General features: G+C 40.4%; 1 protein-coding gene across 2 annotated transcripts; it reads right to left on the minus strand.

Moving 5' to 3' along the window:
- Window positions 1–103,600: 103,600 nt before the first annotated feature.
- On the minus strand, window positions 103,601–221,932 carry LOC126470311 (gamma-aminobutyric acid type B receptor subunit 1). Of its 2 annotated transcripts, XM_050098083.1 has the most exons (17): window positions 221,690–221,932; window positions 221,280–221,429; window positions 220,137–220,235; window positions 218,112–218,246; window positions 193,267–193,437; window positions 188,488–188,704; window positions 179,069–179,217; window positions 172,971–173,100; window positions 170,013–170,140; window positions 162,833–162,974; window positions 162,557–162,707; window positions 159,999–160,239; window positions 159,171–159,375; window positions 141,791–142,047; window positions 124,382–124,519; window positions 113,432–113,609; window positions 103,601–110,339 (listed from the first exon to the last, which is right to left on the minus strand). In XM_050098083.1, exons 1-17 carry the CDS (start codon window positions 221,696–221,698, stop codon window positions 110,323–110,325), a joined length of 2,517 nt encoding a protein of 838 aa, XP_049954040.1. In that variant the 5' UTR covers window positions 221,699–221,932; the 3' UTR covers window positions 103,601–110,322. The 2 variants fall into 2 exon arrangements, with proteins under 2 accessions (XP_049954040.1, XP_049954039.1); XM_050098082.1 differs by lacking the exon at window positions 103,601–110,339 and having other exon boundaries at window positions 113,283–113,609.
- Between the last annotated feature and the right edge of the window lie 66,426 nt (window positions 221,933–288,358).

Below are 288,358 nucleotides of genomic sequence, written 5' to 3' on the forward strand. Positions count from 1 at the left end.
GACAATATTATATTATTTTATTTTTCTGTGGTGGTGTATGTTGTTTTATGTTGTGTCAGAATATTATTTGGACGAGATTTTGATTTGTACTGTTGGCTTTCGAGTGATGTACTGTTAACTAAACGCGTCGTTTGCGTAATATGTTGAGTAACGAAATCTTAGCAAAACGCTGTTAACGCAATTTAATTGCGAGTTCTTGAGTCTGTAAAGAATCGCCGTGTGATTGCAGGTTCGTTCGCCACGTCTCCAGTGTTTCTCCAAATGCACGTAAACGTAGATATCTGGAACTCTCTAGATATTTATGAGAATGTAATTGTAGAAGAATAATTAATTTCGAGCCTCATCTATTAATGAGTTGAGATGAGCTCTTTTATTTCCTCTGATACAATATGTATATAGCAGTAGTAGTTTCGAGACAATCTTAACGAGAATAATAGTCCGAAGAACAATAGTAAGAATAATTAACATTCCAGATAACAACAAAAATTATATATAAGTAAGAGATGATAGTATTGTTCATATCTCTCTGCAAGATTATAGCGTCTTAGTTTCCTGCATACATCGCACAGTGTCAAACAATCACTTCAGTATTAAAACTGTTCATATTAAATTGAGACATTACAAGAAACAGGTAGGATTGCTAAAATTAAACAAGGCCTCAGCGCCAGATGGTGTCACTGTCAGATTCTATACTAAATGTGCATGTGATTTGGGTCTCATTTAAACCATAATAATATCGTAGATCTCTTGAATATTGTCTCCAGTGATTGGGAAAAAGCACAGGTCACACCTGTCTACAACAAGGGTAACAGAAGTTATCCGCAAAACTACCGCCCAAACTCACTGACATCCTTCGGTTGTAGAATACTGCAACTTGCACTTCTCTCACCTGTCATCCTAAAAGTCATAGATCAAGCCACACAGACAGATGTAATATTTCTTGACCTCTGAAATTCATTTGAATCAGTATCACACCAACGTTTATTAACAAAAGTTCGATTATGCGAGCCATCAAACCAATCTGTGACTCGGTTGAGAATTACTCGGTAGGCAGGACGCAGTATTTTATCTTGGGTGGAGAGTCACCCACAAAAGCAGAAGTAACTTCAGGCCTGCCTCAAGGAAGTGTGTTGTTATTCATGTCGCTTAATGACATCGCAAGCCGGCCAAAGTGGCCGAGCGGTTCTAGGCGCTACAGTCTGGAACCGCGCGACCGCTACGGTCGCAGGTTCGAATAATGCCTCGGGCATGTCCTTAGGTTAGTTAGGTTTAAGTAGTTCTAAGTTCTAGGGGACTGATAACCTCAGCAGTTGAGTCCCATAGTGCTCAGAGCCATTTGAACCAATGACATCGCAGACAATGTTAATAATAATCTCAGAATTTATTAGATGATGTCGTCATGTAGAATAAAGTACTATCTGAAAAACTGCATTAATATTTACTCAGCTCCTGATAAGATTTAGAAATGGTGCAAAGATTGTGAACTTGCTTTAAATGTACCGATATGTAAAATTATGCACTTCACGAAACGAAAAATATGTTGCGTACTATGACTACATACGAATGACTCACAATTAGAGTCAGTCAGCTCATCAAATACCTGGGTGTAACGATTTGTAGGAATGTGAAATGTAGATTCAACCGTTGGTAACACAGGTGACAGACTTCGGTTCACTAACAGGCTACTGGGAAAATTCAATCAGTCTACAAAGGAATGCTGGTTCGCTGTTGGACAGCTGGAAAACATCTGAGATATGCCGAGAGAGAAGCTACGACGATGACAATAGTTAGGGTTCTGATCTATCTTTTAACGCAGCTTGGTTGTGAATCACTCGTAGTTTATTTGCATATTTTAAAGCATTAACCAATGTATTACCCCAACCTTTAGGCAGCTAATATATGTAGCATGTAATCTTAAGACCCCTTGCCATGTAAAGTTTTCTCTCATACAACCACTCTTTCCACCCTCTCTTTTCTCTCTCTCTCTCTCTCTCTCTCTCTCTCTCTCTCACACACACACACACACACACACACACACACTTTCTCTCTCTCTTCCTCTACTTCTGCCTCCAGCCTCTCACATCTGTCTATTAATCCCAATCAAATATTGTCATTCATGTATAATTTTACTGCTGTAGCCAATATGATTATTGTACTTAAAGTCTGTAACATTTCACCTTATTAACAAGTATGAAGTTTAAGCCATTTTAACATTTCGCCTGATTGTACAAACGAGTATGAAGTTTAAGCTGTTTTAACTTGTCAAAATCGAATTTATATGCCACCTGAAGTACACACGCATGTATTCGATACCTCAAAACAAACACCTCCAAATCCTTTAAATAATTATTCTGTAATAATGTTGTTACGATGTATGTTTTTTGTACTTTGCGATTATGTCTTCTCTTTTGCTATACGAACCTTGCACACAGCAGATTCCGGACGCTATATTTATTTACAAATATGACAGTATACATGTGATGTGTTACGACAGCGAAAGGAACCTGTGACCACTGGAGGTACTCTATTTTACTTATTTTATGTTTACCGTTAGATATCAGTTTAATTTTTTGTCAGAAGAAACCCAAAACCATGTTCTGAAATAATGTCTTGTTTCTCCTCTAGACAGTGCCACAAGTTCCTCCAAAAAATCGTAACACAACACACACACATATGTCATACTAACTAATGTAAATCCACCCGATGAAGGAAGTTTAAACCTTTGAAACGCGTCGTAGAAATAAATAAATGAAACGGTGACTGGTAACAGTAAACTTGTTGTTTCATTTAATGTCAATAACAGTCACGGTAAAGACAAACCTAAAATGTTCGTATTTAAAGTTATTTGGGTAGTCTGTTACAGAACCATATTGCTGAAATGGAGAAAAAGAGACAGAAAGATTTGGTGTTACGCACAGATGCATCCAAAATATTGGATGTATCGTTTCTTGTAACGCAGTTTCGAAACGATGATAGGTACTGATATGCGAGAAGAGATGTTTATGTCGCCTGTGAAACAGAAACTGATAAAGAAAACAGAGCGTGTGAATATCACGTCACCTTACCGATCGCATTCTCGCTTAGCATAGGAAGGACTGGCTGATCAAACATTCTAATGTTACACACGTATCTTGGCAACCATTCCTGGATAGCCCCAGTAGTCTGGAGCTTTCGGTATTTTTGCCGTGTTAAACTACATCGTAGTAGTAAAGATGAAGCAGGACCAAAGAGTGGACATGCTTTTATTTTGTTTCAGGTGGAATGCCACAGAAGAAAATCTTGAGCTAGTAATACGGGGCATATTTCAGTTAAGGCAGTACATGTTGTTTGAGAATAACTTTTCAATATAAAACCGAAAAAATATCATCAGGATACGAAACGTGCTTCAGTGTACAGAAATAAAGACTGGCAGTAGATCGGATATATTTTATATTATAATTTTATCAGCAAACATTTTTGCAATTGAAACGACCCTAACTTTCCAAAGTATCTCAAAACGTACTGGACTGTTGACGTGTTGGTCACTAAATCAGAATTGGCGAAGATCTGATTTGCTGAATTTTATTTCTGTTTGCGGGGCTAGGACAAAAGGGAGCCAGGAGAGTTTGAAATACTTTTTGGAACTCAATTTGCTCAAAGAATGAAATAGCTTTCTCTATAGCGTTGTGTGTGTTTCTCTATAGCGTTAGGTGTGCATGTAAATATGTAGGCTTTATCATTGAAGTAGGCTTATATTTTGTTATTTATCTGCAAATGAATGATGATGTAACCTTGACAGACATCATTTTAATATTACTAACAAGAAGAGGGATCAACTTAATACAGTGCTCACAAAGGGGACTAAGCTACTTCAGAAGTTAGAGGTTACACTGTGATCTTTACTCTGTGTGGTCTCGAAAGCCTGTTGCTGTTATACAACTTGTGTGGAACATGTCACTAATACTGCTAAGACTCGTATTACCCAGCATCGCTACCTTGCGTGACTAACGACCCCTTTGATCGTAAGCTGCGACTGGTTGCGACCTTCACCCTTTGTCCTTCACTGTCGCTCGGCTACTTCTCTTGCACAGTTCTCTCGTCCTTTCTGCATGTTGCTCTTTTCTTCTCTCTCCCCTCCCCCTACTCCAGCCCCCCCCCCCCCTCTGTATGTGTATGCGTCCCTTCCCCCTACTCCCCACCCCCCAACCGTTTGTATGTCTATGCGTGCGTGCGTGCACGCGCTTGTTTGTGTGTGTGTGTGTGTGTGTGTGTGTGTGTGTGTCCATAATTTCTGAAACGCATCTCATGGTCCCATTGCACGGGTTAGTCGTCATATTTTAAATTGTACTCAAGGCGAATCAACAATCTGATTGTGAAAAAGACTAATCTTTTATTACCTCCGGGTACCGTGATTGCTGCTAAATTTTCCAAAACATTGGAATTTTAGTTAGGTAGAACGAAAGATTAAGCCTTAACAATCCTTCGACGCGGAGGTCATTAGAGACGGAGTACGAGCTTGGATTGGACAAGGATGCCGACGAGAACTGCCGTAAGTCCTCTCAAACGAACCATACAAGTATTCGCCTGGAGTGATATAGGAAAACCGTACCGTGGAGAACTTACATCTGGATGGACCGAGGGAAGATTCTCCCCCTTACAAATTCAGTGTCTTAATACGTACACCACTTTACTCGGACATAATTACGAGAAATATTGTTCGACTTATAGCCCGCACCAGATTATCTTTACTGAATCACCAGTGGAAATGTTCCGAGAGTACAGCGGTCAATTCCTTTACTCATACTTCTCTCTCGATCTCTCGATCTCTCTCTCTCTCTGTTACCATCTAATTTCTAAATTTTCCAGTGCAGCTTCTCTTATCCGAAATATCATCGATTTTTGTACTTCTGCTATCCTTATGGAAACAGAATACTGCCCCTCGGAATGTTCTCATTCTTTATAGCAGGTAATTTCTTTTACGAGGTAATATCGTTTGCATACTTTTAGAATGTTAGGGTAATGTCCTGACCGGTATATTGCGTTTTAAGTAACTCGTTCCACACCATTCCCATGTATTACATAGAGCCATAGGTTAAGTAAGCGAACTAGGTTTTTGTTGCCACCTCACACATAATTTTTTTCTCGAATTTAGCTTGTATGAGGTCGCCAGAACCTTGGCGGAACGAAAAGTGAGCCCCGGTGGTGGTCACGTCACGAGAGAGGCACAAGAGTTGGTTAGAACGACAATCAATAGAAATGAATACTCCTGGGATGGCTGCGCGAGCTCCAGGCGAAACAGAAGCCACTTCGGTCGGCTTCTGTCCATCGACACACATTGTGGTGGCCAAGTACATCGAGACTTTTACGCACATTTCATCAGTCATCAGATCTAATGCTGTAGCAATACACAATTTTCCTATTTTAGTATAAATTGTTTGTTTCATTAGCGATAACTACTCTAACCTCCTTCCTTTAACAAAATGAAGCATACACAGACTCGCACCCTGTTTTCAATGCTAAGTATTTTACCTTATTTAAATGTCCAAATACAATGTATATATAGGCCTTCCACCAGATCTCAAACTAGTTCAAAACTTGAATTACTGTCCTCTGGTTCTGTGGTGCTCCATCACAGCGCCCTCCGAACTTCTTTTACGGATTTCTCATTCCTAAATCAAACATCTTAAATTAAATATAACGTTACAACCAACCGGGAATTGAACCCCTAACCCTAGTATTTGTGTTCTGACACTTTCTAGTACACCCTGCAAGCCACAGTACACTAGCTGCAGTAAGTTAATTGTAACAGGTTACATCATACACAGTGTTCCCATCGTCGACATGAGATTGAATTCCAAGCAGAAAAAAGGGGATAGGAAACACTCCTAAATCGTTGATTTTAAACCGAATCTCCTCACTGTGGGTAGCAACTAGTAGTATTTCAGTTGGGTGGGTCACATAGAGGTTTAATTTCAGAGTCAGTTCCTTCCTCGTGACCTTTTAGTCATGAGTTCACTGACTCGCAACGCCACGTGAACCATCACCACCACCCCACAGACAAGCTGATAACACAAATCTTGCAATAAATCCCCCCCCCCCCACTCACACACACGCACCCACACACAAAATAAACATAAAAGAGCGCAATCTTACAACGCTCAAAAGATGGATGAAAATAACATTGAAGAAAGATTTGAGAGTCGTTAGAGAGAAACTGAAGGAAAATCCAGACAGAGAGCTATCACTATTCCAAGAAGTGAAGGCTGTTAGTAACCATATTTTCATTATAGTTTATCATACAGATAAGAAAAAATTGCGTTGTTTGGAAATGAACATCTACACAGATTGTGCGTAACAAATAAAACATTCAGCTGCAAAAAATAGAATTTTTCTTATCTACGTGATAAAGCATAATTGAAGCAACAGCTTAAGAAAACTGGCTGCAAATATTAGCTATCATATTTGGACAAAAATATAGTACCTGGCATAGATAGTATCAGTACAAAAACTAATCGCAAATAGGAATCTGGAATAGGCTAGTTTATTTGGCGACATAACATCTTCAAGCTGAAAATGTCAACGTTCTACATAGATTGAAAGAGGATTAGGACTGTGGCATGTAAAAAGGCGATGTGATACTTTACTTTTGTACAGACAGCGGAATGAAGCAAAAGTGCTAACAAATGGTTTAACAGTTGCAATTTTGAAACATATGCGGTACAAAGCTTGAGCCTACCAGAGAATGTATCTCACATCAGTCACATCTTGGACAGGGTTACACAGAATACATTTATATACTGGACCGCCTACGACACTAAACTTTCATAATAAGTTCCGAATGTAGAGATGTCCCGTAAATCCAAAGTAATTGCAATGGAAAGGAAATACTCCGTCAAAAACTGGACAGCGATTTGGGCACACATATTCAACAAATACTTACCTCTTCAAGTGCAGTCAACTCGTTGTCAGGTAGTGAACGAAACAATAACAACAAATGTAAAGCTTCACTCAATTAAACCACGCGAAACTAGTAACTCTTCATTGTGCGAAGAAATATACTGTCTGGATCAAGATTTCTGTACATAAAATATAAGCATATACGTCTGTGGACAAAAATTAAACTCTCTTTAAGAAGCGGAAAAGACACAAAGCATATACAGATAACGGAAGTTTTAAAACAAGAGAACACACACTATTCGCCAACGAAACAAAATGTTATACTACGGCTGATAGGAAACATTATCCACTACATCGTAAGTGAAAGTGACAAAGAACTGGAGAGTTTTGACAATTTTCTAAGAACAGAGTGGCAGAGAATAAGAGAATTTAAAATTACAAAGCCACATATCAAATCTACTAGGAAGTTACTCCACAATAATAATGTCATTAGATAACAATTATTTCAAGACTTAATGGATCTGAGCTCTCTCCTTTCCCTTCATATGTATATTTTGTAAATTATGGTTATTTATTTATATTTTTTCTTTAATCAAGAAGAAGCAATTCACGTCATTTTATATGTTAGAGATTTTTGCTATAAAAAAATTAAGTTCGTCTTACACATATACGTACAACATTAAATTATGATGTCACGTCAAGAACAGGTACCTACGACCATAAAGAAAGAAGGAACTTAGTAGTTATGGGACGAAAATAAGAAGAAGATATTTGTTTTCATGGCAGGAGAAGCCGACGACGAATAAGGTGAAATTGGTGTGCGTAAGTAGGGATTGTAGAGGAGAAGGGAGAAGAAAAAGTGCGCTACTGGTAAGGCGCGTGCCTGGGAACCGAAAGGTCGGATCAGGGAATCAGTCTGCCTTTAACGCACCCTTCATCTCTCGATGATGTGAAGATTCGTCAGCAGCGACCCGTGATTCGGATGCTTCGTGAACTTTCCTCACTAGGATTTCTGAGACAGCTTATGTATGGATTTATTTAACCTGGTAAGATCGGGATCATCAGGTCCTCTCTTACATCTAACCAGGCATTCTACGAGGGCGTGCTGAAAAGTAATGTGTCCGAATTTTTATGTGAAAACTCATACAGCATTTTAAATAAAACAAGGGTTATTAACATTCTACATCTTTATTTTTTTATGTCTACATATTTATTTCTAAATATAGTCACCTGGAGATGAACACATTTCTCCCAAGGAGTTTCTTGATATTCTCACTGTAGAATATTTGACATTGTTGACGAAGCGACAGCCTCACCTCTGCTTGCACCGCTTCACCACCATGAAAGAGAAATCCTCGAAGGTGTTCTTTAGGTTTTGGAAACAGATGAAAATGGGATGGGACCAAGTCGGAACTGAAGGGAGGATGATCGATGATAGTAAACTCAAGGTGTTGGACTGTTGAAGATATCGCAGCGCTCGTGTGTGGTCTGGCATTGTCATGATGATGGAAAGCTCCACGCGTGGACGAAGTCTTCGAATTCTAAACTCGATTTCAGCACGCTGTTTCCCACACACCGACATAGTTACGTTACACATCGGCATGTTACAAGCTATAATTCGAATCCCTCTAGCAGCAGAGGGCTGCAAATATGTCGACTTGGGAAATAGAGCTGTACAATGTTAATAACACCTGTTTTATTTTAAAAGATTTAAAAATTTTTACATAAAAAATTCTGGAGACATCACTCTTCAGCACGCCCTCTTATATACTTTACATTACATCGGGTGTTATGGGTATTAGAGCAGAAACTGCTACTGATGACTGAGGACAGTGTAGTGAACAAAGTTATATCAGAATTTACTTCATTTGCAGACTAATGATCTTAGCTATTTTAAGTAGTATGTTTTTACATTGGTTAGTACCTTCATGTACGCCTGGCACAAGCAAGTCATTACCCTTGACAGCAGGTCAGGTACCGAAGTGTGGACGCATGGATGCAATACAGATTTTCTTTACTGAGTGGCGTAGTCCCATTCATCGTGCAGTTATGACCGTGCAGAGAACATCAGGTAGAAAATTATGTGATGTGTTTGCGGGAGGACTGTTACACGCAGAGAAAAAATACCTACCACACTGAAGTTGGTACGCATTACGGTACCAATTGTCACAATATCTGCACCTATAGCCCTAATATCCTGTATATATTGCGATAAGCGTGTTAAAAGTTACATCTCATACAGAATACTACATTTATAAATCACAATAATCCAGATAAAAACGTACAGTTTACATTCTTTTATGATATGTGCAATAATAAATAAAAATAGCTGGACGAGGAAGAGAATGATGAATGTGATAACAGGGACACCAAGTTGCCTACGAGGCGTCCACTTGCATTACGCCATTGAGTCACATAGAGTTAGTTACCCGGTTACATGTTCCATAGATCATTTGAAAGAGTCTTTTATCAAAATTATGTGGAACGATTCATTTTACAGGATACATATAGGTGATCAGTGTTATCATTTATGGACATATTATTTTTTAGTCTTACTCATGAAACTAAACTTAAAAATTAGGTGTCTTTGTTTTACAGGCTGCCAGCTTTTAAAGAAAATTTTGTCCGTGGAATATAAGGAGTTGTCCAGGAGAAACGATTTTAATTTTAAAACTTACTTTGCTATGTGTCAGACCTTTCACGTGATTGGGAAAATTATCAAAAAGTTTTGTTGCTGCAAATTGAAATACCTTCTGAGCCACTAACAGCTTTAATAATGAGTAATAATGAGTGATTTTTCCCTCTAGTGCTGGAGATATAAACATCACTATTCTTCTCAAACTGGGATGGATTATTTATGACAAATTTTATTAAGGAGTATATATATTGGGATGGTTCAGTTAAAAAGCTTAAGTCTGTGAAGAGGTGCGTACATGATGACCACGGGTGAACATTACACGTTATTCTTATCGCTCACTTTTTTGTACAAGCAATATTTTTTAAATGATGAGTTACCCCAGAAAACTATTCCGTGAGACATTATTGAGTGCAAATACGTTAAGTATGTCAGGAGATTGATTTATTTGTTTCCAAGATTAGCAATTACACGACAAGAAAAGTAGCTGAACTTAAATGTTTGAGCAGCTCAGCAATTTGCTTCGTCCAGTTCAAGTTTTCATCAAGATGTAAAACATAAATTTGGAGCATTCTACCTTGTTTACTGACTCCTGTTTATGTGCTGCATCAGTTGTTGTACAGAACAGAATTTGAGTATTTTCTCAAAATTAAGGAAGAGTCTATTTTCAGAGAACCACTTAATAATTCTTTGAACAATGCCATTAAGTATTTCTTCTGTTGCTTTCTCTCAAATTAGATTTATTGTAACTCTAGTATTAACTCGAACAAGTACCAATTCCGCTTTATGAACGTTAAGGTCGTTCACATATGAAAGGAATAGGAGTGGGTCCCAAATTAAACCTTGTCGGACTCCCTTAGTGATTTCTCCCCATTCACCAAAAATTTATTACCCTTCAAAGTTGTTTGAATTACTCAGCACAACCGTTTGCACTGTTATTATTGACATGTAAAGAAAATGTCTCAGGAGTCTCAGTATGTATTTCGTAACAGCACTTTATTTACGGAGAACATGAAAAACAGTTGACTTTAGCAGATACGAAACAGTCTACTGGCAACTAGTGTCAGGGAAACGTCGAAGTTTGCTTGCTATATCATAAGTGTTTTCCGAAAATGGATTAATGAAAAACAAATTAAAAGTGGATTACAAGTCACTCGACTTCCACAACTTGTCCGAGAACATTGGAGATCTGTCTTTTATGTTAAGCAGAATGTGCAGAAACACGTAGAACAGCAAATAATGATGAACAGTGCTGAAGCAGGCACAAGTGTTCGGCATCATATCGTTGATCACACATCTTCGAAAATGAGGCTCCCTCGCAGGTGACAAATGTGCATGCCCTGGTTGATTTGGCTCCAGCGACGGTTACGATTGCAACAAACACGGAAATATCGTGACTGGGCGATGTAAGTCGGGAAACAAGCTGCCTGGGAAGATGATTTATGCTTGCAGTTACATCACTTCATGTCAGCGTACGTCATACTCGAAGAGACCCTTTGGACATACACAAGTCGGTTGTGCTATCGAGGGTGTGTGGTTATTACAGAAGGTACAATGAAATCTGTCGACTACATCGATATTACTGCTGACTTCTTGTACCCTTTCACGTGGTATCATCCCACTGGGCACGAAATTTCCCACAAAACAACTTTCACGACACCAGGTCAGAAGTTTGATACAGCAATTTCAACAGCAAAGTAATAAAATCATTACAATGCCGTGACACCGAAATTTTCAACACCTATATACTGTCGAATGCATCTAGGACGTCACTGAGCCCCCTTTCGGGGATCCAGAGCCACTAACTTGTAATCCAGAGCAACTAAACTCTAAGAAAAAAAATCGGTAGATGCACAGATAAACAAATGATTACAGTTCCAGAAAAATAGGATGTTATATTCAAGAAAAATTGAAATTAAATGATGATATGGTGGCCGGGAATACCAGCCTGGGGAAGTTCGGCCGCCGAGTTGCAAATCTTCTCAGGTGAGGCCACAATGGGCGACTTGAGTGACATTGATAATGAAATGATGATGAGTACAACAAAACATCCAGTTCCCGAGCGGAGAAAATCTCTAACCGGCCGGGAATCGAATGTGACTCAGACTCCCTGAATGCTCATACTCAGCTAACGAGGCGGACATTTATTTAAAAAGAAGAAGAAGAAGAGTTTCACAAACTGAGCAAGTCGACATATGGCCCTTGTGCAAACAGTTATTCGGCTCGGTATTGATTGATAAAGTTGCTGGAAGTCCACTTGAGGGCTATCGTGCCAGATTCTGTCCAATCGACGCGTTAGATCGTCAAAATCCTAAGATAGTTGGAGGGCCCTGCCCATAATCCTCCAGATGTTCTCAACTGGGGAGAGATCAGGCGACCTTGCTGGCCAAGGTAGGATTTGGCAAGCTCGAAGACAAGCAGTAGAAACTCTCGCCGTGTGCGAGCGGGCAATATCTTGCTGAAATTTAAGCACAGAATGGCTTGGCATGAAGGGCAACAAAACAGGGCGTAGGCTATCTTCGACGTACCACTGCGCTGTAAGGGTGCTGTGATGATAACCAAAGGGGTCAATCTATGAAAAGAAATGGCATCCCAAACCACCACTCCTGGCTGTCGGGCTGGATGGAGGATGAAAGTCAAGTACGTATCCTATCGCTGTCCTGCATGTCTCCCGGTACGTCTTCAGGCTGGATCTCATTAACTGGAGTAGAATTGTCTTCAGTGATGAGTACCGGTTCAAAATGAGCCCCGATGGCCAGCGATGACCGAATACAACTTCAGTGTCTTACCGAATTGCACCGGTAAAGAATAAAAATTGAATACCTCTGACAACGTGATATGGTGTGGGGAAATGGTGTAAAGTCGTAGAGCCAAGATTCACAGAGCCGTACTGCGGATAGAGTAAGAACTACGTAATTAGCTCAAAAACAATGAGTACATGACAAATACATTCAGCTTACTGATAGAGTGCTGTACTGATTTCGAGCACCCTACTACGCTAATAAACGTTGTGAATACATCACAAAAGCGCCTAGAGCCTAATTCGTGTAAGTAACTGCATTTCAGCTTGGTTATACTGTGTAGCAACAGGAGGCTTATTGATCCTTCCGCATATTTGCCCATACCTTGCATTTAACCCTCGGTTGTGTATAAGTGCTTGTGCCTGAAGTTTCAGATCGGTGCACATGCATGTTACCCTGATTTCGTACAGCAACAACATACAAGTTCATTCCCGGACTGCTAAATCTCACAGTTGATGACAAAAGCCACCGCAACACAAATCAGTGTCTCTCCGACAATTAGGACCCCCCCAGGAATCATTTACTGCTAGCTGGGCTACGAGCAAAGCTACCGCTCGTCATCGTAAAGAAGTGATTCTGGTTAGCAAAATTTTCATGTAGCATCGATATAGAAAAAAGAGGAGTAGCAACATGCGTAAAATTTGAGCTCAAGTAAAAAATATTGCGTGCACCAGAATCTGGGCATATGTGCTTTTGAGTTATTACTGTAGAATACTTCTTTCGTAATTGTAACAGCCTATAGATCCCACTGGGTAGCTTTCAGTTGTTTATGAGAAATCGAGATTCACTGTTGAGCTTCCTTTCAGACTATAATAAACAGTTAACAGTTTGTGGAGAATGCAAAATAGATTCCTTGAACAGACTCTGATTTTTTTAAAAAATCAGCTGGTAATATTATTCCGCTGTTACAATCTGATTTAAACAGGGAATTTTCCTACTTGTGTGCACGACGATAGCAGGTCCCTGTATGATAACATTTTCATAGACATTGCAAAAGCTGAAAAATTAATGTTTACCTTTCGTTAGTGTCTTATTTGATAATGACACACAACTACTGTGACTTAATAATGTAGCACTATAAATTTCTGAAGATGTTCATACAAAATACTGAGGCTTATTAATGATTCTAGGATTCCGTGTTTTAAAAATAAGACAAAGGCGATGGACTGGATGAAGTATATATTGAAAGATATGATAAAAGGAAATTTAATGTATTTTATGGTAACTGGTGACAGTTTCTGAAAGTAGATTTCCTAAAATGCCGTCTAGAAAGTCTGTTAAAGCATGCAAGCCAAGGATAACTACAGGGATTAAAATAAAACAAAAGGAAGATTCACATACAAGCTAGAATAATAAATATCTTACATTCCTAGCATTCTGCAAAAAATTAGTGTGCTATTTTAAAGGAAGTTATTAAAAAGTTGATAAAAAGGCTCATAATCACAGAAATTAACAATGATGATAATTTAATTAAAATCATATATAACCACCAGTCAGTGTATGAGATAATATCACAATCAAACTGGATTATTATGTTGTGTGATAGATAATTCATAAGCTGGAAGTATTTCTAGCAGATGTAATGCTAAAAATATAATCAAGTCTCAGAAGAAGCAAGAGAATATTTTAAAAAGTCACTCCATCAAACATTAAGCAATTAGAAGTAGCAGCAACATCCTTCATTGAAATTATTACAATAAAAGGTTCTACTAAACAAAGGACCAAATGGTGTAGATGGGATTATGAACAGAATTCTGAAGAGTTGTCCTACCTTAAAAAATCATGTCCTCACTAATGTATGTAATGCATCACTAGCACGGGGAATTATTTCTGACATTAAACTATAACACTGTTAAATCTTTTAATAAGAAAGGTGGCAGGAAATATTTAAATAATGACTATCTGATGTGCTTATTAACATCTTTTACCAAAATATTCTTTTATGTAATGTACTGAAGAGTAACGTTACACTTAAACAGAAACAATTTTCCTAATATATAAGTTTGCTTACAAAAGGACTGCTTGACTGAGAATGTCATTTGTACATTTACTCATCAAATATTACAAACCTTACATAACAAAATATCGATAGTTTTCATGAACAGTCCAAAACGTTTGGGTGTGTGGATCATGATACTGTCTCATAAATGTTTAAGTTGTATGGAACTGGTGGTCTTTCAAACAGTTAGGCTGAATGATACTTAATAAATATGGCGCAAAAATTGTGTTGAATAACTCATACAATGCTAGAAAGAGTGAAAGTTTTAGTGACTGGGGAGAAATAACAAAATGAGTACCATACAACTCCTTGTATATGTGAATGACCTTCCACGTAACATACTTCAAGTAGAATTAGTACTTTCTGCAGACAATGCAAGCATCATAATTAATCCTACTAGAGGGAAAACAAAAGAAGACATTGTTAACAAGGATTTTTAAATAACTATTACGTGGTTCTCTAAAAATGAATACTACCTCAGTTTTTGAAAAAAAGTACTGTATATTTAGTTCTGTACAAAAAATAATATAGCGCCAGTAATTAATGTAACGTATGAACAGGTGTCAGTAAATAAAGAATATTCCAAGTTTCTGGGAGTACATTAAGAAACATATCATTGAGGTGCAAAACTAAGCAAGTTCATCAACTTTTTCTCTTCACATAATTGCTCTTTCGTTTAGAAATGCACTCACTAATGCTTTGCGGCACAATTTTCTAGCGTATTCACCACCTAGAAAGAAAGTATTAATTGCACCACAAAAACCAACAGTGAGAATTAATACGTGGTGTTTACCTATAATCATATTGCATACGTATCTTCAAGGAGATAGGCATTTTAACCACTCCATCACATTGTGTATAATCAGTGATGAAAATTAGTCATAAACAATTCATCACATTTTCCAAACTATTGTGGTTTTCATGGCTGCAACGCTATAAGAAAAAATTAGCTTCATTTAATATTACTAATCTGTCAGTACTCAGAAAGAAGTTCAATAATGCAGCCACAAAAATATTTGATAGTTTGCCCAAATGCATAAAATGTCTGACAGATAGCAAAGCAAATTTGAATCTAGCCTAACATCATTTCTTCCGAACTATTCCTTCTAATCTACAGACGATTTTTGTACAAATTTATATTTAGCTAAATGAACTATATTTAAATTATTACTAGTTATGTGAGAAGCATTAAAGCCTGACATGTTCATTTTAATTAAATTTAAGAGAGTGTGGTGTTTAGTAACTTGTAAGTAGCCAACATGTACATACATAGCTTGCAAACGAACTCGTTCCAGACCACTTCGACAAAAATCGTGCAATGATCCACAGAACTAGCTTATCACCTACGATGGTGTAGCGAAGGCTCATCTGGACGGATGAAGGCTTGAAGCTGTATTTAGTGATGTGAGGAGATTATTCATTCGTGTCTTTGATGGCGGTTTGTAGTAGCAGCTGCCGGGGAGTAACAATTATAACACACCTCTAGTGTTTCTGAGGGAACACTAAGCGATGTAGAATATCATCCAGCACATTCTGTATCTGTTCCTATAACGCTGGAAACATTTTCTCTTGCTGTAGGACAATTCCAGTACACACACTTCAATTGTCATCCAAAATATTCAGCTGCTTCGATCAGTACAGTCACCAGACCTGTCCCCGCTTCAGCATGAGTGAGACGTGATGGAACTATATTTGATGTGATCTGCGTTACTGGCAACATTCCTCGACAAGATGCAACAGGTGGCTGTAGGAGTGAATAGACAAAGAAATTTCATCTTCGGCATGTGGCTAATAGCTGGAAGAGTTGGTGGCGTGATGTTTGTAGTCAATAGACTGTTCATGATCGTCATGGGTTCAGTATAAAATCTGTATAAAGTTTCGTAAGAATCTGTTATTAATGTTTCGTACGCTGACAGCAGTATTATCTGGGCTGCGCAATTTGCAGTTTTTCGGAGCGATTAGGTATGAAGCTGATCCAAGTTTCATCGTCTGGCTTACCTTCTCCTGCGTTTTCTTTATCTAAAATAACATTAACATTAATCTGTTGTTGTTGTGGTCTTCAGTTCTGAGACTGGTTTGATGCAGCTCTCCATGCTCCTCTATCCTGTGCAAGCTTCTTCATCTCCCAGTACTTACTGCAACCTACATCCTTCTGAATTTGCTTATTGTATTCATCTCTTGGTCTCCCTCTACGATTTTTACCCTCCACGCTGCCCTCCAATGCTAAATTTGTGATCCCTTGATGACTTAGAACATGTCCTACAAACCGATCCCTTCTTCTTGTCAAGTTGCGCCACAAACTCCTCTTCTCCCCAATTCTATTCAATACCTCCTCATTAGTTATGTGGTCTACCCATCTAATCTTCAACATTCTTCTGTATCACCACATTTCGAAAGCTTCTATTCTCTTCTTGTCCAGACTATTTATCGTCCATGTTTCACTTCCATACATGGCTACACTCCATACAAATACTTTTAGAAACGACTTCCTGCCACTTAAATCTATAGTCGATGTTCACAAATTTCTCTTCTTCAGAAACGCTTTTCTTCCCATTGCCAGTCTGCATTTTATATCCTCTCTACTTCGACCATCATAAGTTATTTTGCTCCCCAAATAGCAAGACTCCATTACTACTTTAAGTGTCTCGTTTCCTAATCTAATTCCCTCAGCATCACCCGACTTACTTCGGCTACATTCCATTATCCTCGTTTTGCTTTTGTTGATGTTCATCTTATATCCTCCTTTCAAGACACTGTCCATTCCGTTCAACTGCTCTTCCAAGTCCTTTGCTGTTCTGACAGAATTACAATGTCATCGGCGAACATCAAAGTTATTATTTCTTCTCCATGGATTTTAATTCCTACTTCAAATTTTTTCTTTTGTTTCCTTTACTGCTTGCTCAATATACAGATTGAATAACACCGGGGAGAGGCTACAACCCTGTCTCACTCCCTTCCCAACCACTGCTTCCCTTTCATGCCCCTCGACTCTTATAACTGCCATCTGGTTTCTGTACAAATTGTAAATAGCCTTTCGCTCCCTGTATTTTACCCCTGCCAACTTCAGAACCTGAAAGAGAGTATTCCAGTCAACATTGTCAAAAGCTTTCTCTAAGTCTACAAATGCTAGAAATGTAGGTTTGCCTTTGTTTAATCTTTCTTCTGAGATAAGTCGTAGAGTCAGTATTGCCTCACGTGTTCCAATATTTCTACGGAATCCAAACTGATCTTCCCCGAGGTCGGCTTCTACCAGTTTTTCCATTCGTCTGTAAAGAATTCGCGTTAGTATTTTGCAGCTGTGACTTATTAAACTGATAGTTCGGTAATTTTCACATCTATCAACACCTGCTTTCTTTGGGATTGGAATTATATTCTTCTTGAAGTCTGAGGGTATTTCGCCTGTCTCATACATCTTGCTCACCAGATGGCAGAGTTTTGTCAGGACTGGCTCTCCTAAGGCCGTCAGTATTTCTAATGGAATGTTGTCCACCCCCGGGGCCTTGTTTCGACTCAGGTCTTTCAGGGATCTGGCTAATAATCATCAGACTCACGCCTGGCTAATAATCATCAGACTCATTTAAAGCTTACATTCAAAAATTAAATGAAAAACATGCTTCGTGAAAGGTCACTTATTTGAAGTTAAGAGCTCATAAAATTGCAAGTACGTCACAGGTAAAGTGACACGACCGGTGCTACAAAGTATGACACATACCAAATTCCATACATGTACCCAACTGCTCGTAACTAGTTATAGCACCTATAAATCAATAAATACGGCGCAAGTATGGAACACGTCTGGTCTCTTCTATGTTTGGTACAGGACAACTTCAAAACATGTTACGAACTGCTCGTAATCAAGCAGTGAGAATCAAAAAGGAAGTTTCGACTGTAATATCTTGTCGATACCGAGGTCGTAAAGCAAAGTTGCATGCAATTTGTGGCTGTTCCGCAATTTTATTTCTCTCGGTCGCCGTTCCTCCTATAGGGAATGCCTGTGTTCGCTGAAGTGTTTGTTATTGGAGACAGTGTAAAACCACAGTTCGAGAAGACTGGGAAACAGAATCGACAATAGCCTCATCATACGAACCGTCAGAAAACCGTAACAAAACTATACTGGAATGGACGAACGAGTCTTCTAAATTCGCTTCCAACTAAAGAGGGGCATTTATGTTAATCACTGCGCCATCTCGCCAGGCCGAAGAGAAATGAAATGACGATTATATAATTATTGACAGCAGTGTTTACTATAGAGTGCGACTGCCTTAGTAAGAAGAAAACCAAAAATATTACACATACACTGATACTCCAAAACATTATGACCACTGCCCACCGCAAGGTTGGATGCCACCTGGTGACGTTGGGGACACGTGACGCGCTACGAGAAGTATATAAGCGCAGCACAGACGAATGGTGGATCACCCAAGCGAAGATACGAGCTGCAAATGGGAAAATTTACTCAGATAAGCGACTTTGCCGAAAGATAGATTATTACAATGCAAAGCCTGTGAACGAGTATCTCGAAAACGGCGAAGCTGGTCGAATGTTCACGTGCCACTGTCGTGAGCATTTACGGAAAGAGGTAGAAGGACAGAAAAACTACCACTAGAGTCTTCATAGGAAGTGGCTTGTCTGCTCTGTATAGTAGGATAGATGGTCATCTGTGGCATCTCTGCCGAAAGAGCACAGCAGACCACCCTTACGTGTTCACATGTTGACACAGCGACATCGATAATTTCGATTTCACTGCGCACGGGGCCATTGTGATTCGACTGTCATTCAATGGAAATGTGTCGGCTCTTGGGGTGAATGAAATTTCTGGTACACTAGGTCGATGGTCGTCTCCACAAACGCCATCACCGAGGCGAACGGCGGCTAGACCGTGCAGCGCACCACGGACGCAGGCTGGTGGGAGCAGTACAGGGGGTATCAAAAATATCACCCGATTTTAAAAAAAATCATAACTATTAATTTATTTGAGATAAGTGCGTCAACAACAAACTGTTGGAAAGAGCAAACTCTCGAGTTTTACATGGTTCCTGCTAGGTAGCAGCAAGCTGCGCCCAGTTCAGTTCTAGTAAAAATGGTGTCGGGACAACAGAAAGCGTTTCGTGTTCTACGTTTTGCTCAATGCCGGTCAGTAATAACTGTTCAGCGTGACTCTCGTACTGGGTATGGTGTGGATCCTCCTGCAGCACAGAGCATTAGGCGATAGCATGAACAGTTCCGAAAAACAGGTTGTTTCTGTAAAGGCAAATCGCCAGGCCGTTCCCGAGCGTCTGACAAAGACGTCGAACGCATCCGCCATAGTTTCACAAGGTGTCCGCAGAAATCCGTCCGCCTTGCAGCTCGACAGCTCAACATGCCCCCGATGTCCGTTTGGTGTGTAATGCGTCGATGTTTACACATGAAACTGGACAAAATTCAGCTACTGCAAGCTCTTCGTGAAGGTGACAAACAACAATGTGTGGAGTTCTGTAATTTCGTTCTTGGCAAGATGGAGGACGACAGTTTTCTTCCAAGCTTAGTGTTTAGTGACGAGGCAAATGGAAAGGTGAACCATCATAATGTGAGAATATGGGGCACGGAACAACCACATGAAGTTGTACAACATAAGAGGGACTCTCCAAAATTTAATGTGTCATGTGTAGTTTCAGGGGGAAAGGTGTACGATATTTTTCTTTGCCGATAACACTGTTACTGGAAGCATATATCTCGATATGCTTGAGAACTTTCTTTTGAGACAGATTCGAACAACTTCATTTACCAACAGGATGGGGCACCGCCACACTCGTATTTGGAAGCGCAGGAATTTTTAAATCAAAGGATTACTGAACGATGGATCGGTCATGCTGGACCAAACGGTTCAGCCTTAATTACTGACTACCAAGGTCATCGGACCTGACTGTATGTGATCAGTTCTAGTGGGGGGTTATAAAAATCTCTGTTTATGTGCCTCCGTCACCAACAACAGTGAATGAGGTGAGACATCGCATAACAGCAGCTGTGGAAGTTGTAACACAAGACATGCTCGCTGCAGTGTGGGAACAATTTGAATACTGCACTGAAAATTGCCATGCAACTCAAGGGGGGCGTATTGAACACCGATGAAAAAGTATGATAAAAACTTTTTGAGTTTCTTATTTATCAAAAAAACAAAATTCATTGTTTAAGTTTATTAGTTTCAGAAATATAGTCATGCCAAATCGGATGATTCTTTTTGATACACTCCGTATTATGCTAAGGGAGACATTCTCATGCACTTACATGGGACCAGTGGTAGAAATCGAAGACAGGCAGGCAGCTTGAACCATCTGCATCCCTTCATGCTGATGTCTTCCCCAACGACGGTGTCACCTTCCAGCAGTATAATTGTCCGTGCTTGAGAGCCAGAACCATGCCACAGTGGTCTGAGGAGTGTTGATGTCTCGGTGACCAAATTCACCTGATATAAATCCTATGGCACCCATCTGTGTCGCTATCGGGAGCCGTCACCGCGTATGCAAACCAGCGGCACGTTATTTACGCGAATTACATGACATGTTCGCAGACATCTAATGCCACATAATTCCACAAACCAACCAATAATATGTCGGATCCGTGAAGTATTTCGTTCTAAAGACGGGTAAACAAGCTATTAAGCAGGTGGTCATAATCTTTTGACTCATCAGTGCAAGTTATTCACATGTAAAAATTCAGCTTTCAGTTAATACAGTGTACTATCGATTATCCACGGTAACTGGGAATTTGAAAACCGCTGATAATCGAATTCCGCGGATAACTCGCAAGGTAATGTATCAGAGTTGTTCAAAAACAAAAATTAATTACAATGTCATAATTAAAATTACTTAACTAATGTTTATAATAAATTCTATTCGTCGTATTATGTGTGAGAATACAGTATTTAAAAATAATAGAGTGTAAGCCAATTTCACATTACACTACGTTACTTTGAAATAAAATACTCTCGAATTGATATCTGTCTCAGTGAGATCGCTGGTCTTTTACATATCGCACTACGAATTTTACGTATCACCAAACTGTCAGAAACTGTCCCAATTTCTCCTTTTCAGAGCAGTAAACCGGCAAAAGGAATCAACGGATATGGCACTTCCGCTGAAGTGGCTGCCCCGCTCGAGCTGGCGCCCACCCTGCCAACCGGCCTTTCTGGTGATCTGGAGGGGCGTTTGTACCAAAGCTCCAAATGCCTTCAACACAAAAATCGAGCTTGGCGTTTACCGCCGCCGTCAGCATACTGAGGCGGCGGACACTGAGATCAACATAGACAGGAGGAAGGCACGATCGAGTGGGCAGGGCTCTGTCGCTTGCGCGAGCTTAGGCGGAACTTTTCCACTGGGGTGAGCTCTTTCTTCACAAACGAAGACCTGGCGCCGCTGCACCCACATCGTTTTTTCGAAGCGATGAAGAGTCAGCGGCGCGAGGCTGCCCACAATGAGCAGGTTGCAGCCTTCATTGCAGCCCTTGCCAAGGAGCGGCCGCCAAGAAGAGTTTCGCCTCCCTCAAGGGATGCCAGCAGGAGAAGAGGACACACCACCATCCTCATCTGCAGTCCACACTCGGATCTGGAAGCATCATGTGCGGCTTCCTGCTTCATCTGCGAAATTTGTGGTTCTTGACTGCTGCTACAGTCGCAGATTCGAATCCTGCCTGGGGCATGATTGTGTGTGATGTCCTTAGGTTAGTTAGGTTTAAGTAGTTCTAAGTCTAGGGGACTGATGACCTCAGATGTTAAGTCCCATAGTGCTTAGAGCCATTTGAACCATTTTTTGGCTCTTGACGCCCTTGAGGCTTTGGGGCCAGGAACTACACTCGTAGTCATCCTGGGCGTGCTCCCAGATCCCCTCGACGCTGTCGGCAGCAAAGAGGAGCCATCACATCCACCATCTATGCAGCAGCCTGATTCAGGCCCTCCCTCACATTATGTTCACGGCCTCCTCGATGGGACACTGTTGCAGCAGGCACCAGAAATTCCAAACCTGATGGACTTCTGGGTTGACCTCTTCACTAAGAGGACAACCTCCGCCTGGGGCTCGTTGACAATCGGCTCCTACTGCACTTGGAGCGATTAGACTTCGAGACGTTGTGGGCGCCGATTACCACCAAAGAGGCCGCTGCTTTGTTTCCACCTAGAGGTTCTGCCACAGTTCCAGATGGCCTTACTCCCATCCAGCTTTGTCATGTGCTGACGAATCTCCTGCAAGAACTCTTTAATCTTTTCCTCCTGTCCAGAGCCCTTCCTTCCTATCTCCATTCATGTGAGTACTTCCCTGATTCTCAAGAGGGCCTCGCTGACTTCTGCCCAATCACTGTCTTCTCGGTGTTCAGTCGGGCCTTTCATAAGGTCCTCGCATCGTGCCTGATGCGGCATAGTGCTGTGGATAGGTATCAGTGTGAGTTCATCCCTCGGGATGGAATATTGGAAAACGTCTTCCTCCTTGACCTGACTCTCGCTGACGTAACTCGTTCCTTTTGGTCTGTCTATGTGGTGTTACTGGATGTATCAATGGCATTCGACTCCCTGGACCATGCAGCTCTTGGCCCTGTGCTAAGGGCCCACGATTTACCAGCCGGCCGCGGTGGCTGTGCTGTTCTAGGCGCTCAGTCCAGAACCGCGCGACTGCTACGGTCGCAGGTTCGAATCCTGCCTCGGGCATGGATGTGTGTGAAGTCCTTAGGTTAGTTAGGTTTAAGTAGTTCTAAGTTCTAGAGGACTAATGACCTCAGGTGTTAAGTCCCATAGTGCTCAGAGCCATCTGAACCAGTTTTTGATCTACCAGACAAATTCTCTAGCTATGTCTTGTGATGCTACAGGTACGAGCAGATGGTGATAACAGGCCTCGACAGTGAGAGTAGGACCATGTAGCCTTCCAGACGTGTCCCTCAGGGCGTCCCTCACCCTCCCCTTCTTTTCAGTTATGCCATAGAACTTACCCTACGTGACCTTCCCACATCAGTGTCCGAGTCCTTGGCCACTAGATCAACATGGCAGCCTTCACAAATGTTCGCTGGGAGTGCTGCAGGCCTTCATCGACGCCACAGTCACAACCATGGGCCACCTGGAGTTGCAGGTGAATGGCTTCAAGTCTGTCTCTCTCATGCTTATGGCCTCTGGCTATTAAAAGAAGGTCAAAGAAAACGACGACAAAACCTTCAAAGCTGGCAACACCACCATGCCAGCAATAAATGTGGGGAGACATTTCGTTAACTCAGCCTGCAGTTTTTGTCAGCAGGGTGGTGTCTCTTCAATCTGAGACGCTACCTGCAGGAGCAGATTGATGTCATCTCCAGAGTTTTTTTCTCCTGGGTCTATACCATGGCCTCATCGTTAGTCACACACACATGGGTGGCTTAAGGCCATCGACACCTGTGTGCGAGCTGCTGTGTGAAGCTGGCTTCATCTTCCAGCAGATAACACCATGGCACATTTTCATGCTCCCATCTCACATGGGGGCATCAACATCCCTTCTGCCAGATGGGTCAGCCCCATCCTGTGACAAAACTGCCTCCGAATACTGCAGCAGATGCTACCACCAGTGGACAAGGGAGGTTGGGCAGAAGAACAAATAGAGATCAACATGATAGAGAAACACCTTCTGTGGGAGACCCATCTGCTGCTAAGCAAGAAGATTGCAGGCATGTGGACGGCGCGACTCTACGTGAAGTTCGATGGCACGGCCCTGATGTTTTCAGCTGCAACATCTGGCCAGCATCTGTGGGTCGCTGACACCAGCTGTTTCCTCTCTGGCCGCAACTACATAAACTGTACGGCCCACATTAACGACCTTCCATCCAAGGCCCGCTGTAGTCGTGGCCGGGACGTCGAGAAGAGATGCAAGGAAGGGTGCAGCCTTGTCGAGACCACAAACCACGGTGTCCAGAGCTGCAGCAGGACCCACGGCTCCCACATAAAATGGCACGGCGCCGTCGTGAAGTACATCGCGCGCGGCCTGGCGCAGAAGAGTTCAACACCTTCGTGGAGCCCCACCTCCAAACACTCAGATGACTTCAGAAGCCGGACATTATGAAGGTGAAACACGGCGTTGCCCATATCGTCGACGCCCAGGTTACCTGTGGCCACTTGCGCCTCGACTAGTATCACCGAGAGAAGACCACAAAATATGACAATGAGGAAGTCCATCATGCTGTCCGTGATCTGCACCAAGACGCTGATGAAGTGCGAACAACTTCGGCAATGTTGAACTGGAGAGGGACCTGGGCACCACAGTCAGCCAAGAGCCTCCTCAATCTAGATCTGAAAAGACGCAATCTTAAGTGTTCGATGTACTCGAGTATTAATTGGTGCAAACTTGTCCTTCTGTATCTACCAGATAAAGACTACCTATGGTACGAAGAACAGGGTCGGCGTGAGGTAGAGTACTGGGAGTGTGTGTGTGTGTGTGTGTGTGTGTGTGTGTGTGTGTGTTTTACACTGAGACATGGCGTGTCTACCCAGGCCCAATAACCTCTTTATTCCTTTCAAAATTACTTTCCATTATGATTTGTTTACTATTGTTTATTTAATTTCATTTTTTAAACTTAATTCGTAAGAATCTTTGTGGCTTGCGATAAACTTGCAAGATATTTTTATGTAATATTCACTAAAGACAGCTTTAAATAGTGCAGTAACCCTTCGGCCCACAAAAGTACTGATGCATGACTGATTAGTGTTTCTAGAATGAAAGGAATGTTGTCAGACTGACATTTTCACTCTGCAGCGGAGTTTGTGCTGATTGAAACTTCCTGGCAGATTAAAACTGTGTGCCGGAGCGAGATTGCCTTTCGAGGGCCAGTGCTCTACCGACGAGATACTGGCGGAAGAAAAGCTGTGAGGACGGGTCGTGAGTCGTGCTTAGGTAACTGAGTTGCCGGTACGGTAGCTCAGCATGTTTGGTGAGAGAGCTGGCTGGTCTCTGTAATAAAAAACTGAGTGAAGAGATCAACAACGAACTTCAACGGATGTCATGTAACGTCCGCCACGACGAACAATAACGAATGAAACGCAAAAAAAAGGAGTCTGTAGAGCACTTGCCAGGAAGTTTCAAAGGAATGCTGTCTCCTTCGTCACTGTCGTTCAACTCCTCAGATTTCCCTTGTGCTTAGTGGACAGCAGCACAGTCACTCAACATTTCATGAACTGGCTCTGTGCAGTCAACGTCAAACCATTCAGAAATTTTTCTTTTTCAACAGCTCCATACCTGGAGTACTTTTCAAAACAGGATTAATGTTTTTCCATGACTTGGCTATGGTTGATTGTTTTACCTTACGCCACGCCTTTGACACTTAATAAATCGCGTCTAGCACAGTTTATTGTTTGAAGATTGCTGCCCTCCTTAATAAGTTTTTGTGGAAGATTTCCTATGTGAATTTTCTTCATGGCAACGATGGTATCCTGATCCACTGGCTGAATTAAGGCTGGCACATTAGGGGGTAAATATTTTACAAATATCATCCCGTCATCCGATTTAAGAACAAGTTCATTCAGATGCGATGATGCATTATCCAGTAACAATACAGCTCTTGCAGGTAGACCCTTCAACGTTAAATGGTCTCGCACCTGTGGAAGAAAGGAATTATGGAACCATGTTTGAAATATTGTGCAGACCACCCAGGCCCCTTTCTGGCGAAAATAATCGACAAATAAATTGTGCATTTCTTTCTGTTTGAAACTGCGCGAGTTTTTAGCTCCACCTATTATATCAAGCTTAACTTTATGTGATCCCATACCATTAGCACATCACAACACAGCTATCCTTTCCCTATTTGATATATAACCAGGCGTACTATGCTCTGTCTCGAAAGCTAAAGGCTTTGTTGTAGACACTTCCAAAACAGTCTGGTTTCGTCCGCGTTGTATATTTGCTCCAAGTCTAAATTTTCTCTTGCAATAAACTCCTGGAAATCATTACAAAATTCGGAAGCGGCCTTATTATCTGGACTTAACTTTTCCTTGGACGGAAATCTCCCGGATACCACGACACTGTTGAAATCTTGTAAGCAAGCTGGAAGATGCATTAAAATCTCCTTCAACTCGAAGGTTTTGAAGAAGAACGGGGGCTGTTTGGCGCTTATTGGGCCATATACTTGTGTGCCCTCTGCTCTTTTCTGTTGAAACCATTCCATCATTGCTTTACCCAGTTCTGCGTATGTAGACCTTTTCATAGCCTTCCGCTTTGACAAAACTTTGGATGAGTCAGAACTGCTAGCATATTGAATTATTTTGTCTTTGTTTTTCCGAATATCATGGATTGTAATTTCACCCACATTGTAAATCAGTGCCAAATTCCGCGTATCAATACTGCCTTCTTCGAGTTTTTGTATTACTTCTAGTTTCTACTGTGTCGTCAGCACAACACGTTTCCGCTTTTCAGACATTGTTCAGCAGTAACAGAAACCAAATGACTACAGCTTCCACCGCAACATATAGTGCAGCGCTTGAGGTGTTCGAGCGCTACGTTGTTTACTACACTCATGTTGTAAAGTGTATCTTTCACCGGCGACCACTCCTGGGCAAATGAAAAATTTTCAGCAGCTAAACAAAGAAAAAAAATGGGGAAAATAGATCGCGGATAATCCGCAAAGCTGAAATGCGCTCGCGGATAATCGAGAGTTTAATATAGTTGAGTTAAACAGAAGTTTTCTGTGTTTGTAAATACTTTCAATTTACTTTTTCGACTGTTGTTCTGAAACGCTACCTACAATTACTTGGTTTAATTTGGCGTCAATGGTAACATGTCGAACTACCACATTCATATGAGAATAATTCTTTTACAGTTACTGTATAGTCTGTCAAAAGTAAACATACGCCATCAGTCGCAAATCATCATTTTTATTTAAAGGTAAGACTTAATTCGAGCTCTGAAGGCCTTTTTCAGGTGTGTAACACCAATGTCGTCATTACTTCTACATTGCAGCTCTCACTGTACTATTGCTCCGATGCAATTTAATTTAAATGCAACATATTCATCACTATAATAAAAATTGTTCAGGAATTACTTACATGCTCTGGTGTCGGCTGGACAGGCTTGAAGTATGGATAATTTACATCCTGAAACACATATTTCTACATTATATTGGTTTCCTTACACAAATAGACATTTCAAATTGATGTGTACATTACTAAAATATAAGGATGTCAAAGATGTTACAATTTTTTCAGATCCGAGATGTGACTAGGATAAAGATGACAGCTTCCTCCACAATTCAGAGGCGACATGCCTTTTGATTATATTTTGGACCTATTTTTGGCAAAAATAAGTTTGTAAAATTATTGAATAATTCAGTATACTCACAATGTTTTTTGGAAATTTTTATTCGTGCAAAAGTATTGTAGTTATTTTCGTAGGTCTAGTTTCTTACCTTCGCCTTTGTGTAGGAAGTACAGTATGTCGTTTAGTATGTAAGAGTTGTGGAACATGTGCTTACCCATTGTGGATTTGTGATAGTTATTGAGCCTAAAAGCGTCTGTATGCTTTTTGTAACGTATTTGAAAAGAGGACATCGTTATCAGGAGAAAGAAAACTGGCATTCTACGGATCGGAGCGTGGAATGTCAGATCCCTTAATCGGGCAGGTAGGTTGGAAAATTTAAAAAGGGAAATGGATAGGTTAAAGTTAGATATAGTGGGAATTAGTGAAGTTCGGTGGCAGGAGGAACAAGACTTTTGGTCAGGTGATTACAGGGTTATAAATACAAAATCAAATAGGGGTAATGCAGGAGTAGGTTTAATAATGAATAAAAAAATAGGAGTGCGGGTTAGCTACTACAAACAGCATAGTGAACGCATTATTGTGGCCAAGATAGACACAAAGCCCATGCTTACTACAGTAGTACAAGTTTATATGCCAACTAGCTCTGCAGATGATGAAGAAATTGATGAAATGTATGACGAGATAAAAGAAATTATTCAGGTAGTGAAGGGAGACGAAAATTTAATAGTCATGGGTGACTGGAATTCGTCAGTAGGAAAATGGAGAGAAGGAAACATAGTAGGTGAATATGGATTGGGGGGAAGAAATGAAAGAGGAAGCTGCCTTGTAGAATTTTGCACAGAGCATAACTTAATCATAGCTAACACTTGGTTCAGGAATCATGAAAGAAGGTTGTATACCTGGAAGAATCCTGGAGATACTAAAAGGTATCAGATAGATTACATAATGGTAAGACAGAGATTTAGGAACCAGGTTTTAAATTGTAAGACATTTCCAGGGGCAGATGTGGATTCTGACCACAATCTATTGGTTATGAACTGCAGATTGAAACTGAAGAAACTGCAAAAAGGCGGGAATTTAAGGAGATGGGACCTGGATAAACGGAAAGAACCAGATGTTGTACAGAGTTTCCGGGAGAGCATAAGGGAACAATTGACAGGAATGGGGGAAAGATATACAGTAGAAGAAGAATGGGTAGCTCTGAGGGATGAAATAGTGAAGGCAGCAGAGGATCAAGTAGGTAAAAAGACGAGGGCTAATAGAAACCCTTGGGTAACAGAAGAAATATTGAATTTAATTGATGAAAGGAGAAAATATAAAAATGCAGTAAATGAAGCAGGCAAAAAGGAATACAAACGTCTCAAAAATGAGATCGACAGGAAGTGCAAAATGGCTAAGCAGGGATGGCTAGAGGACAAATGTAAGGATGTAGAGGCTTGTCTCACTAGGGGTAAGATAGATACTGCCTACAGGAAAATTAAAGAGACCTTTGGAGAGAAGAGAACCACTTGTATGAATATCAAGAGCTCAGATGGCAACCCAGTTCTAAGCAAAGAAGGGAAGGCAGAAAGGTGGAAGGAGTATATAGAGGGTTTATACAAGGGCGATGTACTTGAGGACAATATTATGGAAATGGAAGAGGATGTAGATGAAGATGAAATGGGAGATAAGATACTGCGTGAAGAGTTTGACAGAGCACTGAAAGACCTGAGTCGAAACAAGGCCCCGGGAGTAGACAACTTTCCATTAGAACTACTGATGGCCTTGGGAGAGCCAGTCATGACAAAACTCTACCATCTGGTGAGCAAGATGTATGAGACAGGCGAAATACCCTCAGACTTCAAGAAGAATATAATAATTCCAATCCCAAAGAAAGCAGGTGTTGACAGGTGTGAAAATTACCGAACTATCAGTTTAATAAGTCACAGCTGCAAAATACTAACGCGAATTCTTTACAGACGAATGGAAAAACTGGTAGAAGCGGACCTCGGGGAAGATCAGTTTGGATTCCGTAGAAATGTTGGAACACGTGAGGCAATACTAACCTTACGACTTATCTTAGAAGAAAGATTAAGAAAAGGCAAACCTACGTTTCTAGCATTTGTAGACTTAGAGAAAGCTTTTGACAACGTTAACTGGAATACTCTCTTTCAAATTCTGAAGGCGGCAGGGGTAAAATACAGGGAGCGAAATGCTATTTACAATTTGTACAGAAACCAGATGGCAGTTATAAGAGTCGAGGGGCATGAAAGGGAAGCAGTGGTTGGGAAGGGAGTGAGACAGGGTTGTAGCCTCTCCCCGATGTTATTCAATCTGTATATTGAGCAAGCAGTAAAGGAAACAAAAGAAAAATTCGGAGTAGGTATTAAAATCCATGGAGAAGAAATAAAAACTTTGAGGTTCGCCGATGAAATTGTAATTCTGTCAGAGACAGCAAAGGACTTGGAAGAGCAGTTGAACGGAATGGACAGTGTCTTGAAAGGAGGATATAAGATGAACATCAACAAAAGCAAAACGAGGATAATGGAATGTAGTCAAATTAAATCGGGTGATGCTGAGGGGATCAGATTAGGAAATGAGACACTTAAAGTAGTAAAGGAGTTTTGCTATTTAGGGAGTAAAATAACTGATGATAGTCGAAGTAGAGAGGATATAAAATGTAGAATGGCAATGGCAAGGAAATCGTTTCTGAAGAAGAGAAATTTGTTAACATCGAGTATAGATTTAAGTGTCAGGAAGTCGTTTCTGAAAGCATTTGTATGGAGTGTAACCATGTATGGAAGTGAAACATGGACGATAACCAGTTTGGACAAGAAGAGAATAGAAGCTTTCGAAATGTGGTGCTACAGAAGAATGCTGAAGATAAGGTGGGTAGATCACGTAACTAATGAGGAGGTATTCAATAGGATTGGGGAGAAAAGAAGTTTGTGGCAAAACTTGACTAGAAGAAGGGATCGGTTGGTAGGACATGTTTTGAGGCATCAAGGGATCACAAATTTAGCATTGGAGGGCAGCGTGGAGGGTAAAAATCGTAGAGGGAGACCAAGAGATCAATACACTAAGCAGATTCAGAAGGATGTAGTTTGCAGTAGGTACTGGGAGATGAAGAAGGTTGCACAGGATAGAGTAGCATGGAGAGCTGCATCAAACCAGTCTCAGGACTGAAGACCACAATAACAACAAAAACATTTGAAAAGACAAATATTGCATTACAGTTTGAATACCTCTCTAGATTCTGTTGAAGAGGTGTTGGTGTTTACTGTGTAAGGTAAGTGATGTTCATATTTCTTGTTCGTAGAAAAGAATAATTTTAATAAGTACTCTTAAATAAGTTGGCTATTATTTGTGTACACCTGCCCTCTATCTACTGTCTTTTAAGTACCGTTACCGTTTTTATTACGAATATTGGATTGTGTTGTTGAATAACACGTCAAATTAACATTGTTCTGACAGCCTATCGTAGGTTGCAGCTGATTTTGTAGTTTTAATGGCCTGTGTACGTCCCTTCTGTGTTAATGATAATGAGCGTGCCCCACGTAGTATGGACCTGAATCCAGTTGATTTATGAGTGTTTGTATAGCGTGTGGAATTATGTGTTGTTATGTCAGTATAGGCTGTTTTCTCGCAGATACAAGTCTGTGTGCCTGATGTTTATTAACAGTTGTGAGATAGAGGACATTTATAGGATGATCAGTTTCATATTGTGTACTAAACCTTACATTTTTTGAAAGGAATTACACATCGAAAAAAGGCCATAAAGTTATACTTTGGTGTCATTAAATATCACCAGGCTCTCATCAACTCATCTCTTATCATTAATTATTTTCTCAGCCAGCATACTTCTTTCGCTAAAAAGTATTTTTTCACTTCACAAAATGTCGTTCGTTAGCATAAGTTCAAAAGTAGAGAACACCCTTCTCGCCAGAGGAAAAAAAATCGGACTGCAAGGCTACGGAACCAATCCACAGAGTGAATTATCGTCAGTGGGTAGTGCACATCATCCAGGAAAAATATTGTGCATGTTGTTATTCGGTCAGGAGTGGCTTATGTGAGGAAGGCAATTCGCTGGACCAAACGCCAGGCAGCTACTGCTGGGCCACAAATGAAGCGATGACCGTCCCTGTCCGCCACCGCCGGCCAAAGTGGCCGAGCGGTTCTAGGCGCTACAGTCTGGAACCGTGCAACCGCTACGGTCGCAGTTTCGAATCCTGCCTCGGGCATGGATGTGTGTGATGTACTTAGGTTAGTTAGGTTTAAGTAGTTCTAAGTTCTAGGGGACTGATGACCTCAGCAGTTAAGTCCCATAGCACTCAGAGCCATTTTGTCCGCCAGCCTGCAAGCGCTGCAAAGCGAGAAGTTGGCAAGGTGAACTTGGCGGAGACAAGAACAATTTCGTTGTTTCCCATTGACGGTGCCATACCACATGGAGCATGCAGCAGCGGCAAGAAAAGGGGTGCTCACCGCCCTCCATATGTTGTGGCACCTGTAGTGTGGGTACTTCTATAGCACTGTGGGAGTGGGCCAGTTGCATCTCAGTGTAGACTGCTTTCGTCGACAACAAGAGCACGGGTGTCAAAGAGGCAGAAAAGTAGCTGTGCTCCAGAAAAAAGAGTCCCATGTGATAGAAGGCCGCTGGGATGTCCAACAACGACATCAAAAGGACCAACAAGGTTGGGGCATTCGTATCAAGCAGTAAGCTGGTAAGGCACATTGGGCAACGCCGCCACTTCATCGACTGTGAGCTGACAAAATGGGCCTGAGCTCTATCTGGAACGTGGTAAATACCCACAACCCCTCAAGTATGGGGAACGGTGAGGGACTCATAGCGGATTTTGAAGATCATCCCCTGACTAATACACGAACCCATCGCAGCTGACATGTAGCGAGCTAAGGTGTGCGGGACCAGAAGATTTTGTGATGAGGGATCCGTGACGCCATGTGGGTGTTGACATAGTGTGTGTGTTGCACGAGGTGAAGGGAGCAGAGACGATGTTCAGTGAGTCCAGACCTGATACGTTGCAGTAGCCGTCTGCAGTTGTGGGCTGCAGAGCGCTGAAGGTCAGCTGTAAAGTCGATGCCAAGGCAGCTTAAGGTATCGGTCACATTGAGCAGGTCAACGCTCCTCTCAGACAGGCCTGTACCGATATACATAGCTTGCGATTTCCTTACACTAAGGGAGCTGCCGACACCTCGCCTTCGGTCGCCTGGCTATCGTCGGCACTTCAAAGGCGGAGGACCAAATAGTTCATAAAGGTGGTAGAACAAAATCGATGTCCATCTAGTGACATCCCCCTCACTTTCTGCCGCAGGCCACATAAAAATGGTTCTAGGGCGAAGGCGTACATTGGCGCTGACAGGAGGCACCCCTGTTACACTGAGCACCAGATCATGATCAGTTGTACTAAGCCTACCATTATGCAGCACCCGGGATATTGCGCCATGCAGGAGACATATAACCACTTCGACAACAGTTTCTGCATATCCCATATGATGGAGGAGAGCCATAAGGAAAGAATGATCAACCTGATCAAATGCCTGACTGAAGTCTAAGCACGCCAAAGCCTTGGGCAAATGTTCGAGCGACGGCAATTGGATCCCTGTGGCAGCAGAATGATGTCCAAATGTTGTACACTCGCCTAGCGACGCCTAATCATACGACCTGACATGACAGGCCAGCATCTTAAGTCGCACTGGCAAAAGATGTGTAAAGATCTTCATGTCACTATTTAGCAGGCTCAACAGGTGATACTGATGTGCAGACCCCATAGGATTTCTGAACAGGGATGATGAGGCCCTCTAGACAGCGACTGTACCACGGAGGACATTAGTCCTCTGCAGACAACCGTCCAAATGGGTACTAAGAGATATCAGAAAACATGATAAAATTCAAGGGGGATGCCGCTAGGACCAAGTCACTTGTTAGCAGCTCCCACTCAAATGGCATCGAGGACTTCATCTTCTGTTACTGGCGCCACCAATTCTAATGTTTTGTCCTCTGGTATCATGCCAAACATGAGCCTAGAGACGTCTTCAATGACAGGTGGTAAATGAGGGTGGTTAGCGTACAACCTAGCGTAATGAGCGTGAAGTGCTGCACTGGGTGCAATGATGCCTGCCTTTGTCATCTATGATGGTTCAGACGAGGGCCCAGTGTCGTCGTCGCCTGTCTGCTAGAATATGGTACATCGACAGAGCTTCCAAAGCCATGTGGTCACAGGTGCAGGTTCACACCACTGTACCTTCAAGGTGGCGGCACCTTAGGTCTGTGATCTGTGCTTTGACATGGTTTACTGTTGTACATCGATCGGGTGAAAACAACATCGCAGGCCAGACCTTCAATGCCTGGCAATAAAAGATCAGGGATTACCTCCTCCAAGTTCCCAAGCCTATGTCACATGCCTGGCGGAGGGCAAGTTTTGTACAAAACAGCCATCAAGATAACAGACAGGTAAGCATCACGATGGCAGCAACGTGAATCCCAAGTCACCTCAATAAGCTGCCGACAGTTGGGAGATGCCAAGATGCCAGTAGGGACACATTCAGCTTCCAAACACCCCTTCCATTTCACACACTCTGGTCGTCAAGGGTAATGGTACAGACATATGCCACATGGTTGGAAAAAGCGACAGGCTAAATCTAAGCCAATCAGATTCCTCTCACCAGTGAGTACAAGATTTAAAAGCAATCAAGGCAACTAGAAGAATGAGCAAAACCAGGGTGGTCACCATGAACATGTTCCCACATGTCCACAAATTGGAGATGGTTGACAATTATAGCAAGCTCTGTGAAAGGTGAATGATGTGGCAGCTGATCTTCAAGGTGGAGGGTGGAATTAAAATCACTACCCAGCACCAGTGCATCTTGCTGTCCCACAAACAGAGGTAAGAAAACCTCCGCAAAGAAGGCAGAGAGTTCCCTTCACCTTCCCAATCCTGTAGGAGCATAGATATTAATAATTCGGGCACCTAAGAGTATGAGAGCCAAGTCTCTTGCATGCAGAAGATACTGGACACCATCGACGGATAAACCTTCGTGGACGAGGATCGCCACACTCCTACCAGTATCCAACGCTTGGGAGACAGAAGGGATGTATTCAAATGGGTTAAGAAAACCATCAACGTGCACTTCTTGTAAGAGGGCCACGTGTAATTCCGATACATGAAATGTATCACGGAGAATCGCCGGTTTATGTGGGGCACAGATAGTGATGACATTGATTGTAGCCAGGCAGTACGTTTGTTCCAGCTCTCCTGCTGTAGAGATATGGGGTCCACCAGTGGCATCTGGTCAGGGCAGACCGCACAATACACTCAAAGCCATGGCGTTCACTATGATGAGGTAGTGGGGGGCATAACTGGTGTAACGCGCCCACCCGCTGTGTTCACAGGCCATTCCGATTCCTCTGCTTGTCAACAGAGGGCGGAGCCAGCAGAGGGGAAGGCTTCACAGGCTCCGGAGGACAAACCGCTGTGGTAAGGAGGAGAGGGGGGGGGGGAGGGGAAGTAGGCATACTCGACAGTAGGCCTTACGAGATCGATGCGTCGTCCTACGTCGGTTCACCATGCTAAGGAAACAATCGTCACGTGACATACGACTATGTTTCTTGGGCTTCCTTGGTGACTTCTACTTCCAAACGTGTTGTTACGAATCGGAGTGGGATCGGCCGTCATACGACGCCGCCCCAATCAGAAGGAAAGTATAAGCTGGTACTTCGCCCGAGTCGACGTCCAGCACTACTATAAGGTCGCTTCTCGGGTTCTGACGGGCAATCGAGGGCGTCGTCTCCGCCAGAGGTGATAGGGAGGAAACCAGAAGATTCGTCTCCCCATCAGTGTCTGGCAATTATGGCAGATCGGAAAGAATCTGGGCCAGTGCATCATCCTACACTTTCGGAACAGTACTGGTGGTGCGACTTCTCCTACTAGCGTCTGCATCAGGCGCCTCTGGAGACAATCCAGCTGGATGTGGCCCTCCTGGCCACAGCCCATACAAGTTCGCTGTTGGCTGTCGTGCATCAAGATCGCCCGCACGCTGCCAATCAATCAACTGAGAAGGCACATGTTTCGTTAGTTCACGTCTGATCTGACGGACACTATTTAAGACGTGGTAAGTCTCGAAGATCTGCCATTTTTAACGATGTCACTGATGAAATTTGCATAAGGTCGAAAGGCAGATACGACCACGTCTTGTGCTACCTCAAAAGTAAGTTCGAAAATACCCAGGGTGTGGAGGCCAGATGAAGTTTGTCACGTATGAAGTGGCCCACTTCGTGCGTTCGAGGTCGTGCATGTTCCGCTTGAAAGGTGATCTTTATTGTGGCACGGCGGTAAGATAACGCCACTGCTGGTCAGAGCTTGAAGGAATATAACGACGTAGCACCGTACGCTAACGAGTAAACAGAAACATGCCCGCGGAGCGCTGCTCGGAACGCCGAGCACTTCCGCATCCTGTCATGGCTATGAGCCAACTACGGATCTCTGCTACAGAGGGGGAGCCATGTGAGGATATCAGTAGCTAAAGCCTCTAGACGTTAATCTTTGTCTGACTGTGTATCCTGCGAAATATCCCTTTCGCTGCCCTGACATTTTCGCCACCTCTACCTCCCCCTAATATTCTATAAATCGCTCAGTATTAACTCACCGAAGAAAATGCCCGCATTGCGATCGTATAAATAATCTGCTAACTTCAGTACAGAACCTATGGGATTATCTACTCCTGTATATACATATTGACGTGTGAATTGTGTCAATTAACTCAGATGGACCACAGTTGCAGCAAACTCCAGCTGACGAGATTCATATGTATGTTTAAAGCAATCACTTAATTAGTTGCTATGTGCTATAACATTATAATTCCAAGTACTTTCTTTCTTTCCCTCTGTCCCTTTGTTTCTGCAGGCTAAGACGGCACTTCAGTTTGTTATACACGGCAATTCCTCATCCCTCATGGCGTTTGTTTGGCCTTCTGGTCACATAACATCCAACCAGTTTACTATGATTCATTCTCGCCCAGTTGTGTTGAGACTCCTGCACAATGCGAATTAACTGTCACATAACATTCGTACGTCCATAAATATAGATACGTTTGTTTATTTTTCCTTTCGACATGTATGACTCTACTTGAATACAATTTTGTTTCGCTGTACAAAACATAATACACTACTGGCCATTAAAATTGCTACACCACGAAGATGACGTGCTACAGACGCGACATTTAACCGACAGGAAGCTGATGCTGTGATGTGCAAATGACTCGCTTTTTAGAGCATTCACAAAAGGATGGCGCCGGTGGCGACACCAACAACGTGCTGACGTGAGGAAAGTTTCCAAGCGATTTCTGATACACAAATAGCAGTTGACCGGCGTTGCGTGGTGAAACGTTGTTGTGATGCCTCGTATAAGGAGGAGAAATGCGTACCATCACGTTTCCGACTTTGATAAAGGTCGGATTGTAACCTATCGCGATTGCGGTTTATCGCATCGCGACATTGCTGCTCGCATTGGTCGAGATCCAATGACTGTTAGCAGAATATGGAATCGGTGGGTTCATGAGGGTAATACGGAACGCCGTGCTGGATCCCAACGGCCTCGTATCACTAGCAGTCGAGATGACAGGCATCTTATCCGCGTGGCTGTAACGGATGGTGCAGCCACGTCTCGATCCCTGAGTCAACAGATGGGGACGTTTGGAAGACAACAACCATCTGCACGAACAGTTTGACAGCGTTTGCAGCAGCATGGACTATCATCTCGGAGACCATGGCTGCGGTTACCCTTGACGCTGCATCACAGACAGGAGCGCCCGCGATGGTGTACTCCACGGTGAACCTGGGTGCACGAATGGCAAAGCGTCATTTATTCGGATGAATCCAGGTTATGTTTACAGCATCATGATGGCCGCATCCGTGTTTAGCGACATTGCGGTGAACGCACATTGGAAGCGTGTATTCGTCATCGCCATACTGGCGTATCACCCGGCGTGATGGTATGGGGTGCCATTGGTTACACGTTTCGGTCACCTTTTGTTCGCATTGACGGCACTTTGAACAGTGGACGTTACATTTCAGATGTGTTACGACCCGTGGCTCTACCCATCATTCGATCCCTGCGAAACCCTACATTTCAACAGGATAATGCACGACCGCATGTTGCAGGTCCTGTACGGGCCTTTCTGGATACAGAAAATGTTCGGCTGCTGCCCTGGCCAGCACATTCTCCAGATCTCTCACCAATTGAAAACGTAGCCGAGCTATTGGCTCGTCACAATACGCCAATCGCTACTCTTGATGAACTGTGGTATCGTGTTGAAGCTGCATGGGCAGCTGTACCTGTACACGCCATCCAAGCTCTGTTTGACTCAATGCCCAGGCGTATCAAGGTCGTTATTACGGCCAGAGGTGGTTGTTCTGGGTACTGATTTCTCAAGATCTATGCACCCAAATTGGGTGAAAATGTAATCACTTGCCAGTTCTAGTATAATATATTTGTCCTATGAATACCCGTTTATCATCTGCATTTCTTCTCGGTGTAGCAATTTTAACGGCCGATAGTGTACTACAGTGTACTACAGTGACAGGTTTGCCCGTGTATGGCCATTTTGTGATCTGTTTTAAGTTACAAAGTGACACATCAAATGTGTAAAGAAACGATTGTCGCCGTGCGGTGTCACGTGAACATCGCCCAGTCCCCTCCCCAGGACAGCGTCCTGCCGCCATACGGCAGGGTACAGAAATTCAGCGTACTCCAGAAATTCAGTTGCTTGGGATTTAGGAAGCCGTGCGATAGGATACCGAGCAAACCCTGTACTCTTTCCTGCTCACCCAAATAATGTTCTGTAGCCAATGTTCGGATGGTCCATCAGACTACTAAAGCCTCGTTTCATCTTTACAAATTGACCGCATAAGTCGTTTATTGTAACCTCTTACTCATTTTCGTGGTATTATGCCCTCAGTAAAGTTTCAGGTAATTCCAACCACTCTTTGCGGAACCTTTGTCTTCTTGTCAATATATGTAATTTTCTTTAAAAGAAATATGTTCATGAGACCACCGAGCCAGGTGGCGCAGTCGTTAGCACACAGGATTCGCATTCGAGAGGACGACGGTTCAAACCCGCGTCCAGCCATTCTGATTTAGGTTTTTCGTGATTTCCCTAAATCACTTCAGGCAAATGCCCGGATGCTTCCTTTCAAAGGACACTACCGACTTCCTTTCACATCCTTCCCTAATCCGATGGGACCGATGACCTCGCTGTTTAGTTCCCTCCCCAAATCAACCAACCAAGCATGAGACCTTTCAGACACATTTATAATCACCCTCATAAATAACAACTCGGAAACAAAAGAAGATGTCGTCTGTCATCGTACTGACATATCTGTTTGTTTTTGTGTATGTTATTTATTGGAAATGTCTCAGCTATTAACATTGATCCTGTATTTTTAGAGCGTAGATAGGGTAGAGGCAGCATTTGACTTCCAAAAAGGAAAACTGAGAGAGGAACAGACTACGTTTATTACTAAACATTCTGTAATAAGCAAATATAACTGAGTAGTGGATACTAAACCTATCCCGATATCCGTGAGTGTTAAAGCGCTACTTCCGTAAGGGGGACGTGCGCCGGCCCACGATCGAATCCGCCAGGTGGATTAAGGACGAGGGGCGGTGTGCCAGCCAGCCAGCCCGGATGTAGTTTTTAGAGGCTTTCCTATATTTCATTAGGTGACTACCAGGCTATTAGCCAAGTCCCCCTCCGTTACACGGCTCGCAAACATTTAGAAAACTTCTGCTCACTTCCATATTAATAACACCACAGCCGCGCGGGATTAGCCGAGCGGTCTTAGGCGCTGCAGTCACGGACTGTGTGACTGGTCCCGGCGGAGGTTCGAGTCCTCCCTCGCGCATGGGTGTGTGTGCTTGTCCTTAGGATAATTTAGGTTAAGTAGTGCGTAAGCTTAGGGACTGATGACCTCAGCAGTTAAGTCCCATAAGATTTCACACACATTTGAACATTTTTTGAATAACACCAAACACACAGTTGGGGTACACATATTCCGTCCCGGGGTAAATAGGGCGGCAACAGGAAGGGCATCTGGCCATCACTTAAATTGACCATGACAGACCTGTTAATAATCGTACCGGCTCTACGTCGATGCTGGACAAAGGCAGAAGAAAAAGCAGAAGACTGGGTAGTGGATATTGAAACATTTTTTGGAGGTTAGTACATGTTCCTCGTCATCTACCAACGACTGGAGAGAATCAGTCTATAGGTGGTCTAGGTATTCTGGCTGTAGAGATGTTCTGGGAGGAAATATATAGAGCCGGCCGGAGTGGCCGAGCGGTTCTAGGCGCTACAGTCTGGAACCGCGAGACTGCTACGGTCGCAGGTTCGAATCCTGCCTCGGACATGGATGTGTGTGGCGTCCTTAGGTTAGTTAGGTTTAATTAGTGCTAAGTTCTAGGCGACGGATTACCTAACATTCTGTAATAAGCAAATATAACTGAGTAGTGGATACTAAACCTATCCCGATATCCGTGAGTGTTAAAGAGCCGGCCGAATATTTAAGAGAGATACAGTAAGAGCAAGGAAATAATTATTACCGATTGTGACCTAGAGCCCTGGTCCCATACCGCCTGTGCGTGGACTGGCCAACTCCACCCGAGTTGGAATCCGCCATGTACAGGACTAGGGGGAGCAGGGACCAACCACCGACTATGACACACCGAATATGACGTAGGATAAGTTAGTTTGTAGGAATTAGTTATAGGAAATTAGATTAGGTACTGCAGCGATTAATAACGTCGTGGCCTGCCCAGTGCCAGGGGCATGTTCTTCGGGTTTAGCTCGAAGAACAAGGCATATTAAGTAGGTTTATATTCTTACTGGCACACATGTGACGCTGCAGGAAATACATAAATTCAATTAGTTATAGGAACTAGAATAAACAGTAGATATAGAAATTAAATGCCCATTGTTGTTAATGTAACTGTAGCTCACTATTAAATTAAGAAAAAGCTGCACAATTCAATATAAATGTATATTATTTAGGACCCACTAATGAGTTTTAGGTAGTGGGTTAAATTTGTATAATTATTATAGTTATCAATAAAGATTTTTTTTAAAAAAAAAGAAAGAAAAAAAAAGTTCTAGGCGACTGATGACCTCAGAAGTTAAGTCGCATAGTGCTCAGAGCCATTTGATGACCTCAGCAGTTTGGTCCCATAGGAATTCACACACACATTTGAATCTTTTTCCAACTTAACGGATTTGCACGCACATTCCTACAACTGGTGAATGTGATCAGCATGGGGTGTTACCACCTCTGCAGCAATACAGGCCTGACAACGACGGAGCTTGCTGTGAGTGACGTCATCAGTCCTATGTTAAGGCAATAACGCCCATTCTTCCTGCAGAGCTGCTCACAAGTCTTGGAGAGTGGTTGGTGGATGCTGACGTGATGCAACTTGTCTCGCTAGCGCATTCCAGACATGCTGTAATGGATTCAAATCGGGAGAGCGAGCAGGTCACGCCATGCGGGCAGTATCTTCCGTTTACAAGAAAACATCAACCACCTCTGCTCTATAAGGTCGAGTATTATCGTCCGTCAATACGAATTTTGGGTGCACACCACCTCGCAACAACCGCGCATGAAGTTCCAAGATCTCGTCGCGGTACTTGAAAGAAGTTAAACATTGCCGATTCACCCATACAATTTCATAAAGAGGTGTTCGAGTGGTCAACATAATCCCTGGCCACACCATTAAGGATCCTCCTCGATATCGGTCCTTTCCACAACGTTTGGACTCCGAAATCGTGTTCCACGTACCCTCCAGATGCGAATGTGTCGAGATCAGTCTCCAGACCCAATTGAGACTAATCTGCGGAAAGAATGTTGGTCCACTGTTCGACTGTCGAGGTGGATATTGACGACTCCACTCTAGACGGTCCCTTCTGTGAAGATGCATCAGAGGTACACATACAGAAGGTCTTCGACAATAAACGCTACTCTGCCGAAGCCTTCTGTACACCGTTTGTCTCGATACAACACGTCTAGTGGGTGCTGCGAGGTCAGATGCCAATTGCTGTGCAGTACTAAGGCGGTACCGTCGTGCCCTTAGGGTCTTATAACGGTCCTCTCTTTTTGATATCACATGTGGTCGGCCCAGCCCTGGTCTTCAAGGCCGGCCGCTGTGGCCGAGCGGTTCTAGGCGCTTCAGTCCGGAACCGCGCGGCCGCTGCGATCGCAGATTCGAATCCTGCCTTGGGCATGGATGTGTGTGATGTCCTTAGGTTAGTCAGGTTTAAGTAGTTCTAAGTTGTAGGGGACTCATGACCTCAGATGTTAAGTCCCATAGTGCTCAGAGCCTGGTCTTCAGGATACTGTTTTGGTCTCTGCAAACTGTCGCCACATCCGAGGAACAACAGAACGATTCCCATTAAGCCTCCGGGTCACATCAATTTGGGACTGTCCAGTTTCCATTCTTCTTATGGCCCTCCACCGCAGAGAAAATTAAATGACCGTATGGCATTGTTGGCCGGGAGGACCGTACCGGGAAGTTAGGCCGCCGAGTTGCAAGTCTTATTTCAGGTGACACCACATTGGGGGACTAGCGTGTCGTCTGCCAGGCGTTTTCTTTGTGCCACATTGCACCGTCTGTGACTGTATACACACCGATTGGGGATGTGGGACTACCCGGCAAACACTACCCCGTTTGATAGATGCCCTAATGTCGTCGTTGACGTGGTTGCCCATTGATCGGAATGCTATCTTCCGCTCAGAACACGATTGTACGGATTCGTGTCATTTTGTATGATTATACCGTGAATTAGACACAACACGGGAAAATAGCGCTTTGTTGCTTTAATTTTGGACACCAGTGTGGTATGAAGAGCATATTTGCTTCAACAACCGCTCGCCGATCTTTCAGATCCTACAATACTGTAACGAAGTAGTAGCAAGAGCTCCATTGCTGAACATCAAGCTATGTAGACGACAGCTGTGAGAAATGGGCGCAGTGTTGCCACGTAACCTATGTTTGCGACAGGCGTCTGTTCGGCAGCAGTAGTATCTTTATCAGGCTTCTTGGACAAAATGACATTGTTACAATAGCAATGGTTTACAGTCGTGGGCCGAGGTAAAGGCTTCTTATCGAAGGCAGAAGGCGGAACACGAATGTTTATTTCTTAGGCCCTTTGCGTCCCATCCGTACCCGCGCCGTACTATCTCGCTACCTGCTCGGTACGGCTTTGCCCATATATATTTTAGTGTCGTGCCAGTAAGACATCCTCAACTTAAGTCTTTCTCTTGCCCAGTTATTCCTCTTTCTGTCTCTTACCGATATTTCCAACATGTTTTTTTCTATTCTCGTTTGGGAAACACGAAATTTTTAGACAGACTGCGTATTTAAGAATATTCACTACTGGCCATTAAAATTGCTACACCAAGAAGAAATGCAGATGATAAACGGGTATTCATTGGGCAAATATATTATACTAGAACTGACATGTGATTACATTTTCACCCAATTTGGGTGCATAGATCCTGAGAAGTCAGTACCCAGAACAACCACCTCTGGACATAATAACGGCCTTGATACGCCTGGGCATTGAGTCAAACAGAGCTTGGATGACGTGTACAGGTACAGCTTGCCCATGCAGCTTCAACACGATACCACAGTTCATCAAAAGTAGTGACTGGCGTATTGTGACGAGCAATTTGCTCGGCCACTATTGACCAGACGTTTTTAATTGGTGAGAGATCTGGAGAATGTGCTGGCCAGGGCAGCAGTCGAACATTTTCTGTGTCCAAAAAGGCCCGTGCAGGACCTGCAACATGCAGTCGTGCATTATCCTGCTGAAACGTAGGGTTTCGCAGGGATCGAATGAAGGGTAGAGCCACAGGTCGTAACACATCTGAAATGAAACGTCCACTGTTCACAGTACAGTCAATGCGAACAAAAGGTGACCGAAACGTGTAACCAATGGCACTCCATACCATCACGCCGGGTGATACGCGAGTATGGCGATGACGAATACACGCTTCCAATGTTGGTGAGGCATTGGCGTCGGATGTTGTCTTTCAGAATCCCTAGAGATGTCGGTCGATCACGATACACTTGCGACTTCAGGTAACCCCAAAGCCAATAATCGCACGGACTGAGGTCTGGGGACCTGGGAGGCCAAGAATGATGAAAGTAGCGGCTGAGCACACGATCATCACCAAACGACGCGCGCAAGAGATCTTTCACGCGTCTTGCAATATGGGGTGGAGCGCCATCCTGCATAAACATCGTACGTTCCAGCAGGTGGTTATCAGATAGGCTGGGGATGATGTGATTCTGTAACACGATTGTCATGCGCAGTCACTGACGTTACTTGGTTCTAATAAAACCCCATGTCATTCCAAGCATGTGTGTCAATTTTTACCTCTCTATCTACATTATTCCGTGGTTTATTAAGTTTTCAAATTTATACTGACTTTTTTATCACCCGGTACTTTCGCTTCAGTTCTGAACACACACAACTTCCAAGAAAAGACAAGTGCGGCAAGTACTTGCACCAAGATGCAAGAAACGAGAACGAATTTTCACCCCACAGCGGAGTGTGCACTGCTGTCAAACTTCCTTACAAATTAAACCCGTGTGCCGGGCCGAGACTCGAACCTGGGAACCCGATCTGGCAAACAGTTTTAACTTGTCGGGAAGTTTAATGAAAGAAATTGTCTCCACTGTCTTGCGAACTTGTTGAGTTTCACGAAACTAGCGCACAAAGATGGCAGGGGGGGGGGGGGGGGGTTCAGATTTGGTCGTTCGTAATATGACACCCAATTCTGTTACTGCATCGATAATGCGCCATACCGCAGCATGAAGTTCGACAGAATGTCTAATTAATATCATTTCAGGATTACGATTTACAGTGGTTGCAAGACGGGCAAATAAACTGCGACAACTCAATGAGGAAGACTGAACAGTTATCTACAATAAATGAAAACAAAACCAGCCCTGAAAGCATACATCTTGGACCAAATTGCTGAGAGCAGAGGCCACAAAGAGTACGTTTACCGCCCTACAACTGCGATCTAAATCCCACAGAATTGGCATAGGCCGAAATAAAATGCAATTTCGAGGAGAACAATGTCGCTGGTGACATGTCGAAGGTAAGATTGCAGAATCTTGTTCATGCTGCTTTAGTTTCAGTTACTGCACAGGACTGGTAAGGTTACTGCAGGAATGTGCAGTAGCTGGAGCAAGAGTACTGGACACGAGATGGAATAATGGAAATGGCCATCGAGGAAGTTATCACCAATATCACACCCTGAAGCGACGACGATGATGACGATGAACATCTAGAAACGAGCACCGATTACAGTGATCTTTAGTGAACATGGTTTTTAAAGTTCTTTCATGCACAATTACTAGCACTTTGTAAACAATACTGCTGTCTGATTTTAATAACTGCAATGTGCAAACAGAGTCCAAAAATTTATTTTTTATTTTCCATTCATAGTGTCTGTCATAACTCGTACATTCATCTGCATTCATTTTTCGTTCGATACATAAATAATAGGCTACATAAGTTACAGGTAAACCACTCGAGCACGAATGTGTCAACAAATTAGGTGATTTCCGATCCGGCGGAAGTGTCAAGCGGGCAATACTTCCGCGAGAGCCGCCTGCGATTTCTTGTTAAGAGCTAAACACGGGTAGAAGCAGCCGACGCTGCCTTTCCCTCACCGCTTCTCCGGCCTCGACAGCCTGAAGGCAGGGGCACGGCCGTTCTGGACAGGTATCGCGCCAGTCGTCAAACTTATCGTGAGCAAACAGTAATTACCTAACGATTTGCAGTTTTGTTGTCTGTGAGCGGATGATTAACTCATTAATAAAAATAACTGTACTTTTATTGAAATGCATTATGTGATATGACACACGATCACAAATGTTTACTAAATGTTTTGAATGCTATTTTTCTTCTACTCGCCGGCCAGTGTGGCCGAGCGGTTCTAGGCGCTTCAGTCCGGAACCGCGCGACCGCTACGGTCGCAGGTTCGAATCCTGCCTCGGGCATGGATGTGTGTGATGTCCTTAGGTTAGTTAGGTTTAAGTAGTTCTAAGTTCTAGGGGACTGATGACCTCAGATGTTAAGTCCCATAGTGCTCAGAGCCATTTGAACCATTTTTTTCTTCTACTCATTGCATTACAGTGACGTGAGAAAAGTCATGGGATGGCTATATGCACATATACAGGTGGCGGCAGCATTGCGTACACAAGGTATAAACGGACAGTGCATTGAGGGGCTGTCATTTGCACTCAGGTGACGCATGTGAAAAGGTTTCCCACGTGATTCTGGCCGCACGATGGGAATTAACAGGCTATGAACGCGGAATGGCAGTTGTAGCTAGACGCAAGGGGAATTCCATTTCGAAAATCGTTAGGGAATTCAGTATTCCGTGATACAAAGAGTCAACAATGTGCCTAGAATAGCTAATTTCCGGCATTACATCTCAAGACGGACAACGCAGAGGCCGACGGCCTTCGCTTGACGACCGAGAGCAGCGGAGTTTGCGTAGAGCTGTCAGTGCTAACAGACAAGCAACAATGCATGAAATAACCACGAAACTTGGTTCAAGAATCATGAAAGCAGGTTGCATACATGGAAGAACCCTGGAGATACTAAAAGTTATCAGATAGATTATATAATGGTAAGACAGAGATTTAGGAACCAGGTTTTAAATTGTAAGACATTTCCAGGAACAGATGTGGACTGTGACCACAATCTATTGGTTATGAACTGTAGATTAAAACTGAAGAAACTGCAAAATGGTGAGAATTTAAGGAGATGGGACCTGGATAAAGTGAAAGAACCAGAGGTTGTACAGAGTTTCAGGGACAGCATAAGGGAACAATTGACAGGAATGGGGGAAAAAAATACAGTAGAAGAAGAATGGGTAGCTCTGAGGGATGAAATAGTGAAGGCAGCAGAGGATCAAATAGGTAAAAAGACGAGGGCTAATAGAAACCCTTGGGTAACAGAAGAAATATTCAATTTAATTGATGAAAGGAGAAAATATAAAAATGCAGTAAATGAAGCAGGCAAAAAGGAATACAAATGTCTCAAAAATGAAATCGACAGGAAGTGCAAAATGGCTAAGCAGGCATGGCTAGAGGACAAATGTAAGGATGTAGAGGCTTGTCTCACTAGGGGTAAGATAGATACTGCCTACAGGAAAATTAAAGAGACCTTTGGAGAGAAGAGAACCACTTGTATGAATATCAAGAGCTCAGATGGCAACCCAGTTCTAAGCAAAGAAGGGAAGGCAGAAAGGTGGAAGGAGTATATAGAGGGTTTATACAAGGGCGATGTACTTGAGGACAATATTATGGAAATGGAAGAGGATGTAGATGAAGATGAAATGGGAGATACGATACTGCGTGAAAAGTTTGACAGAGCACTGAAAGACCTGAGTCAAAACGATGACCGGGAAGTAGACGACATTCCATTAGAACTACTGACAGCCTTGGGAGAGCCAGTCCTGACAAAACTCTACCATCTGGTGAGCAAGATGTATGAGACAGGCGAAATACCCTCAGACTTCAAGAAGAATATAATAATACCAATCCCAAAGAAAGCAGGTGTTGACAGATGTGAAAATTACCGAACTATCAGTTTAATAAGTCACAGCTGCAAAATACTAACGCGAATTCTTTACAGACGAATGGAAAAACTGATAGAAGCCGTGCTCGGGGAAGATCAGTTTGGATTCTGTAGAAATGTTGGAACACGTGAGACAATACTGACCCTACGACTTATCTTAGAAGAAAGATTAAGGAAAGGCAAACCTACATTTCTAGCATTTGTAGACTTTGAAAAAGATTTTGACAATGTTGATTGGAATACACTCTTTCAAATTCTGAAGGTGGCGGGGGTAAAATACAGGGAGCGAAAGGCTATTTACAATTTGTACAGAAACCAGATGGCAGTTATAAGAGTCGAGGGGTATGAAAGGGAAGCAGTGGTTGGGAAGGGAGTGAGACAGGGTTGAAGCCTGTCCCCGATGTTATTCAATCTGTATATTGCGCAAGCAGTAAAAGAAACAAAAGAAAAGTTCGGAGTAGGTATTAAAATCCATGGAGAAGATATAAAAACTTTGAGGTTCGCCGATGACATTGTAATTCTGTCAGAGACGGCAAAGGACTTGGAAGAGCAGCTGAACGGAATGGACAGTGTCTTGAAAGGAGGGTATAAGATGGACATCAACAAAAGCAGCCGGCCTTGGTGGCCAAGCGGTTAAAGGCGCTACAGTCTGGGACCGCGAGGCATGGATGTGAGTGATGTCCTTAGGTTAGTTAGATTTAAGTAGTTCTAAGTTCTAGGGGACTGATGACCTTAGAAGTTAAGTCCCATAGTGCTCAGAGCCATTTGAACCATTTGAACAAAAGCAAAACGAGGATAATGGAATGCAGTCGAATTAAGTCGGGTGATGCTGAGGGAATTAGTTTAGGAAATGAGACACTTAAAGTAGTAAAGGAGTTATGCTATTTGGGGAGCAAAATAACTGATGATGGTCAAAGTAGAGAGGATATAAAATGTAGAATGGCAATCGCAAGGAAAGCGTTTCTGAAGAAGAAAAATTTGTTAACATCGAGTATAGATTTAAATGTCAGGAAGTCGTTTCTGAAAGTATTTGTGTGGAGTGTAGCCATGTATGGAAGTGAAACATGGACGATAAATAGTTTAGACAAGAAGAGAATAGAAGCTTTCGAAATGTGGTGCTACAGAAGAATGCTGAAGATTAGATGGGTAGATCACATAAGTAATGAGGAGGTATTGAATAGAATTGGGGAGAAGAGGAGCTTGTGGCACAACTTGACTAGAAGAAGGGATCGGTTTGTAGGACATGTTCTGAGACATCGAGGGATCACGAATTTAGTATTGGAAGGCAGTGTGGAGGGTAAAAATCGTAGAGGGAGACCAAGAGATGAATACACTAAGCAGATTCAGAGGGATGTAGGCTGCAGTAGGTACTGGGAGATGAAGAAGGTTGCACAGGATAGAGTAGCATGGAGAGCTGTATCAAACCAGTCTCAGAACTGAAGACCACAACAACAACAACAACAACAACCACAAAAATCAATGTGGAACGTACAACGGACGTATCTGTTATGACAATACGGCGAAATGTGGATTTAATGAGCTATGACAGCAGGCGACCGATGCGAGTGCCTTTACTGACAGCCCATCATCGCTCCTGGGCTCGTGGTCATTTCGGTTGGACCCTAGACAACTGGAAAACCATCGCCTGGTCAGATGAGTCCCGATTTGAGCTGGTAAGAACTGACGGTGGGGTTCGAGTGTGGCGCAGATCCCACGAAGCTATGGATCCATATTGTCGACAAGAGACTGTGCAAAATGGTGGTGGCTCCATAATGGTGTGGCCTGTGTTTGCATTGAGTGGACTGGGTCCTCTGGTTCTGTTCCGCTACATACATATCATCTGCATTATTCAAGGACTTCATGTTCCCAAACAACAATATCATGTCACCGAGTTACAATTGGACAATTCGAGCGAATGATTTGGCCACCCAGATCGCCCGACATGAATCACATCAAACATTTATGGGACATAATCTAGAGCTCAGTTCGTGCACAAAATCCTGCTCTGGCAACGCTTTCGCAATTACGGACGGCTATTGAGGCAGAATGGCTCAATATTTCTGCAGGAGACTTCCAACAACTTGTTGAGTCCATGCCATGTCGAGCTGCTGCACTGCAACGGGCAAAAGGAGGTTCGACGCGATATTAGGGGGTATCTCCTGACTTTCGTCACCTCGGTGTAACAGCCTAAAATTGATTTCACGTTCTTTGCTACAAATATGTACCGCACTTGAAGGTGACCGTCTCTGTAATGCGCATTCACGAATCCATGTTACTTCCGTTTGGTATTTATACCATAGCAGCTGATTAGTGTGAGTCGCACACACCAGTGATTGTCGGTATCGCAAGACGAACAATAAACATCGCCTCTCTCACATCCTCTGACCCTGCAGTGCTTGCGCTACTTACCCCTCTGTCCCTGAGGTAAGCAGACAGCTTTATTTAGCTCACTGCCAAATTCGCCAACTAGAATTAAAATTAACCACGTTTCAAAACATTACAGTACCTGTAAGTATTTTTGTTTGTTACTGAGCAGCAAAACTACACCCTTAAGAAGCTCTTAACGTTAGTTGACGTTTTTGGATTAAGCTGTCAGTTGCTAGATGCATACTATTATAAAATATGTCTGAGAACTGCGGACTGCGCGAATGCAGTTTGACGACCACTGGTTTAGATTGTGAGTAGTATCTGACGTCCCCGGGAAGCCTCGGACACCCCTTGCGCCATATAGCAAATGCGTGTCATGATACACGACGGAAATACGGTACACTTAGGGGCTCTGAATCGTCACAGCGGACAACAGCGCCTACTGCAGTCCGTTACGGTACCATAGAATACGGAATTCCAGCCAGGAAAGTGTATCTCTTTTTCAGACTTAATCAGTTCCCTATATCAGAATTAATAATGCTGTGCATGACGTACATGTCGCACTTTTATGTTGGTTGCAATATGTAGTTTTGTATGTTGCTCACAGTTACATAAAAGACAAGAATTTTTACCTATGGCAGGGGGTCGATGTAGCACAGCGGCAACAAGGCGTTGTGGTGACGTGCTCTGAAGGGCGTCCCTTCTGCCGTCCCCCGCCCCCCTCCTACTCCCACCCACCCGCACCCATCATCCGACACACACACACACACACATACACACACACATTTGAAAGACGTTGCCCATGCACAATAAGGCCATCTGAGAGGGGGAACTATTTTCTTTTTGCTCTCATTCCTTTTCGGCCCCTTCTTATACAGTCACGACACACACTCCACCTTGACCTACCCGTCTTTCTGCCACCCTCCATCTGCCTGTAGCGAAGAATGGAAGGCGTTCGACACTACCCCACCAGCGATTCCGGCCCCAACGCTGTAAATCAGACAGAGCCAGCTGGGCCACCGAACACGAGAGCAACTTCAGAGTGTGAACTTTAAAGGACGCACTCATTACCTTACGTCCTGCCTTATACACCACTGAAAACTAAGATGGCTGCAGCACAAAGCGGTCAAAAAATTCTAGTCATATATTTAAACCTACACCAAAACATGGCTCTAAAGAAGGTTGTTCAAAGTAGCTTTATCAGCACACCCGAGCGACGTGGTATAGTAGTTACGACTTAGACTTTTATTGGGGGAGAGTGGTATTCTAGTTCAAGTTCGATCACCCAGATTAAGATTTTCCTCGTTTTCCTAAAATAATTGCAGACGAGTGCCAGGAAAACTATTTGCATACTCCATAACAGCTTCCGTCTTCCATCCCTGTGAGTTAGTCGTCCGTCTATGACGACATTAACCCTCTTTTCTTTCTCCACGGTAGCAAACGCTAGAAGGGCAAAGAGGGAATACATCTGACTAAACAATCAGCACCGGTTATTAGCATGAGAGAGAACCGAAAACGTGCTAACAAACAGTTAGTGTTGTTTATTACCTTCCCATTGAAATATGCAGCTTAAATATACTTCTACGGATTTGTCCATAGCTCTGTGGCCACTTTCATAGGTCATGTTTGCGTCCTAGATCATGCTGTGAAGCCGAAAAATCAGGCGGGCGTTCCATTGTATTGAAGTTATACCATGCGATAAATTAATAACTTTAAGAACTTTTCACCCAACAGGTGATTAAGCACAGAATTTATCAAATGTCTGTAAGGAATATAGAAATAAATTGATCCATCCAGTTTTGCCAGGGTGTTCGGAAATTTCCGTTACAAACTTCTAGACTTGTACAGGGGAGTGAGTACACAATACAGGGTGTATCAAAAAGAATCATCCGACTTAGAACGTCTATATTTCTGAAACTAACCGACATATACAATGAACTTTGTTTTTTGTTGAATGGGAAACTCAAAAAGTTTTTTTTTCTCATACCTTTTCATATGCCCCCTTGAGATGCACGGCATTATGTTAATACGGTATTCAAATTGTTCCCACACTACAGCGAGCGTGTCTTTTTGAGTTACAGCTTCCAGAACTGCTGCTATACGATGTCTCAGTTCATTCATTGTTGTTGGTAACGGAAGCACTTAACAGAGACTTTTATAAACCTTCACAAGAAATAATCACATACAGCCAGGCCCGGTGACCTTGGAGGTCAGTAATGTAAGGCCGAATCATTTGGGCCGGTACGACCGATCCATCCATCATTCAGTAATCCTTTGATTTTTATTAGAACAGAAGTGGGCGCACGCTGCTGCTACCTAGCGGGAACCATGTAAAACTCGACAGTTTGCTCTTTCCAACAGTACGTCGTTCACGCGCATATCTCAAATAACATAATATTTGTGAATTTTTTAAAAGCGGATGATTCTTTTTGATACACCCTGTATTTTGAATAGGAACCCATGTTCGGAAACGTACCGTTTCCGTTCTACGACGGTTTCAGTTCAGATGTTTAACTCATCTACTTGTGCTTGAGGAATTGAATTAGACGTGACGCAGTACAATTACTGGGTAACAATTCGAAAGGAAACATAACGAAACCTCGACTTATCACTTGAGCACATTTGTTTGTATTAACACGTAACATTACGTTATTCCAAAACAAAAAAGAACACACCAAACTGTACATACAGAACAATACTGTAGCATTACAACAGCGGCTCGATGTGGCGACCACCAACGTCGTTACATACATTGTACCTACGAAGCATGGTCTCGTACACACCCTCTAAACCACCTGGAGTCTTTTCAGTTTCTAGTGCAGCGGCCAGAACTCTTGCCAGCAGATCGTCCCCTGTCTCTGTATCTCTACAGGAGTCTCATAAATTAAACTTTGCATAAGACTCAACAAGAAGTAATCCATAGAAGTACACGTCATCTGCCGGCCGGTGTGGCCGAGCGGTTCTAGGCGCTACAGTCTGGAACCGCGCGACCGCTACGTCGCAGGTTCGAATCCTGCCTCGGGCATGGATGTGTGTGATGTCCTTAGGTTAGTTAGATTTAAGTAGTTCTAAGTTCTAGGGGACTGATGACCTTAGAAGTTAAGTCCCATAGTGCTCAGAGACATTTGAACCATACACGTCATCTCGTCTACCCTATGGCATACCAAGACGAGTTACACATCTGAACTGAAATCGTCGTAGAACGGAAACGGTACATTTTCGCACACGGGCTTCTAATCAAAATATTACGTACTCACTTTGAATAGAGCAGAGCCACGAGTGTGAAATGTACAGGATAAATAACTGACATTGTTTGCAGACTGTTATAGAGACAACGTCGCCTCTCATGTGGTTGATCTGCAGAAGCCCCTGTACCCTACGACACAGATATAAATAGTTGTCCGTTGACAAATATAAGAACAGTAAGATGTGAACTAATAAACTGAATGGGTTCTTATTCACTTCGGCTCTATGCAGTCACATATTGGTTTACAAAATAGTGAAACATGCGTCGTTGTATGCAACTAACTGGTTTATCATAGCACGTTGTCCCATTCTTACAGAACAAGCCAACGTTGGAATGCAGTCACTGCAAAGTTGGTTCTCAGCTGATGATAGTACATATTTACAATATGGACTGTGGCCAGCAGCCGCGTGTATAAAAGACCACACTATCATGTCATCAACATGGGTCGCTCAGCTACATTCATTCTGAATATTCAATAGTGAAATACAGTTAACGGTGACAATATGCCCCAACAGCATTCAACGATGTCCCCCGATTTTTCTTTAACTACCGTCAAGTCCAACGGCTGTGCCGATGGGTAGCTGGTCATCTTTTCCATTCAATTATGCTTCCACTCGTTGAGCCACGATGGTAACGAATGGGTTAGATAATTTCCTGGCTAAAACCACCAGCATCGCATTTTCATTATTTTGTGAACCACTGGCACAAGATTTTCATATCATAGACGTGGAGAAGTCTTCTCTAATTGTCGACCAAGTGACAATTGCGTCTTGATGCAACGGTTCGACAAGTCCCCACTTGTCATCTTCCCCATGAAGAATATTACACTGAGACGGCGCTGTTACTTGTTTGATATCACGATAACATTTCGTCACCGACATTTGGCGATATCATAGCCGCGCTTTCTGTCAGAATTACAGAACAGCGAGCAAGTTCAAACAAGGCAAACATGGTAGAAGGGATCAACAAGTTCAGTCATTTCGTCAGAGGAAATTTCACATGAATAACACGTCCACAGATTCCCTGTTAGTAATGCTGATATGAAGTTTAAAAGTTATCGATGACAAGACCGGATGCACGACATCACTTGGAGTCGTGCACACAACTCTATCGTCGTATACGGAACAATTTTATGGCTTGATGAGTCACGGTACTTGCTGTGGCATTGACAATGGTGTGTTAGAACCCGTCGAAAATTTGGCTAACGATATTTACCTGTGCGCATTGTGGCTATACTGATACATCTTGCATGTCGTGTGTGGTGTTCTAGGGCTACTATTCTTGTTTCAGGCTCGGAACATTAGTTTTGATCCATAGAATAACGAACGCACATACTTACGAAAACATTAAACATAGACAATAGCATGCTTTCCACACAGTGATAGCACTTTGAAGTGTGGCTTGATTTTGAGCCAGTCTCTGAATGAGAAACTTCGGCTATGTTGCAGCCTATCTTGTGACTTCCTGGACGTCCCCTATTTGACTGGCACTAGTAGGGTCGCGCTAAACTGTTCGGAGATGTGTTTCACGGTACACGTGGTTACGAGTATATCTGACTACGTGTGGAATACACATCGTTTTTTTCATTTCTTTATTTTAAGATTACGCTACACTCTGTTCGCACACTTCCAGCATGAGAAAATATAAAAGATACAAGGGCGTGCTGAAGAGTTATTCCTCCGAATTTTTTATGTGAAAATTCTTAAAACTTTTTAAATAAAACAGACATTTGTGTTTACATGTTTTCAGCCCTCTCCGAACTGTAGCCTGTGACATGGCGCTGTGTAATGTACACTACTGGCCATCAAAATTGCTACACCACGAAGATGACGTGCTACAGACGAGAAAACGCAAATGATTAGCTTTTTAGAGCATTCACACAAGGTTGGCGCCGGTGGCGACACCTACAACGTGCTGACATGAGGAAAGTTTCCAACCGATTTCTCATACACAAACAGCAGTTGACCAACGATGCCTGGTGAAACGTTGTTGTGATTCCTCGTGTAAGTAGGAGAAATGCGTACCATAACGTTTCCGACTTTGATAAAGGTCGAGTTGTAGCCTATCGCGATTGCGGTTTATCGTATCGCGACATCGCTGCTCGCGTTGGTCGAGATACAATGACTGTTAGCAGAATATGGAATCGGTGGGTTCAGGAGGCTAATACGTTCGCCGTGCTGGATCCCAACGGCCTCGTATCACTAGCAGTCGAGATGACAGGCATCTTATCCGCATGGCTTTAACGGATCGTACAGCCACGTTTCGATCTCTGAGTTAACAGATGGGGACGTTTGCAAGACAACAACCACCTGCACGAACAGTTCGACGACGTTTGCAGTAGCATGGACTATCAGCTCGGAGACCATGGCTGCGGTTACCCTTGGCGCTGCATCATAGACAGGAGCGCGCCTGCGATGGTGTGCTCAACGATGAATCTGGGTGCACGAATGGCAAATGAATCCAGGTTATGTTTATAGCATCATGATGGTCGCATCCGTGTTTGGCGACATTGCGGTGAGCGCACATTGGAAGCGTGTATTCGTCATCGCCATACTGGCGTATCACCCGGCGTGATGGTATGGGGTGCCATTGGTTACACGTCTCGGTCACTTCTTGTTCGCATTGACGGCACTTTGAACAGTGGACGTTACATTTCAGATGTGTTACGACCCGTGGCTCTACCCTTCATTCGATCCCTGCGAAACCCTACATTTCAGCAGGATAATGCAAGACCGCATGTTGCAGGTCCTATACGGGCCTTTCTGGATACAGAAAATGTTCGACTGCTGCCCTGGCCAGCACATTCTCCAGATCTCTCACCAACTGAAAACGTCTGGTCAATGGTGACCGAGACACTGGCTCGTCACAATACGCCAGTCACTACTCTTGATGAACTGTGGTATCGTGTTGAAGCTGCATGGGCAGCTGCACCTGTACATGCCATCCAAGCTCTGTTTGACTCAATGCCCAGTCGTATCAAGGCCGTTATTACGGCCAGAGGTGACTGTTCTGGGTACTGATTTCTCAGGATCTATGCACCCAAATTGGGTGAAAATGTAATCACATGTCAGTTCTAGTATAATATATTTGTCCAATGAATACCCGTTTATCATCTGCATTTCTTCTTGGTGTAGCAATTTTAATGGCCAGTGGTGTAAATAAGTCGGTGCCTTAGACACAGCGTGCTGTAATCGAATTTCGAATTCGGAGAGTTCGTCCGCTCATGGAGCAGCCTCTCCTTCGGCATGACATTGCCAGACCACTCCCTAGAGCTGCGACATCTGCTACAGTCCGTCGCCTTGGGTTCACTCTCATCGATCATCCTCCATACAGTCCCGACCTGACCCCATCCAATTTTCATCTATTTCCAAAGCCTAACGAACACCTTCGAGAACCCCCCTTTGATGGTTATGAAGTGGTGCAAGCAGAAGTGAGGTTGCGCTCCGTCAACAAAGCCTAACATTCTACAGCGACGGTATGAAGACCCGGTCTCTCGCTGGGAGAAATGTGCACGTCGCCAGTGTGTCTGTGTTTCATTTAATTATCCGCCCCCGGTAGCTGAGCGGTCAGCGGGACAGACCGTCAATTCTAAGGGCCCGGGTTCGATTCCCGGCTAGGTCGGGGATTTTCTCCGCTCAGGGACTGGGTGTTGTGTTGTCCCAATCATCATTTCATCCCATCGACGAGCAAGTGGCGTCAAATCGAAAGACTTGTACTAGGAGAGCGGTCTACCCGATGGGAGGCCCTCGTCACACGAAATTTATATTATTTCATTGTTTCATAATCATTCAGTTTATTTGTATTCGGAAGGTTAAATTGCAGTTTACATGTCGTCAGCTGCTGCTTGAATTGTAGATGTTGGTAGCGGTGCGTCGAATGAAGGGAGGTGAATGGTCTTACGTTTTTCGCTTTGTAAACAATTCCGTGTTGTTGACATAACAAAACAATTGACGCCACACTGTCACCACAATCAATGTTTTTAATTTTTTTGATATTGCTCAGTTAACCACCACCTGACCATCAGTAACAATTAACTACTAGTTTTACCGGTAATTCCCGGCAGTCACGTGACTTGTCCAAAGCTGGACGGGTGGTATCCTCATCTGCAGTTGACCCGTTTGATGTGTCCTCTTTTTTCTTCCTTTGTCCTCCTTTTTGAAGGTGTTTGTCCTCCTTTTTAAACAATTGCATCTGGTCACCCTAGACTCATTGAAAACTTCAAAGGAAATCTCAGTCCGATAGTATAAAGTGGTAGCCAGGGATTCCCGAGATATATTCATTAAAATTGTTACGTGCTACCTAGATATTATTCTGTACCATCACCTTCAAACCAGTTCCCTTCGGAAAGAATACACTGATCCCAACGTTACTGTCCCTTTTAAACGCATCCTGGAAGTCTTTCTTTTTTGTTGGGTTTTTAGTACACTCTGCGATTTTACTTGAATCTCCTCCACTGTATCAAATTTTCGTCCATCCAACATGATTTTCATCTTGGGGGTGAAGAAAAAGTCATACGGGGATAAGTGTTGTAAGTATGGTGATTGGGTAACAAATGTCATCTCGTTTTAGTCAAAAATTATTGAATGATGTGGGCTGTATGCGGACGTACATTGTTATCGTGTAATTCTCTGTCATTCATACGCAACTTCTGTGGAAGCTGTCATCTCACGTCCTCCCTTAAACGTCTCAGAATATCACAACAGAACTCCTTATCGGCCGCTTGACTAAGAGGAACGAACTCTTTGTGAACAATTCCACAAATATAAAAAAACAAATAAGCAATCACTTGATTAACTCTCTTTACTTGTCTTGCTTTTTTGGCCGAAATGAAGAATGACTTTCCTATTGTAACGATTGCTGCTTAGTTTGAGGATCATAGTCATAAACCCCAACTTTCGTCGCCAGTGACAACTTTTGAAAGAAAGTCTGAATCGTCTTGAACCAGTCGGTTACGCTCGCTGCAGACTTTCACGCCATGTTACATCTCGTCATCTTGAAGCAGACGTGGAACAAACGTCGCTGCAATCCTTCCTCTGCTCAATTATTCTGATAGAATACGTGCCCAAGTACCAAGGATTTGAGATCTTTGATGGTTTGTCTACGATCCTGCAGAAACAGATCCCTAACTTTCTGAATATTTTCTGCTGTGATGAAAGACGACCGGAACCGCTGTCATCAGTCGACGTTCGTCCGTTTTTGAAAGGCTTACATCTGTCGTATGTCTGTGTCTGAGCTAAGGCGTTGTCTCTAAAGGCTTGCTTCAAGATGTGGTACGATTATGCATTGGTTTTTCTAAGTTTAAAACAAAACTTTATACTGAAATGCCATCTTTCTGTCCAGCCATAACAAAACCGCAAACTCCTAGAAAACGACAATGAAAAATGCACAGCAACAACTAACCCAACCACTCAGCTCGCAGCCACTTGATTAGCTGTATTTCAGTGCACCCGTAACCTACTGCGCGCAAAATTCTAATTTCGGAAAATTTTGTATACCGCCACGTCCGATATGCCCAGGTTATGTCATAATACGGTGACTGATAAACAAAAAAAAAAAAAAAGTGGAGAACCATGAAGAGGAGGAGGAAATGAAATGAAACTTCATCACTTGAGAAGGTATTGAGAAATTGAGTCAAATTTACAAAGAACTAGACTGTATGACGTTGCGGCCTCTTTGTCCTAGATGCATACACACATTCAGTTGGGAAGGATTTCAAAAGGCCGTTGTACCATCTCCTTGTGGCAAGCTGGCCCACAATTGTTGTAACTGGTTCTTCATATCCCGGATACTGACACTTGGACTGAGTTGACGTCTGAGGTACTCCCACACATGTTCTATTGAGGCTAGATCTGGCGATCTTGCTGGCCATAGGAGTACGTCAGCATCATGCAGACAGTTCATATTGACACGTGCCATGTGGAGACGAGAATTGTCCTATTGAAAAATGGCACTTTGATACTGTCACACAAGAGTTGTGCCATCCGTGACCTGCAGTCATACCCGATGGCTCCCCACATCATGACGCCAAGAGTAACACCACTGTGCCTTTCCAGAAAATTGAAAGAATGTGACCTCTCCGCAAGTCCTCGCCATACTGACGATCCAGAGTAGTGCAGAACCGCGACTCATCGCTGAACACAATGCCACACCACTCATCAGCAATCCATTCTTCCGGATCACATCACCACACAAACGCAATCGTTTGCGTTGTGGTATCCACGGCAGGCTACACATGTGCCAGTAATTCCACAGTCCGGCTACTGGTAGTCTCCGACCAACGTTATGAGGTGACACATGATGTTGCAGGAAGTACATTACATGTTCTCGGGCCGGCCGCGGTGACCGTGCGGTTCTAGGCGCTTCATTCCGGAACCCCGCGACTGCTACGGTCGCAGGTTCAAATCCAGCCTCGGGCATGGATGTGTGTGATGTCCTTAGTGTAGTAACCACAACCAACAGCGGGAACGCCTTGGGCTGCGGATCGGAGCCGCCAGCAGGCGGGGAAGCCGCCGGCGGTGGAGCACGCACCACCGGGCAAACACAGGACGAGTCGGACGACAGACCAACGACAACTGACACCAACCGACCACGACCAACTATGAGCGACACAACAAGGAAGAGATAAACAACGGAAGCTTGTGGAAACCACAACACCAAACATAAATCCACTCGGAACCAGAGCCAGACAAATGTCAACAACGAGCAACGACCAGAACGCAGTGCCGCCGAGATAGAAACGAAATCCAGAGCGAGTACCAGACAGGCTGGACTAGGTTTTTTTTTTTCTTCTTTATTGTATTTCAATTCCCCATCGGGGCGGGCTGGCAGCAGTATATGCGCTGCTCTTCAGCCGAAAGACATAGAACAAACAATAGAAGACATTTAAAAATAACAAAGGAGAGAATATGGTGAACATAGATATAAAAAAGGGGGAACATCATGGAAGGCAATAGACAAAAAACGGGGTACTGTAAAATGGAGATAAAAAACTGTTTAAAAGTAGCACACACAAAAAGCCACACACTGCGACAATTAAAAGAACACAAGGCACAGTATGACTGGAGCATAAAAGATATCGACGGATGGCGTAGCACATAACAAACACTGACGGCGAACCTCAAGACAGTACACAATTAAAATCACACCTCTTGATGCACAGGAGAAACAGCACTAAACACAACACTGACGTGGCACACTGGCGATGATCAAAACGGAGGATCTGCCAGGTGCAAGGAGATGAGGGAGACCGGAAGAAGGGAGGGAGGGAGGGAGGGGAAGAGAGGGGGGAGATGAGCGGGGGGCGCGCTGAGGTAGGGAGGGGCAAATATGGGGTGCAAGGTCTCAGGAGGGGGGGGGGAAGGAGGAAAATCCGCTCTGGGAGAAGGAGGGGAGAGGAAAAAGGGGGCCCTGGGGAGGGGGGGGGGATAAGGCCAGGTTATAGTTGGAAGGAAGGGTAGATGTCACGGCGAAGTTCGTCATCCGGGAGGGGGAGGCGTTGGAAATTGCCCTGATGAAGGAGATGTAGGGTGTGGAGGTGGAGAGAGGGAGGGATACAGCGATAGAGGCGCGGCAACGGGGGGGGGGGGGGGGGGTTGAGAGAAAGGAGGAAACCAGAGGGTGGGGGGGATCAAGCCTGCGGATAATGTACAGGATGCGGAGATGTTGGAGGAACAGGAGGAGGTGGGGGAAGGGGATCAGTTCATACAGGAGCCGTGTGGGGGAAGGAAGGCGGATACGGAAGGCAAGGCAGAGCGCATGGCGTTCAAGGATTTGGAGGGCCTTGTAAAAGCGGGTGGGGGCAGAGATCCAGGCAACACTGGCATAACAGAGAATAGGATGGATGAGGGATTTGTAGGTGTGAAGGATGGTAGAAGGATGCAATCCCCATGTCCGGCCAGACAGGAGTTTCAGAAGGCGGAGGCGGGAATGGGCTTTCTGCTGGACGGTCTGGAGATGAGGGGTCCAGGTGAGGTGTCGGTCGAGGGTGAGGCCAAGGTATTTCAGGGTGGGGGTGAGCTGGATGGGATGACCATAAAGGGTGAGGTAGAAATCATGGAGGCGAAAGGAGCGAGTGGTGCGGCCTATGATGATTGCCTGGGTTTTGGAGGGGTTGAGATGGAGGAACCACTGGTTACACCAAGTGGTGAACTGGTTAAGGTGGGTTTGGAAGGTACGTTGGGACCGTTGAAGGGTAGGATAGAGAGCCAGGAAGGTGGTGTCATCAGCGTACTGGAGAAGGTGGACTGGTGTGTGTGGCTTGGGCATATCAGCCGTATACAAGAGATAAAGGAGAAGGAAGAGGACAGAACCCTGGGGGACACCAGCCGTGGGATAAAAGATACGGGAGTTGGTGTTGTGGAGGGTGACATAGGAAGGACGGTGCGAGAGGAAGGAAGCGACCAGACGGACAAAATTGATAGGCAGGGCGTAGGTTTGGAGTTTAAAGAGGAGACTGGAATGCCATACACGGTCATAGGCATTTTGGAGGTCAAGGGAAACAAAAATGGCGGAGCGACGGGAGTTGAGCTGGAGGGACAAAAGGTGAACGAGGTTGAGGAGTTGGTCTTCAGCAGAGAAGGAGGGTCGGAAGCCACACTGGGTAAGGGGGAGGAGGTGGTGTTGACCAAGGTGCTGATAGATACGGTGGGAGAGGATGGATTCAAAGACCTTACTGAAGATGGAGGTGAGGCAGATGGGACGATAGGAAGAGGCGTCAGAAGGGGGTTTGTTGGGTTTGAGGAATAAGAGGATGCGGGAGGTCTTCCACAGGTCAGGGTAGAAGCCAGTAGAGAGGATGACACTATAGAGATGAGCGAGGACAGTCAGGAAGGAATAGGGGCTTTGTCGAAGGTGATGGTAGGTGACACAGTCGTGACCAGGGGCCGTGTTGCGTTTGGAACGGAGGATAAGTTTAATGCCTTGTGCTGTGATGGGAGTGTTTATGTTGGAGGGGGGCAACTGCTCCAAGTACTGGAGACTAGGAGCAAGTGGAGCGACCGAGGTATCGGCACGTTCCATGACGGTGGGGAAAAGAGAATAATCAAAGTGGGGATCATCGGGGATGGAGAAGACCTCAGAAAGGTGGGAAGCGAAGTGGTTGGCCTTACTGAGGTCGTCATGAAGGGGGCTATCGTTATGGAGAAGGGGATAGTGGGGAGCGGAAAGGGAACCAGTAAGGCGATGGAAGGCGGACCAGTACTTGGAGGAGTTGATAGGGAGGGTGGCGTTGAGTCGTGTGCAGGTCTGGCACCAGTCTCGGCGTTTCGTTGCCGCAATAAGGTTCCGTACGTGTCGCTGTATTTGCCGGTGGTGTTGGAGTGCATCCCTGTCACGAGTGCGCAGGAAGGAGCGATAGAGGCGGCGGGATTCACGGAGGAGGAGGACGGCCCGCGGAGGGAGAGTGGGACGGTGTGGGTGGATAGTTTTAGTAGGATGGACTAGGGCAGAGCGGGTCCCTATATACGAAACCGGAGGGAGCGGCTATTGGCCGCTGTCTGCACATGGCTTAGCGGTGGCGCCCTCACTGCGCGAGAGCCGCTGCGCGGAATAGCCGCCGCGGAGGCGAAGCCCTCTATGGGCTGACCACGTCCATTTGTTCTGCCGCGTGTTCGACTTCCGCGGTGGAAGGTACTAGTCTTAGGTTAGTTAGGTTTAAGTAGTTCTAAGTTCTAGGGGACTGAAGACCTGAGATGTCAAGTCCCATAGTGCTCAGAGCCATTTGAACCATGTTCTCGGGTGGTAGCGGCGGATATGAAGGAATTACGATGTGCTTGGGGAATGATGTGGCAAACCTCTCTTGTGGTGGTCAGACGTGGTCGATCGGTACCGTGAAGGAAAGTAAGCCTATCCCTACGTTCCAAATGCACTCCAACATCGGACCATTGTCACATCGAGTGCCCCAAAAATGTAGATATTCCACGATTCGACTGGACGGCCAAATGAAGACCCACAATGAGGCCCGTTTCAAACATTGTAACGTGCTGATAACGCTGCCTCCCACGCGTACTTAGCATCTCCCTATCCTTCACAGTCATCAGTCATCACTCAACATCTGATACTGTTCACGTCCCTTACGTACCCTAGCAGGCCGGGTAACAACACCGAACACGAACAACACTAATACACTCTGGTGGTCGCCCTACTTGTCACGGAGAATTGCAACTGAAATCATTTACATATCATCTGATGCTGTGTACGTGTACGAAGTTACAATGACCAGCCACATTTCTGCGAGAGGTAGTCATAATGTTTTGATTCGAACGTTCAAGAAATAAATGTGCGTAATTAATTGTTTCTTTGTTGTCAGGTATATTTCTACAGTACTGGTACATACCGAAATTCCCGCACCACGGTACCGTAGTACGCCAGCAAAGAAGCCCGAATAACTGGATAAAGCGGAGAACCGTGCGGTAATTCGTTTTCGTTAGCAGCGGAAATGATACAGTTGTCTCAGCAGTGGCGAATACAGAATTTTTTCTGGGGGACGGGGGGGGGGGGGGGGAGGGGGGGGCGGGTGCAGAGGTTGCAGAAGGATTAAAAGCGTGACCATGTCGTCATAGGCTTTGTGAGTCTAATTTTAAAATACACACACACACACACACACACACACACACACACACACACACACACAGCTGCGGAACGAGAGGTCTATGGTGCAAGTCTTCCCTCGAGTGAAAAGTTTAATTTTTTATTTTCTGTTTACGTGACAAACTCTTATGTTTTCATCACTTTTTTGGGAGTGATTATCACATCCACAAGAAAACCTAAATCGAGCAAGGTAGAAGAATCCTTTTACCCATTCACCAAGTGTACAAGTTAGATGGGTCGACAACATATTCCTGTCATGTGACGCACATGCTGTCACCAGTGTTGTATAGAATGTATCAGACGTGTTTTCCTGTGGAGAAGTCGGTTGACCTATGACCTTGCGATCAAATGTTTTCGGTTCCCATTGGAGAGGCACGTCCTTTCGTCTACTAATCGCACGGTTTTGCGGTGCGGTAGCAAAACACAGACACTAAACTTATTACAGTGTACAGCGACGTCAATCAACGAACGGACAGATCATAACTATGCGAAAATATAGAAGGTAAACTTTTCACTGGAGGGAAGACTTGAACCAAGGACCTCTCGTTCCGCAGCTGCTTACGCTAACCACGGGACCACGGCGCTCCTGAGCTCACATTATCCTTGATGTTGCCTATATTGCACATGGACTACTAAGTTTGTATATTTTGCTTATTTTTTTCATAGTTTCACACAACTTCTTCCTGTTTTCTCGATTGATCTGTGTTCAGTTTTTCAAGGCGTATCCACTGTGCCAACTTACAACTAAATCTGATGGGGGTGCGATTGGGAGGTTCACTTGTAAGAAGATATGTATTCAGACGGCGTAGAGTTAAGAAAGGTCTCTCCTCAATGCTGGTTGTTAAAGGAAGTGTGCACAACAGCTGACACAAGACTCTAATATTTGGCAGAGCCGTTGCTCTCTCCTGGAGACTTTTCGATATTTCCGTTCATTTGTTGCCAAATCTGTAGCTCTCCTTTCAAAGCTACATGACTAGGGAGATCGTCCATATGGTTCATCAGTTTGCAAATCAGTTCTGCGACAGCAATTTTTGAAGATGTCCAATTCTTTGTAGCTGAGTTGCAGGGAGTCTTAATGACATTTCATATAATGAATGATCGAGAAAAGGCATGAACACTGACAGACGGTGATACCCTATTAGAGACTGAGTCTGAAAACTTCGTCTGATGGTCTGTTCAAAGCATAGCTGTACACTGCTACGTAAACAGAGAGCCATTTGTAAGCATTTAGCCGGCCGAAGTGGCCGTGCGGTTAAAGGCGCTGCAGTCTGGAACCGCAAGACCGCTACGGTCGCAGGTTCGAATCCTGCCTCGGGCATGGATGTTTGTGATGTCCTTAGATTGGTTAGGTTTAACTAGTTCTAAGTTCTAGGGGACTAATGACCTCAGCAGTTGAGTCCCATAGTGCTCAGAGCCATTTGAGTCATTTTGTAAGCATTTCCGAAAATCCTCGATCGATTAGTAATAGTGTCTATTTATTTATGCATTCAATTTGCTTTTACCCGCAGCTCCGTTGGCGTATCAGTAGTATTGTTATGATGAGTAAATATCGGAGAAGCACAGCTTGTGACGTGCTCAGTCACCTCTGATGCCCCATCGGACGAAGACAGGTGTTATACTCGTAAATCTTTGTATGTCTATGGCATCACAGCACCGACACGAGTGCACCAATTTCAATGCAGATTTTTATTTATTTGAAGGCTAGTTGAATTAGAACTGTCGTGACTTATGTTTGATGAAAGTTTGTTCAGCCGTTTAAAGGTAATCTGCTATATAAAGTAAAGAGTCTGTCGGCAGCAGGACGCTGTCTAATCAATATATGGTACATAATTTGGTGTCATACTACAATAAAGATCTCAAAAATTTCTACAAAAAAAAAAGTTCCGCGAGAACGTGCAGTACGTTTATTTTTGTGGTTGACCTACAGTCACCATTTTTGTGATGTCTTTCGGATTCGCTGCGCCAGTTGCAATCAAAAGCAAAAATTACAGTGAGCGAGCCATATGCTCTCGTGTACTTTTGTATAGATCGTTTTGAGATGTACAGTTTCGTACTTTTCAATCTAACGTAGCTGTTAGCGCCTACGCAACGTATTGTAAAAGACTGCATTGCCAACAAAGATTTTGCTGCCTTGATTTTCTATTATCGACTATTATTACCTCTGCCTACTGATTTAATTTTTGTAAGTAATCTATATTCTTTCTCGGGGTTCAAGCTATCGACGTACCAAACTTCACCCAATTCGATTCAGTGGTTCTGCCGTGAAAACGTGACAGACACATTTATAATATTAATACCTTACGGATTTCTCACTGTGCCTTTCAACAACAAGAGAAACACTATACCAGGCGATCAGAGTGCAAGTGGTGTAAGTCCATAAAAATGGTGTTTTGAGAACAGAGGCGTAATACGCTCTCCATTACGGGATCTTTTCCACAGAAGAGTGAATAAAGTCCTTAGATGAGCTGTTCGGTGCCACTTTACTTGACAACTGAAACACTTGTTCATTATTTCAGACGACAAGTGAAGCAAGTCCATCCTGCATGCTGTGCTTCAAAGTTTTATAATTCCATTACACCAAACAGTCATTGCTATGGACAGCGTTGACTGCTGAGAAGAGAATGAAGGTAAACTAATGTAATTCAAAACGTACTGCAATGCATACATAGGTCACGTTTTTATCACTTATACTATTTGCATCTGCGGATTGACAGCAACATATCCTCTTCTGAAACCGCTAATGCACTTATTTGTTTAAATTTTTACTTTTGATGGTTGTAATACTTATTTTCATTATATTTTTTCTTATAAAGGTGAGAGAGGGAACCGTAGAGAATAGTCAGTCACCACTGAATCAGAGAGAAAGAAACCGTACACGAAATGTGGACACCGGGAAAACCAACAAAAGGAAAACTATCAGAAATACTGGACAAGTGTATATAACTAGAAAAAAGACAGTCGGTTAAAGGAAAAGCTTTTACCAACAGAAACTGCACATGTCAATTAAAATGCTCTGCAAGAATAATAGAAGAGCGGTTTAGGAAATTGCTTGTTTCTTTCTGAAACCTACGTGTCTATTCACAACAAAATATTTATCTTTAGTACTTTATCCATCCTCAGCAACTGTAGCCGTATATAACGAAATACAAGCAGCCAGTTGCATAAAATAAATTTAATTTCCTTACCGGTTTCGGGCACTTAGTGCCACCCTTCAGAGGGTTATACCTATTGCATTACTTGCAGGTTTCAACAATAAGATGCATACAGGAACACGGCATTTTGCTGTGAGCATCTTACTGTTGACATTCGCAAATAGTGCGATGGGTATACCCTTCTGAAGAAACCAGAGAAAAAAGAAATTAAATTTCTTTTATGCAACTGGTTGCTTATTATTTCGTCATAAAATATTTGTCTTCAGGGAACAGTGCAACCATTCAGTGTGCCTAGGAAACGGCCGCGGAATTGTTAAAACGGGTATGGGGATATTAAACATGGAACTGTTTTTATTGTGTAGTTCTTTGTTTGCGAATCTTCAGGAGACTACTGAAGCAAGTCAGATTTTCAGTTTGAAACATTGTTGCAGTCCCCAATGTTTCTTTTAATGAAATCCATTTTGCAGGGAACAAATGAAGCACAATTGTGTGTTTCAAAACAAAGCACATTTATGTTTGTAAAGTTTATGCAGAATTTTTATTCCCATATATCTTTATCCTCCGATATCTCAGAAACACCTTCTCTTGACTTGCACCACTTGTATTCTAAATGCCTCATATCATGGCTTAAATATGTTGGTTCCTGATAAAAAAACCCCAAGCAGGACACGAGATACTATTTGCCAAAAAGAATACTTTGGTGAAATAAATAGAACAACAAATGTATTGACTGTAAGAAGCCTACGACTGATCGAAAATCGAAACGTGTAGCTTCAAATAAAGCTGTTTATAGTAGTAACTCTTGGCAGTGATATTTCTTACTAACAAGCAAAATAATCCAGAGAGATGAAATATGTACCTAAAATATCTGATGTGTAAGCCTGAACGCAGCCCTAGAAATTTACAAATTTTTCACAAAGTAAAAGATTTCACTTTACCTGCATAGCGGGTAAACCTTCACAATAGCTCATTTATCTGTTACACAAGCACGAAACGATAAACGACGTCATGTTTTATTGTAATTTCATCGTAAATTCTGACAAAAAAAGAAACAAGATGACACAAGTCACAATTACGTTCCAGTCAAATGTTCAAATGTGTGTGAAATCTTATAGGACATAACTGCTAAGGTCATCAGTCCCTAAGCTTACACACTACTTAACCTAAATTATCCTAAGGACAAACACACACACCCATGCCCGAGGGAGGACTCGAACCTCCGCCGGGGCCAGCCGCACAGTCCATGGCTACAGCGCCTGAGACCGCTCGGCTAATCCCACGCGGCTACATCCATTAAGGGGAAGGTTTACTATCTTTCGGTTCAAAAAGTAGATTTTTTAAAATTGCATTTTTGGTTCCATAAAAGTATTTAGAATTCACCCCTGAAACGGTTTTTCCGAAGACGGAACGGAAATGTTTGTTATTCGCGGTTGAACAAAAAATTGCACCTGTCTGAAATCGGCCTTTTTCACGCACCAGTTTTTTTCGGGAATTTCGACTTTGTAGCTGCAAAAATTTTTTCTATGTGCTTGCCCATGACTAAAACTGATAAAGTGATCAAGGAGCTTACGACGTACTACGGCTTGGTAATCCGACGGCATTCCAATTCGATGGAACAGATGAAGAAGGCAATTTGGATAACGTACACTCCTGGAAATGGAAAAAAGAACACATTGACACCGGTGTGTCAGACCCACCATACTTGCTCCGGACACTGCGAGAGGGCTGTACAAGCAATGATCACACGCACGGCACAGCGGACACACCAGGAACCGCGGTGTTGGCCGTCGAATGGCGCTAGCTGCGCAGCATTTGTGCACCGCCGTCAGTGTCAGCCAGTTTGCCGTGGCAGACAGAGCTCCATCGCAGTCTTTAACACTGGTAGCATGCCGCGACAGCGTGGACGTGAACCGTATGTGCAGTTGACGGACTTTGAGCTAGGGCGTATAGTGGGCATGCGGGAGGCCGGGTGGACGTACCGCCGAATTGCTCAACACGTGGGGCGTGAGGTCTCCACAGTACATCGATGTTGTCGCCAGTGGTCGGCGGAAGGTGCACGTGCCCGTCGACCTGGGACCGGACCGCAGCGACGCACGGATGCACGCCAAGACCGTAGGATCCTACGCAGTGCCGTAGGGGACCGCACCGCCACTTCCCAGCAAATTAGGGACACTGTTGCTCCTGGGGTATCGGCGAGGACCATTCGCAACCGTCTCCATGAAGCTGGGCTACGGTCCCGCACGCCGTTAGGCCGTCTTCCGCTCACGCCCCAACATCGTGCAGCCCGCCTCCAGTGGTGTCGCGACAGGCGTGAATGGGGGGACGAATGGAGACGTGTCGTCTTCAGCGATGAGAGTCGCTTCTGCCTTGGTGCCAATGATGGTCGTATGCGTGTTTGGCGCCGTGCAGGTGAGCGCCACAATCAGGACTGCATACGACCGAGGCACACAGGGCCAACACCCGGCATCATGGTGTGGGGAGCGATCTCCTACACTGGCCGTACACCACTGGTGATCGTCGAGGGGACACTGAATAGTGCACGGTACATCCAAACCGTCATCGAACCCATCGTTCTACCATTCCTAGACCGGCAAGGGAACTTGCTGTTCCAACAGGACAATGCACGTCCGCATGTATCCCGTGCCACCCAACGTGCTCTAGAAGGTGTAAGTCAACTACCCTGGCCAGCAAGATCTCCGGATCTGTCCCCCATTGAGCATGTTTGGGACTGGATGAAGCGTCGTCTCACGCGGTCTGCACGTCCAGCACGAACGCTGGTCCAACTGAGGCGCCAGGTGGAAATGGCATGGCAAGCCGTTCCACAGGACTACATCCAGCATCTCTACGATCGTCTCCATGGGAGAATAGCAGCCTGCATTGCTGCGAAAGGTGGATATACACTGTACTAGTGCCGACATTGTGCATGCTCTGTTGCCTGTGTCTATGTGCCTGTGGTTCTGTCAGTGTGATCATGTGATGTATCTGACCCCAGGAATGTGTCAATAAAGTTTCCCCTTCCTGGGACAATGAATTCACGGTGTTCTTATTTCAATTTCCAGGAGTGTATTTCCGCAAGTCTTCGACGGATGACCACCCACAACACTAAAATTGTCCGGCTGGGGAAACTACTTGGTGCAAGTGGCGCATTGCAGAGACTACCGGACATCTGGACGAATATCAACACGACCGGCCGCTCTCCAAAGAAGTTCAAAAAGTGATTCATCCGATCTACGAGGCCCTTTCGGAGGACGAGTTATTGTACCGGTGCTTGGGAGGAAACACACAAAATTCAAATGAAAGTTTGAACGCGTCTGTTTGGAAGTTAGCTCCCAAGCATTTGCTTTTTGGAGCGAAGACTGTGGAGATTGCGACTTTCCTGGCAGTGAGCAGCTTCAACGAAGGGTATTCCGCAATTCTGAAGACCATGACATCGATGGACGTCGCCCTGAGACTCTATTCGACGCACTTCGCCAAGCATTCGGACGACCATCGGATTCAAGCGGCCGAAAACCGCTTGTCACCGGACGTACGAGCGGCTGTGGAGCAACGCAGTATGGCCCAGATCGAGCAGAACGCCCTCTATGAGGAAGGACCAGTTTATGGACCCGGAATAGCAGATTGAACGCATTACATTTATATATTGTCAAAACTTCAAACTTTTTTTATCGCGCGGTCTGGTAACTTCAAATCTACTGAACCGATTGGCATGATTCTTTGTTTCCGACGAAGCTAACTAAATTGTCTAGGATTTGTACCACTTTTATTCGGATCCATCAACTATAAATATTTTTACTTGGCCGACGAAGTCGAGAAATCGATGAAAAAATCCTATTTTTTTCAAATGGCCGCCATTTTGTTTCCTATGGTACATATAACTTAAGCGAGGTACAACTCCTAAAGAATCTTACATACTCCGCTAACGTCAACTCAGTTTTGATTTCAGACGAGCCGGCTGACCTGTGACATATCGCGCGTGGAGGTCTACATCGAAATTTTGTTTCGTTCCGACGGCACTTCCGCCTTTGCTCTTCGACATTTCCGATCGAAAAAATTCCAGTTTGTAGAGGAAATATCAATAAACATTTTTACCAAATTTGACATTGATATCTATAACACATCCCAAGAAAAAAATTCTCAAATAACATGCTTTTTTCGGGCCAAAGATAGTAAACCTCCCGTGAATTCCAGGCTTTCTGCATTCTTTAAACTCACAATTACATGCTGATATTCTCTCTCTCCCGGACTATCTGCGGGGGGAGGGGGCGGGTGAATCAGCCCATGTTTGTCAGTTATAGGTATATCCAAATGATTTTCGTAGCCGTGTGGATTGATCTGACACGGCTGCAACATTTCCGCAGTTGCCGAGACGGAATTACCTCACGATACCCCACTTTGTCGATGGGCTGCGCCATTTTATTTTGGCACTTCTACCGGAGTGCGTGGTACTGTGGCGTGGGGAATTTCAGTGTGCGCCAGGACTGCGGACAAGCACCATCAAACAAACAAAAAATTAATTATTTGGGGCGGCAATTAAAACTTAGCGACTATTACTCGTATGCGCAATTCGTGAAATATGTAGAGCTTTCATAAAACCTTTTGTCTGGATCTACAGGGTGTTACAAAAAGGTACGGCCAAACTTTCAGGAAACATTCCTCACACACAAATAAAGAAAAGATGTTATGTGGACATGTGTCTGGAAACGCTTAATTTCCATGTTAGAGCTCATTTTAGTTTCGTCCACCTACGCTCAATGGAGCACGTTATCATTGTTTCATACGGGTACTCTACCTGTGCTGCTAGAACATGTGCCTTTACAGGTACGACACAACATGTGGTTCATGCACGATGGAGCTCCTGCACATTTCAGTCGAAGTGTTCGTACGCTTCTCAACAACAGATTCGGTGACCGATGGATTGGTAGAGGTGGACCCAATTTCATGACCTCCACGCTCTACTGACCTCAACCCTCTTGACTTTCATTTATGGGGGCATTTGAAAGCTCTTGTCTACGCAACCCCGGTACCAAATGTAGAAGCTCTTCGTGCTCGTATTGTGGACGGCTGTGATACAATACGCCATTCTCCAGGGCTGCATCAGCGCATCAGGGATTCCATGCGACGGAGGGTGGATGCATGTATCCTCGCTAACGGAGGACATTTTGAACATTCCCTGTAACAAAGTGTTTGAAGTCACGCTGGTACGTTCTGTTGCTGTATGTTTCCATTCCATGATTAATGTGATTTGACGAGAAGTAATAAAATGAGCTCTAACATGGAAAGTAAGCGTTTCCAGACACATGTCCACATAACATATTTTCTTTCTTTGTGTGTGAGGAATGTTTCCTGAAAGTTTGGCCGTACCTTTTTGTAACACCCTGTACACAGAACGTCACTGAACACGCCTATATTAAGTTAGCCACCACAGTATTATTTCCATTTATAAACAGCATGGTGACAGATGGAAATGAAAGGGATAGGAAACATCTAAATTTGGTGAAAAACTGTCTTGAAAAAGATACATTAATGTTACAGAACTGTTCCTCTAGGAAGGCGGGGAGTGAGTCCCTGCGTGTTCCGGCTAAAAGTGTGTCGTCGCCTCTATTGCCTCCCGAAGAACGGTAATCCTGTTTTTCATAGATTGAGCGAAGCAGCAAAGCAGCGGGCTCGGCAAGAGCGCGGGTATCAAAATTAGGCATAAGAGTGATGAATAACGAGCTTGTTGAACTAACGTACAGCTTTGGATCCTCGAGGAAGGCTCATTTCTCAGACTCCAAAATCGTTGCTCTTGAAAAGATATTTCGCGTGTTAGTTTTCCTAAAGAGGGCTTTATTACGAAACCAGTTTAGGTCGACCGTTACCAGACGTGTGTCTTGCAAGTAACATTGTCCCATTCATTTTCAATACTAAAATTAGTTTCTGTTGGTCTGCATTTGGATTTTCGCAAATTATCATTTTTGTGTCGCACTAAATAACGAAATAGTTTTGAGATTCACGACAAATGGCTCTGTGTACCATTGCTGCTAGTAAATAGCCATGACATGTTCCGGCTTTCCTTAAAATGATACCAAACCGATCGGTCTATCTGCTGGGACGGATGCGATCAAGGTCTGCGAAAACTTTTTTCTCGGAGATGGATAGGGGTACGACCTCGCAGGGTATGCAATGTCTTCAGTGTTTCCACAAAAGATTCGTTGCCGTTGGATTAATACGCTAGGCAGTTTTAGGTAGGGGTACCTCCTCAGAATATAGTATAACCGTAATTCAAAACTTAGTCCATGGCAGAAAAATCTGATATCGATATCCTGCAGGTGTTTATATGAACCAGCTCTACTTACCTCTCAAACACGGACGTTATTATTATTATAACTTTTAGTCAGTTATTATGGTATGACGTACTTGCACAAGAAATGTCGGGTTAAGCACAAAAAAAGCATCGTGTAATAAGTTTTTCTTGTCGATAAGAGGTACGATACCATTCCATAAGATGCCTTATAACGTATACTGGGGAAGTTTTACAGTGTGAAACTCCGGAGGACATAGTACAACATGTACTAATGCCATTTATCTCTGTTCATAAACTGCAGCCGACAGCTCGAACTGTTTATAACGGATTTATCGGTTCGCGTTAAGAAGCTCTGTGATGGAAGGAGGCAGAGAGGTGAGCAGTAGTCTCCCACCTTCCTCTCTCGCAGGAATTGGTTCAGTGCTTCAAAGAAATCCCTCCAGGATTTTCACATGATTCTGTCATATTAAGCTTTCTACCACAAGGCGGTGTCGGATCCGACACGCCTTGTTTGTTTTCTTTTGCACAAGGAACAGCGCTAATGTCTGTTATGAATGTAAATCAAATGAACCTGGTTTATAAGGCGGAAAACAGTTTTTTAGCCAGGTGCCGTATACAAAACGGCCTTGTGACATGTGTCATAATATTCCACCTTGTGGCAGGAGACTTAATCTATTTCAGAGATCTTCAGAGGAGTCTACAGGTTTGTCTTTGCTTACCGTGCGAGTGAAACCGCATTCGGTTTTTTTCCTGTATCACAGATGATGATTTCTGGGATAGTTTCTTAAGGGCGACGGCCGATTTCTCTTCGCAGCCGTAACCAAATCGACGTTATGCTCCGTATTTAATGATCTTGAAATATACAGGATGTAAACTTCTGATTATATACTGCCCCCGGGTTTACGAGGACAACGAGAACCATCCTATATTCTATAAATCTAACAAGGGGAGGCCGCCAATTGTGAAATTCAGATTCGATTCATACTGCGCATAATAAAAGCTCATGGCCAGAGGTGTAATGTGGCAAAGCACCAAGATGCACTTCTCAGCCGTTGTCGAGAAAATCGACAGTTAAAAGAAACCGTTGCGGTGAAATACTCTCTACGATTAATAGTTTTCTACAGCGTCGTGGCGCAGCGGTAAGCGCTCGGGTTCGTAGTCCGAAGGCCACCGGATCGAATATCGCGCCATGGACCCTCTTTTTTTCTTTTTAGTATTTGTTTTTTGTAATTCAAATGTGTGTATACACACACACACACAAACACACACACACACACACACACACACACACACACATATATATATATATAATTCCCGGCAATCAGTTGCAACAATTATGCATATAATAAGTTGTTGAAAGTCGTTTGTCGTGGAAAAACTGGCGACTTCGAACATCATTATGTTTTCCGCAAACAAAGTTGTATTTCACAAATGTTATTAATTGTCTTCATAATGTTAACCACGTATAGTTAACGGAAGACGTAGAAACGATATTCCGAAACGAATACGTATAGCGTAAGTCAAACGTTCGAATTAGAATAGAAACCCCACGAACACAAATTTGCTGTGGCAGGTATGAAATATAAACTCCGTTACTCGCTCGTTACACTTGAAGGACAGATGTTGAATGGGCCGAAACGAGCCGCCGCATAACAGCGCAGTTGCCCGCTAACTTCGAAAGAAGGTAGATGCGGTCCCTAGCGCACCTTGTAACATTGTCGAAAATCAGTGCGGACGTGAGAGCTTTGGTACACCCTGTTAAACAAACCGAAAAATGGAGGCGGTACAATTGGAGAGCGATCCGCCTTCACCAACATGCATAAGCAATTCATTAATAGTTTATATATATATTTGAATTACAAAAAACTAATAATAAAAAACTGGTACATGGCGCGAGATTCGATCCGGCGACCCTCGCATTACGAACCCGAGCGCTTACCGCTGCGCCACGACGCTGTAGAAAATTTTTAATCGTAGAGAGTATTTCACCGCAACGGTTTCTTTTAACTGTCGATTTTCTCGACAACGGCTGAGAAGTGCATCTTGGTGCTTTGCCACATTACACCTCTGGCCATGAGCTTTTATTATGCGCAGTATGAATCGAATCTGAATTTCACAATTGGCGGCCTCCCCTTGTAAGTATAGTGTAGAAACCATATGTCGAATAGTTTTGTTCATACGGTTTTTTAAAGCAGTCATGCTATGTATTTTTCGTTTAATTTGATAAAATGAAATACGTTACAGCCATAAATCTCTTTGTTTCGGATGCTTTAACGCCGACGCAAATTCAGCCAAAAGTTGGTGGAAGATTGTAATGAATTAGGAAATGATCGAATACCTGCGTGTCCCTTCATCTCTTGGAAATGATCCAGACTTGCCAAAACTGCAACCGCAGATGAAGACAGCGAGGATCTGTCCAATATGGCACTGAATGACCTGTGAATAACTGAGCCACAGGCATATCAAAGGAAAGAGTACATTAATTTTACATGAAGAATAGCTGTGCGAGAGCTGTGTGTAACGTCCGGTAGATGCCACATTTGATGAATGCTGTCTGAAAAGCAACTGATACGCAAAAGATGGGCTCGTTGCTCCTGTGCAGAAGAAGAAGATAACGATGAAGAAATTCATGTTTGTGAGCTATTCAAAGACTGACCCTGTCATGCTCCACTAGTAACCCCACCTTGCCCCAGCATGTGGGGAAAGATGACATATTACCGTTTTGTTAATAAAAGACATTTTTGTACTAATTCACCAGATATGTATTTATTTGTACCGCATTCTAAACTGTAATAAGGCACAACTAAATTTGAATTTTTTCAAAAACTTCTCACAATGATTGCTGATTTTATCATCCCAAATATGTTAATTGTCCCTTATCGCTCCAGTCTCCCCTACTGTTCATTAACTAGACTTCACTTTTCGCTGTGAAACTGCTCTCCTGAAGTCTATGTAGAATAAACGTCATTTCATGTTGATAGACGCAGTGCTCATCCCCAGAACAGTTCTTTGGCAGTGTAGGCCTACTAGTAAAGCAACAAAGTAGTCTTGGATCCTTGTGATTTTGGATACCCGCTTGATTGTAGAAACTAGTCAACTCCGCTTGCACGAAACAGTCGTTGTGAAAGCAATAGATGTGCCGATACGTAAATGTGTTGTTTCCGTCTTGTTTATGCCTTTCTATAAAATCACATGCAGTCGATCATTGTATTTTTAAGAGGGCTGAAACTTCCTCCCTGACCAGTTATATAGGTGGCACCTAATCAGGACCGGTTCAAGAACATGTTTCCAGACAAGCAGCTTATCATTTGGCCCCCCACCTATCTTTTGACTCATACACTTTCACCTATATCAGTTTTTGCTGCTAATTGTGATACGCGCTGTATTCAAATTTTGCAACTGGGTGCCCCATTTGGCTTGACGCCTGTATGGAAATCTAACGGTGGTGGTGCCTCTGGCGCACCTCTCCGCTTGGTGCCTCAAGTGGCGGTTTGTTTGGCTTGGGTTTTAAACCGGCCCTGCACTGAATCACCTCAGGTGGTTGAAGATCTGTGAGCTCCACAGAGTTTCTGAATCTGGTCTACGACCTGTCTCTCATTACCCGCCTGCTATGCAGTTAACTATGAATTGTAGAGTACTCTTATAGATGTACAACCTTGTTGACAACAAGAACAGTAACTAATGAATTATGAGTGATGCCCATGGAGAAAGTGATGCCATAGTGACTATATTACCCATGTGGTTTCCCTGTACTTCAGGCTATTACACTTCCAATGACTATGCTATGAAGTGATTGCTGGTGTGGCATAAGAAGTAAGCTTTCGCCAATAGTGGTTTATTTATTTTTCAAAACAAACAGGTACATCACTCTGCAAAACTTGCTGCTTCTCCATACAGGCTGCCAGCCATCTAGCATGACCATATGAACTGGCCACACCAATTGGATGCCTCTGTCATCGTAGTTTTCTTCCTTGTTTTTCTTAGAATTTAATACTGACAGCCTATCACATAAATAAAAGCTAGAGCAGGACGAATGAAGGTGAAGATGAGGCGGGGGTGAGAATCGGCTGTGATATATCCAAAGAAATCATCATGGGATAGACACTTGATGCAATTTTTTAAAAGTAAAGAAAGTAAAAATCTGAGTGGGCTGCCAGAAATCTTGAACTCCGTTACTCCCAGCTACAAATTCAGTGTCTCAGCCACTCTGTTTGCTTACTGGAAACGTAGAGTAGATCAACTAATTCCCCATCCTTGGATATTAACTTTTGCAGTGTAGATGTTTTTCTGTTGCACAAACTAGGACCTATTAGTATAAATTAGCGTGACTACAGATGGGCCAAATTGAATGATAATAGCCTCTCAGGATATTACCTATTGCAGCTCAGTATATACAACCTGCCAAAAAAATGTAGCACAAAGAAGTGAAGAAGGAAACAAATAGATATTTCACAAGTGGAGAGGAGTGATTGATTACACATTCGAATCAAATTTATAAAGAACTTTCGTATCAGCCCACTAATCGGCATGATGCACTGCATCTGGCCTGGATGCATACGTTGATTTAGTTGGGAAGGATGTCACAAAGCCATTGTATCCTCTCCTGAGGCAAGCCGGCCCCCAACTGTTGTAACTGGCCCCTAACGTCTTAGATACTGGCTCTGGGGCAGACTTGACATCCGTGTTGGTTCAACTCATGATCTATCAGGGACACATCTGGGAATCTAGTTGGCCACAGGAGTACCTCAACATTGAACAGATGGTTCATAGAGACATGTGCCATGTTTGAACGAGATTTGTCCTATTGTAAAATGGCATCATGGTACTGTTGCATGAGAGATAACTCGTGAGGATGCAGGATGTCGTGATGTACCATTAGGTTGTTAGAGTTCCCTCCCTCACTACCTGCCGTAATCTGAAGTCTTCCCGATGGCTCACCAATCGTGATGCCAAGAGTAACACTGCTGTGCCTTTTCAAAACATTGTAAGAAAGCGACCTCTCTTCAGGCCACCATCATACTCACCTATGATGGTTATCTGGGATTCATCACTGAACACAATGCGAGGCCACTGATCAGCAGTTTGTGATTCCCAGTCACAGCACCACTCCAAATGCAGCCGTTTGTACTGTGGTGTTAATGGCAGCCTACACTGGGGATGGTAATTCCTCTGTCCAGCTGCTCCTAGTGTCTGACCAATGATGCAGGATCATGAAGAATGTTACAAGGAGTCCGTTACTTGTTCTCAGACGGCACGCACATCTGTGAACGGCTTGCAATGTGCTTACTGTACAATATGGCGGTTCTAACTTGTTGTGGTCACACATTGTCGACTGGAACCTTGACGACGAGTATGACTGCCCTTACATCCCCACGCAGTCCAGCAATGGGCCACTTACACATCTGAATGTTTCACATATGCCAATATTACACAATCGACTGGCTGGCCAAATGGTGGCCCGCAATGAGGCCCCTTTCAAAGACCGCCAGGTGCTGATAACACTGTCTCACATGGGTACACATTATATGCGTGTCCTCAACATCAGATGGTGCTCACGCCCTACATATACCCTACCTAGCCTGCTAACAACCCAAAAAACAAACATCACTAATGCACTCTGGTAGCCGTTCCGCGTGTTGCAGAGAACTGCATCTGCAGTCATTTACATATCTGCCGACATAGTGAATGTTGGGCAAGTTACATTGACATCTGGCTATGTCTTCTGGGTGTTTCACTTTTTTTGTCGGGCAGTGTATCTACTTACTGATGTTTGTAGCCAACAACAGGAAATAGTTTCTGATAAATTGTGACATTCACAATCAGAACCCAAGACAGGTGAAAAATTTCCAACAAGGTTCTACAACTCACACAAAAGCACAAAAGGGGCCGTACTGAGTCAGGTACAAAAGTTCACAATAAGTTTCCCATCAACATAAAAATTAGAATTGATAATGTATTGGTATTAAAAAGGAAACTGCAAGTATACCTTATGTATCAAACTTTTTTACAAACTGGATGAATGTTTAGTTACAAGGCATCCCTTAGGGTAGGAATAGAGGAGAACACTGAGGTAAAAACACACTATTGAAAGGGGAAGTGTGATACTTTCATGTAAGTCATGAAAATTAAAATGTTGTATTTTAATTTAAATCATGTTGATAATCAAAGAACGAAATTTTAAACATCAAGGTAACTAATCATGTGCTATTGTGCTATGTTGTACATATGTCTTAAGTCATTAAGTACATACTAGTTCTCACAAACGTTAAAGACTTTTTCTGTTCCTGACTCTACTGAACCCCTCACAATATTGCAAAGAATTTGTTGGTACTATTGGAGAACAGTTTAGACCTGCTTATTAAGTGTAATGCACAGTACGCTAGCTTCCAAAACAGGAAGGTGAGCCAGACATGAATTGAATCCACGTGACGGATTAACAACCATGGGCTGATATGCCTACTAGCCTGAGTGTGCTTTTTAGGCAGTCTCCAAACTCGTTTAGGCAAATGCTGAGTTGCTCCCAGGTGCATCCATAGAAATTTCTCCAGGGAGCCAGGGACAAGAATTCAAAACTGTCATTTTTTATATACACTGAGGTGACAAAAGTCATGGGACAGTGATATGTACATGTACAAAAGGCAGTAGTATTGTGTACATAAGGTATAAAAGGGCAGTGCATTGGCAGAGGTGTCATTTGCACTTAGATGATTCATATCAAGTTTCTACACTAAAGAGGTCTGACATGTTATTAGGTGTTATCCCATGACTTTTAGCACTCCAGTGTGAATGAGTTGGTCGGCTTCAAGATGTATCATGGTGCAAGAACTAATTTTTATAGGTGACACAAAATACTTAGTATATTCAAGAGAATTAATGGATATTCTCTCAAGTCTAAAACTGCATGAGAAGTCTGTAAGAAATAAAGACTCTGTATCCAGATTCCAGGAGATGGGGGGGGGGGGGGGAGGAGGAAAATGACCCTCTTGGCCCCTTGTTGATGGACTGTCACCAGCTTCCACCACAGAGAACAGAATACACAAAGAGTTAAAATACAACACTACACAGGATATAGTTTGCATGATTCACAGGCAGATGGCACAAATGACTTTCCATCTTAGGTTACCTAGATGATTGTTGACTCAGGGAGGGCATCCAGCTGCAAAATTGAATTTTAAAATAAAATTTTTCAAAGCCTAAAGAAGTGAACCCGATAGCAGACACAATAAACACTAGAGAAAAGGAGGAACTTTAGAACTTTGTAGTTGAGAATAAATTCATCAGCAAATGAATTAACAATAGCTGCTTTACTGAAGAGAGAATACTCCTGTCACAACAGCAAATGCCCACGGTTCACGAACAGCTGAATGTGCTTTTGGGTATAGTCAGTCACCTTCAGGCTGCTGCATCGGGGTGTAAGGATAGCAGAGAATGTGGCACATCTCATGGGACACCTCAGGTATTGCTTGTTTTGCCCACGGGCTCTCTTCCGAGGCACCTCCTAGTGCGCCTGACATGGTGGGTCTGCCATCACAGCAGGGTGAGTGGCGGGTGTTAACACGTTTGCATCACTCAAGGCACAGTGCCAATGTGGAGGCTGGCAGCCTGGCCCCACCCATTCAGCCTCTGAGTGGACAGGTGGCCACTCCTTCAGTAGGGTCCTAGCAGGCACACGGGGGGGGGGGGGGGGGGGGGGGCTTATTAGTTATTGGGAGTATTGGGAGCTCCAATGTTGGGCGCATTATGGAGCCTCTTAGGCAGATAGCATTCAGGGCTGGAAAGAAAGCCAATGTGTACTTGGTATGTCTGCGAGGGGGCCTCATCTGAGATAGGGAGGCAGCCTTCACTGTGGCTATCGAGTGTACAGGGTGCAGTCGTCTGCAAGTTGTGGGCCACGTTGACACCAACAATGCGTGTCACACGGGTTCTGAGGCAATCCTCAGTTCGTACAGGCAGCTGGCAGAGGTGGTTAAGACTGCTGGCCTCACATGTGGAGTGCAAACAGAGCTTGCAATCTGCAGCACTGTTCCCAGAGTTTATCCAGGTCCTTTGGTTTGAAGCTGAATGGAGGGTCTCAACAAAAGGCTTCGTAAACTCTGTGGTGGTCTTGGCTCTAGATTTCTAGACCTGAATTATCATGTTGGGATTTGTATGACTCCCCTTGATGGGTCAGGGGTGCACTACACAAAGGAGGCAGCTGCTCAGGTAGCAGAGTACTTGTGGAGTGCACATGAGGGTCTTTTAGGCTAGGCAGCAGTTTGAGGTGCTCTGATGAACAGTCATCTGTCGATACGCAGCAAGGGAAGTCAAACAGCATTCAGATTAAAGACATTTCGACTGTCATAATTTTATCAGTAAAACTGTTGAAGTATTTGTAATAAAGTTCCTGAATTTACTGCCCTCGAGGAAATTTCTCATACTCAAATTATTCTTGGGACTGAGAGCTGGCTGAAACCTGAAGTGGAAAGCTCTGAGATATTTAGCGAGTCATGGAATGTATATTGGGAAGACAGATTAGAGACCATAGGAGGGCGAGTGTTCATTGCAAGTGACAAAAATATTGTCTCTAGTGAGGTCGAAGTTGAGTGTGACGGTGAAGTTATCTGGATGCATATAACAGGTGTACGTGAAACCAAGTTAATTGTTGGATGTTTTTACTGGCCACCTGATTCTGCTGTGACAGTTTTAGAGTCATTCAAAGAATGTCTAGGGTCAATAGCATGCAATACTAGTTGGAGGCAACTTTTACCTACCAAGTATAGATGGGATGTCTATGGAGTCATTGTGCAGGGGGAGGGGGAGGGGGGACAGACAGACAGACAGAACGTCATTATAGCAATTATGATCATGAAAGCTAATAAATCAGTCAAGAAGGCTAGGCGAGTGTTTCTGCTAGATAGAGAAGATAAGCAGTTATTAGTATCTCATTTAGACAGTAAACTGACATCACTTGGTTCCAGTAAGATGGTTGTAGAGGAATATGGGCAAAGTTTAAGCAGAATTATGTGTCTAGTAAGTGGATTAAGGACGGAAAATCCCCACCGTGGTTTAATAATGAAATTCGGAGGATGCTGAGGAACCAGAGACTATTGCACTTTTGGTTCAAAAGGGAATGCACAAATGATGAGAAGCAAAGGTTAGTAGAGATTTGGGCATCTGTGAAAAGATATATGCACGCAGCATACAACTACCACTGTCACACCTTGGCAAAAGATCTGGCAGACAACCTGAGAAAATTCTAGTCTTATGCAAAATCACTAAACAAGTCTTAGGCTTCCATTCAGTCTCTCACTGTCCAGTCTGGTGTGGCAGGTGAAGATAGCGAAACAAAAGCCAAAGTTTTAAATTTCACATTCAAGTAATCGTGCACACAGGAGAATAGTACATACCGTCATTTGACCATCCGACAGACTCCCATATGGATGACATAGTAGTAAGCATTTCAAAGTTCCAAGCAACTGGAAACAGGCACGGGTGACTCTAGTAAATAAGAAGGGTAAAAGAATGGACCCACAAAATTGCATACCAATATCCCTAACTTCTGTTTGCTGCAGAATCCTTGAACATATTCTCCGTTCGAATATATAAATTTTATTGAGACTGAGAAGCTCATGGCCTTGAATCAGCATGGTTTAAGAAAGCATCACTCATGCGAAACTCAGCTTGCCCTTTTCTCACACGATATACTGAGAAGTATGGATGAAGGGCAACAGGCAGATTCCATATATCTAGGTTTCTGGAAAGCATTTGACACAGTGCCCCATTGCAGGCTGTTAATGAAGGGACAAGCACATGGAATAAGTTCACAGATATGTGAGTGGCTCGAAGACTTCTTAAATAATAGAACCCAGTATATTGTCCTCGATGGCGAGTTTCATCAGAGACAAGGGAATCGTCAGGAGTGCCCCATGGAAGTGTTATAGGGCTTCTGTTGTTCTATACATACATAAACGATTTGGCTGACAGGGTGGGCCCCAATCTGTGGTTTTTTGCTGATGATGCTGTGGTGTATGGTAATGTGTCGAAGTTGAGTGACTGTAGGAAGATACAAGATGACTTCGACAAAATTTCTAGTTGGTGTGAAGAATGGCAGCTAGCCCTAAATATGGAAAAATGTAAGTTAATGGGGTTGAGTAGGAAGATCAAACCTGTAATGTTTGGATACAGTATTACTAGTTTCCTGCTTCACACAGTCAAGTCATTCAGATAACTGGGTGTGATGTTGCAAAGCAATATGAAATGGAAAGAGCATGTGAGAACTGTGGTAGGGAAGGCGAATGGCTGACTTCAGTTTATTGGGAGAATTTTACGAATAAGTGGTTCACCTGTAAAGGAGACCACATATAGGACACTGGTACGACCTATTCTTGAGTACTGCTTAAGTGTTTGGGATCATTACCAGGTTGGATTGAAGGAAGACATCGAAGCAATTCAAAGGCAGGCTGCTAGATTTGTTACCAGTAAGTTCGGGCAACACAAAAGTGTTACAGAGATGCTTCAGGAACTCAAGTGGGAATCCCTGGAGGGAAGGTGATGTTCTTTTTGAGAAACACTATTAAGAAGATTTAGAGAACTGACATTTGAAGCTGACTGCTGAATGATTCTACTGCTGCCAACATACATTGCATGTAAAGATAAGATATGAGAAGTTAGGGCTCATACGGAGGCATATAGATAGTCATTTTTCCCTTGCACTATTTGTGAGTGGAACAGGAAAGGAAATGACTAGTAGTGTTACAGCATACCCTCCACCATGCACTATACAGTGGCTTGCAGAGTATCTATGAGTAACTATGCAGATGTAGATGTAGAATAGTTCAGTGGGTCATATGATTAAGATATCATCAGACTTTGTTCTGGTCATTGGCGTAACAGTCAACTACAAGATGAGCAAGGGGCAAGATATGAGGACATCTGACTGCGGGTAGATTGTGGTTGTCTGACATGAAAGAAATTCCATCTCCAAGGTCAAGCAGGCACAGGAATTTTCTCATGTCACTCTGTTATTGGTAAGTGCTTTATGAAAACTGTGCCAGTCAGAATCAACTAGCATGGACAAAAACATGTGGGTAACAGTGGTTGCACTGAATATTTGTTTAATTTATTCTTTATTTATTTGCCTCTCTCTACCTGTAACCTCCCATCAAGTGGCTCAGACAGGCAGTATTTATTACTGTTTCAAACTATATATTTGCATTACTTTACAAATGATAATATTTAAATACTAATACAAAACAAAACTAAACACCATTCCTTCCAGTCTTACCAATTCCCGCTGAAGATAACAGTTGATTCACTGATCACAGTGCAGTAAAATAGTGTCCAGTTCAGTACTTCACTACAACTATCAGTGAGTAATCATAGTGGACAGAACAACCTCCTGGCCGAAAGGTACAGAAGCCACTGACACATACATATATCTCTGCTTGCAAGCATGCACTAAAACTGTCACTGGATGAGTGAAGCACGTATAATACCCATCTGTACTGCTGGCACATACACTTTGATAGTCACTAGTGTCAAAGTGTGAGTACACTGAAAACCATTTGAGGCATCATGTGTTGCTTCTTAACAACCCATAGCTCAAGTGATGTAAGGAGTATTCTCATGTTGTGGATCTTTATGCTGGATAAAATGGAGTGTCGTATATCATACACATCACAGACGAATGATACAGAAAACTACTATCAGATCACATGCATCCATTTGTTAATACCAATTTTGTTTTTGGACTATAACATTTATTAGCTCTAATTTTCTTAGCAAGCACAGAAATAAGAAGAACTGCAACATTCACAAGATGATTATAACATTTATGTTTCAAGATAACCTGTTTTGACTGAAACAATTTGCCATCCTCAGATCAATGTATTGCACAGAAGGACCATGCACACACCACACGGTCCTGCTGTGCAGCTTGCATCACATTCATATGATACTGGCTGTCTGAGATGGTTGAAACACATATATGATTGTAACTGAAAATAAAAATATTTTCAACAAATTTAGAAATCACAGTCTTCACCAAACAATAAAATGCCATACTTTGTAATGTGCTTCCATTTGTTCACCTACAAGACCCTGCTGGAGACCTGTACCCACAGCAACATAATCTACCAGCCCATCACTCCCTAAATGTGCTACAGTAGTTAGAGGAACACACTAAAGATATGTGGGTGCTTGCGTAGTCACTCATGTCATTTAACCATAACACTATTGAGCCCATTTTGCACATCACTGAATGAGGCATGCATCATGGAAACACCTCCAATCCATTTCCACAAGCAGTGTGCTGCAACTGAGCAGTCACCTTCAGTGATGATCTGCTGTCACCATCATCACAGCAAAATGAGGTGTTACCTACTACTTGGTAGGTTTCTCTAAGTTATTCAAGAGTTTATATAAGAGAATACAAACAAAATACCTTTTTAATGATGAGGCTTCTGTGTATGAATAATAGTGAGCCATATTACCCACCTAAATTAGATGAAACAAGCTGCATACCACGGATGCATCAGACGATAAGCATAACATTGGATAATTTCAAATTTAGAAAAAATAATGTTCATTAAAGATGACTGAGTGCTCATTAAGTATTCTGATTTCATATTACCACCTGCCTTAACACTTATGATTCAAAGTTGTCGTACATCTTTACCACGCATTACACACAGAGAAGAAATGCAGAGGCCGGCATTGTGTTAAAGCAATAATAAGTCATGTGTACAAATCCTGGTAGGTGTGTCAACTTCTGCGTTCATTAGTGTAATAAGGCACCCCCCTTAGGTGTAGATTCTTTTAGTAGTGTCTGTAGCTATCATAATATTATGGCTTTGACAATACAAATAATTTCTTGTAATAATGGGCACCATAAACAGCAAAATTTTTATTCTTGATTGTGGTTTGTTCCATGTTAAGCATGGCTATTTGTGTAGATAATACAAACACGCTTGTAACACAGTCAATGCTATTCAATGAGTCATTTTGTTAAAATTTAACTTCTCATTTATAGACAGGTTTGCACTGCAGCCTTTTGAAAGAATTACTTATTAAATGCATGTGTTCCACAAATAATATGTTCAAAGTTCAGACAATAGCAACAGAAGTGCATATTTCCTCAAATAACAATTTACGAGGGATTTAGAAGACAATATTTATCACAATAAGAAGAAACAATGAGACTTTAACACCCGAGTAGGTTTAATATTCTTCTACAAGAAATTCTTTTTCCACTTAGCAACTGAAATTCATTTTTTAAAATATTTGTAGTTCAACTTGTGAACAAATTCAGGTTCATGTAACCTTTCATCAACATTGTTCACAGCTGACATGCAATCAAATTCCTGGACACAACAAAATGGGTGACATTTAGATCAAGGACAAAACTAGACATTCGTGATACTGCAAATGGTTTAAGTGTCACTGAATAGCTGTTTACTGAAGGTGTTACTTGGATAACTTTTCGTAAAGGAGCAGAGGCTCTTTCAGATTTCAGTGGCATTCACAATATCAGTATTTAAATTTTGCAATGGAACTTACTGACAGTAACTACAAACCCCCTGATGTATCCTCCAGTACAGTACATATATCATATACTACAGTCAATCCAATCACAATGTAATGAACAAAATCATTTTCAAATGTATGCATGTTAAGTTCAAGTTCAAAGTACCTTAATTATGTAGTCAGCCTAGCAAGAGACTGAAATGTGTAGGACTGTACAGTATATCCCACACCTACTGCACACACTATGCAATCATCATATCAGCAAAAACTGGGCATCATATAAAGTATACCTCAATTCCCCTGTGGAAATAAGGACTTCACTTGTCTTGCTTAACTACTGTTAAAATTCTAGTCAAACAAGTCTTGGTGAACATTTATTACTGCTAAAAATGGAAACGAGAGTACAATATTACATAGTGCAGTAAACTGTGCACGTAAGAGAATCTTTTAAATTGATTTAAACTTTTTCTTGGAGAATGATTTGAACATAAACATGTTTGTTTAGTGTCAACTGCCGAATCATCAAAATTAATCTGAACACACATAACAGGACAAACCCCAAGTGTCAGCCTGCCGCAGTATTTTCTTTGCCTGCTATTTCTGTAAATGTTCACTGCAATCTTGTAACAAACAAGAAATTTCTCATAAATGGATTCACTAAATTTTTTATTTGAGTAGAGCAGTTCAATCATTATACCCATTGCACGAAACAAGGACTTTAATTGAACCACAAGTAAGCATATAAATCTAATCTATCACAATCATCAACAGCTGCCTCAACGTTAGATGTACTGGACAAATGGTTGTGTCACTGGACCCATGTTCAGCAAGTAGGGCTCAAATCCCCTTCGTCCTATCATGGTGTAGGTTCTCTAAACTGTTTCAAGTGAATACTAAAGTAATTCCTTTAATTATACTATGGCCAAGTCCCTTCTTCATACTCATTAATCTGAGCTAGTGATCCACCTCTATTGGCATTGACTTCTAGAGTTCATTTCACTTTAAGCTCCTTATGTGCACCAACATTTTTTTCCATACCACCACACTCCCGGACACATCACTGAAGATGACATAATGCCAACCCATATGCTAGATGAATCTTTCATCACAGCAGATAAAATCTGCAAATTGATTTAAAGGTGTACCAGTCTGCTTTGTCACAGGCACATGCAACTATAAAGATCAACCAGCATGACAGTGCTTGAGCCCAGATCTCCTCCCTGGCAGCTGTTCAGATCACTAACACTGCTCATAGAATACATTGACATCGACATGGATCTGCATTACGCAGCTCTGACAAGCATACATTGGAATGTTCCACAGACAAGTGCTGAAAGCAAAAACATGCCACCATTAAAGTTTGACCAATGTGTGTAGCAATCTATTGTTCAGCCTATCTAGCTTCTTGTAGGCTCACAATTCAACATCATTTGATGACTGTAGTTATGCAGTGGGAGCTTAAACATGTTGGCATGGCACATCTGCATCACAGTGTAACAGTTGACACAAACATTCCTCTCTAATGGTACAAATGATTAGCTGTACAGCGTACACTAACAGGTCAGTTCAGGACTACCAGCTGTCTAATGAACACAACGTATTAATCACTAAAACTATGGGATCATTACACCCACAGTTTGGTGAACAGAGACTTTGTAGGTGAAGTATATAGGTACAGTACTCCAAATATTTACATTGTCTGGAAAAACATTTGTGTATTTACGTGTTCAGAAAATGTCTGCCAACTGCAGTCCCATTCAAAAATTATTGCTGCTGTTAAAATGGTTGTTTTTAGAATTATGATTAGATACATAAAGATAAACAACAGTGAAACTAAAGAGGAACCAACAACAAGCTTTTGCTCTTGCAGCTTTATTCCTCTTGCTGGTCAATAAAGATTGATTCACTTACCTGAGTAAATATCATAATTACTCAAAATCAGCCCCTCCCCACCTTTGAGTGCACACAATACAAATTGCATTATATACTGTTAAACAATTTCTGTCTTACCAAACCACCACCACCACTACCACCAATGTGATACAAAATCAGGAGAGACTATTTTCATGGAATGAGGAAAAAAACTGATAGGCTGTATACTGGGGTACAAATGTACAGTAGACTTCTTCTACAAATGAAGCCCATCAGCACAATGAGAACCTTTCCATATTAATTAAAAGAACTGTATTGCGAAATACATGCTGGCAATCTCGCCTTGGACTCATCTATTGCTGATACCTCACTGGAATACTGTTCGGTTCACCCTCATCGGCATTTTTACGATGCTTTGGAACTGAACTATTCAGGAATTTCTACTACTCTGCACTCCAGACACCGGGTTCATCCATGGACCTTGCTGATTGCTGGCCCAGTTGCAGCACTAGCTTTGTCATTGAAGTGTGGTATTATTATGTTTCCTGTACTTCGCTTATAAGGGAATAAACCTCATTGATTGTTCACACCTTCTCTTATTTGTTGTTCCATGATTCACAGATACAATTATTAGTGGTAAAAGAGGCTTGTTTTTGTGACGGTTCCCATTTTCTGATGTGGTGGCACATCCTTGCTTTCCAGTTCTGTGTCTAAACACCCTCAACAGAGGAGCGATCATAGGGTAATTTGTTTGGGTTTCCCAAGCAGATGGCATGAGCTTTAAGTTTTGGGGGGAACTCCTCAGAGGAGCAGATCAAATACAAGCTGCAGCTGTTTCAACACTGTGCGGCCTACATCATTTTGGGTGATGTTCAGTGCTCATATTTCCTTTATTGGGTTAGTGTAGGTATCTTGCAATTTTGCATTAAGCTTTTCCCCCTGAGGTGCACTCAGCCCTTGTGAGGCAAACTGAGGAGCTACTTGATTGAGAAGTAGCGGCTCTGGTCTCGGAAACTGACATACGGCTGGGAGAGCAGTGTGCTGACCACATGCCCCTCCATATCCACATCCAGTGACACCTGTGGACTGAGGATGACATGACAGCCAGTCAGTACCTTTGGGCCTTCATGGCCTGTGTGAGAGGAGTTTAGTTCCCCCCCCTCCCACCCCCCCCCCCCCACCCACCCCCCGCCCCGCCCCCTGAATCAGTTTCTTTCCCAGAGGTCACTGAAGCTCTCAATAAGTGTTTCGACTCCCAGATGTTCATTGTCGCTGCACAGAGTACTTTCTTTCGAATGCAGTGCCAACCTACCTAGTCCTATCAGCAGTGGCTCATGGAGTTATGCGGTATGACGAGAAGTAGCAAATTTGTATGTCCCTGTGCTAAGTTGTACATGGATGCCATGTTTTGGGATGCTAAGTCCTCAAACTCTCAGACCTTTGACTGTGGATGTCATTCATATGATCGAGGCACAGGAATTGTTTGAAACTGCAGAGCTGGAAATGTCACCACACATGGTGGCTACTCTTGACAACAATCAGTCTTCACACAGAGTCTGTGATGAAGCAAGCTGGGATAATTTTACTTCTCCTCTTGTTTTGCCTCTGCTTCCTTAAAATTCTTGTTTTCATGTCTGACAAATTTTCATTAACATATGTGAGTATAATCTGTATTTTCATAAAAGAGAAAGGTTGGCCCTCAATTTTAAAAAATATTACACCAGACCTAATTTTGTGCTTAATTTTATGTATGTAATTGATTTTCCAATTTATTTGGACTATTCCTAGTTAGTATCTTTCATTACAGGGCAAAATCAGTAATTTTTTGTAACTTAAATTCTATTGTCGATCGATAAACAAATATATATTCTGTACTAATTATAAACATTTGGAGGAACAACTAATAGTATTCTTAAAGTATTTATTTGGCTCTATTCAAAAACATGTTAGCAAAGCCAGCCCTTAATTAATTCCAAAATAATTAACAGTTTTTTCAAAAGTATAGTTTGCATAACAATATCTGTTAATTTCATGATTTAAACAAATAATTCGGCCTAAGTCTTGTATTAGAAGAAACTGATAAAAAGAACTAATTTTTCGATGTATTCAGTTAATTTAATGAGTTAAATTTTAATTGTAATTTCTGTAAATTTAACTTGAACAATGTGTAGTTCCAGTACCTATTATTGTGAGAATATATGAGGGCTGTTCAGAAAGTAACCTCCGGTTGATTTAAAAAAATACACCAAGTTAAATAAAAATATTTTAATATATACATCTTACAACTACATCTTTGCACTATTTTTCTACATAGTCTCCATAGCGATTGAGGCACTTATCGTATATCTTCACAAGCTTTGAAATTCCTTCTGCATAAAAATCACCCGCTTGTGCCTGGAGCCAGCCTGTGACTGCATCTTTGAGCTCTTCGTCGTCATCAAACCGCTGTGACCCGAGCCATTTCTTCAAATGCATGAAGAGGTGATAATCACTTGGCGCCAGGTCTGGGCTGTAAGGTGGATGGTTGATAACGTCCCACTTGAAGGACTCAAGAAGGGCCGTTGTTCTGCAAGCAGAGTGAGGACGGGCGTTATCGTGCAAAAAAACGATACCGGAAGTCAGCATACCACGGTGTTTGTTCTGTATAGCCCGTCGTAACTTTTTTATTGTTTCACAGTACACGTCTTGATTAATGGTCGTACCACGTTCCATGAATTCAACCAACAACACCCCTTTGGCATCCCAAAACACCGTTGCCATCAGTTTTCTGGCAGAAAAATCTTGCGAGGCTTTTCTTGGTTTGGTAGGCGAATTTGAATGTGCCCACATCTTTGATTGTTCTTTTTTCTCAGGGTTCACGTACTTAATCCAGGTTTCGTCACCAGTCACGATTCTGTTTAACAATGGTTCTCCTTCGTCCTCATAACGCGACAGAAGGTCTAATGCAGAGGTCATTCTTTGAGTTTTGTGGTGGTCGGTAAGAATTTTGGGCACCCATCGTGCACAGAACTTACGGTAACCCAATCTTGCTGTCACTATCTCGTACAAGAGAGTCTTAGAAATCTGTGGAAAACCAGTAGACAACTCCGACATTGAGAAACATCGATTTTCACGAACTTTTGCATCAACTGTCTGAACGAGTTCGTCAGTCACCAATGATGGTCAACCACTCCTCTCTTCATCATGAACGTTTTCTCGTCCACTTTTAAATAAACGTACCCATTCACGGACAACTCCTTCACTCATAACTCTTGGTCCGTACACGGCACAAAGCTCACGATGAATAGCTGCTGCAGAATATCCTTTGGCTGTAAAAAACCTTATGACAGCACGCACTTCACATTTGGCGGGGTTTTCTATTGCAGCACACATTTCAAACTGCCACAAAAACTAAACTAGCGCAGGTACGACGTTCACTCGACCACGGCTTGATGCCGACTGACCTGTTGAGTGCGTGAACGCACAGATGGCGTCACTACTCCCCCCACAACCCGCACTGTGACCAATCGGAGGTTACTTTCTGAACCGCCCTCGTATAAGGGCCCGATTTTTGGTACCGAGACAGTCAGTCCACGGCTGAGTTTCAGACGACACACCTGTGATGATTAGAACAACAGCAATGCTTCAACTTTAACTGTGAAATAAGTGTTACACAACGATGACAGTGTCTGCTCCATACATACCTTTCTATTCTTCAAGAACTGTGAACTTTGTGGTTAGGTTTTTACTGCTCGTAGATGTTCAATATTAAACTATTGTTGCAGTAAGTGGAGGTTTGCCTGCAAACTATTGATGAGGCTTATGGACAGTTAAAACAATAGTGCACTGGCCACATAATACTGTGTATTATTGGGGGGGGGGGGGGGTGAACAGAGAAAGTAAACTACTGTGAAACGCAACTGTCCAACTGTCGGCTACATTATTTAAAGTAGTCAGTGTTGTACTTCCACACCCCATTTTTCAGCCAGTATCATAATGCAGTATGTCAACACCAAGGACAACCAATGAAGAAATAAAGAAGGCTGATTGTCTCAAGTCTCTGCTTCTTCCGAGCTCAGTACACAGCCTACAGCATGCCCACGGCAGCCATGTAATGGTGGCAAATTGCAATTCTATCCTCAGTGCTACAACTCTCATGATAGGGACACTTGTCATTTCTACAAACCAAATGTCTATTTTGTAAAAAGACTGGGCACAGCCAAGAGGTTTCCTCAGAGAAATTAACAAAGCCTGTTTGTTAACATGGCCATCCACAGTTTTCAGAGAATGGATGTCCATCAGGTTCTGTGTTGACAACACTGTGCTTCTGACGAGTTGTTCCCAGTTTAAACCTGCTACAGCATTTCCACTATGCATGAATCTTCCCAGATTGTCGGTTGCCCAAAATGTCCCTCCGTGTTTGCAAGTGAGCGAAAGAAACTTTTCATTCATCTGCGTAATCAGAACCAGGATGTCCAATCCAGCTCAGTATTGGGGGTTCTGTTACATTTATCAATAGGTATATGTCTGAGATGCTCGACTCCTCACAGCTCGAGGGTCCAACACACAATGGGGACTGTATCGCCATCCTCGGCACTTGTCTTCTACAGATGCAGTACATATCTACCTTAAGGCAACTCGTCACCGTGCTTACAATGGTCTTAACATTTTTGGCCTCAATGCCTTTGGCATCCAAATCTCTGATAATGTGGCAACGATCAACTCCCACATCCCCCATGACAGCATAACAAACCTCTATGACAAATACTGTCAGCTTTTGGAGGACTTTCTGCGTATAGCAAAAGACTTTTCTGTCCACATTAACTTGAAAGATACTGCTCAGCTGCAATTTGTCAAAGCACAAGAGGCTGCCCATGCCATTCAGGAGCATGTTGTGGCAGAGTTGAGACGTATGCAGGACCTGGGCATTACATCACCTCTCTCTGCCAGTTAATGGGTGTGCCCCTTGTCATAGTCAGACAGCCCAATGGAGAACTCTGCCTATTCACAGATTTTAAGTCTACCCAATGCAGTCTGTTATGGATTCGTATCCTCTTCCTTGCCCTGAGCAGTTAATGAACAAATTACAAGGAGTTTTATCAAAGACGGATCTCAAGAATGCCTATTTACTTATACAACTTCCACTGGGTGAAGAGATGAAATCCTTCTGCCTTCCTACTTCAGTTACCTGGATGACTGTCATCTTGGGCAGCACTACAAAGGAGCACCTCTGGAATATGAAATGCCTCTTAAAAACCCTCAATAATGCAGGAAACAGATGCAACCAGGAAAAATGTGAATTTTTCTGAACCCAAATCGAATATATAGGGGATGTCATTGATGCTCGTGGCGTTTGTCCTTCTGCCGAACACTTAGAGGCTGTTTGGGAGCTCCTTTCCCTGAAAAATCTTGCAGAACTCCAGGCTGTTCTCAGCAAGATCTCTTATTATCTTCACTCCTTAGCTAATGCTCCTTAGATCGTGGAATCCTTAAATGCTGTCCGGTGGAAAAATGTTCCCTTTGTTTGGTCACCTCAGCAAGAAGTAGCTTTCCAAACATTAAAACATTACCTACTGCTGTCATACTTGTGATATTTCAACAAATTTTCTAAAAATGTTCAAACAATTCACTTTGTCTAATATGAATACTTCACCAGATCTTAAACTTTTTATTTCTTCTGCATGAACTTTAATTCCCTTTCCAAACTTCTGTTTTGTTTCCTTTGTTGCTTGCTCTATGTACTGAACTGAATAACATGGGGGATAGCCTACAAACCTGTCTCACTCCCTTCTCAACTACTGCTCCCTTTCACATTCTTCAACTCTTATAAGTGCAGTCTGTTTTCTGGACCTTATGCTCCCTCTATTTTATTCCTGATAACTTCAGAATTTGAGAGCATGCAAAGCAGTTGACAATCCAAAAACCTTTTCTAAATCTATAAATTCTATAAATGCCAGTTTACCTTCCTTCAGTCTCTCTTCTTTTCTTTAGCTTGTGTCTGTCACATTAATTTTTGTCAGCTGTCATGCTATTTATCACCATATTTGAGAGCTATAGCGAGGGTTCCGGTGTTTAATGATCTGTTATGACGTTCTTAGAAAATACAAATCTCCTTCATCATAACCAACATGGATTCCGCAAACAGAGATCATGTGAAACTCAGCTCGCCCTATTTGCCCAAGAAATTCACAGTGCCGTAGACACTGGCGAGCAGATTGATGCCGTATTCCTGGACTTCAGGAAGGCATTTGATACGGTTCCGCACTTACGTTTAGTGAAAAAAATACGAGCTTACGGAATATCGGACCAGGTTTGTGATTGGATTCAGGATTTCCTAGAAGAAAGAACACAACATGTCATTCTTAACGGTTCAAAATCTGCAGATGTAGAGGTAATTTCGGGAGTACCGCAGGGAAGCGTGATAGGACCTTTATTGTTTACAATATACATAAATGACTTAGTTGACAACATCGGTAGCTCCGTGAGGCTATTTGCAGATGACACGGTTGTCTACAAGAAAGTAGCAACATCAGAAGACTCGTACGTACTCCAGGAGGACCTGCAGAGGATTAATGCATGGTGCGACAGCTGGCAGCTTTCCCTAAACGTAGATAAATGTAATATAATGCGCATACATAGGGGCAGAAATCCATTCCAGTACGATTATGCCATAGGTGGTAAATCATTGGAAGCGGTAACGACCGTAAAATACTTAGGAGTTACTATCCGGAGCGATCTGAAGTGGAATGATCACATAAAACAAATAGTGGGAAAAGCAGGCGCCAGGTTGAGATTCATAGGAAGAATTCTAAGAAAATGTGACTCATCGACGAAAGAAGTAGCTTACAAAACGCTTGTTCGTCCGATTCTTGAGTATTGCTCATCAGTATGGGACCCTTACCAGGTTGGATTAATAGAAGAGATAGACATGATCCAGCGAAAAGCAGCGCGATTCGTCATGGGGACATTTAGTCAGCGCGAGAGCGTTACGGAGATGCTGAACAAGCTCCAGTGGCGGACACTTCAAGAAAGGCGTTACGCAATACGGAGAGGTTTATTATCGAAATTACGAGAGAGCACATTCCGGGAAGAGATGGGCAACATATTACTACCGCCCACATATATCTCGCGTAATGATCACAACGAAAAGATCCGAGAAATTAGAGCAAATACGGAGACTTACAAGCAGTCGTTCTTTCCACGCACAATTCGTGAATGGAACAGGGAAGGGGGGATCAGATAGTGGTACAATAAGTACCCTCCGCCACACACCGTAAGGTGGCTCGCGGAGTATAGATGTAGATGTAGATGTAGATGTTCATTTCCCCCCCTTTGAGATTTGTTAAGCAAATGCAAAATTATTTTCATCCACTGCCAGAGGGTTGTAAACTGCATAGTTTTGGCAAAGGTGGAAATCGAGAGGATAATTGATATTTCATATACTGTTTTCAGAGCTATGCATGTCATCACTGAAATTCAGTAACTTAGTCAAGGATTGTTTTAAACTGCTGTATAGAAAGTGATATAATGAAGGAAACACTCCACGAAACCCAGAAAACAAAAATTTATTTAAGAAAAAAAGCCTTCTGGGTGATAGAAAAGTACTCACTTACACAAAGACAAAAAGTAATGGAAACATGAGACAGAAGATCAATAAACGCAGAATTGAAACAAATACAGGAAGACAGCTGGTGCTCATATTTGGCAATTAGTAAAATACAATGTAACGGACAAGTAATTGTAAAGAACATAAAACAGCAGCAGTAGGGCTACTACAGAGCAGACACAGCAAAAAGAATACCTAAATGATGATTTTAAAATGCGAAGTGAGAAATGGAGAGAAGGGCCCTATAGTGGATGAGAACCACAATGATAAATGAACTCTAGGTTTTTTTTTTGTCAAAATTACATCACTGAAAATAATTAATGAAATATACAAACAGTCCATGATGACCTAAACACAGAAAAAGCTTACATATGCACATAAAGTAAACAACACATCACTTGTTGCACTGAATTAAAAACATGGGGTTGGTGCATAAGTCCTTAGTGTTTTTCCATAAGATAATAAATACTACAGATACATATAACACAGACTTTAGTCATTAACAATATATTCTCCTTCACTAATTACAACAGTCTGCCAACACTGGGGTAACTTTTTGATTTCACAGCTGTAGAAATTTTGAGACGAAGAACTGGTTGAGCCATGTTAGGAGCACATTTTCATCTGGAAAGGAAGTTGCTTGGAGGTTATTTGATAGAGAGCACAAAAGGTAAAACTCTGTGGGTACAACATTAGGTGAATAAGGTGGATGTGGAACGGCTTCCCAACCTAACACCTGTAAAGTATTTTTTGCCAATCCAGCAGAATGCGGGTGGGCATTATTGTGGAGTAACATCACTTCATGCAGTCTTCTTGGTCACTGTTCTTGGATTGTATCTGTTGTTGACAATAAATGTCAGCAGTGATGGTTACACCTTAATTCGTAGCACACCACACCATCACTGTTTCCTAGATGTGTAGCATTATATTTTGTGGATGCACACAGGTCTTCATATGGGAGTTACTGCTTTGTTTGGGCTCAACCATTGCTTTCTTTTCCTTATGTTAGCACAAAGACACCACTGCTCATCACCAGTAACTATACAGGATGGAAACTAAGCCTCATGATAAGGAAGCAGAGATGCACATATGGCCACCTGCTGATTTTTGTGATTTTGGCTTAGAGCATGTGGTACCATACTCCCAATTTTTTAACTTCTACATTGTATGCAAATGTCACATGCACATGGAATGATCACAGTTCATCACATCTGTCAGTTCTCGAGTACACTGAAGAGGATCATTGTAGATTAAGGCATTTAAATTATCTTCTTCAAACCCTAAAGGTCTTCCTGAATGTGGAAAGTCACTAACGTCAGAACAAACCTCGACAAAATGAGAAAACCATTTTCTTACCATGCTCTGTCCAATGGTATTGTCCCATACATGGTGCAAATGTTTTTGGCTGCCTCTGCTCCTGTCCTCTTCTACTCAATTCAAACAGAAGAATATATCAGAAATGTTCCAATTTCTCTGCTTGGCACTCCATTTTCTAGCACCCACAGCTCCACTCACAGTCTCCAAATGACAGTATGTAAACTCAAATAGCAACAGTGAACTACAAATAAAAAATGACAATCAATAAATAAACTCATAGCAACCGGAATACCAACATGAAAACAAAAATCCTGTGAACTTACGCACCAACCTAATAGTTTTAATATTCCATGAAAAGTGAAATTCCAGATACCTTCTATCCAAGCCCAGAATCCATCTATAGCGTCTTTTCAATGAGGGTCACAATTGAATTGCCAATCCAATTAATCAACATGACTCCACACACATTCACATTCAATGAAAATACACTGAAGAGCCAAAGAAACTGGTATACCTGCCCAACATCGAATAGGGTTCCCGCGAGCACGCAGAAGTGCCGCAACATGACGTGGCATGGATTCAACTAGTGTCTGAAGTAGTGCTGGAGGGAACTGACACCATGAACCCTGCAGGGCTGTCCATAAATCCATAGGAGTACGAGGGGGTGGTGATCTCTTCTGAACAAAACATTGTAAGGCACCCCAGATATGCTCAATAATGTTCATGTCTGGGGAGTATAGTGACCAGCAAAAGTGTTTAAACTCAGAAGCTGGAGCCACTCAGTAGCAATTCTGATGTGTGGGGTGTAGCATTGTCCTGCTGGAATTGCCCAAGTCCATCGGAATGCACAATGGGCATGAATGGATGAAGGTGATCAGACAGGACACTTATGTATGTGTCACCTGTCAAGAGTCATATCTAGATGTACCAGGGGTCCCATGTCACTCCAACTGCACGTGCTCCACACCATTATAGAGCCTCCACTAGCTTGAACAGTCCCCTGGTGACATGCAAGCTCCATGGATTCATGAAGTTGTCTCCATACCCGTACCCATCTACATCCAATTGCTCAATATAATTTGAAACGAGACTTGTCCGACGAGGCTTAAAGCTCTGTGTCGTGCAGTCATCAAGGGTACATGAGTGGGCCTTCAGCTCCTACAGCCCATATCAATGATGTTTCATTGAATGGTTCACACGCTGACACTTGTTGTTGGCCTAGCATTGAAATCTGCAGCAATTTGCAGAAGGTTTCCACTTCTGTCACATTGAACGATTCTTTTCAGTCATCATTGGTCCTGTTCTTGCAGGATCTTTTTCTGGCCACAGTAATTTGATGTTTTACCAGATTCCTGCTTTCATGGTACACTCATGTATTGGTTGTATGTGAAAGTGCCCATGTCATTGCTACCCTGGAGATGCTGTGTCCACGCTAAAACTCACTTAAATCTGGATAACCTGCCTTTGTAGCAGCGGTAACCAATCTAACAACTGTGCCAGACATTTGTTGTCTTGTATAGGCATTGCCGACCACAGTGCTGTATTCTGCCTGTTGACATATCACTGTACATGAATACGCATGGCTATACCAGTTTCTTTGGCACTTCAGTGTGGATCAGGTGACTGGGAGGAGGGTGGCGGAGTGGTATCTTTCTTGTACAGAAGTAGTGTTTAATACTCCTTACATGTTGAAAATCACTGCCCTCTTAGAACACATCTATAAGAAAAATTTTGAAAGTTGGATTCTATTTTAGGCTCTGCAATATCTGTAACATCACTGCTAAGAGTAAACATAATTTTATGCAGAAAGGATTGTCAGTAATTACCAATGGCTCCCATCATGCTGGATAATGCAGTTTTTGGGATAGCTGTCATTTGGATGGCATTTCTTGTAATCTCTACATTCAGTGTAGACAAAGCTGAAGTGAGACTCATCAGTGAAGACAATTTGTTTCCTGATGGTGTACAGTTGTCTGCAATGAAGACTCTATAGTTCATTTCTTCATACACTTAGGTAAAGACCTACAGCTTGTCAACGGAGTGTGAAAGAGCAGCCCAAAATCCAAGATCCTGATCCAATGTGACATTTACAATTTGTCTAAATCTCTTCAAACCTCACCCTGTCCCATCCTCCAACCACACCCTCCCAACCCACACATAAAAATCAATTCTGCAATTTCACAATATGACAAACGAATTTTATGACATGTTTTGCTCCCTCCAAATGCCAAATCATTTAAGGGTACAGTATAACCTCTGTTGTAAAATTAACTGACAGAAAATGATGACATGCGTTGTTCGGCACCCCGCTAGAACCCTACTGGTTATGTCGTGCAACACTTTGAAAGTGCTGTACATATGTTACATTTGCATGCTTCTTCCACACTGTTGTTGACTTTTACAAACAGTGATGTATAATGACAGGAGCAAGTGCCAAGTGTCTGTGTACCACTTCCAGTAAACTGCAAATTGGAAAATTGTGGTTGCAGCAGTCTTTTAGAAAATAAACAAAGCTAATATGCAACTGCAAAAAGCATATGGCTGTAGACTACACACTGTCCGGCTTTAGGAAAGAAGGTGTGATGTGATTTCATAAATACTCATATAGGCCAAATGCGAGCTGAAGGGTGCGGGGCACAAAATTTGAAAAGGAAGTACAATGTGAAGCCACAGATACAAATTTCTTTAAAAATTTCTCTCAATGAATTTATTTAAAATTTCTGAACATTGTATTTGACTCAAGTAAAGGAAATATCTGTAAATAATAAACATTGGATTTCTTTTCAGACTCATCTCTTTACATCTGTAATATAACAAGTGATCAAATATTGCTCAAATTCTTTATCATATTCTTACAAATGAAATTTCATTAGTCAGCTACTCTGCAGGTCCATCTCTTTTGCAAACATGTAACTCTTACATGCCATTCACAAACTTTCCTTTACTTTAATTGAAACAGAGGAGGGAAGTGTTTTGCAGTTCACGAACTGAATAAAAGAAACTGAACATAACCCAAAAAGAAGTACAGTACAAAGGCATTTATAAGCACAAAAGGGAAAAAAGTGCACATAACAAATTGCAAACATTATACTACATAATCAGATATCAGCAGAACGTCCAAAATAATTAACAATTATAACAAATACTAGTAAGCAAAATACTGCAGTATTTAAAAGCATGCAGGAAGACTGAAAAGCAACTGGTGTTACCAAAGAACTGAACATTAATCTTTCTACTTCTGTCAGTGCCAAAGAAAAACAAGAAATCTTTGTATCTTGTTTCCCTTTCATTTTTTCTCTATAGGGAAGTTATTCACTGTTACAAAACCTGTATCTTTCACTACTTGCACAGAAATAAGGACAAGAGTATAAACAAACATTAAAAGACATACTAGAATAATAAATCAGATGCATATATACAGTAGGGCTGAGAAAAGGCTTCATTAATTACTTTGAACATGTATAGCTCAGTTTGAATACCTGAAATCTTTATTACTGATGAAGTTTTGACAGGGCAGTCACCAATGCTTATCACACACAGAGAGTACTTAACGCATAATGATACACCATCTTAGTCTACATATTCATGTCCTGTACACATGACTTTAGCCCTCCTCCCTTCTCTTACTCCCCCCACACCTAGGGTTTTCCAGAAATGTTTAATCCACTTATGTCTAACTATGCTTATGAAATTCCTTTTCCTCCTTTTATTCACAGACTCTTAGAATATTCATTGTTGTAGCTATTACATAAAACCTAATATTGGTTATGAAATCATCACGGTTTTACACTCATTTAATGGCGTGTTACTTAACGTATTGTATCTCTGGACAACAATTGTTGTTATAATCTAATTTCAAAATCTGACAGTCAAAGAAGCTGAATGCATTTACTGCCTGACTAATAAAAAATTTTCAACTGTGTGCTCTTTTGAAAAGAAATGCATATCAATATATCAGATTTGGTCACCTTATTTTTGTATTATACTGATTTCCAGAAACAAAGCAGTATATTTATCAACTTTAAGGGTGTCGAACCTCACATTTTCAAACTGGGCATTTTCCATGTGTTGTTTCTCTCCACCAAATACCGAATGTCCTTACCCAATCGTTCCACTTAGATGTGTCTACCTAGTAGAAACAAAAAGATCAGTCCCTCCTGCTCTTCTTCTGTTTCAAACACTCAGTACAAAAATCAGTAAGACCTGGTTTAAATGATGCTACAAGAACTAACAACATTTGCTGATAGTATTGCTGATGTCAAGTAACTCAGTTATTGCCAAACTGTATAAAACAGCAAATGTGTAACAATAGATTCTGGATATTGACTTTTAAAAGTGTAATATTTTCCCAGGTTTAGTTTTGGTTTTTAGGGAACTTTAACAAGGGGAGAGGACTTGTACTTCAGATACATAGAATACCAGACATTGAAACTGAGTTTTTACAATCAAAACATTTATTTACATTCAGCATGGAAGTAGAGCCATAATGGCAGTACAATACATACATACATACCTCACATATACTACACATTATAATTTTACAAATAAACATATAAAACAACAGCAACTTTCTTCACAACTTTGTTTACCTCAAACAACACAAAGAAGGAAAAATCTTCCATCTGAGATTCCACACATTATGTCTTCACTTACAGGTGCTTTATGACAAGAGCTCTTATACATAAATGGAAGTGCATTTATCAGATATGGCATTTTAATGTTACACATCACATATTATCTTTCCCTTTGTAACATCAACATAGAGATGTGACTTGTAAACTGTTTGGTGAACATGTAACTTCTCTGTGATGCCAATTCTGAAATCCATGACTAAAATCTAAATTAACAGCACATTTTATGCATAATAAACCTTGAATGAAGATCACTGTCATCAGTAAGCTCTAGCACATAAAAACTATTACTAATTGAAACAATATAACCTGCTTTATTCTGTTTTCAGAGAATTCTACAAAAAATCTTTATACTTTTATTTTAAATATTTTCAGTGGAATAAATTATGAATGAGAAGATGAGCTTAAGCAGATGTTAGTCAGTCAGAAACTTAAAAGGTGTTTGTTTGCTTGAGTAATACACTTCCAAATATTTTCTTGAACTCCAGTCTTTTACAAGTTTACTACAAATACACACAGAAATATAGACAACAGGTTACTCCGACAGAAATATACCCTCTATCACATCTACAAATTCTAAGTATATGTGTACATACTGTGCAGCCATTCTATAAGCACAAATGAGCATGCTAGCATAAATGCACGCATTTGCTTACATATAAACCTTCACAGAGAAACTGCTTCAAACTAGCAAACTTTGTGGAAACTTAGTAAGAAAAGCAAATAAAATTTGTCTCGAAATTGCATATATTTAAAAATGAAAAACATCATCTGCATTTCCTCATTAAAAACATTTATTGCATGTCACTGTGGAGTTCACCATCCTCAATGCAAGTGAACTAGAACATTCTGCTAGGTCAGAGATTATAGGTCTCTCTTGCCAACTTCATACAATGATAGGTCACTTGGGCTACACATAAAGGTGATGATCCAGTATTCTTACAGAAACAAATTATTTAAATGACAAATTTAATGTATATTACAACACACCGCAGTGATATAGGCATTTTCACATGCCTCTATGTACATTCTAATGTGATTCATTAGAACATACGTGAAGTTACTTCAAATACAAATCAAGCTTTGCAGAGGGCTCTTCCTACTTTTGGAAGTTCCACTCCAAAGTAAAGTGTACAAACAGTGGTTTGGCTGTATGTACACACTAGTACTTACTGATAATAGCCTCTTCAAGCCACCATTTATTTCATACTATACAACATTCCATCTCTTAAAATGGAGTATTCCCTTTTTTTTTTTCATTACTTGATTTCCACAAGCCATGTGTTCACATGATAGATATATTCTGCTATAATTTCCACATACCAAGCAATCATACCCCTACAGGCTTCTTATCCTCTGCCACCCACAATGTACTGAAATACCTTGTCATATGATCAAATAGCTGTAAAAGTTCATCAAATCATATGCGTTTCATATTTCCGTTTAATTTATAGAAGTTAAACGTGGCTTTTATTTCAATAGATCAGAGCAAAGTTCTAATATGCAAGATATACAGATTCTATTCAGCACCGTTAATGTTAGAATTTTTATAATGACTGTTGCTCATCTTTTGCAGAACTCTCAATACCATCACAACTCTAATCCCTAGTAACTTCAAAGCAGAATGTTTAAAATGGGAATTCAATCTCTAAAATAACCCAAAAAGCTTTGGTGTGCTCTGGAATAGCATTTTTATTTTGAAAATAGAAAATGCCACATATTCACAATTTACAGAGCCAATTTCAACTTTTACTCATATGCACCTCCCCCCTTGCCCCCCCCCCCTTTCCCACTCCCCCCCCCCCTCTCTCTCTCTCTCTCTCTCTCTCTCTCTCTCTCTCCCCCCCCCCCCCCCCCCACACACACACACACACACACACACACACACACACACACAGAGACAGAGAGAGAGAGAGAGAGAGAGAGAGAGAGATATAGAGATATAGAGTGCTGAAATACATTTTTAACAGATACTGCAAAAAGAAAACTGATCACCACTGATGGAGAAAATAAATCAGTATTTCAGTGACAGTAAAGAAATTGAACAGCATTACTCTATGCAGATGAATAATATATACAATGTTACTCTACACTAATTTCAACTACACAACATATACAGAGATATCAAGATATCTGGACAAATCTCTGACACTACATGCAATGTCAACTGTTAAATCTAGAAAATTCTACATTCTATTAATGCATGACACTTTATGACTAGCAAACAAGTGTGACATACTGTCATAAACAGCTTGCAAGTTGCACTCTTATTACGTTGTAGAAAAAGATAAATGACAACCAAACAAACACAGTAGTAGTTTCATTCTATAGTTTAAAGCCTTGTGCAAATTCTTATTTTCTTGATAAATAAAAAAAGTAAGAATGACTGCATTTACAGTCTTTAACCTAAATTTAGTGCCTTTATACTCTGTCAGAATCTGTCTGCAAAGGAATCTTCTGAACCAAAAACCCTTCATAGAAAATGCAAAAGAATTTATAGGAATGAAGTGGTTCTTTCAAATTTTACCTGGAAAGCAGTCACATTTCAAAATGGAGTATCATCCATACTACTACCCCAGATCACACAAGAAACAGATTGACCAAGCACTTGCTCTGGCAGGCAGTCCTTGTCAGTGAACAGCCACTAGGCAACGACAGCATCACACCACTACTGGTGGCAACAACAACTAGATGACATTTCATTCGGTGAAATTTGGGGCAACTTTGCCACACCGCAAACAATGGTAACAGATAACGTACAACTTCGATATTGAGATAGAATTATTTTGCCTGCTGTTTTTGACAAAGCAAGCAAAATGGAGTAGGAAAGTGAGTATGTACGTGTGTGAATTTTTACATAATCATGAAAGGCATTGGGAAGTTCATGTGAACCTGATTTGTGCTCCAGCCTTCTTTAGCATTATCCCAAAACCTTGCACATATGTTGATTGATACCTTTTGCTGGCTCCTCATTATACTTGCGGGGGAAATTTAAATGCAGAACATTAATAACTGATGATAACCATAAAGTAGTTTACACACAAATTAGCAGAAGAATACTGTTTGTGATGCTAGTAAAAAAGTGGAGAGTGTGCAAGCCTTCTTTGATGCTTCACTATAATACCGACAACTAACTGAACAAGAGCAAACATCAGCGAATGCATACCAAATGTGACCAAATGTTTTCTCATGCTTGTCAATCGTTTAGACCAGAGAGTATTATTCTCGTTCTCTGAAACCAGGCTTCAGTGTGCAATTAATTAGTGTTCTCTGCCATTCCTTTCCATTACTCACTGTGCATTTCAAGAGCATTTACATGGTAGTGAATGGAAGGAAACACAACAGGACAAGAATTTCATCAGATAAACACTTGCAAACACTGAGATTATAAATTCGCTAATAAATTGTTTCTCGGTGTGAAAAAGCTAAGCAAGAAAGGAAGACAACATTAAAGACAGGTTATGAAGCAAATAATGTCACATAGAATAAGAGATTAGAAATCACGTGTTTCTGAATGTTTTCAAAAAGTCACAGGCATGGTGGATAGCAAGTGAACTCTGAAGCAAACATGTTGTTTGCTCACACACGCCTACCGTTTGCACATGAGAGAATGCAATCTGCTTCAATGTTAATTTGATTAGTGTTATCCATGCTTAAAATATCCTTGCAGTAAACACAACATTTCAAGAATGTAGGGACTAAAATGTAATATAGAACTGTCTCTTGAATGTGCACTATATCGTGCATGGCTCTGAAAATCGAAGTATTTAAATTAGTCCAGCTAAGCTTGAAAATAAAGAGCTCTGTTTGCAAATACTTGATGAAAGATTTTTTTTAATGAATCTAACACTATATGAGCTACTAGAGTTATTAATGGACTCTAAATATATATTTTGCATTTTTGTCAGACAGTTATTGTTACAAGAAATGCCAGATTGCTGGGTATGGATCCAGAAAAGTAGCACAACAGACTCCTGTGTGATGCTCATTTTTAAGACAAATCATTCATGAACACCAGGTAACAACAGCTTACACAAACAGCAGTTCCTCTATTCTAAAATTTACATCTGATACTGGTTCTTCAGCAATATGTGAGGGACCCACGGACAAGACCACCATCACCTGAACTGAAAGTGAGTACACCATGAAGAACACACAGTGCAGCTAGTCACCTTATGGCAGAAACCAATAGAACACCACAAAAGTGTGAAGCATTTTCAGAAATCACAGAAATGCCTGCAAGACAATTAAAAGAAAATTCTTTATGGTGTGATCATGATGATGATGATGACGATGATACTCCTCCAAAAAAGAAAATAGTGAAACAAAAAATTAATAATATGAACTGATCTTTAAAAAACAAATCTTCCTACTTGTCAAAAATTAAAGGGATGATTAGTGCACTTTAGCAGCTCATATAATATTAATCCAAGTGTTTAGCAGTTTCTCATTATTCCAGGGCACTGGGGGTTGACACGCAATGCAAGAGCAAACAAGTGTCATTGGTCCTTGGCTGAAAAAAAAATCTCTCTAATGTTATTTTACAAATCTTCAATGTATAATTTTTCTTCAAAAACTGGGCATCATTTTACCTGGGCAGTCTACAATTAGACAATGGAATGGTGCCACAAAATTTCTACCAGGATTTAACGAAAGCCTTTTTAATCAACTTAGCAAGAAATCTGAGGCACAAATCTGTTTAGAAAGAGCAGGTGTAATGTCTTTTGACAAGATGTCAATAATGTGGCATCTGGAATACCCAAACGATCCAGATTTAATAGGCGGCTGGAGGATTTAGGTGATACGGGAAGGGAACCCCTTACACAAATTATGCACTTGTTTTTATGATTAGAGGTAACTACAGTAACTAGAAACTGTCTGTTTCATACTTTTAGTCTAATTCAGGAGTAAAACATGCAGATTTATTGGGACTCTAACAGGAGCAAATTATCTTATAGCAAAATGCAAACCTGGAATGAAAACTGGTCATTTATGATCAGGGAGCTTTCAGCTGAAGCATTCCCAGGCATTTACAGGTTATACCAGAAAAACCGTATTTCAGTGTGAATAAACAGTGAGTGTTTGCTATTTAAGATGTTCCATGTTTATTCAAAAGCATACAAAACAATCTGCTCAGTGGCAACTTGACTTTCAACAATGCTCTTTTTTTGTTTGAAGATGTCAGGCTGACATACAACACTGACAAAAAAACAAACGGATACAGTTAAAATTCACTGACAGTCATTTACAACCTGATTCATTTCAGAAAATGACTGTGAAAATGGCAGATCAAGTACTCAGCCATACTGTTGCTGCAGCTGTCAGGACACGTAGAGCAACTAAGGCAAAGCAGATTGATACAGCTTAAAACATAAAACATATGAACAATTTATTTGACATTTTGAATAGCAGGACAGCATTTCCCTCTCATCCATTTAGATGTGTTTTATCAGAACAATACCCAGTAGTCATGGTAACAATAGGAAAGGCAAAAGAATTTTTAAGTACTGTAAATAAAAATGAGAAAATTGTTACATTCCATTCATTTAGTTTATTTATCTGTTCCACATATAATTGTAAAAAGTATTCTTACAGTAGAAACAAATTTCATTTGTGGAACTATGGGAGCTAATCTGCAATCTTCAGCTACAGTAGGCTATGGGGCGAATGCACTCGGCGTGCAGCACTCTCGCCTTCTGCTAATCACCAACAATGAACAAACCCAACCTCAGATACTTCACTGAAGAAAAAGCACTGCCAATTCCATGACATACATTGGTCAATGAGCATTGTCGTGATGTGTGTGACAATCATTGACTGACAGAAAAACTATTTCTGCTGTTGCATGTTCCGCCGTGGACGGTCAATTTGTTTCTCCTCTGATCTGGGCTACTACCATCCACATTGTTGGCAGGCATTTCCCAACTCATTCTTCTTCTTTTATTACAGTGCGTAAAAATTACTTTATTTAACAGAATCATCATAACTTAATCCTCAGTGTTTCATATGAAGGTTTTCACTAAATGACCTGTCCGCGTTTCATCTGTTATTTGCACTTTTTATGATAAGTAAATATTTCGAAAAATCATTTTCTCCACCTGGTTTAAATCACTTCTTTTTTTCCCCAACACAACTGTAACGTACAGGTCATTTCAGCTGTTGCACAAGAAAACGATTTTCCAGCAGGTACTAAAATAGTAAGTACTGCAATTTATGTAACACAGTATTGATGAAACTGTACAATTGTTTTATGTACAAGGAACTCTTCTTTAGTTTAAATATCATAAAGATAAAAAATAAGTGAACAATAATTTATTTCAAAATGTGACCAGGCAGGGTGCACTTATATGAAATAACATTTGTTCATTCTGTTATATGAAATAACATGGGTTCATTCTTTCTGCATTATTAGTAAGTCTACATGGACACTAACATAAAATATTGGGCATCATCCATCTTTAACAGATCTCTTACAGCATGCATCCATACAGGTATGTCATGGCCTTTTTATCTTCTCAACATACTGGCAACTACAATGTAAAGCATGACTGGATACATTCATTCATAGACTCGGTACTTGGGAAATGGAATTTTCAAAAAAATTGTAAGTAACTTGAATTTAATTTACCTTTCTCCAATGGCAACTAGTTCTGAATATGAATTATTGGTTCCTTCATTATAACACAACAAAGTAAACACAAGGATCAGACAGCCAGGGTGCAGGCCAAGAATAATTTGAGGCCATCTCCAAGGTGACATACTTTAGGATACATAGTAAGATGTTACGGGGGAAGGAATAAATAAATTCAATGTGACTGAAAAATGTGAGCTTTTAAATTTCAGTTCTGTCTGTTACAGGGAACATGGTTTAAGCAATCTCAGCAGTTACAGTGCCTGTAGAGGTATTCAACAAGTCTTTTTAGGCAGAATATAAGTGGAAATAATTGTTTAACTGATATTCCCACAATTCCGTTAAATAATTCTTCCAACTTTAAAAATAAACAGCTAATTTACAATTTCAAGGACTGTTATGATATGTGATAGTTTAAAATGAGCTGCTGTGATATTTTACACTGAATCAAAATAGCTGAGAATAATATGCAGATATTCTAGTTCTGAAGATAAGAAAACAATAAATTGTAAATACAACACACACCCACACCCACACCCACACACACACACACACACACACACACACACACACACACACACACACACACACACACACACTCTGTTGTCTTTCAACATTGCCAGCTGACTGTGTGTGTGTGTGTGTGTGTGTGTGTGTGTGTGTGTCATTTCCTCCTAAATTATTTACATTCTGCCAAAACTTTCCTAAACACATCTACAGAATTAATAATTCATGTCATAACAAAAAACCACCTTCAAAGGAGAACCATATAACTACATACAAATTTTAACTGTCACTAGTAAAAGTCAGTGACATTAAGCTTATGACATGTTCTTCAGTATCAGACTATGATAAAGTACCCACAACACATCAGAGCAGCACATTGCGAGGCTACTTCAAATACTTTAAAGGACACTTATATAACTAAATATCCTAATTTTATAACACAGCATGCACACTAACAGAGAAATTATAAGCAAATGTTGCAATTTCCTATTCACTGACAACACAATAAAAATTAGAAGTTTCACCTAGTGCTGATACTGCTTTTTCCCCACTGATTTTCACTTCTTGGGGGACCACAGTCATGGGGAACTTTTGAAACAAGTTTCCACTAGTTGACGGTAAATTTCTATTCAGCAATTTCACACAATAATAATTTCGGCTTTATACCCAATCTCAGGTGCAAGCTGAAACGTCATAAACAGTCGGACATGCCTAAATGACACACCATTGTCGAAGTAAGATATATCTTGTCCCAGATGTCATATGTACTCATATCTTGTAATATGATAACTGGTTAAAAAGACCAAATATATGTTATTTCAATGATGACATGTCATTTAGGCATGCTGGACATTTTACGACATTTCAGCGTGCACTTGAAAACACACACACACACACACACACACACACACACACACACACACACAATAAACTGTATATATGTCCCTAGCAAGCACACTGATTCTTTAATGGATAAATATTATACCATATACTTCAGATATGTCGCAAAATTGTTTTTTATTTCCACAGAACTTCTTGAGGGAAAAAATGCAGTATGGCACAGAATATTGCAAATCTCAGAGCAATATGGAAACACACACAATCTTCTAAGTATGAACTACAACACACAACATTCTCATATGGGCATATATTAGTACTGCCTTTCATCACAGGGCTGACACATCACAAGCATCTATTCACATTCACTATCACACACACATATTCCTTAAGACTATTCAAGTTCAGACCATTACAATTATGATCTGAGCATAATTTTGAATGAGCACATAGAAGCTGAGAAATCAGCATTCAAGAAACAGGAAAAAATTAAAAAACCTTCATCAGCTGTACCACAAATAAAATATCACTTTTTTAACAGAATGTTTGAGACCTTGGTAAGATGACAATCCAGGTGCTGGAAAAGCATGTTGAGAATCACAGACGTCACGGAGCTAGCATATTATACGCAGCTCATTCCTGAAAAGAGATAGCTATGAAGTTCTGTGTTCTTGTACACTTACTTCCTGGATTAATTTGTTACCACACAATACAAAAATTGCAAATTTTTATCTGGTAATTACAAAAAATTCATTCACAAAAATTACACAATTTTCTCGAAACATTCAAGAGCACTATTTACTCAGATATAAACTGTGCCAGTAAAACATGCTCAAAGTAGCACATGTATGTAAGATGAATAACATTATGCACAAAACAATTTAATACAAAGTGTTCCACATTTTAAAAACACTGTGAAAGATGTACATCATACTAAATTACTGTGACACCTATGTCCAACATATGGCTAGTTTCATGCTATCACTGCCCATTTCCTCCAAAAGAAACAGCTGCATAAATGCACACACATATAGCAACAATGAATTTAAATAAGCAACATCCATAACAAAGCAAATTAATGTCTGAAAAGTAATTGCAAACATGCTGAATGGCAAGTGAATCTACTGTAAAGAATAAGATCTTGAGATGTAAGTGCTGCAGAGTAGTGTCGGTTGCCAAAAAGTACAGAATTATCAGATATCTTCACATTATCCTTCAAAAGAAATATTTCTGCAGGTCGTCAATATAATATGTGGTATAGTAAAATCAAAAATTGACAAAATAATTGGTAATTATTTAACTCTGAATGTTCCACCTTCTGCATAGTGGTTAGCTTTAAAAACATTAATTATTCCTGCCCTTGTTGCACTACAGATTTCTCTCTCTCTCTTTTTCTAATACAGAAAAAAACCTCCCCCCCTCTCCCCCTTCTCTCTCTCTCTCTCTCTCTCTCTCTCTCTCTCTCTCTCTCTTTTTCGCACTCGCAATTATGTGGAGTACAAACAAAAGGATGTGATGTGGATATAAACTGAACATTAACCATTACCAAGATATTCACAGAAAACCAGCAGTTTCCATTGAAAGTTGTTGATGCACATTATGCAGAACAGCATAACGCCTGTGATAAAATTATATCAACTAGTTAATTAGGTGTTCCAGTATGACAAACAAGGACTTTTAGAATGGGGAGATTGTGATGTTTCAAAGATTTTTGTTTCCACATTAACTCTTAATGACAGGTTTGAGGTTTGTATTGGTGGCCATGGTGTACTGTTATTAAGTCAGTTACAAGAAAAACATTAGTATTTTTTCAAGAATGGGTGAGTGAAGGGTTTCATAGTAAGTATAGAAACAATCAAAAATGTTTCTGTAAAGGAAAATATCAGCAGTTTCACACCACTACATCCCAAGAAACTTAAAGAGTTGTAAATGAGCCTATTGCATTGTTTATGGTGATAGCAACAGTTTTTAAGATTAATAAATCACAGTCATTTCACCATCTACTGCAAATCTGGTCAATGAAGAGTGTGAATAGATTTATGCACTTATCTGTCGCTTCACGTGTGGCTTAGTATCTTTACGTTTGATCCCTGGTCAATGCTAGGATTTTTATCCTTCATTTATCACCACTTCCACATCTAGAAATGTTTGACGATGTGGTTTGAAATCCATGTTAAACTGTTGGTCCCCCTATAACTGGCTGGGTGAGTCAGTTTAAAGATCAAAGGAAGGCAATGGCATCCCTCCTCCAACAGGACCATGCCTAGTGAAGCATTGTGGAGTTCAAAACAATCATCAGATTGATGACTGCTTTACTTATGAAAATAAATCACTACTCACCAAACAAAAAGAGTGTTGAGCAACAATCAGGCACATAAAGAAGAGAAATTCTTCAGCAGTTGGACAATAAACGCCTCCAAATCATGCTCATGCTCTCTCTCTCTCTCTCTCGACACACACACACACACACACACACACACACACACACACAGAGAGAGAGAGAGAGAGAGAGAGAGAGAGAGAGAGAGAGAGAGAGAGAGAGAGACTCACTCACTTTTGTCTTCTAACATTGCCAGCTGACTGTGTGTGTGTATGTGTGTGTGTGGGGGGGCGGGGGGGGGGGGGGGCGTAGGAGGAGGACTTCGAAAAGTAAGCAATTTTTCATCCTATCTATGAGCTTGCCCATTGCTCGGAGAGTAGTGATCTATCACTTACACATCAATACTCATCAGCCCCTTTCTATAAGTAAAATGACCACATAAAAAGTTCCAGCACTAGATATTGCCATCTGTTCTCTCTGCTAGTTTATCTGCATCCCAATTTCACCAATTGTTTCAGTAATAGGTTCATAAGCATGTTTCAGTAATAGGTTAATAAGCACATCTCTTTTGCCTAACATGGTAGTTATCTACCTCGTCTTTCCATCAAACTGAAGCAGATAGCTACCTGTGAAGCAAATTAATTGAACTAAGGCAAAAAGTACCTTACCAGCAAAAATCGATCTCAATATAACCTATTACTGCAATGACACACTACAAATAAACCCATTAATGCTGCATTTTATGGAGCTATTATAAGACAGTAAATGCACACTCAACACTCTAACATAATACCAATGACAGAATTAGGTCATAATGCATGCAGCAACTATCACCCAGATAACATCAGAGCAACCCGCACGTGTAAAATTTTATCTATACTGCAAGTAAACTGCAGTGTATGCAACAGTTATCATGAAGCACAATCAGTGAAATGTTATCTTGGTACAGTTATGTTTAGACATATACAGAGAAATCTGTGCAACCCTTGGTTAAACAAATTACTACTACCTACTGGAGTGCTTAGAGAAGCTATAATACACTACACATTGTGCAATTACACCATTAGAAATGACTTTTGCAGTAATAATTTCCAATAACAAATAATTTATGAACACAGGGGAGAAAATTTTACAATTAAAAGCCACCCATTAAATTATAAACAGGAGAAAAATAAATAACTGACTGACATTCACATGGGTAAATAACTATAAAATCACATTCTACAAACAGGAACAATTCACTTCATGGGGTAAAAATAATTTTATAAGTACGAGTCAGAAAGCTCATAATCAGATGGGTTGACTATTGTACTCCGAGTATACGAAATGCCTTTGCCAAAAGAAGAGACAGATGCGCGCTCGCTAGTACGAATATCTGTGATAATCAGAGTATCTCTACTGGCTTTCAGACCTGTAGGAGGGGCGTCATCCACCTGCTGTTGGGGCTGCTGCTGTGCACGATGTTCTGGCTGACTTTGCTGCTGCTGGTGGTGAGAAGAGCTCTGTTGTGCCAAACTGACTCCAGCTGCTGCTTTAGCTGCTTCTCGTTCTTGGAGGCGTAGCTTCAGCATTCTGATTTTCTCTTCTTTCTGCATAGGGGAAACATGTATCATTTGAAATCAATTGAAAATACAATTATGACCGGCAACGGCCAAATCATGGAAAATGCTTTACATTTTTGCTTACAAGAACATCACCTTGTGCATCACAATCTCAATTATAATTGATGAAGTAAATCTAAAGATATATGATTTAAGAGTAAAGGCAACACCTCACCAACCAGTAGAGGTGTTGAGCCACTGAGAGGCACATAAATGAGACTGAACACTTTGTTGGCTTTCTGAAATATCCTTTTTTTGAGAAAGGGTATGGGAAACTCCCACTCCCCCTCCCCCTCCCCCCCCTTCCACCCAAATAAAACACACACACACACACACACACACACACACACACACACACACACACACCCCTTTGTGGGTACATTGTGTTTGCTGAACAATTTGTGCCTGGCACACTTTGTTCAGCTGGCACAATGCACCCTTACAAGTTTGCACATATACTCTGGCTCGAAATAAGACGTGTCAAAAAATTCATAAAGTTTTCAGTCATGTTCATGTACTGTTGATGACTCACCACCCTTAGTATTCACCGAGTTGTTGCCTTTAGTCTTAAATTATTTATACTCTATCAGAATTTTATGCTACCACATTTAAAAATGAAGACAGCTTTTTATTTGAATTTAATATCTAGTGGTCGGTGACTGGAACTCGATAGTAGGAAAAGGAAGAGAAGAAAACGTAGTAGGTGAATATGGAATGGGAGTAAGGAAGGAAAGAGGAAGCCGCCTGGTAGAATTTTGCACAGAGCATAACTTAATCATAGCTAACACTTGGTTCAAGAATCATAAGAGAAGGTTGTATACATGGAAGAAGCCTGGAGATACTGGAAGGTCTCAGATAGATTATATAATGGTAAGACAGAGATACAGGAACCAGGTTTTAAATTGTAAGACATTTCCAGAGGCAGATGTGGACTCTGACCACAATCTATTGGTTATGAACTGCAGATTAAAACTGAAGAAACTGCAAAAAGGTAGGAATTTGAGAAATTTGGAATTTGGATAAACTGAAAGAACCAGAGGTTGTAGAGAGCTTCAGGGAGAGCATTAGGGAACGATTGACAAGAATGGGGGAAAGAAATACAGTAGAAGAAGAATGGGTAGCTTTGAGAGACAAAATAGTGAAGGTAGCAGAGGATCAAGTAGGTAAAACGACGAGGGCTAATAGAAATCCTTGGGTAACAGAAGAGATATTGAATTTAATTGATGAAAGGAGAAAATATAAAAACGCAGTAAATGAAGCAGGCAAAAAGGAATACAAACATCTCAAAAATGAGATCGACAGGAAGTGCAAAATGGCTCAGCAGGGATGGCTAGAGGACAAATGTACGGATGTAGAGGCACATATCACTAGGGGTAAGATAGATACTGCCTACAGGAAAATTAAAGAGACCTTTGGAGAAAAGAGAACCACTTGCATGAATATCAAGAGCTCAGATGGAAACCCAGTTCTCAGCAAAGAAGGGAAAGCAGCAAGGTGGAAGGAGTATATAGAGGGTCTATACAACAGCGATGTACTTGAGGACAATATTATAGAAATGGAAGAGAATGTAGATGAAGAAGAAATAGGAGATCCGATACTGCGTGAAGAGTTTGACAGAGCACTGAAAGACCTAAGTCAAAACAAGGACCCGGAAGTAGACAACATTCCATTAGAACTACTGACAGCCTTGGGAGAGCCAGGCCTAACAAAACTCTATCATCTAGTGAGTAAGATGTATGAGACAGGCGTAATACCCTCAGACTTCAAGAAGAATATAATAATTCTAATCCCAAAGAAAGCAGGTGTTGACAGATGTGAAAATTACCAAACTATCAGTTTAATAAGCCACAGCTGCAAAATACTAACACAAATTCTTTACAGACGAATGGAAAAACTGGTAGAAGCCAACCTCGGGGAAGATCAGTTTGGATTCCATAGAAATCTTGGAACATGTGAGGCAATACTGACCCTACGACTTATCTTAGAAAATAGATTAAGGAAAGGCAAACCTACGTTCTAGCATTTGTAGACTTACAGAAAGCTTTTGACAATGTTGGCTGGAATACTCTCTTTCAAATTCTGAAGGTGGCAGGGGTAAAATACAGGGAGCGAAAGGCTATTTACAATTTGTACACAAACCAGATGGCAGTTATAAGAGTCGAGGGGCATGAAAGGGAAGCAGTGGTTGGGAAGGGAGTGAGACAGGGTTGTAGCCTATCCCTGATGTTATTCAATCTGTATATTGAGCAAGCAGTAAAGGAAACAAAAGAAAAAGTCCGTGTAGGAATTAAAATCCGTGGAGAAGAAATAAAAACTTTGAGGTTCGCCGATGACATTGTAATTCTGTCAGAGACAGCAAAGGACTTGGAAGAGCAGTTGAACGGAATGGACAGTGTCTTCAAAGGAGGATATAAGATGAACATCAACAAAAGCATAACGAGGATAATACACTCCTGGAAATGGAAAAAAGAACACATTGACACCGATGTGTCAGACCCACCATACTTGCTCCGGACACTGCGAGAGGGCTGTACAAGCAATGATCACACGCACGGCACAGCGGACACACCAGGAACCGCGGTGTTGGCCGTCGAATGGCGCTAGCTGCGCAGCATTTGTGCACCGCCACCGTCAGTGTCAGCCAGTTTGCCGTGGCATACGGAGCTCCATCGCAGTCTTTAACACTGGTAGCATGCCGCGACAGCGTGGACGTGAACCGTATGTGCAGTTGACGGACTTTGAGCGAGGGCGTATAGTGGGCATGCGGGAGGCCGGGTGGACGTACCGCCGAATTGCTCAACACGTGGGGCGTGAGGTCTCCACAGTACATCGATGTTGTCGCCAGTGGTCGGCGGAAGGTGCACGTGCCCGTCGACCTGGGACCGGACCGCAGCGACGCACGGATGCACGCCAAGACCGTAGGATCCTACGCAGTGCCGTAGGGGACCGCACCGCCACTTCCCAGCAAATTAGGGACACTGTTGCTCCTGGGGTATCGGCGAGGACCATTCGCAACCGTCTCCATGAAGCTGGGCTACGGTCCCGCACACCGTTAGGCCGTCTTCCGCTCACGCCCCAACATCGTGCAGCCCGCCTCCAGTGGTGTCGCGACAGGCGTGAATGGAGGGACGAATGGAGACGTGTCGTCTTCAGCGATGAGAGTCGCTTCTGCCTTGGTGCCAATGATGGTCGTATGCGTGTTTGGCGCCGTGCAGGTGAGCGCCACAATCAGGACTGCATACGACCGAGGCACACAGGGCAAACACCCGGCATCATGGTGTGGGGAGCGATCTCCTACACTGGCCGTACACCACTGGTGATCGTCGAGGGGACACTGAATAGTGCACGGTACATCCAAACAGTCATCGAACCCATCGTTCTACCATTCCTAGACTGGCAAGGGAACTTGCTGTTCCAACAGGACAATGCACGTCCACATGTATCCTGTGCCACCCAACTCGCTCTAGAAGGTGTAAGTCAACTACCCTGGCCAGCAAGATCTCCGGATCTGTCCCCCATTGAGCATGTTTGGGACTGGATGAAGCGTCGTCTCACGCGGTCTGCACGTCCAGCACAAACGTTGGTCCAACTGAGGCGCCAGGTGGAAATGGCATGGCAAGCCGTTCCACAGGACTACATCCAGCATCTCTACGATCGTCTCCATGGGAGAATAGCAGCCTGCATTGCTGCGAAAGGTGGATATACACTGTACTAGTGCCGACATTGTGCATGCTCTGTTGCCTGTGTCTATGTGCCTGTGGTTCTGTCAGTGTGATCATGTGATGTATCTGACCCCAGGAATGTGTCAATAAAGTTTCCCCTTCCTGGGACAATGAATTCACGGTGTTCTTATTTCAATTTCCAGGAGTGTAGAATGTAGTCAAATTAAATCGGGCGATGCTGAGGAAATTAGATTAGGAAATGAGACACTTAAAGTAGTAAAGGAGTTTTGCTATTTGGGGAGCAAAATAACTGATGATGGTCAAAGTAGAGAGGATATAAAATGTAGACTGGCAATGGCAAGGAAAGCGTTTTTGAAGAAGAGAAACTTCTTAACATTGAGTATAGATTTAAATGTCAGGAAGTCGTTTCTGAAAGTATTTGTATGGAGTGTAGCCATGTATGGAAGTGAAATATGGACGATAAATAGTTTGGACAAGAAGAGGATAGAAGTTTTCGAAATGTGGTGCTACAGAAGAATGTTGAAAATTAGATGGTTAGATCACATAACTAATGAGGAGGTATTGAATAGAATTGGAGAGAAGAGAAATTTGTAGCACAACTTGACTAGAAGAAGGGATCGGTTGGTAGGGCATATTCTGAGGCATCAAGGGATCACCAATTTAGTATTGGAGGGCAGCATGGAGGGTAAAAATCATAGAGGGAGACCAAGAGATGAATACACTAAACAGATTCAGAAGGATGCAGGTTGCAGTAGGTACTGGGAGATGAAGAAGCTTGCACAGGATGGAGTAGAATGGAGAGCTGCATCAAACCAGTATCTGGACTGAAGACCACAACAACAACATCTAGTGGTCATCAGGACAACCGAAATGGTTCTTTGTTTTCTCCATGACAGTGGTTTTTATTCTCAGATATAACATTTTAAACTGCTTTCAGGGTGGGGTGGGATGGCTGGGGTTAGGGGCATCTCCTGCCACATGCTTGGTCAGCGGGAACCGGAACCTTGGACCCTGTCTCCTTTGCCTGCTGACTCTGTCACTGCTCCTTTTATCTGTGTTAATTGGTTTTACATGGTTGGCCTCCTTTTCTGCCACACCCTGTTTTTTTCCTTTTTTTTTTTTTGCTTATAGCAGTAGCACTCTGTTGATTTGTGGGTGCAGCCCTCCTCTTCAATGCTTTCCCAATGATGGATCAGATATGGGGCAGCTGTGGGAGGGCCTGCCCTCTTTGCATGGAGATCTCAAGGGGACACTCATAAGCGGCCATAATTATTTCTCTCATTGTGTTTCATTATTAATCATTCAACTTACCTTCATTAAATTTTAACCATTTCTCTTTTAATTTTCTGGAGCACTTGAATAGAAGGAATTGTTTACTCTGTAGCTGTCTTCGCCCTTAATCAGACTAGTGGGGATCAGATGCTGGTGGGGTTTTCTCTCATCATAGCTGAGCCCTAAGAGAGACCACTTGTCTGCTCTAAGCTACAAACGAATTCAATCCATATTCTTTTACTTCTCTGCCAATAGTTTCTTCAGCTCTGGCATCAGCATTTCCTTCAGAGCCTCGCTTTTACCACTCCTACATACTTTCCGCATCTGAACATATTCCTAGTGGACATCCTCTGTATGAACAAACACTTGACTGAGGGCCTGATGACCTTGCTGTTTAGTCGCTTACCCCTAGCCAACCAACCACTCGTATCTTTGTTCATCTCCTCCTCCCGCTGTTTCATCCATCTCATCCCACCCTCCCCTCTCTCACTACCCATACCCTCTTTGCCCCATCTCTCTGCTCGGCCATGCCTATCTGCACGTATATCCCTGAAACACATTCCAACATTACCCAGTCATGCAGGCCAGACAAAATGTCTGGTGTTAGCAATTTTTTTTACCCCTGTCCCTACCCAACAACCAACAAGAAAGTGAGTTATTACTGTGTTGTCATCCAGTTCTGAGCTATTTTTAAAATTTCAAGTCTCTAACTCATCAAGAAGTTCGTTTAACATCAATTGCAAAATTTTAACTGAATAGACAGACAGATAAGAAAGTGATGTATAGAGTACATTTTCTGATGGAGGATAGGAGGTAGGAGCATGTCTGGAATAAAGCACTTATCTAAAGCCACTGAATTGACTGATTTTTCATGTTACTTGCCACAGTGTAAGGACCCAAGTTCAAAGGTCAAAACAAAATCGTGCACTAATACACCTAACAAACAATTTGTTAGTAATGCAATCTGGTTTTGTTCTGTGAAGACTGTATAAGAAACACGCACCATTTAACATAACCCCTATGAACTGGCAAGAACAAAATTCCAACAGCATTCTAGCATTTATATATTCATAACATAGCATTTATGTATATATAAATTTCAATATTATGAATGAATCACCATAAATTTATCAGACTTATGTTGTCCAATGTAATAGTGATAAAAAATAAGTAACTGTTCACACCAGTTCAATCAGATTACTACCAAGCAGTCCTTAATGCCGTGTCATAGAATCCAAAATGCATTGCATATGTTCTTGGGTATTATCTGTCAGCATGTTCCAATACATGTCAAAAACTCAACAGTACTTGCTTTTTAAGTACTGGTTCATATATATTCATCGGTGACATACAAGAAGGAAAGGTCAGTATCTGCTATGAAGAGGGAAAAGTGTTTCATAATTGTCAAAACCAATGTTGAATGTTATCTTAACAGGATAATACACAGATTGTTTAAATCTTCGGGATCTGTGGCTTCCCTGAGGCAGCAGTTGTTGAGCATATCCCAACAACAAACGTAGGAGGGTGCTGCCAATATTCATTAATAATCAAATATGCACACTCATACCTTCAGCATACTACAGCCTCAGTATTAAAAGACAAACACCAGTACATATAGTCCTGAATCTCCGGGTATTCTTCACAGCATGGCAGATCTCACTTTTTACCAGCCTCACAAATTAACTTGATGTGTTACTGATTGGACAGTTACACAGTATAACAACTTGGCAAAGGGACTATCATGAACAGTCAGTAACAGCGAACTATATAAAATGAGTTTGACATGCAGCCACCCAGCAACATACTAAATATATGTTAGATACACTTTCACACAATATGTAGGCTATTATTGCAGTTATTACTAGAGACAGAAAATTTCGAGAAAACGATACATGAAATTAGCAGTTTTTAGTGAAATAATGCAAAATTGGCAGTTTTTATGAGATACTGCAAAATTTTTAATTCTGCTGTACAAAAATTTTATAAGTGTGAAGGTGGCAGTTTACTAATATTAGTAACTGATAGTTATTGAATGTTAAAACTGCATTTCAACTTCTAATCTCCTCAAAGGTGAGTTTCACACATACTCTTAAACTGACAGTTCATCCCATGTAATGAGCTTTGATCTGATGGCAAAAATGGTACCAAAATTAGCAAATACAACACAAAATTTGAAACAACACCAAATTTGGAAAAATGAACAACACCAAATCTGGTAAGAAGTAACACCGAGTCTGGTGACAAAGATACTGAATTTGGCAAAAAATAACTTAGAACTTGGCAAAAAATAGTTCTAAATGAAAAAAAAAAACCTAATTTGGCTATAAATTCCAATGATTTTTTCCTGCCCTTAGTTATTACTAACTATCAGAAACATTGAATTTGCACCAGCAATGTGCTTGTATAAATCTAAAACTTTAATTGTGTATCTGATGAGTAACACTTGGTAGAAAATTCATAGTTTTCTGCTTATTCCTTCAATGTATTGCAATTTTTCCAATGATACACTTCATGAAGCAAACCTCTGAGCCAAACAGGGATAAAGAGAAAGGAGGCAAGAAAGGTACAGTTATATCACTGAGTCATTCTGAGTTTTGCCAGTGACCTCAGTGAGTTTAATCTTGTAACTTCTGTTGAGAATGATAAAGTTAGGGTGTATTTGGGTTTGCTGATACAAGGAAAACAGTTTTGTCACACTCTCTTGCAAGAAATGGCACAAAAATGTGGATTTAGACACATTCCCGCACCCTTTTAGGTGCACAAAATATGGACGTTTGACATTATTAGATATAGTGAATGAGAAAAGAGAAAGAGGGGAATAAAATATTTATTTTCCTCTGTGAAGTCATAGCTTTATTTCGCCATCTTGTTTGCACCCATATTTGAGGTAAGATTTTTACCAGTCGGAGGCAAGGTGGTTTACAGTACACATCAAGAACTAAGGGTGTGTATGAGTGACATACTGTTATAAAAATGATGTCCTATAAATTCAAATGATTAATTTATACATTTGTTCCAAATACCTATTGTAGCGTCACAGGCCATTATATAGGACATAGAAAATCACACTCAGTGTTTAACTTAGCTAACAAAATATTTCAGAAGATTTTTTAATGTGTAAGATAGGCACAAAGACTAGACAGCCAACTATGTGGGAAATGGAAGAAATTGTGTGCAGAGACAGAGTACGCCACGGAAGCTGTATACGTGGGGAGTGGTACGAGTGTTAAAACATCGAAACCTGCTGTGATGTGGGACCGCTTACTCCCTGCTGGCAATCTGTCAGAGATGAGCTTGGTCCATAGAACAGTGCCATGGATGACAACGTATAGCAGGCTTCTTCTCTGTGCAGAGGCATGAAATGGTGTTGATTTGGATCTTGAGTGATGATCTGTCACATACACAACATTATCTACTCTGGCGATTATGATATTAACCTGGTGCTCAGTAAGATGTTAATGTGAAATGCTAATGATGAATATATAAGAAAAAAACTGATGTCTGAGTATCTGTTGACTTGGTGATCTCAGTTGGAGAACAGCTCCACACACAACTTCCAGGTGAACAAGATACAGCAGACCAGAACTGACTAGCGGGACTGGTCTATTACTGCAAACAGTGACTGAATTATTTAAGGAAATCAGTATCTAAAACATCAGAAGGGACAGTGTATGCACTTGCACGTACTACATACATAAATACGAGGGGCTTTCAATAAGTAATTTTTTTTTCCTGAAAGCGGATTGGCTTTATTCAAGATTCCAGTACACCATATTATTCCCCACTCTTTCGGCCCCTATTTTCCAACATAATCTCCGTTCAATGCAACATCCTTACACCACCTTACTGAGAGGGTTTATATGCCCCCACATTACCACTCTACTGGTTGATGCCAGACCCAACATCTTGCTGTATCATCAGTAAACTACCCATCATCCACACAACACACAAGCAATTCTGCACAGACGGTCCTTCACTGCTATTTATGGTCTTCTGCTAGGTGGCAAGGAACCTAGTGAGCACACAACTTTGAGTGCCCCAACTGGTGGGTGAATATGCCTGCACTACCAACAAAGATGTCCAGTTGTGCAGTGAGGTGTTCGATTGTGACCCGTCGATCACCTCGAATGAGAGTGCTCTCAAATTGCAATACTGGAGGAGTCACAGCTGTGTGCAGCTGGCTAGCACATGGAAGATCCGACAGGTTTGCGTCAGTGCCAGGGCTCCGTAGACATCGTGCGAGTGCTTATCTGCACGTGAGATGCTCTGGTTTCTCATCAAATGAAACTCGATGACAGCTCTCCGCTTGGAACGCATCTCCATTACAGACGCCACTTTGAAAGCTACATATAGCACTGCCACCAATTAGAACTTCGTGAAACTATATGGGCTGAAGCAGGAATATTCCAGAATGTCCTACAACAAATTCCACTTCTTTTCACTGAAATGGGCTGAGAAAAAACAAAAATGTATTGCATTGCTTACTGAACACCCCTCATATGAGCATCAGTCGAGCTACCACAACACCGCACTATTATGTCCCACACATCTGTCGAACTTGGATTTAAGTTATCCCCAGAGCATCAAATCAGAGAATAGAACAGTACACAACAAAATTACAATTTAACTGTTTAATAACAATAATAATGTACCGTGTAAATGACAGTGAAAACATACAAAGAAAACTTGTGGACGAGGAGCTTCATATATGCGAGACAGAAAGTGAAAAGGCCCTCTTGTCAAAAAGTTTAGACTTTGAGTTACTGTAATTTTTACTTTCAGCATTAAACTCTGAACAATCTGTAATTATATATATATATATATATATATATATATATATATATATATATATATATATATATATATAAAGTTTCACTTTATTACCACTGTTTAATTGGGCATATTTAAGAAATAAGTTCTGCATATATAATACCCTTAAGATGTCCTTCGTCAAATGGTACAGAGTTTTTTTTAAGTTAACATTACATATTATGTAGTGAACCCCTTTAGACCTACAGCACACTACAGTATACATAAATTTAAAAGCAAGTAAATTGGTCTCAAATTTAGAGAAATTAGTGGACCATGTACTGCTTTCTTCTGGCAAAGTTTTGGTACTTTTATTCTATGTTATGGCCAAATGTTAATTGGCAACATCTGTAGGCATTTATAACTCTAATATAAAATGAGACTACTTGTCTTGTTTGCCATTACTGTAATCACAAAATTCTTTTATGCAAAACTACTCTGAGCTCCTTAAACGCTTCTAAAATTTAAGAGATGCTATTTTGTGAAGCATTGTATATATAGCTGCAAGATTTTGAAAACAGGCCTCGTCAGACCAATGTCATTTCGCCATCATGACAAGAGATCTATTTTTAGAGGACTGACACAGAGTTCTTTTAAAGATACTAATAACTCCTGTTGGATTTAAACAATTTTCAAAATAATATGAACATGTACACAATGAAGTGAATTACTATAACACACAAAAAAGCAAAAATGGATATTCTAGACATTACTGAACATTTTTGTTTGTACTGAGAATTTTACTTTTCTGACACAGCACAGCTCTAATCTGTAATCTCATGAAGTATGAAGTAAAAATGATTATTAAACTGGACAGCCTACCATCTTAAGTTAATTAAATCTGGCATTGTGCTAAACATAATGGCACCACACAGACGTATGCAGTCTATCAAACGTAAAACAAAAAGCAAGAAACAGAAATTCATCTTTCTATAACATGTCAGGATGCAAGGAAAAGGAAAGTACACACAAATACTTAGTTTGGGTGTTACTTACAGCAGCTATAAGCTTTTGTAATTCTTCGTTTTCTGCCACCAGTTTCTGGTATTTTTCCTCATCTTCTTTTGTCATGCCAACATCAGGATTGTATTTTGATTCTGCTTTATCACGTGGATGTCTGATCACCTCTATTACCTGTAATTGTATAGATACAAAGTACTGTATACATTCATACTGCAAAAGTATCGTCTATATTGAAAGAAACCTAAGATATCTGGCAGTACACAAAAAATGCGATGAAATAGGTGAAGGAATGAATAGCATTGACTAGCAGAGGAATAGTAGATATCTAAGGAGCAGGAGGAGGGAATTATGAGTCAATAAATAAATAAATAAATAAAGACCGGAAAATTTAATAATGAAGGCAACAAATAATAACACTTGTGCTAATATCTTAAAAGATAGCAACACTCTATCTTCTCCATAACTACCACCTCATGACAGCAATTTCTCCACACAAACACAAAAGTGAAATTTTTGATGTAACATTAATAGTAACAAGTCCAGAACTGTGCAGCAAAAAACCTGGTTGTCTTTTAAAACACTCTTTCAGCTGAACTAAACTGAGCCTCAACTACAAATTGCATTCGTTCTCTTCTTTCAAATTCTGCTCTACTGTTAATCAAGTAGGGACATCATCTCTAAGAGAAACAATTTTGTGAATGGCTTAACCACAGCCTAAAAAATAATTTCTTCACCTTATATGACGTGTGTGTGTGTGTGTGTGTGTGTGTGTGTGTGTGTGTGTTTTTTTTTTTTTTTTGTAAAGCTTGCTGATGTCACTCAGTTGGAAAAGGACTGAAAATTACAGAGAGGAGGAGGAGGAGGAGGAGGAAGCAGCAGGTGGTGGTGGCAGCAGTGATTTTTGAGGCCACACAACTATGATTTCTTTAGCTCTTGTATAAAATACTTAAGAGAAGTGTTATCATAAATAGGTAAAATATCAATTAACATGCACACTAAAATGGAATCTGTTCACACACACACACACACACACACACACGTGTGTGTGTGTGTGTGTGTGTGTGTGTGTGTGTGTGTGTGTGTGTGTGTGTGCCCACAGACAGGCATGCACACACATTCATAACTCTGTTCACACATGTACAAATAAACCTAAATGCATAAACCTAGTCTTGTTGTAAAAGAAAGACTGAACTATAACATAGGAGTGACCACTCATAAATGTGAGAAGGTATGGAGTGATATACTAAATCAAATGCTTTTGTCAGAGCACATAACATTCTTGCGAATTTTTTACCCTTTGCAGCCCCAGTCAAGTGCAATCGAAAGTAGTAGCAACAATTTCTGTTTCTGTTGTTTGGTTTAGTTTTTGTTCATGCATGCTTCAGTAGAATTGACTTTTTTAGCTGGTGTTGATTAACTTTTTTAAGTGTTTGCATATTTTATGACCTAAATGAAGTATATGGATAACAAGAAGCAGCATAGCATCAGTACTTAAGACTACATCAAGCAATTGCTTGGGTTAGTGTTATATTCATTGTTGAATAAACACACATGGACTAAAGATGGATAAAGAGAGAGCCAACTATGTACAGAAGCAAGAGGAATTGTCCGCCTTGTGGAAACAGTCTGAAGCTGTGTTAGGCACAGTGTAGGGGTTTCATGCTGCTGCTCTGGACTGCGGTGGTGTTGAGGCAGCCGACATGAATGCTTTGAGATCTCTGGTGCCTATAGTGTCATCCACGATCCCTGTTGCAGTGTGTTCCCATTCGCTCATCCTGATCAGCTAAGACTCAGTGTGGTGAATGGCAAACAGTAGCAGGATTTCGAATCTCTGTGCGGAAGGTAAAAGTGTAAGCTGCCCACACAGTTGTCCCTTTATGCCTTAAAAATAGGTTTGAGGTATTGTCAACTGCTGAAAGTACATCTGAATAAGCACAGGATGCCTGATCTTTTGGGACTGGGGCAATCTTCTTGAAAGGTCTTGTTTTAACGTCAAGTTTAACACATATATTTCAGAACGACACAACACATATAAGTCACAGAGTAAGTTGACAAGCAAGACATGTGTACACGTTAGCATTCGAATGAGCATTGAGTCCCAGTCTAGCGGCCGTTGCTCGGCTGGCCGCTTAGGTGGCGCAGCTGCTGCATGGCTGGCATACAGCGCCGCACGTAGAGGACGCGCCTAATTGCGCAGCAGCGCTTTGAATGATCGGCGAGTCACAACACTTTTCCCCCTTTGAAATTGTTGCACTGATCCTGATGGAGGTGTCCTGGAGATGGCTAACGTCCATAGGCGTTGTTTGAATCGCCGTAAAGTCTCGAGGAGGAGGCTTCCCGTACGGACGGAAGTGTCCCCGATGATAACGGGTCGAGATGACAGGAGACGTAGGGGTCGAATCTGCTGGGGCCCCATGCACCAATCTGTCCGTTGTGGCAAGTCCAGCTGATATAACAGGAGACATGGGCGATGTGTCTGCGTCCGTTGGAGGAGGAGGCGAGTAGATTGGCTCTGACACAGGATGGTCATCCGGTTCCTGCATGGGCACGTCTCCTGGTGGCACCCGTTCTTGTGCTGGCATCGCGATGACAGTGAGAGGGCTACGTTGTGAGTATTGAGAGATGCCAAGATCCCGAGCGTCAGGTAGAGCCGAAGATGGTGTAGCGGCATTCGGAACAGGCGTTGCCGGCACACGAGGCCAAAGCTGGTCCAAATGACGCACTGCAACACCCGTGTCCGTCTGGATTTCATACAGGCGTCGGCCACGGTGTCGTAGAATGTGGCCCGGGCTCCATTTTGGCCGCCTGCCATATCCCCGTACCCAGACGAGGTCGTCGGTGGTGAACTGGCCAAGTGAAGGCACCCGCTGCCGTGAGGTGGAAGGCCGCAGAAGATGATGTAGTGTGCAGGGCTGTCGGCCATGTAAGAGCTCAGCTGGGCTGTGGTCGCCCATGTGGGTGAAACGGTAAGACGCCAGGAACTGAAGAAGCACCTCATCAGCAGCAGAAGAAGCCACAAGTTTCCGCATCTGAGCCTTAAATGTGCGGACCAGTCGTTCAGCCTCACCGTTTGATTGTGGATGGAACGGCGGGGCCGTGACGAGCACAAAAATCCGCAAATTCGGAAGAGGCAAATTGCGGACCATTATCAGTAACAAGATTAGAGGGGAGGCCTTCCAAAGAAAAAATGCGGGAGAGAGCACTTGTGGTTGCCGCGGTGGTAGGCGACGTGCAACGGACAATGAAAGGAAAGTTAGAGTAGGTATCAATTACAAGTAGCCAATAAGTACCTAGAAAGGGTCCTGCAAAGTCAGCATGAATGCGCTCCCAGGGCTTCTCAGGCGAAGGCCACGGTGACAAAGACGACTTCGGGGCAGCGGCCTGTGACGCACAAGGGCCGCAGGCGGCTACCATGTGTGCTATTTCAGAGTCGATGCCAGGCCAGTACATATGATGGCGCACCAGATATTTTGTGCGAGACACACCCCAGTGCCTTTGGTGAAGGAGGCACAAGACCAAAGCACGCAAAGACGCAGGTACCACAACACGCGGCAAAGCATTGTCAGTGGAAAGGAGGATAACACCATCCCTAGCCATGAGGCAGTAGCGCAAAGCGTAGTAGTTCCGCAACGGATCAGAAGTCTTAGCGGATGGGCGATCTGGCCAACCCTTCTGAATACAGCGTAAACCCGGGAGAGGGTAGGGTCAGAACCCCTAGCAGCCGCCAGCCTGTCCCCAGTGATGGGGAACCCGTCCACAACCCGCTGCTCGGCAACATCCAGGTGGAAACACAAAAGTTCGTCCCTATCGAATGCCTGATCAGGACCCATGGGAAGGCGAGACAGAGCATCAGCATTGGCATGTTGAGCCGTTGGCCGGAAATGAATCTCATACTTGAAACTAGACAAGTAAAGAGCCCAACGCTGGAGGCGGTGTGCAGCCTTGTCGGGAAGTGACGTTGATGGATGAAACAAGGAAACAAGTGGTTTGTGATCTGTAACAAGATGAAATTTTGAGCCATAGAGAAAAACACCAAACTTATGAAGAACATAAATAATGGCCAAAGCTTCTTTTTCAATTTGAGAATACTTTTGTTGGGCATCCGTGAGCATTTTGGAGGCATAAGCAATGGGTTGTTCCGAACCGTCAGAAAAACGGTGCGCAAGGACTGCACCGACCCCGCATTGAGAGGCGTTTGTGGCAAGAACAAGATGTTGGCCAGGTCGATAAGTAGCCAGGCACAGGGCCTGTTTCAGCATAGTCTTCAGTTTCTGGAAAGCCGCATCGCATGACGCAGACCAGGCAATGCAATGGCTGAGCCACCGAAGCCGCAGACGGTAAAAACTTGTGATAGTATGCTATTTTCCCCAAGAAGGCCTGCAGTTCCTTAACAGATGTAGGGCGAGGAAGGGCATCGATTGCCGCGACAGTTTCCTGAAGCAGACGAATACCCTCCAGAGAGAGTTGAAACCCCAAGTACATGATAAGATGCCTGAAAAAATTGTGATTTCTGAAGATTACACTTAAGACCGGCAGTCTGTAAGACATGAAAAAGTGTGCGGAGATTTTGAAGATGTTCTTCAGTGGTGGAGCCAGTGACAACAATGTCGTCCATGCAATTGATACACCCAGGGACAGGGAGCAATAATTGTTCCAAGAATCTCTGAAAGAGAGCAGGGGTGCTAGCAACCCCGAATGGCAATCGTTGGTATTGATAGAGGCCGAAAGGCGTGTTAAGGACCAGAAACTGCCGGGAAGCAGCGTCAAGAGGAAGTTGTTGATAAGCTTCTGAGAGGTCAATTTTAGAAAAATACTGGCCTCCAGCAAGTTTAGTGAACAGTTCTTCAGGACGGGGCATAGGGTAAGTGTCGATGAGGCATTGAGCATTTACAGTGGCTTTGAAATCGCCACAGAGACGAATATCACCATTTGGCTTAGCAACGACAACGACAGGAGAGGACCACTCACTGGAAGTGACAGGAAGCAAGACCCCTGAAGTAGTGAGACGATCCAGCTCCCGTTTTACCCGGTCACGAAGGGCCACAGGAATGGGCCGAGCCCAAAAAAACTTAGGCCAAGCAGTGGGTTTGAGCGTGATATGAGCTTCAAAGTCGTTTGCACGGCCTAACCCAGGAGAAAAAAGGGACGAAAATGTCATCGACAAGGTATCCATTTGGGCATAAGGAACAGCATCAGAGACGATATTGACAGAGTCATCTATGGAGAACCCAAAAACACGAAAGGCATCGAAACCAAAAAGATTCTCTGTGTTACTCTGGTCGACCACAAATATGGGAACAGTGTGAACGACGGATTTGTAAGATACCTCAGCATTAAACTGTCCCAAGAGAGAAATCTTCTCTTTATTGTATGTCCGTAATTGCCGAGTGACAGGTGACAGGTGACAGGAGTGGAGAACACAACCGAAGATAAGTCTGAGAATTAATTATAGTGGCAGCAGAACCGGTATCCAGCTGCATGCGAACATCTCGACCAAGGATTTGGACAGTGGGGAATAACTTCCCTGAAAGGGAAGAAGTGCAATTGACAGACAACACAGAATCAGAATCAGCGTCATGTTCATGAACATCATGTATGCGGTCGGATTTGCAAATGGAAGACACATGACCTTTCTTTTTGCAATTGTGACACACAGCCCAACGTTGGGGACAATCCTTGCGTGAATGTTTCGTAAAACACCGCGGACATGAAGGACGTTGCCGGGGGTTTTGCTGCAGTTTCTTAGCGGGTTGTTTACGGTTAGGCCGAGGCTGTACGTGGGAGCGCACTGCAGCCACGTCGTCAACAGCGCACAGAGGTTGTATTTCCCCAACATCACCCCACGCCTCAATTTGCGCCCCAGCGACGCGAGAAATTTCAAAAGACTGCGCAATGGAGAGAACTTCATCTAGAGTCGGATTTGCCAACTGAAGGGCACGTTGCCGAACTTCTTTGTTGGGCACCGACCGGATAATAGCATCCCGTACCATGGAATCGGCATAAGATTCTTTGTGAATGTCAGTAACAAATTGACACTTTCGACTGAGGCCGTGAATTTCAGCAGCCCAAGCACAATAGGATTGATGTGGCTGTTTTTGACAACGATAAAAGGCAACACGAGAGGCTACCACATGCGTTTGCTTTTGAAAATAGACAGACAGAAGTGAGCACATTTCAGCAAAGGACAAAGACGCAGGATCCTTCAAAGGAGCCAATTGCGACAACAACCGATACATTTGAGGCGAAATCCAGGAAAGGAACAGAGACTTACATGGTTGTTCGTCCGTGACATGAAATGCCAAGAAGTGCTGTCGAAGACGTTTTTCATAATCAGACCAGTCTTCCACCGTCTCGTCGTAAGGAGGAAAAGGAGGTATAGCCAATGACGAGAAACGCCCCGCACTTGACGCCACGACGAAATCGCAAATCACCGCTGTTAGAAGCGTTTGCTGTTCAAGGAGATTTTGCAATAGTCGTTCGTCAATAGCCACGGAAACCTGTGGGTCAACGGTGAAAAGGAAAAATCCCATCCTCGTCGCCAATTGTTTTAACGTCAAGTTTAACACATATATTTCAGAACGACACAACACATAAGTCGCAGAGTAAGTTGACAAGCAAGACGTGTACACGTTAGCATTCGAATGAGCACTGAGTCCCAGTCTAGTGGCCGCTGCTCGGCTGGCCGCTTACGTGGTGCAGCTGCTGCATGGCTGGCAGACAGCGCCGCACATAGAGGACGCGCATGATTGCGCGGCAGTGCTTTGAATAATCGACGAGTCACAACAGGTCTTGACAAGCACAGTGGGTGGATTTGCTAGTCACTGGGAGCTACAATGTTAAGTCAGGTGATGGAGCCCCTTAGGGAAATAATGAGCAGGTCACAAAGGAAGGCCAGTCTCTACTCTGCTTGCCAAAGAGTCTCAACCAAGATGTAGAGGATGCTCTGTCAGTGGTCACTGATAGCACTAGGTGTAATGGGCTGCAAATTGTGGATCACTTCATCACAAATGACTCCTGCCACCTGGGTTCATAAGTCATCCTCAGTTCCTACAGTCAGCTTGCTGCTTTTGTTACGAAATTTTGCCTCAAACGTGATTTGGAGTCAAGTGGAAGTCTTAAATCAGATTCATAGACAATTCTGTGGTGATTTTTGATGTGGATTTCTTAATTTCCACTATTGAATGGAGAGCTGCAGGACCCTCTTAACAGGTCAGTACTGCACCACATGCAAGAAGTGGTTACTATGATAACAGTATCTGTGATGTGCACATGTGGATTTTTTATGATAGAGAAACAAAGGATATCAGCTCCCTTAATGAAAGAGTAGCATCTGTCATGGCAGAATGAAGAAAGACAAAATGCATGGGATAATGATATGCATGAATACAAATAGTGGCAGCTTTTTTATTTTTATTTTTTAGGGTTCAAAACTGCTACAGTTATAAGCACCCATTCTGTGGCTTAGGGAAGGGTAAAAAACCGAATGTGAAATCAGCAGCAATGGGAGTGAAACTCAAGGAGGAAGGAAACTAAAAACGGAAGGAAATCTTAGAAAACTACTATTGAAGGGGGAGGGAGGGGGGTTGTATTCCCCAAAAAGGAGCTTCAAATGACTGATGTCATCTCACTGACACTGATAAACTGAAGGATGTGATCAGCTGAGCAAGTGTCATCAGCTGAAAGGGAAGATATATCAGGTGACAATTGTAAATTGGTGCATAGCAGATTAAAATAGGGGCACTGAAGAAAAAGTTGTCTCGCTGTCTATGGTTGAGAGCAGTGAGGACAAAGCAGGGGAGGATCACCACTTAAAATATGTTGACGGCAAAAAAGACAGTGTCCTATCCAGAGTCTAGTTAAAATTACGAGGCCGGGAGGAAGAAGTCCAAGCACAAGGAAGAGGTATAAGGCCTGTAATTTATTATCAGGAAGTGTAAACTAATGTGTGTGCCATAAAAGAGTAACATGACGACATAAAATGCTCTGTAGATCAGCAAAGGGAACCATGTGAACAGCAGGCTGAGGAAGAGAGATTGCAGCCTTGGCTGCTATATCGGCTGCCTTGTTTCCGCAGATAGCATCGTGCCCTGGGATCCAGAGGAATGCCACAGAGACTCCCCCAAGTGGAGGCTGTCCTGAATCTGGTGAACCAGAGGGTGGAAAGGATAAAGAACTTGGAGGTTGAGAAGAGAGTTGAGCGAATCCAAGCATATAATATACTGTAGCCGCTTATGGCGATGGATTTATTGGACAGCCTGGAGAACAGCATAAAGCGGAAGCCAGTTTCGATGCTCCACGAGTGGAGGCGATCAAGACATCCTTGAAGACTTTGTTCCAGAAGGTTGGTCCGTTGAGAGCTGTAGTAGATTGTAAAATTGTCAACAAAGAGGGAGCCTGAGACATCGGGAAGGAGACAATCCATAATTGGATTTATGGTGATGGCAAACAGTGCAACACTCAGTACGGAGCCCTGGGGCACCCCGTTTTCATGGGAGAAAGTACGGGAGTGAGTGGTGTGCACCCGCACCTGAAAGGTGCGCTCTGTCATAAATTCACGAATAAATAGGGGTAGCTGTCCTCGAAAGCACCGAGAGAACAGTGTGCGGAGGATACCAGTCCTCCGACAAAATGGCTCTGAGCACTATGGGACTCAACTTCTGAGGTCATCAGTCCCCTGGAACTTAGAACTACTTAAACCTAACTAACCTATGGACATCACACACATCCATGCCCAAGGCAGGATTCGAACCTGCGACCGTAGCGGTCGCGCGGTTCCAGACTGAAGCGCCTAGAACCGCTCGGCCACATTGGCCGGCTGTCCTCCGACAAGTATCATATGCTATCTCCAGATTAACAAATACTGCTAGCGGTTGGCATTTCCTGAGAAAATTGCTCACGATATAAGTGGAGAGAGCAACAAGATGGTCAACTGCAGAATGATGCTTTCAGGAACCGCATTGGGCAGGTGTTAAAAGCCACCAGCCTAAACGGCAATTCACCATACACTCCAAAACCTTACCAACACTACTCGTGAGAGAAATGGGACGATAGCAAGCGGGGAGATGTTTGTCCTTTCCAGGGCTTGGAACAAGAATGACGATAGCTTCCCACCATCTTCTGGAAAAGGTACTGTCGGTCCAAATTAGATTATAAAGGCGAAAGAGGTAATGCCGACTACAGTATGATAAATGCAGCGACATTTGGACATGGATGCCATCCGGTCCTGGGGCGGAAGAGCGAGAGGAAGAGAGTGTGTGTTGGAGTTTCCACATAAAGAAAACAGTATTATAGCTTTCACGATTTTGAGAGGAGAAAGCAAAAGGTCACACTTCCTCTGCTTATTTCTTCAGGAGAAAGGCTGGCGGGTAATTTGAAGAGCTCAAAATCTAAGCAAAGTGTTGATCCAATGAGTTAGAAATTGCAACTGGGTCCATAAGGTATCATGTGCGACAGTGAGCCCAGATATCAGGGAGAAACTATACATTCTGGATAACCGTCGAATTGAACTCCAAACTACAAATGAAGGAGTGAAGGAATTAAAGGACGGCATCGTGCACATAATTGCTTAGAGCGGATACAATTGGCCAATGTAGGATGGTGGCAGAAAATGTGAAGAGCATGTCTCCGCTCGCGTATTGCGTCACGGCACATCTCGTTCCACCAAGGAACGGGGGGATGCCGGGGCAAAGGGGAGGTATGAGGTATTGAATGTTCTGCAGCTGTATGAATAACTTCCATAACATGAGTGTACTGATCATCGATGCTAGGAAAGTGACGGTCATTGAATGTCGCTAGAGAGAGAAAAAGTGTCCAATTGGCTTGGGAAAATTTCCAGCACCTTGGGTGCATAGATGACAGTTGTGGCTGTAATCGAAGGACACATGGAAAATGGTCACTTGAGTGTTTATCCACTAGAGTGAACCATTCAAAGTATCAAGTTAGCTGAGCAGTACCAACCGGAAGGTCCAAATGAGAGAAGTTTGACATGGAGGCAGACAAAAATGTAGGTTCCCCAGCGTTGAGGCAACAAAGATCCACTTGGTGGAAGAGGTCAATCAATAGGGAGTCTCGCGGACAAAGACGCAGAGATCCCCAAAGCAGGTGGTGGGCATTGAACCAGCAAATGGGAGGGGGGGGGGGGGCGACCAAGGAGATGAAGGAGATCAGCTGTTGCAATTGGTGTGAACGATGGAATGTATACGGTACAAAGGGAGAAGGTGTATCCAGGTATCCAGAAAGGGAAAGACATACAGTGACATCTTGGAAGGAACTGTTTAAGGGGATTGCGTGATAATGGACAGTTCCATGGAGAAGAATCATAAGCCCCCGCGTGCCAGAGTGCCATCAACAGAGGGGAGATCAAACCGGACTGATTGTAAATGAGGGAAGACAAATAATCAACATAGGGTGGACAGAAAAGGGAAAAATCTCACCACGTTTGCCGTCAACTCAACGACCACTGAGAGCTGGTGGCTGATGGCGTGGAACAGCATTCAGCCAAAGGCAGAAGATCCTCATCCATAGGTTGCTTGGGGGCAGCTCCTGCCACCAGTGATTGGCTGGTGGATTGGCCGCCAGCGGTGTGTCTCGGCAACATGGAAGACGGCCGAGGGCGGCTACTGCTGGGTGGCGCTGTAGATGAGACACGCTGTGGTGGAGAAAGAGAGGAACTTTGTTTCTTTTGAGCATTCTTGGAAGTAGAATAGTGAGAGGAGGGAGGAATCAATGGTTGGGAGGTCGGAGTATGTAAAAAATCTTTGCGAGTAGGCTCTTTCTTGGAAGTCAGGGTGTCCGATTTTGGGGCCCGTGATTTAGTAGGAGTCGATGAAGGGTGAGCCTGAGAGTGAGCAGGCGATAGTGGGGATGATGAACGGGTGATCTTTGGGTTGGCCGATCTGAAAGGTGAGATCGTAAGTCTGTGTGGCTACCTCCTCAGCAGGCCGAGGAGATACAAGGTCAGTGCTATATTTACCTGCTGGGAGCACAGTGGGCTTTCTACTGGCAAATAACTTACAAGCAGCAAATGTGGACACCTTTTCCTTCACTCTGATTTCCTGAATAATTTGTTCATCTTTGAAAATAGGGCAATCTCTAGAAGCAGCAGCGTGGTCGTCCGTACAGTTGATGCAATGAGGGGATGGAGGTGGACAATCACCCTCATGGGCATCCCTGCCACATGTAACGCATTTGACCAGATTGGAACACGACTGGCTGGTATGATTAAACCACTGACACCGATAGCAACGTGTAGGGTTGGGGATGTAAGGGCGAACTGAGATGATCTCATATCCTGCTTTAAGTAGTATCATGTACACAAGGTATAAAAGCGCAGTGCACTGGCAGAGCTGTCATTTGCACTCAGGTGTTCAATGTGATTATGGCCACACACGGGGAATTAACACACTTTGGAATGGTAGTTGGAGCAAGATGCATGGGACATTCCATTTCGGAAATCACTAGGAAATTCAATATTCCAAGATTCACAGCATCATGAGCATGCTTAGAATATTAAATTTCAGCCATTATCTCTCATATGATGGACAATGCAGACGCTGACAGCCTCTACTTAATGTTTGAGAACAGTGGCATTTGTATAGAGTTTTCAGTGCTAACAAACAAACAGCACTACACAAAATAAACACAGAAATCAATATGGAAAGTAGGATGAACATATCTATTATACCAATGCTGCAAAATTTGCTATTAATGGACTATGGCAGCAGACGACTGTTGCGAGTGCCTTTGTTAACATCACAACACTGTCTGCAGCACCTCTCCTGTGCTTGTGACCATATCAGTTGGACCCTAGAAGACTGGGAAACCATGGCCTGGTCAAATGAGTTGCAGTTTCAGTTGGTAAGAGCTGATGGTAGGGTTCCATGAAACCATGGACCCATGTTGTCAACAAGGCACTGTGCTAGCTGGTGGTGGCTCCAAAATGGTGTAGGCTGTGTTTACATGGAATGGGCTGGGTCCTCTGGTCCAACTGAACCAATCACTGATCATTTGCAGCCACTCATGGTCCTCATGTTTCCAAACAACAATGGAATTTTTATGGATCACAATGCATCATGTCGCTGGCCCACAATTGTTTGCGATTCATTTGAAAAACATTCTGGACAATTCAAGCGAATGATTTGGGCACCCACACCAACTGACACTAATCCCATTGAACATTTATGGGACATAATCGAGAGGTCAGTTCGTGTACAAAATCCTGTACTGTCAACACTTTAGCAATTATGAATGGCTATAGCACCAGCACAGCTCAATATTTCTGCAGGATTTGCAACAACTTATTGAGTCCATGCTATGGTGAGTTGCTGCATTACACCAGGCAAAAGGAGGTCTGGAACAATAGTAGGAGGTATCCTATGACTTCTGTCACCTCAGTGTAGTATCAGTTAACTGCAGGAGTTTCCACCGAAAGGTCCCAGAACTACTTTTGCTTGTGAACAATAATTATGCCTACATAGTACTTGGGACAGAAAGCTGGCTGTGGGCCGGATGTTAGTAGCAATGAAATTCTAAATTCTGACTTCAACGTATATCACAAAGATAAGAAGAACACCAGTGGTGAAAATGCATTTATAGCTGTAAATAACATCTAACAGGGCCAGTAAAGATTCCAAATTTGAAATAATTTGTATGAAGGTAAGTGTTATAGGTAGATCAACCACAGGCATCATCCACTTTTATAAAAATCTTGCCTCAGGAATGGTGGTGGTGGATTGTTTGATGGAAAACTTCAAGAATATTGCATGTACATTTCCTGGTTCTGCTATAGTATTGGGGGAGGTTATAACTTACCAGATATAGGAATATGTGTGAAATTGTTCTAAATACCTTATCTGAAAATTACCTTCAGTAGTTTATCAGAGAGCTGACTCACGAAGATAACATTTTGGATCTCCAAACAAGCTCTAACGTTTTGACTCAGTTAACACAGAACTGAGAATCTATGATCGTAACAATACAGCTATAAATAGGAATGTAAAGAAATGTATCAAGATTATTTCTGCTTAGCAAGTGTGACAAGAAGCAGACTTAACATTACCTGAATGGCCGACAAGAAATATTTATCTCTGGGACTGAAAATGTTGAGTATGAATGGATAAAGTTAATGAGCAATATACAATACACCTTACGTAGGTATGCTATGTGCGACACAAAGTTGTGAGGGTCGGGAAAAGCTTGCCATGGTTTGATAGCCACATTATAAAGTCGCTACAAAGGCAAAGAGAACTTCACTGTTGTTTTAAACTTGGCTGAAGTCTCATTGACAAACAAAAACTGAACAATACCAAAATTAGCATAAAGTGGGCCATGCATTAACTGTTCAACTTACGTGAAAGTAAAATTCTATCTACCAATTTGACAAAAAATCCTTAGAAGTTTTGGTCCTACATTTCATCAGTAAACAAATGTTATCCATCTGTCCAGATACACTGTGAGTGTAATGGCACTGAAATAGAAGATGAGAGAAGGCTAAAATATTATACTTCTTTTCCCGACATTGTTTCACTGAGGAAGATGGTACTGTGGGTCCCCTTTTAAACTGTCACAGCAACATCAACGTAAGTGACCACAGGACAGGAAAATAAACTGAAATCACTCAACAGAAGGGGTCAATTGGACCAGATAGGATACCTATACATTTGTGTACAGGATGAGTCAGTAGGGAAGGTGCATGCTTTGAGGGGTGATATTTTTAGTGATTCTTAACAAAAAAAGTCACATGAACTCATCTCCTATGCTTAACAGTTTCTGAGGAAACAAATGATAACAATTGGGAACAAAAAAAAATGGCTCTGAGCACTATGGGACTTAACATCTGAGGTCATCAGTCCCCTAGAACTTAGAACTACTTAAACCTAACTAACCTAAGGACATCACACACATCCATGCCCGAGGCAGGATTCGAACCTGCGACCGTAGCGGTCTCGCAGTTCCAGACTGACGCGCCTAGAACCGCTCGGCCACACCGGCCGGCAATTGGGAACAAGATAAATGCAGGTGATAGTAAATGAAACACTGTGATATAATGTTTTGTTTAATTGTGTACACTTCCTCACAAAACATGTTCAAAAAGTTCACTGTCAGCTGTAATGCATTTTGCAGCCATTGTAGACAGCTGCTGTGTTGCTGATGTGAGCTTATTCGTATGGTCCTTTACTTGAGTACATGCATGTAAAATACAAGGTAGAATTTCCTCCTTTGTGTCCACTCTGCGCTTGTAGACTTTGCTCTTAAGCCAAACCCACAAACAGTAATGTAATGCAGTAAGATCAGCGGACCTCGATGGCCAAGAAATGACACCACGGCGACCAATCCAATGCTCAGGATACGTTTCAGTGATGTCCTCTGTCACTGGCCCTACAGAATGCACAAGAGAAGTGTGCATTGAAATGGTCAGTAAAGACAACACTAAGCACCCTAATGCCACTTTGGTTGTATCCACATGTAAGTGCTGATGACGAAGAACATGTGATTGATGGCCGTGATTTTCGAACAGCTGTATGTAGGATACGGTTAAGAAAAGGGCATATGTTCATTTGAAGTTTTTTGTTCGAACTTACTCCTCTTCAAGCAGCACTGTACTGTAGATCACTAAAGGAGCGAAGCATTTCAAGTGATTAGAAAAATGTAGAAATCATACATTCTCCAGAAGGGTTGTTGGACAGATGAACAAAACTATAGGCCTGTATCACTGATGTTACTACTATCTGGAAGTCTGAACATGTTTCATGCTCGCATATTACATTTCTGTAGGCCAAAATCTCTACAGGAATCAACATTGATTCCATAAACAACAATCACATGAAACCCAATTGGTTTTACCTGTCCATGACAGCAGTAGACACTGGTATCCAGGTTACTGACACGAGCTGCATCCTCAGGAAAGTGTTTGATACAGTTTTGAATTTTTGTCTAATGAACAAAATATACGTCTACAGAATATCAGACCAGCTTTGTGATTGAATTGAAGAGTTCCTAGCAAACAGAACACGAAACAGAATACAGCATGCCATTCTTAATGGAGAGAGAGACCTTCAGACGAAAAAGTAACTTCAGGTGTATTGCAAAGGGAGTGTTACAGGACTAATATTTTTCACAATGTACACACGTGACATAACACATGGTATTGGAAGTTCCATGAAGCTTTTTGCAAATGACATTATTATAGGGAGAGAAGTTGCATCCACAAGAAAATTGTAGTGAAATGCAAAAAGGCCTTCAGAGGACCACATGACTTCAGGCAGCAGTTGGCAACTGACCCTCAACACAAATGCATCATATTACACATCAATAGGCAGAAAGACCCATTATTGTGTGATTGCACAATTGCATGACAAACACTGGAAGCAGTCACACCCATGAAATATCTGGGAGTATGTGCAAAGAGGGATCTGAAGTGGAATGATGACATATAATTAATCGCAGGTAAGGCAGGTGCCAGAGAGATTCAATGGAAGAATCCACAGGAACTGTAGTCCGCCCATGAAGGAGGTAGCTTACAAGAGCCTTGTTTGACCAATACTTTAATATTGCTTGTGAGTCTTGGATCCATACCAGATAGGATTGATACAGGAAACAGAGAAGACCAAAAGAAAAGTAACATGTTATGTCACAGGTTCATTTAGCAACTGCAAAAGTGTCAAAGGGATGCTCATCATGCTACAAGTGGCAGACACAAAGTGGTTTACTGTGACAGGGGTCAATTATATACTGTTTCTTCCTACATGTATCTCACAAAAAGACACTGGCAGTATAACAGAGAGACTTGAATTCAAAGTACCCTCTGCAAAACATTGTAACATGGCTTATGGAATATAGATGAAGTTGATACACATGAAATGTATTCGCAGTTGCAAATATGCGCAACCATCAGATGGGGTGATGAGACTGAAAATTTGTGCCAGACCGGGACTCTAACACCGATTTCCAGCTTATCAACGAGTGGTTGCCTTGCCATTTGGCTACCTGAATGTGAATCACGGCCAGAACCAAACTTCCATGTCATCGAATATGTTTGTAACAACCTGTGCTTATACATCCATTATGTATATTCCTGTAAAGAGGAGACATTTTACTAGGAAGTCGCTTGCTCGGTGTTGGAAGATAAATACAATATTGCAGTGCCTGTGTTATTTCGAATTATGACGCAAAGTTCTTTGGACATGTACGTATGGTAAAGCAACCGCTCATGATAAGTGGGAAACCCAGGTTCGAGTCCTGGTCCAGCACAAATTTTCATTCCATTATACTGCTGATGGTAGTCCATATTCGCAACTGCAAAAACACTTCATGTATTCCATGATGGCTGTAGTGGCCAGAGTGCCTGTTCCTTTGGACATGCATGTCCAAAGGAACCTGGCATCGTAATTCAGAATAACACAGACACTGCTATATTGTAGATGCAGATGTATTATTAACTAACAAATTTCTAGGCGTCCTCTCAGAAGGACTTCTAAAAGATATTTCAGGTAAAGTTGCTTGTGAATACCACCTGATGGCCTATGTGAATAGTTGTATCTCTACTTAAGAGTTTTCCTGAGCAAAATTAATACAAAAGTGATGCACAGCACATGTTTCAGAGCTTTTTCTACTAATAGTTCTATAGATCCGCTTGAGATTTAGTTTTTGAAACACTATTTTCGACAGAGTTGCATAGTCTCCATTGTCTAAGACATTCAGTACTGCAGCATGTTCATAATGGTAACAGAAGACTGGCAAGTTATGACCTGAGGTCAGTTCAGAGAGCCCTTGTTTACGGAACTTGACACTAATCATTGCTGGTTGAGTCCCCCTTGACGATCATTTAGCACTGTCCATGGGGACACATTTAGCTTACCTGACATTGCAGATACAGCAAGCAAGAGATCCAATCATTATTTTGGCGAGTTAACACTCATGTACTGAATGCAGTTTCAATATTAGTAACGTTGAATCTAGCAAATACACTGACTAAGAACATCTCTTATGTGTAATTAAGTCATTCTCCAATAAATGCTAAGACTGAAAGGTTAGCAGAAGAACTTTCTTGATTGTGAAAATCAGTTTTTAGCAATAATGAGAATGGTCCTAAAAGCTGGTCACTTTACAACACCAAATTGTTGTCACTAACATTTACATATAGAGTCTACTACACAGTTACACAACTATCACGAAATCACCGTAAGGTATCAGTAATATAGGTTTCATACCAAAGCCAAAAATACTTGTTATTGCTCCTTCCTCAGTGCCTTCTCCCCCCTCTTCAAACAAACAAACACAAACACACTTCCTTTTCCAATTATTTGCAACATATATCTACAAAGATTAATAATGTTTTATGTGATCACATTTTCAATGGCATAGAAATTGCTGCATGCATCAGAATACAATCAGGTAACATCCTACACATTAAGTGGGCTGAAATAATTCAAATTGCTTTCTTACCTTTGGTACAAATATAAGAGCCATACTCAAGAAGCAACAGAATATTACAGCAAGAGCAACAAATGCAAAACTAGCATCTTGTTGTGATGCTATGACCATTGTAACAGGAGCAGTAATAAGACACAACACGACAACATTGTAAATAGACATTCCCACATAACGAGAGTCATTTATCTGTTTCACTTTGATGCTTCGTGTCTCATATGCCAAAAACAGTCCAAAAACCAGTACTAAGCCTTTGTAACCGTACATAACACCTGTGGAAACAAACATACATATGAATATGTATGGAAAGTCACAACTGAAAATACGAAGACATTTATAAAAAGTAAGTTTTAAAGACTAAGAATATTTTGTAGCAAACAAATCATTTTAGTCATGCATTTTGCCAGTGACTTACATTGTTGGTTCAGACTTTTATGATAAAAATCAGGACAAGATAAATCATTTTTCAGCCTGGCAGAGAAAGTTTCTGATTGTTTATATCCAAAATCCACTTGTTTTTCATTGTAGCTGCCCACTTTTACCAATCGTTTTCCAGTGAGTAGAGTCCATCACCAAAGTGAAATTCGTGAAGGCCTTCAAAATACCTGTCTACAGCAGCTATAACCTCCTCTTTTGACTTAAAATGTTTCCTGGTCATAAATTTCTTTAACAGATGAAAGTCACTGGAAGAACAATTTGGAGATTTGGTAGATATTCCAACAGTTCTTATTTCATATATTGTAATGTTTAGGTGAATAACCTCACTATGTCTCAACGTCTGCAGACATACACATTTAGTTGTAGGTGGTTTTTATAGAATATTTACAAGTACGGCATATGTAAGTCAATGTCTGAAAAAATGACAATTTCAATTTCTTTTTTTATGTTAATTTAAGAGGTATTTACAAGTAGTTATGAATCTTATAAATGTGCTCATGCCCTTAAAAACTGTGACTCTTTACCATCTTCATGACATCAGCTGAGCCAACATGAATGGTCTTCCTAATTACCATCTGTTTTCAATAAAAAGGTTCCATGCAATTTCAACTTTGTTACCTTCATAGGTGTGATCAAGTACATATATATACCAGATATGTGCATTGTAAATAAATATGTATGTTGTAAACACTTTCCTCTCCATATACTGTGCTCTAATAGTTTTAGATGTAAGAAGTATTGTGCCACCACGCATGAATGGTATGGTACATCTGCGTTAATATAGGTCAATTTTAATGCTGTTAATAACCTCTTATATACACAACATATGCATTACACCTTAAAAGTGGCAATTATAATTTTAATTTGTAATTTCACTATGTCCCTTATAATTATTTTAATAACTGGGTACGTTTTTAGACATGTAAGTGTGAATGCCCAAAAAAGTGGAGGAATTTTGCCATAGTTTAGCAATATTAATTTTTTTTTACTGCACAGGATTTATATAAAGCTTCATGAGGTGGTTTCAATGAAAGCACATAGTGACAGGGCTTTGACTCGCTCAGCAACAAATGGAATGTCTTGCTGTTTAATCTTACAATGTACCTGACTGCAGAGTTTACGTTAACTCTACACAATCAACTTACTCCATTTTATGTGGGATGGCAGTGCTGTATGCAGGCTGATATTTGTAAAGAGTGGCCTTCAGCCATGTAATGTATGTTATCAGGTTTTAAGTTGAATCTATCAGTTTATCTTATTGTATGGTGGTGTAACACATTGTATTTCCACAGTTCTGAAGATGTTCACTTTGGTTGAGTGAAACATGTAAAAATTTACATGCAACAAAGTTCCCCTGCAGACAAATGCTTGCACTTCCTACAAAATACAAACTGACCAAAACACTACTTTAACAGTAATGAGTATATATTCAGATAATGTCAGTATGAACATTTATGTGAAAATGGACAGTAAGATCCTTACTATGTAGTGACCATTACTAAGGATATATTAACTATACTGTTACTAGTATTATTCACAAATAGCATATTTCTTTCTTGTGAAATTCAAATAAATCACTACACATGTGGCTTCTTTAAAGCCAAAATACGTTTGTTGTTGTATTCCCAACATGTTTATCATCTAATTACACAGTTGCCCGTCATCATCAAAATTTCTTGCACATCTAAATACATTAAGGACTAAATTGAATTCTAGAACAAAGTCAGAAAATTGTGTTCTTTCACAAAATTCTAATCTGTTTGAAACAGCGGTAATGCAATATGCAAATTTTTTCACAATTCAGACATGATGAATGCTCCGCAGTCATACTTTACTACAGAACTAGGTCTATGTCATTTATGAAAAAGTATTATGCAAAAATTTAAAGAGGCAAATTTAGCCAGATCTTCACGAAACACATAGTCATGCCCATTTGTTGTCCAGGACCAGAATTCTGACAGCTGCTACTACCAACATTAGATTACGGAAGATTCCAACTTCTTTATACATACAAAATACCACATGACTACACACATGGCACATACAGGAGAGGAAACAATGGCACTATGGTGATGAAGACAGATTAGTATTGTCAGAATCAACTGCACACTCAGCTTGCAGCAAAGGACAGGAGTACAAGTTGGGGGTTAAAGCATATTATGAAGTGCTAAAAATATACTTTTTGTGCAGATCATATGCTATGGCAGAGATGTCACACGGAAATAGAACAATTGTTTTGCGATAGCACATTTTAAAGACTTTTCTGTTCAAATCTGACACGATACAGTTGCAACAACTACGTACACTACCCACATATATACTTTGCACAACACACTGTAGATCATAAAGATTAGCAGCAGTGATATTCTTTTATATTTAAATTTTACACAGTGTACAGAAATTCACTGAACCGACTCCTAATAAGCTTGTAATGTCAACTGGGGAAGTAAACTCTTTTTTCATATGTCTGTTTCTCTCATCGAGCCTAAACTAACACCTTGATGGGCTGCAGCACATGAAGTACAGTGAGCATATGAAGTGTGGCTTGTAAGGACACATTAAACAATAAGAGCAATGGTGACAAGGTTTTTCACGAAGCAGACATCAGCATTTATGCTTGTGGTTTAACCACTTAACTGCTGCGATATTTTATATCTGTCCTTGCTACATTATTTCAGTTATATACAGCACACACAAATATATATCCTAACTTATTTTACAAAACTGGCAAAGACACTTTAGCCTGTAGCTGCTGAAAATTTGTGCATCCAGATTGAATCCTTTTCGCTGAAGTCCACCTCATCACATCAATTTATAGTAATTCTTTATTTAAATAGAACCCACCAAACAGGTAAACTTCCATGCTTTGACAAATGGTACCCAAAATTTATGCTGTTAAGCTTTGTAAATTTTGAATGTAGCAAACCTGCTGAGGATAGAGTCTACAGTAAAACACAAGTTATGGATTTAATATTGGCTAAACATTAAATCTTAAGAGGATCTACACAAATGTAAAGTCACCACCCTAAAGCTGAATTTATTTTGAAAGTACAGTTCATAATCCAATTAACATAAATGTTCGCAATAATGTGTTGTGTTTTTGATGCATCTATTTTTTTAAATTTTTTTCTGATACAATGTGGCAGGTGGTATACATTAATGTATGGGTGGCATGACTTTAATGAACCTCTGATACACTACGTACAATGCTCTTCTATTTGTGTCTTATGTTTTTGCAGCAGAAACCTACAATGTGCGGTACTTTTAATCATTTTTCCTCAGTACACAGATAGTTACAGTTTTGCTGTGCTGCAATGCAGATCGTTCAAAGAAGCTTCCACCTCTTATAACTGGGAAGTTTAAAAACCACACTGCCTAAAAAATATAAAAAAGTTACCCTTGAAGTGCATAGTAAATTCTAATTCCTGGATGACTGAAAATTTTTGGAGACTTCATCATCCAATTAGGTTTCCAAATGGGCAAAAAATAGACAAATAATTCTATTTGTTGTCCAAATTTTGATATGCTGAGAAATGTTAAAGTACAAGGATGGTTTGAAAAGTTTTCAGAACAGAATAGCAAAAAAAAAGTGATTACATCACTGAAAATTTTTATTCTTGAATGTAGATTAATTCACTTGGTCCAACGATATTCCAGTGCCTTCTTCCCATCTCGGAAATGAATTTCCTACAGGACTGCAAAATAGTTTCAACTCTGGCTATCGGTCCTTCGCTTGAAGTGAATCTTCATCCACCAACAACAATTTTTAGTTTTGGGAAGAGATGGAAGTCTGATGGAGTCATATCGGGTGAATAAGGTGGGTGTGACAACAATTCATACCTTAGTTCATGTAATTTAGCCATGGCGATGATAACTGTGTGCGGGCGCACATTGTCTTGATGGTGGCACCCATCTTGCAGATAATTTTTTCATTTCTAATTCTTCAGTTAAAATGTGATATACCCTTTCAGATGACATCTGGCAAGTGTAAGCAATTTCATGCACTTTCAATCGGTGATTCTCCATGACCATTCTGTGAACATTTGCAATGATTTCAGGAGTAGTGACACATCTTGGCTGACCATTGCGCGGATCATCATCTAAGCTCTCCCAACCAAATTTAAAATCATTTGTCCACTTGGCAAGAGCAGAGTATGAATGAGCAGAGCCCGCAGTGTATACTGGAAACCAGCATGAATTTCCTTTCTTTACGAAGTACTTAATCACTGCTCGAATCTCGATTTTTTCCATCTTCGCAAATCACTATGGAGGAACAACAACAGAGCCACGTTGCCACCACAGCTCTCTTCCAAGAGCACTGACGTGGCACATGTTTACAGGCAACAGTCCAATAAATATCATGTGAACAACTCATTACGCTAGTGCTGACCTCTTGTGGTGATTCCGAGAACTTTTCGAAAACCACCCTGGAAACCACCCCCCCCCCCCCCCTCCCGAAATTGCACTAGCCACTTCCAGCCTCTAGATTTCGCGATTATTTGTGCTTTTAAATTTAATTACCAAAAGCAGATAGTGCAGAAAGTAAAGCATATCAGGTTTAATTGTGTTGTTACACAGGAAGAAAAGGAGGAGGAATCTGATGGAGAAATTACCGAGAAAATGAGTTTCTTTCAGGCACTACAGGGCCTAGACACTCTTGAGAAAATATGTGCAGAAATCTGATGTGGATGACACTATCATAGCAACATTATCAAATTTATAAAACATGCTCTATTTACTTAAGCGTCAGGAAAAATCCAAATGAACAAGTATTCTGGAGTGGGTTAGGAAGTGAATATTGTATCATAATTACTAAATAATTAACCTGCAAATAAAACTTACAGTTCAAATCTGTTTTGTATTTCATATACAGACTCTCAACAATTCAATTTAATAGTGTAATTCATAGACGTTGAGTCATGTGACTTTTCTTTCATGTTTCATGTGCAAGGAATCCCTTCTCTTGTGTCATGTTTCCTATTAACATTTAGAGGCTGCTGAAAGAGCATTGTAAGTCTACTGCATTAATTGCATTTGTGATGTAAAATCGTAAATAAGGTGTGTGCTCTGTTGATATGAGATAGGAGTATGGGAATAGCTATTGTGGATGCTATGATAATAGTAAAATAGCCACAGGTATTTTTGTGAACACACTTTTCAATACCATGTTTCGAAAATATCATCATCAGATTCAATTAAGGGAACAGACATCATGCAACGTACTGAGTACTGTATGGCAAACTTACAAATGTGATATTTAGAATAGGAAATTACTACAGCAAATGACCACTAACGACAGGCCAATCCAACAATTTATTTCATGTTATATCTATGAGTTGTAATCTGTGTGTTTCGTGTTTCATTTTTGCTATGGTCTGCATAAAGATGTGAGATGGTAGGAATACACAACCTGAAAGTTTATCTTTTTAAATATATTATGATATTTCCAGGTCCACACATTATTGCCCAGTGTCATTTTATGGTTTATAATAATATGTACATACAATATTCCCATCATTATGTTTCGTGCCTTCCCAAGATCTAGTCCAGGAACCTAAATAAACGTTTTTGATTGGCCCGACACCTACCCAGGCAGTTTACGACTTTAATTGCAAGATATAAAACTATATGTACATGACTTTTTTACCATTATACTTATGATTAATGTCTTTCTGTATGCGTTTTTTGTTATTCGTTGCCTTCACATGTGTATGATATGCTGCCACCTTGTGGCTATTTTAGTTTCCTTGCATGGCTCTCCAGCCATGGATGTTCAATTCCTATTCAATACGGCACAATGAAGTTGACTCAGTACATTGTATGGTGTCTGTTCCCTTAATTGACTCTCATGATGGTATTTTCAAAATGTGCCATTAAAAAGAGTGGTCACAAAAATACCTGTGGCTATTTTACTATTATCAGAGAATCCATAACAGCTATTCCCATACTCCTATCTAGCACCTCATTACATTTGGATTACTTACCACTCCTGTCCAGAAAACTTGGTATTGCATTTTACTTTTCTTTTACATTACAGTACGTGAAGTGAAGAACGTGCTTTTGAAATTGCCATCTCTTGAGTGCTGACATATTGTGTAATTTACAGTCTTTGGCAGAGTAGTGTCCCTGAGCTGTTCTGCATGAGAAATGTTTTTTTAGCCCTGCACAAGATCCTTTTCACCTCTCCTCAATGCTTACCCCTATTGCCAACTCTGTACCAGCCAAACCCACTTTGTTTACTCACTATATAATACGTTTAAAGACCTTTCCGTGCAAAATATTCAAAATTCCTGAAGTACTGGATTATAAAGTACAAACAGGCAAAGAAGCTATAAATCAAAGTTGGTGTGATAATTTCATTCTTCTCCTCCAGGTAGCAATTTTACCAACACTCATAACATCAACTGACATAATCAAACTGCAATTTCATAAACAAAAAAGAAAGAAATTTCAAAATTTTATCTCAAATAATAAACCTATTACGGAAAAAAGTGGATTTTGGCACTAGTAATACTCTATAATACGTAATTGAAAAGCCTACACCTTTTGTTTGGTTTGGTTGTTTGGGGAAGGAGACCAGACAGCGTGGTCATCGGTCTCATCGGATTAGGGAAGGAAGTCAGCCATGCCCTTTCAGAGGAACCATCCCGGCATTTGCCTAGAGTGATTTAGGGAAATCACAGAAAACCTAAATCAGGATGGCCGGACACCTACTCCTTTTGTTGATGATGTACGAGGTAATTGAAACATTCCCAACACACTACTGTCACAAATTATTCCTAAAAACACACAGTTTTGAGTATTCTTTCAGTTTGTGTTCACCTCACAAATAGCAGAAATTTACAGCCTACATGGTGAAATTAACTGAAAACTGCCAGATTATCACATCTCAGATATTTGTTTTCCACCTGCAGCCAATAGCTGTACAGCATGGTGACATCACACTTATGCAGTGGTTTCTAGCATATAAAATGATAACATAGCAAGCTTACTTGGTGGCTTGTTCCAAAGTATGGCTGATATGATCAGTGTATAGCAAATGAAGTGACCGTGACTTCCACTTAGGTTTAATTTATGCCCTTCACTAACCTGCATTATTTTTACTTACAATAGTTCTGCTCAGAGCCTGCCTATAGAATCCAGTATGTATCAAGCCTCTTGTGACGGCAGCCAATGTAGGCAACTCAATTTACTATGTGCACCACCACAATTAACAGAATGTGTTCAGTGAACAGTTGTGTGATGCCTTGTTTGTCTTTGTAGCATTTCTCTATGGTGTTTAATTTGTTGTGATGGCAGACAGATTTTTATAAATGTAACGGATTGCTGGGACAGAGAAACACAGAAATCACGGCAGGCTTAAATTTATTTCATATTCATTGGTATAAATAAGTACCACATGCGAAGGAAAACTTGTTTGTATGTTTGTATATATGTGCTTTCACAAAACCTGCTGTGTTTACACAACTGCAAGCAATGAGGTCAAAGTGCAAATGGCATGATTGGCAATATGGCAGAATGCTCCACTTTGACCACTCAGCAAAATGAAAAGTTTACAAGCAAAACAATAGAGTTCATTGCATTTGCTTCACCAGAGCAAGCTGCACTGCCATTGACTACTGAAGGAAAATGACCACCCTCACATGTTACATTCCAACATCTTTCACTGAACATCACAATTTTTAATTTAATTCATCACGTTTATCAATTTTTGCTTTTTTCTGGATGAGAACAAAGGAAAGATTTCTCAACAATGCATGTTTTGATGTATAATTTGTGGCTGTATCATGCTGAACAATAGCTCGATTACTTTTTACCCATATACCAAGTTCAATTTTTTTAATGAGTGTTTCCATACAGATTTTATACAATGTACTGGAGAGGATTGCAATTTTTAATCGTATCTTCCAATTACATATGTTTTTGCTCATTTATGGTGGTTTTAACATTTTCTTTGATTCTGTATTTTCCTCAATTTTGCATTTTTTAAGTCTTGATCATACAAAACATAAAACAGAAGTTTCACTGTGTATTTGAAAAGGGAGACTTTTACATCAGTAGCAAATTTTGTTTCTGTGAATGTTATTTCATAGATGCAAGTCTCTTGCTGAAGCATCAACAGGAAAGGCACATGAAGACAGACTTAATAGGGTCTGGAAATTAGAGATATATAAGCACAACTGTATATTTTCTCCATTTTAAGGTACTTAACTATTGGTACTTTGACGAACATCTGAATAATTATCCTTACTTGTTTATATATCTTACATTCTACACAACTTTTATTTTCATGTAACCTATGATTTAGGTTATTAACCCATTTTTTAGTACAACAATATCACAAACAAAGATGTTAATTCAGTATTCTAGTGTGTACACAAGCATGGACAGAGTTAGAAAGAAAAGCAAAAATTGGATGCTACTGTCTATGAGTACAATCACTGATAGAGCAAAACCCCTGAAACAATTCTAATGAGCTGTTAAAGCACTTTTGGCGTGAAAAATTAATGTGGTCTGTAACAATGTATTTTATAAGAGTCCACTTGTGATAACTAATTTGGATTTGATCTTTAATATCAGCAAATGGGTCTTTTTCTGGCTCATTTTTAATTTCTATCCCAGTACTGTACCATCGTGTGTATCATGAATACAGATAATTGCAACACCCAAAAGAATGTAAATAAGTTGCATGAAACTGTAAACTGTATAGCTAAAATAAACAGAACCTACTCTCACTAATATTCCAGATCACATTAATGTAAGAACAGAAATAAGTCAACAGTTCATTTGAAGGGTTGTTATTATTTAAAATTTAAATTTAAATATAAAGGTCATGGTCATACAAATAGCTGTATCTAATTGCAAATACAATAAATCTGTATTACTGATTCCTGGGCATTCATGTTAACAACAATCTTGATTAAAATATTTGCTATAACCTGACTGTATTATCTGTTAATATACAAATAGAAATAAGATGTTGGATCCAGGGTGTATACACGGACAAGGAAAAGAAATTCCCGGATTTTTCCCAGATCTCCCGGTTAAAAATTAATTTTTTCCCGGGTGAAAGTACACTTTTTCCGTGTTAAATGACAGTATACTTTCCCTCGGAACTGTAAAACATATCCTTTGAATGGATATGGTTTTATATAGCAGCGTAGAATTTCCCGGCACTTTAGAAAACGAAACTCAGGGCAAAAAAACAAGTTTCGGAAAGATCTTTGATGTGCTGCAACATGTACGCTGTGTATTTTCGTATTACGAAAGTATAAATTCGAATTCCACCAACAGGAAAATCTAAAGGTTTAAATTAATATACATAGTGTTGCTACAAGAAAAGCAAAGCTTTCGCATATAATATTTGTCTCAAAGATTAATAAGCTACAAGAGAAGCTAACCTTTCACATGTAATGTTGATTTGTTTAGCGCATGTTGCACTTTAAGATACATCACACAAATACGCCAGTAAAATTTTTAATACCGACATAAATCTCTGATCTTCTGGGCTAGAAATTCTTCTAAATGGCTCTTCATCAAAGAGTTGATTTTTAAAAGAGATTTAGGAAATTCATCGTACATTCTTGCACATAGTTCATCTTACGTAAAAGGAAATTTACTTTGAAAATAATGCTTTTCAAACAACAATTCGCAATATTTTCCCGCGACTTGTTAGAAACAGATTCATTTCAGAAACTGCCAGACAGCATCAGATAAGAGGCATCACCGTGCTTACACAGCAACAGTGACATAGGAAGCCAGTATATTCGTACGTGTAAAACATTAAAAGATCTTACATCTTATCATAAAAGAAACAAGACATGAGAGGATACTCCAAGAGCGTCGGAATTTCGTGAACTATACTAAAATTCATAGTTCACCTTACATTGCACATTCGTATGTCCAGATTCCCAATGACGTAGGCCTCGACCTGATATGAAACTTTTCAGCGTGGTTTTCGAGATGTAAATTTTCTTCGAGTAGCAGTACTGTATTATCTCATGTTTGGTTCTTTGTTATGGCATAATGCCATATGTGCTAGAAGATGAAAACGTGCACTTGAAACGCAGCGAATGGTTGAAACTAGCCAATAGTGTGGAATTAAACACTTCGTTTCAAATAAATTCACTGCCTCAGCAGGAAAGCCTAATAAAAGCCAAATATCTTTAGCAAAATGACAAAAATAACTTTATTGTTCTGCAAGGCGATAAATGCTTGACTGTCAAAAAGGTGGAAATAAAATAAAATCTGAAACTAGTAACATATTTTAGCCTTCCGAAATTACGTGAATATATTTTAATTCACTTGATAGCTCCCACCCACAGAAATCTGTCTTGTTTTCATTTGACATGAAAGCAGTAAAGGAAGAGGAAACAGAAAAATCACTAAATGTGAACACGGATCACGTGGAGGCTACCCCCCCCCCCCCCTCCCACTATAACTCAGACTGCTCTGTGCATCAGAATGTAAAAAAACTTTTCAAAAATAAGATCATTGTGTAGCATACATCTTTCTGATGAGTTTGATACATTAAACATATATCTTCCAGGAAGTGTAAGACACGTTATTTGCTCTTAAGTGTGCAGTGCAGTGCAGTGCCACGACTCTTCAAACAACATTCTTATAGCGCACGCCACTGTATTTCGCTCTGTGGAACTCAAACGTGTATATTTTGTAATGGATGCAATCAAACTATTAGAGGACAGTGGAAATTAATATGTCCTGTAGTGCCTATCCTGCTCCCAGTCGGCCAGTTTGACGTTCTGCTCAACCCCTCGCAATTAATACTGGATAGGATTATTTGTAACCAGGAGAACAAGTACTCTTCAGAAAATCTAGACTCTTTATTGCCTATTAGCTAATAACTTGCTCTTCTGTGCAACATAAAATTAAATATAGAATATCTAAAACCAGTAAAGACAGGAGACAGGCAAGACAGTACACATTTCTTCAATCCTTTGGTCCTAGCGATTTTTCTAATCTTGCTACAGCTTTACGTGGCGTTCTTTCCTTTCTGCAAAAGAACTATTACCCTATCAAAGTTCGTCAAAACGTTTTGCTACGTGAAAAATGGAAATGTCATTGTCTAATACTGAAAAATCTGTTAATATAATTAGTACCCAAGACTGATGTGGTTTCTCAACCTGATTACGTCTATTTTGTCACTGTGTGCCTGATAAAACAAAACAGGCTTTTCTAATATTGCAGCAATTGTACCACACGCCAAATAAGCGACACTGTTTTGGCAATAATGATCATTTTTATAATATGACAAAATAATTCACCAAGTACCAATACGAAATACCTATTTGGCCTACTACAAGCAAAAAGCTTTACGTGAGGAAATAGTTTCACATTTCATTCATGCACTCCAGTTTCTCATGCACGAGAATGAAAAATAGAATGAAATTTTACTATAAATTTGGAATCGTCATATTCTTCCATAATTTGTGTGATGTCCCTTCTTCTCCTTCCTCGTTCTAACAAACAGTCTTATCACTAATTCTGTAACTATTCCTACCACTGTCAAAACTCATTCTCCGGTTAACTTTACTACCCCTGCCACAATCACCGGTTTAGTTATCCACAGATTATTCTCCGGTTAGTCGTTATTACGAGTTCGTACAATGCGTTTCCCGCACTACTTCCAGAATGGGACTTACACGCCTGCTAGCCGGGGACTGCAAGTGGCCCTGTCTAGTGTAGCGATCTGGCCAAAAATTTTCTGTCAAAATTTCACTTTCTTGGATACACCGAGAAGATAATACGTAATCTTTCTTACCTGTTATTCCTGTTAGTCATTTATTTCCACTCTGGTAGTCTGAATCTATGGATTTCACTAGTAATTATAACAATGCTGGACATTCGCAAACCGAATGAACCACATAAACAAGCAGCAGTTGGCATTCTCCGGTTCAGTTTTATTCTGCTCAGCTCGTAAAGCCACGTCCGTTTTGTCTGCAGGAAAGTTTGTTTCTAGATGTGAAGACTATTCTCCTGGCAGAGGCATCACGTACAATATGCACGCATTCAAAAATCAATTTATAATTCATTCGGAAATCAACTTAGAATGTGTTCAAAAACCAGCAGGGTGGTGTTTCAAAATAATATGAATTATCGATAGACTGACGTGCACTGGATACTGACGTGCACTGGATACTAGGTCCTTTGTGAAACAAGGATTTTTTCCTCAAGAATGTAAATTCCCCCCCCCCCCCCCCCAAACTGCCACTCGGTTCATATACCCCGGTTTGCCCTCACCCCCTACTAGATCCGGGCCTGCTGCACATCTGACAGCTTGGGCGTGCCAGTAAAATTTTTCCGGGTACCATGTAGCTGGTTGCTGCTACTGCTACTTACACAGCCAACAGCCACATTTATGTAGCCAGAATCAGGAAAAGGTACTAAAAGGCCTTTGACACATTCTGCTGTTGGCAGACACTTGTACGAGCACTTTGTTATTTTATATGGCGCATTTCCTTTGCAATTTAAGTTTTACTTTCATTTTTTTCTCTCGTTCATGTTTTAACGCTGCAGTAGTACTCTGCAGTAGCGGGATACAGTAATACCCTTTAGTTAGAGTATTGGTTCTTACCAGTCAAAATTACAAAAAATTAACTGAAAACCTGATCAACGAAAAATTCTCGGAATTCTAAAAAATTCCCGGATTTTTCCAAGTTGAAAAAATTCCTGGGTTATTCCTGGATCTCCCGGTCGTCCCGGGTTGTAGACACCCTGTAGATCACTTGAAGTTTGTTCTTGTAGTAATTCATTTATTTATTTATTTATTTTGTGCTCTGATGTTATCACCAATCTGACTAAAATATTTGCCCTTATTTCGACTTTAATGCATGTAAAAAAAGAACAAATTACATCTTTGTGGAAAATAGGCCTATGCCATACCTTTTTGTCAACATATTTGTTACAAGCAACAGTTGTATAGCACATGCTGGATGCTGGCAAAGTTTCACTGTAAGAGTGAAAATTAATACAGATTGTGTAAAAGTGCGTGAAGTGACACCAACTGGTCATCAAAATGGAACACTAACAAAAAAAAGCCACCCATACTATCGCAGTAAGTAAAAAACTAAATTTACATCCACATCGACCGATAAACAAAAGTCATGGTGATACATTAAAGCATGTTTCATCTTCTTGTCACAGAGCCAGCACGTAGCATTATCCTAGAAATAATGATGCATCCTCAAGAAACCATTTGAAGGTGAACCTGAAAAGGTTCAAAAACCGGTTCATGGAATAAAACATAATTATTCAAAAAATTGACTGGTTGCAATTTTATTTAACTTATTTACGCTCAATTAACAGTCATGGGTTCTAAAATATTCCTAATGGATAAGCTTAACCCAAAATAATGCCTGGGTGTATGCAACCTCAAAGGTTGTCTCCAAGAGTGTAGCAGCAATAATTAATTAAGAACTGCAGAAAATTTATGCACACAAACTGTATACATGTAAGAGCCACTGAAGTGGAGATACGAAAGCAAGTGTAAACGCACAGTTATGGAAAACTAATCCTTATGTAGACACAAATGAAAATATATTTGATGTGGGATGGAAGGCAGATTAATGTTTAAGATCCTGTTCGTCATGAGGTCATTAGATTTGAAAGAACAATCCTCTTGTTTTCCTTAAGTGGAAATCATGAAAAGCCTAAATCCAGATGGCAGTATGGGGATTTGAAGAGATAAGGTGACGTGGCCTAATTAGTCTCTGCACACACGAAAACATGTCAATGGTGGGGAATGAGTATTGTGAAAAACCACACAATGAGATACAACTAACTTGCTAACAAGGAACCATTCATCCACCGGCAACTGATACAGTAACCTACATCTCAGTAATGTTCTTTCATTTCTCCACACCATCCTGCAGGGCAACATTTAACTTTCATAAAATAATGAAACAATCTACTGTTCTCCATTTTTGTCTCAATGGTTTGCGGAATACTCCATGAACATGGGAGTGCTCATGTCACAACAGAATTCTGTTGATACGGTGTATATGCAAACAAGGAAAACAAATTCCCCGGCTTCTTTCCAGATTTCCCGGTTAAAAAATACACTTTCTCCCTGGTGAAAATACAGTTTTTCTGTGTTAAGTGACAGCACACTTTCCCTTGGGATCGTAAAACTTATCAATCCTTTGAATGGTTAAGGTTTCATACACCAGTGTAGAACCTCCTGCCACTTAATTCCACCAAACACAGAATGTTAGTTTCCGGAGCACTGAAATCGAGATCACAATGTGCTTTTGAAAGTCAATCATATGTCACATCACATGATCTCACCAGCCGATGATAGCAGATATTCATCACATTTAAACGGGGCTCCCAAAACCAAATTTTGTAAACCAATCTCCCAATACTGCTTCTGGGTTGTCATGTAGACACTTCAAAATAGATTCTGGCAATCCGCTTCTGGTTGCTGGTTTTCCAGTTCTGCAATTGATTTTCGTTGCCATGCATAAGCAGCTGGTATTGAAACATGCTTGGACTGTTAGGTTTCGGCTTGTTTTTAAAAATCTCTGCTAATATTGACAGAGTGGTTTATTGTACAGTGAACGATAAGTAGATATATTAGACTGAAGCTGTTTACAATTTGTCTAACTGTAAAGAAATAGCGATTGTGCTGACTAAATCGTAAACTGTATCTTCTGTTTTCCAGGTGCCATTGTTAACTGAGCTAGCAAATCTGCTTCAGACCTTAACATGTAAACACAACAGCGAAAAACAGCTTCCGAAATTAAGTTTTCGCCTTTCGGGAGATGTGTTGCATGTAAACATAGTGAGTCAGAGCACAGGACATATAGTAGCATCACTGTTAAGTAACATGAACAAACAAATAGGAAAAGTTAATGATTTAAATTAACATACATAGTGTAGCTACCAGGAAAGCGAAGATTTCACATATAATATTTGTCATTTTTGCATGTGGTTACACTTCGATGCATCACACAAATGTGCTAGTAAAATTTTAAGTAATGATGTAAATGTCTGGTCTTCTGGGCTCGAAATTCTTCTAAGTGGCTGGCCCTCAAAGTGTTAAGCTTTTAAATGAAAATCAAACACTCTGTGATTTAAGAAATTCAAAGCACGTTCGCACCTGTAACATAACTCACATTGAGTAAAATGAAATTTACTTTGAAAATAAGGCTTTTCAAATGACCAATTGCAATATTTTCCCGCAACCTGTTAGAATTCATTTCAGCAGTTATTAAAGAGTGCCAGAAAGCATCATTACTGTGTCTACGTGGCTACGATGACGTAGGTAGCTCACATGTTCGCATGTATATAGCATTAAGAGATCTTACATTATGTCATAAACAGAACAACACAGCAGAAGATACTCCAAAAGCATCAGAATTTCATAAACCTTACTAAAATCCATAATTTGACTTAAAGAGCACATTTGTACGTCCAGATTCACAAAGAAGTAGGCCCCAAGCTGATATTAACTTTTCAGAGTGGTTTTCGGAACGCAAATTTTCTTGAAATACCAGTATTGTATTCTCTCATGTTTAGTTCTTTATTGTGGCTTAATGCCATAAATCCCAAAAGGTAACAATGTGCACTTGAAATTCTGCGTACAGTTCATACTAGCCAATAGTGTTTCAAATAAACTGACTACCTGTGGGGAAAAGAAAGCGAAATTATTTTTGTAAATTGACAAAAATAACTTCATTATTCTGCAAGGCAATTAATACCATACTGCCAGAAATCTGGAAACAAAATAAAATCAGAAAACTGAAACTAATAACATATTTTAGCCTTCCATAATTGTGTTAATATTTTAATTTACTTTATAGCTTCCAGCCATAGAAATCTGTTTTGTTCTTGACAGCTGTAGACCACGAGGAAACAGCAAAATCACTACACGTAAACAAGGTTCCCACGGAGACTACCCCTCATCCCACTACAACTCTGACTACTCTGCGCATGTGTGAATCTGGCAGCTTGGGTGCGTCAGAAAAATGTTTGCGGGTACCATCTGGCTGCTTGTTGTTATTGCTGATACAGCTCGTGTCTAGTTACCTTGGATACAGCTTACAGATGCACTTCAAGTAGCCAGAAGCAGGAGAAGGTACTGCTCATACATGACTCAACTGCGCATGCGCACAAGCCTGCTGGCAACTGCTCAAATGAACACAATGTTAACCATTGTGACATCACTCCCATCGGGAGCAGTTTGTTGTTATGAAGTATTGCATAGTATTCATCCAAAAACCTTTGACACATTTTGCTGTAGACAGATGCTTGTGTGTTCACTGTGTTTTATTGCTGTAAATGGGGCATTTTCTTTGCAACTTAAATTTTATTTATTTTTTTCCCTGAATGTTTTATTGCTGCTGCAGTATTATATTGCAGTAACGGGCTAAAGTAAAATTCTTTGTTAGAGTATCAGTTCTTATGAGTAAAAACTACAGAAATTTAAATGAAAACTAAAAAAATAAAAAATAAAAAAAATAAAAATAAAATAAAAAAACGAAAAATTCCCAGGTTTTTCCTGGTTTTCTCCCAGATGAAAAAATTCCTGGATTTTCCCAAATTTTTTGGTTGTCCTGGAGCATATACGACCTGCATCATAATATGATATGTGCATGTCCTAGACAGAGCTGTGTTCACTCTACATTAGTTTTGCATGACAGTTAAGCTGTCATGAAGCAATGAGGCTCCTCAGTGTTTCTGATGACTCATGAAATTCATGCTATAATCCACTGCCACTGACATCAGGGTAAATGATGGGTGCTATTAGCTACTAGTTACTGGGAAAGTGTGTATTAATTTGCTTGCTCAAGAATGTCAGCAAAATAAATTTAACAATGACTTTTTTATGTAAGAGTTGTATTAATCTAGGTTAGCCCAGCTTATTGCAGGTATTTCCCTCTCAGTACAACACATGAAATTATAATTTAACAAGACATAGCTGACAGCAACTCACCAAGCCAAATGTTGTTATTTTCACTCTCACAGTGTTCTAATTCAGGTCTAATTTTGACATCATCCTCAGTTGAAACAGGATCTTCCAATGGAAAAACTTCAATTCGTCTCTGAAGGGGATCGTATATTTGCCACGTGAGTAACAACACCACATCAACAAGTAGAAATCCAGTTACCATGAGGTACAGTTTCCACGGTTCAACTTTCTACCACAGAAAAAAAGAAAACATACTTAAAAAATTTTAGCTAATAATTTGAAGAAACTGCAATTTTTAACTGCATTCAAATTTTATTAATTAAACTAAACTAGGGAATAGATTAAAGCCCATTTTCTTTCCATTTGTCACTTTGTGTGTGTTTAAGCTGGATTTTTTACTCAGGTTTCAAGCTAATTACTTTTTTTAATACAAAACAACAGGCAAAAGTTTTATACAGAGGAACAACCAAACCATGAGTAACTGATTGCATAATTTAAAAAATTATGAAAGTGTGTGTTAAAAAAGAAATGACATTGTTCATTAGGTACCCTGTTCTCCACTAATGCTTGCTTTTGCACATGTGATGTAAAGTTTACAAATACAAATCATTGCTTTAGATAAAGCAGAGCCTGACATTGAATCCGTGAAAAAGAATGTGTTAGGTCCAATTCTGACATCTTGGCTAACAGTAGAGTGCAAAACTGCACACAGATGGCACAATTGTTTAATTTCTGAATATATTTTATGAGCATTTCTATAAACAGCACAAAGTACAGGTTCATCATACATTGTTCTATAACAACAGGTTCACCATACATTGTTCTATAACAACAAGCTGTCACAAAACATACCTTAATATCAGTCTTTGCTTTTGTAGTAAGACGATGGACTCTCCACACTTTACTAAACATGGCACCATAAGCAAGTGTAAATCCTGTGCAAAGCAGCCAAGCACGAGCCTGGCAAATTACTGGGTACACATTAGGACTCACAAACTGTCCATCTAGGCCTAACAAGAAAACTGACCACAGGCAAGCACAGACACCAACCAGCATAATTGTGTTACACACCGGATGCGATGACTGAATGACCCTGTAGAGAGAAAATTCAGTATCAAGTCTAGTGAATTTCAACACCATGACAGTATTTGAACTATACCTCTGCAATTATGACAGAGCTCATATTTCATCTTCCTTTTCACCATTCTTACGCCATATTCCTCAAGTATAATCTACACCTCCCTTTTCATTGTCACTCATAGCTGAAACAGCAACTAAGCAACTGAAAAATATTTATTAGAGAAGCATGTCCACAAAATGTAGGGCAGTGGGTGAGAGAAAGGGTAGTAGAGGGGGGAGGGGGGGGGGGGGAGGTACTGGGAGGTAGTGCTATTGCTGTACATGATCCAGTAAAGTACACCTTTCCTCTGACTATATCCCGCACCCTCAGGAATGAAATCAAAGAAAAGAAGTTTAAGGAATAGTCACATGAAAATGGGTCAGCATACAGACCTGAGGGTTCCCACAAGTTCAAAAATCTTTTACTCACAACAGATACAGTACTGAAATATGTGTAAGGTAGTCAGCATAACAACAACTTGCTTACACGTTTGAATTCATTGAATGTGAGCATAGCTGCCAACCTTGAGAAGATGATCTCAGTAATCACCCGGCAAATGGCAGATTTCCATACCACCAGAAAATTTTAAAAATTAGAAACCTCATTTAGGCCTTTAAACATTTTATTTCAGACATTTTCCAACCCTAAATAAAGAAGATATGTTTATTTGATCACATATTTATTTTTGCATTCATTCTGAAATTAATGAAATTATCATTCTGAACTAAGAAAACTTCATTTGCCATAATGTCACTCAGGCTTCCAATGAATGTGATGGGAGAATCTGCAGTTGATGATTCTCCTGTCACATCCTAGTTTACTGTCAACTGCTGCCTCCTACATACATTCATTTCTGCCTCATAGAAAGCTTTTTGCCGTCCTTTCATATGGCAGGAGGCCACATAACTTGCTGACAACAACAAATCAGGTGACTTCTTGTCGTTGTTGTTGTTGCAATATTTGGAAATGAGGGACTTAACTTTTTTTAAATCTATGTCATTGTTCCTGGTGAAAGGTAAGGAAGCATATTTTTTGCACAGAGTAATATGTCTGTTTGTTATTTTGATAACCAGGACTCCTGAAATTCCAAGGGCACTCCTTTGCCTCATAGAGAGTGACAAATTCATAAATTTTGCTTCTTGCCACTCCATCTCATAAAGGAACAATCATAAAGATGATACACAACACTACAAACAGAGCAAAAACAAACACTAGTTCTGCATAGTGGCATTTAGTGGTAGCAGCCCAGGAAAAGTGTACCTTTTATGTGTACCTACACAGCTGAGGAACATTGGTTCTGTGTTGCCAAGATGTTCACAACATGTTGCAAACATTGGTAGTCCAGTACTAGCCACAAACAATGCTGCAGAATGTGTTTCAAATTCAGTGTAAAGGTGCCTTTAGTAAGCTGTGGTGGTAAAATCATTCGTAGATAGGTTTACTGTGTACTCGGGAAATCATCACCATCTACAAGACATTTTAGTGGCATATTATTAGTGAAATGTACGTAGTACCTTATTTAATTTTTTAAAACACCAAACTGTGCAATGTCTATTACTGTAATTTTCAGTAACTTCTCGTGACTCAGAAATTAAGGTGATGAATCCATAACAAATACTGACAATCCTTAATAGTTGGCAGCCATGTGGGAGTGAGGATAGTGATAAGTGTACACATTTGATTTCTGTTGGCATACTACTACCCTGCTATGGAATAAGTGTTAATTACAAGAAATGAGTGACTGCTTCATTCATTAACAGCAAAACCTAGTGAACATGTATGAAACAAAATCAGCTAATACTAATATTTGGCAAGTCAAAACTTGGTCTGGCATGCCACTTCCTGACTAGTCACTATTTATGGTCACAAAATAGTTAAAATGGAGAAATCAATCAAAAAGAAGTCTACACTGAAAATCAACAGACAAATTTATTGCAAAAGCCAGTAACAGTAACATTTTAGCAGCAACAGGCATTACTATCTTTTTTGGTGACTATAAGAGAAACAGTTACATATCTGGATTAGATTATTATAAATTTTTAGAGTTCTCTCTCTCTCTCCCTCCCCCCCCCCCCCCCTCCCCTCTCTCTCTCTCTCTCTCTCTCTCTCTCTCTCTCTCTCCCTCCCTCTCCCTCTCTCTCTCTCTCTCTCTCTCTCTCTCAAAATTTATAATTATCTAATCTAGACATCAGCATTAGTCACACTAAAACCAGCAATTCATATAAAATGATAGAGGCATAATAACAATTATGGTTATGAAATATGTAGAAATCAGGGTGCATTAACTGACCTCCTATGGCGATACCAAACATTAAACACAATTAGAGCAATCGCTGCCATGATGCCCACACATGATATTGTCCACATGCATATAAAAAGAGGCAAAGAAACTGTACGGAGAACCCTTCGAACTATTGTACGGTCCTGTGGAACTTTCCCACCTGCAATAAAAATATAAGTGTTAATAAACAAAAAGTTTAATGCACATGTACCGATACACGCATGCACACACCAATGGCAAAAGACATGAGAGAAAAATAGTTAAGCCAGTATCTGCATATCTTACCTATCCAACGCTCTTTGTTCAGCCAAGTCAAATTATCACTCTGTGTGTCATAGTAGCCCAACTTTACATAGTTCCCATCAATCACCTGTTCTATTTGTGTCAGAGCAATTCTGTCACCTTGAGAGCTGAATGCAACAATACCCTGAAAGAGGATAAAATGCCAGTATCTCCATAATTAAAAGTCAAGGTGAACAACAAAGATAAAAATCATGCAAATACTACCCAAAACTACCACACATAATTATCAACATACAACTGAGTATGATAAAAGTCACAATATAAAAAATTGTATGATTCATTATTTAAGCACTTGACTTTTTTGCTGTAAACAGTGAATTGGACTTTCATAAAACACAAACATAGTATTTTACTGTAAAGAAGTCAGAGACCCTTCTATTTATTTATTTATTTTCTCTCCAAATAACAGTCAGTTTTTAGACATTGTGATAGATTTAGTGCACACAGACAAAACTTAAGTTCACATATATATAAATTCAGACATTGATATAAAGAATGAAGATAAGAAATTATTGGTTTTATGGCGATGAACACAGCTTTATAAAGAGAAACTACAACTTTAAATCTTCTACTGAATAACAGCTTTTCTTTGTTAATAAATGCTTTGGTTTATTCTTGAATATATTTAAATTAGCTATCTTGATATCAGATGGTAGTCTCTGTTGATCTATTGTGCATAAGGAAGAGTGACCAGTCAAATATTTACCAAGGAAAATTGCCAAACAGCCATATGTTTCGAGAAGTTATTTTATTCAATCAACCAGTTTCAGCATCTGAATAATGTCATCTTCAAGCCCCTATGCACTCCATGCACAGACAATCATACATGTCAATATTATGAAAAGGATAGTTGCTACTCACCATATAGCGATGCTGAGTCGCAGATAGGCACAACAAAATGGCTGTCACAAAATAAGCTATCAGCCAACAAGACCTTTGTCAAAAATGGACAACACACACACACACACACACACACACACACACACACACACACACACACACACGTGCAAATGCAACTCTCACATACTTGACCACAGTCCCTGGCAGCTGACACAAACACATACATGAGCACAGTCTCTGGTAGGTGAAGCCAGCTGCCAGACTGTGGTCACGTGTGTGTGTGTGTGTGTGTGTGTGTGTGTGTGTGTGTGTGTGTGTGTGTGTGTGTGTCTTTTTGACGAAGGCCTTGTTGGCCGAAAGTTTTGTGACAGTCTTTTTGCTGTGCCTATCTGTGACTCAGAATCTTTGCTTTATGGTGAGTAGCAACTATCCTTTTCATAATATTATTACATTATAGCCTGGATTTTCCATTGTTTGAGATATATCAGTACTTGCATAAATGGAGCCCTCAATATCTGGAGTCCATGAATTTGTTTTAGGAGCTTTACTTCACAGACTTGAGTTGTGGTCATCTTTGAAATAAACACTCCTTCAAACGAATTCACGAAATCCAGATGTTGAGGGCTCCATTCATGCAAGTATTGATATATCTGACTGCCTATACATGGAGTGCATAGAGGAATGAAGATGGCATTACTGAGCTGCTGAAATTGGTTGTCTAAATAAAATAACTTCTCAAAACATATGGCTGATGGTGATTTTACTTGATATACAGATGGTAGTATGTTGTAAAAAAAATTGTTCCTATTGTATGTGGGCTACGTACTGTTTATTATATTATGTTCTGGAATTAGTTTCACAAACACGAATGTCTGCAGGATGTGCATAGAGAATACAGTAGGCATTTTATATTTTCTGAAAATTTCTCTACAAGGATCTCTCTTGTTTACCTTAGCTACCACTCTTACTGCCTTTTTTGTAGTCTAAAAATCCTGCCTGTATAGACTGCTGGTGCCCCACTCCATATCTTAGTATGATATGGAAGATATGAATGTACCAATTCGAAACATACTTGTCTTAAGCTATCATGGTCCAGGAAGGCTTGGACCTGTTTCAGCTGATACACATTTGTATTCATTTTCTTATAAATATGATCTACATGCTCGTTCCATGACAGGCGATCATCACCAATAATAGCTAAAAATTTGTGTTTTTTTGGGCAGCTTAGTGTCAATGGAGGTATAAATTGAGTACTATTTATGTTCTGATTAGAGCTCAGCATGAACTACATTGCCACTGTCTTCTCTTTCTTTACAAGTAGCTATTTACAGTAAGGTAGACAGATAGAAAACTGTAATAGATTTCACTACAATTGACAGCAGTTGGCATATCATTGCCCCAACTGACAAAAGATTTGTCATCGGCACAGCTTAAAACCTTGCAATTTTGGGATCCAATTACATCATTAACACATGAAAGGTACAGAAAGGCCCTATTATACTTCCTTGAGGCACAGCACATTGAAGTATCCTGTAGGTCGATTTAGATGTTACCAACTGTTCATTCGTTTTGTAAGTTAGCTTGACTTTAAAATAGGCAGTAAGTAGTTATAAGGCTACTCCTCTCATTCCTTAGTTTTCCAAATTATGCAATAGAATTGTATGATTCACAGTATCCAAAGCATTACTCATATCCACAAAAGCGCATTACCTTGTCTCCTTTATCCAGCTTGTTTAATATTTTGTATTTAGAAATTGCAACTGCTGTTTTAGATCTTTCTCTTCTAAAACCATGTTGTAGATTGCTGAATAGATTGTGTTTGATTAAATATGCCTCTAACTGATTTAATATTACTTTCACTAAAGTTCCAAAGTTAATGATATTGGCCTTTAGTTTTGTGTGTCAATTTTCATTCCCTTCTTACACAATGGTAGAATTTCAGTGACTTTCATGTGGTCAGGGAATCTCCAAGGCAGAGGGAGCCATTTATTAGGTGTGTCAGATGATACACTCTGCATTCATTTAGCAGCTAAGGTGAAATTTCTTCCCAGCTGCAAGACATTGTAGCTTGAAGTTGTGAAATGAGTGCTAGGAGGTCCCTCTCAGTAATGTCATGGGTGAAAAAAGATTGGCTAGTGTTTCTAACATTAAAATTGGGTGTCAATCATGTTCTCCATTTGTGCCAATTGTAATAAACTTCCGTATGAATGTCTCACAAGATTTATTATAATTAAACTTTCTTCTGTACACAAAGGTATCACTTTTAGTTCTGTCTGCATTCCCTATACCAATTTCCATAGTAAGAGCTCTGTGGTCGGATATGTGGTTTTCTAAGGTAGTTCTGTTTCCATTCTCCTTTTGTTACATTTGTAAGGATGTGGTCAATGCATGTCTGTATACCTACAGCAATTCTTGTAGGTTCAGAGTTTATATGGTTATAACTACAACACTGTAGTAGGCCAACATAATACAAATAATTAAAGCTATTATTTAATGATTCTATGTTGATGTCTCCAACAAACAACACTTTTTATACAATGAAGTCTTCTCCGACGAGTCCTCCAGGCAAAAAAAATTTCAGTGTTGTTTCCAGATGACCTAATCAGGCCATTGTCCCCCACTTTTAAATCTTTTGCTGTAACCTTAAGTACCATTTTGGCACTCAGATCATAAATCCCTTTGACTTTTTCACGTGCTATATCACTTCTACTCCAAATGCCCACCCTGCCACATTTGTGTGTCTTTCTAAGAACAGGTTTATGTGTTTGTAATTATTTAGCCTGTATCCATATGCTTCCTCTTCCTTGCAACCCAATTCACTCACTATGAAGAAATGTGGTTTAGTTTCATTAAGAGATATGCTCAAGAGTTTGTTTTTATTCATTATTACTGAATACTCTGGTATTTAAGGGTCCAGGTTGCTCTAGAGGAAGGATCCCTATTACCTTTGTGTTTGAAGATTTTGTTTAAGTCATCTTTTTCTGCAATAATTCTGCAATCTTGTCACGTGAAAAATTTTTTGCCTTCAAAATTTAGACGCTGAAACAGGTATCCAGTTGGATTATACTGACAGGTATCAACCTGTACACTTTCTCCATTTATTTACTGCTGCTGAAAGTACCTGTAATTTGTAGCAATCAAGGAGTATCCCACACAATCCAAACTGTCAGCTGTTAAGTCTGTCGACATTGAAACACGACATGAATCCTTGACGGATTGGCTATAATAACAGTGTAACTAAAGAGAATGTCATACACAATATGGGAAACTTGCAGTTCACCTAATTTTTACCATTTTTCTATGGCACAACATCTCAAATGCTTTGATTTGCCTATTTCCTAGTTTTTTTCACAGACCATGATTCACTTCCATATAATGCTGTGCTTTAGATGCACATTTTCAGAATTTTCTTCCTTAAATTAAGGCTGACGCTTGATAGTAGTAGACATATTATGGCCAGGAATATCGTCTATGCCTGTACTAGTCTGCTTTTTACATCTTCCCAGCTTCATCTGCCATGTGTTATTTTGTTTCCCAGGTAACAGAATTCCCTCACTTTTTCTACTTCATATTCATTAACTTTGATGTCAAATTTATTGCTAATCTCATTTCTACTACTTATTATTACTTTTGTCCTCCTTTGGTTTATTCTCAATCCACAGTGTGTGTGCTCATTAGTATATTCAGTCCAGATCTGTCTTCATGACCATAAATGATGTGTGGCACTCATTTTTGCACCAGAAGACAAGCAGTCTTTGTAGTTGTCCTCATGATTTTCGATTAAATGCATGGGTGGTTTTGTGCATCATATTCATAATGTAACCCACCAATTATTGCTGGATGCCTAACTAACCCAGTTGGTTGTACACGATCCAGCTTTACTTGCTGAGCACCCATTTCGACAGATTTCTTTAGAGCAGTGCTGGATTTGTCACACATATCTGAATTGGATTGTGGTCACTGTAGTGTATATCTCTGTATACATATTGTAGGCAAAGCTAAAACAACATTTCAAGTTACTGATGGACATGAATGATTCTGGGGCAGCACTGAAAGGTGTTCTCTGCCAGTTGTTCAGAAGACATACAACTTCTGAACAGACAAAGCTCTTAGCAGTTTGACACTTAGGTGTAGATGGTGGTAAATTTCTATGGCAAATTATGAGCAATAAAATCCTTAAAAATGAGGAATGGTTTGGCAAGCAGTGCAATATCGTTGAGGGGCTCTTGATGCAGACTTCCATTGGAGGGAACATGCAAAGAACAATTACCCTATTTGATACAAGGGTACTAACCAGAGACAGTTGAGAAGCTGGTGACAAGGGAGTGAGATGATAAGTATCTGTTGCTGACAACTGTAGTGGTTCAACCTTTACCTCTCTCCAGTGATACCCTTACTATGACGGACATATCCACCTAGCAAAGGAGTGTCATGTGCCTCCGGGGTAACCAACAAAGTTCTTCCCTGTGCTAAGCTGAATTCAGTTCCACATGGGTCCTGAGCCCATTGAACCATATTTCTTTCATCATACACTCTTGACACGTTGGTGACACTGGAACACTTGAGGGAGTGGCTGAAGGATCTGTCATTTATTTCAAGCATATATCAAATATGCATACTGTCTGTGGAAAGGGCACCCGATTCTTCAGGTAGTACCTGCAACGCATGGATGGATGGATGGATGGCTTGACTATCTTTCTTTTGTTTTTCCCTTCCTGGTAATTTTTTTCCTTCAAAGAGGATGTGATTGTCTTTCTATGTGATATGGAATTGCCTGATCACAAGGTTTCATGTGCTCTGAGGTACTATTTTCTGACAGTTTCTCTAATTGTATGGAAGAGAGAATAGGCTTTGCAAGTCCACCACTGCAAGTTAAGTTTTAGCTGCAAGTGTGTGCCAATTTGAGCTGAGTGAGTTCAAACTGTGTAATCCATCTTCTGCACAGTTGTTTTGGTTACGGGCAGTAATGAAAGTACAGACCCACAATTTTTGAGCCTATTACTTTCCTTGTTCAGAACAAATCACTTTCTTCAAGATATTAATTTCCTGAATGTTCTACTCTTCCATAAATAATGGGCAGTCTGCACTCCAAATAACATGGTTCTCAGAGAAGGTTACACATGTTTGTGGTGATGAACAATGTCCCAGTATTGGCACATTTATGCCACGTTGCCTCACCACTGCATGATATGGTAGTATTTCCATGGTACTGACAATGCTACAAAGCATCTCCCTAAATTTGGAGCATAAGGTCTTACTTTAATATGGAGGAATACAGCCGTTATGGTTTCTGGCAGCACAGGACAGCTAAGTGATGGTGTAAAAATTACAGTTTTATTTTCTACTGCTGTATCAACTTGCAGCTGTTACTGCTGAACAACTGGACAATTTACAATTATGATAAACACAGCCCCTTTGCATCTTTATTACTTTCACAGCACAGCACTGCAGCAGCTTGCAGAAAATTAAATTTTCCAAGAAAAGTTGTCATCTGTTTAAAACACACAAGTTTTAGTTCTATGCCAATGGCCTTGCCATAGCAGTAACACCGGGTTCCATCATATCACTGAAGTTATATGCTGTCAGGCTTGACTAGCACCTGGATGAATGACCATCCAGATCTGCCGAATGCTGTTGGCAGGCGGGGTGCACTCAGCCCTTGTGAGGCAAATTGAGAAACTACTTGATTAAGAAGTAGCAGCTCTGGTCACAAAAACTGACAATGGCCAGGGGAGTGGTGTGCTGACCGCATGCCCCTCTGCATCCACATCCACATCCAGTGATGCCCATCGGCTGAGGATGACACTGATCGGTCAGAAACACTGCACCTTCCAAGGCCTGTTTGAATGAGTTCCAACTTTTAGTTCTATGAAAACTTTGACGTATGTATCTCACATTTTCATTTTGAAAAGAGGCACAGTAATTTCAATTTTACCAAAGTATGTGAAGTGAAATTAAGGCTACTAGAAATATATAGCACAGTTGTTCTTATAGACGTAATCAACTGTTGAAAACAGCACCAAGAACATTTCCAACAGATTTCAAAGCTTTATAATTTTTCTGACCTTCCTTAAATACCTACATTCATTCTTTTCTTAGTTGAGGGGATTCAAGCAAGGACACTGACATTTCCCTTCCTATTCCTTGATTTGAAAGCTACAGAAATTATCAAGTTTATTATATGCACTCACTTTAATTGTTGAGATTTTTGGAAATGTATATTTACTACAACTGTGTGTATCCAATCTTACAGCTTCTATTGTTATTACTAACATATTGTTTATCTACTATCAAATTCTGAAATATATAGGTATTAACTTACAGATACTCCTAAGAACTGTGTGCTGTTGATTGCAGAGTAAATGGCATTTGCTATTTCTTTGTTGGTGTAAGTAAAATTTTTTAGACTCATCCCTTGGCGGCGAAGGCCTTGCATTGTCTTATTGAAAGCTAAGAAAGAAACAGAAAGAAAGAATTTACTTAAACATTAATAACATTAGAGATAATATAAAATTATCCCTTTTATATAAATCACACGCACACACTAACAATAGCTTAAATAAATGCACACAAAAATTATGTAAATATGTGATGAATAATCTACACCTCCACAACTTTTCAGATTGCTAAAAGAAAAGTGTTTAAAGATGCAGAAACAGTCAGTTTTAATTTTTTGCCTATTTATTGAACAAAATGACTTTATATTCAATATAAGAAGTAAAAATTACAAACTTTCAAAATTATGGTGTTCCCATTACTGTATGCACACTTACAGTAATTTGTCATAAACAAATGTGCAATTAAGCCATGCTCTGCAATACATAAAGTAATAACAGATGCAAACTAAGTGCCTCAGTAAAACGTAGTAAGGTGACGGTACTGGTGTGATGACATCATTATGCACAACTGCCAATCTTAACAGTTGGAAAATTCACTTCATTAAGGCAGGTGCAAATTTCCAGAATATGTCATAACTGTATATCAAAAATTGAACAGTGACACTTTTTGCTTAAGAAGTGATCTTCATTGAAAGTTTATTCATGAAGAAGTATCAACAATGTTTGGACAGTACAAATAAAAAGTTTCCATACTTAAGTATTATGAAACATCAGAGAGAAAAAATAAAATAGCATTTCCACAAACGATCAAGCAGATACAACACTAATTAAGAAAATTTTGTGAGTGAAAAGTAAAATGTCTTCTCAACAAAGCTCTTCTAAAACATAGACGTCTTCCATTTTAGAGATCTAACAAATACTGATCTCTCGGGGAGAAAACTGTACTTATGCTTTAAGTGGCAATATCATAAAACAAAATGATTAACTTCTGCCTGCTCTTGTAGAACCACTCTAGACTCACTATCCTATTCTTATCCTACTTCACTGCTTCTCCAACTTAAATGTCAAACAGTCATAGCTATCACAAGCAGCTTCCCTGACTTACAAGATAACTGAAAAGAATGCTTATGCACGAACTTCTTAAATAGTTTTACATTCTAATCATGCTACGATCACCTAATACACAACTGTGATACTACGTTTCCAAAAGGTGCAATTTCCAGTCAGTTACTGTAGCACCGGCTAAATTTAGTAAGGGAACATTATCTATGCATAGTCCGCCCCCAGTAGCTAAGTAGTCAGCGCGACAGAATGTCAATCCTAAGGGCCCGGGTGCAATTCCCAGCTGGGTTGGAGATTTTCTCCGCTCACGGACTGGGTGTTGTGTAGTCCTAATCATCATCATACATCCCCATTGACGAGCAAGTCACCAAAGTGGCATCAAATCAAAAGGCTTGCACCCAGCGAACTGTCAAACCTGACGGGAGGCCCTAGCCACATGACATTTACATTTATCTATCCATAACAAAGTTGTGCAATTACCTTTCCTCCCCTCTCAAATTCTTTGGAAAATATTTCTTACTCGCAACAAACACGTTTCTTCAAAATATTATATTGCCCTCTAGTTTTAAATCTAAGGTCAGTTTCCTGGAGTTCTTAAATCCTACTTTCTTCATCTTCCCTTATAGATCATATGAAGAACAACATTTTCATCAAATAAGCTGACTAGCAGGTTTTCAAATAATTTGCTTACAAATTTTCTGTAGAAGTCAAGCACCTGCTTCTTTCATTTCTGCATACATTCTTCGCCACCTGTGCATTTGATTAGTCTTCACCAATGTGTACTTTTTTCAAAATAGTGTAAATAAATTTAAAATATGGCATAACCATTGTGCTGAGAAATAGTTACATATGACAATAAAACGAGAAAGAAAATTTATTCCCAGCATTGTCAAGTAGCGTATTATGGCAAATTTGTAGTGTTCTTCCATGGAAAATCATAATGAATCTCATTACAATGTGCATCCAATCTAAGAAAATATGGAAGATAATAAGGTATCAGATATCAAGTGCAAGAATTTAAAGCTCATGGTGATTTGAATCATTTCTCTCTTTGATGCTACTTGTGGTGCAACAAAAAATAAAGTGTAGTAACTGTGCACTGTGTTTTGGTTACCTTTGCGGACTACTAAATGTTTCTGGGTTACATTTAAAATTACAGCAGATTAGATAATTTAGTGTGGGTTTACTTAAATATACAGAGTAGCACCAATCATGAGTTCATCATTTTCCTGTGCATTTGAAAACATATTGACAGGAAATTCACAAATCATTTGCACTGTCTGGCCTGTTTAAACAAAAGTTATTTTTAATTTTTATCAGGTCTTACATTTCTTAGAGTATTAAAAATGCTGCATTTCCAATTATTTTGACATCAAAAATAAGACAAGCACACCTATGCTATGTCACTCACTATATAATTTTATTTTCACAGGGAATCAATAAAGCATATCTTTGCTCAAAATGCTTCCTTTCAATTCATGGTTTCAGCTGAGATAAGAAGCAAGCATCATGAATTACATGCATGACAGCACAAATGCAGTGAATGCAACACATAACCAAAGAAAGCCATTCCCTTATTTAGGGGATAAAATTGAAATACCCCATTTAGAAAATTATATTGTTCATAAAGCTGGGAAAATACTTTACACTGAATACTTAGAACATTTTCAATGGTGTGGTAACATAAAAAAAAAAATAAAAAAATATAAAAAAATCACAAAAAATTTGAGCATATATAAGAATTTGTGCACTTATAAAAGGGAAAATAGGGTGACTTGTTCACTACTTTTATAAGCTGCAATCATGCTCATGAGCTAAAAGCAGATGCACAATTATTGAAGCTGCTTTTTTTTTACTAGTGGAACAAATCAAAGGCTCACCTAGAGCCACAGCCCACACCGCATCATATGCCAGAGGAGCTTCCTGGTAGCCTTCAGGATAGCGCATGTTAGCTATGTCGTAGCGTGAGCTCAAAGCTTCATTAAGCCTCTGGCGGAAGTCTTCTGATGTCTGTAAGTCAGCACATTCAATTGTGCTTACACTTTGGAAAATATTGTGTGTGTGTGTGTGTGTGTGTGTGTGTGTGTGTGTGTGTGTGTGTGTGTGGGAGGGAGGGGAGGGAGGGGAGGGAGGGGAGGGAGGGGAGGGAGGGGAGGGAGGGGAGGGAGGGGAGGGAGGGGAGGGAGGGGAGGGAGGGAGGGAGGGGAGGGAGGGAGGGGAGGGAGGGAGGGGAGGGAGGGAGGGGAGGGAGCGGGAAAGGGAGTGCTGAAGTCCAAGTGCATGAGCTCATTTGATTATGCAGAGTGACCAGTTTCAGTGTTTCAATATAAAAGTAGCTATAATAAAAGTGATAAATCTTTGCATCTGATACACATTTCATACACCACATACTTAGGAAGCATAACATTCTAAACACAAAAAGCAGTTAATGTACAAAGATGGTTGCAGAAAGCTTAGTAGTTACTATGTGATCTTTCTTATAACTCTGTTATAGCTCCACTAGGAATGGCATCAGTGGTGCAGGTGACATTATCTCAGTATATGTAAAAGGTTATGTCAACCATTAATGACCACATGCAAATGGTTAGTAGGGGTACAGATACGAAATTTAAACAAAGCTATACACTTATCGAAAAACTGTATAACCTCACTTATTTGTTTCTGGAATTAATGTTTCCCTCCCATTTACGACATTTTTTTTTTTATTGCTCCCATCTAATTTCCTATGTCCACAATTTTAATTTACACCAGATTTTGCATCAAAATATTTGTAATTTTCCTACAATTTATGCTTTATGAAAAAATATTCGTAGAGAAAAAAAATGATGCTTGCACAGCATGGGCCATCAAGTAGTGTTTACAAAGGTTACATGGTTCATTTTTTGACTCTAGGGTGCTCTATTTATTGGATTTGAACAGGTAAATGGGTAAAAGTTGGAACAATTCGTGCTGTATCTCCTGCTGCTGCCAAGCTCTACTTGGCGTATTGGCTGATGGAAGTAACTAGGTTTGTTCGCATAAAAATATCATGATCAATCACGACTATTTCCAAACTGTCTCTAATGTGCTTGTGCAGTTTCATGATTGTTATGATCATCACATGACACCTTTGTCAAACCATATTTAGCATGTTTCGCCATTTGGCCACTTGTAGTGCTAGTTGACACCTTCACTCACATGTTTTTGGTTTAAACACAGTGCAATTTATGATTTTTTTTTTTTTTTTTTAAATTCTGAGTGAAATGTGCTTAGAGAATTTATTCTCATTGTCAAATGCAGTATTTACGTATGTATCTTTTGTGATGTTACACAATCAATGAATGTCAGTGACAGTTTGCATGTGTGTAGTTCTCTACATAACTCAGGAGGCACAGTACCTGATAACCTAAAAAAAAAAAAAAAAGGCTACAATGCAAGAGATATAGAACAACACATATGCAACCACCACAAAAAATACTTATGCAAATATTTGCAATTTAAAATGAGAAAAATTTCTGGAAATGTGTTGTGCTAAGCACAAAAAAATACATAATGGATGCAGTGTTTCATTTTTTAAAATCCTGAATAACAGCTGCAGGCTTTCCAAAAACATAGATTATGATGTATGAAATTGAGTCAAATGTTTCTACTTCGCAGACAATTACCAGTTCCAGTTACATTAGCAGTTTTTATTAGATAATAAACTAGCCACTGACAAGTAGTTTGATACCTCTTATGTACATATATCATGCAGGAAGTGCCAAAATGCCAGGAGTATCCTATACACAACTTTCACAGCTTAAAACATTATTTCCCACATTCAACATTTTCCCCTCAGTTCACACCACTTTTTGAAGACCCTTGAAAAGTGTAAAAGACAGGGTTCATTTTAGTACACAATGTCCACAACTTTCTTCAAACTTGTTATTACCACGAGAAAAATCATATCTGAGCTATGCTTCAAAACTGAACTGACAATCACCACGTCCAAGATTTTCACTCATTTGAAGTGATTTTTTAAATGGGAAAACAAATGGGGACGTGAAGAAGGATTTTATTCCCACTCCTGAGTACAAGTCCAGTGTCCTAATCAGCTCAGTCCATTAACTATATTATGAATACATGGGCAGATCACTAAAAACACACACACACAAACACACACACACACACAAAGTAGTTATTTGATGTCCACCCAACTCACACGCCATTCTTTCCTGTCCATTCTCATTCCACTCCTGCTTCCAACTTCCTACCGCAAGCTGTTCCAATGCTGCTCCATCAGGAAACAGCACCTCTGACTGCCCCTAATCTCACTCACAAACATGTGCAAATAATATGGGCTACATGCTGAAAGGCTCTATTGCAAGAGTTCTGCACGTGCAGGAGCTGCTTGGCCATCCTTGCCCACATATGCTCAGGCAGTGCAGTACAGTCACATACTCTGCAGCCTGGCTCTAATACTGCCCCTGCACCAGCTGTTTGCCCATCACTGCCCATCTGTGCCTATGGGCATCTGGCTGCCCCCCAGGCAGGCAGGCATACGAGCTGGAACAGCCTATCCTCCCACATAGCTCAGTGGTTAAGTCACTAGCCCTCCATTTGGGAGGTACGGCACCCTTATCTAATCTGAGTTAGTGCTTTATCTATGATGATCTTTTCATCAATGAGGTGTTAAAACTCTAACCTTCTCTCCCCCAGGCCCATGGGTTAAAGGCCTGTGGAAGCCCCTTTCACCCGTCCACCAGCTCCTATTCCAGACTGGTAATTGTAATCTTAAAGAACTGACTTGACGATGGATGTGTAATCTTTTGGAACACACAATGGGATGACAAATAAATGTCAACTGTTACAGTATACTGATTTATATTTTTTTTTATCCCACTGGATCAAGAACAAACCATGAAAGCAGCCACATCATAATACATTTTGTTTCAATCACTGCACAGCATTCCACAAGGATATGACCAGCAAATGATGTACCTGGATGAATGGCTACCGCCAAACTGTTGATTTGTGTCGTTCAAATCCTTCTCCCCTCTCTAATTCAACCCCAACTTTTCAAAATTGCATATGTGACATCATGGGGCAACATACCCTCCACTCCTGTAACCCCCCCCCCCTCCTCCCTTTTCCATAATCTGTGCCAGCACCTGTCCTCTAAATGCTAATCCCCCCCCCCCCCCCCCCCACTGGCCACCGTTCCCACCATACTTCATCCAATTATACTTACACTAGCCCTGATTACCAGCTTTTTTTTCTGATCTACACTATCTCCCTATCTGGAACACTTTCCTTACATCTTCCCCTGTTGTCCTCCATCTTCACTGTAGTCTCCCTCTCCATACTTATTTGTTTATCTAGTAATGTTATTCCCAGCAATCCTCTAACCCTCTAACCTTCCCTGCACCAGCTACTTTTCCCTAATATGCTTCCACTTTCCTAACTTTCTCACATCCCATTCCACCCTCTCGCAATTTCATGTTCCTTCCATTTCCTCACCATTTACTTCATCCTGTGCCACTACTTGCCTCACTTAGGCAGCAGCATCTGGAGATAAATGTGGCTCTCTGTGTGAGGGAAAATATGCACACATTAATTCCATGCAAGATTTTTCAGAATATTGTATGGCACTTTTGTGTCCGGATCATACTTTCTGCCCAATGAAGATTATTAAATTTTTTCTTCTTTAAAACATCTTTCCACACAACTTGTAAATATCGAAAACTGTTAATCACAGAATTCTTTATTAAGCATTAAGCATTTCAAAATTTCACCATCTGACAGACTCTGTGGGATAAAGTGTACAAAGAAATTAACAACAACAAATACATATATAACGTAAGCATGCAAACTAGTGATCGATAAACAGAATTTTCAATTTTTACAATTGATATCATACCTGCATCTGAATCAAACTTTAGTAAAAGGCTTGCAATAGTGAGCACACAGACTGAATACAATACACATCTCATTTCATATAGACATATTTGAAGAAAACCAGTCCCAAACTGATCTGCACCTTTAACCAAGATATGCATGGATATTTTTTGGTATTTTCACACATCTACTTCAAGTACACTGATAGTGTGCTCCAATATTATCTCCATCTGCTCTTTTTTTAACCTTTATAATTGTAATACTAACTTCAATTTAATTTCAAGTTGTTGCCAGTCATCTAGGCTTACCTAAATGGTTGTGCTCTAAGCCATTTATTATATGTTTGACTACTGTAATAATACTACATTTCGTCATACTCATGCAACATTTTAGCTTGTGATGATTGTAAATTTATTCTTTTACAACTTCTACTATATTTTTATTCTGTGATTTAGATCCACTGCAGAACAACAATTGCAAATATGGCTTCTGTTATAATAAGGACTAATGAGTACCTCTGTTACAGCATTCATGACGTTGCCTTTTGACACATATTTCATATTAAATAAATTTGATCTAATGTCAACATATAAGTTTCTTCTCTATAGAAATAGCATAAATGTATCTCTGTCAAGTTGTCTACAATGTTATATAATGACATGTAGTTCATCGCTATGTAAAAATTATCCATTGTCAACAAAAGTTTTTCTTTTACAAATAACATAGGTGTGTTTTAATATATTACATTTTACTGAAGGCATTGTTAGTATAGCAACAACACAGAAAATGGCTGCTTTTTTAAGTTATTTTTTGATTTCATTTCTACGGTGAATGTTACCACCAACCTACTGGCCTTCATTTACTCCTCAGATAGCTTATCCACCACAATCAGTTTAGCTCTGGCTCTCTTCAAATGGGCAACAGAACTGTCAAATAGGCCTATATAAGATGAGATCTGTATTATATTCAGTCTGTGGGCTCACTTTTGCAAACCTTTTACTACAGTTTGATTTAAATGCAAGTAAAAATTGAAAATTCTATATATCGATCACCAATTTGCACACTTACATTATATATGTATTTGTTATTGTTAATTTCTTTGTACATTTAATCTTACAGATTCTGTCCAACAATGAAATTTCAAAATGTCTAATACTTAATACAGAACTGTTCAATCAAGACTTATCCATATCTCCAAGTTAATCCGAATCTGAATGGTTACGTGCCTCCACCATGGATGTACTGCTCCATCAAGTAAGACAACTACATAACAGGATTTCAGAATGCTTAAACTGCAAGTGATGTTCATTCCTTGAGAAATCTATGAATGGTACAAAAAATGTGCTCATAAAGAGAAACCAAGAATTCTCTAATACCATATCATAAAAACAGTGTTTTTCAAACTTAAAACAACCAGTTTTAAAATTTTTGAAATGACAGGCTGAAAGTGATGGCAATTATCGTTTGTTTAAAACCTGTTCAGAGCAAAAGCATATTTGTTCAGCGGTATGTAACCATATTCACTCATACACAAAATAACACATACAACTTCCAGTGCCAGTTTCATTCTTTTGTATGTTCATTTTGTAGTATGGTGGGACTACTGTTGTTTACACTTTAGTTTTTCACATGTTGCATCTCCACTTCCACCATAAATACAAAAAATTAAACAAGGTGGAAATGCTAATCACCCGTGGCCTTAGACTTGATTTTAGGTGCCAAGCAACTAACTACAAAAGTTTCTGTGCCACAACCACAATACATATGAATTTTGTCACTTTTAAATTTTCTTATTGTTGAAGCTTTACTTTAAGTTTAGAATTCAAGACTATTTGAAGTTAAAGTTTCCCCTTTCTTCATTCATTTATCATGTTTGACCATTGATAATGGTCAATTTCAGTCAGATAAGGTGTAATAGTGAATAAATTATAAATTGTTTGTACTGAGACGGAGAAGAATTTCAATTTGGGGAATGGTAATACACATCTCATCCCAATCTTCCTGAAGAATATCACTTTCAAAAGAAGCTACAACATCAATTGAAATGACAAAAGTTGTAGCATCAACTGAAACGTCAGGAGCCATATCTGCACAGTATTACCAGAAGACAGAATTCTCTTACCATGCCTGAAATTGTGCGCTGATTATTTTGGTTCCACATCAGTGCTTCTGTTGTCAAATGTCCTTCAGCAGCTATCTTCATTTGTTCTTTAGTACATTCTATTTTTTCTTTTTCCAAATTTACTTCAAACCAGTTGTCTTCATACCACCCTGCGATAAAAAAAGATTATTACATCCAATGTGTCAAGAAATTATATTTACTAACTCAAATGTGTCTCAAATATAACTGAAAATGTGTGTATATACAACAATGGTAAATGAAGAATAAACAATCTGAAGTAATGGATGCATGAGAAAGTTTTATACACATATTATGCAGGATATATATACTTAAAATAAATGTAATCACAATGTCTTACACCTACAGACAAATTGTATTGACAACGATTTCAGTGTTTAGATCCCTCTAGTTAAAAAGCACTGCTATTCAGCACTGTTCTGGCATATATACTGATCTGGCATGTACACTAAGGCAGTAGATGTTCACAGCAACTGATTACAAAAACACAATGCAAGCACGCAAGGACATGAGAACCATAAAGAGGTATCTCAAACAGCACTATCACCTCCGTACCAACCAGCAAGGATTCTGAAAACATTGGTCACACAAAAACCAACCTTTACTTTTGACTCATGACATCCTGAAAGTCTTGGATCAAGATAAACAGGTAGTTTCTGTATTTCCTGACTTCCAAACAGAATTTGTCTCAGTAACACACCTATGCCTATTAATGCAAGTACAACATATTGGAGGGGGGGGGGGGGGGGTATAGAACTAAGTCTGTGACTGGATTGAGGATTTCTTAGTAGGTAGGATGCAACATATCTTAGATGGAGGATTGTCAATAGATGTAGAATTAACTCAAGACACGCGCCGCAGAAGGGTGCTGGGACTTAATTGTTCATGTATATAAATGACCTGGCAGACAATATTTATAGTAGCCTCAGACTTTTTGTACATTATGTAGATATCTATAAAAAGTATTATCTGAAAAAAACTTTGCAAACATTGTGAAAGCTTGAAAACGTTTCAAAGTGGTGCAAAGATTGGAAACACACTTTAAATGTTCATAAATGTAAAATCATGCACTAGATAAAAATACAGAAACATGGCATCCTGTGATTACACTGTCAATGAGTCACAATTGGAATTGGTCAATTCTAACAGCTCTGCAGTATGCAATCTGATAATCTCACCATCATTCAATGATTTTTTTCATAATATGTATTGCTGTCACCTTTCACCACATACATCAGTGATGACACTTCTTTAAAATGGGAATTAACTGTGCCTTTTTATTGATCACTTGGAACATTTCTTTGCCAATGCAACATGCAGTAAACTGTTGCTAAGCAGAAATGGAGTATATTATTTGTGATAATCTATGTTTAATTGAACATATACCACATCCAATCCAATAACCTTTCCTTTACTGAGTATTTTTAGGTGATTCTCCGTTTGCTTATGTCTATCTTCATCATTTCAATATTTGCCAGAAGATTAAAATGGAGGCACTGTAATATTCTCTCTTTTATTAACATGAGTTCAGAAGACAATATTCAATATTTCTGTCTTCATTCATTTCACTTCTGATATGCTCAGTAAGTAACAGGATAGGTGACTCATCTATTAGCTGATTTTATGTAAGAGCTAAAATTCTCAGGATTCTTTGCCCATTCACGAGTTAAAATACTGCTTTCAAAATCATTGACTGCTTGTTACAGTCATCTCCTTATGTTCAGTTTTTTTTTGACAATGCTTCAGCTTTGCTAAGCTTTGTGGTGAAGCTCTCTTTGCCTTAACAGTAAATTCATAACATGGCTACTGTACAACAGCAGGTCTTTCCTATAGCTCAAAGTTTTGCATGGCAATAATCCATCTAATACATGTTGTACAGTACTCTTGAATTCTTGCCATTTACTCTCCACATTGTCAGATACACAGATGAGTGCCTGATGTTAACTTCTTAGATAAACAGCAATCTACTTTACGCTTAGTAGAAACAGTATCCTACCTTTCATAACAGCATTTTCAACTACCATCCTCTCTGATATTACATTAGTCTAACTATCACCGATTCCTTTCACTATGCTAACTAAATGAGTAAATTCTGTTCTATTCCACCACTTTTTGTGCATGCATCTGTGACAATATTATTTCTTATTCTGATATTTTGGCTAATAACTGTACTGCTATCATCTAGGTAAGTCACTGACATACAGATAGTTAAGTTAGCTGTTTCTGTTAGTGAACTCTTATCAATCAATGAGCATTACCAGATATAAGGCAGCCAATAACAAGACCATCGGTCATAGGTAGCATCTAAGAATAAAATTTAACTAACACACAATCAACAAATCCATTGCGTTTATGAATCCTAAGGCTATTTATTAAAATGGAGCACATATGCTGCAAAGTCAGGCAGCCAGACTCAGAAAAATAGTGCCTCTAAAAGCACAGAAGTAAAAAGAGTGGTTTCCACGATTTATTGAGCTGGAAACCCTGGTCTTGGCTGAGCAAATGTCTGCTAACTGTATGTATGAGGTGCATTCAAGTTCTAAGGCCTCCAATTTTTTTTCTAATTAACTATTCACCCGAAATCGATGAAACTGGTGTTACTTCTCGACGTAATCGCCCTGCAGGCGTACACATTTTTCAGAACACTGACGCCATGATTCCATGGCAGCGGCGAAGGCTTCTTTAGGAGTCTGTTTTGACCACTGGAAAATCGCTGAGGCAATAGCAGCACGGCTGGTGAATGTACGGCCACGGAGAGTGTCTTTCATTGTTGGAAAAAGCCAAAAGTCACTAGGAGCCTGGTCAGGTGGTTGTGGGATTAAAGGGACCAGACTGCTACGGTCATCGGTCCTGGTCAAGTGAGTAGGCAGCATGAGGAATCACTTCAAAGTTGTTATCACGAAGAAACTGTTGCGTAATGTTAGCTCGATGTGCGGGTGCGTTGTCTTGGTGAAACAGCACATGCGCAGCCCTTCCCGGACGTTTTTGTTGCAGTGCAGGAAGGAATTTGTTCTTCAAAACATTTTCGTAGGATACACCTGTTACCGTAGTGCCCTTTGGAACGCAATTGGTAAGGATTACGCCCTCGCTGTCCCAGAACATGGACACCAACATTTTTTCATCACTGGCGGTTACCCGAAATTTTTTTGGTGGCGGTGAATCTGTGTGCTTCCATTGAGCTGACTGGCGCTTTGTTTCTGGATTGAAAAATGGCATCCACGTCTCGTCCATTGTCACAACTGACGAAAAGAAAGTCCCATTCATGCTGTCGTTGCGCGTCAACATTGCTTGGCAACATGCCACACGGGCAGCCATGTGGTCGTCCGTCAGCATTCGTGGCACCCACATGGATGACACTTTTCGCATTTTCAGGTCGTCATGCAGGATTGTGTGCACAGAACCCACAGAAATGCCAACTCTGGAGGCGATCTGTTCAACAGTCATTCGGCGATCCCCCAAAACAATTCTCTCCACTTTCTCAATCATGTTGTCACACGATGTTCTGCCTTCATGAAACTGTCGCACCCACGAACGCACTTTCGACACATCCATAACTCCATCACCACATGTCTCCTTCAACTGTCGATGAATTTCAATTGGTTTCACACCACGCAAATTCAGAAAACGAATGATTACACGCTGTTCAAGTAAGGAAAATGTCGCCATTTTAAGTATTTAAAACAGTTCTCATTCTCGCCGCTGGCGGTAAAATTCCATCTGCCGTACGGTGCTGCCATCTCTGGGACGTATTGACAATGAACGCGGCCTCATTTTAAAACAATGCGCATGTTGCTATCTCTTTCCAGTTCGGAGACAAAAAATCGGAGGCCTTAGAACTTGAATGCACCTCGTATTTCCACAGCTTATTTGATCAGAGAATCCCAATAGGATAAAGTTGTGGAAATATGATTAGCAGAGGAGGAGGAGATTGGTGCTTAATGTTCTGTCGACATTGAGGTCATTAGAGAAGGAGCACAAGCTCAGATTAGGAAAGGACGGAGAAAGTAAGAGGCCATACCCTTTCAAAGAAACCATCCCCACATTTACCTTAAGCAATTTAGGGAAATCACAGAAAACCTAAATCACGATGGCTGGACGTGGTTTTGAATCCTCCTGAATAATTAGCAGATAGCCTGCTCAATTGACAAGGGTTTCCAGCATGAAAAGTCATGGAAACCTCACATTTCACATCTGCAATGTCAAGGAACTCTTGTTCCGCCTGGCATTCCAGCACATGCCATCCCATTTAATAACTAAGCACCATGGATGTTTATTTACATACACAAAGTTTCATTGGTGCTCTTGTTACCGACTGTCTTATTTCTGATGCACACACATTTCCTCTACAGCAAGGGTTGGCACCACATCGATAGCAATCTTCCGGTAGGTCGGGAGTGCTTATTAGGTAGATCGTGCAAGTACTGAGAGTGTAACACAAAAATTGTTAAATAAAAATGACAACTGTTTTTTGTAGTATTGAAAATTTACTTTCATTCAACACAAGTTTGTTTTTTGTTTCTTAACAAAATCACAGAACTGGTACCCACATCTATCTTGAACCTCTAAAACAATGTTAACCTTAGCTAGTAAAGTTCGCTGCATTATTTCAATCAACCGCTACCTGCACATCGCTCCTTGCTACATTATTTCATTTATCTTTGCACATTATAGGTTCAGTACATGTTGGCAGAAGTCGGTGAACTTCATAGCATTATGATGGTAGTCAGCCAATTTCTGCAATCTAATAGTGTGCAGAATATATGTATGCAGACCACTGCAAACAGCTTGCGTTTGCTGTCAGCACTGCATATGCAGACATGCCAACACAATAACAACAGGAATGTTATATCAAAGTTAGTGTTTAGTAATCATTTTGTGACTTAGATCTTCAAATGTGATACTGTATAAAGAAAATAATATGTAGTGCAACAACTTCACACATAATGAGTTGTGTATAAGAAAAACATAAATTTTATCGTTTTCATACTGAATGGGAACATCAATTTTTTGTATCAGAATGATATAGCACATACATTTGTTTACTGTGTCAAGCTCTTACTGCACTTGTGAAAAAGACAAACGTGAAGAGATGCTTAAAACTGTGCACCCAAGAGTGAATCCCAAGTTTCCTTTAGACTGTGAACTAGGAAAAGAAAAAAAAATTAAGAAACTTAAAAATCAATTAACTTTTCAGCACCATCTGTTTACAAAACCAGTAGATAAAAGTGTTGCCACTACTCTTGCTTCTTACTGTGTTTTGAATGTATTGGCAAAAAGGAGGAAACACATTACAGATGGTGAATCCATAAAAGAAGCATTCTGAGAAGCTGCTGATGAGTGGATCCAGAATTTCAAAAACAAGTCTGAAATAGTGGCTGCCATCGAATAACTCCAACTTTTGTCGAGAATGGTCACAAGAAGAGTTGAAACACCACCTAATGACTTTACCTCTAATCTGAAAACAGCCTTGGATGTAAGTTGTTATTTTTCATTGCAATTAGTTGAGTCCAATGACGCAACAGGCACTGCCTAGATGCCAGTTTTTGGAAGAATAATTTTTAATAACTTTACTGTCGGAGACGAACTTTGAAAAATAATTTGTTTGAAAGGCCACACAAGAGTAGAAGATATATTTTTGTCATGGAGCAACTCATCCTATCTGATAAAATGGTTATCCACAAGTTTTTAAGCATGACCACAGATGGAGCTCCAGAATTAGAAGGTTCTAAAATGGGTTTTCTTGCTCAGTGTCGAAGAGCTGAAAGTTTTTCACAATTTTTAACATACCACTGTATTTTATACCAGCACTCTGTGTGTGGAAAGTTTTTAAATTTGAATGAAACAATGAAAACAACTATGATGACAGTCAGAAATATTAGGTCTTACTCTCATCAAACAATACTTTTCGAAGACTTGGCAGATGAACTGGAACTGCAATATGGAGATTACTTCTCCATACACATGTGCACTGGCTCAGTAAGGGTAAAGTACTTCAATGCTTTCACAATATTTTACCAGCCATCAAATTGTTTTTGCAAGAACAAGAAGAGAATAATCTATTAGCTTGTTGGGAGAGCATCTCTGGTTTATGAATTTTGCGTTCTTAATGACCTAGGAGAACAACTTAATGAGATAAATTTGAAAGCTGACAAATATATTGCTGATATCTGAAGTAAATTCTTTTACCCATAAATTTGTTTATGGGAGTGCTGCCTTAAAAATGGTGGGTTAAGACAATTTCCAACTCTGAAGACCCGAACAGAAGAGTCAGATACCTTATGACAGTGAATAACATGCAACAATGATCTCAAATCTAAGGAACGTTTTCAATTAATGATTTTCACGTTTCAAAAAGATTTCAGTGGTAATCCAGTTTGTATCACTTCCTTGGGCTAATCCTAAAGCACTGAATATATCTTCTGCCAGTGAGAATATTTATGACTTAGAGAGAAGAGCTGTTGAACTCAAAATAATATCTCTTAAAAAATGATTTGTATCTTAATAGGTGTTGCAGAGCTCAAAACCTGTTGGCCTCTAATGCCTCAAGAGGAATATCCTATATTATTTAATGACACACTTAAGATAAAGGCCTTGTTTGCTTCTACCTACCTTTATGATTCATTATTTCAAAATATGAATTATACTAAAAATAAGCACAGAATGACTGACTGATGAACACCTGGACACTCATATTCATCTACTAACAAGGGAACATTCCCAAATGTCAATAAAAGATCTTTATGAAACTTGGCAGGTGCACAGAGAGGGCAAAATAATGCAACAGGTATTATTTGTTTGTGCCCAATTTCACTTTCCAGGTGTAAAACACAGCCTGAAAGGTAATTTGGCATATTGGTATCTTTGAAACCAGGATATTTTTCTCATATAAAAGTTTTGTATAAACTAACATCCTTTAAACTGTATAACCAAATTTTGTAATCTAAACATTCATTATTAGTCTAGTTACTTATTTCATGTTTTAAATTTTTATTTTACTCTCTCTCTCTCTCTCTCTCTCTCTCTCTCTCTCTCTCACACACACACACACACACACACACACACACACACACACACTTTTTAGTTTACTGTTTCAGATACATGAATTTTGTTAATTGAAAATAATAAGTGACTCATTATTACAAAACAATATCATTACAATAATGACAAAATTCAGCAGGAATTCAAACTGTTGTAGGTGATTCTCTAAATATCTTAATTTGTATCAGGCACATTTCAGTACACTGGTAAGCCATGGCGAAAAGAATTGATTATACACCAGTGACTGCAACTTAATTATATTGTTTTTGAAGTGGAGATTCACATCAAAAATCATTAAATAGAACTACACATGAAAATTTTCTCACAAAGTTCTTTCAACATCGAAAGCCGTGTACATCTCATGACTGTGCCTGTGCTGTCAAGCCCTTTGGGATTGCCAGATGAACAAGTCCCTTGTCCTCAGATATGATGCTCTATACAGTTCTTTCTGACTGGCAGCTCTAAGAATGTAACAATACTACAGATTTTTCTCCCTCAATGGGAGAGAGAACATCTCTCAAATATCCTTTGATCTAATCAGACATTTGTTTACCAGATTTTGATGCTTCCACAAGGATATCTGGGGCTTCAAAAACACATCAGCCAATTCTCTATCCAAATTCACCATTTTTCCATTTGAAACTATGAAACAGCTGGTAGTCAGTGTAAAAGAACCATTCTGACCATCATATCCTGAAAACAAGAAACTTGTTCATCTAGTGATCCCAAAGAACTCAACAGCACAGGTACAGAGGTGGTAAGTATAGGAACCTTATGAGAAGATTTTCAGATCTAGTTCTGTTGAATGATTTTGATCTGAATCTCCACTCAAGAAACAATATAATTAAGCTGCAGTCACTGGCACGATTCTTTTTGCCATTGATTACCAATGTACTGAAATGTGCCCAATACAAATAAGGATATTTAGAGGATCACCCACAAGAATTTGAAATCCTGCTGAAGAATGTTTTATATTGAAACTTCCTGGCAGATTAAAACTGTGTGCCAGACCGAAACTCGAACTTGGGACCTTTGCCTCTCGCAGGCAAGTGCTCTACCGACTGAGCTACCCAAGCATGACTCACGACCCGTCCTCACAGCTTCAATTTTATACTGTGTTCTCTGTCATGTGTATTATGTGAAGAAATTTCGTTCTTTTTATGTGCATGGTGTAAGAAAACATTATGTTTCAAGCATTTATTTATAGATTATCATTATTGTAATGATTTGTTTCATAATAATGAGTTACTTGTTATTTTCAATTAACAAAATACAGGTATCTGAAATGGTACTGTATTCCTCACATTTTCCAAAAATAGTATTTCAGTAACCAGCTTTATTACATATGGATGTATATAGCTTGAAAGCTTCTTTCAAAAATTTTCGTTTTTCATAATTAATTTGTGGTGGTGGGGTATTTTGCAAAATTTCAAATTATTACAAAATTCAATTACACAGTTTTTAAGAATGTTAATGACGTATCAACTTTTATGTGAGAAACATTTTTTATATATCATTGTTTTGAAGATATTCCCTCCAAAGCTAGTATGCCAAATTACCTTTTGAGAATGTTCCCTTGAAAGTGTAACAAGTTATACAGCAAATATCAAGAAAATTGTTAACAGAACATCCACTCAAATTTCACATTAAATGTATGATAGTTCTTGGGTTATGAATATAAGAATATATTGACAACATATTATTCAATAAAGTTCTTATGTTTTGAACAAATAGTGAAGATGTAAACATTTTTTTGTTAAATAGTTGTTCTTCAGTATCCATAAATTAAAAATGTAGCAGTTTTTAAAAGAAGTAGATAACTCTGTTTGACATGTTGGTTTGGAACTGTTCAACAGTATTGTGTAAGGTGGTTTTAATTCTGTCACCAACTCACCTAGATTATGGCTGAATGATTATCAGCCAAAATATTGGAAGAAGAGATAGTACTACTTGGGACACCTGACTGAAAGATGAGGGAATATTTTATCCACATAGAAAACTTCAAGAAACAAATTTTGATACGTTTGTCACCAGGATGTCTAAGGCATTAATATAACAAGACATTTCTCTAACTGATAACTGCTCAATGTAAACTTTGGAGAAGTTGCTTAGCACAATATCACACAAATTCCTATCCCTGCCATAAGTTCTAATTGTAAGGATAATTAAGACAGTTGTTTCTGTTAGTAAACTCATATCCAAATGACTGCATTGAGTGACACACAATTTTTACGAAGTTCTGAAACATTCACGTCAACTTATTATTACAAATTAATCGCACATTAAGTAACTAATCTAAGCATTATTTGTCCCACATAGTACAAGTATCTAAAGCACTGTAATTAAATAAATAAATTTCATACCTATAAAGAACCAGACATATGACTTCCCATAAATATTCTGCTTATACATCTCACAAAGCACCCTCCGAGCTGCGACAACATAGAAAAGACCAACTATGATTCTTGCATCTTGCCTTCGTAAATTCCGTACAGCATCTGCTGGGTCACTTAAGAAACTTTGCCTAGTCACAATTTCAATATTACTCTCTTTGCAACGTGCTTCCAAGTCTTCCACAGTCTGGGAAAAAGTGCATAAATTATTACAGAATACAAAAGTCTAGTAAAATTGCAAATGCACAAAATGTTAATTTAGAAATAAATCAGAAAGTGAGCATTTAACATATTATTTAACATCGCTAGTTATTGCTGCAATCTCGATACTGTTGCTTCCTTTGCCTTTACCATGTATCTCTTGAGCTAGTGCTAAGTTTCTAGATAAGAAGGTCATTATTCAGTGTGGAGTGCTGCTCAAGTGGTTGGGCAAATGACACATACATACCAGCATACAATAATAAGAAGATACAAAACTGTCCAAGTGGAGCCTTGCTCAGATATGAACATCTCATATACAACAACTTCAACTGCGAGGAAATTCAACAATGCTTGTATACATGGAGTAACTCTGGCACTCTTACAGATTCCTAAAGTGCTTGGAAACGAATGGGGTATAAAAGAAAAGCCATCTGTAGTCCATGATATGAAGAAGTTGTTAGCTGCTTTCTAAAGCATCATTAGTCAAAAGAGCAGAAGTGCTGATGATGGTACGCCTGTCACGGGATTACAAGGTACAGAGGACAGTTTTCTTATGTACTCAGTACTCTGCAACATTCACATGTTGGAAGATCATCATTTTGAATTACCTATCGACCAATGCCGACACATATAAAAATTATTTTATTGCTGAATTGGTCTCGTACTTATGTCCATCATCAGTGGCCCAGTTAATGAATGACAAACATACTCTACAAATCATTATAAATAGGCATAATTCACTGTCTGTGTCAAGAAATACAAAAGACAATAATATGAATAATATTACTTTATCATATATTGTCATGTTGATAAAACATTACATCTCACTTTGTGTTTACACTCAACATGATATGCAGCATACAACATGCTGATGACACAACAAATTCCCATCATTAGCCTGTGGCGCACACACAGAGATGTATGTATTTATCAACATGACACTAATTTGTCATTATTTCATGTTACTGTATTCTGCAGTTATTGGAATTGACAATACAGTGTGCTGATTTTTATTTCTAGTGTATGTTTGGTCTTCCATAAAAAGGGCCACCGATGAAGAATGTAAGTCCAATATCAGCTGGCAATAAAATAAATTTTACATATTGTCACTATTGTTTTTGAGACCTCTCTTCATCTGTCATACTTTTACAAGTAATATGGGACACACTGTAGAAACGGTTCTCAGGCGAGGCGTTGGATGTCATCACGAAAATCCCTCAACATTTCAATGGCACAACTGATTGACATCTTCAGCTGTCCTGGACATATTGCTGAGCTATGTCTGACACCTCCTATTTATGCTGGTCTAAGTGGGAAATACGCAGGCTTGAAGGCATCACATTCAGTGGCCAATAGCGAAGATTTCACGATTCATAGCAGGAAGGGTACTATGCCACCTGTTGGACAATGAATCAAGGTTGTCAACACATGCACAAAGGCTATTGTTCCTACCATGAGCAGCTGTCAACAACGCCAGAACTCCATCAGAAGCCACATGCCAAAATACTTTCCTCTGAGGCAAGTGACCATCCTTGCCATTGTCATCTGAATATCTAAGTCTCCGCTGAAACATAATCCTTTGGATACCAATAGTTTCCCTTTTTGATCACTTTGACTTTAATATTAGCAGCACTGAATCCCATGATGTGTTAGGCTGGAAACCCTTCATCTCTGTTCACAAGATTTGTCGAGATGCAAATTTCCATGGCTTCTTTAATTACGCTGTCCCAGAACGAAGACTTTGTTGAGAGAATTTTGTTACTTTTTTAGTTCATACTGTGCTCCATACTGGAAAAATGCTCTGTCACATCAGATTTCTCTGATGGTCAAAGTGTGTGTTGTCAACATTCGATGCATCTGTCTTCCAATGTGTGACAAGTTTTCGTCCAACGCACAACTTCCTGTGGCTACAAGGCATCTTATAAACATTGGGCTTTCTCAAACCAATAATGTCCTTCATTGAGCCTAGAAGAGCTCCATGTTTCATCGGCAGATGGATGATGCATTTAGCTGTAAGCTTTTTCAGTATCTTCCTATTTCCAAAGAGAGACAGCTGACGTGTGGCACAACGACCATTCCTCTTTGTTATTCACTTTCTTCTAGCTCCCCACACTGACATGCACCAGGTAAGCCATGGCGAATCTCCCATTGCAGGGAGGAAAGAAGAAGGGAACATCCCAATAAAGCCCTGTTCAGAATATCGATTTTGCAGGAATATGGTATGGAGGTGGCGTAGTGCATCTGATAAGTTGTATGAACCTGGAATGGTACATTCTCTTTGGACCAATGTCCTAAGCATGTACATGTAACTTCATTGCCAGTGTGGTAACAGCTGGTGATCTGTACGTATAAGTTGGTGCGGGTTTGTTTATGGTACACAGTGTGACCAAAGGTGCCATAGTTTTTACTCTGCACCAATATGTCCAGGAATGATTATTACCTGTTCTTCTCCATCTTCATAGTAAACCTGATGTTAGGAGGAACATAAATGAGATGTTGCAGAAATGTGTCCAGTAATGCAATGCCATTGGCACAGGTAACAAAGCTGTCATCTACATATGGTTCACAGTAAATGATGACAGCCAAAACAGTTGCAGGATAAAGATTTATTAAAATTCTTGACCAAAGTTTCGGTATATATAAATATACCTTCATCAGAAGGAAATCTACATATGGCCAAAAGCATGTACATTTTAACTCATGATTACAGAAGCAATGGAATTTCACAGCTCAACAAATCCTATAGACAGAGATACAGGTTTCCAACTCAGCATAGCATGGGGTCTGGCATTGGCAATATTGAAGTCACAGGAATCACAAAGGTCATACAAGGGATGAGACTTTGGTGGCAGCTTAAACATTTGGATGACAATGACGAGTACGGTCACACACCAGCAACAACATGTATTTCTGCATGTGCCTTCCAGCAGAGGGAACTGAGATGGCTGATGCCATATGTCAAAGTCCTTGGTTCATCATCTGACTGGTGGCCTACCTGTCCTTCCCACTACTGATCTTCACTGTTGTCTACCACATGCGCATTTCTCACTTAGACTGGCATAAATAGGTAGCTTTAGTCATAGCTCAGCAGTGTGTTCATTGCACCTGAAGATATCCATCTGTCGCATCTATGAAATAGTGTGGGCTTTTCACAAAGATATCAGACATCTTGCCCAAGAATCATACCTACAACTAGTGTCTGAAAAGCATTAATCACAACAATGTGTGATATATTCATCTCTTGTGACTGTAATAAAAGACCTGTATTAAAGTTGCAACCATTTGTAAAATAAATTTTAATATACAGCAGCCTTGGTTCGTGTGAGATTCAAAATGATGCTCTTGCACGCAAAAGGATTTTGTACTTTAGCTACTATTGAGAGGCTGCACAGTTCACTGTGTGCTGTGTAAGTAATCATTATGAACCAATGTGAAGACAAAATCACTCTTGCCTAAAATTTGATGAATGAGAAAATTAATGAATTGAGTAATTACATGCTGCTAATTTAATCTATGCAGCACTTGAAGGTAACAAATGTATAGAGAAGAGTTACAAACAACAGAACTGGAGACTTCAAGCATGCAATCAAACACACAATCAAATAACCAAAGTGAAAGATTGCTTGCATAAAAATTGAAAACTATAGTTGCCACGTGCCTCTTCGGTGATGCCATTTAGCATAAAACTGGAGCTGTTATGTTTTCATCTTTTACTGAATAAAATAGTTTTCACTGACAGGTTGGTCTGCCTGGTGGTAAAAAGAGAGATACTACATCAAAAGTAATGAAAGTCTTGAATGAATTGCTCACAGTGGACATTTACAGTATTTCACAGTGAATGTAAAAAATGGGAATAAGGAGAGTACATGGATAAACTCTACCATCAAAGACATTGAAGTCATAAGAGATACAGTATTAGCTCAGTTTGTCCAGGAAGTGAATCAGCATCATCTTGCTGAAGGAATTATCACAGCATTTTAGAGTGATAACTTTAAAAAGTCACATAAATAATAAGTCACAATGACTTAACAGAGCCGGCCGAAGTGGCCGTGCGGTTAAAGGCGCTGCAGTCTGGAACCGCAAGACCGCTACGGTCGCAGGTTCGAATCCTGCCTCGGGCATGGATGTTTGTGATGTCCTTAGGTTAGTTAGGTTTAACTAGTTCTAAGTTCTAGGGGACTAATAACCTCAGCAGTTGAGTCCCATAGTGCTCAGAGCCATTTGAACCATTTGAACTTAACAGATATTTGAGGCCCGCCTTTCCTGGATCAAAGTAAACTACCATCATCAGCCTGTTCAGTAATAAGTGTGCAAACAATGTGAGGCTAAGTTATTCAAAGTTAGAATAGACTTCTTTTAATGTGTAAGAGAGAGAACAATTCTCCAATTTCGTAAATTCAGTAACTTACTAAGTAATTTCTCTGTGAATTAGACAAGCAAAACTGTGAGCTTTAATGAGAAAAAGACAGAATACAAAAATCATTTCACTCCACTGACATAATTCACAAATATCAGAATGATAAATACAAATCCTGTATGTAAACTTACCGAGATAAATACTTCTTCTGCTTGCTGCAGTATGGCAACACGAGACCAGCCAAATTTTTCCATGAGTTTTATTCTTGTTGGATTATGCACTGTAGCTGATGGATGAGTACGAAACAGTGTTGGAAAGCGATTCCGATCGGATAGGGCTGGTGAGCTGGCACCATAACAAAGCTGAAAAACAAAACAAAGTTTACATAACACTCATAAATATCTATTTATAACTCTTTATGACAGCTACTACCTCAGTGTATAGTTTTCAAATTAGAATCATTACCTTTTGTGTGTCACAAGGCACCTAATGTATTGACAGGTAACCACTAAATATACATAAAACAGCAAGAATTTAACTTCTTTTCATCAGAATGAAGAAATTTTTTAGGTAAACAAAGACTTATTTTATGGTATTCACCCCTGTTAGGTCAATACACTGTTTCCAATGTTTTTCCCACAAGTAAATGTTATTCCTGAAGTGCAATTCTGGAAGGTCTGAAAATGCCCATGTATATATCCCATAATTTCTTCAATGTAATCAAAACTTTTTATGATAATATTATGAAAACGACAGTTGCTACTCACCATATAGTGGAGTTACCGAGCCACAGATAGGCACATGAAAAAGGCTGTCAAACACAAGTAAGCTCTCGGTCAAAAAAGCCTTCATAGGAATTAATCACCCCCCTCACACACACACACACACACACACACACACACACACACACACACACACACACACTCTCACTCTCTCTCTCTCTCTCTCTCTCTCCCCCCCCCCCCCCCCTCTTTCTACAGCAAACTTTCTTGTTTCACAATCTTTTTGATGTGCATATCCGCAACTCAGAATCTCCATTATATGGTCGGTAACAACTGTCTTTTTCATGATATTGTCATTATTCCATCCTGGTGTTTCCAATGTTCACATTTTTATGCCACACATTTCTTTAGATGTAAGAATAAGTCAAAGTTGGATGGAAGTAAATATCTGTATGACCTCTAATTTCCCTTATCTTTGAATGGTGGTAATTGGGCAATTTGAAAGTTGGCAGTAATAATATATGCTCTACATCCCCAGCGAAGATCAGAGTTCGGAATATAGTGAGCGACCCCGTCTGATTAGCATGTCGTCTATCTGCAAGTGTGACCCACTTCAAACTTTCTATGAGATTTGTAACGCTCTCACGATGGCTACATGTACCAGTCATGAATCTTGCCACTCTTCTTTGGACCTTCTCAATCTCTTGAATTAGACCCACCTGGTAAGGGTCTCGTACAGACGAACAATACTCCTAAGACTGGATGAACTAAAGTATTGTAAGGAATTTCCTTCGTTGAAAGACTGCATCGCTTCTGGATTCTACCAATAAACTGCAATCTAGAGTTCGCCTCACCTGTTACCATCTAGAGGGTAAGGTAAATGTTTATAAGAATAGTACTTGAAATCCATACATTTTCCCGCACACATTTGTGGCCATGTAAGAAAATCATCTTTTGCAGTCTAGAACTGCATCCATGTGACTATACAAGTCTTTCTCAATTACTGTTTTACTATTTGCAAGGTAGCGAATAAGATGACTACCTTCCGCTTCTCAGAAAATGGAGGTCATAATCTATCCAGCGGTGAAATTTCTGCTGCAGGGTCACTGCTTTGATAGTTGTGTCATTTTGTTCAGAAGTGAAGGCTCACTGTTCCTTCATAGTAACAACTAAGCGCACAAAAATCAATTTTATTCTTTTTAAAATGACTAAAACACTGCAGAGCAGATATTATCCATATTTGTTTTTGGTCAGTGCTCAACCAATGAATACAGTAATCACCTTATACACAATGTTTATCGTTATTTCACCATATAAAATGTACCATGCACTCCCTTCTGGGTGTGCCTGTAGTGTTTGCTATTTCATACATCTTTAATCTATGATTATCCAGTATCATATCTCAATGTTTTCTTGGGTGACTGCTGTTCTGGAATGCCACTCATAAAGAATAGCTTCAAGAGAATTCGTTATAGTTTGAATCTGCTTCCTTATACTGAACTGTCAAAACTGAAGTTTATATTTGTATATTTTCCCCCACATCAAAATTGTATTGTGCAACATGTACCAAAAAACTACTTTTAATATCATGGCAATCTTTGTGTCACCCAGATAAATTCTGTTGTTTCCTTCACAAAATCTACCACATCATGATAGTAGTAGTCTATAAAACTAGATATAATGCTATACCAAAAGGAAAAATTCACAACAGTTAGGTTGTGAGTGATCTGCCTTTCCTTTCTAGCAATCACCAACATATCCCTTTCCTCCTTGAGGAATGACCTAATAGTCTGACAGCTAGAAGAGTTTCTTGTACTGTGTGTGGTGCCGTGCAGTACTTAGAACTCTTGAAGGTACGTACTTGCCAGACACTCTGCCACAATTTTATACATGTTGCCGGTGATTCTGTCACAATTTTACGAGGAGTGTTCAAAAGGGATGCATCACATTCTCTTCTGAAAGGAGGAGGTTTTTATTCAGGATTCCAATACACTGTATTATTCCTCATTCTTTTGTCAACATGTTCCAGGTTTCCTGTAGAGAGTTCTAATGCAGTATAGATAATAGGTACATTAAAGTGCGTGACTGAAATGGCACAATTGGAAACCTACTCCAAGATTAAGAATGTGGGACAATATGATTCTTGTGGACAAAGCTTCTAAATTGCACAGAGATTTACTGTAAAATTATGGCAGTATATGGACCAAATGCAATTTTGCATCCAGCCATAATGAGATGGTACCAACAATTTGACCTAGGCTGCACAGAATTTGGGATGCTGACAGGTAACGAATGTCATTGACATTGACCACATATGACAACTTCAGGAAATTGAGGAACTGATTCACAGCGATCAGAGATTTGCCAACAATGAGGACATTTACACAGAGGTTCTCAAATGGCTCCAAGACCAAAGAGCAGATTTCTACACTCATGTTAAGAAACAACAGAACACCCTGAACAACTACAGACAGAATGTTCATATTCATATTACATGTACATTAGTATGTTCTGCAGAACTGATTAGCATTTGAACCATGTTAGCCCATGAGTTCAAGATAAACACAAATATTGTGTCACACCACCACCTGTTGGTAAAATGTGTCTGTGGCTCTCGTCACTATAAACTGAAGGTAATGGATCAGGCGCATCATTGGCAGGAGAGAATATGATGTGTCCATCTGGGAAATTGCTGCTCGTGTCAGACAAAGGAATGGTTGACAGGAGGCAGTAGAACATGAGATGGGTTAGATCACACCACCCAGACCACCACCTTGTCCCTCAACCCAAAAGATCGACACCTCATCCGAATAGCATTGCAGGACAGATATGCATCCTCCTTGGCTCTGGTGCAGTAGTGGCACAGTGTAGCACAGCTAGAAGAGTTTCTTGTACTGTGTGCGGTGCCGTGCGTGCAGTACTTAGAACTCTTGAAGGTAAGTACTTGCCAGAGACACTCTATCAAGGGTGATAGTTCATCACCATTTATTACGGCATGGGTTACATGTGTGTCGTCCATTTCTCCGCTTACCTTTGATGAAAGAACAGAAACATGCTTTTTGGCAACAGTGTATGGAATGACATCACTGGGGACAGGAATAGCATCAGATAGTGTTTTCAGATGAATAGAGGTTTTGTTTGTTTCAAAATTATGGCCACATTTTGGTTCACCGCAGATGGTGGGAGTGGCATCACATTGACTGCATTCGCACAAGACATACATCCCAACTCAAGGCTTTATGGTGTGGGATGCTATTGGGTACAACCACAAATCGCAGATGGTGTGTGTGTGTCCAGGACACTGTGACCAGTGTGACCTATGTGAATGAGAACCTGAGACCTGTAGCCATACTCTTTCTGCACAACACCCCAGACGCCATTTTTCGGCAAGATAATGCACGACAACATGTTGCACAGATATGGCCTTCTTGGTGTCACAGTATGTCAGCCTTTTGCCCTGGCCCACCGAATTTGTTGCCAATCAAAAATGTGTGGACTATGGTGAAACAACGGGTGCAGCGATGTGACCCAATGCCGAGCACCAGAGGTGAACTTTGGAACCTGGTGAATGCAGCATGGATGGCTATACTACAGGACACCATTCACGCATCAATGCCATCACACATGGAACACGTTATCTGGGTCCATGGCGGATCCTGTTCCTACTAGGTAACAGAACACATGCTGAACCAAAGGTGACTGAAATGCTAATCATTTCTACAGAACATACTAATGTACATGTCTTGTGAATATGAACATCCTATTTCTAGTCATTAAAAGTGTTGTTTTTTCTTAACACTTCTGTATTTTTAAGGAACTCAATGAATAGTAGAAAGTTCCAACCATTATTTACAGAGACTTGGTGACTACATTGAAAAATAGTGTCATGTATTTGTGGCCTGTCAAAACAATAGGTAATTAACTTTATTAATCTCTGCAATGGTATATACAATGAAAAGTATTTTACACTGCAGGACTATAAACTACTTCACCGAATTCCTGTGTAGAAGAAGGGAATGAAGCTTTTCAACTTAAATTTGAAATCTGGAGTTCATCACTCAAATTTCTCAGTTCTGCTGGAAATCTATTGGAAATGAAACATGCAGAATATTGCACTTCTTTCTGTACAATGATAAGAGAACTGTTATCGCTGTGCAAATTGTTTTTCCGTCTAGTGCTCATTGAGTGAATGTGGCAGTTCCACTTGAATGAGTGATATTATTAACCATAAATCCCATGAGACAGAATGTATACTGGGACAGCAGAGCTACAATACAAGATGCTTAACAACTTACACAGTTTGTGAACTAATACTGCAGATGACTTCCACTGTCCTTTTCTGGGTTAAGAATAATCTTTGTGCGTCAAAGTACGAAAATTGAACAAGTTTTTGTATTTCAGTCTCTGAGACAGGACACATTATCCTTTAGTAACAGAATTTAGTTTCCGCACAAGATCCTTAGTGCGATACTTCCAAGAGAACTTTTCATCAATCTTCAGTCCTAAGAATTCAAAATATTAGACTTCCATGATTATTTGATCACCAGTGATAGCAAAAACATTCTTCTGAAACTTGTTTCACAAAGTTACATTATCCATCACCCTATTTGCTAAATCACTGACATTTCTTTCATGTCTTTTGCAGCATCACTTGTCTGATCTGTAAATCAAAAGATTTTGGAGTTGCCTTCCATGTTTAACACAAAGACTGTCACATGCACTGTGATGGATATTTCACTGCCAGGCCACAGCATCAGGAGTGAGGTTCTGCTGTGGCTGCAAGCGGGCACGTGGCATCAAGCCTAAGGTTCCACTGTGCTTGCCGGTTGCCTTGTGGCAGTCAACATGTTGATGGCAGCTCACTGACACATTCCAATTGGTGATTCGGTCATTTTAAGATATTCAGTGCTTTGCCGAATCTTTTCTTGAAATCTCTTACATGTGATAAGTATGGCAAATAGTAATCGGATGTAAGGCTCAGAAATCTCGAAACTGTTCATTTGCAAATCAGATAAAGTGGTTTTTTTTTTTTTATTATTTACAAGAATGGCGAAAAATTCAAAATTTGTCCCCAAATATATTTATCCACAAATGGACTCCTTACTGTTGTTATAATACAATAACTTTATTAATTATTAATGGCAACAATAATAATTGTTGTATTTAATTTAATATTTGTGTTTACCATTATACAATCAATATTTAAAACAGTTACTATTCTCCTGCTGAAACACCTTAAAAACTAGTTATCTAAAGCAGCATTAAGATGATAAGGGCCATATGAAATTCAATAGGTGAGCACAGAAATCCCATTAATATAGCTGTGAGAGAGCACTGACCCCAGTGTTGTAATGTATATCCTTTTGATGTAAATTGCTTCAAGAGAACAAACAAAATGGCTACCCTCCACAAGTAGAGAATTATCTCGACTGCCAGATTCTATTAGAAAGTGGAATGGGGATTTCTATTCAGTTCCATTGTAGGTATAGCAATATGTCGTACTAGATTTAATGAGGTGCACTTTCTTGAGCATAAGACGCTGAGGCATCCAGCTCACACATGGGGAATGAGTATGTAACTCATTACTGCTTGAAATAAAATGGAAAATTTGGGTTTATAGTGTATCAGCAACTACTTCATTAAAGACTGGGCAGAAGCTCTAGTTCAGCGTAAGTGTGAAAGGAAACTAATCACTTCCTTCTCATAGAGACTACCTTGGCAATTTACTTAAGTGATTTAGGGTAACCACTGAAAACCTAAATCAGTCATACGAGGGCTTTACTCATTCTCCTCCTAAATGGGAGTCCAGACTGAGCCAAAGTACTCCATATTGCTATACTGCCATAGTCCAGGCCACACCACTGCCCAACTGTGTCTATAGTGACGATGGAGTCTTGGGTCCTGGCTGGCACTGGTAGCAGCAGCCTTGTCAAAATGTTCCGTCATGGGCAAGCTATACCTCAAGGTTGTCTTTGGATATAGTTCTTTTGTACAGTGTTACAGGAAACAGTGTTCAGCAAAATTCTTTCTGATTGCTTTCACACAATCATCTTGAGTTAGCAGAATAGAAAATTAAGGTCAGGAACACTTGCTACAGCTTTTCCTTGATCTGATAGTTTTTAATGCCTTGACCTTTGGGGTGGACGAGTCACACCTCTATGCTGTCTTTATGTTCAGAAATCACTAACTGGCTGCGCAGCATCCAGCTTGGTCAGTTGTTCATGCTTCAGCCACTGAAACTGCCGTTTTTTTTTATGTATGAAATTTCTTGCTTCACACTGCATGTTGTGCAGAACACATAATACAGCCTTAAGGACCACTTAACTATAAAAGTCAGACTGTCTGAAAATCTTTAAGGTGTTCCCCTGGTACAATCAACACATTTGTAAATATATAGTTAAGGAATTATTAGTGCTTAAACTTTCTGAATATGGGTTTGCAGTGTGCCTGTGGAAGACTGTTTCTCAGACAGCCCTCTTCTGTAGAACAACAAAAAAATTGTTGTTGTCACTGTTCTTGTTTTAGGCAGCAACTGGTAGAATCCCAAAATATTATTTCGTGTGTTGCAAATAACTGAAAACAGATGAAGTATACGATTTTGACATGTTCTCAGATACAAAGGTTTTCAATAATCCATACAGCAAAATGGGCAGAACTGAGTTTCTGTGTGCACCTTATTTCCTGGCCATTAAAAGCTGGTTTCAATTAACATGAATCCTCAGCAATTTTGTAGATCTTACTTTACATGTGTGTCTTTATCACCCAACACCAGTTCTACGTTTAAATTTTGACTCATTTTCCCAAATTGCATGTAATTTTTTTCTACTTACATTTAATATCTACCTGTACATATTGATCCAAGAGTGGACATACTTGAGGACTTCATCAGTAACTGTATGCAGCAGTTGCTTTGGCACACTTATAACACTAATATAATCTGAAATTAGCACAATATTGGCTGCATTGTCTGAGGTGCATGTCATTTTAAACAGGAAGTAATATGGTACCTATAACAATACCTTGTGGGGACTCCTATTTTCACATTTTTGTACCCGATACTAGACTGATTTTGTGACTGGAGTAACCTGACATCAGCCCTACAGTCTGTATTCAGTTCTGTAGGCATGATTCAAACCGCTATTTTCCCCGCCATCGAACACCAATTTCTTTCAATTTTTTTTTGTTTCTAAAAGGATGACATGACTGACAGAAGCAAACCTCAATTAACCCTTACTATACTAATGAGAAGTTTGCAATGTATGGGAAGGGCCTAAGTAACCTGTGTTAGTGTTGATTATGATGGACACCAGCACTCATCTACACTTGTTCACATCTTAGGTTTCAAGTTTATCACTTTTAACACTTCATGTTCATTTGATGGAACCACCCTCATGCTACAAAATAGCCTTTGAACCTTGTTTTTCTTTATTGATTTGTGAATTTCGAGTTTAAGTTTTGCATTTATGAAATAATTTCATACAATGTGGAAAATCTTTTTTTTAATATTAACATTTCCTGCATTTTTGAGAATGATATCCTGTTCTTCACGTCTTCCCCGATTTGATCTTCACAATTCCCCGCACAGTTTTTGACTTTCTATGTGTCTTATTAAAATACCATATTTAGAAATGTTGCACTAGCAATTACTTTTTCATGTGTCCTCCTGAAATTCTATATACTCTACAAACTGTTGATTTGTGAATGTTTTCATTTTAGCAATTAGTCTTTTCATAGTTCTACAAAAACTTAATGCCAGCTGTAGTGCAAGAATTTAGCTTCGTGTTACATTGTCAAGTGAATCTTGACATCTATGGAAAGCACATCTTGAAATATCCCATAAAAATTAAAGAAAATGAATTACACACATCACTGGCATTTGTTAGGGGCTACCCTTCTACCCATGACTAATTACTTCGAATATTTACAAAGTTTATATAGTTTTCTGTAGATAAATTTCATTTATAGGTGAAGCATGCTTTTATTTCTTGCACCGACACTTACAGAATTTTGAGAACCAGAGCACTGTGGTCTGATGACCCAAAATCAATATCTTACTTCTACTTGTGTAGGTCCTACACTGAAAACATATTGTCTGTAAGACTATTATTCTTGCAGGTTCTTATATGTGAGGAAATACACTGAAGCTACATGAGAAATTTAGGAACTGATCTTTCAGCCTACTTCATCTACAGGATTTACATGGAAGCCCCCCCCCCCCAAACAAGTACAGTGATTCTTTCAGTAAACAGAATTTTGGTAGTGTTTCTAATTGAGTAACGACTACTTCCTGTATCTCCACAAGGTGGTCTGTATATTGTTACTGCTGACTTTTTCTTGCATTTCATACAACTGCACAGCTGTTTGAAAATATTTTTCCACATACAACGATTCAGCCTCACATCATCTACACCTGACACCTAATTTGATAAGATTATAAACATCTGCCATACCTGGTAATCTTTCTACAATACTAACCTGAAAACCCATACAGATGAGTGTAAATGCTGCTTAGTTTAAAATTTCTGCATCAGCACTCCATAATGCACATGCAGTCAGTATTGGCACCAGTCATTGCTACCCTAAGTTCAAAGAATTTCTTTCTAAGACATGGAATGTTTATGCTTAAAATCTGCATGTGATTAGGATGAGACTACATTTGTATTTACGTTACACAGTGTCATGTTCCGTCCTGTGTCCTGATGAGGTACCAAAATTCCTCGAGAACCACAGGTTTTGTGTGCTTCATGGGTCATTTAGTGCTGTGGTGAGTTGCTTACTACTGTTGCTGCTAATGTTTTTGATGCTGCCATTTCTGTTGTGGTAGTTGTTGGGGTGGTCATTGATTTTAATTGTTCTTGTCAATTTGAAGCTGCAAATTTTAGGCCTACCTTTGTTGTGCACATTGTCTTGTACTATCTATTTCATGCTTTATCACAAAAGCCAATAATTCATGAGAACAACATTTTAAGGTTGGCAAATTTATATGGACAACATTCAATTTCTCATTTATCTGCATCAATAAATTTTCTTGTCCTGTCTTATTCACACTGGCCTTTTCCGTTTCATATGACTCATGAGAGCCGCATACTGCATTTCCATAATCTACAGTAGAGACTGCTATAAAGAGGTTGCCACGGACCAAATTTGTGTTGCTGTCACAGTTTTGCACTTTATGTTTGAAGTTATTGACTTCACTTTTCTGAAAGGGTGAACTATCACGAAAAATTTTTGCACATTCAGTTCACTTTTTTCTTCTCATAGTTTTGTAATACTCATTTACAGAATAATTATAAACTCTAAATGATGTGTGTTCTTTACGCTTGGTAATTTGTCCTTACAGATATCATGTATTTTCTTCTTTTGCAAGAAAATACACATTTTTATGGAGATGTGTTCTGAATTTTTACCCCAGCCACAATCTTGTTCAGGCCAATGCTTTTTCATTACTGTCCTCTTGTCAGCCATATTTACATAAATCACATAACCCCATAATGATAAAATTAAGTTAACCAGGTATTTAAGCATGAATATGCTCAGTGTATACTTATTATAAAGATTTCTATAAAATGTATGTAAATACTGCAACCCCATTTATCGTGGTGCATGTTCTAGGTGTAATATTTGTTAATTAATGCTCTGTGAACGTACCGAGTACTACCATATAAAGCTCATACACGTAGTGCCAAAAACACATTTTTACCCAAGGTCTACCATCACAGCATTACCTAATTACAAATTTATTAATGTCTTTAAAATTATGTTATTTCTGAGTCCATCTACACAGAATGGGAAAATACCATTTTCTTATGTATACAACATGAATCATGTAAATATGGTAAACACAAGGATGATGATCTCTTCTCAGTAATAAATGTGCATTGATGTACTTCATGATGAGGCGCAGAATGGTGAACTATTTTAAAATAAATTTGTTTTTTTACAAAAACACAGAATGTACCCCTAAAATTGAATTGGTGTTTTAAGCAAATTGTATGTCATTACGGCTGTCATTTGAGAAATAACAATCCAAGCACAACATGTCATTTATAAAATACTGCAGGATGGTGGACACAAGTAAATAGAAGAAATGAATGTGCACAAGGGCAGTTACACACACAGTCTTTACTGTGTGCTTCTGTTGCATGCATCTATGTAGAGATGTAGATCTGTCATAAATGGCTATCCCATCACTGATACAGAAAAGGATTTTTCAATTGTTAGAGGATGTAGTAACATTTTCTTTGCCTCAACAAAAAATATTTGTTATATCCAGCTATTTTTTCTTCAATCTATGGCTCTCCTTTTCGAGAATGCAGATTTGTGGGGGTAAACGAGCTGCAAACACACACGTAACACACTTGAATCTGCTATTCAGTGCTTAGGAAACCATCTGAACAACTACAGCAGCATTATCTATACAAAACCCAAAAACAAATACCTTGTCAACACATTCAACGTGTGGCAAGATGTGCAACATTGCTCTGAAGACTAACTACCACATTCAGTGAGCTCTGATCTGCAGTCTCTTGATTCAGACATTACAGGCATAAGTGCTGGTCATAAGTTTCGAAAGTGTATGTGTCCATTTCAAATATTCGTATCTTCACATCCACTTAAAATTGGACACACATTTACTTGAACTTTTGACAATTTATACAACTGTTACTTGAAAAATTTATCAGTCTTCCAGAACCATCTTACACAGAATGATGATGTTCCCTCATATGCTTTCCAGTCAAAATTACAAGCCGGGCATTTCAGTACAGAGACTGATGCTGTTCTATCAGTAACAATGAACTTCTGCATTCTTTTAATTTGTTTAGTATTAAATCTCTAAAAACAGCATCCAATCTTGTTATTCCTATTTTTTATGTCAGTGCTAATCTCAAAAACAGCTCATGAAGGAACAGTTCTCTCAGGCAGAGTCCCTTTATATCTCAGTATGTTTGGCAGCCGGGAGGCTGTACACTATTTAGCATTTAGTGTCTACACCCACAGTTTTTTCACGTGTTGCTCATCTTGTGGTATTTTGAGTTTTCAGTCTTCCTTTTCATCCTGATGTGATATTTTCATTTAACATTTATTGAAGTTATCGATTTATGTGTAGTTGCCTGCAACACGTCAAACACATGCTTCTGTTTAAATATTTTAAAATTGGTAATATATTTAGCTCAGTGTAATACCATACTAACAAAGTATTTAGAAAAGCAAAATGGTTAGAACTCTTAACATTGCATGTTTTTGTATTCTTCAGGCACAGTTCCATGTTTTAATAACTGTCTATAGATATTTCCTCTGTCTTTAGTATGGATAGGGACTGTGATTGCTGTGTTCACATGTGAGTAGTGTTGGTGACCCTTCGCTCATAGCTCCAGGCAGTGCTGGCTTTGGTCATGCAGCTTGAGGCTGTTACCAGTGGGCATCGCTGTGGGGAGCCAGACGTGGGATCCAAGGGATGTCCAGCATGCCCCAAGTGCCCCCAATCAGTCCAATACTATGACCGCCCCAGGTACAATCTCCACTGAAGATGACCCCTCAGCCACGGTCAAGTGGGAGGTCATTCCAAGGTGTCGCAGACAGCAAGACGACAGCACGACTTTCCACGGGAGCCAATCTGAGAACTTCCTGGTCCGTCTCATGAACTAGTTTCAGGTGCTGTCTGTGTCTGATACACACTCTGAGCCAAATGCAGACACTTGTCAAGTTTTAGAGGAAGCCTCTTGGCCTGCACGATCCGAACAGTCAGAGGGTGGGGTTACTTGTTGTTGGGAGCTCAATCAGGTGCACAGTCAAGCCCCTTGGGGATATGGCTGCCAAGGAGGGGGGGAAAATCTAGCATGCACTGTGTGCATGGCAGGAAGAGTAATCTCAGATGTGGAATGGGTGCTTCCAGGTGTCATGAAGACCACATGGTGCAGTCAGCTGCTATGGGTGGCTCATGTCGATACCAACGATGTGTGCCACTTTGGGTCCAAAGAGATTCTCTCTGGTTTCAGGCGGCTATCTGAAATCGGCAAAGAGTGCCAGTCTTGCTTGTGAGGTGAAGGTGGAGCTCACCATCCATAACACCACCAACTGGACCAACTGCAGACATGTGATACAGAGCCAAGGGTCTGAATCGGAGGCTCACGAGGTTCTGTGACCATGTAGGCTGCAGATTCCTTGATTTGTGCCAGAGGGTGGATCTACATGAAGGGCCCCATCTAAAAGGATGCAGAGCAAACACAGGGTGTCTGTACACCTAGAAATGACTCATATTGTAGTTGTAAATTGTCACAGCTATATTGGGAAAGAACCAGAGTTGTTGACTCTAAATAATGAGAAGAGTGAAATCATTCACATATGTACTAAAAGGCATCTACCAAATTGTTGTTACACAATAAATCACACACATGTAACAATTCTGAATTCAGGCTAAAAACTAAGGGATTACAAATACAAATACCTTAAATTGGAACTATTACATAAATAATTTTGTTGGGAAAGTGAAACAATGCCTGGAATTTATTGGCAGAACACTCAAAAGGTGCTCTTTTTTAGTAGACTGGCTGCTCTATGCTTGTCTGTCCTCTTCTGGAATACCGCTGCGCAGTGTGGTATCCACATCAGATAGGATTGACAGAGGGCATCAACAAAGTGCTAATAAGGGCAGCTCGTTTTGTATAGGGGAGAGAGTGCTACCAGTATGACAGGAGAACTGAGTTGTCAATCATTAAAACAAAGGCATTTTTTGTTGCAGCAGGATCTTCTCATGAAATTTCAATCACCAACTTTCTCCTTCAAATGCTAAAATATTTTTTCGGCACCTAACTACACAGGAGAAATGATGATCATAAAATAAGACATCATGGTATGATTTTAGTATTCATTTTTCCCACGTGCCATTCAAGACTAGAATGATAGAGAAATAGCTTGAAGCTGGTTTGATGAACCCTTTGTCAAACAGTTAAATGAAATGGACAGCCTGTTTAGTCTTAAATTTTCTGGTGATTGCCTACAAAATCAAAAGCTGGTTTTTAGCAAAATATAAAAAAAAAAATATCATTGTGGAACATTAATGCTGTGTCTTTCACTTTTAGTACATATGCCTTCCCCAATTTTCAAACTAATTTTGGATTAAGACTACTATCCTCTAGTTTTGTGGCAGACACATTAAAACTTATCACGGCACCCTTGATACTTCCTTTAGTGATTTCTATTTTAGAAATCAATCTGAATGGTTTTCTGAGACTGTGTAAATCATAAGTCTCTAAATTCCACGTGAGATGCCAATTGTTTAGTTTCACAATATGAAGCATGAACAAAAATTGTGTAGTACACACAACGTATTGCATACTAACTGGATCTATCACTACTAATAGTAAATGCAATATCAAATATAATTACAACAATAATAGAAGGAAAACTGAATTTAATGTCAAATGTGTGTATTCAAAGTATTATGTAACAATCATTCTGTTCAACATGAAAGGACCAACAGCACAAAAAAACTGCAGTATCACAAAAATGTAACTGAGGTAACTAAAGAAATGTGTGATGCTTGAAGTATGTGCATTCTTTTGTCCTCTGAACCTTAGCACTTACCTGTAGGATATTTGGTTTCAATGTTATTTTATGTTGCTCAGGAATCAGGGTTCCTTAAAGCAAAGAGAGGCTTCATATCTACGTCATCATCAAGAGGATACTATGATGTGGTTTATCGATCTCTTATGACTCACGTTTGTCTGACTGTCTTTCACCGATTTCATATACGCAGAGAGGGTACGGGACATTTTTCATTATGAACTGGACCACACCTCTACTCATATACAACAGTTAACTTCAATGATCATTTGGTCCCCACTGATGTCTTACATTTTCATGCCCCTACCTGCAATCAAAAGCATGCATCACATTGAAGAAAGCTCCACCATTCTAGCCTTGAACAAGCCAATCAGGACAAACGACTGCTGTGCTGTATGGATGATGATGATGAAGTTTGATTTGTGGGGCATTCAACTGCGCAGTTATCAGTACCCATACAAATTCCCAACCTTTGCTCAGCCCAATCTCGCCACTTTTATGAATGATGATGAGGACAACACAAACACCCAGTCATCTCAAGGTAGGTGAAAATCCCTGACCCCACCGGGAATCGAACCCAGGACCCCATGCTCGGGACGCGAGTACGCTACCGCAATACCACGAGCTGCAGACATGTGCTGTATGGAGGGGTGTGGTGTCAGTAAACTACTATCCCACCTATTGTCAGCTTTGCAGATCTTTGAGCTGATACTTCTCATTCAAGCAACTCCTCAATTATCATCACACGGCTGAGTGGACCCTGGTCCAGTCCTCTCACTAACGACAAATCCCTCGCAGTGTTGGGAATAGAACCCAGAGCCTCCACATGGCTGTCAGCCATGCTGACCACTCAGCTATGGAGGAGGACACACACAACTGAAAGTGTGCTTAAACAATAATGTTGCTTTTTATTTACATGCACAAATTATTCATGATGTCTTTAAACAACAATGCCATTTGCAAACAATATTACAGAGCTGCCAACATTAACTAAAAATGTTTGTATATGGCCAACAGCAATGGCCCGTGTGGCATAGCTCAGGTTACATCCACTTTTGATGACTGGCTAATGCAGTAAATGAAATTCTAATTGAAATAATCCTACAACTTCATAAACATGGACTTTAGTTGCAGAGTTACACAGCAGAACTATACTGATAGTCTAGGAAGGATTAAGATGCATTAAATAACCAAAATGTAATTATTTAGTCTTCAGGATCTCACTTATAAGAGTTCACAGAATCTTACAGTCAGACACTTACAAACTTCTACACAAATTTCTGTATAAGAATTATTTTTACCCACAACAAAAAGGAGAAAAACTAACCTTCTGAAATAAAATATGTTGCAGAAATTTATTACACACTGGCATTATTAACACCATATTTACCCTAGTATAAAATGACACTGAATATAACATGGCTCTCTCTTTTTTAAGAGGCTCCTTGAGAAGAAAATTTATTTTTTAACATATTCTGACTAATCAAATTTATTTTGATGTTAGGTATCCACCTAAAACATTACCATTACATCTATTCTAAACTTACACCAGTTCTTGGATGTCTCCATTTTGATAATACAAAGCTTAACAGAATACACAAAAAGAAATGGTTTATATTAATTTTTATCTTCACTACCTCTTTCATTTAGCCTGTCATTTGTGGTACCACTATTTTTAATCATCATCCTAACAGGGCAACTGAGAAACTTATATCTTCATTGTCACAGGTATTTGGCTGGTTCTTCCAAATATAATGTGATCTTTTTAAAAAAGAAAAAAAAAGGAGAAAAAAAGACAGCAGATTTCACTTTTATACTGATGTGAGAATGTTACAATGTGTTTTGCAACAAAAACATATTGTCTGCCTACTGCTCCCTCATTACCTGTGTAGAACCAGCAGCTGACACACACTGTTTTGTTTCTGTGATACCTCATGGTGAGCATCAACAACATTACTGCATGAAACACACAAGTATGCCACTGCCCCAGTCTACAATTTTAGTGTCTCCTGCAGAAATGTATGTTAATGTTGAATATTTGGCCAATTTTAAAGTCAATTTGATTCAGACTACAACTAGATTCAGGCAAACTGCAGTTTAAACATGGCAGATGTTCATAAAAAGCCAGTGCATGCAGTATACATTCCTATGGTTGGCAGCAAGATGAAATAGGTTGCCCCTTGCCATTCACTTCCCCACACTCAGTTCTCAGCTAAGCTCATGTCACTGTTCCCCCTCCAAGCCTTCAATAGTGCTGTGCTTGAGCAACAATCCTCTAACTTTCACTTGTCCTATGATCTAATGCCATCTGTTGGTACCATTTCCAAAACAGGTCTTCCCGCTATAATTTATTCTTGCAGTAATAAGTCCGTTTACTGCAATTTGTTTTGTTCGTTACACATTTAATTCTAGATTAATTGTCTTTCTTGTTTTGTCTAAATGTCACCGTCTTGTTCTAAAGCTGATTAAACGCTGGTAACATTTTCCCCGAGTATTCTAATACGTGAATAACCAAATTTTCATTTGCAATGCAGTTCATAAATCATTACTTTCTCATTGTTGTTGTTGTGGTCTTCAGTCCTGAGACTGGTTTGATGCAGCTCTCCATGCTACTCTATTCTGTGCAAGCTTCTTCATCTCCCACTACCTACTGCAACCTACATCCTTCTGAATCTGCTTAGTGTATTCATCTCTTTGTCTCACTCTACGATTTTTACCCTCTGCCCTCCAATGCTAAATCTGTGATCCCTTGATGCCTCAAAACATGTCCTACCAACCGATCCCTTCTTCTAGTCAAGTTGTGCCCCAAACTTCTCTTCTCCCCAATCCTATTCAATACCTCCTCATTAGTTATGTGATCTACCCAACTTATCTTCAGCTTTCTTCTGTAGCACCACATTTCGAAAGCTTCTATTCTCTTCTTGTCCAAACTGGTTATCGTCCATGTTTCACTTCCATACATGGCTACACTCCATACAAATACTTTCAGAAACGACTTCCTGACACTTAAATCTATACTCGATGTTAACAAATTTCTCTTCTTCAGAAACGATTTCCTTGCCATTGCCAGTCTACATTTTATATCCTCTCTACTTCGACCATCATCAGTTATTTTACTCCCTAAATAACAAAACTCCTTTACTACTTTAAGTGTCTCATTTCCTAATCTAATCCCCTCAGCATCACCAGATTTAATTTGACTACATTCCATTATCCTCGTTTTGCTTTTGTTGATGTTCATCTTATATCCTCCATTCAAGACACTGTCCATTCCGTTCAACTGCTCTTCCAAGTCCTTTGCTGTCTCCGACAGAATTACAATGTCATCGGCAAACCTCAAAGTTTTTACTTCTTCTCCATGAATTTTAATACCTACTCCGAATTTTTCTTTTGTTTCCTTTACTGCTTGCTCAATATACAGATTGAATAACATCGGGGAGAGGCTACAACCCTGTCTCACTCCTTTCCCAACCACTGCTTCCCTTTCATGCCCCCTCGACTCTTATAGCTGCCATCTGGTTTCTGTACAAATTGTAAATAGCCTTTCGCTCCCTGTATTTTACCCCTGCCACCTTCAGAATTTGAAAGAGAGTATTCCAGTCAACATTGTCAAAAGCTTTCTCTAAGTCTACAAATGCTAGAAATGTAGGTTTGCCTTTCCTTAATCTTTCTTCTAAGTCGTAAGGTCAGTATTGCCTCACGTGTTCCAATATTTGTACGGAATCCTAGCTGATCTTCCCCGAGGTTGGCTTCTACCAGTTTTTCCATTCGTCTGTAAAGAATTCGTGTTAGTATTTTGCAGCTGTGACTTATTAAACTGATTGTTCAGTAATTTTCACATCTGTCAACACCTGCTTTCTTTGGGATTGGAATTATTATATTCTTCTTGAAGTCTGAGGGTATTTTGCCTGTCTCATACATCTTGCTCACCAGATGGTAGAGTTTTGTCAGGACTGGCTCTCCCAAGGCCGTCAGTAGTTCTAATGGAATGTTGTCTACTCCCGGGGCCTTGTTTCGACTCAGGTCTTTCAGTGCTCTGTCAAACTCTTCACACAGTATTGTATCTCCCATTTCATCTTCATCTACATTCTCTTCCATTTCCAGAATATTGTCCTCAAGTACGTCACCCTTGTATAGACCCTCTATATACTCCTTCCACCTTTCTGCCTTCCCTTCTTTGCTTAGAACTGGGTTGCCATCTGAGCTCTTGATATTCATACAAGTGGTTCTCTTTTCTCCAAAGGTCTCTTTAATTTTTCTGTAGGCAGTATCTATCTTACCCCTAGTGAGACAAGCCTCTACATCCTTACATTTGTCCTCTAGCCACCCCTGCCTAGCCATTCTGCACTTCCTGTCGATCTCATTTTTGAGACGTTTGTATTCCTTTTTGCCTGCTTCATTTACTGCATTTTTATATTTTCTCCTTTCATCAATTAAATTCAATATTTCTTCTGTTACCCAAGGATTTCTATTAGCCCTCGTCTTTTTACCTACTTGATCCTCTGCTGCCTTCACTACTTCATCCCTCAGAGCTACCCATTCGTCTTCTACTGTATTTCTTTTCCCCATTCCTGTCAATTGTTCCCTTATGCTCTCCCTGAAACTCTCTACAACCTCTGGTTCTTTCCGTTTATCCAGGTCCCATCTCCTTAAATTCCCACCTTTTTGTAGTTTCTTCAGTTTCAATCTGCAGTTCATAACCAATAGATTGTGGTCAGAATCCACATCTGCCCCTGGAAATGTCTTACAATTTAAAACCTGGTTCCTAAATCTCTGTCTTACCATTATATAATCTATCTGATACCTTTTAGTATCTCCAGGATTCTTCCAGGTATACAACCTTCTTTTATGGTTCTTGAACCAAGTGTTAGCTATGATTAAGTTATGATCTGTGCAAAATTCTACAAGGTGGCTTCCTCTTTCATTTCTTCCCCCCAATCCATATTCACCTACTATGTTTCCTTCTCTCCCTTTTCCTACTGATGAATTCCAGTCACCCATGACTATTAAATTTTCGTCTCCCTTCACTACCTGAAGAATTTCTTTTATCTCATCATACATTTCATCAATTTCTTCATCATATGCAGAGCTAGTTGGCATATAAACTTGTATTACTGTAGTAGGCATGGGCTTTGTGTCTATCTTGGCCACAATAATGCGTTCACTATGCTGTTTGTAGTAGCTAACCCGCACTCCTATTTTTTTTTATTCATTATTAAACCTACTCCTGCATTACGTCTATTTGATTTTGTATTTATAACCCTGTAATCACCTGACCAAAAGTCTTGTTCCTCCTGCCACCGAACTTCACTAATTCCCACTATATTTAACTTCAACCTATCCATTTCCCTTTTTAAATTTTCTAACCTACCTGCCCGATTAAGGGATCTGACATTCCACGCTCCGATCCGTAGAACGCCAGTTTTTTTCTCCTGATAACGACGTCCTCTTGAGTAGTCCCCGCCCGGAGATCCGAATGGGGAACTATTTTACCTCCGGAATATTTTACCCAAGAGGATGCCATCATCATTAATCATACAGTAAAGCTGCATGTCTTCGGGAAAATTTACGGCTGTAGTTTCCTCTTACTTTCAGCCGTTCGCAGTACCAGCACAGCAAGGCCGTTTTGGTTAATGTTACAAGGCCAGATCAGTCAATCATCTACTACTGAAAAGGCTGCTGCCCCTCTTCAGGAACCACATGTTTGTCTGGCCTCTCAACAGTTACCCCTCCGTTGTGGTTGCACCTACGGTACGGCCATCTGTATCGCTGAGGCACGCAAGCCTCCCCACCAACGGCAAGGTCCATGGATACTGACTACAGTTCATAATCATGTAATGGTTTTTGGAGGACAAGATTTTTGCCTTTGGATGTTACCTTTACTTAAAAAGCAGCATAAATGTATGTATATGGTTACTGTACTTTTATGAGAACTATTGCAAACCCATTCAAATACTACAGAAGTTTGTAGGTTGATACAATTTATTGCTGTTTCCTCCTGTGCTTCATAAAATAGTCAAGTTTTTAAGCAGAGTAGTAGATTGTTGCTGTACCCAGTTCATAGTTTCTGGCATATCCATCTGTTGAACTAGTGCCCCAAGTCAAATGTCACACAACTGATCAAACAAGATTGATAATGTATTAAGTGTATCTGCATTTTGGAAAATCTCGAGTCTATTCAAACGAACATATTGTTTGCTAAGCTCTACCCTTCAGAACACTTCAAAATAAATTTGTACAATACCTCAATAGCCAAAGCTTTATCTGTAAATGTAAGAGGAAAATTATGTAAAAACATTTACCTCAGCAACAATAGTTTAATCTGCAAATACAAGATGACCTCATATTTTTCGAATGACAAATTTGGGAAGAAACCTCATTTTATATAATTGGAGAAAAGGGGTATATGAAGATAATTCTAAACATATGTGCCTTGACTTTTTAAAAAGTCAGACAACAGTTATTTTCTCATCCTCAACTGGGACGTTTCACTACATACAACAGACAAAGTTACTAGAAGTATCAGTTCTGTTTCACCCACTATATCAAACCCAGCCTTAATAAACTCAGTATTGAACACACATTTTCTCACCTATACTCAACATGGTATCGCAAACATAATACAAAACCCACTCTTTCCAGGGTCCCAGTTTGTCGGTCGAGAGCGTAGCTATTTTGCAAATGTTCTTTCTGAATACATTTACACAGTTCCTCTCTTTCTGTCCATATGACAGTTGATAAAAATCTTCTTTCAAAACATTCCATTATCACAAAACTGTGAAAACTAACTTCAGAATTTTATGGTTCATTTTGCTGTCTGTTAAATCCCTGTAGTGAAAAAACCTTAAGGTATGATTTTAATGTTACTGAAGTCCTCTGCGACTACCTCACTTCTGTAGATAGCCAATACAATTAACAATTTTCCTGGATCTTGTGAAACCTGTGAAGGCTTTCACTGGTGCCCTGTTTGTAAAGTAATACCAGAGCAGAAACATGACCACTGGAGACGAACCATTTAAAAAAAAAGTTTGTGTCTTGCACAACAGTTTTGCCAATAGAGCAGTAAACATAAGGAAGTAACTTGGAAAGGTGTATATTACTTTTTGCTATTCCACTCATTTTCATGACAAGTCACATCCTTGACATGATGGTATTTGTATTTGCATAATAAATATTCAGTCATATTAATCATTCAACAGTACAGTATTTTGTTTTGGGACTCTCTCAGTACTGACTGACAGTGTCACATACATTTTTCAACATGTGGATGATACTGCAAACACAAACATAAAACTTAACAGATAGAAACAAATAGTGCACCACTGATTATAAAAACTGATCTCTCAAAAAGTGAAGGTTAGGAAAAATTTTGTCTACTCCCTGATGGATCTTACCTTCACTGAACTTGATCCACATTTGTATTGAGTTACAAGCATACATTTAATGTTAATTACCAAAAATTCAGTTGTACTTTCCAAAACCTATTACACTCTTTGCTGCTACAGATGCGCTCTCTGCATTCCATGCTCATGGCAGCTTTCATTACGACTGTATTACTTACCAAATGCTGGTGCCTGTGCTGATGGATGGCATTACAGCCGATATGAAATACTTATATGGATTTTTGGAAACTTAGTTGAAAAAAAAAAATAGATTTTTGCACATCTTACAGTCTGATATCTCTGCACAATAAATAACTGAATTTCTTTTCACTGTGTGCCATAGTTCCTAAGATTTTGCAGAGGTAAAAGCACACGCTGTAACCTTTCCATATGGTTGACTTTAATTCATACATTGCAGTGAATGAAACAGACAAGATATTGGAACTTTACTTAAAACAGAGCAGAATGATACCTCATTTCGTTCTCGAGTTATTGGGTTTTATATCCAACAGAGGTTGTGAAAGGGGCACTCTTTCACGAACTTGCGCATTGCAAATAATGTCATAACTATCATCACATCTCAAATGATTCAAGATATTGAATTTAGGTTTTTTGCAAATGATAGCACACAATGAGATATATATGTTGCATGATAAATAAATATTCTAAACTTTTTATTGAACGACATATGGAAGTAAGTCATCCGCAGCAGTAAGAGGTCAGCAGCTCAGGATGCATACAGATGTCTGTAGCACTGTAGGAAAACACAAGCTGCATGCATATACATGTACACAACGCCCAGAGTAGCAAAAGGGTTAAGAGACACTTCAATATTCTGCAAGAGCAATTTTCATTGTCTGATGTCTATCTTACAACACAGTTATTAAGTAATTCTGCTTTGGGTGCTGCGTGTGTTAGTGGATCAGAGTGTACAATAATGATGATCAGGTTCAGCAGTCTAGCACTAATACAGTGTTTCCAACAGACACCCAATGAAATCTAAGACTTCAAATGGTCATCAAATCTGAAGAGGCAGTCCAAACCATTATCCACCTCAATTTTTTCTGGAAAACCCAGAGGACATCTAAGGAATTTGATATTGCCCAGACCATGTAGTGCTCTGAGCATGTATCAACATAAATGTCCTATCCCATATTTCTTGTGCTACCTACATCAGCCATCCAATGGCTTAATTTTAAGTACTGATCCCATGACAATTACACTGCCAACAACTGATATGTATAACTGTATCCAAACTTATGTTTAGTAAAACTTTTACAGAAAAGTATCAAAAATTAATACTGAAAATAATAATCCCTTAGCACATAGAAATGATAAAAACAAACTAACACCACCTACTAAAAAACTGTCACAACAAGTGGTGTTGCTTTAAAACATTTTATATTTAGTGATATGTTTACTCTGATATTCTGTGCAGCTCCAGTTCAAGAGATATTGTAATTAACTGTGCTATTTTTTTTTGACATGTTCCTCAATTTACTTGTATAGAATGGACCTTTTCCTAAGGCTTTCCTCTTGAATTGCTTTTGTTTTTCCTCTCCTTAACTATGGAGACTGATAGCAAAAGCTAAAGAAATAATACGTACTTATGTACCTGCCATGTTCGTAAACTTTTGTCTTCGGGAAGAGGTCCCACTCGTATTTGTCCTCGCATCTCTTTTTAGAATAAAATAGTATTAAGCTATATAAAGACTATCTGACCTTAGATCAGAATAAATGAATACAGAAACTTAGTGAAACTAGAAACTAACCTCATCTGTCAATATGAACAAAACAATGACAACCTACGCCAAACACAAATCTCAAAATATTACCCTTCACAATGAGTTAAGTAAATTATTTTCCACAATAATTTCATTTTATTCAATAAAGTACTATGCAACATATTTGAAACAAAAGTGAGTATTAATATGAACACTATAAACAAACTTATTAATGGTACTGACAAAGGAACAACTTTAGTACGGAGAGCAAAGATATTTTCAATTTAACCTTGTAGAAAAAGAATTTTTCAACTTTATACAGAAGCAAAATAAAGAATAGTATTTTGTATGGTTCAATATGTTGTCCCTTTTAGTTCATTTCTTTATTAATCACACACATTACTTCGCTGTTCTAAGATGTCAGTTAAATAATGTGAACAAGACTTGGAAAGAAGTAAATGCATTTTCATAAAAATCTCTTCTTTGGAGAATTCATTACAAAAATCACAGTGTATACAGTTCTGGGGTGCTACAAATTGGTATATACCCCAGTTAAAATAGTTTGATATTCACTATATCTCTGTCACCAGTACCATTTTGGTATGGTCATCTTTTGTGAGTAGTTATCACATTAACAGTGCTGTCACATTTTATACTATTCAGCAAAGCACTTATTTTTATCACCTACAATAAAGTAATAATAGCACAGTGCTGACAAAACTTAAAAATATTTCAGCAGAGTATGTTCCTTCATCAGGGGTAATACAATAGGGCATGAGGAAAAAATAAAAAATTATATTTTCCTAGAAGTAATTTTATAATTCCATCTGCAAACATTGGTCACATAGTCTTGGAAGATGAAATCTGGGTACATGGCATAACTATTTATCATGCTCCCAGTTTCACCATGCCCAACTACTATAATTGCAGAGACTTCACAGTTGACTGTATAAACAGAGTCAACTTTTAGATAGGGTTCATGGGTACTCTACATACAGCATCTGTGTACAAACTCTACTTTCAGAATAAAAATTGAAGGGACACTCACACAAACTCCATACAGAGGCATTAACGTCAAACATAGCTCAATTTTTCAGAGAAGGCATATATAAATTGTTAGTGAGATTTTTTTATTATAAATAATACATCCATTTTCAATTCTCCTGCTCAATTTCATGGATAACGCATGCCACAGAGGACTATAAGCAGCAAAAAATCCACCCAACTTTTATTTAAATTCAAATGTTGTGTAGACCCTACTGCTGTGGGAAAAACTGGAAGGGGGAGGGGGGGGAAGGGAATTACATCCATGAGTATACTGTAGCATAATATTCAAGTATTCCGGAGAAGTTCGCACTTCAGAAATAAAAATTATATTGTAAGAACAATAAAGACTCGTGGACAAAGATTGGTATGTAAATATTAGCCGACCTTGGTTTCGCAGTGAGAGAAATTCATACCACTAATATGCATTTCCATTCACAATAAGGCAAACAACAGTCCACAGTTTCAAATGAAAAAGGTATCACTGTGCGAAAACACTGAAATACCTACTACTTACAGAAAATATGCTGAACGTGGCCACTATTCCTCTGCAGACTAAGAATTTGTATAGAAATTTTGTCAACAATGAAAATGTACTCACTACTACAAGGTTCCACATTTTTGCAGCTTCTGCAACAGTTGTGCATACTGTGCTGCAGCCAGCTAGAAGCATCACCTTCTGGGGATTATTGTACAACAAGTTGTACATGACTGATGCTCCCAAGCCAGGTTCACACTGCAACACAGAAAGTATTCCCATAAAAATTACATGATCAGCAGAGAAACTTATCAAGAGAGGCAGAATTAAAAGAAAATAATAAATTTTGGATGTGCACTGAAAACTGCCATTATTAGTGGGGGGAAACAATTCTGTTAGAGAGAGAGAGAGAGAGAGAGAGAGAGAGAGAGAGAGAGAGAGAGAGAGAGAGGGGGGGGGGGGGATGTAATGTAGCCTATGTATAGAAAATTACTTCAGCTACAAATGTTTTAGAATGGATGACAAAATGCAATGCAAAATAACAAAAAATGTTCATTTACAGATTTTGGGAGATTTCCACTAACAGGGGCATTTTATTTTACTTTTTTATTTAGCCATCCAATGAACTGAAGGTGATACATGTTGTATCATTACATACAGGCATTGACATTAATTATAGACTAACAATTTACTACAACTTAGTGCATTTATAACACAGATTACAGCCTAATACATTTATGATTTTGTACACTGTATTTAGCTCTTTTTCCCAGTACATGAATATTTCCCTTGCATTTAAATTTACATACATAAATTTTTATTTGACTGGTGGTTACTTCTTATCACATTGTTGAGTGTTCTTTGCAATACTCAGTAAATTCATTTACCAAATAAAATTGATATTTCTCCATTATTTCTCTGGCTGTGTTCTAAAAATATTAATATTTATTTTGCTGGTACTGTTCAGAAGGCAAGTGAATAGATACATCCCCACATATGTCTCACTTCTCTCATAGCAACTTATTCTGTGTTGGATTGCTTACAGTTTCCAACAGTTTGTTTCACGTTGATGAACCTCTTTATTTATCTTAAGATGATGTTCTTAGCCTCTGCAATTATTTTATAAAAAATGGTTCAAATGGCTCTGAGCACTATGGGACTTAACATCTATGGTCATCAGTCCCCAAGAACTACTTAAACCTAACCAACCTAAGGACATCACACAACACCCAGTCGTCATGAGGCAGAGAAAATCCCTGACCCCGCCGGGAATCGAACCTGGTAACCCGGGCGTGGGAAACGAGAACGCTACCGCACGACCACGAGATGCGGACTATTATTTTATATACCTAAATATCTGTTACTGTTAAAATGTTTGGACTAAATTTTGATCTGCAGCCTGTTCGTTGTTTTACATTGGTCATTATGCATATAGCCCTTTTCTGTACGATGTGTACCTTCCTCAGTACTGACCTTTCCCACAGTTCTTTTCCTAATGACATTGATTCAAAGTGGGTAAATTAAAATATTTTGAGAACTAATTGTTACAGTTTTGGCTAACTTCTATAGTGCATAGCAGCCTGATTTAAATGTACTGCTTACGCTGTTGACGTACTCTGTCCAATTTATCATCAATATGGAAACAAATTTTACACATGGCACTTGTTCAAGTCTGTAGTCCTTAATTTTTTTAAGATTATCTCATTATTTTGGTCAACTGTTTTTACAGCTCATGATTTTTCTAAATTTATTATCAGTTTATTATTTCTGAACCCATTTTCTAGTCTGCATAATACACTTTCTGCTTCAAGTGTAGCCTCTTCTACATCCATTTCCTTAATTAAAATGTCTGTCACCTGCAAATAGTATTGAACTACTCTGGTAGTTCATTAATATAGACCAATAACAGCAGTGAGATAGTATCAGCTATTATTCAAAAATGATCATGAATGTCTTTGCCTTTCAGATGGTAGTTATATAGATCTACTGACCACAATAACTGCTTTAAAATTGTCACTCTGTTTCCACGAAAATAGTTTTTCTATTTTAACTATAACATTTATTTGCAACCAGCTAATGGTGACAATTGTTCAGACAATAGTTTTGTACCATGATTTTAAACATAAATTATACTGTATGGGTGCTTACCTCACTGTCATTCCAATGTAATTTGAGTGTGAATCCTGGCAGTAGGTCTGGTCTTGCATTTACATCTTCCAGGGCAAGATTAGCAGCTGGTTCACATGCCTACAAAGAAATACAAGTCTTCAATTTAAAGAAAGTAGAAGTCTACAGTAGCCAATTCAGTCTAAAATATCTTGCACTTAAAATCAATCTTTTAAATGTGAAAACAGATTTACAACACATCCAATATACATAGAACACATCCAAACACACAACAATCACCACAGATTATGTAACAGACACCTTAGAAGTAAAAATGAAGGGAGATGCTTTCAACCCTGCACTGCAATCCTGTAACAGACTGCTACATCATTGTTTCAGTTATAAAACAGGGCAATTATTCAGAAAAATACTAATTAAAACTCATTTTGCAAAACTGAGTCCCATTAAACAGTTTCCAAACCTACAACTTGATACTATCAGCTACCAATTATGCTGTGACTATCTGAGAAAGAAAAACTGTTTTAGAAATTATGACAAACACCCTTTTCAAATGCATGCACAGCAAAAGTTACCTAGTTAGACATTACTAGCCCACATTCAATATTCTCTATCTCTCAAAAAAGCACACACACAGTAATATGTCTATACCTTCAACAATGACATCTAATAATTCACAAACAAAATATTTTGAAAGTTGGGTCTGTTGAAGGCTTCTCTCTGTTGAGACATAGCATTCAGTGTCAGTAACATCAGCATCTTCATCTCTCTTAAAAATTGCATGACTGTTAGTTCATCTATATTACACATTCACTCTTCATATTAAGTCACAGATTAACTAACTAGTTTCTCTCCCGTTAAGATTGTGCTTAAACGCACAACTTGGCAACTCAAATGACCTGAAATCATAAGGGGGGAAAATACTAACTAGGTTAAAGCGTTGGAGGTTTCCCATTTATGCATTTCAATTTGACTGGTGCACCTTCCCAAACTGCACAGCCTGGTAGCAGAAATAAATGTGAGAGCCTGGATATGACCACACTGTTCTCAATCGGCCTGTGTGGATCAGTGGCAGTTTTATACTTCCCTAACTTAACTGGATACAAAAATCACAGGAAACAATACACTACTCACACATTAACAATACTTTTTCATAATGCGTGTTACCTGACCACCCTGCCAGCCACCTTTTCCTCCAATAGGAAATATTCCTCCTATGTGTAGCACATTGTCGTCATTCTCGATATGTGCCGCTGAGTAACAACAGGTGACAACAGCAAATATGATTAAACTCCATATCTTAACAGATGGAAAAACCTGAAAAATTAAAATTATATCAAGATACCAACAGAAAGACTACATGCTAAAATGATGAAAACTAATTCTATTCCGAATAAAGCACACCTGTCGTTACAAATATAAGCCAACATCTTGAAAACTAGTTCTATTTCCAAAAAAGTACAAATGTCGCTACAACTATATGTCAACATCTTGGTATATAAAAGAAACTTCCTTGTCAGTTTGTTCACACGTATTGTAACTGTATTACATGATAACTATCACAAAATGTTACTTACTTGAGGCATTGCAAATTCTACACGGCGCCAACCAAATCCCACATATTGATCGACGTTTAAGAAAACAGCAAACACCACGCACTAGCAGACGAACTCCACCTTAGCGTGACGTCTTTGCTTATAATTACCTCAGGTCGATGCGCAGCAACAAATAGAGGTCGAGACACTATTGTGTTTCAAATTCAGTTGGCAATAAAGAAAGTAAACGTTTTCACATTAATCTCAAAATGTAGCTTGCCATTTGGCGCCAACAAAACGTCGTGCATCAAATGATGTGAACTTTCGATATGACAAGAAGGGTCGTAATCTTTCGATCCACAAGAACAGCTCAGGTCAGTCATTATCAACTCTTCATTCGAAACGTTAAGTTTCAGAAACAGTTTTTGTAACAGTTATACTTCATCTAGTATAACAATATTGCAGGGAATATAGGGTTTGTGACAGTACGGTGTTGTACTATCTGAGGCATTATATCGCAATACGTCTGAAATTATAGCTAATTATACTGTTCTTGGGACCACTGAATAGTCAATATGATTATCTAGAGGCATAAGAAATCAATAAAATATCCAAGGCCATATCAGCGAATGAAAAAACCGAATACAAGTACAAAACACATATAAAGCGTCTTAACAAGTATAATCGAACGTCACCAGTCCAATAGCGTGTAAATGCCCCATATTTTCTGGCTTTATCCCAGTCTTGGTTTCAAAATGATAGCTGCATCAATGGGGGATTTTCATTCACATATTATGAAGCATTACAACGCGTTGCAGTTATAACAGCGCTGAACGGCCACTTAACACACAGAACAATTCTGAGAACAAGACCTTAATATGCCTTATACACCCGACATATAGGGGATGCTCTTTGCAGGACAAACTGTCCTACACAAAATATGTACAGGTCTAGAGACAGCTAAAAAAAATAAAAAAAACACCTGTGAAATATTGAAGAACGTGATGTAAGTTTGGCCCTTGGTGTACTATAGAAAAAAATGTAATGCAAGCTTTTACTGATCGAGTTACAGATATAACATACATCGTAATCAAATAAATACTACATTTTCGCATCAGATCTTTTCAACATCAAAGTAAGTACCGCTAAAAGATACCATTAACAAATTAGCTCGACGTCCTGGAATTTGAAGATGTACACGAGGGTGGTTATTATGCTACTAAAGATGTATTAGCACATCTTTTTGACAGAAATACTGTAACACAGAATTAGAGATCAATTACCGCTACTGGTTGTAAGAGTAGGGCTGTCAAGAAAAAGAAACACTAAATACCGAAAGCACATTTATTGAACAAAATGAAAGTACAATCAGAGCTGAACTGTTTGCTACATCAGAGCAAAATTCATATATATGTAGAACTGTCAAGTAAATTACAAAGTACCATAAATAGGCAAGTTTCACAAACAGATAATCATAGTGCGTGAGAATGGAACCAATAACTTTCCCATTGCAACCAGCATCTAAAACCGCTAAACCACGGCGAATACTGCAGATTAACTGGTATTTCTCCTCCTCCGTCCCGCAGAACAGTGACAAGAAAAGAGAAGCGCAAAGTGGCACTATCTTTCGCGGATGGAAATAGCTCCTTGCATGTGCATCCAGTGCGCTTCTTTCCTCGACAAGGCACAAATACATTCTATTTCAAAGATGGGTTTCGATAGTCCAGTCAACCAATGAGAACCAAGTTACAATCAGCTAATGGAAGCGTGCGGCGCGAATCGACCGGAAATTAACTTCTGACTTTTACAAAACATTTATGTGATAGTGAATGATTGGAGAAACGAAAGAAATATTCGCCACGTGACGGCTGGGAGCTGCAAAAGCCACAAATCGTACCAGTTCAGTGAACCGTGAAACTTTGTGTGCTGCCTGCTTTTATCCCCACAAAGCTATGATTCACCTTGACATTTAATATTTCATGTTCATTAATTTTGTAATGTGGAATTCATTGAATCTGTGAATAATTGCACGCCAGTGAAATACGAAATGAGTATTAACACCCCCACAAAACCAAGGTTCGCCATGAAATTTTATATTTTGTGTTTGCACGCCTAATTTGAATTTATACGGTGGAAGTCACTAAAACCTTGGATATAGAGTGGTTGCAGTGTTGCGCGTGGTTTTTTACGTAACTCGTAGTGAAACTTTTGAATTTGTGCCCTCTGTGGCTTTGGTCAATTTTCTAAAAAGCTAATGGTAAAAAATAGTGATATTATCCTTACTTACAACTGGTAGTGAAATGTATGTTAATGCTAAAAACTACCAGGTATTTAGATAAGTAATTCCGATCTATTACTTAACTCAAATCCAATCGGAGTACAACCAATATTTGATTTATTGATACATTTTTAAACATTTTCCGTGCAGTTGATGTCATTTTACATAGCTACATAATAAATCATACAACTTTTAACATGTTCAAGGAATATATAAGGTTTATCCTGGAGACATTCAGCTGTCATTAAATATAAATGCATCATGCAGAATGACAAAAGGAGAAACAGTCTGTGTAACACTCTGCACATGCTGAGGAAAACATTTCAATGAATATAAATGAAATGTGTTTCATACATGTTAATCATTAAGTATGAATGCATTGCGAAAATAAAAGACAACATGAAGATACAATAATACTTTCGGAATAGTCCAAGTCAGATACCACCCGTGTGCCTTGACCTGTGACGTAAAGGTGTTGTAGTGTGTGACGTCATACAGCATGGAGTTTATGAGTTTGTTGTGTTGTGTTTGTGGTGCCCTCTGGTGGTGGTGTTTGTGTGTGTGTGTGTGTGTGTGTGTGTGTAATGTACTGGGTTCATTTGAGCTTTGGTGTTGGATCTGTGAATTCATTGGTAGTGTTTATAGTTCTGGACGTGAGGTTTGAAAGTTTTTTCAATAATATTTTTTGTTTATGTGTTTGGTGTTTTCGTTAGATGTTATTGGTTTGCTGTTTATGGTGTAGTAAGACGTTTTATTTATTCTGTGGCTTCTGTTGTTAGGTATAAAAGTGATATGTTGCGGTCGGAGATGGAGAAGGACATGTTGCATGTTATTGAACTCTTGCAGTTATTTGGACTAATTGCTGAGATTGTGAAGTGTAGTATTTGTCGCAAGAACATGAGGTTGAGCAGAATTCCAGCGTCTCAGACCAGAGTACATATGTGTGTGTATGTGTGTGTGTGGGGGGGGGGGGGTTGGCGGGGGGGAGGTGGGGGATGGAGTGGCTGACCTAGTTTGCAGCGCCTGAATTTGTTGGTAGTAACTGTTTTTTTGTGTCTATTCTATTCGAGTTCTGTGTTTTGTGTATTGATTGTGTTTTATTTTATGTAGAAATGTTTAATTCTTAGGTGTTTGAGGTGTTGTGGTTTCGGTTTTATTTTTTGTAGTTGTAGGTGTTGGTTTTCTGATATTAATAGTTTAGGCTGACCTATATAGGTCAAGGGAAATGACCAATTCCAATTTTCGTAGTTGTAGCTATTGGTGTTGTGGTATCATCAGCTATTTTTGACCTATATAGGTCAAGGGTAATGTCAGATTCCAATTTTCGTAGCTGTAGGTGTTTTTTGTGGTTCGACTGTTGCTGTTGAGCTATATAGATCAAGGGAAATGTCCGATTCCCGTAGATTATATTGGTGTAGCAGAATGTTTTAATTTTTTTCCGTCATTTTGCGGGTTTTGGGATCGTGGTGTACCTTTGTACTGTTATATTTAGCTTGTCTCCACTGTAAAACCCCCCATTTCCCGTGGTTGTCCCATTAGTTTGATTTTATTTTTGGGGGGAGATGTTATTGTCTTATATATATGTATTTTCGTATTTGTTGCCGTGCTTTTGTAATGACGTTATAGGTGCCACATTAGAGACTCTTAGAATGGCCATTTCCGCCATATTGATGACGTCACGGGCCCACACAGGCGGGTGCAATCGGACTCTTCTGTAATCACAGTGCTTATATCGTACGGCAGCTTCAGTAGGTTAGATCATTTTTATTACATATTTTAAATTCTTCTATAATATAGAAGGCGTTTTGTTGATGCAACCTTTTTGTAATATTTCTGCAGACATTCAGTGATGCAATGTGCGCTGTAGGTGGTAACATATTAAATAATTGTATTCCTGTGTATGCATTACACACAGAGTCTCTGATTTGTTTTTGTTAATATGTAAAATTTGTCTTCTCTCACTGAGATAAGATGTAATCAGAGATAGAACTTCGCCTTTAAAACCATAAGAGTTAACAGAATTCTGTGGCTGACAGAGTCGGAAGATTTTTTTCACACCTACAAGTATGGCATTGACAGAAATAATATTTTCTTTTGCTTTCACAGTCGATAAGCCAGGTCTGACACTATATTGAGAATCACTAAGAATGTCGTTGGCAGATAGATGCTTATGGATTTGGAGTTGCATGCAGTGCTCTACTATAGAATGAGTATTAGAGAAACTGATCGATAATTACTTGGACATGACTTATCTCCTTTTTTGTGCAGTGGTGTAACCACTCATTTTTAACATAACTCAGCTGCGATAGAGGAACTTATGTCACAAGCATTCACAAAATAGGCATTGAATTCATCTGGTGTGACATAAGCATTACAGTCGCCACTTTTATTGTTCTTGCTGGTGCCCAGTTCAGGTTTTACCTACAGCTTTGCACTTGTTGTGAGACTTACTAATGTAAATGTCATTTGCTTTACACTTTGCTAACCTGATTTCTTATCTGTATTTACTATTTAACTCAATGTAACTCGCTTTGTCTGCATCATAAATTTTATATTTATCATAGTGATTCATAACTAATGTTCTGAGCCTCCGCAGAGTGGGTATGAACCACTTGAATGTAGAGTCATGTTTTCGGGTGGTTGCACTATTTCTTTTCACAACCTTTGGGCAACAGGTCTTGAAAATGTCTTTGAGTACATTGATAGAAACTGCAGAGGCATCCTCAACACTCTCACTTTCAAGCAGGATGTGATGCCATCTAATAATCCGCAACTGTATCCTGTCACTGTCAATATTTTGATGATACAGTAACCTAATATGCTTTAGTTTGAGGCAGTCAGATATAGGCTTATTAACTTTTAATTTTAACCATATACCTTCACTGTCTGAAAGGAAATCAGTATTGAACAATATACTGACATGTTGGATTGTTATTAATGCAGTATAGGTCATGTGATCGTAACGTATTCTATAGATAAAGTTGTCTTTAGCCTTATATCACCGTTCATATCTCCAAAGATTAATACTCTATATTTAGATAATTTTTCAAAGTGGAATAGCACTTTTCCTAAGAACTGTGTAAAAAATTCACAGTCACGATCTACAGTATGGCATACTGATACTATTATGAGTTTTATTGTTGGAAGTAGCATTTATCATCCTCAAGCACGTTTTCTATACAGTAATCAGCAATGTTCAGGTCACTACATTGCAGATGTAGGTCACTACTAATATATAATGAAGCTTCATCGTGCTGTTGTGGTTTTCTACAGAAGGCTGTGACTAAATCGAAGTCCCCCTGCAGGTTTGGGGCTTCGAATAGGCCTGGGGTATCCCAGTCTGTCGTAAGAGGCGACTAAATGGAGTCTCACACTATTCGGCCCTATAAGTTCAGCTCCCATTTTATGGTTTGACCTACCACTTTCCAAATTCTACAGAAGAGCAGCCCATATGGGGAAGGATGCCTTAACGTGTTGCATGAGTTATCCATAGTGCCCTTAGATTCGATCTCCTGAACCTCTTGTCATGGCTTTGCATCTCCAGCTGCAATTCATCTCTTTGGGTGAGGACACTTTCTGGGGTATGTCATCTTCTTCCATTGTCTCCTGTCCTCTTTCGGCTTCATGACAGTATTGGATTTCTCTGCACCCAATATCCGGCACGGTAGCCAGTCTGTTATAGTGGGGCCGCCATGTACCCATTTGGTGATAGCCCCCTGACAACACAAGGCTCGCACTGCTGATGCCTGAGCTGTAAACTTCCTATGTATGCCAACGAGTAGATGCCTGTCTTCCTGGGATATCAGGACTCCCAGCAACGGCCATCAAGCCAGGTGGCCTTTGCTGTGGCTGGGTGGCGCCTGTGAGGAGAGCCCCTGATCAGAGTGCGTGGCATCAGGGCGGATCACTCCTGCTGGTCACCATACGGCGCGAGCAGCCTCTACGAAGGGCAAGATCGAGTACAATGCTAACAAATATGACTGTAAATCGTTTCCCTCCCTCACTACACCACGGTAGGAACGTAGGGCTACGGAAAGAAGAGAGCCATATTCGCCGCGGTATTTAGTCTGCAGCAGAATGGACGGGAATTCCTTTCTACCTATGAAGCCTCAATTTTTTGTTGAACATCTTGAGGATAAGTTTGGAGAACTGACAGTGCTGTGCAAGATGAGACACGGTGCAGTCTTGATTTAGACAGCATCCCCAGCCCAATCCCTGGCGTTACTCGCTTGTGACTGACTGGGTGATAATCCTGTTTCCATCACTCCCCATAAAAGCCTCAACATGGTCCAGGGGTTTATTTTCCATCGCGACCTCCTCTTGCAGTCTGACGACGAGCTCCACGCCAATTTAGAAAGTCAGGATGTTCATTTTATCCCGCGCGTTTATAGGGGACCGAAAGACAGCAGGGTTGCTACCGGTGCCTTTATCTTGGCATTTGAGGGTGATTCATTGCCTGAAAAGGTCAAGGTGATGGTTTACCACTGTGACATTAAACCATGCGTCCCTCCCCCTTGTAATATTTCTGGCTTAGTCAGCCATCATATTAGGCTCCAAGAAGCTGTTCCCAGAGCAGTGGAGATGCAAGAAGTATATAGATGACGAAATGTGGTGTGAGGTACCTGTGACAGATGTTAGATTCGGTACCATTCCCGTGAGAAAGACTGCCTGCATAATGTTCCTGCTCTGTGATTGGCTGCTGTGTTCGGAGCAAGGGCGCCAAAACGTTAAAGTACAGTTATTCTTATTAGTTAAACTACTCATTGGAATGACTTCACTCAACAGCTGACTATCAATCAGTCATTTTAGAATTATTAAAAACAATTTAAATAAAAAACAAAAGACTGACGAAATTGCAGACGAAGCACTTCGGAAGCGTTCGGGTCACACCTTTTCTGGTATAGCGTGCGAAGTGTTTCGGGCTGTTCGTCACTCTGGATTAGGCAGTCGAGAAGAACCGACATGTTGTCTGTCGTAGGATGTGTTTCCAATTTTTATTTAAGTTCCTGTTCGTCACTCTGGATTAGGCAGTCGAGATGTACAGTCTGTTGTCTGTGGCAGGATGTGTTTGCCAGTATTCAGTATTAAAAGATTCACTCCGGTAGTTATGAGGCACAGACACGTGCCACAAATAGTGCAAAGATACATTTTCGTAAACATTGTGTTTGATCACGCACTTTGCTGTATCGGAAGGTGTTGTATTAAGAACATGTAGTTTAATACGCAAGTGGCATCCCAAAGCAGTGATACATTATTTCAGAACAGAACCTCGCTAAAAGTCAGTTTCAGCCTCAAGATACCGAACCTACGACCTGCGTGCTGTTTTCTGCGTTAAGGACATCAACTTGAAGACAGCAGGTTAGTGAACTATAACAGAACCTTCATATTCCACACGGTACAATGGAAACAACTAGGCGCCTCACGTGTACTGCTTGCACAGAACAAATGTGCTCAATGACACGTCATCTGCAGTAATGCAGAGGAGGTAAAGCAAGATGATCGTTATTAACACCAACAATCAATTCATTCTTCCTTTCATGCCGTACCCTATGCGGTGCTTTAAATGCTGGAAATTCGGGCACATGTCGTCTTGCTGCACTTCCAGCACCACATTTCGAGACTGTGGACGTCCACTGCATCCAGATACTCCCTGTGCGCCTCCTCCCACTTGTATCAATTGCGGAGAGCAGCACTCGCCCTGCCCGCCAGACTGCACAGTACTCCAAAAGGAGCAAAAAATCATTGAGTACAAGACCCTGGACCATTGACTTTCCAAGAGGCTTAACATAAATTTGAACTATTACCCAGTTCAGTTGACATCCACATATGCTGCAGCTACGAGGGCAGTTCAATAAGTAATGCAACACATTTTTTTCCTCGGCCAATTTTGGTTGAAAAAACCGGAAATGTCTTGTGGAATATTTTCAAACATTACCGCTTCGTTTCGTATAGTTTCATTGACTTCCGACAGGTGGCAGCGCTGTACGGAGCTGTTAAAATGGCATCTGTAACGGATGTGCGTTGCAAACGACGGGCAGTGATCGAGTTTATTTTGGCGGAAAACCAGGGCATCTCAGATATTCAAAGGCGCTTGCAGAATGTCTACGGTGATCTGGCAGTGGACAAAAGCACGGTGAGTCGTTGGGCAAAGCGTGTGTCATCATCGCCGCAAGGTCAAGCAAGACTGTCTGATCTCCCGCGTGCGGGCCGGCCGTGCACAGCTGTGACTCCTGCAATGGCGGAGCGTGCGAACACACTCGTTCGAGATAATCGACGGATCACCATCAAACACACTCGTTCGAGATAATCGACGGATCACCATCAAACAACTCAGTGCTGTTGGTAGTGCTGTCACAATTGTTCACCAGTTGGGATATTCAAAGGTTTGTTCCCACTGGGTCCCTCATTGTCTAACCGAACACCATAATGAGCAAAGGTGAACCATCTGTGCAGAATTGCTTGCTCGTCATGTGGCTGAGGGTGACAATTTCTTGTCAAAGATTGTTACAGGCGATGAAACATCACTTCGAACCTGAAACAAAACGGCAATCAATGGAGTGGCGCCACACCCACTCTCCTACCAAGAAAAAGTTTAAAGCCATACCCTCAGCCGGTAAAGTCATGGTTACAGTCTTCTGGAACGCTGAAGGGGTTATTCTGTTCGATGTCCTTCCCCATGGTCAAACGATCAACTCTGAAGTGTATTGTGCTACTCTTCAGAAATTGAAGAAACGACTTCAGCGTGTTCGTAGGCACAAAAATCTGAACGAACTTCTCCATCTTCATGACAACGCAAGACCTCACACAAGTCTTTGCACCCGATAGGAGCTCACAAAACTTCGGTGGACTGTTCTCCCTCATGCACCCTACAGCCCCGATCTCCCACCGTTGAATTTCCATATGTTTGGCCCAATGAAGGACGCAATCCGTGGGAGGCACTACGCGGCTGATGAAGAAGTTATTGATGCAGTACGACGTTGGCTCCGACATCGACCAGTGGAATGGTACCGTGCAGGCATACAGGCCCTCATTTCAAGGTGGCGTAAGGCCGTAGCATTGAATGGAGATTATGTTGAAGAATAGTGTTGTGTAGCTAAAAGATTGGGGAATAACCTGGTGTATTTCAATGCTGAATAAAACAACCCCTGTTTCAGAAAAAAAATGTGTTGCATTACTTATTGAACTGCCCTCGTATATTACCATCACCGTCAAAAGTATATCTACATCTACATTTATACTCCGCAACCACCAAACGGTGTGTGGCGGAGGGCACTTTACGTGCCACTGTCATTACCTCCCTTTCCTGTTCCAGTCGCGTATTGTTCGCGGGAAGAATGGCTGCCGGAAAGCCTCCGTGCATGCTCGAATCTCTCTAATTTTACATTCGTGATCTCCTCGGGAGGTATAATTAGGGGGAAGCAATGTATTCGATACCTCATCCAAAAACGCACGCTCTCGAAACTTGGACAGCAAGCTACACCGCGATGCAGAGCGCCTCTCTTGCAGAGTCTACCACTTTAGTTTGCTAAACATCTCCGTAACGCTATCACGCTTACCAAATAACCTTGTGACGAAACGCGCCGCTCTTCTTTGGATCTTCTCTATCTCCTCTGTCAACCCGATCTGATACAGATCCCACACTGATGAGCAATACTCAAGTATAGGTCGAACGAGTGTTTTGTAAGCCATCTCATTTGTTGATGGACTACATTTTCTAAGGACTCTCCCAATGAATCTCAACCTGGCACCCGCCCTACCAACAATTAATTTTATATGATCATTCCACTTCAAATCGTTCCGTACGCATACTACCAGATATTTCACAGAAGTAACTGCTACCAGTGTTTGTTCCGCTATCACATAATCATACAATAAAGGATCCTTATTTCTATGTATTCGCAATACATTACATTTGTCTATGTTAAGGGTCAGTCGCTACTCCCTGCACCAAGTGCCTATCCGCTGCAGATCTTCCTGCATTTCGCTACAATTTTCTAATGCTGCAACTTCTCTGTATACTACAGCATCATCCGCGAAACATCGCATGGAACTTCCGACATTATCTACTAGGTCATCTATATATATTGTGAAAAGCAATGGTCCCATAACACTCCCCTGCGGCACGCCAGAGGTTACTTTAACGTCTGTAGACGTCTCTCCATTGAGAACAACATGCTGTGTTCTGTTTGCTAAAAACTCTTCAATACAGCCACACAGCTGGTCTGATATTCCGTAGGCTCTTTCTTTGTTTATCAGGCGACAGTGCGGAACTGTATCGAACGCCTTCCGGAAGTCAAGGAAAATGACATCTACCTGGGAGCCTGTATCTAATATTTTCTGGGTGTCATGAACAAATAAAGCGAGTTGGGTCTCACACGATCGCTGTTTCCGGAATCCATGTTGATTCCTACAGAGTAGATTCTGGGTTTCCAGAAATGACATAATAAGCGAGCAAAAAACATGTTCTAAAATTCTACAACAGATGGATGTCAGAGATATAGGCCCATAGTCTTGCGCATCTACTTGACGACCCTTCTTGAACACTGGAACTACCTGTGCTCTTTTCCAATCATTTGGAACCTTCCGTTCCTCTAGAGACTGTTAAAAGGGGATCAAGTTCTTTCACGTACTCTGTGTAGAATCGAATTGGTATCCCGTCAGGTCCAGTGGACTTTCCTCTGTTGAGTGATTTCAGTTGTTTTTCTATTCCTTGGACACTTATTTCGATGTCAGCCATTTTTCCGTTCGTGCGAGGATTTAGAGAAGGAACTGCAGTGTGGTCTTCCTCTGTGAAACAGCTTTGGAAAAAGGTGTTTAGTATTTCAGCTTTACGTGTGTCATCCTCTGTTTCAATGCCATTATCATCCCAGAGTGTCTTGATATGCTGTTTCGATCCACTTACTAATCTAACGTAAGACCAGAACTTCCTAGGATTTTCTGTCAAGTCGGTACACAGAATTTTACTTTCGAATTCACTGAACGCTTCACGCATAGCCCTCCTTACACTAACTTTGACATCGTTTAGCTTCTGTTTGTCTGAGAGGTTTTGGCTGCGTTTAAATTTGCAGTGAAGCTCTCTTTGCTTTCGAAGTAGTTTCCTAACTTTCTTGTTGAACCACGGTGGTTTTCTTCCCGTCTCTCACAGTTTTACTCAGCACGTACCTGTCTAAAGCGCATTTTACGACTGCCTTGAACTTTTTCCATAAACACTCAGCATTGTCAGTGTCGGAACAGAAATTTTCGTTTTGATCTGTTAGGTAGTCTGAAATCTGCCTCCTATTACTCTTGCTAAACAGATAAACCTTCCTCCCTCTTTTATATTCCTATTTACTTCCATATTCAGGGATGCTGCAACGGCCTTATGATCACTGATTCCCTGTTCTGCTCTTAGAGAGTCGAAAAGTTTGGGTCTGTTTGTTATCAGTAGGTCCAAGATGCTATCTCCACGAGTCGGTTCTCTGTTTAATTGCTCGAGGTATAATTTTGGATAGTGCACTCAGTATAATGTCACTCAATGATCTGTACCTACCACCCATCCTAAACATCTGAGTGTCCCAGTCTATATCCGGTAAATTGCAATCTCCACCTAAGACTATAACATGCTGAGGAAATTTATGTGAAATGTATTCCAGATTTTCTCTCAGTTGTTCTACCTTTAATGCTGCTGAGTCGGGAGGTCGGTAAAAGAAGCTAATTATTAACCTAGCTCGATTGTTGAGTATAACCTCCACCCACAATAATTCACAGGAACTATCCACTTCTATTTCACTACAGGATAAATTACTACTAACAGCGACAAACACGCCACCACCGATTGCATGCAATCTATCCTTTCTAAACACCGTCTGTGCCTTTGTAAAAATTTCGGCAGAATTTGTCTCTGGCTTCAGCCAGCTTTCCGTACCTATAACGATTTCAGCTGTGGTGCTTTCTATCAGCGCTTGAAGTTCTGGTACTTTACCAACGCAGCTTCGACAGTTTACAATTACAATACCGATTGCTGCTTGGTCCCCGCATGTCCTGACTTTGCCCCGCACCCTTTGAGGCTGTTGCCCATTCTGTACTTACCCGAGGCCATCTAACCTAAAAAAAAACGCCCAGTCGACGCTACACAACCCCTGCTACGCGTGTAGCCGCCTGCTGTGTGTAGTGGACTCCTGACCTATCCAGCGGAACCCGAAACCCCACCACCCTATGGCGCAAGCCTAGGAATCTGCAGCCCACGTGGTCGCAGAACCGTCTCAGCCTCTGATTCAGACCCTCCACTCGGCTCTGTACCAAAGGTCTGCAGTCAGTCCTGTTGACGATGCTGCAAATGGTGAGCTCTGCTTTCATCCCGCCAGCGAGACTGGCAGCCTTCACCAAATCAGATAGCCGCTGGAAGCCAGAGAGGATTTCCTCCGATCCATAGCGACACACATCATTGGTGCCGACATGAGCGACCATCTGCAGATGGGTGCAACCTGTACCCTTCACGGCATCCAGAAGGACCCTTTCCACATCTGGAATGACTCCCCCCAGTATGCACATGGAGTGCACATTGGTTTTCTTCCCCTCCCTTGCAGCGATATCCCTAAGGGGCCCCATTACGCACCTGACGTTGGAGCTCCCAACTACCAGTAAGCGCACTCTCTGCGACCGCCTGGATCTTGCAGACTGAGGGGCAACCTCTGGAATAGGACAAGCAGCCATGTCCGGCCATAGATCAGTATCAGCCGGAGACAGAGCCTGAAACCGGTTCGTCAGACAAACTGGAGATGCCTTCCGTTCGGCCCTCTGGAGTGTCTTTCACGCCCTGCTACACCTCGAGACGACCTCCCACTCTACAATGGGTGAGGGGTAAGCCTCAATGTGGGCAGTATCCCGGACAGCCACAGCCATAGTCCGATCGGGGGATGTGTGGGGCGAGCTGGCCGTCCCCGACAAACCCCCGTCCAGACCGCCACAGTGACACCCATGGGCAACAGCCTCAAGCTGTGTGACCGCAGCCAACACTGCCTGAAGCTGGAAGCGAAGGGATGCCAACTCAGCCTGCATCCGAACACAGCAGTCGCAGTCCCTATCCATGCTAAATACTGTTGGCAAAGAACGTCTGAACTAATCTACAGAGAGCACAAACAATTCGACACAAAAGTTAAACGGTTATTAAAATGCAAGACTGCCTAGTAAATGCAGTAATGATGCTACTTGCGCACTTCTGACACACTGCTCGGTGGCAGAAGGCTAACTGTACTGTCAGTAACGTACAAAGACTATTTGAAATAAATAAACAAAAGAGAGACGACTACGCGACTCTACACATCACAGATATTAAAATGCAAATCTGCCCCTGCTAATTACGAAACTACAGAATGATTTGACGGATTTAACTAAACAAGTGCGCTTATAACACTCAAACAAATTTTCAACTTGACTAAAACACTTATATGACCGCTAAATAAGCCACTTGTTGCTACTTGCGCACTGCTGACACACTGCTCGGTGGCAGAAGGCTAAATCACCCAGTACCAGTCGTACCACACTCTGTGCCACAAGCAGTGGGTCCTCTGGGCCTCTATAATACATCCGCCCCTTGTTGGTAGGGAGAAAATCTCCTTCCATTGCTCCCAAAGTACCTACTTTGGGAGCAAGCCCCCCACCCTCCCAAATGCAGGGGACATCTGAAGCCCAGGACCTCCCCCATCTGTCCATGATGACTTGTGTTGTAGTGACAACTTTCCCATCTTCCTGTCAATCCCCCAGCGCCATTCCCCCGGACGTCTACCAAGATAGGCAGACTGGGAAGCTTTCACCTCTGTAGTCACCGTTGAATCTCCCCCACGTGGAACCATTGTGTGGTAGTTGAGCAGGTCACTAGAACGATAGTTTCTGCGGCGGAAAAGACGATCCATTTTTCTTTAGGGTGCTCCCGGCAAAAGTCAGTACCTTGGTGGTCGCTGGAAATCGCTGAGGCCATTAAAGAGTGTCGGCGAGCTCTACAGCGACATAAGGGGCATCTTTCCCTAGAGCACCTAATAGCTTTTAGACGACTCTGTGCCAGTGTTCGCCAGCTTATAAAAACACGGAAACAGGAGTGTTGGGAGAGGGACGTATCGACCACTGGGTGCCATACATCACCTTCCCAAGTCTGGACGAAGATCAGACGTGTTTGTGGGTACCAGATCCCGACAGGAGTTACTGGCATTAACATCAATGGCCTGTTATTTACCTACGCAAACGCTATTGCTGAGCACTTTGCTGAGCACTATGCTCGAGTCCCCCAGCATTTCGCACCCTCAAACAGCAGATGGAAAGGAAAGCTGTCTCGTTCACTGAACGTCACAGTGAACCCTATAATGCTTCATTTACAGAGTGGGAGCTCCTCAGCGTCCTTGCACATTGCCCTGACACAGTACCTGGGTGAGATTGGATCCACAATCAGATGATCAAACATCTGTCGTTTGACCACAAGCGACATCTGCTCATCATCTTCAACCGGATCTGGTGCGACGACGTCTTTCCGTCGCAGTGGCGGGAGAGAACCATAATTCCAGTGCTCCAACCCGGTAAAAACTCGCTTGATGTGGATAGCTACCGGCCCATCAGCGTCACCAACGTTCTTTGTAAGCTGTTAGAATGTATGGTAAGTCGGTGGTTGTGTTTGGTCCTGGAATCACGTGGCCTACTGGCTCTATGCCAGGGCGGTTTCTTCCAGGGTCGCTCTACCACTGATAATCCAGTTTCCCTCGAGTCTGCCATCCGAACAGCCTTTTCCAGACGCCAACACGTGGTTGCCGTCCTTTTTATTTTCGAAAAGCTTACGAGACGACCAGGTGACATCATATCCCTGCCACATATGAGTACGGTCTCCGGGACCCGCTCCCGATTTTTATCCAAAATTCCCTATCGCTCCATACTTTCCATGTCCAAGTTGGTGCCTTCCATATTTCCCTCCATATCCAGGAGAATGGGATCCCGCAGGGCTCTGTATTGAGTGTATCTCTATTTTTAGTGGCCATTAACGGTCTAGCAGGAGCTGTCGCGCCCTTGGTCTCGCCTTCTCCGTATGCAGACGACTTCTATATTTCGTACTGCTCCTCCGGTACTGGTGTTGCCGAGCGGCGCCTACAGGGACCCATCAACAATGTGCAGTCATGAGCTCTAGCCCACGGCTTCCTGTTTTCAGCCGCGAAATCATGTGTCATGCACGTCTGTCAGCGTCATATCGTTCATCTGGAACCAGGACATTACCTTAATGACGATCCACTCACTGTAGTCGAGACATATCGATTCTTAGGACTGGTTTTCGACACCCGATTGATGTGGCTTCCTCATCTTCATCAGCTGAAGTGGAAGTGCTGGCAGCACCTCAATGTGTTGTGACTGACAATTCGAAATTGTTCATAAACACAACTTTATTGATGTAATTTCACAAGGTTGATGACTGAACAAGAAACGAAAGGTAACAATAACGATGCCAGTAAAAGTCTCCTAATTGTGGCAAACAAAAGTTCACTTCTAATTTTCCACAAAGGTTCATGGTAACACACACACACACACACACACACACACACACACACACACACACACACTAGTAACAGTCCAATTCAGAGACGAAGAGATAATCTTCAATGGCGCAGTACACAAGGTCGACACATGGCGTGAACTGAACTTCGACGCTGGTTCTAGCCCCTAAATAGCTGTCTCCAGCCAATCATGTTTTGGCGCAGTGGTACTTCCTGCAGGCTGTGGCTCGAGCTCCCCCTGCAGGAAGTAGTGCTTGGAATGTATGTTTCCAATATCTTGTATGTAAATAGTCAGTGTTTACCATGGTGCTTTTGGTACACCTTGGGCATAGACAACGTCGTCCTCTGTGATGTAATATGGGTTGCCGGCCCTCAGGGGCTACCTTGGCTCCAGTATAACACAATGCCCTCCGCTGCCTGAGCAACACCAATTGGAGTGCAGATCGCTCTATGCTGCTGCAGCTCTACAGAGCCCTAGTTCAATCCCGCCTTTACTATGGGAGTCTAGTTTATGGTTCGGCGGCGCCCTCAGCGTTGCGTTCACTCAACCCAGAGCACCACTGTGGCGTTCGACTGACAACAGGAGCTTTTAGGACGAGTCCGGTGACCAGCGTCTTGGTGGAGGCCAAAGTCCCTCCATTGAAGGTTAGGCATGCACAACTGCTCGCCAGTTACATTGCACACATTCGTAGTTCTCCTGAACATCCGAATTATCATCTCCTTTTCCCATCCATGGTGGTTCATCTCCCGCATCGCAGGCCCAGGTCAGGGCTTAAGATTGTGGTTCGGGTCCAATCTCTTCTGTCTGGAGTCCTTGCCTTTACCACCTATACTCGAGGTCCATTCACATAGACCTCCATGGTGTACACCTAGGCGGAAGCTTTGCCTGGACCTTTCACATGGTCTTAAGGACTCAGTTAACCCCGCAGCTCTCTGCTGTCATTTCCTCTTGATTTTTGACATGTACTGGGACGATGAAGTGGTTTACACTGATGGTTTGATGGCCACGTTGGCTTCGCAGATGTTCATGGAGGACATATTGAACAGCACTCTTTGCCAAATGGCTGCAGTGTTTTCACTGCAGAACTGGCGGCCATTTCTCGTGCTCATGAGCACATCCGCTCATGCCCTGGCGACTCGTTTCTCCTTTGTACTGACTCCCTGAGCAGCCTACAGGCTATCGACCAGTACTACCTCTGCCATCCTTTGGTAGCGACCATGCAGGCGTCCATCTATGCCCTGGAACGGTCCAGTCATTCCATGGTGTTTGTGTGGACCCCAGGCCATATCGAATTCCCAGGAAATAAACTTGCTGACAGGCTGGCCAAACAGGCTACACAGAAACCGCTTCTGGAGATTGGCATCCCTGTAAGTGATCTGCAATCATTATTATACCGCAAGTTTTACACCTTTCGGAGACAGAATGGCATAATCTCAGTACGCACAACAAACTGCGTGCCCTTAAGGAGACTACGAATGTGTGGATGACCTCCATGTGGGCCTCTTGCAGGGTCTCTCTGTTACTCTGCCAGATCCACATTGGTCATACGTGGCTAACACATGGCTACCTCCTCTGTCGCGAGGACCCACCTTGGTGTCACTGTGGCTCACATATGACTATCGTCCACATCTTGCTGGACTGCCCACTTTTAGCAGCTCTGCGGCGGTCTTTTAACCTTCCCAGCAGCCTACCTTCTGTGTTGGGCGACAATGCCTCAACAACAGATTTAGTTTTATTCTTATTCGTGAGGGGGTTTTTATCATACCATTTAAGGGTGGGCATTTAGCCTTCTCTCTGAGGTCGCCACCCTCACTCTATTTCAACTCTGGCGTACTTTCTTTGCATTTGTTTGTCTTGGTGGTAGTCTTTTCCTTACATGTGTTCATCTCGCCTTGTCTTTTTGGGGCGGACATTTTAATGTGCCGCAGAGTGGCTGGCTCATCCTCTATTATTATTGTGATCAGCCAGCGCACACCATATGCTCTATGGTTTTAATACCTTCTTCCACTTTTCCTAGTGGTGTATGTTGTCCCCGCTTTTTTTCATTCCATTCGTTTTCCTTTTTGGTGTGGTTTTGGGTGCTTTTGTACCATGAGCCTTGCTTGTGTCAGTAAAAAGGGATTGATGACCCTGTAGTTTGGTCCCTTTATACCCCAAACCAACCAAACAACTAAATCAAAGCCAGGCAGTGCATACAAATCCAACTGACATTCACTTAACCATTGTTCACTAACACGTAATGTTATGTTTTTGCTCTTTCCTTGAAGGAAATGATGACAAAAAAAGAAGACAGAGAAAAGAATATATCAAAAATCCAAAGAGAAAATAAGTGACAGCATAATTATTAAATTATCATTGCTTGAATGTGGATGCTACATATTCGTTACTGAAAGAAGATTTACAAATCTCTAAAATAAATAAATAAGCAGCTAACATTTGTCCAGTCTCACCTCGATAAAAGAGTAGAATAAGGTAAAGATTGCTGATGCGAGCACGTGTGTGTTTGTGTGTGTGTGTGCTATTTTTATGAAACAAAGATTTGACAGAGTCTTCCACATAAATCCATGATGATGTAATTCAATAACTGAAGTAAAAAGCACATAAATTGTTGATGAGATGTGATGAAACCAAAATCAAAAGATCCTAATTCCCTAATCTGAAAAGATATGGCATTTGCTAAAATGCATGCTGATACTACATTAAATATCGAAAGTATGAACATGTCCGCATAAATGCAGATGAATGCTAACTTCTGACATAGCAACACATTTGTAAAGATTTGATGTAGCACTATGGGAAACAGCGGAGTTACTCATGTAGTTTTGTGTTTTCCTGCTAAAGTTGTGGGACTTCTCAGCAGCATTAGCTATCACTGGTACACCCAGTTGTTGCATTACAGTGTTGTATATTCCTCTCACTGTTTTATAAATATGATTTATAAATATGATTGGGTTTAGTGTGCAAAACAAGAAGTGTCTGTAAGGGATAATAGTTGAGGACAGTAAGAGTTTAGATTACTGAGTTTTGCTGCTTTAGGGCTAACACTGTCCTGCAGTTGTAACTAAGTGGAGGCAGCAGTCACTAAGCAGTGGCTGTATTAATTATATGTCACAAAGTATGATCAGTAGGTCTGTAATCACTGTTCCACAGTCTGTGCCGTTCTGCTTCAGAAAACTTTATCTGTGCTGTGACAGATTATCGTCTTTAGAACAGCCTGAGTCTTCTGAATTGTGTGGATTACTGCCTCTCATGGATTACTTCCTCAGTCATCTACTTTGATGCTTGATGTAAGGAAAAGAAAAAAAAACGAATTTTACAGTACCTGGGGCAAAGACAACTTTGGTCAATGTTTCTGTGCTGCCTTCTTGCATCCTGTTCCCACTCTTGGTACACATAACAGATAGCTTCATGCGTCAATCTAGGTGTGTATGGGTAAATCTCATCTAGAACCTACATGCTACAAAAATATATATAGCTCAAAAACTTAAGACATCAGATATTTTTTATGTATATCTGTGCACCACAAATCAGTTACCCATAGATGAGTAATTGCCTGTCTTCAGTTTTTGTTTTTGTTGTCAGGCTCTTGTAGTTAGTAACTGGTTGCACATTTAGGTAACAGACTAAGAACTAACTACCATCATATGTGGGTGGAAGAATAAGCATATGTAGGCAGCAAGTGCCAGTAGAGGAAAGACATGGATGACAGATGCTTTCAAATACTTGGTCACACTATTTTCTGTTGGGCACCACTTGATAGCTGATTCATATGCAGGACAAAAATCCCCATGGAATCAAACCTGATGAAGATTCATATGTGTCAGAAGGGGTATGCAGCTGAAAGATTTTAAGATTTTATGGAATCATATGCTATCAGTCCTTTGCTGTTACATTTGGTTTATTCCACGTGGCCCCACTGGAAAGATCATATAATGGACAGTTGTTTTGTCAGTTGAAATGGAAAGCTTGCTAATCGCAGGTCACATATTGTACCAAAAGTCTGAAATTGATTATACTCAGTTGTTCAATGACTGAGGATTCTGCCAATGTTTCTGTGCTGCCTTCTTGCAGTCTGTGATCCTGTTCCTGCTCTTGGCACACAAAACAGTTAGCTTCATGTTTCAGTCTAGATGTGCATGCGTAAATCTCATCTACAGCCTACATTTTAAAAAATGTGGTGTGTGTTGTTTTGGGCCATAAAGAAGGAACTTGTGCCATATTTGAAGTTGTTGTTGGTGTTGTGGTCTTCAGTCCTGAGACTGGTTTGATGCAGCTCTCCATGCTACTCTATCCTGTGCAAGCTTCTTCATCTCCCAGTACTTACTGCAACCTACATCCTTCTGAATCTGCTTAGTGTATTCATCTCTTGGTCTCCCTCTACGATTTTTACTCTCCACACTGCCCTCAAATGCTAAATTTGTGATCCCTTGATGCCTCAGAACATGCCCTACCAACCGGTCCCTTCTTCTTGTCAAGTTGTGCCACAAACTCGTCTATTCAATACCTCCTCATTAGTCACGTGATCTACCCTCTAATCTTCAGCATTCTTCTGTAGCACCACATTTCGAAAGCTTCTATTCTCTTCTTGTCCAAACTATTTATCATCCATGTTTCACTTCCATACATGGCTACACTCCATACAAATACTTTCAGAAACGACTTCCTGACACTTAAATCTATACTCGATGTTAACAAATTTCTCTTCTTCAGAAACACTTTCCTTGCCATTGCCAGTCTACATTTTATATCCTCTCTACTTCGGCCATCGTCAGTTATTTTGCTCCCCAAATAGCAAAACTCCTTTACTACTTTAAGTGTCTCATTTCCTAATCTAATTCCCTCAGCATCACCTGACATTTTCGACTACATTCCATTATCCTCGTTTTGCTTTTGTTGATGTTCATCTTATATCCTCCTTTCAAGACACTGTCCATTCCGTTAAACTGCTCTTCCAAGTCCTTTGCTGTCTCTGACAGAATTACAATGTCATCGGCGAACCTCAAAGTTTTTATTTCTTCTCCATGGACTCTAATACCTACTCCGAATTTTTCTTTTGTTTCCTTTACTGCTTACTCAATATACAGATTGAATAACATTGGGGACAGGCTACAACCCTGTCTCACTCCCTTCCCAACCGCTGCTTTCCTTTCATGCCCCTCGACTCTTATAACTGCCATCTGGTTTCTGTACAAATTGTAAATAGCCTTTCACTCCCTGTATTTTACCCCTTCCACCTTCAGAATTTGAAAGACAGTATCCAGTCAATATAATCAAAAGCTTTCTCTAAGTCTACAAATGCTAGAAATGTAGGTTTGCCTTTTCTTAATCTTTCTTCTAAGATAAGACGTGAGGTCAGAATTGTCTCACATGTTCCAACATTTCTATGGAATCCAAATTGACCTTCCCTGAGGTCGACTTCTACCAGTTTTTCCATTCGTCTGTAAAGAATTCGCATTAGTATTTTGCAGCTGTGGCTTATTAAACTGATAGTTCGGTAATTTTCACATCTGTCAACACCTACTTTCTTTGGGATTGGAATTATTATATTCTTCATGAAGTCTGTCGGTATTTCACCTGTCTCACACATCTTGCTCAGCAGATGGTAGAGTTTTGTCAGGACTGGCTCTCCCAAGGCTGTCAGTAGTTCTAATGGAATGTTGTCTACTCCCGGGCCTTTGTTTCGACTTAAGTCTTTCAGTGCTCTGTCAAACTCTTCTCGCAGTAGCATATCTCCCATTTTATCTTCATCTACATCCTCTTCCATTCCATAATATTGTCCTCAAGTACATCGCCCTTGTATAGACCCTCTATATACTCTGCTACCTCCACTACTTCATCCCTCAGAGCTACCCATTCTTCTTCTACTGTATTTCTTTCCCCCATTCCTGTCAATTGTTCCCTTATGCTCTCCCTAAAACTCTTGACAACCTCTGGTTTAGTCAGTTTATCAAGGCCCTATCTCCTTAAATTCCCACCTTTTTGCAGTATCTTCAGTTTTAATCTACAGTTCATAACCAATAGATTGTGGTCAGAGTCCACATCTGTCCCTGGAAATGTCTTACAATTTAAAACCTGGTTCCTAAATGTCTGTCTTACCATTATATAATCTATCTGATACCTTTTAGTATCTCCAGTGTTCTTCCATGTATACAACCTTCTTTCATGATTCTTGAACCAAGTGTTAGCTGTGATTAATTTATGCTCTGTGCAAAATTCTACCAGATGGCTTCCTCTTTCATTTCTTACCTACAATCCATATTCACCTACTATGTTTCCTTCTCTCCCTTTTCTTACTCTCGAATTCCAGTCACCCATGACTATTAAATTTTTGTCTCCCTTAACTACCTGAATAATATCTTTTATCTCATCATACATTTCATCAATTTCTTCATTATCTGCAGAGCTAGTTGGCATGTAAACTTGTACTACTGTAGTGGGCATGGGCTTTGTGTCTATCTTGGTCACAATAATGTGTTCACTATGCTGTTTTTAGTAGCTTACCCGCACTCCAATTTTTTATTCATTATTAAACCTACTCCTGCATTACGTCTATTTGATTTTGTATTTATAACCCTGTAATCACCTGACCAAAAGTCTTGTTCCTCCTACCACCGAACTTCACTAATTCTCACTATATCTAGCTTTAACCTATCCATTTCCCCTTTTTAAATTTTCTAACCTACCTGCCCGATTAAGGGATCTGACATTCCACGCTCCGATCTGTAGAACACCAGTTTTCTTTCTCCTGATAACGACGTCCTCCTGAGTAGTCCCCGCCCGGAGATCCGAATGGGGGACTATTTTACTTTCGCAATATTTTACCCAAGAGCATGCCATCACCATTTAACCATGCCCTTGGGAAAAATTATGGCTGTGGTTTCCGCTTGCTTTCAGCCGTTCGCAGTACCAGCACAACAAGGCCGTTTTGATTAGTGTTACAAGGCCAGATAAGTCAATCATCCAGACTGTTGCCCCTGCAACTACTGAAAAGGCTGCTGCCCCTCTTCAGGAACCACACGTTTATCTGGCCTCTCAACAGATACTCCTCCATTGTGGTTGCACCTATGGTATGGCCATCTGTATCACTGAGGCACACAAGCCTCCCCACCAACGGCAAGGTCCATGGTTAATGGGGGGAAGTATTTGATATTAAGAATGGTCATTCTGTTCTTTTGAAAGTACCCTACTACTTAAATGGTAGTTTTTATAGATTGCAGTTTATGGTTTTGTATAAGTCTGTGCTGTGGGAATATTAGCTGGTGACAATTTATGCAAACATAATCTGTGCTCATTATGTAGATCTAATTGCAAAAGAAATATTGTAACGCTCTCTCACCTAAACTTGATGTCATGATTTGCTCTAGACATGGTTGGCAGAGAACTTGATGTTAAGATTCTTAGATATTATCTTCCTTAAGAAAAAGCACATAGGTTATAAAGTTCCAGCCAGAAATTACGGTATTCTCAACCTCATAAATGTCCGAGAGGGTTTTTTAAGTTTTTTCCTCATACTAGATAACAATTACAAATAAGTGTGTTATTCAAATTTTGTAGCAGTATAGGCTAAGTGAAATCCCTTCTAATGCAAATAAACTGATGAGTAATGCAGGCACTGTAGATGAAAAATGCCAGCAGTGAATGTTCTGAATGGAATGATTTGTCAGAATAATATCCAGTTTCAGAAAATTATCTTACCACAAATAATGCTTGTTAGTCTAGTCTACAATAAGACAGGCTGTTACATGCTATTGCTCACAAAATAAATCTGAAATTTTATGGGTTGGCAAAGTTTGTGAACTACCAACAGTATTTGTGTAGATATTCTCATTGCATGTCAAAGGTCAATCTACATAAACATGTACAAGAAGGCCTTCACATGATAATGCACAGTGTGCCTCCAGAGGTTCAAAGTATGAAAATAGTATTTATGTTGTTCTCAGGAGTGAGCCTGCCATATGGAAACTACAGAAGTGCATTAGGTGAACAAAGGGAAACAATTCATGTAGCCCACTAAAGAAATTATTTACACATTTGTTGGAAAACCATGAGATTACTGACAGTCAGGAAGGTGATTTGCTGTACATTCAGGACTGAGCAGTGGAATGTTAATGTGTTGCTTGGTTACACAATTTCCAAGTAACATCGCTCTTTTTCCATATTTATTACCACAGAAAAATACTATGATGAACAAATCTGATTGCACATTAAAATGTTTCTATGCAAGTAGACAGTATCTCTCTCCTATGACAAAGTATCACAGTGGCAAATGTGACCAGTCTGAGGCTACAGTCCTTTTTGGATGCAATATTTTCAGTACGCAGTTTGTCAAATAGTAACATGCTTTGTGTCACAAACACTTACTGCAGTTCTGAAACATTGTTTATTGGATACTTCATGCAAGGTGTTTGTTCAGTCGCAATCCCCAATTCAAATATTGTATTGCTTTCAACTGGTGAGAAAACAGAAGAAGAAGCCAACCTCCTCACATACGTTTTTCCTGAACTCACCTTAACTTTTTACTGTGGGGATATGTAAAGTGTATTATGTACTCAGTACCAATAGGAACAGTACTTGGGGTTTTCAAGTGGATGTGTACATCATTCACAAACTTGTTCTACAGTGAACATAATACTTTTAGAAACAACCATAAGGTGTCACTAATGTGTTATTAGGACTTGATGGCATTATCACATTTATATTTCAATGTACTGAAAGAATACAAGGCATGATACGCACAAATTACTATTACAAATGGATCATTATTCTTCGCTGCCAAATGTTTTCATTGGATACAGGTTATCAGTGGGACATCACTCCCCATGTTTGCCACAACACTCAAATCAAGTAACACCAATAACTTTTGATTTTTACCTGTAGGATGATTACATCTTAATGAAGTAAGGAGGTGCATAATGTTTATTTAGCAAAAACAGAACAGTTGACCAACAGCTTGAAAATTGATTTTCACACACTTTACAAGACATCACATTTATTGTGCCATAATTGTACATACAATTACATTAGAATACATACTGATGAAATGTAGACTGTCCAAAAGTATCAACATTTGTATTTTTCCATTTCAATTTTTCTTGACTACAATTATTATTTTATTTCTACATGAGATGCTGTCTTGCTTCTACCAGTCACATTATTATAACATAAAACGTCATACTTTTAACATTAAAGATGTTTGTAATGACCATAATCAACCATGATTGTATGCAGGGAGCAATAATAACATAAAATAATCTCTTTTTCTTATTTAGAAAAGAACATTTCATAGCATTAATTAGGTGTTCATAATGGAGTGACTTGGTAACTGTGTTCCAAATAATAGCATCTCAGCACTGGGTTACACTATACATAACAGGTGTTCTGTGTACTTTGAATTAATACAAGTTTTCATGCAAGTTTTTCTTGGAGAATGCCAGGAATTTCTTTTGAGTTCACTTCTGCTGGAATGAGAGAGATTATTACTTTGCACTGCTTTGGCCTGACATTTGCCACAGGTTGTTGGGAAAATGTCGTCCTGTTGCTGGTTTTCTAAAGGCAATGCCTGGTGTCTCTGTTGCACTTTATTTATAATGCAATAGAATGTCTTGAGGACATCTTCAGGTTGACAACTACAGCAAGTTGATAACAGCAGTGGGTCAGTAAGAGCAACAAGTCGGTGACAGCATGGAGACTGCAATAGGAACACAAGTGTCTGTACTCTTCGTGATCTCACGATGGTAATCATGTTGTACATGCAACCAATTGTACATCACATGATAGTTTCATGCCACAGCAAACAACAGAGTCCTGGAAACATTCACAGGCTCATACATTCATATTACACTGGTTTGAAATATATAAGGACAAAAGTAACTTTTGCATGATGTGTCACTCCCAAATAACATAGCTCGCAGAAACTATACATAGAAATAACTACTTGAATATGGTACAGAGTGTAACAAAGAAATACACTACGACAAACAGAAATGATGCTTTCATTGAAAGACAACAATTACCCTGAAGTAACCATGATCTGTGATGGTCCCCTGGACATTAAAAAAGGCAGAACATGGTTCTTAATAGGGTGTGTGATCACCAAGTATGGCAATGCATACTCTGCACAATTCTCCCATGTTGGTCACAAGGTTGGTAAGGAGTTCTTGTGGTAGGGTGTTCCATTCCTCGATCAGTGTGGCTGACAACAGCTGGATGGTCTTTGGTACATGTGGCCATGATGTAATGTGTCTCCCCAAAATACTCGATGGGATTCAAGTCAGGGGAACAGGTAGGCCAGTCCATTCACCAAATATCCTTGTCTTCCAAGAGCTGCTCCACCTGCGCTGTTCAATGCCGCCATGCATCACCATCTATAAAAATGAAGTCACAGCCAAATGCCAAACGTTGGGAAGGAGTAAAGTGTCACAGTGATATTGAGTGATGAGTGTACTGTGTTCAAAGATTTGAAGACAGTATGCCCTTACAATATTGTGACTCCCCACATCATGACAACTAACCACCAAAATGATAACGTCAAGCAATGTTGTTAGGGTGCATTAGTGCTGCCACCACGAGACCACACATAATGCACCCAGGAACATTGTCAAACATGATCATTTTCGTGGTCTAGGTGTTATGGTGTGAAGAGCCATAATATCACAAGGGCGTACTGCCTCCAAATCTTTGAACAATACACTTACATGTCAACATCGGTGTGACACTATTCCCTCCAGATGTTTGACTTGTGAAGAGTGCATTTGACCCCAACTTAATTTTTATGGATGACAGTGCACAGCTGCATCAAACAGCACAGGTGCTGCTAGGCACAAGAAGATATGGTAGAAGCTTTGTTTACACACAGTTGCGACTAGGCATAATTTTTGTAAACGTGTTTTTCTTCTTCTTTTCGGTAACCTAACTAATTGTCACTAAAGTAAGTTTGTTTACATATGACTGAGACTAGACCTAATCTTTTGAAAAAGTGTTTTCTTGTTTTTCTGTAATTTAATTTGACTTATTCTCCCTAAAGTAAAATTTTTACCGTGAGTGAAAAGTGCCTGGCGTGCCATAGAATTGTTAGCTCTGGGGTTTGGTGTGATGGGTGCATTAGTTTTTTCCATTGGGGTGACTGTAGCGGCGTGGGAAATGGGAAAATGGATCAGACTCATCAGTGGTTTTGTAGGATATGCAGTAGAGATAGAAAATAGTGGAACAGGAGGGGAAAATTGCTGCCCTTCAAGCACAGTTAGAGCAGACTAGGGAAGATCTGAACAGGTTAAGGAGGAAGAAGGGTAAAGAGAGGTGGGAAGTGGCAACAGGTAACAGAAGTAACAGACCTACAACTTTGTCAGACAGGTTTGTGGTGAATGTGAAGAATAAATTTGACCTGTTGCTTCAGTTAGAAGCTGATGAGCCGCAGACAGAGGTAGGTGTAGAGAGGGCACAACAAACTTTCAGTAGAAAATTGAATAAGAATCTAGGGAAGTCAGCAAAGAGAAATAAAGTTTTGTTGTTAGATAATTCACATGCCAGATGTGTAGGCCAACTTTTGCAGGACCATTTAGGATCAGAATACCAGGTCACAAATTTTTTTAAACGAATTGCTGGTCTGGGTCAGTTGACAGAGGATTTAGGTTCACTCTGTAAAGATTTTACCAAGAAAGACACTATGGTTATTCTGGGTGGGCTGGGCAGTAGCATTGACAGAGATCCTGGGTACAATATAAAGTGTGACCTAGCAAAGATTGCATCACCAACAAGACATACCAGTGTTGAGTTTGTGTCTGTTCTGAGACACCATGACCGACCTCATTTAAAGTCTTCTGTCAGGAGAGTTAATTTGGAGTTGGGTGCAGGTGCGGGGTTGGGTGTGGGGTCAGGTGGGATTATACTAGACATGGCGTACACCTCAACAGGAAAGGGAAGGGTAAATTGGCTGGGCTAACAGCAGGAAAACTAAGGGAGGAGGCACTGCCATGAGTGGTAATATACCAGTGGTTATAGATGTTGGAGCAGCACCGTTTTTTAGGATAGGTATGACAGAACAAAGTCAAGTTCTGAGAGATGTAAAGATTGAAACAAACCTTCAGTTTGATAAAGAAATCAAACAGCATAATCCTGGCACATTGGATCAGCAAACACAGCTGTTGGTTAAAAATTTACAGGAATCAGCAGAAATTTTATTTCCACCCGATTGCATCTCGGTAAATGTGAAATGCCAATTATCTTTAGTGCGTCAAAATATTCAAGGGCTTAGAAGTAAAATTAATGAACTACTTATGTGCATTGATGAATTAGAGTCATCGAACCCAGTTGATATAATCTGCCTCTCTGAACATCATGTGACCACTGGTATAGATATGTTAAACCTTACAGAATTTATGTTAGCCTCCTAATTCTGTAGACAAAAGATGGGGAAAGGAGGAGTTGCCACATTTGTTAAAAACAGTTTTAAATTAATGAGTATTGACATTAATAAATTTTGCTTAGAGCAGCACGTAGAAGCATGTGCAACAGAGATAGAATTTCATAATAGGTCCTTTATAATAGTAGCCACATACAGAGCACCTTCAGGAAATTTCAACCTGTTTATAATCGGCCTTGAAGATTTATTATCTCATCTAAAATTAAAAAACAAAGAACTAGTGGTTGCTGGTGATTTTAATATGGATGTCCTGAAAAAACACTGTCAGTGAACAGTTACTGAAAACAGTTACATTGTCATTCAATTTAATTTCTACTGTAAATTTCCCAACTTGGGTATACAAATGTTCTAAGACTGCCTTTGATAATATATTTATAGACAATTGTAGGCAACTAAGCCACATTACAAAACCAGTAGTAAATGGGCTATGCAACACCTAACATTAAATTTTGAAAATTGTCAGGGTAAAACATCTATCAGAACTGAGTACAGAAGGCCAATAAAACAGTCAAAAACTGAGAAATTTAGGAGACTGCTCAAAGAAATAAATTGGATGGATGTTTACAGCATCCAAGACAAATGGAAAATACGAAACATTCATTAATAAAGTTAGCACCTTATTTGAAAATTGTTTTCCCCTGAAAGTAACTCAAAGTAAGCAGAAGTCTAATAAGAAACCATGGATCACACAAGGGATAAAGATATCATGTGAGACAAAAAGGAAACTCTATCTGATATGTAGGGACACCTTTGATACTAGTATTATAGCTCATTACAAAAATTACTGCAAAATACTGAAGAAGGTTATCCAGAAATCTAAACACCTGCATTATGAGAAGATAAATAGATCCAGCAATAAAATGAAACAATATGGGATATAGTTAAGTCAGAGACAGGTAGGACCAGAAATGAGGAGGAACAAATAGCTCTAAAAATAAATGAAACCCTGGTAACAAATGAATGCTGTGTTGCAAACCATTTAAACAAGTAGTTTTGTCTCTGTTACTGATAGCATGGGGTTGTCAGGTTCAGTAAATAATGCAATGGCATATCTGAGACCAGTGCTCATAAGCAATCTTAGTAAAATGGAATTGACACTTACTTCACCCAAAGAAATAGAATCCATCATAAAGTCCTTGAAATCAAAGCATTCTAGTGGTTATGATAACATATCCACAAAGTTAATAAAAGAGTGTTTATGTGAGCTTAGTCATATCTTAAGTTATTTGTGTAATCAATCACTTGTCACAGGAACATTCCCGGACTGGCTTAAATATGTTGAAGTTATACCTCTCCACAAGAAAGGAGACAAAGAAATGCCATCAAATTACCGACCAATCTCACTTTTGCCAGCTTTTTCAAAAATATTTGAAAAGGTTATGTTCAAGCATCTACTTAAGCACCTTAGTGAAAATAACATACTGTCAAAGTCACAGTTTGAGTTTCTTAAGGGTTCTGATATTGAGACACCTATTTACACTTACAGCGAAAATGTCCTCTTTTCATTGGACAAAAATTAGAGGCAACTGGCATATTCTGTGACCTGTCAAAGGCATTTGACTGTGTGAATCACAGCATTCTTTTAAGTAAATTAAAATATTATGGCATCACTGGTAGTGCTGCAAAGTGGTTTCAGTCATATCTTACTAATAAAAAACAAAGGATGTCATTATGTAACACTTCAGCAGTAGGAAATCAGACATCATCTAACTGGGAAGAAACTACTTGTGGTGTTCGGTGTTCCCCATGGTTCCATACTAGGTCCACTACTGTTTCTTGTGTATATTAATGACCTGTCATCTGTTGCATTACCAGATGCCAAGTTTGTCTTATTTGCAGATGATACGAACATTGCAATAAATAGTAAATCAAATATAAATTTAGAAAGGGCAGCTAATCAAATTTTTACTGACATTAATAAGTGGTTCATAGCCAATTAACTGTCATTAAACTTTGAAAAGACCCACTATATGCAGTTCAGAACTTCCAAGAGATTTCCGTCTAGTGTGTGTATAAAATATGATGACATGGAAACAGGAGAAGTTGAGAGTGTAAAATTCTTGGGATTGCAACTTGATAATAAATTCAGTTGAGAGCAACATACTAACAAACTGCTAAAGCGCCTAAACAAGTCTGTGTTTGCAATGTGAATGATGTCAGACATAATGGATATAAATATAAAGAAACTTGCATATTTTGCTTATTTTCACTCCATTATGTCATATGGTATCATACTTTGGGGTAACTCCGCAAACAGAGAAAAAATTTTTAGAGTACAGAAGCGTATAATAAGAGTAATGAGTAGTGTAAATCCAAGAACATCATGTTGAAACCTAATCAAAGAATTGGGCATATTAACTACAGCTTCTCACTATATTTATTCCTTAAAGAAGTTTGTTGTAAACAATACATATCTTTTTCCAACTAACTGCTTAGTGCACAGTATCAATACTAGGAATAAGAACAATATACATAAACATTTAAAATCACTTACTCTTGCCCAGAAAGGAGTCCAGTATTCAGCAATGCATATTTTCAATAAGTTACCAGCAACCATTAAGAGTTTAGTTTCAGACAAGGCACAATTTAAACATAATTTAAAAGAATTTTTGGTGGCCCACTCCTTCTATTCCATCCGTGAGTTTCTCAACAAGTGCAGTAGACCATTTTAATGAAAATTTATTATACTTTAATTTTTGACAATACTTGGTTGTAACAGCCAAGTAACTACCCACTGTGTGAATGATGGATGTATGGAAAGCAGATGTAAGTTTTAAGTCTGTAAATAGTGGATGTTTAATTTTAAATCTTGTACATAATCTGACTGTTCTTAACTGAGGATCACTGAAATGAATAATTTACTTTAATTTTGACTATACTTGGTTGTAATAGCCAAGAAACTAGCATATGTCTGAATGATCGATTTAATGAAAGCAGATGTAAGTATTAAACCTGTAAATATTAGAAGTTTAAATTTAATTCATTTACATAATTTTACTGTTTATTGATTGAGGATCATTAAAATTAATGAAACTCAAGTTTTTCTAATTACGTTTTTGTAATGTGTTTACCTGACATGTTCCACGCCCAGGAGGATTCCCTCTTTTATGGGTTTATCGAATGAATAATTAATCTAATCTAAAGATATTTGGCGAATTGGCTAGCCTGCCCATTCCCCTGCCTTAATTCCCATCTAGCACAGGTGGGTGTTTGGGGAGACATACTGCAGCACATCCATATGCACCAACAATCATCCTGCAGTTATCAACTGTGCTGGTGAATGGAAAGCCCTACCACAAGAACTACATACCAAACTTGTGGGCAGCATGGGAGCACATTGCACAGCGTGTATTTCCATCCATGATGATCACAAGAGACATATCCTGTCTTTTGTAATGTCCAGAGTTCTTCTTGAAACTCTAAATATATAAGTATCAATTATGATAAATTAACGATCACTTAACAGTTCTGTAGAATTGACTTTCTTAAATAAACACATTTAATCCTGAACCAAAATCAACATAATCGTATCTCATAACTGGGCAAAAACTTTACACAATAATCAGAACATGAGTTTGATTCTTTAGCTTAGCAACTATTCCTGAATCGAGATTTCTTTCTCTATTATTTTTGTTTGGAGGGGGGAGACGCGCTGTCAATATCACACTGACTCACAAAAGGGGGAAAAATTTTACAACACCAAAGATTTAAGTACCGTAATGAAATAAGCTACATGCAAGGTACAAACAATTATTGATATCTACAAATACTGTTCTTGCCTTTCTTTTATTCTACAAAATATGGATATTGTGTGATAGTGCTCACCACCATTCCAGAGAATACTGGCCGAGGTGACAAATTATCTGTAGCATAACCTGTAATCTAAGTTAGGTTGATATGTGGCAATCTGTTTACGAGTCTGAAAGTGATATAAGTAAAATATTGATTTATGGTATAGCTCGATGTCGTAGTTTCCTACCACAACAATACAAGTCATTATGAATACAACAAAACACACTGTAAATATGTTTACTTACCTACCACAGGCACCGAGTGAGGTGGCACAGTGCTTAGCACACTGGACTCGCATTCGGGAGGACGACGGTTCAATCCCGCATCCGGCCATCCTGATTGAAGTTTTCCGTGATTTCCCTTAATCGCTCCAGGCAAATGCCGGGATGGTTCCTTTGAAAGGGCACGGCCGACTTCCTTCCCCATCCTTCCCTAATCCGATGAGACCGATGACCTTGCAGTTTGGTCTCTTCCCCCACAACAACCCAACCCCCCTACCACAGGCCTAGACTAACTCCAGTTTTATCACCGTTTCTTTTTCGTGTAAATTTTCCAAATGAGATCGTTAATTCCTACCATTCCAAGCGTGTGTATGCTTCATATTCTGTGAGCGACGTTTTACAAACAAACAGGCTATGCTGTAAGCACTGTCACAAAGCAAACTAACTAATACATTATTAACAAAAGAATGGGATACATATTAAGCATGTTCTTGAAGAAACTAATACATTACTGTCATAGATAGACGCACAACATTACAGTACATCCTATTATATTGAACATTTTTTCTTACCTGTGCTCCGCCTGTGTGTTTTCATGTGTTTTGAGAGCCATCACAAATCGGATATGTTTTTGCTGTGCCTTGCTACTGCCGTGGCAAATGCATATATGTCTGTTCCCTAAGTCATAACTGTGGACAAAAATCTTCTCCCAAACACTGCAGAACGCTACACATTTGATCCGTATTTAAACCACGTGAACCAACATAATCTTTCCATAGAATTTCATTAATTGTACATGCTGATATTACAGAACTAAACTTCGAGCATTAGAATGACCTGTGTGTCGCCAGATATCTCTAAGATACTCCTAGTCTCTTGTCGAATGCGTTTGCCTCTCTCATTAAAGTATTTTCCTTTTTGAAATTAATCTCGTATCAACCCTAATTACTTGTAAAATGACCCAGAACTCATCGGTGAATAATATATAAAATCTTTTGGGTCCGTAATTCTATTTTCAGTCAGTACTGTAAATTAATATGTGACCAATGGCTCCTTTTTTCAACCAATCTCGGACCTATTTCCTCTTTTTCGCCGTTTTCTGTTGCTTGCAAGCTACAACTAACATAATTGCAGCCAACGTTTTCTTCTGGGCGTTCGACATCTTTATCTTACCCGGATCGTGAAATCGCGTTGCCAACTGATAGATTTGTCAATATTATTGATGGTGTGAGGTCGCTTTAATCTCAGACGTCACTGGCTGACTGCGAAATGGAGTAAATAACTTTGGAATGGAATGTATTTGAGGTCGGGGAAGAAAGCATTCGTTGTGCATCTATCCTATATTATTGGCTGTGGTCCTTCATATGGCAGTACTGACCCATCCACGCACTCTGGTCATGTCTTCATGATCGTGTCATTGTGGTTAGTGCCACGTTTAAATACAGTTACTTCCAACAAGGGACCATGATCGTCAGTCAAGTCTTCGTGTGCCTTTTGTTAGAGGCCCTTATCGTCGATCTACGTCCGACCATAGGATTTAATGACAAGTACTTGAATGAGTTTTTATTTCGATTTAAATATACATTTTGTTCCATAGATCTATAGTGAGGATATACTCCAGAATGTAGAACATGTCGTAAATAAACATAAATACATAATACATATTTATAAAAGCAAGAGATATGCTAATGCCCCTTCCACAAAATTCTAAGTACATCCGTCCTAATGGATGTGTAATAAGTCAAAAATCTTAAACATAATTTAATTTAAGATCTTACAAAAAACTTGATACAAACATGTAAATGTATATACACTAAGATGTATAAGAGAGTTCTTAGGCTATTGTAACCACGTATGATCACAAAGAATGGAGTTAGTAACAATTATTTTGATCATACTGTCACGTAGAAGAAGATGTAATTAGATGAATGACGAACACTAACTTCACTTAACGAAGGTTTATTCAGCACTTGCACATACAAGAGTGCGGAGTAAACTGCCTCCGCCAGAACACATACAGTATATATATAGCTAACATTTGTGGATACTTCTCAAATGTACTCAAACCTAATATGGAAATTAAAATTGCACAGTCCACGTGAGTTTTGAACTTACGAACCTCCAAGCAACAGTTTAGCATCATAAACACTACACCACAGAACTAATCAACTTCTTCTGTGACATTGCTCCCTCCTTAAGAGAACAGCGTCACGGTGTTAGGTCGTCGGTGTCAGGGAACGAGTCATCGGTCATGCATACTCCAACTGATGATAGTATTGGAACAACAGGCGTTCTATTCCAAAGTACCAATATCCAAGATGGTGGTGATGACGGCATCCAAGATGGCTGCGATGACGTCATCCAAGATGGCGGATTTTGGCGGGAAAGTGCCACGTCCCCCTCGCCTAGAAAAATGGCGCGAAGTTCAAATTCCAACATGATAATGCGTCACACCAAGAAAAATGGCAGGAAAAAGGACTTGTCTTCATTATTTAACCAATTTCAAGCATGTGTGTTCTCCACTGGGTCTGGACTCCAACTGGCTTAGTTCATATCAACACCACCAAAGGGCACTCTCCTGATGTCAGCTGATGACGCAAGTACCGTTATTCAAGATGGCTGCACCCAGTGTGTTCACCATGGGCCCCAGACCCCAACTGGTTTAGTTCATATCGGTGCCACCAGAGGGCACTCTCCTGATATCAGATCATGACGCAAGTACTGGTATTCAAGATGACGGCACCCGCTGTTTTAACCGTGAGCTCCATAGCCCAACTGACTTAGTTCATATCATGCCCACCAGAGGGCGCTACCGTGAAGTCGCGTGATGACTCAAGATTGTCTGCTGTCTCTCTCGCGTGTGCATTATAACCAGACACGCGCCACGCCACCAGCCTGCGGGCGTCCGACTGCTTCGTCACACGCCTTTGGCCACCACCTCCATACACATGCCGGACATACTCTTCTGTAAGTACGCTAACACCCACATTGCACATCTAACCTATCAATTACAGAAAGCAGAGCAACTGCTCTCCGAATGTGGAGGTGACCGGATACAGTCGAGTGCAGTGCTATATTACACGTCCCGATCAATGCATTTGGGCTAGGTGGTGGCAGCTGTGCTACATTTACAGTCAATTTTAGAACACATAACGAGATGTTATGTCTTGATCGCATATATAGATCTGACCTCACATCGATAGAATTGCGAAAAGTGACGAGGGAATAGGTATAAATTGACCGAATATAGAGCGTAATGCAGTGAAATTGAGGAAGTACTTTGCTATCTTCTGGTTCGCGCCGAACAATTTGTATATGGGGCCAAGTATGCTGCAACAGGAGGAATCCTGGAAAACATTGACATCGAAATGAAGGGAATGACGGAGGCAGTCAATATTTTCCCACTGAGGCTGCATTATACTGTATGTCTATTGAGGTACCAGTGATTCCGGATGCAGCAGTCACGTGTCAGCCTGCGTTGTACTCATATACAGCTACGTGTTCCTTATGTGTTTTAACGCACTGTCTACTTGCGATCCTTAACGGTAAACCTGTCGGTTATCAGAGGACTTCCATGTCATGTGTGAAGACATTTCAAAAATTCCTCTAAGGGAGCTTTGATTTATGCGATCGCCCCTATCGCATCTTGGATGTAAAATCGAGACTTCAGGGTCATAACTAACTTAGCGGTAAGAGCTTGTGATGCGCTGCAATACCTGTGCACACGTCTACCAGACTGATGCGCTGTTTACAGAGTTAGTGACGGAATGACTTGTAATTTTCACATGTCGGACGCTGCTGCTATGCGTTTATCTGTTTCCTTGTAGGATGTATCCCCCGCTACTAATTATCATTTTATGTAGGCCTTATGCAGGCATAGTATAATTCCTGAACCGTGATCGGATGTGAACAGTGGACACTATACGTCACCGCAAAGCTTTATTGCACTCGTATCATGCAAAGCAAATGTTTTACCATTCGATAAGATAGTTCAGCGTAGAGAAACTGTGAAGATGGATATATGTCTGGTAGGCCGGAAAGGTATTCGATTTGACATTATATCCCGTTCGTAAGTGCAGAACGTTGTAGTCTTACGAGTGTGCGTGTTTATGTTCTCTATCTTACCAACACCTTCCAGGTACAGATCCTAGACTCTAGAACAATAATTTAGAATTGATAGCTTCGTTGATTTAGGGTATAAATGTGTCCAACTCAGTTCGTCTCGAACTCCATCGCATATAAAAATAAGTTTTTTCTTGTTCTTCTTAACTGTATGGTATTACATTACAGCACTTTGAAATCTGTTATTATACATCGATAAGGAGTGCTAAGCTCCCCAACATGGCCACATCTCGATAAATCTCGTGCACTTGGATAGGTTGGGACTTGAAAAGCTATATTCATTCACGAGACGTGGTGTGTAGCGCTCTTCTTCTGATCGCTTGGAGATTAATTCTCTATCGGTGCTTCAGGGTGGGTTGGTCAATGACTGTGTGAAGTTGGTCTTTTACCCTAAGACGGGGCGAGTGCTCTGTGACTCCTATACACTGAGAGATAGATTGTAAATTAAACACTATGCTCGGGGTGATAGAAATATGTAGAGTGCTGTCTCATATACTTTGATGATTTGTGTGTTCTAGGATTAAGAGTTAATGGGTGTACTGAGCAGTGATCTATCCATGTACGCAATTATCCTCTCAAAGTAGTGAAGTGTTTGTTTAGCTATGATATTGAAATTAGGGATACATGCTGTCCCACGATTGGCCGGTGATGGATTTAGTGTAAAATTGCTAAAATTGTTCGCGCTACCAACTCTGTTACAGTACAGTATCTTTTCCATCCCACCCGTGCATTGGTGCGCTGTTGGTTACCATATAATGATTGACTGACAAGTCTTGTTTCAGCTGGGGAATGAGTTTTGTGGATGGGTGACAGCTTCTGCAAAATGAGGAATCACTTGAAATGGAATGGAGAGCAATCATCTATTCCTTCATTGTGACAGATGAGTTTAAATATAGTGGTCGTCAATAGCTTTCGGATATCAGTTTGGAAACTCTCCGTAATGCAGTCAAAGTCTTCTACATTACTTATGCTGTAAATGTCTTTTATTTAAAATCATCCACCGTGTGTCGCGTATTATCGTAGTTACAGTAACAAAATTATTTACACTGTGCGATGTCTAGTTTCTGTGAGAGGCTGTCGATCATGGCGTCCTAATGTCAGTTTAGAACGTGACACAGGCATCGAAGTCGCGGCAGAAAAAAGGAAATGTTTGGTGTTGTACAAAGGTGTGTTAGGAAAAAAGTGTTTGAAACAGCTAAACAGGACCAGAGGGAGCGTATCATACAATCATTCGTCTAGAGTATAGATGAACAAAGTTTAAAGTGGTCTCTGGGGTCCCTCTATATTTAATACGATCGTGTCATACAGACAGCAGCAGTAGCTGTAGCAGTTTGATGTATCTGGGTACACCGTTAGGAATGTTTGGATGGCTGCACGCTACACTATTCTGGGGAAGTATTGTGAAATCTCTTTCTCCACACTGGAGGCCCATCGCAGCTATACATAACTGCACCCGCATCGGTGCCTAGGTGACCTGTAAATAGGATGAGCTTTTATAGTTGGTAATTTTTCTATGTCGGAGGTGTAGAGAATAATGATGATATCACATCTGGCTGATTGATTTGAGTGGACGCAGATGTGTAGTATTTGTATCTAGTTTGGGGACGTAGGACATTGCGCGCATTTCCGTCGAATGGTCAGAACACACTCCTGTTGCAGTAACTCTGGTCGTTCTAGTTCTACATTGAGTGCGGAATGTCTTGGGTATGTGTTTCTCCGACTTCTGCTCAGTTCGGACATACATTGGAATGAGCACTTGTGGTGAAAGGGTACAGTACCGCCCGACATTGAAAATAGGTACAACATACTTCATTATTTTTGTCAGAACAACACTTTTTTTGTAAAATAACTCAATTTCAATTAATACAGCGAAGCCGGATACCAGTGTGGGAAAGAATTACAATTTATTTATTTAATTTATCACATGTGCACTCCCACAAAATAAATCCCCACATCCAGTTTGGTGAGATCTGTGAAATGAATGAATGTATGGTCGTCTGCTAACGGCAGATAGTGAATGTGAATATATGATCATCTTTGAGACGATCCTTTGGCCACCTTTGGTGGGACCAAAGAGATGAAATTTACCTGAGCTTTGAGCGCCTGAAATGTGGCTAACCAATACGGTAGCAAGGTGCTCCCCCACTTCGACAGAGGTGTGAGAGGACCTGAAGAACGGCCATGTTTCAGCACTCTGCCGCTGGATCTTGTGCTGTTAAGACCTGTCTTAGTTGTGCTCCGTAAAGACAAAAGAGTGGAGACATGGTATGCATGTGGAATATTTAAGAGTAGTTTGAAATAATAATTTCTCTATTTCAGGAACTTTTGTGGGGAGAATTAAATGTCAGGCAGGTAATATTAATGGGATCGTAGTAATCTTTGGAAGTGACCAATGGTCACAATGAAACCACGTGTAGCAATAAGTTGAAATACTTCCGTGTGCTTAAGTTAAGCTGAATTACTAGCGTGTGTACTGTAAGTTGAAATATTTAAGAAATAGCGTGTGCAGGACTTGAAATTAGAGGCGAGTACTTCCACGTGGTGAGTACTGTGTGAGTCTCAATCTGTGTATGAGACGAAGGATAAAGAGAAGTACTCGTCCATGGTATCAGTTGAGGACTCGTGTGTGTGATGAATATGTTCTTAATATTACTTTGCGATTGATTCAAACTATAACACTCTGAGAGAGAAACAAGGTGAGTCAGCCATCTATCCAGCAACGCCACTTAGCTTGCATTGCACAGGAAGACGTGCATATATCTCCAGAGTTCATAGTAGGAAAGTAGAATTACGAAGTGGGGCAGTGTCGTGTGAAACTGGGATAAATATTAATTGAAGTGGGAAAGCTGAAAGTGATAATGTTGTGACTATTCGCTGTCTTGTATTTCATGTTGCAGTGTGGTGTCTGTCATGTAATTTAAGTATGTGTGGTTTGCATGGGAGAGTAGCAAGGTAGTTTCAGAGGTCGTGGGTATGCATGTTCCTTTTGTACCGCTCGGTCTGGAGGAAAGTTTCGTGATGATGGTTGTGAGAGTCGAAGTGTGAGATATAGCAAAAAGATCCACCATCCTATCCAGAACGTGCACTGTAGCGTTAAATAATTACGAGACCATAAGATAGAGATTCACCAATGTAAAGCCATGCCCACTGGGCGGAATTTCTCACGTGTTATTGTTGTAGGTTATAGAATTTGTGTGTTGAGGTTATAGAATTTATCGGAATAAATAAGACAGTGAAAAGAAAAAGATTGGTGGCCTTTTCCTTCGAATTGTATGTTGTCATGATATCCAGAATTTATAATGTGTGCGCCACTCATATTCAGTGCTATGGCCACGTGTTGATAAAAGCCGTTAAATAAAAAAAGAAAGAAAATGTGGTATTGCCAGTGCGTAGTGAACAGTCAGAGTTCTGTAAATTACTGATAGTCAGATATGCGTTTCCGTTGCGTATTATTCATACAGGAGGATAATTTGTAACTTAATTGTGAGTACGAGAGTTCATGTTACTCGATAAATAAGAATGAATCCACTCGCTTGGCAGACCACTCATCTTGCAGGCCTGACTGCTTGATGCCACAGTATGAGCAAGGCATGTGGGTGCCTCTCAGTGGAAAGCTGTAGAAATGGGTGTGACTGCAAGATGTGTAGGGTGAGACTGAAAGGAAGTTGTAATTTTACTGTAGCAGGCAGGTTCGAGGAAGTTGACTTGTTCAGAGATATGAGAGTGCCTGAAATATGATTCACATGTGGGTGTGAGGCTATGCAAGTATGTACTTGAATGGAAAGACCTCATTCCAAATTATGAACACAATTTCTAACATATAGTGTAACACTAGAGATCTGAGAAGCTAGTGTACATTTTTCCCCTTAGGTCCTGAATTGGCACATCATATACTACTACTGTTTGTGCTTCTTGTCAATCAGTCATCGCCTATAACTCAGTGGATATATCGTGGAACGTCTGATATGGTCTCAAGACAGAATGCGTTGGAAATAGTATAGAATTATACATTTGAGGGAGTGGCAAATACCTCTTACATACCACGTTCCTTAGCCAAATCACTTCCAAAGTTCATTGATTTTATCACGAGTTTGCATCGTTGGCTGACAATACGTATTCGTACGATCACTGTCATGGTATTTGCCTGGAAAACACCACCTCCTTCAGAGGTAATGTCGTACCTCGATTTGTAAAGCGGGTATAGCATTTAACATGGATACTTGTGTGCACCTGTAGAACGAAGACCGCTTGTGACAGTAACATGCAGTAGCTGTTGGGATAGAGTGTTTTGCTTTAACATCTGGTCCATTACGTCTATGACATGGTGGGTCAGTATTATTTCGTATCGTAGGCAGACACTTATTCACGAAATATATAATTTTTTCTGGTGCTATACTGGTATAAAAGGTAACTGCACTGTTGCTGTAAAATGTGTATATATTGTATTGTAAAGTTAGTGTGGCTTACATTGTTTAAAATGTGTATATACTGAATTTTAAAGTTAATATCGTTTGTGTTATGGCATGACTAGAGAGGACGACTGTGTGTCCTATGGTGAGGGACGTATAAATTGAGCACATCGATAAAGACTAGAGTATGAGATAGAGTTTTTAGGTGGAAAATTATAAGCGCTATAGATACTGAAGCATCGTCGTCAAGAGGAGAGATTACGTGTACAATGATTGGTGTCAGACTGTAGTGGCAATGGTGATATTCAATTGTAGTTACATTGGTAAATATATTCCGGGCTTCGAATATTCTTGTCAGTCTCGTAAATATTTGATAAGGTGGAGACAATTTTGCAGGTTTAACTGTCAATGCAGTTTAGCGATCTGTGTAAAATAACCGCTGGAAGTCCAAGAAAGAATAGGTGGATGGTGTTTCGATACAGGCAGCATAAGTAATTCGGCGTGTAAAATCGGTAAGAGCCAATCAGAATGCTCGATTCATTGACATCGTTTGTGCTGTGGTATAGGAGTCTCTATATAGCGGAGGGAACATTCGCATATGTTGAAATCTGGAAGGGTAAGACGTTAGGAGCGCTGGGGAGACTGCATTCGGCGTTATTTTCGTAAACGGGTTCTGTTAGGGTAATAATTTCCGTGCATACAAGCTGAGGCATCAAGAAAATGAGCATTAACTATTTCTGGGACACTATACAATTCCCGAGAGGTCGACTTGGCTCTTATTTTTTTACAAAGCGATGTGACGTAAGAATAAGATTGGGAACGTTGTTAGATGAGTTTGTAATTATGTGCGTGCACTTGGCGGTGTTCCGTCGGTCACGCTGGGGCGAGTACGTGTGGTTGGACGCGTGTGTCAACACACTCTATGCTATTCTGCCTTCAATGGTAAAGGCAAGTGGCGCCTGGAATGCCTCGAATATGAGACTGGCTTGAACGCGCTTCTGAATGGTATGGCAGCATAACGGTGACTGTATGGAGGGATGCAGCTTTCACCGGTGTTCGGTGGTGGCAGCTGGCGGGTGTGACAGAGCGCGCATCCCTGGCTGGTCACGCCAGGAGCTGTGTCTAGGTCAGGGCTTCACAACATACGTGCTCGCGGAGCAAGCTGTGAGCAGCAAGGCGCGAGCACGGAGCAGTGCGAGCACGCTACCCCCACTACCGGACCAGAGCAGAGAGTGGGGAGAGTCACGTGGGGCACACAAAAGCTGCCGCCAGTCAATGTAAATCTGCAGCCACCTGCAGGGATATCACTCACGAATTATTACTGCAACAAATGAAACAAATAAAGGAGAATGTACACGTGCCACTTAATTTTATTAGCTTAGTGTATGCCTCTACATTCGTATTAATTTGTGAACTGTTACACAATAAAAGGTGTCACTGAAGTGTGGGATTCTCGGTTATCTTGTACTTTTTGCCCTTTACAATTGCGTCTATGTTCGGAGTAATTATTCTTGTGCATTGTAGGCGCAGCGTGCAGTTTAAATTTCGATCCGACAATGCGTTTCTCAGGCGCGTCTTATTACATTTCATTGTAGAGAACAGTTGTTCACAAACATACGTGGAACCGAACATTGATATTATTGTAGCCGCCAGTTTGTGCAAACGAGGAAATCTATCCTGAGGGAAGTGTCTGTAGAATCCAAAATGTTTTTCTTGTTCTGAAATTTGTCTCTGTATTCTCTGTCACACTGCAGGTCAATAATTTCTAGTTGCAGCTCAGGACGAATCTCTTCAATATTCGCTGAATATGGAGAGGAGAACAGATCAAAATCACGGTCTAGTGTTGTCTGATCTTGAAAGCATTGATCAAATTCTTCCTTATAGGCAACTAAACTATGTGAATAACGTTCACAGTCCTTGTGAACATCTTGCATGGATGATAATTTAGGAAAATGAGCTAGATTTCCTGTTTCCAGCTGACTCACACAAAGTGTCAATTTCATTTTAAAAGCTCGTATTCGATCTATGAAATGAGTAATTAGCAGATCATTACCTTGTAGTGAAATGTTCAAAGCATTCAGATGGCTAGTTAAATCTGCTAAGAACACACATGTTATTTATTTCCATGAACATATTTATCTCATCTAATAGGCAAAAAAGTCGATTTAATAATTCGCCACGACTAAGCCAGCGGACCTCACTGTAATAAGGCAGGCTACCATACTGGCTTTCTACATCCTCAAGAAAGCTTTTAAATTGCCTGTGTTGTAGTCCATGCTTCCTTATATAATTGGTTGTATGAACAACAACAATCATCACATTTTTTAGAGTTATACTCTTTGCCCATAAGTTTTCCTGGTGGATCATACACTGAACGCCCCTTATTTCATTCGGCACGGTCAGTTTTTGCATTTTCTCCTTCAACAGCGCAACTAAACCTGATTTTTTCCCTGTCATCGCTGGTGTACCGTCTGTAGACACTGAAACTAAAGAATTCCACGACAATCCTATATTTTCAACACTTTCTTCAACACTACATAAAATATCACCTCCGGTTGTAGCGTTCTTCATGGCTACTACATCGAGGAGCTCCTCCCTCACCTGAAGATCTCTATTAACACCTCTAGTAAATATGGCAAGCTGCGCTCTTTCAGTGATATCAACACTTTCGTCCAGAGCTAGAGAATACGCCATAAAATCTTTATAGATGTTTGTAAGCTGGCTCTGGACGTCGTCTGCCATGTCCTGTATGCGACGCATAATGGTCATGTTAGATAATGGCACAATCCGAAACTGTTCAACTTGAGATGGACACAAATGTTCCGCTGCAACTACCAAACATTCTTTTATTAAATCGCCATCAGTGAAGGGGCGCAGTGATTTTGCTAAAAGGAAAGCAATTTTGTAACTCACTCTGAGAGCTGCCTCAGTTGATTTTTCTTCGTCATCCAGATCTTCTTCGAATAGCTTCCTTTTAAGTTTAATAACTTCCTGTGCACGATCTGGTCCATCACATTTTCCTCTTCCGTAGTCTTTTGCGTGGTACGACATATAATGTCACAGCAAATTAAATTTCCTAAAAGAATTCAGCGTTTAGTGACATACTAAACATTTTGCAACACCAACTTTTTCTGTAAACAGATACAATTCCTCCCAATGGGGGTTGAACTGCGAAAGCATGGTTGGAGTTACACAACGGCGACTTGACATAATTCTTAACCATCGAAGTGACTGTTAGAGCTGATCGTAGTATTTTAAACGTTACACAGTCGATAGGTACGTTGCGGCCCTATTCAAACGTGCGCGCGCGTTTCCCCTCCCTCTCCTCCCTCCCCACTCCGCGACCTTGCACCTGCTCGCGAGCACGTGCCTGAGCAGACGAGTACTCGCGCTCAAAACCGGCTAGTTGTTAAGCCCTGGTCTAGGTGAACACGTATTTGGATAGGAATTTCTCAGAAATGATGTATGAAAGGGATGTGGTCGCCTCATGCCCGCGGGACCCGAGCGGGAGCCTGTGCGGGTTTGACAGCTAACGAACGCGTCACTTCGCGGTCCTGTGTACAGGGTGTTGCGGAGGGTGCTTGCTCGCGTTGATTGCATTATTTTACGAGCAGGTCTGTAGGCTGTGCTATGCGTTATTTCGGAAGTTTACTTGTACTGAGCGTGTCTACACATCACTGTGCTGCATTATTTAGGGGAATCCTGAATGTCTGTACTTAAATTATTTGCGTAAATTAACAGTTGTTTGCGTGTCTGCAGACTGTGTATTGTGATCCCAAGCATAACATGGTGAGTGTTTTGCGTCAGTGGGATAAATATATTCGATCCCTAAATAAAATGTTTCAAACTAAATAGGGTGCACTTGTTCTTTACTCCCCCACCCCCCTTCCCCCCAGCAGCCCAGCGCAGGCTGAGTCGTTTTCCCTCCATTTTCCCTCACCATCTTGGTTTACGTCACGAAATGAACGACAGCGTCCTCTGCTGGTGGTAGTGAGCACTAGACCCCGTGGAGAACACACCTTTTGCCACCAAAATGGATAACTGTACTTGTGTCATCAGCTGGTGTCATGGAGGCGTCCTCTGGCAGTGACGAAAGGTACAAAAACAGTTGGGGTCTGGAGCTCGTGGTGAACCCACTAGGTGGCGCCATCTTAGATTACACTACTTTCGTCATCACCTGACGTCACTACAGCGTCCTCTAGTGGCATCGATATGAACAAAGTCAGTTGGGCACTGGACTCAGTGGCGAATACAGTGGGTGGTGGTGCTGGCTCTAATTGTTTAATTAAAGGCTGGTGTATGATTTCGACAGTTGACGATTAGCAGGCAGAGTCTTTTAGATGGATTAGTATTTTGAGAATTTACGAGTTGTTTGGCTATCTGGGGCAAAGGCCTTGCCACAGTGGATACACCGGTTCCCGTAAGATCACCGAAGTTAAGTGCTGTCGGGCATGGCCGGCACTGGGATGGGTCACCATCCACGCCGCCATGTGCTGTTGCCATTTGTCGGGGTGCACTCAGCCTCGTGATGCCAATTGAGGAGCTACTCGACCGAATATTAGCGGCTTCGGTCAAGAATACCATCGTAATGGCCGGGAGTGCAGTGTGCTGACCCCACGCCCCTCCTTTCCGCGTCCTTCTCTGCGGTGGCGCAGCGGTTGGATGGTCCCGATGGGCCACTTGTGGCCTGTAGACGGAGTGGTTTTTTTGGCTATCTGGACGTAAATGTATATCGTTATTTACGAGTGGTTCGCATGTCTGTAGGCTGTGCAATGCGTAATTTTTGACGGTTTACAATTAGCAAGCATGTGTGTAGAGCCTTATAAATGAGTTATGTCGGAGTGGTTTGCAGGTCTGTATGCTGTGGGAGATGTGAATGCGTGTGTTCTGTGATACATATACTCCATCCCTAAATAAAATGCTCCCAAATAAGTAATGTACTGTACATTCCTTCCTCTCTCCATCAGCCCCATACTGGCTGAGTCCTTTCAGCAGCAGCCCCTAGGAAGAGGCTGCGTCCTGGAGGCTTAGGTTAGTGGTGGCGAGCTTGGTTTGCAACAATTTAGTTAGGTTGGTAGCGAAAGCGCAAGTGACCTTTCTTAAGTGCCAGAATTCAAACTCGGCGCTGGTTCCCAGGAAGAGGTGGCGGTCTGCTCCTTGAAAAGTAGTTGAAACTAGGTGGTTGAAAGCGTAGCGAACCCATTTTCTTACCTATATGAGTGGTTCGCATGTCTGTAGGTTGTGCAGTCTGTTATTTTTGACGGTTTACAATTAGCAAGAATGTGTGTAGAGCCTTATACACGAGTTATGTAGGAGTAGCTTGGAGGTCTGTATGATGTGGGGCATGTCAGAGCGTGTGTTCTGTGAACAAATAAATTGCTCCCTTCCTCTCTCCATCAGCCTAGTGCTGGCTGAGTCCTTTTACAACACGCCGTAAGGAGGAGGTGGCGGTCTGGCGACTTAGATTAATGGTGGTGATGAGCTTCGTTTGCAGCAATTTTCTTATGTTGGTAGCGAAAACGCAAGAAAGCTTTCTTTACTGGCAGAATTCAAACTTGGCAGCGGTTCCTAGAAGGAAGTGGTGGTCAGGTGGCTGAGGTTAGTACAAGTGTCCTTTCTTTCCCACAATTTTATTAGGTCGGTGGCGAAAGCGCAAACGACCTTCTTTACTGCCAGAATTCAAATTCGGTGGAAGAGGTGGCGGTCTGGACCTTGAATTGTAGTTGAAACTAGATAGTTGAAAATATAGTGAACACCTTTTCATACCTATATGAAGTCGAATCACGTGGCCAATTAGAGTGCAGCATTCTATGGGTGGAGGGTGCAAGGTCATGAATGAATACCGCGCTGATAGTGGGAAAATGTGGAACTTCTCATTTGATTATTGAATATTGAAATTGTAAATTCAGTTATTGAATATTATTAAAATTGAAATGGAATTAAGTACTTAGGTAATTGATAGGTTCAATGCACGATATGAGTGTTAGCATATTTACAGAAGACTATGTCCAGCGCATGTATGGTGGTGGTGGCTGAGGGTGTGTGACGTAAGCGGTCGGACGTCCATGGGCTGGTGGCGTGGCATGTGACCAGTTATAACGCACATACGAGAGAGAGAGCAGATGATCTTGTGTCATCACGTGACTTCACAGTAGCGCCTTCTGGTAGGCACGATATGAACTAAGTCAGTTGGGCTATGAAGCTCACGGTGAACACAGCCGGTTCCGTCATCTTGAATACTGGTACTTGCGTCATGATCTGACATCAGGAGAGCGCCCTCTGGTGGCACCAATATGAACTAGGCCAGTTGGGGTCTGCAGCCATCGGTGAACACACTGGGTGCAGCCATCTTGACTAATGGTACTTGTGTCATGATCTGATGACACAGTGGTGCTCTCTGGCGGCGACAATATGAACTAAGCCAGTTGCAGTCCAGAGTGAGTGGCGAACACATCTGCTTGAAACTGATTAAATAATAAAGACAAGTCCGTTTTTCCCACCATTATCGTAGGTGTACCACATTATCATGTTGGAATTTGAACTTCATGAGATTTTTGTTGGGGAGGGGATTAGGTTAGTGGAGGTAGGCCAAGTGTCCAATCTTACACCATGTGGTGGATACACTGGGTGCCATCTTGAATAACAGTACTTGCGTCTTTAGCTGACGTCAGGAGAGCACCCTCTGGTGGCACCGATATGAACTAAGCCGGATGGAGTCCAGACCCAGTGGAGAACACACATGCTTGAAATTGGTTAAATACTAAAGACAAGTCCTTTTTCCTGCCATTTTTCTTGGTGAGAAGCACTATCATGTTGGAATTTGAACTTCGCGCCATTTTTCTGGGAGAGGGGCGTGGCACTTTCCCACAAAAATTCAAACTTCCCGCGAAAATCCGCCATCTTGGATGACGTCATCGCAGTCATCTTGAATGACATCATCGCCGCCATCTTGGATGACGTTATCGCCGCCATCTTGGATAACGGTACTTTGGAATAGAAAGCATGTTGTTCCAATACTCATGATGACTGATTCTCGCCCTGGCGATGATATTCTTAGACTACATCGGCCAGGTGTTAACCAGAGCTGAGGAAGCTCGGCAGTTAGCTCAACTCTGCTCGCTGCAGGCTCAAGAAAACGATCGCCGAAGGTATGACGCGAGCCACTGACCTGTTGTCTACCAGCCGCTACGCTCTTCGTCACCTTTCTGCCTGTTGCCTGTCGCTGGAGCTTCGAATTTACCCTGAGTTGCAGGATCCTTATAGGGCTTCATTCGAAGGACGTGTACCATATCTCTGATCTTTCGTCGTCTTGTGTCGGGGTCTAAATCTTCAACTTCATAAGTAACGTCAGACAACTGTCTTACAATCTTATAAAGTCCAAAGTAGCGCCTGAGGAGCTTCTCAGAGAGACCAACCTTCTGAACAGGAGTGAAAATCCAGACGAGGTCACCAGACTGGTAGACAACAGGGAGGTGGCTCGCCCCATACCTTCGGCGATCGTTTTCTTGAGCCTGCAGCGTGCAGAGTCGAGCTAACTGCCGAGCTGGTTAACACTTTGCCGATGTAATCGTCGTCCATGTCATCAGGATGTAATGGAAACACAGTGTCCATCGTCGTAGTCGCCTCACACCCATGCACCAGGAAAAGTGGCATAAATACTGTGGTGTTTTGTTTGGCAGTGTTGTGGAAAGGTAGCACCTCATCCCAGTTGCTCTGCTCAGCACTGACGAACACTGATAGCACGTCGGCCAAGGTCTTATTAAGGCGTTCAGTAAGCCCGTTAGTTTGTGGATGGTAGGCAGTCGTCATGTGATGAGTAATGTTGCACCGACGGTTTATCTCTGTCACAAGATTCGATTAAAAACTTTCCCTCGATCCGTAATTAACGACCTTGGGGCACCGTGTTTTAATACAATGTCTTCCATGATGAATTTGGCTACCTCGGATGCTTCGGCTGTTTTTCGGCTTTTCTAATGCCATAGCGTGTCAGATAATCAGTACAAAAAATTTTAGATGTTAAATATGATAAGTCCACCATGGTACAAAATGAAATGAGCGTGTGGCTGTTGTCCACATACTTACACATATCCAACAAAGAATCAGGATTCAAGAGTTAAAGATGGTAGAACCACATGAGGCTCAGCAGAACTGCCTGTATAGGAATGTACACAACTGTAATCATACATGAGTGCACACTTACTAGTCATTGCGTAAGGACTGTTGGTAGATTATTGAAATACCGATTCATTTAACAGTTCACACCTCATGATGTATCTTCAGAAAACAGATAACGGATACTGTGACAAGGGAGGAACGATATTCCCTTAAAGTATTTTAAGGATATTTCAGTAATTATTGGCTGGTACAGTAAGATAGAACTGGTACTGTTGGAGTGATGTAGCCTAGGTCAGCTCAAGACTAATCTTTTTTCGACAGAAGAATAACAGAATAGATTTCAATGACATGGCAGTAGGTAAGGGATAATAGAGGCGGTTTCAAAAATTATCTGGAACTACATGCAACTACGAACACCCTCCGGGGTCTCACCGGTAGTACGGGCACCCATACATTGTGCCGTATCTTGAGCATAAGAATCTACGCCATTGAGAGTGTATCCCTATCCACCTTGCCCGCCACAGGTAAAAACGTACATTCCTAGAAAGTCTGTCAGCAAATAACCATGTTACTAAGGGTCAACACGATCCTCTGTGTCTAGCACCATTGTTATCAGATGGTCCAATAATAAATCCGCTTATCCCGTACATCCTGCATCTGTATTCATAACTATTGTGTAAAGCTCAGCATTAGTACCATGGTCACTCAAACGTAAAGCCTCTATACTATAAGTTACTACTGTCAGATCTCGTGAGAACAACTTCTTTCTAACGCAATTACGCATCTGAATGGCTGGCAGATGACTGCAGCTATAGTTAGGGAAATAGTGCTTCGTCACATGTCAAGTGCACACGTTTTTTGGTACCAAAAGGAGATAATATATGCCACTGTAGTACAAACAGTACGTACTTCTCCTCATAGACCTAAAACAGCCATCATTAAATAATCCACAGCAAGAGACATAAAAAGCAATTAGGAATGATGTGATTACCTTAGAGTATTTTAAGCATAACTTCAGGGGAGAGGGGCTGTCAAACCCTCAGGATCAATATACATGGAATACAGTATATCAAAATGCAAAAATAGCAACACAGAGCTCAGCAGTCTTACACAAGACATAACATGCCTTGTCAGTAATCACAGCAGTAGTAGGAGCGGTTAGCTTAACATATTAGTTCCAGATCAGCTTTCATTGCATTTCTATCAGAGTGAAGATATTGCGAGCGTTTTTTCATGTATGAGATGGTTGGGGCCTCTACCTCACGTAAAAGGATGCGAAATTCAATGTTGCCTGTTACATATCGCTACCACGAAACTGTTTTTAATTACTCACACGTTTTCAGTAACTCTCTCAGGTACCCCCTCATAATAATCGATGAAGTCACTGATGTTACCGAATTAATGTCGAGCTTCTCTCACTGGCGAGTAGTTGACATACTGTATCTCAATCCTCCACTGCATAGTTTTCTGTTTATATTTTTCTGACCTAACTCTCATGCCCTCTTGTTTCGTTGTGCTGGATTTGTTATTTCAATGTGCAGCAGCATTAGATACAAAGTACCAGTCATAGCTCACTTGGCTCAGTCCTGGCTCATGCAAGGACCAACCAGAGTTATCCAGGACTGGTACTTTGTATCTAGTATACTCCCAATTTTAGATCAAAATTCACTTATTTTCATTTAAAAAACGCCTATTTTAGTATAAATTACTTAGAAAATTTTACCTCTGGAATATTTTACCTAAGATGCCATCGTCATTTAACCATACAGTAAAGCTGCCTGCCCTCAGGAAAAGTTACGGCTGTAGTTTCCCCTTGCTTTCAGCCATTCACAGTACTAGCACAGCAAGGCCGTTTTGGTTGATGTTACAAGGCCAGATCGGTCAATCATCCAGACTGTTGCCTCTACAACTACTGAAAAGGCTGCTGCACCTCTTCAGGAACCACACGTTTGTCTGGCCACTCAACGGATACCCCTCCGTTGTGATTGCACTTACGGTACGGCTATCTGTATCACTGAGGTACGCAAGCCTCCCCACCAGCGGAAAGATCCATGGGTCATAGTGGGGGAGGGGGTATAATAAATTATAGTAAATTAAATAAAGTTGATCTAGTTAGGTTTATTAGTAGATATCATGTAATGTGACGTGGGAGTATTTGGAAACAATTACCTTATTATAGAATTGGAAGCGATGCTGAAATTCTTCACAGTAATGGAACTAAACCATTGAAAGAAATATTTCTATTTACTGCTGATGTGTTTGCGAAACAAAAAACTGGAACTAATGATGAAAAATTATTTCCTTTTCATACTGATTTATTTGAGAAACCAAGAGACAGAAGAACAGTTGGAGATTATCTAGTTAATAACACAATTGCAAGCACAGTACAAACTATAAATTTTGAAAATAATATAAACGCAATTGAACCTAACCGTTTCTTGCTTGCAGTAAAACCGAAAATTATGAACAGTGTAAAAATAAAATCTAAGAATACACCATGGATTGAAAATAACTTTTAAACTATTTTGTGAGTACCTAATGCAGACAAACAGAAAAATTATGGAATTTCCAGACACAAAACTATAGGATCACAAATGAAAGATTGTTAGTTAAAAATTTAAGATTGGTCAACAAAATACTTGATCAAGAATGGATGATTTCCAAGCACATGGATCAGGATTGACATTGAAAAGAATAATTGGATTACAGTTAGGAATTAATAGATATGTTCCATTGAGAGGATCATCTTACATTGAATTATGAGATAAAATAAAAAATAAAAAAGCATGTATTAATGTACAAAATAAAGACCAAAAATGTTTTCTGTGGGCTATAAAATCTGAATTATATCCTGCAGATAAAAATTAAGAAAGAGTTGCAAAATATAAAAGTGTTGGTCTTGACCTTGATCAGAAACGAAAAATTTGAATTTCCTCAAGTAGTTGATCATATTGCAAAAACTGAGAGTAGAATTAATGTATCCATTAATGTTTATTCATTTGATGAAAAACATCAGGTGAATTCATTAAAAATTTCGAAATGTATGAGAGAGAATCGTGTAAATCACCTTTATTTCAAGGATGGAAGTAATTCACGTTACTGTTATATAAAAAAAATTATGTAAGCTTGTTTTGAGTCAAATTACTAAAGGCGAATAAACAAAATTTATTTGTGATTTATGTTTACTCCATTTCACTAGTAAAGAAAAACCAGATAATCATACTTCACCCTGTTTAATTAACAATCCATTAAAAGTAAAAATGTCAAATGAAGTTTCATGTGTTTGTTTTAAAAATTATCAACATTCACAGAAGGTTCCATTTGTTATTTGTGCTGATTTTGAATGTTTGTTACTAAAGATGGACAATTGTCAAGGCAATCCAGAAAATTCATATGCAATGAAATATCAAAAACATGAAACAAGTGGATTTTGTTAATATATTAAATATGTAAATGGACATTATAAATATCCTATTGTTTATAGAGGGCCAAATTGTCATGAGAAATTTATTGACTGTATAAAACAATAAGTAGAAGAAATTGCAAGAATTTATTCTGAAACTGAAGACATGAGACCACTAACTCCTGAAGAACAAACAAGAGGGACTGATGACCATCGCAGTCTGGTCCCTTTAACCCCCCACAAACCAACCACCAACCAACAAACAAGACATACAAGATCGAAAAAATTTACATTGTGTAAACATCATTATTCAAAGAAAAATAAAAAGATTAGTCATCATTATCATTTAACTGGAGGTTTATAAATCCGTTATGCAATAATTATAATTTTCAGTTAAAACATAATAGTTTTGTAGCACTTTATTTCCGTAATTTATCTGGATATGATTCACATCTGTGAATGATATGATATGATAAGAGAGAAATAGATTTATTACCAAATAACGAAGGCAGATATATTAGTTTTGGTAAGAGTACAGAAAGTTTGGAAATGAGGTTCATTCATACATTTAAATTTATGAATTTATCACTTGACGTACTTTCAAAAATTTGAAAAAGATCAAATGAAAAATATTAAAAACTTTTTCTCAGAAGAGTTATTCAAGCTAGTGATCAGAAAAGGTGTATATCCATATTATTACATGGGTTCTTGGAAAAAATTTGAAGAGGCACAATAACCAGCAAAGGAAAAATTTTGCAGTAAACTGAATGACTGTGAAATAAGTGTTGAAGATTATAAACATGCAATATTAGTTTGGGAAAATGTAATATCAAAAATCTAGACGAATATCGTGATCTGTATCTTAAAACTGATGTACTGTTATTGGCTGATACGTTTGAAAATTTTAGAAAAATTTGTATAAAAGCATGTGATCTTGATCCATTTTGGTATTTCACAGCACCTGGTTTATCTTGAGATTCAGTGTTGGAAATGACTAAACAACCACTTGATTTATTATATGATTATGATACGATTTTAATGGTTTAAAAGGGAATAAGATGAGGAAGTGTTGTAAAAGAAATGGTAAACCAAACAATAAGTATTTGAAGGATTTTTATGGCTAAAAGATATCAAATTATCTTGCATAATTAGATGTGAATAATTTATATTGTTATTCTATAAGTCAATATTTAGCATATGGTATATTTGAATGGTGCAATCCATATTATTTTGATTCTACAAAAATAAACCTAATGTCAGACTTTTCTCCAGTTGGGTACATATTTGAAGTAGATCTAAAATATCCAAAAGAATTACACGATTTGCAAAAAGATTTACGATTAACTCCTGAAAATAAAATAGTGACTGGAACGAAGGAAAGTAACTTATTGACCAATCTGAATGATAAAAACTATGAACTAGTTCACTATAGAAATCTTAAACAGAATATGTCTCTAGGAATAAAAATAACAAAAATACACAGACTTTTAAAATTGAAACAGTCTGATTAGTTGAAGAAATATATATTCTTTTACACAAAAATGAGGATGAAAGTGATGAATGATTCTGGAAAAGATTTCTACAAGCTAATGAATAAATCAGTATTTGGTAAGGCAATGGAAGAAATAAGAAACAGAATGGATATAAAATTAGTGTCAGATGGAAATAAAGGTGATGAACATATAGCAAAACCAAACTTCAAAGCAAGAAATATATTTAATGAGAATCTTTCTACTATTCATACAAATAAAACTGAAATCTCATTTAATGAACCCATCTATGTTGGTATGAGTATACTTGATTTACCTGAACAACTGATATGTAATTGTCACTATAATATAATGAAACCAAAATATGGAGAAAATATTGAGTTGTGTTATCAGACAATCACATTTACAATATTAAAACTAAAGATTTTTACAAGGATGATTGATTACTTTGATACAAGTGATTATCCAACAGATAACATTTATGGTATTCCACAAGTAAATAAAAAAGTTTACAGAAAGAAGAAAGACGAATCCAATGGAAAATAATAGAAGAATTTTTTGGTTTAAGAGCAAAAACGTATGCTTATAAAGTTGATGATAATATAGAGAAAAAATCTAAAGGAGTTAAGAGATGTATTGTTAAAAATAGAGTAAGAAGATTATAAAGATTTTTTGTCTAACTATAGAGAACAGTACAGAAAAATTAAAATGATTCACAGTGGAAAACACAAAATATTCACAGCTGAGTAAACAAGAAGGCATTGAGTCTTCATGATGACAAAAGATCTATTTTGGAAAACAAAATAGATACATTGTCATAAAGGCATTACAAATTATAAGAAAATCTAATAAGTTTTTCTTTATAAATGGAGACTCTACTCAAGAAGTTCAACAAAGCAAGTGTCTTAAAAGTGATTAAGAAACCAAGTGAGTTAGTGAGAATATTAATGGATGTGAATATTTAAATACTAGATATGGAGAAAAAAAATTGTTTGGAGCTTAATAAAGAGTTTAAGATTATGTTACTAGATAGATACTCTAAATTAATTACTGATTGGTATTTTCAATTAATTGAAAAGGAACAGATGAGAACAAAATATAAAGGAATGAAGAAACTTAAAAAGAGAAATAATGAGTTTCATGACCTGAAATTAACTCTGTGAAAATTTGAAATAGTTTTTTTTTCATATCAAATTTTATAATCCTTAAATGGAAATACCAAACAGCTAAAGCAGTGTGGTGACTGTTTAGAGAGAAACAATGTTAATGGATTTTATAAAGGTAAATATCAAAGAGATGGATATTGTAGGATTTATAAAGAATGTAAAAATAAATACATGAAAATAAATTAATGTGATAAAACTGCTAATAAACCTTCCCTCCAAAAACATTTACAATTGACTGTTCATAAAAATCTTATGGCTGCTCAAGAAGAATTAATTAAAAATACCTTAGGTAAAGAACAGAACTTATAATAATCGTTTTTCTTACATTCAGCTTTTTTCAGAATATATTGAATTTATTTTCTTAGGTGCTTCTTTTATTAAAAAAATATTAAATTTATTTTCTTACATTCACCTTTTGTATGGAAAAATAATTGATTTATAGTAAGTGAATGTGATAAGAAAAATATTCATTTTTATTAATTTTCTGTGTAATTTATATTAAAATAGGCGTTTTTAAATGAAAATAAGTGAATTTTGACCTAAAATTGTATCTATAGTAGATAAAAGGTACCGGTCATAGGTAACTTAGGTAGGTCCTGGCGTGAGGCAGGACTGAGCCAAGTGAGCTAGGTCAGGTACTTTGTATCTACTAGCAGCAATAGTAGCATCTTCAGTGATGAGCTTATCTTTGATGCTCATTGTTTCGGTTGTAGTGCAGTAGCCAATAACTATGTAACTCTAAAAATCTAGTATTTCTCTCAGAATGGTATTTTGTAAATTTTGTCATAATTTGTATTGGTTTCCTATTTTTGTTTCAATATCTGACATGAAATTTGTTTCCTCATGAAAGTATGTGTCTGTGTTCGAATAAGTGGTGCTCATAGGCACCCATAACAAAGAAACAGCTACCTTCCTGCTGTGTTAGCCGACTGAAATCACTCCCCAGTGCTGCCACATGCCTGCTGCACGGGTCGTAGCATGCACACTCGTGGATTGACCGTTATTCTACTTTAGCTGTGTAGGTTGTTAGACGCTATCCTACACTGTGTAGAAGGAAAGGACACTTGGGTGTGAACATATTGTATCTACTACATAGTGACATGTACTTACGCCCTGAGTTTTGCCATTACTATTTTGCCAATAGGTAATGAAGTGCTTCCTAGCATTGTTTGATTTTTCTAGCAATAATATGGGGTAGAGTGGGTAGTTGCATTATCCTTGCATGATAATTGCTTCAGTACCTTCTGTTGGTCTTGAGGTAGGCCTGCTAGGAGCCTGAGGGCTGGACACGGATGTTAAGCAGCAGACAGACATAGTGGTGTTTTTTTCATTTAGAAGGGCCCTGGCTGCTATGTGTTATAAAGATGTATTTTAATAGACAATATATGGTCCTCTCTGGGGAGTGAGTCGACCAAGGAAGAGTGCTGAGTCATAGCATGGCCCAAACTTCAAAGTTGCGAAACTCTTCTGATAAACCCAGACAGAAATGATGGATGCCACTGGAGGGTATGCTTATTAGTAAGGAATACAGCAACGATCATCCAGTGAGTTGCATAAAGATTTTAGCAGTTAAAATTCTTAAATGAATCGTTCAGCATTATAGCAGCATACAGTATGAGGTATGTGCAGCTCAGCAGTGTGTCACAATGCACCCGTGTCAAATGGTTTGTAGCTGTGGTTCACTGGCACTACATTGCTCACCCACAAGAAAAACGTATATGATCACATAAATGTTGGAGAATATTACAGTTGATCTTGGTCTTCAAGAACCACATTGCTTGTAGTAACATACAGAAATTGGTAACCACATACTCGAGCACAACTACGCATAAAAGTACAAAATCATTATTCAAAAAACTTGATTCTTAATGGTAACTGTGTCATGGTAGGGCTTACAAAGATGTCCCTCTGGATGTTTAGGGTTCACTGAGGTGATATCTGAGTTGTATAGCTTAAATGTGTGTTGATCGCCTATTGGAAATATTTCAATCAAAGTTCAGAGTGTTTAATGTAGGAATGATGGATAGACATCTGATTTTGGCATGGCAAATTCGTCTTTAAAACTACAATATGAACTGAAAATTTATGAGATGATATTCAGTTGTAAGTACTGTATCAGATTCCATACAAAGTGGAAATACAGTAAGGATTCAAATACAATGATAAATTTTATCTGAAGTATACATGTGGTGTCGACATTTGTTTGGAAGGTACAGAGATTAGCCTTTCTTCATGCATGACAGGTGGAAACGCGAAAGTACATAAGCTTCACTAATATATGAACCTCTATTAAACTCTTGGTTCATAGATAAAACATTCAAAACCTGCAGGATTGTCCAGCATAGTGTTCTAGCAGGGATTCACAAAGTGATCACGTTGCAATGAGAGTGTAGGGACAATACTCTACGAAGCCACAGGCGTAACCAAATGAATTCATCTCTCATTGAACAAATCAATCGAATAAAACCGTACTTTGTGAAAACATCAATTACTTATGACATTTGTGTACTTGGTTGGGCTCCTCACAACAGTTTTTAACAAGGGGTCTAATAAGGTTGTCATGCCATTATAAATTTTTCACCAAAAATCAAATGTAATGCAAATAGCAGCTATAACTATTTAAGTAAATTTTGGGGAACAGCATAAAGCTTGGGCCACAGCCATCTTGAACACTCCGAGGATGGGCGTCAAAGTGATTTAATTAGCAAGCAGGTAGTAGCATCAAACATTAGGTGGACAATGGCCAATATTTAAGAAGAACGTTAGTGTTTCCTTCGAAAATTCCTATCCTTATAACGTGTCCCTCACTTTGGTAATATTTGTTGCAGATATTAACGAGTTCTAAAGGTATTCGTCTCCCAAATGGATCAATGTTAAAGAAGTTCAACACAAATTAAACTAATGGTGTTATGCAAAGGTTTCCTTACAGTGTATCAGGTCGTGTGCATCCAGTGCATAGAGGGGCCGGATAATGGCGCACACTATCTAGCATGATCTGGCTGTTGGGACTGTGACTGGTGATCACACCTTAAAAATAATGGCGGCGACCACCTGGTCGAAGTCCATGTGGTCCAAGCCGTCACATATGTTTGATGTAATCTGCGCTCTCAGACTGTAATTTCCCTCTTGTTTTGTGACACAACAGTATCAAATTGTTCCACAAGGTATACTGCAGGTGTCTCTACTGTGTGGTGTGTCTCACCAAGTTTATTTTCATTAAACACTGTACTCCTCATCACTAGTGAAGACAAAACTTATCTTGGTTGATTCTTAAGTCATAAAAACAGGTATCACTCCACAACAGACTTGTTGCCAAACAGTAAAAAATGTTGCTTATTATTTGTGTAAGAGCCTGACCATTACTAGATGGCTGTAGCATTGATTGTTTATTACTTGTAAGAGGTCAACATAATTTTAAAATAACACTTTATAACACGTTTCCTAATTAGTTCAAGCAATTGCAGCCTACTGCAATCTTTTTGCATGATGGTGGCAAATTTCAAATAACTCTTTCATTACTCTTTTGTCAACATCAATGAATGTGCCTGTCTGCTCTAGTGGCAAATGGAACAAACAACATTACCAGTAAAAATCTACCAAAGAATACCATATTGTTGAAAAGGAAAATCTACATTCTACTGTGTAATTAATTTTATGAGAACAGACAATATAACTTCTGAAATCTGATTTTGCAGGACATGGCGGATCAGGTTATGGCTGTGGAGGGGGTCATAATCAGTTACTGTTAGTTGCACAAAACACACAAACTTTTATTTTCCTAAGAACCACTTAATTACACATTGCCTTAAAAGGATCAAATTAAAACAATACCGCTGTAGGCCCAGTTAAGAAAACTTGCAATATCTCTTGAGCTGAAGCCCCAAAATCACACCAAAAACAAGAATGGCTGAAGGCCTGAATGCAAGTTATAAAAATTGCTTTAAAGAATACACGCAGCTGAAGGCCTTAGTTAAAAAAAAATGTTTCATGTAAATACTCGTCTGAAGGCCACACACAAGATATTGAACAACTCAGGGCTTAGGGCCTGGATAACAAGAATCTCAGATAGAGGAAAATTAAAAAAAAACATTAGTTTTGAACAAATCAATTTTCATAATTTTAATTTAAGACGGTGGAAGGCCTTATCTTAAAAATATTTCACGTAAAAGCTCGACTGAAGGCCACACCCGGTACACTGAACAACTCAGGGTTTAGGGCCTGGATAACAAGAATTTCAGATAGAACAAACTTTCAAAATTTTAGTTATTAAACAAATCAATCTTCAAACTTTAATTTAAGTCAGCTGAAGGCCTCATCTTAAAAGTAAAACAAACTAAATTAATAGACGGCTGAAGGCCTTGCACAGTACATCAGACGAAAATGAAAATCACAATCTAAAACCAAGAGAACAGTGGTGCTCGGAAGTGTTGTAAGGGTCAGCCAAGAGTAAGGTTAAATAATCAGATGGCAACTTGACCCAGGGAAGTTTGAAGGACCAACCAACAACTTAATCAATTCCCTTCCACTCGACCAACGGCACAACAATGGAAAATATCAGCCGAGGACGAAGATACCAGCCACACTATGTCTTCAAAATTGGCGTCTAAAAACAGCCAAGGCACAATAACCACTCTTAAGAAAATAATATGAACAAACAACTAAAAGGCTGTCGAACTACACGCCATGCCAGACAGCATCAACATGGCGAGGAAAAATACACTGCCAGAAACTACACTAATGACCAGGGCAGGTAACTGGGGCGTTAACAACCACAAGGCAGAAAATACCACTGGTGCACTTCACTGATAAGTAACATCCAGTTTAATAGTTATAGATCGCACAGGAAGACAGCTGCAAAATTTCGCCGAGTCCAACATACCATATGTTGGTGCTATCCGGAAGAGCCCAGGAAACAACAACCGACAATGAACGAAGAGATGTCACAGCTGTTGAGGTATCATAACAGGTTAACTGATCACTCAGCTTCAGTGTCCAGGTTCGGTGGCCAACGAACTTTGTAGCTCTCGCAGCTAGCGCCTCACGATGCGACCGCGCATGCACGCCGCTACCAGTCCTGGCCTGACCGCACGCTGCGGAGACTTCCTCACTGCTCTGTCCCAACTGAGTCTGACCAACTGCCACACACACCACCACACGGAAATATAGCGATCACACCAAAGATGGTACAGCATTACTAGTATCGATTATCGCTGCTGCTGCCACTGATGGCGGCAAGTCAGCAACTCGTTATGGTAGTAACTCAGGGAGAAATCAGACGCCACTCGATTGCGACAAATTGCCAAAGAACAAACGGCATCAACGCGAGCTGGCCACAGCTCAACTGCAGTGTAAAATGACTTCAGGTACACTGTATGAGAGGGAGTAAAAGACCGGAAAATTAAGTTATCTAATCCTTTAGAGAAACTCTGTGTTTAATGAGTACTTCAGTAGTCTATCACACAGAAGAAAACAGAAGATCTTCTGTTTGTTTCTCTCTTGTAAACCTTGTAGATAAATTCAGTAAAACACTTGGGTAAATAACTGACTCTTAGTTTTCACGTGTGTGTAAACACATATGTGCCATCTTAAGAAAATTTACATTCCCTTGGGCAAAACTGATCTTTGGAGAGTACCTGAGAGACACTTTTCTACATTTTCGGACAACTATCATTTCTTAAGGTTTTTCAATAAACTGGCACAGTAACTATTCTCATATACCACTGTTATGTTCTGTATCTCACAGTAGTCATATACTCATTGCACTCAGTCGCAGTAGTGTAAATGAGTCTTTGAAAACCTACCTTGCATAATGTGGAAATGTTTACTGACTGTAACTGGAACTATTCATCACCTAGTGTATTACCTCAGTGTGTTCCTCATTTTGACGCTTTTATGTTTGAACTGCTTAATTTCAAACTCATATTACTGTTGTCTGGTAGCAACATCACATCTTTTCCTCAGCTGAACGATATTATTCTATATTCTGAGAAAATTGTCATAAGGAGTGTGACCATAATATAACTTAAATGTTTATTTGACACTACAGTAGTGAAGCCATAGCCAAAGTACATAAAATTTTTTCTTTAAAAAAGAAGGGGTTACATTGCCGGCTTCAACGAATGACGACATAGTTTGTCGAAACCGGTAATGTAACCCCTTATTTTAAAGAAAAAATGTTATGTACTGTGACTATGGCTTCACTATTGTAGTGTTAAATGAAAGATATTGGTGTAATACAACTGAAATAACTCTTATCACTTGGCTGTGCATGGCTTAAACAATTAGTTCTACTCCAAATTTAAACATTTACTTTTCAGTTACTACTGCTTTGGTTACTGATGCGTAACACTATGAGTTATAATACAGCACTGCGCACTTACATACTAGAAGGCAGCACAAGTGACTTACTGACAAGCGAGGCCAAAAAATGAAACAGCAGTTAACTTCAGTTGAAACTGACTCCATAAAACAAACAAACTTTCTCTGTGTGTACAGAATGCAGAAAACAAAGTTGTTCTGGCGTCACCACAAGCGCCGGAATGAAGAAGAAGATGCAATATCAGAGAAGGCGGTGGAATGGAGTTGGCCAGTGGTGTGATTAGGACCGCCCAACGACAGGAGCGCCCTTAAGCCGAAGTGAATACAAGCGCCGCTCCCGTCATCCTCGGCTACTCAGATTTGCTCAGTATACAGACATTAGTGGAAAGTATTCGTTGCGTATTAGCACGACATAGCAGAGAGTGCTACGAAAACAGTTTGTAATGATCCCCAAACTGCACATTGCATATGTAACAAGACTCTGTATTATATTTCCTGTTGCTCATCACTTGCGACACTTGTTCTAAATCCGAAGTGTTGTCAATCTGCTTTATAGAAATAAAACTACTAATTTTATTTGCTTGAACTGTTGTACAGCATTCCGAGAGTGCAGCATCCCTTAGGCACCCTATATGAGACGAGTGGGCAAGACCCAACAAAAGTGACTAACTGAAGTACAAATACAGCAACTTTAACATTACTTATCGTACCTAAAAATAAATCATTTCTTAATATCTCCATAATTGTGACATGTAAATATCTACTCTGTACACAAAACAAAATTAACCTCTTGGCCTCAGGGCACAAGGATGCTTGTTCCTTAAAACATGCTGATGGTGTGCAGGCAATAACTTGTCTTTTCTCTTCCGCGTCTTCTTTACATCACTGTCTTTACTAAGAACCATTTCGAGGAGGACTTGGCGATACTGTAGAGAGCAGCACAGCCGGGTCATGGTACAGCTTTTATCGATCGATATGTACTACCATAATATGATCAGACAATTGATGTGTGCCTTCACAGGAGAAGTTACTCGTATAACAGGATATGGGCCCTCACACTGAGGTATGAAATTCTTAACTTGTCCTTTCTTGACCACTGCTTTTCAAAGCAGAACAAGGTCTCTGGGTTTGTACTGCGGAAGTGTAGCTCTTTTGTTGCTATGTCATAGTCGTTTCTGAGTAGCTTTGGAATTATTTTGTTTAACTCTTTTCCAGATAGTCTTAAGGTGTTGGAACAGTCCCTTCACATCAGTCATCTCAACACAAAGAGGTAACATAGCGAGTTTGAATGGAGAGTTAGTAGGTCTTCTGTAAACTGCCTTGTAGGGCATACACCCAGTGCAATTGTGTATATGACTATTGTACAGTGAATCTGTGTAAGCAATGACAGTCTCATTGTTAGTCTGAATTGTTAATGTAGTAGGATATTATTCGAACAGTTGGCTCATGGACATGTTCAAGATGATCATTGCTACAATTTGCGTACTTGTATGAACAGGGCAGTCATCAAATTAGTTCCTTGATCAGTCAAGACAGCGGCAAGACTTCTGTATGACAGAATTAAATGATTGACAAAGGCACACACAACCAACTTTGCAGTCATGACTGGAAGTGGTACTAGAATTAGGTACCTGGGAAAGTGATCAGTGATGGATAGGATGTGTTATTGTTTTGTACTCTTTGTGGGAAGGGACTAACAATATCGAAAGTGATATTTTGAAATGGTCTAGTAGCTTCCAGGTGGGTTTGCTACGAAATTTTGGTCACTGGTGAGGGGTGCCCTTTTCAGCACAATTCAGACAATTCTGTATATATTTCTCAACATCAGTATGCCTATCTGTCCATCAGAAGCAGGAAGTTTCCCTAGCATTTGTGGCATGGCACCCATTATGGTGGGTCTCATGGTATAAGATACCATCTTCTGCAACAGAGTCTGGGACATGTTACATCTCTCTCCTGTGCTTCGTTTAGTTCGTCTAGTGAAACATCATCTGTCTGATCAACCGTGAATTACAGTTTAGTGCCTTAGTGTTCTGGTTAAACAGCCCATTTTGTGGTGTACATTACAGTCATATTCTGATAATTTCAATGCCTATCGAGTTAAGTGACTACTGGGGTCCTTTAAGCTCAACATCCACACAAGGACAGTGTGGTCATTGACCACAGTGGATTTTCGTCCACACAAATAGCACCTGAAATAGTTTACTCCAAAAGCAAGGACTAACAGCTCTTTTTAGTAGTACTGTAATTGTCTCTGCTGGGATCATCTGCCTGGAAGCATAACCTATAGGTCTTTCTTCATCATTGTATTCCTGACAAAGGACAGGTCTGGTAGCATAATCTGAGGCATCTGTGGAAAGAATAATAGGTTTCTCAACATCTAGACAGATCAGCAAAAGTGAATTTTTCAAAAGACCCTTAATTTTTCTCAAGGCTGCCTTGCACTCCTCTGTCCACTCAAACTCAGCGCCTTTCTTCAACAAATCTGTTAACAGTTTTGCTACTGTGGCTTAATCCTTCACAAAATAATGGTGATAATTAGCAAGACCAAGAAAAGGTTGCAACTCTTTAACATTAGTAGGAACTGGGAAATTCCCAGCTGCCTCTGTTAGTCTTGGACCTTGCTTAATTCCATTTCCACTAATAATCTGTCTCAGGTATTGGATATGTGATTTTGCAAAAGAACATTTCTGTATGAAATGTCCACTCAACAACCTTGACAACACCCTTCTTAATCTCTCCACATGTTCCTCAGTTGTTCTTGAAAAAATTATGGTATCATCTAAATATAAAAAGTGGGTTTCAAATCTTTGAACTGCAGGTCAGGGAATCTATGGAAATAGGTAGACACATTCCTTAGACCAAAAGGCATGCATAAAAACTCATACAATTTGGAAGGAACCACAAAAGCTGTGTTTGGCTGATCTTTTGGCGCAATCAGAATTTGGTGATAACTAGAGCCCATGTCATGTTAATTATGAAATCATCTAGATATACAAAACACAAAGTGGATTTCAAATCTTTGAACTGCAGGTCGGGGAATCGTTGGAAAGTTGTAGCCGCTTTCCTTAGACCAAAAGACATGTGTAAAAAAAACTCATACAATTTCGAAGGAACCACAAAAGCTGTCTTTGGCCTATCTTATGGCGCAATCGGAATTTGGTGATAACCAGAGGGCATGTGAAGGATGGTAAAAGACCTACGGTTCCCTAGTCTGTGCACTGTTTCGTCATTCTGGGGTAGAGGGTATCAAGTGTTGTGACCTCATTTAACATTTGCATATTAGCACATAGACGATAGGTTTTCTTCCAGTGGATTGACTTCTTAGTCACCATATTTGGTGATGACCATGGGCTTGCAAAAGGTTTATTTATCCCTGTAAACAACTGTTACAGAATAGTATCCTCAACAACGGATTATAGATGGAATGGTAGTCGGTATGGTTTCTGAGCAATCGGGGTAGCATGTCTCATGGAAATTTTGTGCTGTACGAGGTCAATTGCTGAAAAATATTGCTTTTCCGCAAATAACAATTCATATTCCTCAAGAACTTGGTACAAAAGAATTTGTTCTGACTCGGGGAAGCACGCTAATTTCTCATACAACTGATCTCTTAGTAAGGGTGCAATGGTGCGAACCTTTTTTTACTGGCATCTGTTTCTTTTTGTTACATTTAAACTGTTGTTAAAATGAACTTTTGCTTCCATTAATTCCTCACCACTAGCAAGTATAGTTCCATGTGGAATCTATGAATCTCTTTGACAAAAGGTATCAACATGTACTGGTATATGAAATTTCTTCCCTAGTACTTCCAGTTTTCTTATACTCCTTTTGACAATAACTTGTAGCCTATCAAGAACATCATTCCGATTTAGCAGGTCAACCAGAAAGTCAAATCTCAGCGGTATCCACATTTTAGCATAAATCCAGAGAACTTTTCCTGTGCATAAGCTACTTTTAACTGGGCCGCAGAAAAAACTCAAAAGTATTTCTGGTATTCAAAACATACCCAGGCAAGCAAATGAGTGATTTTTCTGTTTAAATTTCTTTTACAGTTAATATAAACCTAAAGGAAGACACAAAACACAAGAACAAAGAAAAATCTGGCGTTTATAGTGGAGTACAGAGTGATAAAAATCGAACCATGGAGAGATACATTGTCCAATATTACACTCATTGGAAGTGTATGCTACGATTGGTTTCCTGATTTACCTACAAGAAAAGCCTTCATAAAAACAAAATCTGAAAAGATAACAAGATAAACGTATAATCTGAACCGTCCTCAAATATTTCGCTACCATCATCTGCAGACTCGTGAAGGACATTGTACATCATTTGCTTCAGACGTTTCTCCTCTTCACTGCATATTCTGAACAGAAACTCAGCACAAAAGCACACAAAACGCACGAAACAGAGAGAACATGAACGTCAGCTAACGCCTGCGAAACAGGAGACGATAACAAAGGTTTCAAAAACGACGATTTGTTCCAGTAATACCACTACTACCATCAAGCAATACCTGGGAAGTCTACAGATCTAATGCAAGTTTGCGGCAGCCGTAAATATAAGTTTGACATCGCAGGTAATCATCATAACTGGCGTGACGTCATATTACGTCCGCCGTACATTCCCATTTCCCGCAAGCACCGTAATGTTACATCAACCGCAAGTGTTAAACAATATGGCAACATTGTAATAAAAAAATAATTGTCTTAGATCATGATTTCTTTTACGAATAGGATTAATAACAGCAACCCAAAACGCCTATAAAGTTTTTCGACAGTTAAGTCCAAATGAATTCCTCACTAAGAAATAAACAGATGAGTAAAATATCCTTAAAGCAGCATGTGTGATGAATCACGACAAGCAGCGTGCTAAGAGAAAGGTACTATATAAAATAATACGCAAAGGCGAGTGACAACCCCTGTTCCATAACGGGTGACATGCAGAGGTCGGTATCTCGTTTCCGATGTACACTATGTGATCAAAAGTATCCTGACACCTGGCTGAAAATGACTTACAAGTTCGTGGCGCCCTCCATCGGTAATGCTGGAATTCAATATGGTGTTGACCCACCCTTAGCCTTGATGACAGCTTCCACCCTCGCAGGTATACTTTCAATCACTTGCTGGAAGGTTTATTGGGAAATGGCAGCCCATTCTTCACGGAGTGCTGCACTGAGGAGAGGTATCGATGTCGGTTTGTGAGGCCTGGCTCGAAGTCGGCGTTCCAAAACATCCCAAAGGTGTTCTTAGGATTCAGGTCAGGACTCTGTGGAGGCCAGTCCATTACAGGGATGTTACTGTCGTGTAACCACTCCACCACAGGCCGTGCATTATGAACAGCTGCTCGATCGTGTTGAAAGATGCAGTCGCCATCCCCGAATTGCTCTTCAACAGTCGGAAGCAAGAACATGCTTAAAACACCAATGTAGTCCTGTGCTGTAATAGTGCCACGCAAAACAACAAGAGGT

The sequence above is a fragment of the Schistocerca serialis genome, chromosome 3 (genome assembly GCF_023864345.2).
Source record: "Schistocerca serialis cubense isolate TAMUIC-IGC-003099 chromosome 3, iqSchSeri2.2, whole genome shotgun sequence".
Taxonomy (NCBI): Eukaryota; Metazoa; Arthropoda; class Insecta; order Orthoptera; family Acrididae; genus Schistocerca; species Schistocerca serialis.

Excerpts from the sequence above, each read along its gene's own strand:
- LOC126470311 (XM_050098082.1), bottom strand. Across the intron at positions 159,376-159,998 it reads AAGCAAAGACTGATATTAAG|AAAGTTGAACCGTGGAAACT; the intron begins GTATGTTTTGTG and ends TTTCTGTGGTAG. Across the intron at positions 113,610-124,381 it reads TACAAAAGCTTATAGCTGCT|AAAGAAGAGAAAATCAGAAT; the intron begins GTAAGTAACACC and ends TCCCCTATGCAG.